Below are 288,358 nucleotides of genomic sequence, written 5' to 3' on the forward strand. Positions count from 1 at the left end.
GCGCCCCGCCTCACCTCAGTCGCCTGCCAGCGGGAAAACGGGAGCTTTTGCCGGTTGCCCCCCGGATCGGTGTGTACCTCGTCACCCGGTAACGGCCGCCAGCTGGGCAGCTGTCCGTAAGGAACCGACAGCACGTTCTTAAGCTGTTCTAGCAGCCCGCAGAGGAAACGGGAGTCATTTTTGATGACTGCAACTTCCTGTACTCCCGCAGAAAAACAGGGCCGGTTTTTCTTTCGGTTGGTTGGGTTTTGTCCCCCGGGACAACTCCGCACGCCGACAGCGTTAGTGCGTTTGCTCTCGCCGGTCCTCGTCAGCCAGGTCTGACAATCCAAGACTAGCATCCCCATTGCTAGAGACCAGGACAGCAGCCGGCAGGCGGACCCAGAGGTTTCAGAACTGACAGGACTGCACAAACACTTCCTGCCACAGCCAGTTCTTTGAAATTCTTTCTTTCTTCCCCTGGGGTTAATGAAACGTTAATAAATTCTCATTCATTCAAATACTCAATGCTTATTTTTACTTCTATGTTAGCATCTCCTTGTCGAGTCGCTTTCCATGCAGAATGTGAAATAAAAATAACACACTTCAACTTTCAGTTTCTATTAAGAGTAGCTACAGACTCATCCTTTAATGAATCACAACCAAACATCAAAGAGGAATAACATTCAAAAATTTAAAAAAAAAGTAAGCTTAAGTCAGGACTTTAAAAAAAGGCATCTAGCACCTCAGCCTTTTAACACAGTTACCCTAACACCCCCTTGAGGTCAGTAAATACCGTGAGCTTCGCTTTACAGATGGGAAACACAGGTTTTTCACATTGCAAGACATGCTGCAATTCTCAGCCAGAGGTCTGGAGATGCCCGAGCTAACAGCTAGAAAAGCTGTACTTCAGAGGGCACAGGATGCAATTCCTGCCCCACAAAAACAGTCATTCTGTGTCTCCACCTGAACAAGGTGAGGATTTGAAAACAAATCTCACACTTCCTGGTGTGAATACCATGACTCCTAAATACAGCACAAAACTCGCTCTGCACTAGAAGCACACACCAGTTCTTACGCCCTGTAAGACGCAATTTAATGCACTGTGTTCCGAACGTCGGGTGGTGCTCCAGAAACACCGAGGGGGAACTCCTGAGAAACCTAACTAGAGCGAAGGGCGACCGAGGGCACAGAAGCACAGGGGTCAGACGGAGGAAGTTCTCAACCGGCCATCGGGAAGCGCGAGCGCCTTGCAGGCTTCAGGTGCTACGGACTGGACAGCCACTGCTGTTCAAATCACGTAGGGTACAGTGTAACAACGCCATTGTGGTTTAGTCCCCCAAATCACAAAAGAACTTGAAGTCTTTAAGTGGACATGTGTACTACCGAGATCCCAGGAATTCCTATTCACTCCTGCAGTACTCGATCAACGGATCTGTCAGTCAAGTGTAAGGTCGCCACTAAACGATGCCAACTACTGTAATCGGACAAGATTAATTCAAAGTAGCACTGAAGACATTATGTTTTTACAATTACATGTCATTATCCAATATATCAAAACATGCAGTTTGTGCAGGTATTTCAGTAACACTGAAAATAAAACGTAATCTCCCACTTTCTTTGCTTCATACCATCCTGTACATGGCCTCAAAATGTAGCAAAGGAAGGGCTCAATTAGTGTGAACACTTCACAACACACTGGCTGCCTCCACCAGACAGCAGCATCTTCATTTTGCTTATCTTGGCATTACAAAAGTAGAAATAGGTATTCTATCAGTTTTACAGTATTTCAGCTACGCATCCAAAGTAAACAACTCATCCTTGTGGGATTACACCTTGAAGCCACTCAAAGTAAAGCTTTTCTCAAGGTGTTGCAAAGTTATTGAAATGGCTGGAATATTTAATGGCCAAAACCAAAGTACTATAAAAGCATATCCCAGAGGTTTTATTGTTTTAGTAGCAGTCAAAATATGCTTAGTGTAGAAATCCATGTTTATTTGAAAAAAAAACCTGTAAATGATATTTCACAATATAAATTAAATCTGCTTACAGAGTTCTGGTGCCTGAAGTAGCTGTGACTTGACTGCTAATTGATAATTCGCCAGTATAACGTTAAATGGGATCTAACCTGCTAGTATAATGTTAAATGGCATCAGGGAGTCGTTTATATTGCGAGTGTTATGAAAACATCCCATAAAAATAATCAACTAACTATTTTCTCTCCTAGTATGAGCAACAGTGAACATTATGAGCAACAAGCCTGAAACAGATGATTCAACTTTTTGATTGAAATTTTTAAACAACTTTCAATCATTCAAGTATTATGGTCCCTATATACATACTTCTATGTGGCTAAAAAAGACATGGTAGACAATTGAGCACACTGCCATCAAATCGTAAGAATTACAAAATTGTCAGGTTTTAAACAGCAAATTGTACCTTAGTCATTTAATTAAAAATAGAAGAATTAGGTAGACTATTTTGCAAATAAAACAGCACACTAGTGTGCTATATATTAAGGCATACCTTTAAATGCGCACTTGTCATCTCTGACAAGTTTTTTTATACAATTGCTACCAAGTGAAAGAACTATCATTGTCTTGCAAAACTGAGAAAGAAATACAAAATATCTGGAAGCCTACATTTTTAAAGTACAAAATTAACCTTCAGTCCTTGTGTTGAAATACTCTACAGGGTACAAACAGCGATTCTCCCCTACAAGATCTCACGAGGATTTCTTAAAGCTGGGGGTAAATTTGAAGGTTTTGATTCTTCATCCAGAAGTACCAAATCTTCAATTTCGCTACCTTTGTATTTTCTTTTACAGATCTTCACAATAACTTTCTTCTTGAGGAATAATTTCAAAGCTTCTCTTGAAGCAACCGCTTTGGCATTTTCCATACTTTTACCACAGCCAGTACCCAAGTAGACAGACTTGCACCTCAGTTCACAAACTATATTTTCTAGAGAGCTCTTATTTTGAGGCAAGTCTGCAAGCTCCTTCAGGGGAACAAAAGCAACATCTAACGTAGCTTTTACAGACTGAATAGATGAGTTTAGAAGTTCTGCGTGATTTACGTTAGGACTGAAGCCTCCAACAGCAACCAGTTTCCAGGCTACAGCTTTGTACAGTCTGTTGAAAAAAGGTTGTCTTTCCTTTGCGTCTTCGCTGGTTAACGGTTTGCACAAAGCCTTAGCAGGGCTTTCACCTGCCTGTGAGCCGCTCTTAGAGGCAAGCTGTGGTGAACCAGCCTGTGTGCCACCCTTGGAGGCCAGTAGGGAAGCACCTGCCTGAGCTCCACCCCGGGAGGCCAGTGACGAGGGACCTTGCTGAGCACCACTCCGAGCGGCCAGCAGCGAAGCAGCCACCTGAGCGCTGCTCTTGGAAGTCAGCAGTGAGGATCCCTGCTGAGCACCACTCCGAGCGGCCAGCAACGAGGCAGCCACCTCAGCGCTGCTCTTGGAGGCCAGAAGCGAAGAGCCCGCCTTAGCATTGCCCTTGGAGGCCAGCAGAAGCGAGGTGCCTGCCTGAGTGCTGCTCTTGGGTGCCAGAAGCAGCGAGCTGCCTGCCTGAGCGCCGCTCTTGGACACTGATGCTGGGGCACTCACTTGGTTTTTGGAAGACAGCAATGTAGCACTTGTTTGCGGGGTGCTCTTGGTGGTCGGTGGCACCGTTGCTGCCTGCGAGGTGCTCTTGCTGGTCGGTGGCACTGCTGCTGCCTGTGGGGTGCTCTTGGTGGTGGGTGGCACTGTCGCTGCCACTGCCGCTGCCTGCGGGGTGCTCTTGGTGGCCGGTGGCACGGCCGCTGCCACCGCCTCCACCTGTGGGGTGCTCTTGACTGCTGGTGGCACCGCCACCGCCTGCAGGGCACTCTTGGCAGCCGGTGGCACCACCGCTGGCACTGCCACCGCCTGCGGGGCACTCTTGGCAGCTGGTGGCGCTGTGCTTACTGTAGTTTTCTTTTCGGGTGACGGCACATTTTCAGACTTGCTTTCCTTAGGCGGATTCGAGCGAGGCTTCTCTCCTGACTCTTTTTCAGATGAAGACGGATTTTGCTCAGTAGTATTTTCAGCATTAGCAGATTTTCCTTCTGTTTCTATGTCTGATGCTGTGACCATTTCTTGATTTGAACTGGAAGTTGACTGGGAGCTTTCTGGACCTTTGCTAGTATCTTTTTCCTGCTTTTTTGGCAATGTGCTCTCTGTTTCCTTTAGGGCTTCTGCCTTAATTGTTTTCACATCCTTCCCAGTATCCTTAGAATCTTTGCTTTTCTCCACAGCTCGCTTCTTGGAGGGCTCCTCTACCCCTTCTGCAAAACAAGTGAAGTATGTTATTCTCTTTAATTTCTGCACTATGAAATATCCATCTAGAGACAATTTATCTATTTTCTAAAAACTTCTAGCAATAATCTCTGTGAATTTAAAAGGTATATATTGGAAATACACTTTGAACTGTAATTTCAAGTATTAATCTACTATTTCTGAATATTTTAGTATCTTTTGGACAAAACCCTAAAACCACTCAGGTGCAAGATTTCAGGTTTTGGTTTGGGACCCGTAGGCAAGTATGTATTTCTATTCTTGAAGCCCAAACCAAAAATGACCAAAGTACATTAAACAAACTATCTGACCTAAAACCAAACAAACAAGTGTATTTTGTCTACTAATAGCATAAAAGCATCTTTTACAATAGCACTTTAAGAATTTCTTTAAGAAACCAGGTTTCTCACAAAGCAATAATGTCCGACTAGCACTAAAGGCAAAGAAGAATACGTTTGAGCTGGAGCACAATAGTCTACATCGCCTTAAAAAAATAATCAGCTTAAAGTGCACCAGTTGCAGAAATGCAAAACAAGAGCTCTACATTAGCAACGCGATACGTATGCGTTACATCTATTTTACAGGTATACGAGGAAAAAACAGCACAGAGAGGGGAAACGATTAACAAGGAGTTTAAGGAGTAAATTATTTCCGCTACTTTCTAAGCCCGAGGCAAACCGAGAAACATTCAAAAACAAGCATTTTCTAGACTCCTATGTATTGTCACAGCTATGATCTGCTAACCATTGCTACTTGATATGCCTCTTTTCTTCACCTTGGCAACCAGTTCATCTCTCGTGGTGCGGATAGGCGCGCCGGTCACTTGGATGCCTTCGGCCATTTCCAGCGCCTTCTCCATGACCTGCGGCGGGTACCTGGAGGGGCGACAAGGGGAGAGGAGAGGAGGGGAGGGGTGCCGTCAGGCGGCCGCGCCGCCCGCCGCGGGGCCCGCCGCCCCGGCCCGCACTCACCGGCAGCCCAGGAAGACATGGTTGGCCCACACCATGGAGAGGGACACCAGGCGCTGGAGCTGGGCGCTGCCCGCCGCCGGCGGCTCCCCCACGTTGCGCAGCAGGAACTCCCGGCGGTGCCGCCAGTGGTGCTCGGGCTCGCAGGCCCCGCGCAGCGCCTCCGCCCAAGCCACCTCTTCCGCCGTCCGCCCCAGGGGCTCGGCCGCCGCCATGGCCTTCCCCGCCGCCATGGCCCTCCCCGCCCCGCCGCGCCGCGCCCGCCCCGGCTCCGCGCGTGGGGCCGCCCTCCTCCTCCTCCTCCTCCTCCTCCTCCCCCCCCCCACCAACGGAAACAACCGCTCCGCTCCGCTCCTTCCGGCCGCGCGGGATGACCTCACAACCGGCGCGCGCGCGCGAGCGAGCGGCAGGCCGCCGCCCCAGTCCGCTTTGCGGCGCGTGAGGGGGAGGAGGGAGGGGGCGTTCCTGCCGCCAACGGCCCGAGGCGGCGAGCGGAGCGTGCCCCGCCCCCGCGCTAACGGTCGGTACCTCGCGGCGCGGCGGGACGCTGGTGGTGGGGTCACGGCGAGCACGTCGCTCCTCAGACCCCTCGCTTCCCGTGCCCGTTTGAGCGCGCTCCATTATAGCGGCCCATGGACTGGGTTGGGTTTGGCTTTTTTTGTTCTTTTTTTTTTTTTTTTTTTTTTCCCCCCTTGGTACTGCAGCTTGAAGCCTCAGATTTTTCGCAGTGCGTGTGTGGACGCCGCACACGAACTGTTGCGTTCAGGCTGATGCTCACAGGGGTGTCAGCTTCTGGAGGGGTGCTCACGTGCCATCCTCAGCCCTCGAGCCTGTGACAGACTGCCTGTTTCCTTCTCTCAGATTTTTTGGGGTGCCGGGGGAAAAGAGATGGTACGGGCACGGTTACCCACTTTGTATTCTGCCTGGTGAAGGTGTGAACAAAAGTTCTGCTTACACATCTGTTCCGGCTTTGCTGAGGTCAGAGTCCATGGGATCAGTTCATGTTTTTACCTCCTGGGTGTGCAATAGGGAGGTAGTGGCAAGGAAATGGGTTGTTGTAGTGTTTTGGAGGAAACATTGAATGAGGGGTCCTAAGTATGAGGGCTGCTGGCTGCAAAGGGTTCAGATAATTGCTCGCACCACTCTGTAGGCTGTCTTCATGTTGCAAAAGTTTACCCCTGAATTTGATTTAAAACCAGTTGGAGAATTCTGTGTGAAAAACTGATAAGCATGCTGTGAAAATACCACAAGGTTCGGTCTGCCAAGATGGTGCTTGCTGAATTTGTGCGACACAGGAGAGAGGTTTGAATTCCAAAGGGACTGTCCCAGGAGAGCTGTATTGATTCCGCCCCCCCCCCCCCCCCCCCAATTAGAAGTCTGTGTTTGCTTAAGTTTTCAATTTTTAACACCTATGTGTCATCATGAAGTGGACTACAAGGTAGATTGCATTTGAGGAGGCAGTGTTTCTCCTTAAGTGACTTCAGTGTCTTATTTCATGGAAATTGTTAGGTAGTGGTTTATCTTGTAGTACCTCTATGGTGCAAAACCAAGTGATTAAGGAAACTAAGCCAGAAAAAAACAGTCTAATGCACTTTTACTCTGTATCCATTGTTAGAGTGGAAGTGCTTTTCCTTCACTTGGTTAGCCCACACGATGTTAGCTTGTGCATCAGCAGGAATAATTCAGTGACAGCGAGCGAACAGTAATGAGTGGGATGGGACCTGACAGACTCACCATTGTTTTGTATTTGCATGTAGAGGAAGAAAAGGGCAGAAAGTTTGTATACTCTCTGGTGTGGGTGTCTTGGAGCAATGGGTTTGTTTAGAAACAATGTCAGAAGGTTTAGAAACAGCACTGTGGTCACCACCAGTGTAGTGTTACCCATCCGTTTCCAGGCATTAGTTGTATCAGTCCTGCATGTGGTTATCTGGTAATGGAGGCTCAAATACATGAGGGGCACGACCTGTCACACTAGGATTTCCACTTAGAAATGAAGTGGGCCTCTCTCCTAGACCTCTGAGTTTGTGATACCATGATTCTTGACTTCATGGTCAATACAGACCCTAGAAGGGAAGGGTGAAAGGAATCCCTGGCAAACATAGGTTTGAGTTTGCACTCGAGTTGAGGTCATCCATGCTGCCAGCCTGTTTGTTCACACTCTTCAATGAGCCAGTTTTGCTTTCTAACAAAGCCAGTTGGGACTTGGCCCAGGCTCGAGATCTGCCCCTCAGGGACAGTGGGAATTCAACCAGGCCTGAGTAGATGTAGCAGGACTGCCTGTACTCTTGCAAGGGTAACAGAGCAAACAACACAGCCTTGAATGCCCTGTCGTCCTCCACAACCATCTGAGCCGCCAAGTGAAGTGACTAGGGACTAGTCCATGTTGAGCTGCTCAGATACCAGTTAAGAGTAGGAGCTGGGGAGGGTTAAGACTCCAGAGGGTGATAGGGGCATCCTGTACACTCAGAGGATCCCCAGAAGTCATATTCTGGTATTGCTGGGTGAATGACAGCTCCTGATGCCAAACATCAGAGGTAGGCCTCCGCATCTCAGAGTTGTGTGTCTGCTTTTGGTCACCCCATGTGCATAAGATTATATGGATTTACCTGTGAGTCCCCGGGCTCCTCCAAAAGCGTCATTCTAGGGAATGTTGGAGACAGCACAGCTACAGAGCGTAATACATTATCTGGTCCTAGAGTAGCTCAAAGACTGATTAGAACAACTTTTTCTTGCCCAATTTTAGAGGAGAAATGGACTGAGAGCCATTTCACCTCTTTGCCCACTGACCATATATGTGAACACAAACATAGGTGACAGCTGGAGAAAGGTCAGAGGACAGTCCTGCATGCTTCTGGAATGGTTCACAACAGTTTTTGGCTGTAGTGAGCAACTTCTATGGTGTGGTACCTTTCCAGCACCTTATGCTGTTAATTTTGGGTTAATTTTCTCTAATGCTCCTTCTGCATCAACATAGCCTTGTTGTTGGTACAAAGATGACTTCAACCAAAATCGAGCCTTTTGTCTTCACTATGTGTTTTTTCCAGACATACTTTGTTATTCTGTGCTTGAATCATACTGGCAACAGGCTAGATCCCAGCCCCGGAGCACGGGATGTCATACACAGGCACGCACAGCCAAACATAGGCGTATACCTGCAATGGTCTCTGAGCACTAGAGACATACTGTGTCTCAGGTTGATTAAACAAGTATGTGTGGTAGAAAGGAGAGAAAAACACTGCTGTTAATTTTAAAAAAGGAAGCAACTAGCATTTTCATTCTCACCAGGAAAGGCAATTTTGAAGTTAAACACCTCATTGATGGTACTAATACTGTGCATTTAATTTTCAACACTGGAAGAAAAGAGATGGTTTTGTTCCCACTAGGGAAGGAACTTCTAAATGCCACATTGATAGTAGTGTTGTTAGAGTCATTTGGGGCTTGATAATAGCTTCTTTTGGCAAGGTATAACTAAAATCCCAAGGTGAATCATGCCAGTGCCTATAATCACAGTATTGCGCCAGCACTTCCCGTATAATAAAGTTTATTTCTGCCTTTGTAAACCAGTGAATTATTATTTCTTCAAAGTCAAGTCCTGCTGAAACACAGAGGGCAGTAGCCCCATTGAGTTCAATTATGTTCTGTGCAGTAAGGTTAATATATAGTGACACTCTTTATTCAGCTTAATATGAGAAGTGTGCCCTTAACATCACAGCAATGCAAAGATAAAGCTTGGAGTTATTGCTGCAGAAAGGTAATAACAGTGGGATCTTACTGGCCTGGCACAATAAATCCTCTGAGCACCATCTGTAGGTTGGTCCCTGCTATAAGTAATAAGTAAACACTTGAGAGCTCTGGCTTAAGTTCATTAGAAATGCAGCTTGAAGAAGGATGGGGAAGAGACATTTTGCTGTTTCTTAGGATAATGTACATGTTCTGCCGGAGCAGGTTGTGGAAGGTCTCCTAGCCAGGCAAGAGACAGCACTTCCAGGGAGATGTGTCTGCATGTACCAAGGTTGCCAGTCATTACGGTTCAGTAAACTAATCCTTGGAATAAAAGAAAATACTTGCTAAAAGAGCATTAATGACTATGTAGGCTTGTCAGTGGAAGGGAAGTTAGAGTAAGCCCATGTTTTTATTTCACCACAGTTATGCAACTGTTGTTATGCTACTGGAAGCAGCTCTGGATTACAAAATCATCCACTCTTCCGAGATTTCTCAACTGAGGAAAATGTATTGTGTAATTGCAGTGGATAAAAATAAAGGTAAAAATGAAAAGCTTAACTGATAATCATTTTCCTTTATACATATCTGCTCTTACTACTAGCTTAAATACTATTTTGTATTTAGTAATGTGCTATACTTGAAATATATAACCATGCCTACAATAGAGTTGTCAGTTGTTTTCCTTTAAATGAGTTTGTTAAGCTTTAACTACAGCTAAACGTAGCATACCACTTGCTAAATTTTGCTAGCTAAACTATGCTTTGGGTAGTATACCACTTGCTAAACATCCATGGCCTGGTGTGAAATTTTCCATACCAAGGATGGAAGTTTAGGATGACTTTACAGCTACCAAACATGATTTAAGAAGAAAGGCAGGAAGAAAAGGGCTTTGTCTAGGATAAGATATTGTGGAGAAGTTCTCTTTGCAGTGCTTAAATGCCTTTATGCTCTAGAGCAGACTTGGAATTTGTTGTGAAAAACTGAATTGGGAGGGGTGTGTCTGATGTTCTGACTACACTTAGCATAATTTATAAGCTTCTGAAGAAATGAATTTTCCACATTCCTGACTTAGCATGTGTCGCCACCATCCTTGCTACTACTGCAGTCAAGTCTACCCTAGTTGCGGGCTGCAGGGCCAAAAATAGACCTCTGTTTGCCACTATGGACTGGGGTGGGTCTCTGGACTGAGAGTGAGGCTGTGGAGACCATGCACTGTGCTCCCAAAAAGCTGCTGTTTTCTCCTCTTCACAGGTGCTTGAGTGTGTCTGATATGAATGGTGAGGGGACAAGGACCTGCCTGAGGGGAGGGAAACAGTAAGTATGGAGACAGGGGATAATGGTGAGACTGAAACTGCTAGGGGGTAGAAAAGCTTAACATGAGAGTAATAGGAATAGGATACAGGAATTAGGTGAGGAAGGAAATTAAATTCTCAAGGAGAAATGAAGGAGAACGAGTTCAAGGCAAGGGGACAAGTACATATAGATGAGGAATCGGAGCGGGACTGTATGCCAGGAGCCTAGGACTAAGAGAAATGAAAGAGGATAGACGCGGAAGCCAGGGAGGAAACCAGAAGAATGAGACCACATTGGTAGAGCTGATAAAATCAAACAGAATCAAGTCTTGACTCTGAGCAAAGGGACAAGCTGTGATGGGAAGGGGAGCACTGACAGAGGAACTACTGGGATTTGAACAGAGACTCAGAGAAAGGAAAGTTAAAACTCGGCAAGCACAGAGACATTAGCATTTCAATGTTTTTTTCCATTGCAGTAGACATCTGCTAGGGTAAGTAAGACCAAGAAAGTATTCCGCCATTCTAATTTAGTGTAAGACATTTTCTTGTCTTTTCTGTGTGCTACAAAGGAACAAAAGAGGTAGAAATCCATTTGTTTGCAGAAATCCATCTTGTAAGCCACCTTTGAAGAGTTTTTAGGTAGGAAGCCTTAGGCCTTTGGCAGACAGCTCTACCCTAGAGTTGGAAAAAGCAAGAAAACAGCCTTAGGAATCTTAATGCAAATATTGGCATGAGTTCATTGTAATTCAAGAGGATTCAGGAAAGCACTAAAAGGGCAAAGAGGTCTTATCTGAAAAAAGAATCCATTATGAGGCTATAACTACTGAACTTTTATTTGTGTGTGTGCATATATATATATGTATACAACACAAATGCATGTCCACGTATGCACATGTAATACAATATAGATATGTGTGAATAAGTTTTAAAAATACTTGTATTATTGAGAGTGTGAGCACCTATAAATCTAGATACCCCTGCTCCTTCAGTCAAACTATTCATGCCTTGGAGGAAAAGAAAAATTACAACTAATATTTTTTTGGCTTAGGTTTTGGATAGGTGCATTACACAAATGGATGCTATTAAATCTTTATACCGTGCTGTACCAGGATGAATTTTGTATGTGCTACATATTTTGCAGACACAAATAACTATTTTAGAAATGATATAAGGAGCTTTCCTGAGACTCTAGGCAACAATGTCAGATCTAATTTGAATTATTGCTATTGAAAATCATGGTTCTGTTTTTCATTATTGTTATACCAATATCCCTGACAACCTGCAATTTACCTGGTATGAACAGCACCTCCTGAAAATATAGAGCTGTTTTGTGTGCTGTGGTATTTTTGTATATCCTCCTTGTGCATAGGCGTGATATTCCACATTAATTCCACTTGATGGCACTGAAGGAGACAAGATTGCCTGGAAATATCTCCAGAAGTTGAGTATAACTCCAAAAAGGGAGAGAGGCTTATTTTTTTATTCCATTACTGAAATAGACAAATGTGGACTCATTTTACATCCTGATGTAATAATTTGTCGTCAAAACCAACTCTTAAACACTCCTAGTTGTAGTTCTAGGGTTTGACAGTAACAAAATGCCAGTGGAGGCAGAGTCAAGGCTCCTGAATCTGAATGCCCCTTCTCCCCTCAAAAATGTAAAGGCTAAAACATGTGGCTTTGGCCCATTCTGAATTCTTATGTGAAGGTTTACAAAACATCTGAAGAATTTTTGGTCCCTGTCCTCCATGGCAATGCTGTCGATACTGGCCACTTCTACCATTATGAGGAAGTGCAAGGATGTTAGCTTTTAAGCTCATTTGGAAAAACTACATAGGAATTCATGCAAAATTAAAAGCTTCCACCTGTTGAGGAAATGTTGTATAGTGTTTCAGAGAACATCGCAACTTGAGACACCATCTGCAGTTCCCACACAAGGACCCTTGTTTTTTCCTGTGTAGGGATTTTGTGATCCTGCCCTGGAAGGCACAGAATTACTCTCTGTCAATCAGACCTATAACCTGGGAGTCGTCTTTGACTCCACTCTCTTTTTTGACCTGTTTATCTTGATGTATATGAATTTTGTTTCTTTTTCTTCTCTAAAGTCTCTTATCTCTGCCCACATCACAGATATGCTTTTTTAGGTTTTTGTTATCTCTCATCCTGCTTATGACAGCTTTTTTCCTATGCCTGACCTGACCTGTCAAAAAGGTCCCTTGAAACACTATTCTTGCACTTATCTCCCTGGCCTGTTTCTGTGGCTCCTTTTTGTACTTACCTCTTTAGTATATCTCCATAGATTTCCCTGTCTCTGCAAGCCCTCTAGCCCTCTGAGAGTGCAGTCTGACAATTTTTTTGGCAGCTGTGTTGGCCTAAGACAGTCTCTGCTCCCAGCCATTCACTCCTGTCTCTTTGATATGCCTGCTAGTTTGCTGGCATAGTTGTTTTGTTCAGCTGTATGGTAAACCAGACTAGGAACCCGATTTGGCTGAAAAGCAGCATGGGGGAGAGAGGAGAGGCACCCTTTTCAACCAGTTTATTTCTCCAGTCTAGTCTATCAGGCAGCACTTCTGGTGAAACTGAGGGGTTGGGTTTGGGGCAGAGACAAGTGGCGTGCGACACGGGGTTGCAGAGCAGCAGTGGCTTATGCTGGTTTATGTAGCGCGGTTGCTAGCTGTTGAGCCATGACCTGATTTTGATGATAGAGCTAAGCCAAGCTAATAGCTAGCTGCTGCCGCAAGGGTAGTGCTGCGCCTCCTTCCCCACCCCTTGTCATGGGTTGGTTCCTGGCACTTCCCTTGTGCCAACACCGGTGCTTATCTCACCCACGCGAGCCAGTTGTGGGAGCTAACCTGGCACAGAAGCATTCCACTTCTAAGGGTTTGCCTGGCTGTTCTGCTGAGTGTCCATGGAGCCCTCCCACTCAGCTGCAGCTGGATGCTCTGTCAGCTCAAATGCGTTCTCAATTGGACCACAACACTTCACAACTTTGCCTTTTCCTGTCATCTGCTGTCCTCTTCTCTCTCAGTCTCCATATCTGTTCCATCTGCTTTTCTCATAGCTGTTTTAATGATGTCCTTTTGGTCACCCTCAACATATGGAATACCCTCCCTGAAGTAACTGCTGCATCCTTCAAATCTCTCAAGATTTCTTCTACCATGACATGTGTTAAACTGCCAGCTGATAACGCCCAGTTTAGTTGCTTGTAGGAATTTTGGGGTTCATTACTACGTTTAATGTGTCCATGTATTAGCTTGAAATGGGCAGACTCTATCAGTTTACTTGAGAAGCAAAAGGGGATTAAACTGCCACAGAATCTTTTTTTTTGGAAAATAAAAATTCCCCAAGCTATGCCCTGAAGGAGATGTACTTCCCTAAGGTCATATATAAATACTAGAGGCTGATTTTCTGTTGCTTCACACCTTGGATCATCATTCATGCTTGTGCAAATGGACATAGCATTGCTACTAAGCAGTTTACAGTAACATCTTACAGAATTGTAAATTAGTGCCCCAGAGACAAGATAGCAGAGAGTCAGCGCTTACATGAGCAGCTGAGCACAGAGACTTAGGGATTTCTTTTCACCTAGTTGTTTTCATTGTTCGGGCTCTTTTTAGACACATGTAGAAGCATATCCTAAACATATTTTATCCTAGTATTTTGGTATGCTAAGCATTTTTTTCCTATTCAGTTAAATAGAAAATTTATGGAAAACAGCAGTGAGTGAAGCTTCACATTGCCTTGGAAGCAGTAAAATAAAATTATCTGTGTTTGCTATTTAAAAAAAACATGACAGAGGGCACCTCTACACCATGCAACAGAGCACATACTCATCCAGTTACTTGCAGAATAGAAAGCAGCAGCTGTAGACTTGCATATGAGTGCCGCTGCACCCAAAGTACTTAACCCTGTTGGTAGGTGGTGCTAATTAGGTTGGATATGGTGCTAATTAGGTTAGATACAACACTGTGGTCATGCAAATACACCGTGCCTGTGACTCTGGCTCACACCTGGCTCAAGGATTCTGCACATACTGCTGCATCAAGCCATATGTGTGCATCCAGAGAGAGGAATCATTTGCCGGTGGCCTCTTGTTTATTAACCCTGTAGGGTTTAGCTGCAGTAACAGATGCATTTGCCACACAGAGGTGTCAGATGTGGCTTTGTGCTAGGGATTACCTCCCTCTTGGTAAAAACAGAAGATGCCCTTTCTAAGTGTGTATTTCAGGCTGTGAGTTGTTGCTGTGGAATAATGGACATCCAGCATAGCTGCTTCTTAAAACTTTTCTGGTCCACTTCTTAAGACTGTAAGTACTGAGAGGAGCAGGAAAGAAGGGCATGGTTATTTTTTCACCATAACTTTGTAGAAATTGTGAATCTACTGCAAGGTCATGGAGGCAGACAGCAGTATGGCAAAGAGCAAAGGACAGCCTCCTCCAGTACATTTATCAGGAGACCTACCTTCCCTTCAGAGAGACAAAGCAATGTTTCAGGTTAGAGATACAATTGTGACTACAGCATAAATTCTGTGTCTGTGTAACTGGGTGGCAAGTGTATTCCCAAAGCACTGACTGCAGAGTTTCTGTCTTTTCAAATAACTGATTAATATATCCATAAACATAGCATTCTTTCAGAATAATTTGGAGATTCAGGTTGATATTTGTATGAAGGCTGGTGCTTATTAGTAAGAAAAAGGTAAACCGAAGAAGCAAAACAAAAACATTGTTCAAGAGGCAGTGTTCAGAATCACCTATGGGATGGAGGGTAATAGAACATCTTTCTCCTATTTTGTATTTTTTTAAAGGATCTCAAGTAGTCATTTTGGCAACTTCTTTCTGTTATTTCATTTCCATTTGACAGACAGATGAGATAGAGGTTTTATTAGAATGTAGTGAACCATCAATAATTAGCACATGGCAAGTCAGCGAGGAACTATGCAGCATAATATACTTGGGCGTAATGGATTAAGATTTGACACTTGTGAAATTATGAAAATGATGAAAATTAATAGATTCTTGATATTGGAATTGTTGTTCCTGGTGTTTTCTAAATTGTTTAATGTCACAGGGAGGGATCTGGTTCCCTGAAGATTTGAGCAATCATTGTAAACTTTATAATGTCATCAACCTATTTTTTTTTATGCAAGGTATGACAGTAATAGTGAGCACACAATAGCAGGAGCATAGATTTTAAAAAATAATATTGCTAAGCGAAAGACTCACGCAGAGTAAGTAGTCAAGAAAACGAAGTTGGGTGTTTTTTTCTTTTTTTTTTTTTTTTTTTTTAATCCTTTTTGATGCTATCTTCAATTAGGTTTTTTCCACTGTGTCTGCCAGGAAAATTTATGCATGCACAGCTAGATATCTCTGACTTTTAAAGTCATGGCACTTAGCAAAATGCTTTTAAAGAGAGACACACAAAAGCCAACATTATCCATGAAAATTACATAAATATTTACAGGCAGTAAATGTTTGATTTCTGTTTGGGTTTTGGGTTTTTGTTTTGTTTTTTAATTTAAAAAATCCATCTGCTGCTAGCAGATGATAAATATATAGATCAAATTTGAGCCTGGGATATAAGGGCACTATTTCTTCCAGAAGGGACGTTATAAATTCAATACTGTAGGCCCAGCCTCAGTTCCCCAACTCAAACAACATAGCAGGCACTCTGTTGGGGTGCATTCATAGACTTGTATGAAAAGGCTTCCTGGCTGGAAGGCTATAAGCAACCTTAGTGATCATTTTGCCTAATCTCCTTCAGGAGTTTTCCTAGAGGCTGGACTGAAGTATGTCTCCTGGAAAAATACCTCATTTTGCCTTAAAGACTCCAAGCAATGGTGACTCTACCACCTCCCCTGGAAAATTGTTCCAGTGTATAGTTACCCGCACTGTTAAGAAATTGTATCTTATTTCAATCTTGAATTTGTCTAACTCCAGTTTCCAGTCATTAGGTCTTGTGTTTCTGTCTGCAAGACTGAAAAGCTCCCCCTACTATCAAGTATCTTTTCCATATGTATATATCTGTGCACAGTGATCCAGTCACCACTCTTCTCTGAAAGATTTGATAGATTTCTTAAACCCTATACCCTAGAGATGGTTTTTCAACCTCTGCATCATTTTTGCTGGCCTCTGTCTGAATTTTTTCTAGGGCTTACATATCCTTCTTGAATCATGAGCACTGTTTTTTCTGATGCTGTGTGTACAGCAAGGTCACATCCTAATAGTTACTTCCTTTTTTCATACAGCTGATAAACAGTTATTACATATTACAGCTGGCATTTGCTGGATACATCGCGTGTATCAATGGATTGGTAGACACAGTCCTTAGAACTGTGGAGGTGTGACACTTGCACTCTGAATGTGTGTTTGCGTTACCTAATGTGTGCTGTAAGTTAAAGGAACAATGCCTGCCAGACCTTCTGTTGTATTATGTCCCTTTTTGCTATTTAGATGATCCATAATCCTACCAATAAGATGGTAGATCCCATATTTTCTAAATAAAGAGGGAAAGCCTACGTTGTAAAGAGTGAATTTTGTCCTTCCTGTAGGAGAGGTCCTACATTAGGAAGAGAAGCAGAGGAACTATTCTCTTGCTGTGCTCAGAGTAGAAGAACTAAGGGAGGAAAAAGGGCAAAGAAGAGCTGAGAGAGCGCAGTGGCAGTCTTCTGAGAAAGCTCTGAGTAAGTGCTTTCCTGGACAGCAAGAGGGTGGAAATAGGACCCAGTTAGGAGTTTTCTCCAAGAAGAGCTGAAATTTAACAGAGCTGGCTGCCTTAAGTCTGGACACGTGAAAAGCTGGTAAGAGAAACATTGTTGTTAATACGTTGTGTAGGTTTAAAATACACTCAATAGTATAGTTCATTTAGCACATGTACAAAACCTGCTGTGAGTACTGGTGTATGGCTTTTAATTCCTGTAGTAGGCAATTCTAAAATCACAGAAATGTTGTTTGGGAGGGACATCTGGAAGTCATCTAGTCCAGCTCTGTGCTTGAAGCAGGCTATCACCAACACTCGCTCAGGAATGGACCTCCTCAGATCATCTGAAAATTTTGTCCACAGCTCCTCCAACACCTTATCTACTACAACTATCCACTTTTTCTTGTTCTGCTATCATGCAGGCAAATCTTGTTCAGCTCTAATGTGAACTCAATCAAGGAACAACTCTGGCTGAAAAAAGTGCTTTTTTTTTCTCCAGACTTTTTGAGTTTAATTAGGTCCTTGATTCTGTCCGTCACAAAGCTGTATGACTGGGTGCTGGCACACGAATGGTACAGGAGCAGATATGAGCATTTGAAGGGAACTGCTTATGCAGCGCAGCTTTGCAATGCAACCACACAACTCTAGCAGTTTGCCAGTGGAAAAAAAGTGAGGTCATTCTACTTCTCACCCTCCTCCTTGGCCATGCATTTCCACTTTTCTGGTGGCCATGGTGAGCTGAACTAGAGGAAAACAAACCTCACCATAAAAAGTGAGTAGTTATTGAATAGTTGATTGAGTAGCAGTGCCAGTTGGGGCAGACTTGTATGGAACTGCTCCTTCCAGTGGCAGCTAGCCATTTGGTTAGCTTTGCTGCAATGAGAAATTTCATCTCTGGAGTGCAGTTCCATAGCAGTTTATCCTTATCTAAGTCAGAGCTATCATGGTCCTTCCTGGTATTTTTGCAGCTGAGCAGTAGGTTGGTCCAGGGTGCTTTGTAGCCAAGAACTAAGCTTGCCAAAAAAAGAGCTGCTCATTTTCGACTGGTTTCAGGGAGTTGATGTGGCTGAAAATGAATCACTATTTTATACAGTGAGTTTTCAGCCAAACTTGTGACCTGATCTGATGCAGTGTGGTGGTACATGTGGTGAGAAGGGGAAGAGAGAAAGGCTGGATCGTGAACCTGTGTCCTCAGACAATGACAATGTCCATGATTTCACTTGTTCTTTTCCTGAAGCATGTTACTGATGTGACTTTTTGTGTTCACAGTAGGTCTTAAGATTGTTGTAAAGATGTTGAAAGAGGCCTGTTATGTATAGAGGCATGCAGAGCTGATATTCTTTGGATCATTCTAGACTCAGTGATTATTGAATGACAGCTTGTGTTTGCAGGGACTGACTCGGTAACCCGGATGGTCTCTTCCAGTCTTATGTTTCTAGCAGTATCCTTCCTAAGAGCACCCTACTGTTAAAACTGTCGAGAACTAATTTTTCTTTATCCTGCATGTTACTTTAACCACTTTCTAATTTGTTGCATTTGCTACTCTTCTGCCCTTCACTACTGTATTTCTTTAACAGCAGTGAGAGAGTGCTTTTGCTCTTAGCTGTGCTAAAGATTTTCCCCAAATGCAGCCATTAGAGACCAGCTACAGACAAAACAGCACAGGCATTTGATTTTTTCAACAACGTTACATTTTGAGTTCCTGTCTGCAGTAATTAATTAGCATCATTGCTGAGCTGACTCCCTGCGGGACTGCATGATCATTAGTGCCAAAGCCAGAAAGGGGGCAGGAACTCCCAAACCCCTGACTAGGCTACTGCAGCAACTGTTGTTATCTATAGACCGTTTCAAGAACATTTCAAGTGACACTGGTGGAAAAGATTCACTTTCTCATCTGTATGAGGGCCTTGCCCAGATTCAGTTAGGCTGCTGGCTGGGATCAGGCAAATCTACTTCCTGGGCAAGATTTTGTCAAAGGCTATCTAAAATCCAAAGGGTTGCTTTCAGCTAGTTCATCGTCATTTTGCTGATATGCAGAGAGAATTACAGAAGACTTGAGAGACATCAGGGTACAAATCAATGATGATGTAGAGTACTGGGGCTGCTGTGCCAAAAGCTAGCCCAGAACCAAAAATCTGTCAGCTAAAAATCAAACTTAAGTTCAGTAGAGATACAACTGAATCCAAACAGGCTAAAATAAAAGTGCTGGCATGAAATTAGACAACCTCCTTCAGGTGCAGAAATACAGCAGACACTGAGAGTATTAACAAGTCGCTTTTATGAAATATTTTTTTAGGCTTCGGATGCAGTGTAATATAGTTTAATCTCTTCTCTCATCCCCCATGCCTGTTTCAGAAGAGAACAAGAAATTTAATCCAAACAAAGGATTAAGAAATTTCAATAACTGGACTACTGCCATTATCCAGACAATGGGCCAGCTCTTTAAATGCTTGTTCTTGATTGAATTGAAGTCAATGACTACATCAGAGGGGGCAGAATCGGAATGCAGAAAAGAGGAAATGAAAAGTATAGAAGAGCTACACAATTATTTTACCCATTATGCCCTTCCAGCAATGCATCTCGTAAACAAAGCAGCTCTGAGAAAGGATCTCTCCTTGCTGGAGAATAAGGTTAGGGACAACTTTTGAGAGATGGACAGAGGAAAGAGAAATGAGATTTAATATAGATAAATGTAAGGTAATACACCTGGGAAGAAATAATAATCATTATATATACAAAATCAGGAGCTGCTGTTTAGAAAACAGTAATAGAGAAGGCGGCCTGGGAGCGATGGTTTATAATTAATTATTGCAGACAGGAACTCAAAATCTAACACTGGGGCAAAAATGAAATACATTCTTATGCTGGGCCAGCACAGAGGTTTGTTTCTACAGTGAGTGCATGGAGATCATTTACACAAACAAGAGGGAGCTGGCAACAACACTAGCAAAATATTAAACTTACAGCTACTGTGTTACTCATTTTATTTACAAGCTAGAGCCTTGACTGCTGATACCGTAAGCACAAGCTTGTGGTTTTCTATTTGCTGAATACAGTAAAACAATAAAATAAATGATCTCCAAGATGCAAACTCCTGATGAGTTTGTAGAAGGGTGTTTTCTCTTTTCTTGTCCTTATATTTAAATGCAGAACAGTGGCTTAAAAGTGATCAGATTTACTCTAGCAAAGATTGAGGAAGCAAAACCCCTTTCTTAAAGAAAAACACTACAGCTGAAAACAGTATAGAGAGAGTTAAGACAATGCAACCATTCCATAATTCAGTAAGAGGGAATCTGTTGGTAAGAAATGAATGCCAAATGTAGAGCTATGCTTTTATTTAGGTAAGAAGTGTTGCTCAATAAATGCATTTAGCAGATAATGAACAAAGATATTAAAACTATCTGTGTTCCACCAAAGACCAGATGAAACATTACTATGCTGAGAAGACAGTGTCATGTGAAAGCCTGCCAGACAACCCAGACGGAGTGTCATAAAGAACTGTCTGATTGCAAGACCTGATGGCTGTGTTTTCAGAAGTTCATAGACTTGTAGATCAGAACAAAACACAAATTGATTCTAGTCCTAGAAAAGGAAAGGAGGGAAACCCTAACAAGGCATAGGATGCAGAATATTAAAGGTTTATAGGACTATTTCATATTGTTAGTGCTATGAGCTAGTAGCACAGGGTGATCCTGTCTTTGATTGCTTACAGGCCATGCTGGAAAGGTGGCGCATCTCCCCACTATAAGGCAACCTTGGGGTGGTACCATTTCTTCCCAGGCTGGATACAGCTTGGGCTCAAACCACCAGGCTGTATGCAGGCACAGAAAGAGGCATTGATTATACCAGGGCAACCTTTTCTCCTCCTGGGAAAAGGATGATGGATCATTTCTCAGAGCCCTATACCTCAAAAAGCAAAACCGAGTAAATAAAACTGAGTAATTATTCAAGTGCAAAACTGAGTAACTATTTTTTTAAAGCAGCAAAAAATACGGCAAGACTATATAAGAGCTTTCAAAATTGAAATTTCATCTTCCATCTGAGAAGGCAGATAAAGCTCCATAATTAGTCAGGGAAGGGTCACTCCCTTTCTCCTCACAGCCTCCAGAGGATAAACTCCAGATAAGCTTTTCAGAGACTGCAGAGCTTCAACTGCAGAGGGTTTTAGTCTGTGAAAAGAGGTTTGGAGCACATGATAATTAGCAGCTCACAGCTGAATTTTGCTAGCTATCAGAGTACTCTTTGCTGTCACTGCATGAAAGTACTCCTGTAGGTCTCCCAAGTCTCTCTAAATGTGTCCTGTAGTCTGATTTGTCCACATGGAACTTTTTAATATAGAATTTGGTCAGTGTACAACACTTAAAGGCTTATGGCAAATCCCTTTTCCCTGGCAGAGCAACACCTGGACAGAATGAGAAAATAAAGCGTTTTTTTTCTTGGACAAAGCAGGAACTGCTTTACTGTTTATGCTATACCTAGACCCTTACAATCCAGGGGAATTCAGTATGCTGGGAGAATCCATGGGTAGCCTGCTAATCCAAATCCACATCTTTGTATCCCCAAATCAGTGTTTAAGAGTTCTGGCAGGAGACAGGCCTTTTCTTAAGACTCATCCTTCATCTCTGTGTGCTCACAGTTTTTAAGTCCCAATGGGAAAACTGTAGAGATGCTGGGAGAAAGACAGTAACTATAATGTAATTGCTTTAAACTTAATTGAGGTTCACCTCTGCTTTAAGAAAGCAAACACCAAGAACTGTCCAGTTTACCTGAAGTTCAGCATGTGCTTAAGTGTTTCAGGACTGACACTGTTTCTGAGTGAGTCTGCATTACTGCTGCTTTGCAGACTGCAGTATCAGATTTGTATGAATTTCTTATAAAATATTTCTAACCTTTAATTACAGGACACTTAATGGTAGGATGTGTTTGTGCTGGCTCCTGTCTCATCCAAACCAGCTGTTCAACTTGTTAGTCTGTGGGCTGTAGTCTGTTTTCAATAGTTGATTTCTGTCCTGTTACTATTTTTTATCTTTTTCAGGTATGTCTTGCTCACCTTCTCAGGTCCCATGGCCTGCTACCTCCCTCCCCCCCAGAACAACCTGCTGGGAGCTATGTGCATAACATATATGCACTTCACAACACTTTCATTGTCTTTCAATCCAATTGCAAAGGTCATTTTCTTGGCTCATTGTCCCAGTACTGTCACTTCTCTTTTTTGCACAATGCCATTGGCTCCCTTTTCTTCACTGTGTGAAATACAAATGACTTCTCTTTACTTTTCAAGCCATGTCTCCTCTACAACAGCAAGAAGTAGTCACCTCACTGCCATTATATAAATGATGCCAGTCTTTTAAAGCACTCTTGTACATTCACTTTCATGCTTTCACCCATGTTGCTGATTATGCATAGCACAAAATCTGTGTAAATACCCTGAAGTCCATCTTCTTCTGCTTTTTCAAGCATCTTGTCTCTGCCCCAAGGTTTGTCAGAGTCCAAGCATAGCTACATAACTGTTTTGCTAGATATACTTTTTCATATGAACTGGTATCACATCTTCTTCCTGCTCATCATCTCTCTATAAGCTTAATAATAAGTAATAAGCACGTCAAAGTTAAAACAGTCTCTTGTTTTTAATGCCTATACAGTGCAAGCTACAATGAGGGTGAGTTTAGGTGTAATTTTAAGAGTAGTATTAATAATAAAAACGGAGTAAACCAAATTATTTGTCTTGTTTTTAAGTGTGTTACAACCTTCCAGGAAGTAGCTCCAACCTAGGATGTTTAATTTGCCATACCGAAGTTGCTTAAATCTGTTGATTCCAGGAACAAATTTGCCATAGGGAGTAAGAGAGCAAGAGGGGGATCGGGGCTGTGCCTTTTGTGGCAGATGACTGTTACTGGCTTAGTAGTATTACCAGATTGCACCCTGAGGGGCTGTAGTCACCCTGGTTGTCTCACTCAGTGAGAACCATGCTCAGGATGGTATGATGGAGGCACACTGGTGTTTTTTACAGGTCCCTTACCAGCATCACAATCAAATTCACCCACAATGCTGACTGGACAAACATCTGGCCACATCTGTTTAGAATTTTGGTTTTAGAATGGGGCTACGTGTGGTTCTGCACAATTCTGTTTTATGGAAAGCTAATATAAAATGACATTTTTTCCCTGTTTCTGTTCCTTTTGGAAAATCTGTTATTTTATCACCTCGTGTAGGTAAAGTGAATATTCTGTTGTAAGTTATACCTTCCAAAAAGCAATTGGAAGTGATGAGACTGGAGCAGAATTTAGGCTAATAACCAAGGTATGCAAGTTAAGATTCTTAGAGACTTAAGACATCACTGAGAGGTGGATAGAAAGCTGGAGAATTGCGAGATCTACATGCTTTCAATATTTAGCAGCAAGAATATCACATTTTCATTCATGACCATAAAGTGCCTGTTTTATTCAAGAAAAATGGGTCTTGTCAAACAACTTTGATACCATTCTCTGGCAAGATTACAAGTACATTTAATAAAGATGACTCTATTGACATAATACACTAGAGTTTATGTCAGGCATTTGTTTTATTCTGTATGGCAGCCTACATAAAAAAGATGTATGGGAAGCAAACAGATTAAACCTGGTTTTCTATATGGTAGTTTGCTATGTCACAGCTCCCAGCAATAAGCCTGCCTCCTTTCTGTGTTTTCCATGATTTTATTACCTCATAATGCCTCTAAAGATGTCCAGTCTCTGCATAATCGCTAACATCTTGAAGTATTCAGAATACCAAATAATGGGTACAAGAACCAAAGCAGTTTGTCAGGGATCTGTCCTTTTCTCATTACACCCCAAAACTAGAAGGTAGATGTCTTCTCTGTTTTATAAAGCAAGTATTATCAGATTCCTACTCGAATAAAACACATATGAACCAGTGATGCAACCATGAAATACAGCTCATGAATTACTGGTTTAAAATGAACCCAGTGCAGGGCATGACTCAATCCAGTTCACAGTGGTTATATATATCTTCAAAAATATCCAGCTATCATTTGCATGCTGTTGGACTAATCACAAGAGAGTCTATGGATTGAATAGTGAAAGGGCAAAAACTACTCTCAAAGCCTTCAGTACGGCTGAGCCCCAGTAGTGTGAACACACATGCCAGTTGAGAGTAGAGGGCTTCAGTCCCTCTGGGATGGTGATCAGTCCCTGATGCCATTCACTGATACGAAGTTATATGAAGTTTAATATTGGTGATTTCAGTACAATTCTCAGCAAAATTCTCAGTAGATTTCTTAGTAATTTCTCCATGCAGGCAATGAAAGGCAAAACTTTTTTCTAGCACTCGGGAACAAAAAGCATTGATAATAAAATGTCTCTTTAATTGTCTAGTAGTTTGGCTAATCAAGGTGATAGGCCATGAAGTTTCAGAATATTTACGCTTTTAAAAGGTGGATTATACACCCAATAAACACCACTAGATATTTGACTCTTTAGTATTCAGAAAGACTTGATTCCTAAGCTGCAAACCCTATTAATCATCTGGATGTTAAGTGTTGATTTTAGCAGGTACATAGTAAAAAGGCCTTTGACTGAAGTCGTTCAAATAACGTGCACACTATATGAATAAACCATAAACAGACAAAACCTCTCTGACTACAGGTAAGGAAGGCTCCCTCCTTCTTTATGTGAAAAAGTCTCAAAGGCTACGCATTCACGTCTTTTTAGCCATGAATGTGTAGAGAGCTGGGGCTCTGAATATTCGTCTGGTATGTGTAGGAAACAAGGCACTAGAGAAATTATTTTCTATAAAATCGGTTCGATTGTCAGCAGTCAAGACATTTTGTTTTCTTCAAAAGTATATTTTGATTGAGACAATGCTGTAAGAAGACAGGCATTCTTTATCTGACTTTATATTAAACTAAAAATTGTGTAATTTGCTTTGAGAGACAAAATTAAGTACACTTTTTAGTGGCTTGTAATCATCTGGTATCTCCTAAAGTAACAAAGTACAACCTGTATTGTGCTTAAGAAAGTTTCTTGGGCTTATGAATATGGCTGTAACAAGTGACTAGTGTTATCAACAGAGATTTTAAGTGAAGGCTTTACTGTGATAGACTTGTCTGACTTGGATAACAAACTCTTAGTATTTCAGCCCATAAATCCTGAAGAGAAAGATACAATTCTCTTAGGTCACTGACAAACTAAAAGGGAATCTTTGTTGGCAGAGCTCCACAGAGTTAACACAGTACTAGTTAATGATTTCACTGTGGTAATTACTTTCTAGGGTCTGTCAGTCAGGCAATTTTAATGTATTCAGCATGGGCTGCATTAATTTTGTGCAATACTATTATTTTACCTGGTTTCACACTCTTTGTCTATCAATCTGTCCATAACAAATTTTGAATCTATGGACCAGTTTCTGCCAAGTTTGAGAAGAAATTTGTTTTTAAATATCAAAACCAGTTGGAATCATGGAAGTTTTGTGAATATTGACAGGTAGGTAGGGAGAAAATCACATGAGGGCTCCCATGGTGAAAAGGTTTTGGAAGGAGCTCAGCTATTACCATTTCCCTAAGGTATGCTAGATGACCAGTTGGTATAAGCCTAATTCAGAAATTGCACATCATGTACTACCTCTTGTCAAGCTCGCAGATAGGGGATGAGGTGGCCAAAAGAGGACATGAAAATGATAGTTGTGTATTATTGAAGGTACACTTATCCACTGTGAACTTGATTTATTCCTGTCCTGCACTAAATGAACAGTTCATGAGCTTTATACCATGGTTGCATCACTGATTCATATATGCTTTATTCAAGCAGGCATCTAATAAAACCTCTTTTATAAAATAGAAGGCAGGTCTAACCTTATAGTTTTGGGGTGTAACAGGAAAGGGACAGATCCTTGACAAACTGCTTTGGTTCCCGTCCTTATTATTTTGGTATTCTGAATGCCACAAGACATTAGAGATTATGCAAAGATTGGACTTTTTTATACATGAGTTCATTGAGTATGCTTGCAAATGTTTGTAAAGGACTCTGGCACCCAGTTGGAGTGTTGACATTGGTTTCAATTAGTGTCTGATGAGTCCCTTTGTCGTTGAAAGCATCATGTTTAATGGTATAAATAGACAGAGCAATTGGCTAATAAAATGTAAAGTGAAATAAAATCGGTTTTAATATGTTTGTAGGAGCTGGGCCATGACTTTTTTCAGCACAACAGTTGGAGTCACAGCTTGGAGAAACTCGAGAACATCTGTTATTTCTGTTGAAAAATATAAGTACATTGAGTAACTCACACCTTTGAAATTCCTTTGTGGGGGTTGAAGACAACTCCTCTCCAACACAAAGCTTATTTACTCAGGATTTGGAGAACATTTGACTGGTTCATCCTTTAGGTCTCTCATCATTCAGACACAAATGTTCTTTGGAGGGAAGCTTTGAAAATATTTTTTCCTGTGTGACTAATCGGTGAGGTTAGTTGATTCCAGAAGGAAAAGCTAAAATGCCTTACAAATTTGCAATACATAGAGGTTAATTTTGCATATAAGCTTATTTAGTTTGTAAAATACGTGAAGTTACTGTCTTTAAAAAAGCCAGAAGAAATTTAGTTACAACTGAACTGTGATCCAAGGCTAAATTTCTTTTGTACATCTTAAATGCAACTATCTTACTCTATTTTTTTTTGTAACAGATTTTTGGAAATCTGTTTTCTTCTATAACAAGTCCTAGGGGTAAGGAAAAAATCAGCAGGAGCTGAAAACATTTCTTATCATCAACACACCTATCACATGCACCACATACATGTTACACCCCTGGGCATATACATCACAACACATAACTGAAAAATGTTCTCATTTTTATGCTTGAAATTCTTTGTTGGTACTGAGTCTTTTTTTTTTTTTCTTTGACCTATAAATATGTATCCTCTGTGCCAGCACACACCAAGGACTTCATGTTTTACAAACACACTCATATCCTCCATCAACCCCTTAACTAGCATCAGCTAAGAGGCTTGTTTTCTGGGCTCATGAAAAGGGTCTGAGTGACAGCCATTTGAGAATGAAGGTTCCTGGGCAGCCTGATGTGCCCGAAATACCAAGGTCAGCATATTACTTTTCATAGCAGACATACTAGTCTTTGTAGCAGACAGTGTCTAGTAAATAAGGATGGGGGCAGAGAGAAGGCGACAGTAACATGGAAAGAGATGTGGAAGTGGTGGTAAGAGCATGGAGCATAGAAGAAATATTTTTGGGTGTGAGAGGAGGTGAGAGTAGGAAACAGAAAACCATAATAAGGCTGTGGACTGGAAGCAAATAATAAGTGCAAGTAGGAAGGGAGGGCTCTATGAAAGAAACAGTTCTGTGCCTTACTCCCATTTTCGTCTCTAGACTAGGTGTCTGTTTAGGCAATGTCTCCTGTGACATACTGGTTTTCCTGCAAGTAGTGTATAATGTAACAGTTTTGGCAGATGGGAAGCTGCAATCCTCCTTGGGAAAGTTAATCCATTGAATACAACATGGTAGTTGAACAATAACTCCCCAGAAACCCTACAACAATTCATGCAGGAAAAGTTTAGTTATAGATTAACCCCAGATGAGGGGGTTTGATTGGTTAGGCAAACTTAACATCAATTCAGTTTAGCTCAGAATAACATATTTTGTTCTACCTTTCCTAACAGAATAGAAACATTTCAGGAAAATTGTGATTTGGACACTTCATTTTCCAGGGGAAAAAAAACATTTTGCAGAGCTTTCCTGACTTCCTCTAAGTCAAACAAAAGTGTGTGTAATTTAGATTAGGTTTAGTAGAAATGAGAAAATGACAGATAACTTAGGGTTTTCTTCATTTTTCATGTTTTTTTCTTCCTTTTCTAGCTCCTATTTCTTTAGTATAGGTTAGTGAATTTTCCTGGTGATTTTAATTTCCTCTGCATGTGCAACATCAATATTTACCCTGGTTTTCCCTCTCATGCAACAATCCATGTTTCCCTCTCACATCTTCCTCATGATTTTTCCTTACTCTCTTCCTGTACCTCCTTGTGATGTCTTTTCAGTCTCCCTAATTTCTATACATCTTTTCTTCTCTGCATTCATCTTTTTCTTTCCTCTTCACCAAATTCACCAAAAGCACCATCTCATGTGCTTTTCTGAAGTTATTTTAAACTGCAATTCCTGTCTGCTATTAACTTCTCATTCTCTCCGTCAGTCACATACTGAGTTATATTTTCTCTCACATTATTAGAAAGCAGGTCCTTCCTTCCCTCTTCACTCAGCAGAGCCATGTTTTTATTTTTCTAGATCAAGACTTCTTTGGTTTTTTCCTCAGTTTTTTTTCTTCCAACTTCAACCTTGCCCCTAGGAGGAAGAATAAGATAGTAAAATTTGCCCCTTGCATGGCATTCCTCTCTAAATGAGGAAGGTTGTTTCTGTTCTTGATGGTGTTTAGTCATTAACAAAGAGAGTTTGCTTTGCAAATATTTATCAATAGTTTAGTTAAATAGTAACAAAAAGTAAACTATTTGATTGCAAATCCAAAATTCCTTCTCTTGTAGTGGTTCAAGTGGTTTACATCATACGTAAAAGGGAATTTCAGGTTATAGAGTAAAATATTTAAAAGAGGGCTTTTTGGCATGAGCATGTGTATATGCTGCAAGAACAATTACAAAAAATATTGCTATTAAAAAGTACATTTAACAACTAGAAAATAAAAGTTACAAGTTACCTTATTAATACTTTAAAATATATTAAAACTAATGAAAGAATACACACATTAAACTTTAGACAATACAAAGTTTATTTTTCCCCAAAGAAAAAGAAATCATGGCCAGAGTACGAGAGTAGAGATAATTAGAGATTTGTTTCTTCTCTACCTCCCAAGGTAAGGCTTAATCCTACAGTAATCTCTTTACTGAGAGCCAAATGTTAGTCAAGGAGCCTGCTGCACAGATTTGAAACTAGCATTTAGCCCATATTTCAGTACCTGGGAAGGAGCTATCCTATGAATGTATAGTCTGCATTGTTTTAAAGAGGTATCTTGACATGTTTTTTTTATTTTATCCTGCACTGTAATGCATTGGCATGGCTTCATGATACATTTGATAGCTTTGATATAAAGTGAGACTTCTCATTCATGACCAGTAAACCTCCAGAGCCCTCTGTCTTCTAGCATGGAAAAGGGGTTTGTATTGGCCATACAATGAATGGCACACTCTGTCAATGCACATATAAACCGATTATCCCAGAGAGTTTTGCCTTTGAGCATTTCAGCATCGTGTTGCCCCATTGTCAAGTGTGCTTTGAGGGATAAATGCCCAACAAACCTGAGGTTCATTTGAGTGGGGTAGATGTTAAGCAAATTGGCTTTCTGTCTTTTTTAATTCCAAACTGTGGTTTGTAGCCTTGTTGTAAACTGCTTGCCTCTTTTAATTCCCAGGTTAGATGGGAAAGAGAAAAGTAGCAAAGAGAGAAAAACACCTGCTGAGGTTAGGGTTTTTTTTAAAAAGGCCTAAAAGTTAGATCCACAAATGGATTTAAGTGGTATTTATGTATGTGAGGTTAAAATTTACACTCTGCTGCAATTTTGCTTTGAAGGATCTGTAATCCACAGATGCCTGCTTCTCTGATAGTAAAGTTCCCACATAGCACATACCGTGCCAGGGGTGTCTCAGACTTGATGGTGCTGGAGAGCTCTGGGCCTCTCTCATCCCTATAGGTTCCACTGAGGTTCACAGATGAGGTACCTCCTTCATATATGGAAATTAATCCAGCCATCATTCTGGACTTAACAAGCAGAGGCTCCATGCAAAACACAGCTATCTCAGGAACAGGTAGTGGTAGTTTTTAGGAGAGGAAATATCGAGAAAGAGGTACTCTATAGGCCTGGGAGAACAGCCATAATACTTAATAAAACACCCTGTGGGCGCCTGGTTCATATTCAACTGTGTAAATTGGACCAGTCCAGAAAGAGAAGTGGGTGGTCTAAAGATGATTGTCTCTGGAAGGGATGGATATTCAGTGGGTGTGGGTATGCAAGTGACCCTATGTGATGGTGGCCCATTCCTACACTCTGGCCTGAAGGGTCAGGTAGGGAAAGGGTAGAGAAAATATTTTGCTGCTTGGTGGGTTGACAAGCTATGGGTATTTTTTGTTTGTGTTTAAAATGAAGCTGAGCTAGAAAAGTTTTATTTATTATCTTAGGCTGGTAAAAAGGCAAGAGTGGCCTATACCCTCCCCTTGTTTATTCACAGGCTTAATGATTAGAGCATTCATGCGGATAGTAGGTAGACAAAGTCCATTTCATTCACTGCTTGCAGGAATTTGAAAGGCAATGCCCTAATTGCCAGGCTGTAAAGTGTTCCAGTATTCTGCTTACTGATTCCCTTTAGTGAAGTTTTGCATGGAATAATTAAATATGCTTTGGATCAGGAAGAGTGAGTATGTCACTTGCTGGTGAGAGCACTCCCAAAGAAAAGGGAAGGTGGGGGGGTTCTTATGAATAATTAGTGTAGGATAGTTGCCAAAAGAGGGACTGAAATCCATGTGTCCTCCCTTGTGCAGATCTAACCACCAGGCTATAGAGGTTACTCTCTTTACATGCAAAAATTAAAAATAGGGCCATTCAATTGAGTACTTTCACACTGGGTTGAGGAGCAGCTCCTCACTGCTGTTGCTGAACCTGATGAAGCAGAGCAGCAACAGTACTTTGTGTTCAGTTTTGCTGCATTAAAGGCAAAAATCTCCATGTTTTGTGGGGGAGAGAAGTGGTTTTGTTTGTTTGTTTGTAGAAAGCACTAGTTTGGTGACTCAGCAGTTTCTACAAGAACATACCTGTTCACTGAAAACTTCTCCGGTGTAAATGGCATTCCTAGTCAAAAGCAAGTATACATGTGTGAACATACCCAAGCAACCAGGACACTCATTTGAAATCTAAGGGACAGAGGTCAAAATCAGTTTGCATAGTCTCTTTGATCTCAGCTGAACAACCAAAACTGTTTACTCTTCTGAAGCAAGCAGGTCTATCTCATTTTATTCCTGTAGGTTTTTAAAGCATATGGGTCTATCTCAAAGCAAAACAAAATATTTTTCTGAAACAGCTGCAAACCTTTGTAATGGCAGAAAGCAGTCTGTTTCCTGCCTTGTTCTGAGTGAAAAGCAACCTGAAAGCTCCTGAATGTCTTCTGTACACAACAGGGCTTGAAGGCTGCCCTCTTTCCCCCGCAGAGATGGAAAGTTGTTGTGGGACTGACCCAGTGCAGGGGTATGGCCCTGAATTACCAGGAAGGAGGCTTAATGGAGCCTGAGTACCTACTTAGCCCTCAGCTGTGCCTGGGGGTTTGAGGAACCTGTGGCTGCAGTAGGGGAGGTGGGAAGGAAAGACCTACAAGAGGAGAAAAACCTGCTGTGGTGACAGTGCTTGGCTACAAGAAAATCACAAGATCTGTGTGAACTGAGAGAGGAAATAGGGAGCTGGAGGAACCCAGGTGGGAGCAGAAACTTATGTTTATGGTCTGTCCTTTGAGTGAGGGAAGGGTGGGATTAAATGGGAGCTCTGCAGAGAACTGTGCTGTGAGAGGGGGAGGCCTACTTGCTCTGCAGTGATGTTTAGCAAGGGATGCAAGAGCTAAGAAGGCTGTGCTCCCCTGTGAGGAGAAGTGCTGCTGCAAGGCCTTGCTGAGCACTCTGAAGGAAGCTTTTTTTTTTTTTTTTTTTTTTTTTTTTTTTTTTTTTTTTTTTGTGGTGCTCGTGCTTAAATCCTGACTGGGGCTCCAGTTTGCACAGTCCAGCAGGATTTGTATGGCAGCATGGTGTGGAAAGTTGTTGTTTGCAGATAAGATTAGATTGAACAAAGGGAAATGTTGAGCAGTTCCTTGGAAAGTGGTTGATACCTTTGATGACTTGCCCTGCAAATTAACCTTTTCCCTCTCTCAAAAAAGATGTAGCCAGGTCTATGCATGCCTATGGCAGGGCACTGGGTGCTGCTACATAGTATTGGTATTCATGTTTCTTAGGTAGTGCTTTTTCCAGTTGTTTCCTGGCATCCATAAACAATGTCCTGTCTGTCCCCTTGGTGTGAATGTCTGGTGACACCCAGGTGTATTGAATGAGTGCTTATGGATTTCTTTCTAATGTCTGAGATGGAGGCTTTTGAAACTTTGCTTTCCAAAAGAGATACAGGCAGCATAGCTGACAGACTGATCATTGCCACTGCGAGTTTTTTGACTGTAGGACTTGTTTCCTCCATAGGCCTATCTGAACCTGGAATTTGTGACTTAAAAGGGCTGGTGGTATATCCCCCTACATGCCCCATCAGTCAATGCAAGCAAGGAAGCTCCCCCCCGCGTAGTTCTAACTAGCTTCAACCCTCAAGAGACACAATTGATGCAAGATTTTCACTCTTCAGCTAATTAGTTATATCTCTAATGGTATTGTGAGGAAATCTATAGGTTACCTGAGGCCTTTTTGTTGCCATAGAGTTTACTGCTGGTGACACAGAGCATGTCTTGCATCGAGTTGCTATGGTATAAGAGCTGAATCTTGTCGCAAAACTCTCGTACAGGGCAGGTCTAAATTCAGGAAATCTGTCTAGGTAATCTCAGGGGCTACTGTTTTGAACTTGCACATTATCCAGCAGAGCTTTACTAGATCGTCCTGTTTCCATCTAGAAGTTAATTTGCTTAAAGGGGAAGCATTTAATTGATTTAGAGAAGATCTATTGCAATCTTGTCTTGAGCAATTGTCTCTTCTGCAAAAACAAAATGGTCTCCCTGTAGCTATGATACGTATTTTGTCTTACCATATAAAGGTTCTTAGCTGCTTTTTCCCCTATGAACTCATAAATGGAAGTTTTCTCTCTTTCTTTACCCTCAATGCTTTTAATCGGCATATATTAGAAATTGTGTTTGGTTTCTATCACAAAACAGGGCTGAACAAAGAAGCAGTGCTATTTATCTTCCAGCTGTTCAGAGCTTTTGTATTCTACTATGGCAGTGTATAATATTAAAATGTTAGCTTCTGCTAATTGGCAAAACTGAAGTATTCTAATAAGAAATCCTACTAAAAACGGTTCATTACATCTATTCCTGTTAAACATTAACTTTCAATTTAAATTACATGCTGGAAACAATTGTATTAGAAACACTTCTATGATTAAGAAGTTATTAAAAATGTCACTAAAATCCTCCTTATGCATACTTATGTCATCTTATACTTTTATCTGTGTGTCTTAAGGCTTTAATGGCACTAGAAATAATATCTCACAATACATCTCTCCATAATTCCCATTGGTATGCTGAAAGGTAGTATTAAGAAGATCATTAAGAGCACAGTCTCTTTATGTTCCCATAAGCTTTCCATTAATTTGCATTTAGCTGTCTAAACTACAGCAAAGTTAGTATTTACAGCAAGATAATACATTACTAATATAAATGTGAAGCACACTTATTCCTTGTGGTTATTAATACTACTGTCTGGGCACAGATGTGTGTTCATAGGATTTATTTGCTTGCTAGATATGTGCTAATGACAAGTGCACACAGAATCTTGTTGGACGTGCTCAAATTTGTAAGAAGTGTTCTGTCCCAAAAACTTGATTATACCCTGAGCCATGAGGTCCCTCTGTGTTTCCAAATGTCCCTGTAGAGTGGTGTTGGGAGCAAAAGTAAACAGGCTTTACTCTAGATAAACGTAATATATAGATGGTAGAGCAACAATTTTGACTGAGCCCATTGTGTATGTACAGCTCCATTTTGGGAGGCATGCATGTTCTATGGGTCTAGCAGTGGGTCATAAGGTTACAACCCATGCATGGTCAAGAAGTGATTTGTATTTGCTAGAGCAATTGAATTAGGCTTTCTGCACATTCAGGCGTGCATTGCTAATGTTTGATGATTGAAAACTGGAAGCATAGATTTGGATGAAATTGCAGGACTCTGTAAGCTGGTAGCCCAAAACCTGGCTATCCAGGCATGAATCTACTCCACCAATACTACCAGGGTGCTGCTTTTATTTGCTGGTAGGGAAAGGGACAATGCTATATAATCTTTCCAGTTATGATGAAATAAATATTTTGTTGGAATAGAACATATTTGCATGTATTTGCTACAGTCTGAAGAGAGGTGTTAGCTTCCATCAGATGGAGAGGTAGTAAATTTCATTGATTCAACTTGTTTCTCACTGCTGACAGCCTTCTGTGCCTTACAGATCTGTTTTTACTGAGACCATTTCTAATGTTCCAAAATTGGAAGCCGTTTTAAACAACTGTTTGTTTAAAAACTGTCAGAGAGCTGAGGAGAACGAATGTTTTCTTTAACTAGCCCCAGGCTGCCCATCTGATCATGGACTGTGCTCCTGGTAAGAATGGAGACCCAACTTAAGAGCAAAGAAAGTTGAAGCAAGTGTTGCTACTTAGCACAGCATCTAGTTTTATTGTGCACTGGTTGGAGCCTCAGTGAACTTTTGCAATAATATTAAATGTGGCTTTTTCATCAGGCCTGCAGGGAAACGATTACAGAAGGTTTTAATCTTTTTTTTTGACTGAAAGTCCTTCAGGACCAGGCACTAACATTTTGTACGCTGTCATAGCATGTCTTGCAGCACTGTTCCATTTGTGCCTAGGATCACTGAGTAGTCGTATAATGAAAGGAAAAACAAATGGTGAATGACTCTCAATTGCTTGTGTGTTGTGCTAACTGCACTAAGGTATTTGTTCAAATGAAAGCTTTTAGCATAAATAGCTATGCATACAGAAACCAATTAAAGTTTTGAGAGGTCTACCTAAAATTTCTATTTGCTTCCGCAACAGCTGTAAGAATGAAATAAACAGAATAGCCTGACAGGAACCATATGCCCTTTATTATGTTAGAGCAATAACAATCAACTTGTCATACATTATTGCACTAGTGTTAAAATGTCTGTAAGCTATGTAATAAGGACATTTAGCAGTTCGTCTCTCAGACACTGAAGAACTCAAGCTGCATGTAATTGAAAACTTAATCTTTGAAAACACTGTCAGCTCAGGTTGTAACATGAGAAGTTGTAACGTAAGAGAGGTAAGTGTAATGTTAATCAATAGTCTGTTGTAACTTTCTCTGACGTATGTAACCAATTGGTTTGGTTTATGAATACACATAAACTGTGTCTGGAAATAACCCCCTAAACGTCTCTCATGTAAGTGGAGGGGAAACTGTCTGGAACTGTTGTTCACCACTTTACTGCTATTTGATCATAGTTTTGCAGAAATACACTTTTACATTTTGCTTGTTTAAAAATTGTATTCTTATTAAAGGATATTAGTATACACAGCAACAGAAAACACTGTGTATGTGAATAACTTTTTATGTGATTTGTTTAAAAGAACAAGGCTTACTTAAAAAGAGGTAAATCTGGCAAGTCAGGGCTAGTTTACGGTACAGTAGATGATTCTAGCCTTCTTGAAAGTGAATACCTAGAGACAATAGCAGCATAAGCATAAAGCCCCTGCTGTACAGCTAAAATAAGCTTAAAAATACTAACACAACCCTTTACAACACACACCTTTTTAGTGTTGAGCTCCTAACATAATTTTGACTGCCAGATCTGACTTTTAAGAATTTAAATTATAGCAAGTATAGCAAATTCTAATTTCCATTGCCATATATGTAAGCCCATGCCTCAGGTTGAAGACTTGTTACACAATCTAAGATGTTTTACATTTGAATACTTATGGGATGTCTGTAAAGGAGCAGAGTTCTACTACAGCTTTCCAAAACTGAGAAAAAGAAATGGAATAGAGGCTTAAGGGGAGATGGTTTAGTTCTGCTTCACTTGCATTTATTTCTTCAGGCTTATGTTTCCCATTTCTTCTGGCTTTCCAGTTATGCCTGACATCATAGCATAAGGAAGGTTTATATAATTCTCAGAGTTTGTTCCTAAGTAATCTTTTAGAGACATGGATTTTTTTTAATTGATTTTTTTTTTTTCCACAATCCTGTTAGGATAATAAAATGAACGCAGCTATTCTTTACCTGAAGGCATATCAACCTAGTGGCATTTGCCTTCAGACTAGGAATATAAAGCAGCAGGAGATTGATTAAAGCAAGATCTTTTTTCCTTGCCAATGTTACCACTGTCACGTCCTGCTAAGTTCTGGCTTGTGTTGATATTGACCTTGGGTGCCTCAGTGGTACCTGGGTGAGGAAGAAAGATGGCTATTATTATTATTTTAATCAATACCTACAGAGGAGCATCTGGGACAAATTATGATGTATTCTGAAGGGACAATCAGGACTATCTGGAATAGAATAAGTATTGGCGGGGGGGTGGGATGGGATACAAGAATAGCAAGAGGTAGAAATATTACTTCCTGGGAAGCAAGGAAGCACAAAGTGCTTAGCCTTCTATACCTAGTTGTGATGTTGCTGCTGTAATAACAGATCCTTAAGTAGAGATTTTCTTATATATTTTTTTCCTACCTGGATGTCTTGTTTAGAGAGAGTGGTGATAGATGACAAGGTTACAGCTGGAGTTGATAAAAGGTGTCATTCAGTTCAGAATTGCTTATTTTGGCACAAAATAAAATAAAAATAGCTAATGCAATTTTAAAAAATATTTTTTGATTCAAAGATTGGGGATAGGTAGCCCTGACTGTGATTATAGGGCTTGAGATTTATAGCTCACTTGTTATTTACTCTCTAGGATGCTAATGGGATCCCAGAGCTATGTATTATTGGAATTTATGGGCAAATGGTAATGTAGCAACATGCTGAGTTGTTGGAAATTTCCATATTTGCTGTGTTTTGATGGAAGACTCTTTGTGGAAATGCATTTCCTAATTTGGTTTGGCTTCCTTGCTGCTAGCAGATTCTATGTGAGGTTATGTAAAATAATTTTGTAGTTCCTGCTAGAAAATTCAGAATGGCAAGATATGTGGGAATGTACTCCTTCTGTACGTGAGACTAAATATAGGCAGCGTGAAGGGAAAATGAGGTGTCCATGAAGGTTTGTCCACCTAGAAATTCTAGAAATATAATCCTGTTGTGCCACATGTTCTTTTTGACACTTGGGAGCACTAAGACAATGTATCTTTCTATGAAATAAAGGTAAATCCTCTTTTTGGGATGAATCCTGTTGAATCCTGTTCTTGGGATTTGGGCCACAACAGAGTTTTAAATAATAGGCACTGGGGTATCTAACTGACCTTATGGTACTTGTTCAGGGATGAGAGGGAAATGTATAAGGATCAAAACACATACATCTTACTTTTCCTTTCTATGTTTGCCTCACATGGAATCCTGAAAAGATCTGGCATCAATAGGTGATCAAAAAGCTAGACCATTGCATGTTTGCTAATAAAAACATTGGAGCTGCTGTGTAATTTTCACCTATTCACTTTCACAGGATGAGGGGTTACAGTAGGGTCACTATTTAGATCCAAGACTCTGTGTGGGTTTATAACCCAGGTAACTTAATTTGATAGGGTTAGATAGTGAATTATACGCTTCCTAAATTACAGATACTTGCTAACCTTGTGTTGGTTTGTTTTTTATTCATTACTGGATTGTACTCATGGCATGTTCTTACTCTTTCCTGATTTATAATGGATCTCTTTATTGAATTATTGAGCAAAACTTTTAAATAAAACATAGAAGAATTCTGTTCTACTATCAATTCTCCTGTAGATGTAAGATGTAACAACCCTTAGGACCACTTTCCTCATCAGAATACTGACACTGCTAGACTTATTCCTAATTGTGCTGTGCATTAAAACGTTCATCCAATATAGCTTTTTTCTTTCAAAAGTGAAATGATTTGCCTTGTAAATATGCAAAATTAGGTTGCTTCTTGTACAAATATCTTACACAGTATCTGTTTTGTTCTTTCTGGCCACCTTAGATGTGCAATAGTTTTTTCTGCTCTGAATCCCATTTTATAGGGGAAGAAAAACAAAATACTTACAGAAAATGTAGTTAAATTGCTTCTTAAAAGTAAGTCCATTATCAGAGTTGAGAAAAAGACCTGAGCCTGACTTCCAGCCCTTGGTCATCTTCCTTGTTCTGCATGTAATACACTGCTTTGCTTGGGCTAGACAGCCACTGAACCCAGACTCTATTATGAAACTGTGAATTGTGATTATTTGTCAGCAATCCAGTTTGTGTGGAGATCAAAACTTGAGCTCAGGTCTTCTCATGGCCACTCATGTAAACTCTACTTGTTAATGCTTTTTGGGGGACTTGTCTGCTTATTTCAATGCATTAAAACTGACTTTATGGTTCTGATTACTGCTGTACAATAACTTTAGGCTACCTTTGAGGTTCTTGTTACTTCCATAGAACCAGTAAGTCTGTTTTGTTCCTGGAGGGGATTAGCGTTTAGTTTGCACATAACAAAACAAAGAGAAGGCATAAAGCACTGTTCAGTTATTCCAGAACCCCAAGAAATAGTTTGTAGCATAAGTATTATGCTTTAAGGATAGATGAGATGAGGCTACTGGGAACAGCATTCAATTTCTAAAAGTAAAGCCTAAGCTTTGATTCACAGAAAATGAAGTTTGGAACAGCTTGGCTTTTTTTTTTTTTTTTTTTTTTTTAAATACATGAAATACCAAAAGGAATACGCATGTTTATATTTAAATGTTTCATTTCTGTGGGCACTATTAAATATATATTTCTGTCATCTGGCTATTTTTCTAAATAGCTTGCTAGGATATCTGAACTAGAAAACCCTTCTATTATGTCTTGTTGTCTAATATATTTTACTCCCTCAAAAGAACAGAAACTGTACAAGGAGAAAAACTTATTTAGGTGCTGATTTTAAAAAAGAGGGGAAGGGAGTGACTTTCACCACAAGCTAATGTTGTTTCACTGGCAAGAGTTTTCTGTAGACTTGGCCTGAGATGAGAACTTTTTTTTGTAGCTGAACATGATTTCAGTAAGTGCTTGGACAAAATGATGAAAGAACAGTGTAGGTCTATTGAATGCAAAGACACCACTTCTAGACTTAGGAAGCCCCTGACCTGCATTTAGGTGAAAGCTGGAAAAGATATTGAGGAAATAGCACTATCTGCTTGCCCTGTTGTTCTGCTCTTCCCTAGCATCTACTACCAGTCCCTGACAGAAATAGGATACTGGCTAAGCAGTGCTTTGGTGTATGGCTGTAATCTGTGCTCTTAATGCACCTTCTTGGATTTGGCATGATCTGCGTGTGTGTCTGGGCAACAGAAGAGGTTTTGTACTGTTTGGGGCTGTCAGTATTTTTCAGTTGAAACTCTTTGAGCTCTCCTAAACAACTGACACCCCACCCCCCCCCTTAAAAACAAAGGAAAGCAAGGTAGTCAAAGACAGTTCAAGATGTATTTAGATACAACAGCCTGCCTCTTTGACTCCTTCTGATACCAAATTCTAACAATGGGGTTTCTTTGCTTTATGATCGAAATTGTTTTATTTTTTTGCCTTCAAGGCCCTAGATATGTCTTTATAAATTAGTTTTTTATCTATATCAGATGCTCATGGCAGTGCAGAGTCTCAAGTTTTCTATATTAATTATCTAACATTTAATATACATAGCATTTCAAAGATCTTTTTATGCTTTAGTTTGCAGCATTTCTGAGGCACACTCTCAAAGAAAGCTTCTTGTCCCAGTTCGCCCAGCTGACTGTAAATCTTTCTTGCCTTTACTGCTGAAATGTTAGTAGGCAGCTCTCGGCTTTCTTTCAGCTACAGCTTCTTCCCTGAGCTGTTGGAAACTTCCAAAATATGCATCTGTAGCTCCTGTTTCATTTGGAACAGTCATTCATTTCTGCCCTTAATTCCTATTTCAACCAGCATTGGGGATTGTGGCAGTCCCAGGCTGTGCTGCAGTACTTGACACTGTAGATCCATCTTCCGAAACTTGAGTATCTTCCTTCCATCACACTCCAAGATCTTTTTATCTGTTATTGGTTGTTTAGGTCACTTACTAGGCTCCAACAGAGTATTTTCACTCCTGCTGTTCTCTGATACAGAAAGCTAAATCACACAAAAGACAAAGGAGCCAGGATTTTTGTTATCTTTGCCATGAGACCTCTCAAACTTTTCCCTGGCCCACTTCACCTGGTCTTGCACAAATAATGTATTAGCTCCGTAGTCAACAGTGGGTCAGAAGATCCTTTTGCGTGGGGAGTTCAGGGCTGTGATGCAGCACTATTGCTGTATGCTGATAAAGTTGTTCCCTCCTCTGACTGATTTCTTTGCAGCTGGTCTCCTCAGCCCCATGAAGATTGCTGGCTTTGCAGCTTGGGCTATCCCTGATCAACTGGAGATAGAACCATGTTTTCCTGTACTAGTCTGAGAAGCCAGTTTGTTTGCTATGTTTTGTGGAACTTGGTCTGATGACAAGAAAGGTAAATGTTCTGTGTGGTAGCTGTGAGATGATTTGGGCACACTAAGGTTTTCTGTGCCCTAGAAAATAATCCAAGAGATGTGACTGTTCTGTAATTAAGAGGGAGACAGCGCCAAAGCTACATACTGACTCACCTTTTCTCTGATACGCACTATGCCTCACGTGGGCACATTATTCAGGAACTGAGCTCCAGATCTTTAACAAAATGTTCCCAAGCTATATCCTTTCCCTACCCTTTCCTCAAGCCATCCCACTTCCAGCCTTTCACAATTTGGATGTAGTTTGATTCTGATTCAGAAATCTGAAAAAGGCTGCCCCTCTCTTGCATTTGTGGAGGTGTAATAAGAGTTCAGCAGAGAGCTCAGCAATCAAACATTTCAGAAAGCAAACCACTTGCAGAGGTGAGAGACAAAGGCTTTTCTGTCAGGGCTACATGGAGAGACACATGCATGTTCTCCATCATATCTAGCAGGGAGTAGAAGAAGGAGAATGCTTGTCAGCCCCCATCTTCTTCCATACATGTGCTAGCAGCTGGGAAAGGTCCTTGTCCTCTCAACATCATCGGAAGACAGGATGTGTGTGCGCTGCAAGGAATGTCAACATCGTAACAGAATTTAAAATTATAGCAAATCATAAACCGAATGTGATTTAATGATGGTGTCAACAACAACAAGCTACTTCCTTTTAGGGACTGCAACAAGAGGAATGTTGTTTGTAAGAGCAGATAATGCCTGCCTCTGTGACATTAACCACTAGGTGCTATTGCTCAAGAAAGGAGGACAAAAGGGGAGAATGAGAACATGGCCTTAGGAAATATGATCTGTATTCCAGTGCTTCATTAGAACAGGTTGCTTAGGAATGCTGTGGTTTTTCTGTCAGCAGAGATTTTGAAAGAAAAGCTAAGTAACTGTCTATTAGTCTAGGCTTGCTTTGTCTTGTAAGAAAAAGACGGACAAAAATGACTTTTAATGCTTCTTTCAATTTATGTGGAAACTACATGTAATTTTATTCCACCTTTGTGGGGATACTCCTCAGGTTAAAAATATTTCTGCACCCTGCTGTCAGTGATGTTCCTGTGGGCTGTGGTTCAAGTAACTGGACATAGGGATCAGAGAGAGAAGTTCACTTGCACTCCTGGAGGCATATAATGCCCCATTTTTCCCTCTACCACAATAGCAGCAAATTCTGTGATTGTTGTCCTGCAGAGAAGTGATAATTAGGTAATGAGAAAGCATGATAGTATGATGTAGCATAAAGGGCTTTCACATGAATACAGATGCATTACTCCCAACCACTGAACCTATACTTTATGAAAATCATCATACACTTGGTGCCAGGAGCACTTTCCTAATCTCACGCCATCTGTGCATCTGGCAGTGTATTACAGGAAACTCACTTGTACATCCACTTGGGAGTGTATCCTTCCTATTTAAAAAAAAACAACAAACAAACCCATTTTTGGATCATATCTTACAGTGGAAGATACTAGATTTCAGGCAGACTACTGTTGAGAGAATTCATTTTTTTCCATTTTATTTCTTGGGTTAGAGTTCTTACTTTCCAAAAATGGCAAAATGCAGATACCAATATACCAACAAGATGGTTCTGTTCACAATATTTCCAACTTCAGGAAAGATTTTAATGATTTTTTTTTTGTCCTGAAGTGTATGGTGAACAAGAACATAACTATAACAATCATGCTGCTAGTGGTGTGAAAGAAGAGAGGTTTATTTTCCCACATTAATTCTCTTATGGAATGATAACATGTACGCTGTATTGAACCCTGACGGTGGGAAGGTAGAATCACCACTCTTTCATCTGTTTAGAGATAATTGTATGTATAATAAGCTAGGATCTTTTAGCATGGACAAGACCTCTGCATAAGGGTGTTAAAGAGGTATATACCAAAAAGAATAGTTCTGAGATAGAGACTTAGGAAGAATAGTGAACATCACATAAAAACTAGGGACTAGTAGATAAAATAATCTAGCCGTGAGTTTGTAATTACAGGGGATAAAATGATGCAAGGCAAAATTAAACTGTGGACGTTATTGTTGTAAGGTGCTTTGGGTGCAGCAAGTGTGTGCTTTAGGGGAAGGGCTGGTCCATCAAAGGCTACTAAACCTGATGATGTAGACTTAAAGTCCAGGCTCAGGGCTCTTTACACTGTAGGATGGAGACATTATCAATCTATCCTTATTATGTTGTTATATTCTTTTCCTGCTGGGCTAGATAAACTTTTGTCTTGGCTTGGCCTGACCTAGTACTGCCATTCTTGTATTAGTGAATGTAGCTTTGCAAATGTATACCAAGCTCAGTAATGTGTATGTCTGCATTGTCTTTATATATTCCTTTAATTCATGCAGTTGCTACCTTTTGTCTACATGGGATTTTGGACAAAATAATACAAAGCCTTGAGTATATTGCAGAATGGTCACTTTCCCATTATCTTTTTCTGGGTACTAGGTAAAAGAAAAAGTAGATTCTTGTGACTGACCAAAGAATTCAAAGCAGATGTCTGCTGGAGTGAACAGAGGTTATCTTTAAATTGGAAAATAACAATTGTAATCATCTTCACAATTGTTTTCTTGCAGTCAGAACCTAAGCCTCTTCACTGTCTTTCATTTAGGATAAATCGTTCTCTGTTAAAATGTTTGAATCCATGGTATGGAGGTAGCCCTCACCTCTATGTAAGTGTGTTTAGAAAGTGTGCAATACTTTGCAGAAGATACTTAGTACCTTTCCAATATGCAGTCATCATCAATTAGTTAAAACAGAAATAACTATCACGTAACTATTGCAGAGGCATGATATTAGAAGTCTTCAGCAGTTCTCTCTCTCTGGGTTGATATTGAACAAGGGCTGGCATTATCTCAGTTTACTGATGCAGAATTAATTAGAACTCCTGCAGTCTCACTCATCTCAACTATCCTGTATTTTGCAATACCTCATGAATTAGATGTGTTAGTGGATTCTATGCATTATACTTTTCACCTCTGCAGGCAGTATTCGACATGTGAGGATGCTGCTAGGTGGCCACAATCGGTGGAAGGGCCAGGGGAAAGCGAAGGGAGGAAACTGCTGTTCCTCCTCCTTTCCCTGCACCTGTCCCTTCCTCAGGAGTAGCCATAGGCATCTCTACTTGACTCCCTCCTCACTGTCCCCCTGAAGGGTAGAGGCTTTTTAGCTTTTTTGATTTAAAGTAGGGAAGGTGAGAGGGAGTAGAAAAGGGGCAGGGATTAAGATGACAGTAAGGCATATATTTAAGTTTTAACTAATACTGACAAATGTTAATTGTTTAATTTGTTAATGGCAGGATGTCATGAACTCTTTAAACTATAAGCTTGCTTAGATTTCAGTTGTAGGGGGGATATGTAAATCCTGGTTAAAACCTAGGAGGGAAGAAAAGCTGGGTGTTTTGTTTTTTTCTTAAGCTGAAAAGATCTGCAACATTAGAGAACAGTTGCAGAAAGGAAAGGTCTTTCCTAGCAAGCATCTCCTAGTTCCCTGCACCTTAAAAGGTAAAATACTAAAACAGTTTAACCCACTAGAATCTGAAGAACAATTGTATTTCAAATGACTACCATAAATTTGTTCAGCTTCTTTTCTTCCTTCCCCCCAAATCTCAATTATGGTAGATGAGCAAAACACCACAGGTGCCCCACACTTCCTTCACTTGTCAGAAATTCTCACGGCTCATTTCACACTCTAGCTAGCCTGATGTTAAAAGGTATGTGCAGTCTTCTAATTTATGGTTAACAAGTTCATATTATCTTTGTAATCCCTATTGTCATGCAATAACAATTCCCCATGTAGGTTCAACTTGGGTACTACAAATAATTTCTCATAAGTTTACTGATAATAAGAAACATGTCTTAAGGAATGAGAGAAAGCTTATTATAATAATTGTTTGCAGGTGTTAGATGAAGAGCATTATAGAAATATATATGTGTAACACTCTATTAAACCAGAATCTCATAATAAGGGATGGATAATGATAAAGAAGCCTACACATTTCACAGCTCAGAAATTAATTTCTTAGACTTCCATCATTTAAGGAAATCACATTCCAATCACTGTTTAAGTGACATGAGTTTTCATACTTACAGTAATCTCCTGTATTGACAGTACATCAGAAAAAGTTCCCTGAAGAATAAGGCTAATTTTCTAACCCAGTCAACCCTCACTTTGAAGTCTGGATTGGGATGGTGATGGAAAAGTTTTTGCAAAGGTTGAAGTACTGAGCCTTAAAGCGTTCTTTATTCTTCCAGTATAATGATGGCAAATCTACCCTCTCTCATTTCAATCTTTTGAATAAGTCCCTAAAGCAGAAATAGGCAGTTTCACCTTGCTGTGCTTAACTCTTTCAGTGCCTTTCCCTTCTAGATCTTGTCCAACTGCCATTAATCCTACATGACATCTTATTTCAAGCTTTTGTTAATCTTACAGAAGTGAAACTGTTAGCAAGGTCTTTCACTCCCAGAAGTACATTTCTTTTGCATACATAATAGGCTCTTGTTAAAGTTGCTTAATGAATTACATCCAGTGTTTGAAGAGGGAAGGTATGCAGGGTTGGGCAGTCCTTGCAATAGTGAAAAGTTGGGAATGTGCCCATTTGAAGAGGGAGGTCCTATTCAGAAGGCCAGTGATGGCTGTGCCTTTTTCCTCACATCAGAAGGTTCTGTAGCCCCTTCCTGGCTCTTCTGAAGGTGCTGAGGTGGCATGTGCTTGCTGAGATCCCACCTTCCGCTGCTGCCCTCACCCCAGGTTTGCCATGCTCTCTGCATGCTGGCCCTGGTACGCCAGCGGTGTAAAATCATCAGTAGTGGCTGTACTGCTGGGGTGTATTCTCTGCCTGCGTCAGGGAGGGTGGATCAGAAGAGGTGATACGGTCTTCACGATGATTTGCTTTGTCTCTGCTGGACTGTGCCCTTCTGCTGTAACTTTCCACAAAATGTTCAGTTGTTTGCTTTGTGACTTCTTTGCTCTAGCAGAATCCTAGCATTCACTGAGAGGCACTATCTTCAGATGTAATACAGAAACAAATAATGTAGTTTCATAAATCATCACCTCGAAATATTGAGTTAGATGTTTTATGAAAGTGTAATGACACCATGAGCTAACTCTGTGTGCGTGTTTAAAATATACTCTCTTTTCCCCTTCCAAAATGGAAATTGTCATTATCTTCATCACCAGTGTATCCCTTTCCATGCTGCCTCTCTTCCCTGCTTTCACAGTGGCCTCTAAGTGTCCATAATTAGGGGTTGCTGCTGTGGATTGCACTATAATTCAAGCAGGTGTATAACAACCAGTGCCACCAGAGTATGGAGTATTTGTGGATGTTGTGTCAGTTTGATTCACTGGACTTCTCACATGACCACTACACCTAACTGTCCAGCTCTGTATGAGGCTGTGTCTAATGTGGCACTGTAATTTCAATGGGGGAAACAAGGAGGAAATCAAACAGCAGAAGAACCATAATAACTTTAGTAATAAATAAATAAAATTCAGATCAGTCCACTTCATCAGCAGGCCAGAATGTACCTCCTATCACTCTGTTGCAAAGTTTATGTGTCTCAGTGGTTGGAGACACACAGATAATTATTCAGGGACAAGTCAACCTCTCTCTACTGTGATGTTCTCTGAAGCACCCTGAAACTTTAGGATCTACCAATAAAAATAATTATTTTTGTCAAAGTTCACTTAAATGCAGACTAAAGTAACTCAATATGGGTAGAAGTAAGGGTTGTGTTCTTTGCTTGTTGTTTCTATTGGTTTCACTGAAGGGCACATTGGATATGCAAAAGCAAAAGATGCTCCAGCATCACAAAGAAATGGGTTCTTACTTGGGTAAGAAAACGCTAACTCCCACAACTTCTAGTTCAGGCAATAAGGTGGAAAGCAAAAGACTGCTAAGCTGAATGAATGAACTCACTTGTAGTAAGATGCTGAAGGCACTACTGTGCCAACTTCTGACAGCAGCTATGTTTTACTGGCTGTAACTAAAATTCAGTTATGGAAAATCTATACACTGATTCTTATTTCCATCTTTTGCATATGTATCTACAAGATGGAAATCTAAAAATAAGAGAGACCTGTGAATGATTAATGAAAATACTAGATATTTAAATGAGCAATGAAATCTATTTAGGGAACTTTGTGACTATCTTCAGATTAGCAAAAATTATGGTAGTGTCTGGGGAACGTTGTTGGACACAATTGTACCTCACAGATGAGCACACTTTTGGACCACTGGAGGAGAATAAACAAGCCCACAATGTGAACACGCTTATGCCTTACAAAAGAACTGAAAGCATAGGAACTGAAAGCATAGGAAAGAGTCAGTCTCGTATAATACATTGACTGCTTTTGTGGGATTAAATTGCCTGATCAGCTCCCGAAGTGCCGCACCTGATATTTCTTTCCACTTATGCTGAACATAAAACATTTGGATAATTGCATGGGCTGCAGAGCTGTGTAAAGACAACAATTCCCTAATACTCTTTGCAGGGGGTAAAGTATTAGAGTATCTATCTCTGGCCGTGGAGGTTCCCAGAAGAGTTAGTGTAGTGCTAAATCTTTTAAAGAAAATACGTATTACTTGCAATAAGATTCAGAATCCTTGTGTTCAGCCTGAAATGGTTTTATGTGGAGTAAAAATCTAATGCACTTGCCTGCATAAAATTATATGCATGCTGACCACTCCCATTCTGCTTTAGTCTAGTCAAAATCAGTTTGCAAAATGATGCTTGGAGTTAGTTTGAATGAATCTGATTGTGGCGCGTGCTGTGTTCTTCGTGGGCATTGTCTGTAATGAGAGTTACAAAAGCTCAGTGTCTCACAGAACTGGCTGCTGAAACAGTCAAATGGCAACAGCAGCACGTGAAGATGTCCCAATCTGTGTGTCTGTGGCAAGTGCCTGGCTTCAGGGGGGCTGATGCTCTGGAGAGTCTCTGCTGGCTTCTGCTCTTTCTGGCAAAGGGACCAGAAATATCTCTTCTCTGCAGCTCAGTTCCTCATATGCTGAGATTATTTTAGCTGCTTAAGCCTCTGTAGGATGGTATCCCTGAATGTTACATACATCAGGTATTAAAGTTGGGGGGGGGGGGGGGGGGGAGCTCTAAACCCAGTCAAAACCCCATCTAAGTTCATCCTCACCTTCCTTACCTGAAAGCACACTGGTTGGTGATAGCTGTACTTGCTCTTCCCTTTCTTCCAGACAAGTGTGTGTTAGACAAGCACAGTCCTCGCTGCAGAGGCTGCCAAGGTGAGCACGGCAAGGAAAAGGGGCAGAGTTGTCCTGGAGCAGCTCACTTGTGCGTGGGCCCCATGGCAGTGGCTGGGGAGGTCCCTGGCAGGCAGCTTCCCTGTCCCACCAGCTTGGGGGGCAGTGGCCATCTCCACTGAACCCCCTTGAGATGATCTGTTGTTTCAGGGTGTGCAGATGTCGGCAGATGTTTTTTGTCATGGTAATGTAACAGTGCACCCTGGGTTTATGTTTCAGATTACCCTGAGCAGTAGGGCAGAAACTGATGGGAGCCCAATTCTAGCTCTTAGACTTTGCAGTAACTCTGACATGTTACTTTCTGTGTAGGCAGAAGTCTACCAAAATAAAATTATTCTGGGTATGAGACATTTTTAGGTGGTTGAGAAAGAAAGAAAGAACGGTGGGGAGGAAAAGTGTGAAAGAAGGACAAGGGAGATAGGGCTAAGGCAGTTACTGACCTGAGAATTTACATATCTCAGTTCAGCTGGAAGATCTTTTTTTGTTTGTGGGTTTGCTGAGATTTTTGTAAGATCAGTAAGTTCCAAGTAAAGGCATGTCAGACCTTGTTACTATCCTGTTGACAAGGCAAGTCTTACCTTTTTTTTTTCTTTTTTTTTTTTTCTTCCACTGGAAGAACAAGGATTCTTTTATAATCTTGCACAGGATAGTACAAGGAAGCTTTGCTTGCTCTAGGTTAGCGCATGTTTAATAGTAAGTTGCAGAACTTAATTGGCAGATCTTACTGATGCTGCAGTCTGAATGCTTGTGATTGCTAAAATTTAAAGGCTGGCGTACTGCTCCAGCTGTGGTCAACATTAGCAAAATGAATGGACTTCACATGCCTGATCTTGTGCTTTCATGATGTATTGACTGTTGGAGTTAAGAGGTGATGTTAAATGTTCACAGACAAGAGAAGCACAACAGGCTTTCACTAATAGTCTGGCAGTAACCATGATTTTAAAGTCAAATAAGCACGTAGCCCCTGAATGACCAGAAGCACTCCTGGAGTGTAGTTGTTTATCTGAAAAATTATTCAAATGGCATTATGGAGTTTCTCATTGAATGTCATGATGATTTCCAGAACTAGCATTCTTGCTCTGAACAGAGAAAGGGGAGAGAAATGACACTGCCAAATCTGAAAACACAATCTGGAGTTTGAATGAATTCAGGGTTAGTCTTTTTGATTCTGTTGCTTAGTGGATGGCCAAAGTTAGAGCCTTGCTTGCATCAATTTGTTCACAGTGTTGTCAGTAATGACAATCCTTGGTGATTCCTGCTCTTGTCCATGGTAACTTTTTGACCAGATGTAAGCCGTTGGACTGGGTTGGTACACAAGCAAAAGGGAAATTGATCATCTTTCCTTCTGTTGGCTCTTCACAGCTTGTGACAGGAAAAAACACAAGGTTTAGAAATTAAGATCCAATACAGAAATGAAGAAGAAGATCTTCTCACAGTGAAATTTCTTAATGATACCCTTCAGGATTTTGGAAACCTTCAAAAGCAATGTTATGTTTTTCTATAACCTGATAACCTGTTTCGAGCAACTGAGAATTCAAATATGCAGATGAGTACATTATCATATCTAGGAAATGAAGTCAAGAAAGACTGGAAAGCATCTCTGGGTCATACAAGTGTGCATGTGTTCACACTGCTCAGCTCCCTCCTGTACAGGCTGTGCTGTTACAGCTGTGGAGGGGAATAGCAGACAAATGTTCTCCTTGCTGACCCTGTAGACAAGCACAAGTGTAGCTGACATGAGAGCAGGAAAAAAGCAGGGTTTCCTAATGGGGTAATGGCATAATGGTATCTTGCTTTGATCAGAAAGGTACTAGGCATTCCTGGCCCTGGGAGCATTGAGTGCCAAATGTTGTTAGACACTAAGGGTATACACTCTGTGCCATCTGGGACGTGGGCACTAGGAAAGGGGACACTCTGAGATGGTGTAAGCTGCTACCGTGGTGTTGCTGAAGTGCTGGGGCAGGTAAAGTTTACGCTGGCTGATGATCTGCCTGGGTTTATTATGGTGGAGGGATGTCTAAGATTTCATTCTCTATGGTACTTTCACCATACCCGTCTCCTTTTCCCCTTAAGAGTCAGTCAAAACAAAGCCCACTTTAAGAGAAATGAATGTAGAAAATGTGAACCATAAGGATCTTTTACAAAGCGTCTTTTACAGTGCTGGGGACATAAAACAGGGCAGTGGAAGATAAGCCATTATGTATGTTGAGGAAGTCTAAGAATAAAGATTATAGGCAAACAGTCTACCTTTCTTTACAAGGCCTTGATTTACATCCCTGAAATCTCAAATTTAGCTATTACAATGAAGTCCTGTTGCACACAGAGCTGACTTTTTATCACCACTTAAAATCTAATTAATCCGTATTGAAGCACAAAGATTTCTGTTGTGTTTTAGGGTGAGGGGTCATAGAGCCCTCTTTGTTCATCCTCAGGCTTGTAATCATCAGGCATTGGGATATAATTTTACCAAGCAAATTGGAAGGTAACGGATCAAATCCTTATCGGAAAGCCTAACTCATGGTTTAGTGAAGTCCTTCGTCCTTTATGTGAAACTTTATATGCGTGAAGAACAAAAAAGTGTTTCAGAGCTTACAAAGGGTTAATAGCAAGGGCTTATATTTGGGGCAGCAGAGAACTAAAATCATCATAGCTTCCACCATCACTCAAGGTAGCAGTTGTTACAGAACTGCTGGGGAGACCTTCCTCCTCAGGCTTTTAGGACTCTGCTCTTATAATGGCCTTGGTCTATCGACCAATGATGCAATTAAGTGGCATACTAGTCTCTCTATTGGGATGGGTCCTATCCTGTCTTACTACCTATTTACCCCAGTGGAAAAATCTTAACTTGGAACTGAATGAACTGGAGATCTGGACCATGGGACTCTGGCAAGCTTGTGTTGTCCAGGAAGAAGGGGGAATGCAGTGCAAGGACTTCGATTCTTTCCTAGCTTTGCCTCCAGAGCTCAGGATTTCTAGGATTTTGATGTTTTTTTCCAATGGATTGGGGTTTTTGGGCCTCTTGCTCTCAGGATTTGGGTTGGACTGTTTGAAAATTGGTGAAAGCCAACAGGAACAAAAGAAACGCCTGTTGCTGTTTGGAGGATTGCTCTTCTGGATATCGGGGATTACAGCTATTGTCCCAGTTTCTTGGGTTGCCCATTCCACAGTCCAGGAATTCTGGGATGAGAATATACCAGATATTGTTCCCAGGTGGGATTTTGGGGAAGCATTATTTGTTGGCTGGCTTGCTGGATTTTGTCTTATATTAGGAGGATCCCTACTCAATTGCACAATCTGTTCAACTGAAGTCCATCCATCTTCGGTCCATTACGCAGTACCAGAACAGCAAGATCAGTGTCAACATGTGGAAACTGAAACTAGGCCTTAAAATGGAAGGTTTTAAACAGTACAGAAAGACTGCCCTATCTTTTTCAAACCCTAGCGCAAGCCAGAAGCTTGTTCCAGTAGTAATTCAAAGGACTCTTTGTTACTTAGCTGATTTCCTAAACTTATGTCTGTTTTTTCCCATAACTGGTATTGGAAGATGGTGTGTTTTCTCACCTGCTTTCTCACCTGTTTAAAACTTTGTTTCACAGCAGAATGCTGAAGTTTTCATAGACTATGCAGAAAAGGTGCTTTTGCTTTCTCAAGTGCACTGTAAAATCCCGAAAATGAATATGTATGTTCTCTTACAGCTTGGCTTTTAACCAAAATATGCTTCCTTTTCATACACAACCAATTAAATGAGCCTCAAAGCTTGATTCCCTGTTGCAATTTTCCACTTGCCTAATGCAGTGAGGTACAGACTTGCGTTTTTACATCCGGAACAGTCTAAATACATGCATTGCATCAAATTGTTTTTCTGTGTACTTGGAAATTGTTGTGCTAAGGAAACTGTAGGTTTCTGAAATTCTAGCAAGCTTTGCAGATGTCTTTTTGTGCATGGGGTGTTACAGGGTAGGTGCTTCATACCCAGTAAGTAAATTGCGTTTTCCCAGTCTAGCACATTAAGCTGCCCATAGAAGTTATTCTAAGTGTTTCCGGCACCTGCATACTTTATGCATCAAATATGGGCTGAGAAATGCTGCTTTAAAAAATACTTACACAATTTTCTTCCGATACAGGTACTGAGGCATGCATCCCATCAAAGGCTCATTAAGCTCCATTCACTTACAGTAACATGTTGCTCTGAACGGGTAACCCTGGACTTTAAACAAATGATATTTAACTGGCCACAAAGCAGACAGCTTCATTTGCTCTAAGTAGAAATGTACCAATGTGGCATTAAAACTTAATTTAAAAACAAACTGTGAGATGCCAAAACTAGCAGAACTGTTGTAAGGCTTTAGCAGACTGATGGAAAGCAAAATATATGCTTTTCTTAAAAAAAAACCACAAACCCAAAACTAATGAAAGGTGAGCCTAGCTGTGGCCACACCCTTCAGGTACTAGTTTACCACACTACTTCCCTGTCCCCCAAACACTGCAGGTGGAACCAGGCACCACAAAGCAGGAGGGGGAGGAGTACTTCATGCTTTATAAAGCAGTGTTTTAACTTTTGTTTATGTTCAGTATGACAAAGAATTGAACAGTGTCCGCAAAAGTGAGTGGTTTAGAGCTTCTGTGAGTGTTAAAAATGAACTCAGTCCACAGGCACAGGCTACAGTCAGCTGGATTTCTGTTGTCTGTACTAGGATGGGTTTTAACTGGTACCTGTATTTATCAGGCTGGAAAAAAATCTCAACTTAGACTTAAATGTACTGGAGCTTTGGACCATGGGACTCTGGCAAACCTGTGTAGTCCAAGATGTAGGAGGAACACAGTGTAAAGACTTTGATTCTTTCCTGGTTTTGCCTCTAGAATTCAAGATTTCCAGGATTTTAGTATCTACATCAAATGGGCTAGGACTTCTGAGCCTTGTGTGATCTCTAGTCTTGGTTTGGACTGCCTAAAGGTGGAGGATACAGCTGAAGCTGAAGAAACAGCTGTTACTACTTGGAGGAATACTCCTGTGGATGTCTGGAGTTCTGGCCCTAGTCCCTGTTTCTTGGGTTGCCCATACTATAATCCAGGAATTTTAGGATGAAGACATCCCAGAGATTGTGCCCAGATGGGAAGTAGGGGATGCACTGTTCAGTGGTTGGTTTGGTGGATTTTTTATAATTCTACGAGGATCTCTACTCCTCTCCACAATCTGCTTATCATCTGACCATCAATTACCAGAGCAGTATGCAATGGCAGATATGCAAGACACCCATCAACATCTGGAAACCGGAAACAGAAGACTTTTTAAAAGGGTAGATATCAGGTTTTCAGATTTCTTACTCTTGCATAACAGTAAGAAAGGTCTACTGAACAGATAGGTTACTGTTTACAAGATCGGGGTGGGAGGATGGCTTCTTACAAAGTAGTTCCTTTAATCACTACTTACCTTCAATTTTAATTAACATTAATTGATGAGCTATGGAGATTTAAGTCACCACTGTAATTCTCCAAAATCTGATCACTTGCAGATGTTGTTTTTGTAGGTTTTTGGTTGGTTTTTTTGTTTTGTTTTTAGGATAAGCGAGTATAAAATTTTTAATCTCTAGGCATGCACAGAGACTTGACCATATTTTAAATGGCTGAACGCTTACTGGGGCTGCTTTGAACAATGTCTTTTTTACAAAAATATTAGTTTAAGTCCTGAAAGTTTGTAGTGTCAGTTCAACATGCATTACAAAAACCTAATACAGTACAGCCCCGAATGAAGTTCCCTGGACTTGCATCATTTACAGGAAACTAAATGTTCTCAGACATAGTGTCATGTAATGCAAGATCCTCCATTGTGTGTGTGTGTGTGAGAGAGAGAGAGAGAATGATTGAACATATCCCTGCACAATCTCTCTCTAAGGAAAGCCAGTATTTCTGAATAATAATGAGATGTTGTCCAGTGGAGAGTTGACCATGTTCATTGCTATTGTAGCTTTTACTTCATGAATATGACGAACTAACAAAGTATATGAATCAGTTTCTATATAACTCATCCTAAGACATGTCAGTGATTGATGTGAACTTTCTAGAAATGGCAATGATTTTACACTGACAAAGCTGTAGCAGCCATCTGTTTCTGCAAAGAGCACATAAAGACATAGAACAGCAATAAAAGAATTAAATCAAACACTGGTCTGGAAAAGAGCTTTGTTAAAAAATGTATTTTCCAATCACTGAAACACATGGAAAGTGCAGAGACAAGTTAATCTATGTGATGTACTTGCATACTCTTACAGACAAAATTAGAGCAGAAACACATTCAGAATATAACCTGATTAAATATTTAGTTCAGTCCTGAGCATTTGATATTTAATACAGTATAAACATAGCAATAGTAAAAAAAAAAATCTTAAAATTATTTGATTTGTGTTCTGTTACAGTTTCTGCTAAACTTTGCTCATTTGGCTAAATATTCTTGTACCAGTAATATTTAGATTTTGATATATGCAACTGCAGTGACATTGGTACCTGGAAACAGAACTAATTACATTTGTTATAACCTGCTGTGCAGAGTAAATTCCACTTCAAGAGTAGTATTTATAATTTTAAACTGATGGGGGTTTACTTGTATGTATTATTTTAGCTTATTCTATTGAGTGTTTCAAGTGTGAATAATCTGAATTAGTATAAAACCCCCAAAACTCCAAACCCAGAAAATTCTTAAAAGCTGCCTACAAATATGTTCAACTTTACCAATCTGGAAAATGAGGAGCATGAATATGTTTAAGTCTCTCATTTTTAAATGAGATTTGCAAGCTAAAGCCAGCAATACTTAAATTTTGACCTCACCTCAAGCTTACAAATCAGACAATAATACTTTTTTAAAAAAATATTCAACATGTGAGGAGAAACAGCTAATCTAGCAAGAATTTAGACAGTTCTAAATATTTTTCACATTGCATACTTAGTGTCAAATATTTTTATGGCCAGAACTGAACTATATTAAACAGAACATAAATAAGACTGTAAATAAATAAAAGAAAAATCATAAAGTACACCTCTAAACATCATTCTACAAACAACTTATATAATCAAATTGAGAAGTTGAAACTGTCAACCTTCATTTTACCTCTACATTAAATAATTCCAGATTTGTTTTTTTTTTTTTTTAAATTGACCTTTCAAACATGAATGTTATCTCAAACCCAAGAAACAAAAAACAAATGGGGCATTCATAAAGGATGTTCAATCAGTCATCTTGCCCAAAATAGCATGTTTGGCTATACATTTAAGTGAACTGATGTATTTGTGCATAAGAAAACCCTTAGGTGTTACACAGACCTCTCATCACAGAATTGTCACTTTGAATTCAAAGACAGCTGCTACCACAGTGTAGTTATATTTGCTTGCATTTTCTCACCAAGTAATTATAGCCTTTTGAAAGATGAAGTCCATGCATATGTGGCTTGTTGCTTGGGGAAGAAAACTTTAGCCAGTGAATTAAATACATCTGAGTGCAACATATTAAGTAGAAAATGAAATAATTCTGTTTTCTGCAATGTCCACCTACTTACACAGTACCCACAGAAGATAAGACCCCAACTGCTTTACCAAGACAGGGCTGCTTAAACACCTACCTCTAATGTTCTGGACTTCTTACAGAATGCATCCAAGTTGATGCTTCCTCCTAGCTGGCTGCTTCATGTAAGACAAATTTGAAACATGCCATTCACATCTATTTATTAAACCGTGCACCCTCAACTTCATACAGGGTCAATTGTGTATTTTTAAAAATGTTATTTATTGTACCGAAATATGTGAAGACTTCTAGTTGGGAGCTTTTCTTTTTGAGAAAGGATTTACCTTACCAGCAAGACTTATGATATCTGAGTTAGTATATGGCAGATTTTTCTTCTGGTAAAAATACTTTAATGAAACATCTTCATACTTGTAAACCTAACAAACACTTTTACGTTTTCCTAGTTGGCAATAAGATACCCTCTAGGACAAAAGATTAACATAGTGTACAGCGGATATAACTATTCCGATGTCAGTGTTGGTATTATGAATTTGATTCAGCTTCCAGTTCAGAAATCAGCTGCCCCTTTTGGTAGTCTCATAATTAGTTTTTAGGGTTACTTGTCTGCCTTGCCTTTCTTACTCTCCTGCAGATGCAAGAAACCATTTAGTGCAGGTTAAAGTACTGTACATTCACAAAACTAAACTCTGAACACTGTCTCTTCCTACAAAGTATTAAAAAACAAAAACAGAAGAAATTTGTTTTCAGAAACAAAATTCCAATGTGGGTGATGAATCTAATTAGCAGCTGTTGTGAGGCAGCCTTGATGTTTTGGAAAGGAGCTTACGCTTGTGGTTAACTTTAAACTATAGAAGTCACACTCTTGTACAAAAACATCGCATGGCAAAACAGCCATCTTCACAGTCTGCTCACATGAAAATAGTGAAAAGATAAACAATCTTCTGTTGAACGTAATATTTCTCAACACAGTGCAGTTCAACAGGATACATGCTTAGTACTGCCTTTGTTCCTTTGTTCCATCTTTACAAAATAAAAACACACATGCAATACATACAAACTGTACAAAATCAGCATCAGTATACCAAAATTAATCTACTTTGGTTTTCTGGTTGTTGGGTTTTTTTGCCATTTTTTAAGCATACAAGAATTCAATTCACTATATTTTACAAATAAACATATCAATAGTGAATGTAAAATAGAAGATTTTTAAAAGCAGGTCACTGGAACTACAAAGTTCATCTGAAAAGAGATGAACAAGCAGAAAAAACACTTCAATGCAAATGCATAATTATACATCATCAGCTGGAAGGGCTGGTATACTGATCTTTGCTCTTGTGAAGTATGCTATCTTCTCCCTGAAATTAGAAAAGAAAACAAGTTATTATTTTACTATTTATGGCATGACTCCAATGTCATCTGCTGTAGAGTTGCTCATGTTACAGCACAGTTCCTTAAAATACAGGTTTGGAAAATATACAGTGAGGAAAACACACAGTGAATTTATTTACAAATTTGACATTCTGACATTATTCCCTTCTTAGGCAGGTTTATGTCAAAAGCAGCTCCAATTTTGAGAAAGAAAAAAATAATCAATATTTCATTAATAACTGCAGTGATGAGACTGAAATATCGATCTAGTCACTGAATTTCCTATGATGATATTTCAGTGGGGGCGACAAAAAGGCAAAATAAAACATTTTATCCTGACTCAAGGGGAAAAAGCATTGGGTCTGGGCAAGACTCAGAGAAGCAGAATTGTCAAGCCATTCTCTAGTTGCTTCCCCTGTGCTGTTACCATTTCTGTCTCCTATGAACTTAGAGATTACTGAAGCATAACAAGTTTATACAAGCTTGTCTGCCAGCAGCCTAGAAAGCAGATGATAAGTATTGGGGGCATAAAAATTAAAGCTCAGAAGAGTCATTCTTCTTGAGAGCTTCAGAAATGCCTCTGTGTGATTAGTGTGTGAGGCCACAGCACTGTAACAAGTCCAACTAGCAGGGTGTGTACAATTCAGCCTGAGGAGGTAACTATTTGTCCAGTAGACTAAACCATGTTTTCCACTGGCGAAACTTGAGTTCCCATCAAAAACATTAGCTCAGAGCAAAATCAATTACGTAAACTGGATTCCTTGGCTAGTTGTGTGGTGATTAGAAGATAAAGGAGAATGGAGTCTTATGATACCCTTCTTGCAGGGGAATGGTGTCTTGAGCACTATTACACGTTCCTGTAAATTTGGGCAGCAGTCTGTTTGTGATGACTGTTAAATGACCAGCACTGATCAAAACTCTTTCTCAAGACTTGCATAGCAAGTGAAAACTGTTTGAAGATGCTCTGAATTTCATGCTGAAGATTAATAGCTCAGCTGTGATGCTTCATTGCAGAGGACCCCCCTTCCTTTTTTTCTTGCTTTGATTCTGCATTTATGTGCCTCACAGGCCCCTATTTGCTTATAGATTTCTCAAACTGCTCAAAGCAGACTGGGTTAAAAAAGGAGAAAAATCCTTACGCTTGTTAGCAGCTGATGTAAATTTCCTACACAGGAATCCAGAAACCAGACTTTAAAAATGTGTGTTAGTGACAAAACAGATTAAATTAGCTTGCAGTACTGTTTCTATGTGGAAGAGTAAGCATTGTATTTTTCAATCACCAGTTTTATATTTATGTTTATATAGAACTGTGGCCTTCAGGCTGCTAGCCTGCCACTTACTGTCCAGTCTTTTAGGAATTCAGACCAGTTAGAATTAAGGTTTGAGATAGCAAGTGTTCATTCTGGCTTATGCTAAGCAAGAACACTTGATTAATTGCTTCATGTAATCGGTTGCTGTTCCCGCAACCAAAAGGAAAAAGGAGGAGGGATTCAAGATCTTGAATAATAAGTCTTGAGCGAGGCACAAGCAATGTTTAATCAGTTTCCTGATGAGATGCACACTGTTCTACTACAATAAGGCGATTTGCTTCAGGCACCTGCCATCACCAGAAAAGATCCCATTACTTAAAGCCCACTGTCAACCTACTGTGGGTGAGGCAAGCCACGGCAATGGTCACACACATGCTTGCCCACAGCATCTGCCACACAGCGGTCTGAAACTTTTCACTCTTTGTCCTCACCACCACAGCTCAGCTGACATACTGCCAACGTGAGCAAGTTACCAAGGCCTGGTCCTTTGAAACTCCAACTTTGAGCTGTGTCAGAAATGTATGATGTTTCTTGCAAATTCAAAGGTGTGTGGATTTTTGATTAATGTTACAGGGCATGTCTCATCATATTTGGAAATATTTCATGTTACTTCACTACATTAAAAAGAGCATGAAAAGCAGAACAGGCCATACCTGAATGACTGCACCTGCAGTGGCACTTTCTGGCTCTGCTCCCGCAACCGGCATACATCCTTAGAAGCTTTCCTCATCAATTTCTCAGCACTTAAACCTTGTTTCTGTTCTTCTTTTGACTGCTCAGCCTGTAAACAGGAAAAATAACTGTGTTTTGCTAATAATGAACAACTACTCATTTCAAAGAAATGGCAAATCCTTCTGTGTCAAGGAAAACACTTGGCAGTGTTAGGTTTACGGCTGGACTCAACCTTAAAGGTCTTTTCCAACCTAAATTATTCTATGAAAATCTCTATGCAAAAGGTCAGCAAGACAGAAGACTGACATCACAAGCCTAAGCCATGGGCGCAAAATAAGGTAACAGAGCTTTTCCTAAAAAAATAAAAGAGAGCAAATCCCATGCCATCACAGGTGGCTACTAGGTGTTATAAATTTTGGTGAGATATTTCTTAGGGCTATAGTTAGACAACACCTAAATTTGTACGAATGAGTGTCGTCTATCCAAATACCTTTTTAGAATTGGGAGACAGTGATTCTCTTCCCACGTAAAATACTTTTATTTCCTAATGAAAGCTTGCAGGAAAGTTGCCTATACCTACTCTAAAATAACAGACAAAAAAAAAATAGAGGAGGCATGCTCTCAAAGTTTTGTTGAGAAACTTTCCTCCTCCATGCAAAACTTTCAAGTTTTGTTGCCCTTGTTAGCAATATTAATATTCATGAACTTTTGTGCTTTTATTTATGACACAACACCCGTTTTGCATGTAAGACTCACTTTTTTCATTTGCATTGTAGAGGTGTAAAAGCCAAGCTAACAGAACACCAGTGGTAACAACAGATTAAGGATCTTTCTTGATGTGAATATGGTTCAGCAGCTACATATGCACTTCTAAGTTACAGTATTTCTGTACGTCAGTATTGCTGTTCACAGCAGGGTAGTAGTACCCTATCTGTTGAAACGCACTCCAGTGTTTTAGATGGAAGTGTTTTACATTAAAGAACACCACCCTTTCAGTAACTCACTCAAAATCCAGGCAGCTTACACTGCTGTTAACTTCTTTAGTCCCCAACTCCAAAATAGCTATGATTTTAAAATGAAATTAACCTATAAATATTGTTTTCCTTATTAGTTAGTGAACAGCAATTTGCAATCTACAACTGGTAGTGTCTTAATTTTACATATGTCACTGGCCATATGTTTTATCAGCTCCCCTAGTTAATATTTTTCATCAAAGCACTAAACATACAATATTTCAAAATTTCCTAATTTTATCTTTTCTCTAACTATACATGAGATTCTTGTGACTACTGCATTTCAGGTGACTTCTTTGTTTTCATATTCTCTATTACTATGTACTCCTTTTTCATTTTTTCAATCCTGCTATTTTTTCAGGATGCTCTCAGAGAAACTTTGATTTCAGCCCAATGCCTCTAAGAGTATGCACGTGAGAAGTTATGTACATGACTAGGTTTTATATTTACGTCATATTTCTCAAGTGTTTTATGAAGACAGTGAATCCTCCATCTATATAGAATACAGAAAAGCACACTAATACATCGGTCATACATTCAGTAAGTGCCAAAAATCTGGCACTTATCTGCCAAAAATAAGTGCCAGATAGGAATCTCTGTATCTGCACTTAGCTTAAGCGTGAGATAACAAAGAAACACTATCAAAATTAAAGCTGAAACCCTAATTCCTGTCTTGACCTTCAGTGGTTTTTGTATAGAATAAAGTGAATCTAAAGAGAAACTATTAACTGTACTAGACACCAAAACACTGGAACAAGGACATATTTGTGGTATTGACAACATAATTACAGATTACCTCTACATAGAAGAGGTACTGAAAAGAACAAGATCTTTACAGATATTCTCAGTAATCGTTTTTGGACATACAGAAAGAGGAAGTACTTCAGAGGACACTAGGTGTCTGAAAACTTACTTGTATAAGGATTTAAGACTCAAACTTTGAAATACTGCGTGATTTCTCACAAAAATGCAATCTCAATAAGAGAAAATGCTTTTGATGCACAGAATTACCAACTGTTTTCTGATCTGCAAGTATTAGTGGGCTTTATGTACTTGCTATACTTAGGAAGGTGTGGTAGGAAGGGGAGAGAAAGTATGGAGTCTGTGTATTTGGCTTCAAGGAGAGTAACTGTGTGCTAGCACTGATTTTCAACATCCCCCACATCTGCGGTTTCATTTTTCACTTGAGACTCTCTCAATTTCTCTGGCACTTCCAGCTGCTGCATTAGTCTGCGCCATTATAATGCCTGCAGGATCTAAAAAATAATCTATGACAATGTTCTCTAGGCTGCTGTGTTTTGCTAACCCAAGAGGAAACACTGACAGCAGAGTACAGCATTCTCAGGGTTGTTTTGCTCCACAGGGGAAGGCTGCAATGATTTTAAGGGTAGAAATATCTCTAGAAACTTTGTAAGCGCTCTTCAAAAGAGGTGGAGTGGCTGTGATCATTGTTCTGACTTTTAGCTTGGAAAGAAGGACTTAAATGCTGTGCTGCAGACTGCATATATTTTAGGAAGGTATATTATTACTCTTATTCCTCATTGCAGTGTGTGTCATGGTGTTGATCACTGACACCAGAAACATAAAATATGACAAACCTATCTGCTGCCTTGAAAGAGCCAGCTGAAATAAGAAAGCACAAATCCAAAGGATTTATAAAATTAAATGTTGCAGAGGCATACTCTATTCTAGCAGGAATAGCTTTAGAGAGGGAGTAGTGTTAAATTAAATAAACAATTAAAAATTATCATTTCTATCCATCAGTAAATATAAACTATGAACTTCTAAATAAATTTAGCTATGCGTCCCTTATATAAGCTACTATTTTTATGGGATAAACTTGAGAAAGATAAAATCCATACAATGAATTCACATGGTAAAAAACCCACACAGTTCATTGTGTGATGTTTAAACATTGCATTGTCTTATCCCATTTTGCCCAAGGGTTTTTCAGAACACTTGTAAATGCTTGGCCTAAACTCTGCTAATATTTTATAGCCATTTTAGAACTCCACTAGCTATAGCCAATAGCAGATGCCAAGGAAAGAGAGGCAGGAAGACAGAGAAGACAGAATAGGGCATAAACATAGAGCTGGGAGAACATATTGGGAGAAAGTTTTGTTTCCTAAGCTATCAGACAGACAAGGACTTCTTGAAGTAGGTGATATCATTATGGTTATTGACCTCTGATGGATTTTTCTTCATGAATTTATCAAACTGGTTTTTGAACCTATGCAAACTTGCAGCACTCGGTGTTCCATGGAAAACACTTTTACAGTTTCTAAATATTGTGCTATGTTTGCTTGCATTTAACATGCCACCTCTTCAATTGTGTAATAAAAGACAATGATTAATTTGCTCTTCTCCACCTCACCCATGATTTTATAGACTTCAGTTGTAGCTACTTAGCCACTCCTAACATGAAAGCTGTTTTCTCCTTTGACCATCCTTGTTGACCCTCTGTAGTTTCATTATCCACTTTGAGAAGAGGAACCAGAACTGAACAATGTTTAAGTTACAGGCATAACATGTATTTATATCATAAAACAATGATTTGTTTTGTTCCAACTTTTCTTCTTACTAATACCTGTCTTACTTGCTTTTTGACATCTGCTGATCACTGTGATGTTTTTGCTGACGTTTTTCTTATATCCGAAGTATCTCATTCCTAACAGCTAATTCAGAGCTCAGCTTTGTATATGCAAATATTAGGATCATCTCTTCCCTGCTCTACACAATGCTATTTACTGACATTCAGCTTTTAAAAAAGCAAAACAACAAAACCAACAACTGTTGCTTATATATTAGAAAGAAGGTCCTCTGCACTGTGTTGAAACTGCTTTCCATTTTTACTACTCAATATCTTGGTGTCATCAAAACACTAATCTCTATCAACCATAAATAGCTAAAGAGTACAACTCCTTCCTGGATGTCACTAGCAACCTTCTCCCATTGAAAACTAATGTACATTGACAGACATAGATGGGAAGGGGGCTACAGGAGGTATCTACTTCAACCTCCTGCTCAGAGTAGGTGAAGCTAGAGCTGGGTATTCAGGATCTTGTCGAGTTAGGTTCCGAGTATCTCCAACTGTGGAGGCTGGGTTTTTGTTTACAACCTCTCTAGGCCCCTATCCCAGTGTATGATCACCCTCACAATTTAAAAAAACAACCAACCTTCTCAAAACATAACAAAAACCCCACAACATCCAACTTTTTAATGTATCTTGTTGGAATTTTCCATGTTCCAACTCGTTACTGTTGCCTCTCACTCATTCTATCCTGTTTTTTGTCTTTTATCCACATGAGGGTATCCCATTACCTTACGGCAGTTCAGGGACAGTGCATATATACTTGTATTGTTTTAGAGACGATCACATAGAGAATAGGATTTGGCTTTCCTTTGCCAAAACTAGAACAAGTATGTCCTGAAAAGGAAATAAACCACAGTGGAAGTACTGACTTTCCCACATGCCCCTACCACTATGAGTAATGGTCATTGCCTCTCTCTACCTGCTACAAACATCTTTGGCTACAAGTTCTGTGCAGACTGCAAATCAACTGATGTTGAAGGACAAAAACCACATATGTGTCTGTAGGAGTACAGCTGGGACATGAGAATTTTAAATTAAATTTTACATAAATGCTATTTTACTACACCAACCACAACTATTACTCCAAATAATAGTGTTTCTACTGTGAATTACTAAAGTATTTAGAGGGCACTAGAAAAACACTACCTCAAATTCTAGGTTTAAATGCTATAGTATTGACTAATAAAGAAATATTGTTTACACTGCGTAAATTCAGAGATGTAATTAGACAAATGTGAGCTTCTGTAAAAGTCTTTTAACATGCTAGACTAAATTCTTTAACAAATTTATAGAAAAGGTAGGGGCATATGCATATTCACTCACAAATTTCTGTATGCTGCTCATACCTGTTTTTCAGCTTGTTTCAAGAGTTTCTGGAATCGTTCATCCTCTAGCACACACGGGGGAAGGTCTGTCTCTCCTCTACCTTTCATTTCCTCAAGCTTTTGTTTAAGATCCCGCAAGGCCTGAAGCTCATCATTCAGACGATTCTGTCTTGTGCGTGATGCCTGGAGGTCCAGCTCCAAGTCAAGGGAAGTGCGTATGGGGCACTCTTGCGTAGCTCTTCGCATGATTGGTTGGCAAACAGGCTAAATCATTTGGGAGACAGAACAATAAAAATTAATATCTAGAGAGACTAGTGTAGGGTTTCACATAATACAGTCAGAAAAGCTCAAATATTCTTTATTTTTCTTTAGCAGAAAGCTACTATGATGAGATCCAAGTGCAAAAATTAATCTATTCTGGAATTTTTCTTCAGTCACTAGCTAAAAATAAATGCAAAAGTTTCTCCAACCAGATGTACCATGCTATATTTACAGGTTAAAAACAAAAAACCTATTCTGATCCCCAGGATGACACAATGCCAGGAGATCAACACTACACAGACTTCCCCATAGATTTCAACTACATTATTTATTTTTTTTAACATTTGCTTTTTCAAGGCATAAACAAACACATAATGTTATGAACTCTGTAAGCATGCATTTCTTTAGTGTATTTTACATTATTTACTGTCCTTTCACAGTGACTTTTCGCATGAGTAAGTCAGGCAGGAGAAGCCATCCCAGACTATTCAATATTTATTTCTTATGCCAAATGTAATCCTGCTACCTGGTAACAACCCTTCCGCAGAAGTGGGTTTTTTAGTTACAATCAAGATTAAAACATAACTCTCTCAACTTATTTAAGAATGACCTCCATGCAAGAGAAATACAATCTTACTCTCTTGTCCTTGAATCCTTCTGCTACTCAAAATACTCTTGGAGAAGAGTACATCCCCTTTAAAAGGACATCTGGATCCCTGAAATTTCCACCAAAATTTGCTCAAGATATATGTTGCTGGTGTTGACTTTTGTGCAGCATAAGCCATCTTGGGTCACTTTGTAATATTCAGGTTCTTTAACCCAGATCCATTTGACGGTAACAAGCTAAAGTTCAACAGTAAATGCCACGATGCTAAGCACCAGTGTCTTGCTCCTGGTTCAGCCACAACTAGAGCAACATAAGCTTTGTCGGTGGGGGAAGATGTAGGACTGAGACCACTGTGTTGAGATTTCAACCTGGAACTACAGGACTACATGTGGTACTTGCATTGCTTTTGCTGAAATGCTTGAAATAAAGCATATTGTTTAAGTAGTTTGTTATTCTTTCTCTCTTCATACTTTGTTTTGAACCATGTTCAGGTAATAAAGCACATACCCGTTTAACTCTTAGGCTCCGCCGTTCTGTGGCATTTCTCACAAAGAGAGACTTTTTGGCTAGTGTTGAACTGTCGCTGTCACTTCGATTCAACTGTCAAAATGTACATAACAGAGAAATAAAGCACCTTCACATACAAATACATCTGTATTGATATAACCAGACAGAAAACCTCAGTGTTGATATACATGTAGATCATTCTTAGTATAAAGTAAAAAATTTTTCAACTAGAATAAGCATCTACTCCAAAAGTCTATTCCTAAACCAAGACAACCATTGATCTTACTGAACAACTAGTAAGTAGACTCTTTAGAAATGCAAGGAAGATAACTACGGTTAGGTTATTAAGTACTGCCAAATCACTGTCTGGCTGCAGATTATAAACTACGGATTTCATTTACCTGGGGCAGGCTTTAACAAATTTACTACAGGGATCGTAAATTACTGTAGACATGCACCTGTCCAACAAACAGTATTTTTGTATTATTATTTGTAACAAGTATAGGTGTGCCTACAGCCTCCTTCAGAAGCACTTCCTGCTTCTCAAAAATATGCACGACAGCTCGGCAGTAGTTTCTGTTAATTATAGCATTAGTTCCACATACATCAGTGCAGACAGATTATTAGATGCATCAGCATGCATGGTGGTAACCTTCAGAGAAACAGAAGCATCTATCTGCAGGATATTTACTTCACCTCTTCAGAAAAGGACAGACAAAAAGAATCATTCACCTAACATTTCAATAACCAAAGCCAGAGCCCTAAAGCATGCTTACACAGGACTGACTGGGAGTTGGAGGTGAGAAATACCACCTCTTGCAATACGAATACACCTCTTGAGAGACAAATCCATCTCTTCACTATGGAGCCGCTACTGGGAGCCCACCCCTGGATATGCACAGGTGGCTATCATCACTGATGTTCTTTATGCACTTTTCAAGGGAGATTTTCAAAGGCACCAACAGACTTTGGGTCAGTCCTTTAGGCCTCAAAAATCTTTGTGTTTGCTGTAACATCGTATGAAAGTAGGTGCTTTCTTAAAGCTAGGCCATCTCTTCCAAAAAGAAAGCAGCTGGCAGTTAGCCAGAGCGTGTCCGACAGGTGCTTTCCTCTACTATGGCACCACAAAGCAAGCAAGGCTGGATATGCCTGCGGTGCAAGCTGGGGACTAGGACTGGGGAGACCCCCATTATTCAGCCCTCTCCGTGGACTCAGACGCAGATACAGTGCCCACTCTTGAGCCCCGACAGTGGACTACAAGTATTTCTGAAACTGCAAAAGATTCATCTGTGCAAACATGGGTTTTTCCTAGGGTACTTTGCTTCCAGGCAATACCTGACATGAGAAAGAGAATGGTTTATTCAAGGTCTGTTTTTTTAGGTTCTGGCTTCTGGCAGTAGGTACGTAGCAATGTTCAAAGCTACAAAAGCCCGACAGCTTTCCAGATGCAAAACACCTCAGGAGTTTATACTGACTAAACTATCAGAGCAACTACCGTTACTTCCTGCCAAAGACCTCCATAAGCAGTAAGCTAAGGCTGTATTTTTCTGCCAATACACCTAATTTCCAGTGTACAGGAATTAAGATGAAGGTTAGGTTCTGAATTCAGCCAGTAATCTACCCAAATTATGTAAAGATTGTTACAAAACAATCTACTGTGTTTCATTCTGGAGGGTGTATGGAATAGTTATTTAAGTATGTAGGTATCAACTACAGATTATTTTGGGGTTTTTAGGCCAATGATAATCACAGAGAAGTGATCAACTTCAATGTTCCCAAATGATTAAGACAACCACCTCTAATTGAACTGGAGAAAAATTAAAGCATAAGTATTTAAAAAACAAAAGTCATACTTGTGTGAGTAACCTGTAGAAACTAAAGATCAAAATAAACTACCTTTTCTAAGGTGCCTGTAATTAAAATCTATAGAGCTGGTAATCCATGCTTAAATCTTTAAACACATGATTTTCACAGTTAGTTTAGCAGCAAGAGGGCTGACAGTCTAAATCTTTTTTTTTTCCCATGCTACCATAGATCTAGAAAGACTGGAGAGCTTTGTTGCCAAAGGCATGTTTAAAACTCAGCCCCTAGGCAGCGCTCGCACATCTTTCAAAGATGTAATTACAGCAGGATTTGGGCTGCCCAGGTTTAAAACCAGTTGAGATACAAAGTGAGATTTAAAATTGATGATGGAGCTCTTTCCACACTGTTACCCTTAAATGGTTACATTATTAAAATATGGTAATGCAATGGCAGTTTAGTGAACTCTATTCTATGTTTTAACAAATTATTTTGCTGTGTGAGAGCTGTAGTTGCTGACATGCAGGGAAACACACTTTTTGCAGCCAGCCAGCACAGGCATCCGTGTTACTTCTCTCCAATAGGATGTATATTTGCCCTACTAAAGGTGTTTTGCAAGAGTACGCAACTCTGCTGAAAGTCAATTCTACTATGCATCAGATCAGTTATGGAAAGAACGAATCTAGAGAAAGCACAGGCTGTGCCTCTTTCAGGGAAAATTGGTACATGACTCACTGTCATTAATGCATCATTCCCAAGAATTTAAATGACTCTTTAGTTAATAGCTCTTCCTTCCAAGTGTTCTTCCTCTTACCCTACAGATGTATTGGTTACGCTCGCCTGGAGAGAAGGTTTGTGAGCGCACTATCATGCTGTTCCTGACAAAGGGACGCTGTCTTGAGCTCCAGCTGGCTCTGTCCTTGGGTCGGACTGTTGCGTTCTCGTTAACCAACTCCTCGGTGTTAGTCTCTTTATCAACCTATGAAAAGGAATTTAGTTTATAAGAACTACTATATCCAGACACATGCCACCACATAGTTTTTGTGCCTTTGGATTTTACAAGCATTGTTACCTTGCAGCAGATGGAAAAAGACCAGCAGTGAAAAGCAGCTTGCATATACACAGAAACTATGCTGAGTAAAGAAACACAAAATTCCCCAAACACTTAACAGCGTGCGAAGAGTCTTTGAAGGTACTCTGTGTATCCAGTAAAACCAAAGCTTTTGCAGAAAGGCCTTTGCTGCCCTACAGATGGTCTGATGGAACCATGGTGCAACAAGTACTTTGCTTTGCCACTTGCGGACATTATTATTATTGTTATTGTGCATTTATATTAATATTTATTTTGTTCTGCATTTGCAGAACAGCAAGGTTCTGCCATGCTAGAGATGGTGCCTGTGCACACTGAAAGGGGCAGCTGGGAAAGTTACACTGCCCAGGTTCTCCCAGACATACTGTCATATGTCCCCCAAGCCCCACCAGCGGGGCTGCTTCATGGCAGCCTGCAGAGCTGCACCAGCCTTGTGAACCCAGGGAAGAGACTAGCTAGCTGCTGTTCCACAGAACGACCTGCTGCCTCCTACAGTTGCCCCATGTGTGCCACAGGGAGCCTCAGGTGTCAACATCCCCATAGGTGGTGCAGCCTGTGCTTACTTACATGCAGCACTCATCTTGACAGCCAAGCTAGAACAAGCACTGCAGCAGCTGGCACTTCTGGTGTTACTGATGTGCACTGGGGCACTTTCTTCAACTTGGGTAATTTAGCGAAGTTCATGGTTTTCAATGTGCAGGTGATAAATACAGTGACCTAAATAACACAACTGCAACCCTGAGAGGATCTGGCACACGAAGATCTGTGGCTGGCTTTACAATGAGGTCTGCTATGTCTTTCACTCGCTATCCAGGTCCGTCCAGCCCGGGCTTAGCAAAACACTTGTGTGCGTGCCTAACCTTCAGATGTTGTCCTTGATGTCTCCCCTTGCCGAGTTTGGGCTTTGATCTGTATTTGCTTGCTACCCAGCAGACTGTCAGTCCTTTTATACCATGGCCTTAGCTCATATGGCATCTTGCCACATTAATTGGAAGTTAATTACAGTTTCCAGCAAGTCCATGGAGGTGTTGAACTTCTGTATTGTCACTAACTTGAAGGAACAAGATGTCATTCTTTGCGTTTTTACCTTTCTATTTTACAGAACCTGTGGGTTTAATGCATGCAACAGTGTCTTCATTAAGATGCAGAAAGGTGTTCTAAAAATTTTATTTCTAGAGTGTGTGCTGCCACATCAGGGATATGTTTACTAAAAACTTACTAAAAGAGCTTTCAGAAAGGTGGAATATGTTGTAAAGCAAATGGTTAACAAGAACATGGAATCAGAATTTGTTATGTGCAGTGTGGGGGTAGTTCAATAGTACACAGTTTAATACACATTTTGGAATTTTCTGCTCATTAATCTTTCCTCCTCTTCTCTGCTAAGCCAGTTTTTGTATTTCACACCCTAAAATAGAGAGAAGAAATAAGGAAATCCCCTAATTGGTTTAAAGATCTTGACCCCTGTTCTGTCCTTCCCCCTTTATCAGATGAATCAGGAAAAAAAAAAGAAACAATGAAACAGATGTGCATACTTAAAATACTTCTGCACAAGTTGAAGCTACTGAACTGCGCTTGTATTTTGAATATTCTCCCTATGCAATAAAAAAAGTGAAGATACAGATTTTTGGTTAATTGTCTTTGACTTAGAAGTTCTGCCTCGCCTATCTGTTAAATGTCCTCTTCATAGTTCAGAAGTGACCACACCGGTTTCGTTAAAAGTACATACTGACAAGCACTACAGCACAGGAAACATCAAATTTTAAATGCAGCAGACTTCTACATTAATTGCTCAGAAATAAATCTTCAGATGCAGTAAAATACCATAGGAATGTGTATTTCAAGATATTCACCAGTGTTAGTATTATAGCAGCTTGCTGGCTTTCATGGGCCTCATCACCATTCTCTCTGTCCTTGTCTTCGTTTGTTTCCTGTGCATCAACGAGTAATCCCATGTCATCAGTACAGTTGCTTTCTACTGCCAGCTTAATGCCATCTTCCTCTTCATCCACAATTTCATCAGAGGCTTCTGCAAGCATTTCCAACCTGTATGAACAGAAGCAGCCCAGGCTTATTCTCAAACTGAAAAAGCCCAACAGAGAAAGATATCAAAGGCCTAGGCCTTCACCCATGTACAATGTACGCATTTTCCTGACAGGGAAAACAAGAGTATCACCCAAATGCTTCCATTAAGTTCACGTGAAGGCACGTTTCATTATATGCTCCAGTAAACCCAGCAAGCTCTACTACAGTTCACCTTCAAGATCGTTATGACAACACCACACTACATTCAATAGCTGTATGTTGATAACATTGAAGGACTTTGGTTGCAATAAATTCAGAAAACAAATGAGTGAGTCTCCCCTTCCCTCATAATAAAGCATGTATTATTTCTACCCTGCAGCTAAGAAATTGCACAGGAACAGAACTCAACGTAGCAATTTAGTAAGAAATCTGTTTCTTGGGAAAGCTCACAAGTTCTCCGAAAACAAGACTATCAATGGAAGCACACACACACTTTGTCAGACAGCAGCTCTCTCTTCAAATCCTATTAGTTGCTTATTATTGTGAATGCAACTAGTATTTGACATGAGATGTTCTAGTACACCTCCAGTGGCTTAGAATCCTCAGGTGGTTTCACAGGAAGATGTACATGGAGTGGAGGAGCATCAGCAGTAGGAGTTAATATAGCAGCCAAGACATAGCAAACCTAAAAGAAGGTGACCACACAAGACTTTACCCCAATTCCCATGGTGGTGAGAAACTGCAACAGGTTGTCCAGAGAAGCTGTGGATGCCCCATCACTGGAAGTGTCCAAGGCCAGGTTGGACGGGGCTTGAACAACCTGATCTAGCAGGTGTCCCTGCCCACGGCAGGGGGGTTAGACTAAATGATCTTTAAAAGGTCCCTTCCAACCCAAACCGCTCCATAAGTCTATGATCTCCTCTGAAAGTACAGCCCTTTCGTTTGTGTAAGAATAGGAGGAATGAGTGGAATCATTCAGGCATGAACAGTGAGGGAGCAAATGTGGCTTTACCAGTCTTCCTCAGAGCCCCTTTGCTCCTGCTCCTCCTCCTCGTCTTCAGCCAGCTCTTGTTCTACTGCTTCTAGCTCAGCAGATGTCCTCTCCAGCAGAGCTGACACAGCATCCTGCTCACAAGGAAAGAGAAGATGAAACCAGAATCGAGTGATACATAACATAGGTAAAAAAAATGACAACTCTTGCAAGAGCTGTATTACCCTGCTGCTCCCTGATGCCAGCAAAAACATGACTCAGATCAGAAGTGTAAGGGGTTTGAATTGTCAGTGTGTAGCACATTAACCAATTGTTTTTATACAGAGTAAATCTCAATCAAAAATAGATTGTTTGTAAAACGATAATGCAATCAAATATGCTCCTGTCATCCTTTAATGTCTTGTCTCTCCCTCTCATACTTGTAATACCCCCAGGTAAAAAAAGGTTGTTCTTAAAAGTTACACTTTTTAACATAGTTCTCTTAAGGAGGTATTAAAGCAGAAAAGCTTATTTAACCAGAAGAATTGGTATGTATTTTGAATAAACAGCACTTTCAGTGCAGTGGCTTTAAGTATGCAAATTAAAATAATTAATAAATAGCAATTTTTAATGTGTGCATATGAAAATAAATGGTAAATTTAAGGAAGCTCTTCAATAACATTATTTTAAAAATGAAATACAGCTGAAGTATTTCAAATTGGAGTGCAATTTTGTATCCTGCTAAGAAGCATCAGCTCTATCCACACTTGCTAGCAAGTCTGAAACCCCATACAGGACCTACTCCCACAGAAATTCACTATAAACAAAAGTGCCTGCAAGACAACAGGGCTTTGGACCTTCAGGGGAGGACAATTCACATATTCAAATAACCACAGTGCAACAGCACAATTAGAGGCTATGGTTTTTTTCTTGCTATTACAGTAATAGCCCACACATTGCTCACCAAGTCCAGTGAGTCCAATGACTGCTTGCTTAACAGAAACATGGATTCTTCATTTAGTTCCTTGTTTTTTTTGCCAGGAATTTGCTTGCAAGGCAACAGGTTGTACCACAGAGTACAAGTCTCATCAGAAAATGATAAATCTGCCAGACTGATCTGAGTCCCAGCCTGCACAAAATAAGAAAACAGAAGAAAATTGTTGAAATTTATTTCCTACAAAACAGCTGAAAAAATTCTACAGTATTTATCATGTAAAATAGGCAGCACAAATTTGACATGAATCTTACTTCCCTTTTTAACTGTACAATTTTCTATTTCCCTCCACTTCTCGCTAAAATAAACAAATAGAAGTACATGGAAAGGTCCTTCATATTGTGCATTCTGCCATCTTTTATTTCAATCTGTGGAATTTCTCCCCGCATGCACACACACACAAACCTCTATATCACTGTAATGCACACATCTGCTTTCTACAGCATGCAATAATGAAAAACTGCGTCAATGCAACCTGCAGCATCAACTCATAGAGCAGCAAGTTTCAGTCAATTTTTCAGTTGTTCCACCACAAAAATCATCAATATGGCAAACAATAACAGATGACCTTGTTTGCTCTAACCAGCAAGGAAGCAGATGAAAAGACAGTAAAAGAGATTAACAAACCCTTTCATTTGGACAAGCACTGACATACACTGAGTTGGCACTCTGGGAAAACTTATGAAGTACTCATGTTTGGGCTGTGCCTTGGAGATTAAAATCGTCTCTTCTTTGGCAAAGCAAATCATGTTCAGAGCTACTGGGCTGCACACATAGCTCTTGCCAAGACTCTCATCATGTCGCCCAGGGCTTTCTGCTGGGGGTGTGTGCTGGTCCTGGCTGGGATAGAGTTAATTTTCTTCATAGTAGCTGGTATGGGCCTATGTTTTGGATTTGTGCTGAAAACAGTGTTGATAACGCCGAGATGTTTTCGTTACTGCCGAGCAGTGCTTACACAGAGTCAAGGCCTTTTCTGCTTCTCCCACCACCCCACCAGCAAGGAGGCTGGGGGGGCACAAGAAGTTGGGAGGGGACACAGCTGGGACAGCTGACCCCGACTGACCTAAGGGATATTCCACACCATATGACGTCACGCTCAGCATATAAAGCTGGGGGAAGAAGAAGGAAGGGGGGGACGTTCGGAGTGATGGTGTTTGTCTTCCCAAGTAACCATTACATGTGATGGAGCCCTGCTTTCCTGGAGATGGCTGAACACCTGCCTGCTGATGGGAAGTGGTGAAGGAATTCCTTGGTTTGCTTTGCTTCCGTGTGTGGCTTTTGTGTTACCTATTAAACTGTCTTTATCTCAGCCCATGAGTTTTCTCATTTGTACCCTTCTGATTCTCTCCTCCATCCCACTGTGAGGGAGGTGAGTGAGCGGCGGCGTGGTGCTTGGTTGCTGGCTGGGGTTAAACCACAACAAGGTGGTACGCCCAACTCTTTCTTTTGATCTTGTGATTAACTCTTATATCTTTGGTGGGGTTTTGTTGTTGTTGGTTTTTTCCTTCACCTTTGCATCCTGCATTCTGTTGCATTTTTGTTCCACTGCCCTCCTCTTACCTGAGGGGAAAACCTCTTACATACTGAAAAAGGCCAACACATTCCCCAGGAATTAAGTTAACTTCTACATTTTTGAAAGTGAGAGGCTGTTCCCAGTAGTTGGAGCTGACGAACCCCACCAGATTCCACCATCTCTTCAGCATGTTGTAACTAAAAATCTTGCTGTGCTACTAAGTTGGACTCATGGTGAAAAACTAAACTGAGTTGTACCAGACCATGCAAAAGCAATTTGAAAGTAAATGTCTCATCACTAATCAGGCGATGAACACAATTAACAACAAAATTTAAATAGTGCCAGTTTCCAACAGACTGGTCTATGAATGTCATGCCTTTTTATTATTTCTACAGATCATAAAGACTAAAAAGTTGGACATATAATCTACAACAATGTGCAAAAATCTAATTTAGTTTGTTCTTTATTACAAGCTGTGATGAGGGTATGCTTTTTTTTGGACGTACTGTGGCTCTTATTCAGCTTTTAATTTAAAATCTAGTGTTAGAGTAATGTTGCAATGAAGTTTAGGGGGATTTTTTTATGTATAAAACTGCAAAGATGGAGCATCAATCTGTAATTAAAGGGTTAAGGTAATGCAGCGTTACAATTATCAAAACACCTCCTAAAACTTCCATCTAGGATTAGACTTCTGTATCAGGAATTTCAGAGAAAGGTAGTATTTTAAGTACTACAGCAACAACCAAGTTGTGCTTCAGAGTGTCTCCAAGTACTGTGGAATTTTAGCAGCCTTGACCATCAAAAAAAGAGGGGACACTACAAACAAATGCATGCCAAAAAAAGCCAGAAATAAAACTGCATACCAAGCATTCTTCCCGACGACTTCTACTGACAGCACAAACATCTACTCTCAGTGTCTTCTGTAGCAGTGTTACTTGGGAAATGGTTACTCTGAATATCTCGTTGAATAAAATGGTTTCCATGACAGGATGAACTTTTGTGCGGAACAGGCAGCTGATATCAGTTGAGCATGGAAGTACTGCTACTCTAACATACCTGCCAGCAACAAAACAAAATCTTTACTTGTATTTAAACTCGCACTTGCTGGTGAAACATGATAGAAGTCGACCACAATCAACTAGAGGACTGCATGGCAAGAAAATGAAACAGCAACAAATCAGAGGTGGAATGGAAAAGAGGTGAAAGACAGGAGTGAGAAATTCCTCCTGCCCCTTGCAGAAACATTTCCCAAAAAGGAATTTCTGTGCCTGGTAAGGTAGTAGCAAGAGAGGTAGCTATTTCTGTCTCTATCCAAATTTGTCCTCTGGTTTAGTACTGTGAACACTGAAAATAATGTCACAGATGGCAGGAAACACGATCTTAATTTAAAAAAATGAGAAAAATTTGGGTGGATGTAAAAATTAAACTCTTAGAACAATGTAAGCAGTACTGAAAAGAAGTGACGTCTTTTAATCTTTTAAAGAAACAAACAAAGCAAAACCTCCAAAGAAACCAGAAAACTAAAGAAAATGAGGAAGAAAATAGCTAGGGCCATAGCTGCTTAAGATCAATTCATAATATATTAAGTGAGACTTAGAAGAATGCATCTTGCAAGCCTAAATTACAAGCACAGGGAATAACTTGAAATTGTTACACAGCTGCATTCTTTTTATGTAACAAATATGAATGGATATTATGTGGATAAAGGTAGTACTGGTTAACTTCCAGGTCTCACTTTAGTAGTAGTTTCATGAAGACATTCCTAATGCAATTTGTACATGCCATTTACCTATTGCACACCTTCTCATACACATGAATGAGCATAGTAATTATTTTACATCTTTTTTGTGTGTATGCATTAGTCTATTTCTGGTATTGGCTGTAAATATAATTGACATTCACTGTGGAACAGAATGCAATGAAGCTAGCTACAGCAAGAAGAAAAAGCGGACCAAGGAAAATTATTCTGGAAAAAACTTCTTCTCCCAAAATTTATATTTTCTGGTAATGACTATGTACATACTGCTATTACTATTAAAAACTTAGTTTTACATTAATTGACCTGAAAGAAATTAGGTCTGTGAGAAATTTTATTTTGTTATTTGAATTTGGGCATAGCCTTTATTCCCCAATTATGCCAAGCTTCTTGGGATAAAGAGTAAGATCTAAGTTGCTTGGTTCACACGTATAGCCTGGATAGCAGGTATCCAGCATTTTGACAAACCCATCCCAAAGTTAAGTGGTAGTGTAATGTTATTCCAGTAATGCTGCTGCTGTGTTCACATAAATGTAGGTGAGCAATTTGCATGGTCTACTGAAAACAGCCATTTTAATAGATTAAGCAATTAGGAAACATTTAGGAAAGAGGCAGGAATCGAAGATAAAGTATATTAAAAGTATATTTTAAAGGTCGTTTATTGGAGCTTTCTTTTAATAATTGTTAGCCAATTTATTGGCATCAGGCCAGAATGAGGGGTAAACAGAGAAGTAAAAGATGAATTGTTCACTGGCTTTGTTTTACAAGAGTGCTTACTTTCATTTTTAATTAAAAAAAGTTAAAAAGTTAACCAATGCCTCAGATTTTGCTATGACAAATCTATGACTTCTGAACTGATGAAAAAATGATCCTGACACAAATAATAAGTATTCAGCTAGGCTCTACCTACTCTAAAAATGAACAGCTTTTACAAACAGTGTGGAAACAGGTATCAGTTAGACCTCATGTCAAATCTATTCCTCTATGTGTAAATGTTCAATAAAATACTGATCTATCCAATTTGATGTTCTAGAAAATAGTTATAACATAGCATCATTTTCCAGACCCGAATTTTATCATTGTACATATCTGTACATTATATACATATATGCACACAATGGCAAGTGACAGAGAAAATGCTGTTTGCGAGGTCCTTCCTTTACCCTGTCTGTCCTTTCTCCTTGTTTTGTGTAGCTTTATTTTTATTAAATCTTTTTAGCAGCAGCAGGTCTGGCCTTCTGCACTGAAGATGCTTGACAACTGTAATTACAACTTCATACTTTAATTCCTAAAAAGATGCCAGCTATGACGTAACTTTATCTTACTGAACATTTTGTTGGCATTTTTTTATATTCTACATTGTCTACTTTTCCTCCCAGCTGTGTCAATTTACTCTTCTATAGTTTTTCTATATTCTTGTGCTAAATGCCAGTGAACTTGGAAGGTCAGCAGGGGAAAGATGGAGGTCAGAGAAGGAAGGATGGTAGTAGACAACCATTTGTTATTAAAACCAAACAAAAACAAACAGAAAAATGCAACAGGTACCCAGACCTGTATCCCTTTCCATACATCCTTTCCATATTCAGTGGCTTCCTATTGATCTGCCAATTGAATTCAAGGTGATGGGGGACAGGAGGAAGGGGACCAGCATGAAAACCAAATTTTCCAAGTATTGAGTATGTTCTACTCTAATCTTATTAAGCTTCTCAACAGTTTAAGATAGTTTTTCAGTCTGTAAAAAAGCTCACTGAAGTGCAAGGGTCCCCAAGGAGCCAAGGCAAGCTGTACTTAGTGTACAGATGAGAGTTTTGGATTAGAATCTCAGTGGTAACATTTACTTATTCAGCCATTTTTGTTCATTTCCTACACATGATTTCCACTGTAATTACTTTTAGACCTTTCATATTGGTCCAATTCAACACAAGAACTAAGTCTTTACAGACCTCCAAGCTCCAGTTGTTAGGGATGGTGTATCTCAATGTGGCTGTGCTTGTCTGCTTGCAATTTATCAAATCACACCTCACCATTAAAAGCTCACTTAAAAGACACATACTATTTTAACATCATTTTACATCAAAATGCCACATAAATGTAAAAAGACAAGATTCTGAGCTGAAAGAATGGCAAAGTATCAAAAGAATGTTTTTAGAAACTACAGAATAGCTGTTCTGTACTCACAAAGCTACAGAATGTTTAAAAACACTAAATGAAGCATCATTTAAAAAAATCCTTTTTGTTCCACTTTAGCGCCATGTGCAAATTTCCTGATAACTTCTTTTTCTTGCAGCATTGCTGGAATGTGTAAAAGCTAAGTACTACTACAGTTTGAAAAGTTTAAATCAATCCATTCCTTTGGAGAATTTGTACAATTTATTATTATATTCTCATATTTCAACACTACTGCTCAATGATTGTTTGACTTACACTTTAGAGCCAAGGGGGACAGAAAACGCTGGAAGATTTCTGAGCCGTACTATGATTATCACAAAACTTGAATTGCTGTGGTCATATCTGTTAAAGAAAGGACAACATGAGGAAGTTTACTATTCACATTTATGTATGAACAGAAATATTCCCTTTGCTGGTTACTTACCTGAGTCCTATTTGTACCTGGGCAGCCTCTAGAGTTGTCGCATCATCTTCACTATATACAACATCCTCAGTTTCATTTGGTCTAGGGCAAACAGGCAAATACTCAAATTTAGGAAAATTATAGTTAGCTTGCAGCAATAATTAAGGTATGCATACACAGAATGTATACACATTCTCCTAAACAGGCTGACTTAATTACAGTGTGCACTCCAAATAAGAATTTCAGAGCCTACACAATAGCAATGCCTGTTTTAGACACAATCACTGCCTGAACAGTTTGACAACTCCAGTAATGAGTCAGAAAGGCCTTAGGCTGATTACTGAAGCAGGCCAAACTAACAGGCAAGAGAAAAACTCATGACATTTTCCTATACATACTTAGTACTTCTTTATCCCCCTGAATACAAAATTGGAAATTAAAATTTGTAATAAACATCAGACCACACGTAAACTGGATATGAAATACTCCTTTGGAAAATACTTGAGAAGCAGGACCTCTGTAAAATAAAGAGGTTTCTGTGCAAACAAGAAGCATCTTTCCTCTGAGCCTGTTTTCGGAACGATTCAAAGAACCAGAGGGACTCAAGTCTTGCAGCTGAAGAGCAACTCTAGCGTTGAATGGAATTACAGAGAATCCATGTGGCAAAATAATGCCAGTCATTTTCTGGAAGGTTTGAGTGAGGATGTTGTATTAATGTGTTTCATTGATTTTTAAAACTAGACTTTTGGAATCAATAAACAAGATTAAGATAGAAAATGTCAAGACAGGAAATGTGGAGAATGACACAGACATCCCACAAGACATGACAGCATTATTTAAGACGCTGCATTTAGAGGTTTCCTTTTTACTATTCATTTCCTGGCTGATGGCTAATTTGATAGAGTGTATTTACTCCCTCCCCTGCCTTACATTACTCAATACAAATGACTGGTCTATACAGCAGAAATCACTGTACTGTAACTTCAGGAGCATACTGACAAATTGTAAGTCATTCCATACACAGTCCTCATAAAGACACTTCTACTAAACATAAGCAACTCACACAGAGGCACTCATTACCTCTTCACTACTTCCTATTCAGTAATAATTAAGAGTAGCCACACCTGGAACTATCATGGAATAACTAGAGTCTGTAAATCCTAGCTTGCACAAATGGCAATAGTTTCCTTTTGTACACAGGCTTACGGGATGCAACTGCCTTCTTTCCTCTTTTCCTCAGTAATGACAGGAAGATGACAGGAATTTGTTCTGTTTTCCACCTATCCACTACTTGTAGTCATTGGAGGACTAAAGACTTGCTCCATAGAACACCCACTGCTTTTGGTCCAATGTCTGCTCATTGCTATCCACTGGTCTTATAACTGGAGCAAACAGTACGTTTTGATCACAGTGGCTCAGAATTGAAATAAAATGGAAAGACAAAAATGGTTATTGAACCAAAATACACAGTCAAAGCCACTCAGTCAAGTGAAAGCTAAGTTTTTAATAGATGGGAGTTTATTTCAGCCTAAGAAGTTGCATTACATCTAACTGCAGACATAGAGCAAACTAATACTAGGTTTCAGAGTTCAGGGTGAAATATGGGTCCATGACCTAAGATGAGATTGAATGGGCATTGTAACACTTTAGGAGAAAACCCTTTGGATTTCAGCTTTTTTATTTGGTCTCATCTATTTTTATTACCTTTTAATTTGTGAAAGACTTGACAAGTAGAAGTAATTTTATCAGAGGCCAATAAAACCCATTTATGATATCATAATGCACCTTTACCTGTGCTAATATAAAAACATTTAGCCTGGCAACAGAAGACATGCATCTACGACTTTGTAACAATACTGCTAAACCATCTCTATCTGAATATTCAAAAGGACAAAAAATTCTTAAATGTCAACAACTTGCCAAAACTGAGGTGAAAAATAAATATTTTGGTTTCTCTCATAGTTTGCAATAGTCTTCTAATACGCAGTCTAAAGTTCATTGTTCTCCCTGCCAGAAAACAGACAATACTATATAAACTAGTATGAAGAATCCTGTAGAAGTTATGTCTTGTCAAAAAGCAACAACAGCAGATACATTTCTTATATCCTTTTCACCACAGCAAAGCAAGAACATTAAACCCTGACCTGGCTTATTTTTATACCAACATTACAACTGAGGATTTTCTTATCTTTCCTATATCCTCTTTTTTAAAAAAGAAAATATTCACGCAAAATGCTCTGCAATCTTAAGACTGTATCTAAACAATACAAGAAGTAACAAGAGTCACTCTGAGTAGAGTCAATATAGCCACATGGCAGAACCTGTGTAGTTTAAATCCAGCTTTTGTCCTAGGAACACTTCTAGCAAGAAAAAACCCAAGAGTAGAAGGTAGCATATGAATGCTATTCAACCAAGCTATATAAGCACTCTAATGCAAATTTATTTGCTTAAAAAAACCCCTTCACTGTTTGGCAAACATGCCTTCCTTTCAATATGAAAGTACAAAATATTTATAAAAAAAGGCAAGACAGATAAACTACTTATGCTGGTATTATATAACTGCTTATAGATATATTTAGATTTTTGGTGGAATTTGGTTTGCATTATTTCTCAAACCTACTGTTTCACAGAAGCTTCATATACACCACTATCTCCAGCTACAGACTCGTCGGACACGGCAGCAGATACACAAGCTGTTTTCTCCTCAAGCAGGTGACTAGCTGTTCTTCTCGGTAAGTCAACACCTACGAAAAGAAAGAAAGAAAAATCAGTCTAAGAGATTAATAGTCAGAAAGAGAGAAGCGCATAGCTTAGAACATTGTCAAGTTGAAAGAGGTGACCCTTAACTGAGTATCACAGAGTAGTTTTGTTCCACATCATTAAACATTCTGAGACTGTACTGCTGTTATCACATATTCTGGCTAGGGATACAGCCAAACTGATGAACTTGAAAATGTACAACTATTATTCCTTCCCAGAGATACAGGCTCCTATCATCACCCGTATCTGTTGAGCTAGTTATTATCTTTCATTATTAACCCTCATTATCCTGATCTTTAAACCTGTATTTGCCACATTCACATTCTGCACTGTAGTAACACTTCGGCTACATGCAAAGTGCTTTCCTACTGTTTATTAAATATTCAGAAGTCAGACAGACACCCTCTCCTCAGTGACATAACTGCTAGAAATTAAAAATCCCCTCCGGCTTACTACATCAAAAACTTTTTATGCTACAGTCTCTTTACTATCAACTACTACTTAGCTGTAATCTTCAAATCGCATTCATATGCTAGTGCTATGCAATGAAGAAGCAGCATTCACAAAAAGCCACATTGTGCAGCATAGTAAGTTGAGGGCCTATGCAGTACTTTTATCTGCCAAGGGGTGAGGATATTGTTATGCATTATCATCCCCACCTGAATCATGACTTTACATCTTGTTAAGATGTTTAAAATTTAAGGCTTCAGATTAGATGATTGATTGCTGCATTTGTGCGTTTATTTATGGCAGTAGGAATGCTTTTTCCTTGATGATGAAGTGCTCTTTCCCTTCCCCCTGCCGCCACGTGAGGGGTGAAGGTGATGACATGATTTATTGATTACCCTTAGGAATTACCACAGCAGCCTGAATTGACTTTGACAATGACAGAGACTGACTGTGGAAGAGCTACATGATATTCCAACTTGGTTTCTGACAGCAGAGACATGTGCAGAGGAGCAAATATCTGCATGGTTCACCTGTACAGAAAAGTCAGAGACAGACAGAGAAGCAGGTAAGCACTGCATCTAAAGAGCCAATGCAGATTATTACATCAAAATACTAGCTATACTGTCTTCAGGTATGTTTGTCTACCTCCAAGTTAAGATTCAACAGTATTCAGATTTGTAGTTTTGTAAAACTTAAGTGTGAGCTGAAATTTTCCAGGCAGGTTTTATGCCTCCAGCTGAGTTTGTTGAAAACCTTCCCGTTCAGCATTGCAGCAGTTCCAAGAATGAAATTGGAGTAGAAACACTGAACCAACCCCAGGTCTGTGTCTCCCTGCTAATTTACTGAAGCCTCACCATGAGGCCCATTTTACTATGGAAATTAGAGGTATTGAAGTATAATTAATTAATAGCTGGCTTTTCAAAATTTGAGTTCTTATTTTGGCAGTCTTAATACAGACTTAAAGATTATTTTTATCACATATATGACACTACGTGAGGAAGTATCAGTATGAAAAATCACAGCACGAATTTGTATTTAAAAATCATAACTACTTATAGATTTAAAAGACACCCTGACACTATCCAGAATAACAGGTAGTCAAAAAAGCTCAAAAATTTTAGACAACCACATGATGCCTTTGAAAATAATGATCTAAAGAAGTAAATTTAAAAAAATAATTCTGATTCCTCATAGCCCTATGTGTTCCCAAATCCCAAACCATCTTAAATTCAGTTCTCAGACTAGATAAGTTGCAGCAGAGATTGCAAAGACAGACAGACCGAAAGTTGTTATTTTGGAAAGGATATGCTGCTGAAATATGGGTAGGAAAATTAATTACTTTCTCCATCTTTTATAACACAGCTCTAAAGCAAAATAACTACTGTGTTTCGCTATACTCAAAAGAAAAAGGACCAAATGACCCCCCTTCCCCCAAATGCCCTTCCATGTTTTTCCACTTTGCATTTCACAGGTTCAGACCATGCGGACATCAGTCAATTTCTTTTTTTCTTTCTGTACAGTTGGACAGAGGGGGGACTCCCAGCTTGTACTATGTATACCATACATTTCTCTTCTGATGCCACACTGTTCTGGTCAATATTGAAATTACTACAGTACTGCAGTAAGCTAAGCTAATTAACCGACAGAAGTTACAACAATCCATTGAGAGAGAGAGATATAGAGAGATGGAAAAACCCCCAAATTTCTCATTAAAATATATGTCTGTATCAATATGTCCAGGTACTTTTACTAAAAACTGGCAAAGTCCAGGCACAAGAGTTCAAGCTTAGCAACAAATCTGGACAATGCACTCTCTAGAGCTAGGCTGTATTTATTCTAAGACACCCAAACTCCTTAGTTAGCCGCTTCGCTATCAACTTAGGCCCAGAAACATGGAACTGGGAACACTAGGTGCCGTCCAGGTTTCAAACAGGGCTGCCAGTGCTCAGCACTACTGGAAATCTGGCTCCCTCAGTTCTTCCTTTGGAAAACCGAGCCACTGTGTAACAAATGTTTGCAACATAAAGACAATGACACAGAATGCCACTAGAAAAGTCAATAAACGTGCAGAGAAAGGACAACGTACTGTCAACCCTAACAAAAGGCAGCAAAGTCAACTCTAAGACTGAGGACAAGCCATCAATTCCTGACAGCTGTGATTTTTGAAGTTCTCTGCCAAAGGCTTTGACGATGTAAGATGACTAAGTATGTTGCAGAGCTTTTACTGCAGACTAGAAGTGGAATTCATTACACCTAATTCAGTCATCTCAAAGTTAAAGTTAACTAGTTACTAAGGATACCTTGATAACTCACAGGGTCATTCATCCCATCTTCCTTAAAGGGAAGTATGTTTTAGGATGAGATGACTCATCCTTTTGGAAGTTACCCACACACTGCAGGGGGAGCCTAAACTAGCTTAGGAGCTGTGTTCTAACTCAGACAGATAAAAGCTAAAAGCTACGAAATCCACGTTAAAAATGGGGAGACTCTCACTGTAACTTACATGGCATGTGGTCACTTGTCTTTCTCAACTCACATAAAAAAAGTGAAACACAGATCTTTCAGTAACAGTAGGTTCGAATAACTAGATATACATACACACATAAAAATTCTCTTTTAAGTCCAGAAATCTCTTTTATTGAGAATGTCAGTTTGTAACTTATTCTTCAGTGAGAAACAAGGTATCTGATTTCAAGTTACCAAAAACCAGCAAAGGGTATTTTTGCTCTATCCCCATACATCCTGACAACACCTAGGAATACCACACATGCTCTGTGTCTTCAAGATCCCGCTTCAGGTTTTTCTGTTACTTTTTCATGACAGAGTCTGCAACACATGAACTTTCCTTCTGAGACAGCTACTGAAAATGCAGCAGGAATCAGGGTGATCGTAGCTCTCTGCAGCCTAAACTAGAAGTTATGTAACGTCCATCAGAATTACTGCCTGCCTGCCATGGCAAATGTAGGCTGATCAAGATACTCTTCAGTTACATGAGGTAGCTCCCCATTCAAAAGCCAGCTGTTAGTTCAGAATTTTCATGTTACAAATACATTTGACAATAGATTTTTTTATTACCTGAACTTCCTTCATGTAGAGAAGGCAGAGGCTGCCTAACGCCTTCATTAAGATCTTTATCATCTGTAGGAATCCGAGATCCTGCTCTAGCTTCAGAGTCCAATAATATTTGGTTCTCACAGAGACTAATGCCTGCAAAATCACCCAAAAGGTCACAGTCTTCAAAATCCGTAGTGAGGTGATGCAGAGGGGAATTTTGAGCTGACATTGAAAATGCAGCTTCTAAAACCAAAGGGGAGCCTGGGGGGGACAAGGAAGACAGGGAGGATCTGGAAGACAGTGATGTCACAGATTTGGGAGGTTCAGTCAATTTGGGATGGTCTGCAGCTGAATGAGAGTCACTGTAACCCAGTCTCCCATGGGAACTGACCACCTCATTTTCATGAATAGTCGTGATAGGCCCCGAAGGAATGTAACCACTTTTTTCTTGCAATATGAAGTCAAGTTTATACTGATAGTCCAAATCTGTTATTTGATCGCCTTGGTTGTAGTAGAGATCCGTGGAGCTGAGTGAGTTTAATGACCCTCTGCTTGATGTGTTCAGAGATCCCCGGCTGGATGCCAGAGATCCCAAACTGCTCCCTGAAGACACAGATAACGTACTAGCTGAGAGGCTGCAAAGAAAGCACAAACAGGTACAATGATGTTACTAAACTAAACAAGCACAAAATGGTACAAGGAGAGATAAGATTGACTGGAGCTGCACTATAACGATTTATAACTGAATGCTACTTGGAGCATTATGTTTTTTTAAGCACCCATACTTGGCTTACATCAGTGTGCCCAACCTGCACACTATCAGGGCAATTTGTCCAGCTTACTGCCTGTTGCCAAAGCCCCTTTTCTTCTGGAGAAGGCTGCAGATTTGACAAATGGGTCCAGCAGTAACGGCAGCCTTCTCAGCTGCTATATTCCCTCAAAGATCTGCTCCACTCTGATGTGGGGGCTCAAGGGGTCAATGTGACCAGAAAGAGATCCCCGGGAGGGAGGTTATGGCAGCAGAAGAGTGCTGCCACATCTAGAGCAATTTATGCAGCCTGCCTTCTGCCCAAGCACCTGGGAAAGATGGCAGCTAGAAGGAGACAAGTTATAGCAGAACAGCTTCACATCTGTCAGACAACACACACTCTACATGCCCACTAAAGGCAACTACATAAGCATGGCCAAGGCTGTAACATGCAATCTTCTCTTGTTAATAATAGAAGATAAGGAGCCCTGCCAGGCCAGAGAAAGCAAGTGTTACTGCCTTGGCTCAGGAGGACTCTACTGGGAAAAAATGTCATGAAAAATAATTTAAGGCAGCCCCTTCTAAACACTTAAAAGATGCTTACTGGACAACAACAGAGCTATCAACTTCAAAAAATTTTGCCACTGAGCTAGAAAACTGCTTTTAACAGGACAAAGAGATTCCCAAAAGTCCAAACAAACATAAGCACACAATACTTACAAAAAAAAAACCAAACCCACAAAACCCCCCCCCAAAACATTTAAAAGACTCTTTCCCTAACTAATCACCAATTAAGATGCAATTTATGGGATCTGGCTGAGATGTTTGAAATAGCTAAGCCAGCCTAGATCCCAGGAATAGGATGGTATGGCTTATTGTGAGAGGACCTTTATAGAATGCTTAAAAACATTTTTCCTCTTAAAGCCCCATTTTGATTTCTAAGAGAACAGGTAACCGTTAATGCATTGTCTGATTGGTGTATCCCACTGGGATATGCAAGAAAATTCAGGATTTTCTAAATAAATATAATGGACACGTGGTTTGGTAGCCCAGGGTAACAGTCCCGAATTGAGAGAAACTCTTCCCTAGGACCAGTTACATGTATCATTAAATATTGGAATTCCCATCAGAGCAATGAGTTTGAGTTCACAGTTGCTGTAACTGATTACTTTTTTGTTATCACTATGAATTTCATAAACCCAGAGTCAGATTTTGAATCAATGACTGTCAGGAAAAAAAATATCCTGCTGAGGATACATTTCCATCTACAGAAAGTGTACGTCAATGTTGCAGAATAAAACCAGAATCAACTATTCACATAAGTATTTTCATGCATACACTCATTAAGTCTCTCCAGTTATTACACAGAACAAAGGCTACAGTTCTAATAACTCTTTTTAGACAGAACTCTGAGAAAGCATTTGGTCTCCTCAATGACAGGATTTTGAAAATATGACCAATTAGAGAATTCCTGATTTATTTATTTATGTAGACTGAAGCAAAATAATGTCTGCCTGCTTAGTTATGGAAGCTGCACAAAAAATCCATTCAATCCAGTCTTGAGTGCTTACTGAAATTATAAAGGTACACCAGGTTTGCATGGTGGCAAAACGCTTGAAGCTATTACACTTGCATTTTCTTCCTTAAATACTGAACAAATTTCGTTCAGCTTCCAGCTAACAGAAAAACCTAAGAATGAAGTTGAGACATCCAGGTCCTTTAGATTGTTGCTGAAAACAGGTTTTCGATTATGCAGTACAGTCTCACCTCCTAAGTTGTGAATGCAAATAAGTAGTTAACTTTGTAGATTCTTCAAGTTTCTGTACCAACTCTTTTCTTCTCTCTTCCAATTTCAATCTGGAAAGAGACGTACATGTAAGTACAGGAAAGCATTACAAAATAATCCGGAGGCTAAAATACTTCATAGATAAGACAGAAACAAAGTGAACATCCCTCATATTTTCATCTAGTTGCCAACTACTAAAGTCCAAGAGACTGTGTTAGCTCTCAGTCCTATGGTAAAACCCTAACCACTTCAGCAGAGTGACTTAATACTAAGTACTGTTACAAACCTGCTGAGTGTACAAGCAAGCAGTGTTGGTACATTCACACTGTACCAAGGGGAACGTGCACCCAATAAAAGAGCAACACATGAGCACTGGGAAAATAGCTGCAACTTCAGGAAAGTAAGATCTGCACTGATACAGTTTTCAAAAGCCATGCTGTAGACTGGCTCCTCACTTAACACAGTTTCAGAAAAAAACCCCAAAGAACATTAATACCAGTATTAGTGCTAATAATGCAGGAACTTGGGGTAGCACTGCAGGAAGTTTAAAATTAAAGCACTCCCTTTGATCTCAGATTCTTCGTATAGAGACAGAGCACAGAAAAATCAAAGCAGCATTCAAGCACAATCTTCTGAGACAATGGACCATATTTAGGAGTCCTTGGTAAAGATTTCTACAACCTCAACAGCTTTGTCATCACCTCAGAGCCACATAGCATTGTAATGCTCATTAACAAGGTTCACCTTTATGAAAAAGCAGGATTTATTGCCTCCTGCAACATTATCCAGTGCAGCTCTAAAACCACGAATGGTGGAACTCTCCCATTCCTTTTGGCTGGCTGCTAGCAGAAAGGATTCACTAACCTTTACAGTGATTTTTTCCTTTTATAATTCCCTTTTATCACTCCCATTTACAACACCAAATAAATTGCTTTCCCTCAGTGGATTCAGCTAAAACCCTCCTGTTGTTGTGGATTAGTATATTCTCCTCTAGCCCTTGCTCAGTCAACTGATACATGTCACAAGTTCTCAAGCAACTAATCTGAGAGACAAGAAATTACCTCCCTTCCTTTAAAAAAAAAAAAAAAAGAGAAAAAAAAGAAAAAAAAAAGGTTGATGCTCATTCTCAGAAACTGTTCCTTTGGCCTTTCTGGCATCTCAAGGATGTATAAATTAAAATTCAAAGCAGAGAACACTTCAGAGAACAAAAACCAAAAAATCAACCATTGCTTTCTTATGCAAACTGAATGAAATACTCCAGAGTTCCCAGAATTCACTCTCTTTGAGTGTCAGATACCAGTAAAAAGACATTAAGTCCTCAATTCAGCAAAGCATGAAAAGCACTTGCTTACACCCATGCTTATTCAGCGAGCAAATCTGGGTTATGCAAAGGTGAATAAGTTACCCCGAGGTCAGCCAGGGTGTGAACTTCCACTCCACTGCCTACACTGCGTGTGCTCTTACACCGCAATAATATGTTCATCTACCAATACCTGCTAAGACTGTTAAAAGCATACACAGTATTTCATTCTTTGCTCAGGAAGACACATACACGGGTTTCCAAACCAAGAATTATGCTCATCTATGGTATCAGATACTCTTTCCTACCATTCTACTATTTATCAATGCCTTCTATCTTTTAAAGCTTAATCTATCCTGCTTTTCACAAGCAAGAGTGCTCTTCACTAGCTCTTTTGTGGCTTTTCAATAGTAAACTATCATATTTTATCTTCAAGGAAAAGGCACAAAAATTGCTGTATGTGTTCAACTACTAATGGCAAAAGACAAGAAGGAAAATTAAAAGCTTAGGAACTTCTTTGACTGGAGTCCTCAAAACAGACACCTATAGCTGATCCACTGAATTTGTACTATTAAACTAAAAGGTTGGTTTGTTTTCTTCAAAGCACAAGCAAAAGTTTGTTTTCCTTTACTATCTGAAGGAGGTTGACAAAATGTAATTTATCCCATATAATCCAGCTCCTGAAAATAAATTCTTTCCTGGATGTAATCTGATCTACTAGTAATTAAAGAAGTAGTATTAATAACTGTAAGGAAATTTCAGAAAGATGTTATTAACAAGTCACAAACACAAGCTAGATGATGAAATTGCTCCTGGAAGTTCCAACACATACAGGAAATAATTTTACTATCTCACAACAAATTGAGATTCAAGGAAATTTTTTTCATTCTACATCAGGCCAAATGAAAAAAACCAACCAACCAAGCAACAAAACAACCCCCAAAACTTTCAAACAATGAACCTTCCTTCTTTATAGCATTAGCGTAAGCAGGAACTTTAATAGCCCCAAGACTATGTAAACATGTAAACAACCATCACATTATCTATTCTGACATGGGCCTTTCTCAATCTCTCCTCTTCGCACCCCTCCTATCTAAATTAGCCTATTACTCACTCGTTGCTGGAGCAACTTGAGTGTTTGTGAGACATCTTTCTCTAGTTTTGATCTTAAATTGTAACATTGCTGAGAGGGGCATAGAATCTTAAAAAAAATACATTAGAAAGTTAAAGTGCACATACGTCACCTTTCAATGTAAACTTATATGGACATGTTTGTTTATGACAGGCACAAAAGCAAGGGCCAGTTTTGCAGGCAACAGCACAATCAAGTAGTTAACTCATGCATCTGTTTAAATGCCTGTGATTACTTAGAAGATTTTGCCCAGAACTAAAGCAGTAATGGAATCTCCCTGACATGAACACAGAGGCAAGAAAGTAGCAAATAGTTCTCAACAGTTCCACAATCCAGTTATTTCTATATAGTGGCTGGAGGGCTTCTTAGAGCAGTCAGATTATGCCCTGTCTCTGCTTCTTTGAAGCTGATATGTTATGATTTATACCCTCCTTCTGTAAATTGATTCCAAGTACATCTACTAGTGGCAATTTCAGTAGCCTATTCCAAAATAACCCAGGGCTACGCTATAATGTTTTTGTTTTAAGTCAGAGCAAGTCTTCTGTTTCTTCCCCCTTTAGAAAAAAACTAAAAAAAAACAAAAAACCCCCCAAAAAAACCAAAACCCACAAAACCAAAACAAAACAAAAACCCCTCATCACATCAAGCTCTGACACAATCCATAGCTGCTTACACTGTTGCTTCATTATCAGTACCCGTGAAAACACTGGAAACCTAAAGGCATTCATGAAACTTCATGAAAGAAAATAGTAATGCGACAACAGTGCAGCACTTTTGAGGATGGTGTGGCTCCTCCACTGACAATGGAGAAAAGAATCTACCTCATCTCCAAGAAACAAAATGCTGATGGTTGATCTGATACAATTAAATGTATCATTTTCTCAAATTAACATTTCAGGGAAAGTTTCACCATCAGAATCCTTCTACAAAATGAGGATTTTTTTAATGTTTATAGCAGAAACACCAGAAATAATCTCAGAATAGCCTGGTGTGAAAGAATTGATGTGCTCTGAAGTCATCAAGGGAGATAGTTTTAATATATATCATCAACAGTTGCAAATAGAAATTCAATGGAGATTCACTGGAATAGCAAAAAAGCAATCCAGAAGCCACCTCAACCAGCAGTGTATGACATGAAATCTTACAATAACCTCAGAAAAAGATTCCTCATTTTCAGGAATAAAAATCAAAAGCAGAAAAATTGGAAGAAAATAGAGGGAAAAAATTTAAGCTCTAACAACTAGTTGTGTCACTACACATAGAAAAAATCTGCCATTTTATTTCTTCTTGACATAGGAGACAATTTTACTTGCCCTTGGTACTCCAAGTCTGGCATCTGACATGTAAGGAAAACAGTCAGGTGCAGAATTTTCTTTGGCACTAAACAAGCAAATCCAAAACAAGACTAAAACCAGCTACCTATTTACAGCATGAGTCAGGATTTAGCTGTAACAACAGCATATTATCAAAATCTTAGATACAAATTATTTATTTGTGAATGCGATTTTATTATTGACCCCTTATTCTCTATTTATTAATGGAAGTCAGAAAGCAATGGATCCATGGTACTTTAAAGACTACTAACACAGACAGGTAACACTTCTGCAAAAATATTGTTCCTGTAGGACATAACCCTTCTTCTAAAACACGTTTGGATTATGGATATAATGCAGTTTAAACTATTCTAAAGTGTACAAATAAGTTTAAAAATCATGCCTAATGCACATCTACATACTTTGTAAACAAAAAATTTCCTCACTACTCAGCTACAGTTTAGGACCCAGCTTCTAAAGCCACTAACAGAAATTTCACCATTCAGTGAAACTGGAGCAACAGCAGGTGTTTCCTAGCAGAGGGAAACGGGAAAGGCTTACAGTACTGATTGTATTACTTCAATAAGGCATACTACACTGATACACACAATGACATTTTGTGTTTATTGCATTTTATGTGTGCTAGAGGTGGCCATAAATTTATTTCCACTTACAGTTGATGAAAAGTCCATTTGTGACAGTCACCTTTGATTTTCTCTAACTCTGAATCTGGCTAGAACAATTTATTGCAGGAGTTGCTTTGGTTACCAGTTAGGTAGCAGCAAGTTAGTAAAGTTTTGCAGCAATTATACTTCTCCTCTGAACTTTTTTTTTTCCCTTTTGGTTGCATTTTTGTATGTAATAAAACTCACAATGAAAGGCTTCAGATGTTGCAACAATCAAGATAATCTTTGTAACCTGAGTTCAAATAGTTTACAGCTATTATCAGAAACGAGTGAATGATGTATTGCCCTCCTGCTGGTATGTTGACATTCCTCACTTATTTAACATCTGTCACAGGCATTTTCATGCTGGTAGCAAACACAGAGCAACTGATATTGCAGAGCACATACAGGGTGTTCGCATTCTCTCACAGTACAGAAGACTTCTTTGTGTTTCTGCCCAGTGGGCTAATAACAAATTTAATTAAGATCTACATAGAACAGTTACTGAAGGGAAACAGCCCATCAAGGCATAGTTCAGGGTCTGTAATGAGTACAAAGGTTAGACTGCAGAAAGAAGCATTTCATATTAGCAAAAGACAACCCATTACCTTTCAGCAAGTGCTTGACTGGGTGTGCTTTTTACAGACAGCAGCTCTTCTTCAAGCCTCTTCCTTTCTGCTTCTAGCTGCTCTAGCTCATCTTGAGTACGTTTGCGTGGTGTAATAAACTGGAGTTCCTTTAAAAGCTCTTCTTTTTCATTGATTAACATCAGTTTTTCCTTTTCCACATCCAGTGCCCCAGGCCAGGCTTCACTATCTAGCTTAGAGAGTTCAATCTTCAAGTTAGCCATGCTAAAATAAAACACAGCAGACTTGTCTCAGCCCAGCATAGCACACAAATCCCAGGAAAGACAGAAGTGATACAGTACTTTGAAAGGTATCAGGTTATAACAACATTTTCTACTCAAAGCCATACTTTTAATTGGTTTTGCTTCGCAAGAATGCAGACTATGCCAAAAAAGCAAGCCACCTATCCAGGCCAACAGCAATATGCATATGCACTAAAAATTAGTTGCTCCTGTTCCAATGCCGAGTTGAAGAAGAAGTCACAACGTTAATAAAAGCTTTATTGAAAGCGATCTGTCTGGTAACATAGTAGTGGCACTATGCTTTACTCATTGAGGAGTATGATGGATTTCTAAGCTGTTGGAGGCTGACGGCTCCTCAGAAACAGCAATGACCATGGTGAAAGAAGGTGCACCATAGCAAGGTGCTCACTGCAGCAACATGCATGTATGCAAATCTTAAAAGGCAAAAGCATTGCTCTTCTATGTGATTAAAATAAAAGGTAATAGGACAGTGGCTACCTAAAGAGAAGGGAGATTATTAACTCAAAAGTTTGACTTTGTGCAGCTACTGTTCCCATTGCAGATGTCAAATCACAGAGTTAAGACACCCAAGACTTTGTTATCCATACATATTTTGCAGATACACACATATAATGGAAGCAGAAACTTCCCTACATTACTGTTGTACTATAGCTCAGTCCCAATCAAGACAGGTTCCTTCCAGTGTTCAGTCTCCATAATCATACTGTCTATGAGCTCAGCAGCATAGCTTAAGAAGTACAGGTCTTGCAATAAAGATTCACTGTCCACTGGGAAAGCCTAAAAATTCCTGTTATAGGTGCCACACATCTAAGAAGATGAAAACTTTCAGTCACTTCCAGCCTTAGCCACACCTGAACCAGCTGCATAGCTAAAGATATAGAAGCTTTGAACTATGTAACAGCTCCTAGCATCCTGTACCTATTTCTTGTAGGCTGGGAAAAAGGCAGAGACAGGAGAAGTCAAAATAGAAAGACATTCCAATACAATCTAGGGAGAGAGGAACTGATCTTTTATTGTTACTTAAACTGTTACTTTTATTTATTTGTAACTGCCATAGTAAAATCCACCTAAGTCAGCTCAACAACTGATACAAGTCTGTGCAACTTCAATGTTACCAGGCACTACCTAAGGTAATGACCCATGCCATACTTCATAAATACACACAGATAATTTGGTATGTATAATCTTTCTGTAGCCCTATTAGATTTCTGGGAAAACGTTTTTCTTCTTTCCAGTTTGTTTTCTGTGGTTAACAAAACTAATATCATGCTTATTTTGCATCTCCAGTACTAATTTTACAGTACATTAAGGCATTTATTTATGGTCAAAGCTAAGAATTGTTAATGTTGAATTTAATTATCCCATTGCTTATACTAGAAGCTCAAGGGGAACCACCCCCTTTTCTTTTTCCACGGGTAACATTTCCTTGTTATCTGCACCTCAATGAAAAACAACAGCTTCAAAAATGAAAACAACCCATACTGCCACCAAACCCCTGCAAGAACAAGTTTGACTCAGGGTATTTTCACAGAAAAACAATGTAAAATAAACAGAAATACTATCAGCAGTGCTACCATAACCACATGGTGGGATGAAATGAAATTAGGCATTTCAACATATTTTGCAGCTTTTACATATACCATTTATATTCAACAGTCCTTTAGAGGAGCAGTATTCAGAGGGAAAACAACTGAATAGTTACAGATCAATAATGAAATGTTAAGACTTTCACCTCCAGGTCACTGGTTCTAGCTAACCTTGTTCTGAAAGTAGCTGCTACTGACAGCTGTTTGATGGCTTATGGGATGGGATGGTGGTCTCCAAACAGTTGTTTTGCTCTCTCTGCTATAGACAACTCTCTGCTACCGTAACTGACACTGTTCAGCTGCCTCATCAGACAGGCAAAGGACTAGATGGATATGAAAACTGAACTGATCTCACTCTTTTGAGGAAGTCCTTGCTCAACAGGTCAACAAGGAATATTAGCCAGATCTTTACCACACCAGGATAGGATTATCAGCATGCTATACCAGATCCTTTTGAATAACAACTGCAACTGAATTTAGCATAGTTAGCATCAACATTCCACCTCTTGAAGACATTCTGCTGGCTAAGCAACATAAAATATGCAAAATACAAAATTATCTGACAATTTTCAAGTACAGAAGTTCACTCACAAGACCCTTTCTTATAGTTATTTTAACACAAAACAACTAAGAATTTGCACATTTAAAAAGATGGCCAATACTTATTAAATTATAGTGATGACTAAAATGGCCATAATAGTTAGGGACGTGTAATTAGGGACTGAACTTTATGTGCAAACTGGTATATATCTTCATTATTCCAAGATATGTACACTTTATTAAGTTCACCTTGTAGTCACTGATAAAACTGGTATGTGCAAACACTTTGAAGACTAATGGTGTCTTTAAGGAATATGACTGTGTTATTTAAAGCTGAAAAGAATATTCATTACTGGACAGTTTTCAGACAAAACTGAATAAAGATACCATTTAAAAGTAGATAATTTAACCTTGAAACACACTAATGTTATACAGAACAAATACTTAGTTATGCAAAGGTAAGTACATGAGCCACTGAAATTTCAACCCACATTCTTGGCTGACTAATTTGTGAGGAAGTAAGATCTTGTGCTGCAGTACTCCATACTGTGAATACTGTACTGTTTTTCTTCTTCTTCTTTTTTTTTTTTTTTTTTTTTTTTTTAAGGTAGAAGTAGTAAACTGACTTACTGCCAGTAATTTTTTTGTTCCTACAAAGGAGAGATAAAACACAATGCTGGGACTTCTTGGTGTCAAGACATAGTCAAAACAGAGGATGGATCCAGTTTTGGATCAACCACGCCTGAGAAAAAATGCCATCTATCTGCATGTAAAACACCACCTAACAATTAATATTATGTACCTGATGATTCTGAGCCAGAACCATGCATGTTCAATCCTGAACAAACACAACAGCCTTAGCACTCTTTGATGAATGCATTGATTATACAGTAAAGTTTTATGATCTGTAATGAGGATATAAAGGATTACTGTTGTTACCAGCAAGGATGGTAGCTACTACTCTGTATGACGAGGGTATATGTTTGAAATTAGGCAAAAAAAATGTTGGTTGTGCAGCCTCCTGCATTTAAAACATAAAAACTAACTATGCCTTTACTTGGTACTTATTAGCTGCAAATTTCTTTTCCTAGTTTTCTAATTGACCATGCCACAGTATTCCAACTGAAATAATATTTAAATCTCAGTTAAATGGCATTTTAGCACAGTTTTAATCTGGGGAAAAGTGTTTTTGTTTTTTTATTTTATTGCCTTCTTTAGTTCTTTATAGTAAAAAAGGAACTTTGTGTGTGGGATAACTTTTTTAGATTTCTACTCCCCTTAAATTACAAATCACCTCCATAACAAAAACTATAAGGTTTCTGAATAGCTGACACCTAATTTTGTGCAAAGTATTAGAAACTAATACAACACAATTAATACATTATTAATAGGAAGATATCCCACAAACACTTTTTTTTTAAAGTAGTATATCTTCCTCCAGTATTATGCAGCACTTCTGGTGCACCAGAAGACATGTCATTCTAACCCTGAACGTCCTGCTTTCTGATGCCCATTTTTCAATGCTGTGGCAATTCATCAAAAATGGCACTGCTTTCATGAGCAACCACTGCAGAACTTTATTTGAAAGGCATTCCACATTCATGAGTGGAGCAGTTTCTGATTTCTTTTCTCCTCAGGTTAAACTCATTAAAAAACCCCAACCCCATAGTGATAACAAGTATTTAAATCATCCAGAGTCCCAGGGAAAGAAGAAATAATTAAGCCTACTAAATCTGCACTGGAAGTCTGAAGCAACTCAAAAACTGAAGAGCCTTCAGTGGCATAGTAAACTGAAACGATGATCCCAAAGAAGGATATAATGGACATAAATAACCTGGTGACTCCTTTCAGTGGAAAGGCAGCTGTTCCCCTAATCCTGGAACTGCCATTAATTTGTCACTCTCTGCATTTTCTTTCTTAACACATTCAACTTAGCATTAAATGTAAAACCTACTGTTCAAAAGCACCGACTGCTCCTGAAAGTCTGCTTGCATTCTGAAGGAAAAAAGAAACCCTTTGCAGGGATGCCCACAGTGCCTCCAGAGAGCCGTCCACTAGATGTCACTACGAGCACAATGTTAGTGCTGCAGAGACCAGACACCTTCCCAACTCAAGACTTAACTTTGTTTGTAACTTAACAAAGCAACTAACCCTATTACCTTCTTTTTGCCTCTTCATATTGAAGACTTAGTCTGACCTTCTCTGCTAAATTTGATCTACTTCTTGCTCCAACCTGTTGAGGAAAAAAAGAAAAAAGTTAGCCTTATTACTGTCTAAAGCTGTTAAATGAATCAACGAAAGCTATGCACAGGCTAGAAAAATTATGACTTAAGTAAAACCACACCCACCTGCAGCCACGCACTCGCTGTTAAATGCCTAGTCAGGAATCTACTCACAGGTACAAAACAGTGCTGCTTTCTTCTGATCCACTTAATCTATTTTTAAGTACCGTACTACCAATTGTCCATATTCCATCAGAGTAGAGCAAGAGTATTTTCAAAGAAGTCTCGTAGTGATTGCACTCGAAATTTTAAATCTCCTACTTTGAACTCCGCTGAACTCAGAATTTAGAAATAAGTCAGTGCATTTTGAGTAAGAATTCAATAAATTTGCTACAAAACATAAGACAAGCTTAGCTCTTTTTTTTGGAAGACCTTGTACAGTCTCTTCCCTACAAACTTAGCTCACAGAACTTCAAAGAAGGTACCAAAATTATGCAGAGATTTCTGTGTATGTAAAATATACCGTCAGTGAAACAGAGAAGGTTTTAATGAATCACCGAACAAGTAGTTCCATTAACAGCTTTTCAGCTGTGTGAAATGAAATCGCACATTTCGATTCTGAGATCTTGTTTCTGAAAGTAAAAATGTCTTCATATTGAATTAAGTCTGTAAGGTGAAACATATCCTATAGACAGATCCAAAACCCACTATCTACTTATGCCAATCTTCATTGTACTGGAACTATTTGATTAAATCACATTATTTGTTTGGCATGAAGCATTTACGAGAAAGTTCATCTGAATCTTGATTTAAAATGTAAAGAGGAAAAAAAAAAAATCAGATAACTGATTCTAAGCAATTCTCTCAAACATGTATATATATAGACCTATCAGCAACAGTAAATAACTACTTGATTCCAATTCCATTAACTGCAGCATTCTGATTCAATTTCTCTTTATATTTGACAAAATGGAAAAAAGCTCACCTCACCAGAAATGTCAGTCTGAGACCCTGTATCCAGAGTTTGTCTAGAAAAACACAGCTGGGAGTTTACAGAGCTGGAACTCAAGTCTGGTTCAGATGTCCCAATGGTCTGGTCAAGATTGAATTTCTCTCTCAGCTTTGCAAGACTCTGTCCAGCAAACAGAGTAGGAGGTGGTGTTAAAGTTCCTTTGCACTTTACCGTTTTTATACCAGTTTATCTCCAAAAGATATTTACATAAAAGACTCCAATATGAAAATTCTGGGTTTACTTCATATTAAGCAAACTATCCTTTCAATCAAACAGTTGTTAGGTGACACCAAGGGTGACCAACACCTGTGACAATGTAAAAACTACTCATGGTTTTGTGTGTCTCATTTTTGGTTTTTTTTTGTTGTTGTTGTTTTTTTTAACTTGTCAACCAATTAAATAGGTTAGCATTTTACCTTAAATACAAGTTCAGAAATCTATATTCTCTGACTGACATAGAGTGGCTTTTCCAACCACGAACGTCACAGGCTTCAGTTTCTGCATCCAAAAATTGATTTTAATACTAGTTTGGCTGAAAGAATTTTGAGAATCCCTTAAAAAGTATAAAATGCAAAGTATTTATCATCTAGAAAGTGAGTCATGTTAAACCAAATCCACACAAAACTTATGCCAACTGTTCAAAATACCTTCATTAAATCTTGTTTTTCTCTTTCCCCTGAACTTATCGCCTTTCTGATGGACTTTAGTTCACTCAGGACGGCTTTGGCCTCACACAGTTCATACCCGCTCTGGCCCCCAGACATTTTTTTGTCAATTCTGTGGAAAAAGAGAATATTAATACTAGATACAGAAAATAATACTAACATCTCTGCTGTTCTGCTTCAGACAGAAGCATAGTTAGAGAACAGAAGAGACAGAGATAAGAGATACCTTTTCCTGTAACAGACATGCAAAGAGGAAAAAGGACACTGAAGTCTCCATTAAAATACTTACTACTTAATCCTTGGCAAAAACGTCAAGCTATCTAACACATACACAGTGCCCAGTGAATGGCTTTTCCTGACATCAGGAAATTTCATGGAAAAATACTTCTGTTGGCTTTAAAACCACCTTAGCTAAACTACTGGGGCCTTACCAAAGACAGACTCCACATGCAATTCTAGTTGATCCAGTCAAAGACAGAAGGGGCACAGAGCATTGAAGATTCCTACACATGCTACCAGGAGTACAGCATTATTGCTGACAACAGTGTCAGAATTCCCATCCCCACCGTAACTCTCTGCAGCAGAGCAGCAGCTTTTGGGTAGACCTTTCCTACTATTAACAGTTTGTGACCCTTACAGAAGCAAAATTTGTTATTAGTAGTATTCCTCTACCCAGACCCACATCATGACACGGGCAGACAGGCAAGCCTCTTGGTACTAATCAGCCTTGAAGAGAAGAAACGTAACCAGCACCATTCTTGTCTCAGCTTCCCTCTCGTTCACCCTAAGCCTAGGCATTAACCATCTGGAACAGCTGTTCTGCTCAGCCAGTCACCAGGCTCTCTCTATTCACAAAATCTCTGGATAATTATTACCATATGTCATACATTGAACAATTTACTAAATTCCTGGACTGTCAATGATTTTAAAAAATGTAACTTGAAAATAACAAAACAAAAAGCCACTAAACATAGAGGTAAAAGATTTCATTTTAGTATTTCCATATTTACTTCAAGAAGTACACTTTGTAAACACATTTTTCTGATCTCTAGTTTAACTGAATATTTCATAGCATCATAGAAATGACTGCAGCTGTGCTTCACAAAATTAAAACCAACAGCCATCTTCACAAAAGTCAAGCATTTAGTAGAGAATACATTCTTTTATAATGCAATTGGTTTTCTGTTTTTATCATCATCCATCATCTTTGCTGGAAGACATTAACCTTGTGAGTGAGGAATGAACAAACATTTTAATGACCAGAAGTGATCTCGAGCATCCCCTGCAAGAACAGCAGCTTGCACAAAACACCTGTAACTATTCTATTTTTCTTCCAGTTTTGTGCACAAAGATATCAAGGTTCTAAATGGTCTTTAAAGCTGTGAACATGTCTGTTTTCCCTTCTCCACATTTCAGTTTTTGTGCAAATAGACCTGCATTTGTGTAAGAAAATTACCTATGTGACTCAGCACTCAGATTCCTATTCAAGGATGTATTTGTTTCAGCTTGAAAGTTCTTCAAACTCTTTCACAGGTAGGCACTTACTGTCTGACAACACTCAATTTTTGGTAACTTAGCAGGTTGCTAATGTCAAATAGATACAGGATATGCCAACAACTGGGATCATGAATGAACAGTTGGGTAATACACCACATGCTGCCTAGTAATATGATGTGCCACATTCAAATTGCAACTGCTTTATTCTGTACATCATTAAGACGGACATGAAGGATCTCTGACATACAAGATATTCCATCTTCCTGTTTTAAATTAATAGGATTAGTACTGTTTGAAAGTGGCTAACTGAATTTTAAAAACAAATGCCCATTGTGTTTCTGTGGAATGCTGTTGACAGTTTCTGAAACATGCTTTGGATTCCTATCAAAATGGCTTGTGAGCAAGCTGCTTTAAAACAATACTTCATTGTTGAATTAATATAATAAAGCCAGCATGATTGGCTAACCTTTAATCCTAGGACAGCAGCATGAGTTTTTATTACCTTAAGCTTTAGAATCAATACGACTTTCTAAATTTTGCTTCACATGAAGTCTGATTTATGGTTAAATAAATTCCATCAACTATCCTCTTCTCCCTTCACTCCTCACTAGTCTTTATATATTTAAATAACAAACAAATCTTACATTTCTGTTTTAGTCAAAATGAAGGAGGATAGAGACTTGACTGGCGTCCTCCTAAGGTGTGAGGGTTTTCAGTTCCCAATTGACTTCGAACTCTTTATAGCAGAAAAATATTTTTGTCCATTTTGACATGTCTCTAATTATGATTGGCCACTTTCTGGACCAGAATTTTTTTTCTCCCACTTAAAAATTCCTATTGTATAGAACTGATCTATTAAAATACACAGGCAATAGCCTACAAGATGTTTTGGTTAGAACTGGGAACTGAACTCCAATCTCAGCTCCAAACACAGATGCTCTGTCATACTTTGCAAATCACTTCTCTGCATTTTAGTACTCTACCTGGAAGATGGAAATGCACTTCCCTACTCCCACCTTTTGTCCCATCTTCCCTATTCTGCAAGCTCTCCAGGATAGAGATTATTACTTATCTGACAGTACACTGCCATACACAGGAGGTCCTGAGAAAAAGAGTAAATGAATCCAGACAATATTACATTAATGCTGCAACATTGCTTCTGCTACTGGAACTAGTGTACTAAGAGCACACAGCTCAGCATTTTACTGTGTAAATGTATTCTTAATGTATGAGTACATACCACAATAGGGAAAACAACTAGCATTAATAAATTTCTGTTCACATTAGTCAAGAAAACATGCTTGTTACTAAGGTTTCCTCTGCAGCAAGTTCTCTGTGGTGACAGTTCCAGTAATGTTTAATATTTTAGGGCCCAACTTTAAGTCAGAGCAGCAGGGAGTTCTCAGACTGAAAAAAAATTCATTCCCTGATAATCCAGCTGGTTAAATACCCAGAATGCTCACCCAGTTCAGCATCAGCCCTTCGGACATCAGGCATCCCAGCAGCTGGAACAAAGAAAGTCAGGTCTCTAATCCTCAAATTGTGACTCATTTCAAACCCTGCACAGTTGTGCGCCATTTATACCTCCAAGAACAGCACCCTCCTCTCTCCCTCTCTCTCTTTTGAGATCAGAGGTGGGAAAGGAAGACAGACAGACCTAATTACTTTTTCAATTTTTTTGGAAATTTTTTAAATGGGATGCGCAAAGCAGCTAAATTCTTCCGTGGGACCCTTAACCACTGCCCTTCTTTCTGCCTCTTTGCAACAAAAGCTACCTCATGGGGAAAAAAATAGGAGGGGGAACACATTTCTCACGTTAACACTTGCACAATAGGTTTGCCATTTCTACAGGTTTCCTGCTTCCTAATTACAACAAAAAGAGTTATTAGATTCTCATTTTTCCCCCCAATAATTCTCTCACATAAGATGGACTTAATTCCATGCCAATAAAAGAAATCAGGCAACTGGATTAAGTCGGTTTCAACTGTGTTCTTTTACTCACTGTTGCAGTGTTTCAAAGCCCTGTTCCTTGTACAGCAGCTCTTGCTTCATCTGAGAGAGTTCCCTCTTCAGCTTCTTAACCTTGTGTGTTAAATCAAAGCAAGAGTTAGAAAATTCCTCTTGTTAAACAGCGTAACACATGGCTTTGAACAATTAATGTATTCTCTACATCAGATGAACAACAACAACAAAAAAAAGAGTAAATTGCTCTACTGACACATATTAAAAACAAAAGGATCTGTTCTCTTCCTGATGTCTATGGGCAACATGCTTTAGTATTAAAAGGACACAAGCAGATTAAATCACATTTCTTATTTGTATCGATACCACACTGTGTTATTAAACCTGAGAGAACTTTAACAAGTAATTTACTTCTCACTTGTTAAGCATGCATTCCAACTGTCCTACAGGGAAATGCCTGTTTATTTTTAGGCTTATTATATTTTCACTTTTTCATTCCAGGAAGCTCTCAAGTCATTTGCACTGTAAAAGACAAAGCGTGGACTCCCTTTTTTTTTTTTTTTTTTCTATGAACCATCCTTTCTTATAAAGCTTTACAGACACTGGATCCCTAAATATATAATTCACATTCATTTAATTCAAAGACAACAATCACTAAACACATTCGGATCGCAAATATATGCGTCTATTTAATAGAAATGTCCTTGGCAAAACGTTCCCTACTTTCCCTAAATTTGCATGCTCAATTGCTTTTTAACCTTAATATTGCTATTTCAGATGCTGGCAGATATGAATACACTAAAAAATATTTATGAATCAGTATTAAATTAAAAAAATCTTCCACTTAATTTTTTATGTCATACTTCCCAAACATACTAAAACAAAGTTTCTGGACCACCTATAAAGGAGTGTACTTTAACGAAAATGAAAATTAATCCTCAGTATACACACAGAGACAGAAATGCCTCCTTGAAATGTGAAGTCCCAAATTTTGGTATTTATACAGCTACACCTGGCTTGTTTGCACTCTACATACTAGCCAGATATTGTTAGGCTTTTTAACTTTCCAATCAGTAAGGTGAAAAAAGGAAAAGCCTACTGGAAGTCCCCTGCTCTCACGTACCACTGTGAAATTCTTGCTTGTTTTCACATAGGTCCTCAAATATTCAACTCTTTTGAAAAATGGATTATATTAAAATGAAGAATTTTGACCACTTTAACTGAGATTAATTTCCAAATATGTCTCAAAGACTTTTTATATCCAAATGCCCTTAGACTTCCTACTTGGTGCTATTCTTCAAATTAAAAAAAAAAAAAAAAAAAAAAAAAAGTGAGATTCCCAACATGCCAGGTGACTAAAAGTGCTGAGCATCAGCAACTGCTGTAGCTTTCCAAGAGACTTAAAATACTTTGTATGTCTAAAATAACCAGTGCTTTGCAGGGTCTTCATATGGGTTTGTGAATGATACTTAGGCACTCAAGTTTGTAGCTTCTGGCTAATGAATTTTCTGTGACAGAAATAAAATGCCTTCAATCTCCACTTTCTCCAAAGCAAAATCTGTTCTCTAGATGAGGCGTTAGGTTCAGGCTTTTGGAAACTATCATCACTAGTTGCTTTACTTGACAGAAAACTCTTTTTATTTTGACCATACTGAATAGTTAGCATGATAAACAGACAATGTCTCTAAGTACACATTCAGCACTCCTGAACTACTACTTCCCTGACTAGCATGAAAACCCCAAGAATAATCTCTCAAGTGTTCTGATCAAGGTTATAGAAAATGAACAGATACCACTTCTAAGTTCCAGGTAAAGTAACGTGTAAAATACGAAAGAAGTCCCAACTTTTCTGAGAAACACAGAATGGCTAAACTTTTTTTTTTAAAATCAGAAATGTGATTTTATCGTAATAGCAGAAGGCACACTTGATTTCAACTTAGAGGATTGGATCTCTCAGAAACCCTTACATTTTTCCTCAAGATCATCTTCTGAGTGTCCTCTGCTGTAATTCATCATTTCATTATCAAGAAATGTTAGGCACATTATCCTAGAAGGACGTGACCTACATGATAATATAGACTGTGTTTACTGCATCATACTTGCAATAAGCTATTTTTGTGCTCCTTGTCCTCTCCTTCAAAAACTTTCATATAATTCCCACTTTTTCACAACTCTTCACTTGTTTTATCCTTCACCCCCTTCCTACTGCTTCTGCACATCATCTTAAGTCACCTGACAGGCTTCTCGCTTCCTCCATCTAACTGCATCTTCAAGAAGGCTCCTGTGCTAACCTCCTTCTATTCCCAGCACTTGAGTACTAATGGAACAACAACAACAACCCCCCTCCCTTGTTATTTTATAAAGGTGCATCCCCTACTCACTTCATATGCATAAAACACACTGTGATCACATATGCTTTCTGTTGTTTGAATTATCTTACTGATTACTAATTAAGACCCCAAATGGCCCCACTCAAAGTCCACTGAATGATCAGATCCTTCGATTTTAATCTTGTGAGAAAGGTCTTTCTTCTCCTGCTTATTTCATTTAACAGCTGTCTGATTTCTGTCATATTTTCTCCACAACCTATTGCACAATAGGCAATTCATGTATCCAAAAGGCTCCACATGCATATATTAAGCACAGCTAAGAAGTAAAAGGCCAAAGGCCAATTCAGAACTTCCTCGAATGCTGAGTTTTCCCCCTCCAGCCACCATTAACCTGATGATACCAGTAAGCCTCAGCCAGCGTGAGAGGGAGAAACAGGTTTAGTACATCTGACCTAATAGTTCACCAAACAATATGCAAATTCTAACTAGCTAGCTAGCAGCTTACTAATGACTAACTTTGTTTCCCATTAAGTCCACGCATGCATATACTGTAAAATGCCAAAAGGTGGCATATTAGCAAGCATCCTCAAGCATTCAAATAAGGGTAAACTATGATAATAGTCATACCTCTCTTGCCATCTTCCACGAAAGCCACTTTCCAGCCCTAGCACCACAGGGCTCCACTTTTTCTTATCTCAATGATTTTCATATCCAGTGGCTTTGGATGACAACACACTTTTTGCTGATACAGATATTCTTGGACTGCACCCTTCTAAACTCTGCAGACAAGATTCAGGTCACCTATTTTAGGCACATATGCAACTTGGACTTTGCAATGCCATTAAATCGGGTGTCGGGAACCAGCAGGATATTAGGCTTCTTGACTCCAAGAAACAACGAAGAGAGGAAAGCACCTCCAAAAAATTAATTACTGTGATTAACACATCTGCTTCTCTCCTCAGTGAACAAACTGTAGACCTGCAGCCACGAGGTGATTCAGCATTTCTGCATCTTGAGCTGGGAGGTGATCAGAGCTAAGTAACGGGAAAAAACTGAGCACAGGACCATGTCCGAATTTTCCCCTCTTTGAATTGTAGGTGACTACATTTAAATTTGGTCATGTGTTTTGTTCTTCAATAACACTGTTAATTTCCCAAATATACTAGTGATCCCCTTGCCAAAGGGAACATTTGTTACTGCTTCACTTATTTTAGAAAGAAGCTCTCGCCTTGTCTTTTTATTCTTGTTCCTGACAGGGTCCTTACTGCTGTTGATTCTTGCTACTAAACTTAAAAAATTTTTCCTCCCATCTCCTCCAGTGTTGAAGTAAGTTCTCTCACTAACCACCTTCCCTTCTCCTTAAAGGATAAGGCACTATAAATAGAGGTTAGTAAGGATAAACAGGTGTACAAGCAGTCAGGAGGGCAACATCTGGATGCCAGTTTTCAGTGCATTCCATCCCTGATTTATACTGGGTTTTAAAATTTTAATGAGCTATTCCACAGTTCCTTTTAAACATTAATTGTTTAGATTCCTAATCATAACTCTTACTCCAGGTGAAGGAGGCTGCTACTCTCGGAGGTTTCTATGAGTGCTGCTCTGTGTGAAAACCAGGAGGGGGCAATGGAAGAGCTGAGTAACTGCTGTCGCTTGTGCTGCTTCTGCTCCCGCAGTCTGTATTCCAGCCCTCATCGAAGGACTATGCTGTGAGGTGCTGCCTTTTTAACCTGCATGGTTTGATCTAACTTCTTTCATTACTAACTACAGAAAGCCTAGGCTATCCATAGAGCATTATATGCCACAACTTAAATGAACTCCCTTTATAGATTTTAAATGTCTTCCACACCATTTCCTCCTTATTAATTCACTAAAGACTAACCTGTGAAAGAAAGTTCTTTACATGGAGTCTGTTAGTGACCATACTGAACACAGTTGACCAAATAAAGGATTTTTGTTCATTAGCAATTTCAAAATGCAAACACAAACTTTCATTCTTGATCTGAACTGTTTCATTCTGACAAAACAGAGCTAAGTTTCACACCATTATTGAAAAGTGGTTTTTAAACCAACAGAAAATTTTGAGTCAGTTCAGAAGAAAGATTATGTAAAAACATTCATCTAGCTGCAGCTCACCTTGGCCTACTACTTTTCTATTTTCACCTAAAGATTTTTACTCTTCCTTTTAAAAACAAAAGCATACAAGTGAAAATAGTTACCAGATTTATTTAAACCCACATCTAATTAGAATATCTGTCAAAGTTTCTCCAAAATGTGTTATCTGAAAGTAACAGAGACAGCTTTAAAAATTCCTTAAAAACTTCTGAATGGTATTAATGAGAATATTAGGAGGTTTCAGTACCAGCGTACAAGGTATGTCTGCTAGTTCAAGCTTTGCTTATTCTATAGTCATAAACTTTGCACACAGAATACAAATGAATGAGTTAAGCACTCTCACCCTTAATCTTGTAGTGGAGATTTCAGCCTTCAGAATGTCAGGGTCATACTTTGTGCTTGATGAAGAACCTGAGAACACTTTTTTAAAAGACAAAAAAGGACAAATATTTAAGTACTTTAAAATCATTAATTAGTCCCTTCCTCAATGAATCCATGTTGATCTAAAACTACAAAGTGCAGAAAAACATAAAATACTTAAAAAAAAAATCCTTTTGTAGACTAGTCAGTGTTGCAGGGTGGCAATAATTAATGAATAATCAAAATGTCCCCCTTTTTTCCCCTACCACTATTTGTTATCTCTCCTCCTTTACTTAGTCCAGTTAAAGTAGCACCATTTAAAGTAGCACCTCATTCTCCCTGACTTTCTATCCCTTGCCTTCTGCTCCCATTCTTCTAGTTAAGCCACCTTGTGACCACCTCTTCCTGGAAGCTGTAATTTCTAAGGAGATTTCTAGTAAGCAGAAGATCTATCCAGAAGCCTCAGAGGTCAACCACTCTGTTCATCCACAGCTGTACATGTTACTTTCATCACACTGTCTACTTCCAAGAGAGATGTTTGGCCAACGACAGGCTTCTGACAACACTTTACTACATGCCAATTCCTTGCCTCACATTGTAGCATGTATCTCTACTTCACCCCTAATCACAGCACAAAAGCTACAAAATTATTATATGCTATTCTTACAAAGCAGCAACAAATTCCCTTCTTGGTCTATTGTAGACACCTGTCAAGACAGTAGGGTCATTTCTGTACACAGCCATAAAGTGCAAGAGATTCTATTTACTTTGAACCTAGATTTGGCAGAATTTTGTTCTGACAAACTGCATGACAAAATAGATTTCAGAGCCAACTGCTCTAAACCATGGCTCAAAGAAGCTCACAATTGCATCAGAGAGAAGAGGGTTCTCTCCAGCAGAGTATCTTTATATTAAATTTAAAAAAAAAAAAAGTAGAGATGCTATCTTTAAAAAAGCCAGAGTACAAGGTGTTCATAGCAAACCTTGAGAACTCATCCTAAAGAGAAACAGGATCCCCTGCAAGGCACAGATCAAAGAAGTTACATTGTATTCTCTACTATACTTACAGCTTGTACGAGAGCTTGATTTTTCTTTGTAGGCATCATTCAACCGTACATACTCATCCAGTGCAAGTGCTAGCCTCTGTTCTTTCACCTGGTAGAGTTCTTTCTGAGTACTGAGAGCATCCTGGGCTATTGTAAGATAATCTTTTAACATTCTCTCTTGTTCTTGCCTCCATTGTTTCCTGGGATCTTCTATTTGTGTTGTTTCTTTATAGGAGAAAAAGAAAGGATTTAAAGAGACCTCTGCTAAAAGTAACTGACAACTTACTTTGCCTGTAATCCACAGTTATAGCAGTCTAAACCAGAGCTTGCCTTCGGTTACTAAACAGCTGCTCAATTTCATTTGTTTTTCTTTGCCGCAATAGTGTGTGTAAGAAACAGTATTTAAGGGATCAATTGCAAAATTAGGAATTAGAGTACAACAGGTAAATGCTTATGTAGATCATCCCCACATCTTCAACCTTGAATTAATAACAGCCTAAAACTCAAGAAAAAACTTATTTTTTGCATCAGAGTATTTGGAAACAATTGGACCAATAAACTCTTTCTATGACATCTTAAAATTGAAAGCATTTCTGAACAAAAATGAAAAGCAATCTTAGCCATTACGTTTTTTTCAAGCCCCCTCCTCCCCATTTCATGAATTTTTACAGCCATATGTTATTTATGTTTTATAGTGGTTATCTCTCTCCTTTCCCTCTATAAAAAGAGTTTTATCTTTTCCCCTGTAACTGAACTAACAGATCATTAACTCTACAGATCATCTCACCTAACTCCATCCCTATCCCTGCTAGGCATCTGATCCAAGGTACAACTTTCTTTTATGGTCAATAGACAGAGAGCGCTGCCCTCAGAGGGCACTTCACTCCATCAAAGACAGGTGCCCAAGATACATGGGACCAAAATGTCTTCTTAGGTGTCTACTTCTTTCCACTGACTAGCCAGGTAATATAAATGAGTAGGCTGGAACAGGTCCTTACTTCACAAAGGGCTTCAGGTCAAACATTTTAACTCCAGCAGTCACACCGAAGACAGACTTGCATAGAACATATAGACAAGAGGATCAGACGTAAGGTAGCAGTACATATTAAGAAAGTATGTGATGAGATCAATCTCACTGTAGGTTTTAAGTTGTTTTGTTGTTTTTTTTTTAAATGTAAATATGCAAAGAGGAAGAGTCAAGGCTGAATGTTCAATCTTATCATTAATGCTTCCTGACTTGGTTCAGCACTTTTTGAAGCTGTACAATGAATATTCTTCCTTAAAAGCTGTACTAAGTACAATAACATTCTCATAAGACACAGTCATGAAAAGTTTGAAATCCAAATGCAAACATGCACCACACTGCATTTTCTTTATAAGTTACATACTATAAATCTAGGTAGAGCTACAGAGATAAAAAGTAACATTCGGTACCAAAATATTTAAGTGCAAAGTATTTAATTCAGAATTTTTCTGCAAAAAAGGGGAGGAAAGTTTATTCTCTGGGTTAGATTTCTGCCACTTTAATTCTCTGAATCACTATTGTGAGAACCAATGCGAGGGGGGGAAATGGGAACATGCAGCTGAAGATGGCAGAGGGGGGAGAACTGCAGCAGAACCCATCCGATTGCTCTAAATTGTAGCTGAAGTGCACTCTTGGGGAGAAGGCACTCTTTCAACTCCATATATGAAAACAGATTTTGTAACAGCAAAAGCTGATAAGGACAGGTTCTGGTTAATAACAATTTCCCCATACTGACTAACTACCAGTTTTTCAAAAGCCTTTTTTGTTGTTAATATCACATAAACCAAAAGACATGCAAATAAAAAGGAGCATCCCACAAAACTAACCCTGTAGAACCTTATGTCTATGGAACTACTGATACTTTTAAAAACAAACAAATACATATACAACCCCCCCCCTCCACCATTTACAAACATGACAAGCTTTTGTATTTCTACTTGGGAAAGGTATTTCTTAGATGTTCACAATGGATGCATAGAGAGTATAAATCACGTAAACCCAAGTGCAGTGCATAAAAGATTAAAGCAGAGAAGCTTTATACACAGTTGGTTTTCCAATAACCCCGACAGGAACACTCTCTCCAAAAAACAAACTGTAGCTACAGACACACATACACATATATCTGTGTTTATAACCACCTGCTTTTTCCACAAAGATATCATGCACACAAAGAAGCAAATCGATACCTTTTCTCTCCTAAATGGTCAACACATGTCCCTACTTGTGGCCACTTACTGCTGTTGTGCTTTAACACACCTCCGCATTCAGTTATTTACACAAGATAGGAAGTGTTGGTTTCCAGAGCTGTCCTTTTTTGTGAAGCAGGATGAAGAGCATGAAGCATGATTCTTATGGGTCAATGACCAAATAGGATAAATGCAGTTATGTTGGTTTTTTAGAAGAATGTAATGATGTGATTGTGTTTTAAGAGTGCAACCAGCAGCCACCGAATAATCTTACAAGATTGGAAGGTCTCATCTTCCAGCATGTTGTAGGTAATTGCCTTGTAGGTTTTAAGTGAGGATTGCTCAACATGCAGCCCAAAGACCAAATGTAGCCTGCAGAGTTCTAAAACGTGGCCTACAGATGCCCTGTCCTTGTGACTGCAAGAGAAGGACAAAGCCGATCAACAGCAGATTATTTTGTATTGCTGACAAATACAATCAAACATTTTCTTTTTGCTTCTCCAAGCTGCATGTACAAAACAATACTATGATTACATGAGCTAACATCTTTTATACTGATAGTCATAAATGAGTTAAAGGTGACCCTGCATTTTAAAAATTGCACACTGTAACTTCAGCATACTGAGGTTCGGGTATTTGCCTGCGTAAGTACATTGACTGGTCAAATTAGTCTCAGCCAATTCTATCTGCATGTATTTTATTCCGAAATGAATGCTCAGTCAGGAAAATACCTAATCCTGGAAAAGGCAAAGCAGTAGTGGAATGACTATCCCAGAATTGTTACTCAACTTTTACCAAGCAGAGAAGGCTCTGGAGTGTTTTTCACTCTATGTCTTCTCAAATATTATGAAGTGGAAAACTCAAAAAAGCATATCGCTTGTTTGGCAAGTTGTTTTTTATACATATATATATATATATAAACATGTGCCTGTGTAGCAGCACCATATGCTTGTTCATCTATAATTTTCAGTTGTCTCAATTTTAATCAGTAGGTTTACTCCACAGAGAAAAAAAAAAAAACAAAGACAGAACTATGGATAATATTTCTGGTACTGTAGTGCTGCACTGTGAAAAGTACATTCATTTAAGCACATGCACCTTCTAAGAGGCAATAAATTTTTTTAAAAAGCAGACTTCTTTCAAAAACAAGTATTTATACTTCTCAGAGTAAAGCCTCACAAAGATAAAGAATTTTTTCCTTGGACAGGAATGTTTTAAGCACCTGTTGTTAAGGTCAAACTTGCATACAGAAGAATATTATTGGGATAGTTACACGCATGTCATTGAGAGAACAGCTTGTTGAACACTTCAAAATGAGATGTGAAGGCCTTCATGCTTAATCCAAAGAGTGAGATTTAAACCACAAAGAACATCCAAACATTTTCCTACCCTTATTATTCAACAGCTGATATAAAATAAACATGGGAGATCTCATTCCTTTTTTTAGGGCAGACGGACGTTTCCACTGGTGACTGCAACAGGATGCCTTATGACCTTGTCTGCAGCAGATACAAATCATGCAACAAATAGATTGCTAGCTAGACAGATGGGGAGCTGTTATTTCTGCTGGTCAGGTGAGGACTAAGCACTGGTTATGAACACTAGACAGAGCTGTAGGGTTGTGTCTGTTCTAGAAAATGCTAACTGGCCTTCAATCATCAGCAGTGGAGAACAAACAAACCATCCCCCTGGGCACGACCTCTCCAATGCTTTCTGCATCACCAGACAGTTAAATTCAAGAGTTCAGCTGTTTCTTGTAGAGAAAATGAGGAAGATATACTGGCTATTGTTTTTCATGGCATAAACTTAGATATGAACTAAAGGAATCTCCTTAAAATGGATCTTTAAACAAGAGTTGTACATCAGGCTCTATCAAGAGCATTGCTTAGATTTAAAAATATCTTTATATATCAACTTCCTCTGTCCGATCACAATGCAAAATAATGATCCAGAGTAACAGAATGAGGAGGGTGGTGGAGTGCCTAATATTCAGGTTACACATTCCTAGTTTGACTTGGTTTTAGAGTCATTTGGCAAAGCCACTTGCAAATCAAAATTACTCAATTCTATTACGAGGTCTTGATTTAAAACAATTTCATTTAAACCAATTACTGTAAGTTCCTAGTTAATAAATTTATAAAAAATTATAAACAGACAATTTATTTCCTCCTATTTTTAAAGATCAGAGTGACTACCCACACTGGGGGGAAATTCTGTAAGACAGAAAACACTTGTGGTCTCGCCCAGCGGAACTGCACAAGCAGCAGGATGGCACGCTCCACCCAAGGACGTTCCTGTGCACTGAAATGATCACAGCCTTGTAACATAGAAGAGGAAGCTATGCTGGCTTTAATCATACTGCTATCCTTGAAATGCACTCTTCCTGGCTCACTGCCAGCCAGGTTTGATTCACTTAAACTCAGCAAAAAATTTGGCCCAAACAATTCAAAACCAAAATGCCAGGACTGACTTTATGCCTTGAAAGTTTTGTTTATTCCTTTGGCTAGAACTTGCTTCAAGGGCAGCAATGCTATGCATGTTCTCTGTAATTTATACATAAGATATATATTATACATGGAATACAGGAAATAGTCAGGCATGCCATTTTTTTTTTTAAATGAGGTATTTTCATATGTTATGTTCCTGTCTGCTATCAAGCAGCTCTGCCAAATTTTTACAGTCTACTTGAAGAGAAGGAAACTATTACCTTATCAGCAGTAGGATCGTATTTCCCTAAAATACATGAAATTAAAATCCCACAGGGAAGGGAATGGCTCCCTGACGCCCTACTGCTAGACATGAGAGAACTGGACATTTTACTACAGGATTAACAATATGTGGAAGCAATAGTTTTCCAACATCTCCCTTTGCCAAATAATAGCATCGATTGGTTCTAGAATGAGTCACATGTAAGCTGTCTTCAGTCAGACACATTACATTTAGGCACCACAGTTAGAGCACAAGTACTCTCAAGGGGTCCCACTAAAACACGTCAGAGATGCTAGATTGCTACTTGAGAAGGACACATACATAGCAAGAGGAGACAAAATCGTGACATTATACTTACCATCCTGAAGAGAGAACCCTTATCTGTTTAAACACATGTCCATATTATTCCAGTTTGTAAATGTAGCAGAATCACAATCTCAGAAGAGAGGCTATTCCAAGGAATACTAGTTGACCTGGCTAGAAACAAGGACCAGAGACCTAAGATCTGTAGGGAGGACAGCAGGGGCGAGTTGCGCGCCACAGCTGGAGTTGCTGTAATAGCCCTCCTTTTTGGCAGTGATGGTTTGTTTCCACCATGTCACCTCAATCCACACTCCCCAACGTTACACGTTCACATCTTCTCTTTTGCACATTCTCTGGTGCTCACTCAACCCAGTGCAAAGCACTGTACTAAACGCACACAAGCACTCACTGGCTCCAAAAGATAACATGAAAGTAGATATATCATGTTCGGGCAGGTTAGGTGGGTTGTGCCATGTTACCAAAGGTCCAATGAGCCAATATAAAGGAGGAACAACCACCTAGCTTGGGAAGGAACTAGACATCCCTTTTTTTGGCAGCAGCAAGCCTACTTATGGAAAGTCATCCATTAGAATCTTAAGTATGGATCTACTCATCAATACCATGCACCTTCTCCCTCATATACTAACTCACAGGGAAGTCTCCAGACCTGGAAACCAAGGCTACAATACAAGACAAGAGGTGGCAAAACCGCAGTAGCTGAGCCCTGAAAAGAGGGTGGTTCTGACTGATGCAGAAGCGTGCCGCACACAGCCAGCTGTGCTCTGGGCTGCACCTTGTCATAACTCAGCTACTCTGTGTCAGGGTGGCACTTTCTCTGCCTGAAATAGTAAGTGACGAAAAGATAACTCCATTATACCTGACATGTCCAGTTATCTTGCATAATAATTGCAGGACTACTACTTCCAGCCAAACAGAACCCCACCTTCAAGAGAGTAACACAGGCCTCAAAACTCCAAACCCAATAGCTGACTACATTCAGGATCCCTCACCACTGGTCCTCCTCCTGAACCCCAGGGGCTGAAGAAAGCACACAAGCTAAATCCAGATTGGTTTCTGAACAGCCCCCAATGTCTTTGCTGTGGTAGGATTACAATCTACTCCACAGAGGTGATCTGAGAAGGAGGGGATATCTGGAAAGCAGCCTGCCACATGCTGAGGGCAAGCCCCTGGAAAAGGGCTGCAGGCGAACCAAACTGGGGCCAGCCACAGCGAAGGAGAATCAAGATTTCAATGGTATCTTGCACAAAAATGTCTCAAGATGGCACAAGCAAAATCAACAACAACCCTTTGACATATAACATCAGAAGAGGGAAAATGGTGTCTGATATCAGCTATCACATGATAATGAGAGTTAGCTCAGTGGTGGGTGGTGAAAGCAATTTTATCAACAACATTACGTAATCACTATGGATATGTTTATTCTGCAAGTATATCCCATGTCTCTTGATAAACAAACTAGCTTTCAAATCTCCAGTACTTTTGCCTGCAAAAATACACTTACTTCATAGTACTTCAACCAGCATAACAGATATTGCAGGCAACCAAGATGCAAGTCTTAATGAACAACAAAGGAGCAAATGCACTAGAACTAGTTTCAGGGAGAATAACAAAGTGTTACTAGACTGGCTTAAGGAATGCACTTTATTGTTTACATACCAGAGGCTTTCTGAATGCATTTTTTTTCTTATTCTTTTTTTCCCTGCACTTTTAAAAATACTTATGATTCAAACTCAAACAACAAGAAAAGCAATTCATACCCAAAAATTTGAGGAAGAATTCACAAACAAGTATTACATCATTTCACACTGATATATTTGTTCAATAGGTACATAAAAATAAAGAATAGCACATTACAGAGACAGCAGTTTCAGTAAGACCATGGAGCCCAACAAGATGACATATACAGTGTCTTAAAAATGATCTAACACATTGCTGGATACTCAAAGAAAATCACATTCTACCACATAATAAGATGGAATACGGGTTCTAAAGAGAGACATGGAGCAAAATTAGGTTATTCAGAGTATGCTCAGAACTGAGCTCTCTACAGTTTGTTTCCTGCCATAAAACTTGCACACAAAAAATGCCTCCTGTCTTCCGGACACCTTCTTCACTTTTCCATGAAATAATTCTGTGCTTGAGTTTGAGTAATGAGAGAAAATGAAACATTTTCCAGCTATACTGTGCAAGCATGAGCAGATTTCCAAGACATATTTATTCAGAGATTTTTACGAAGAAATATTGAACATGTTATCCTTAAGGCACATTAGTTTCCTCTAGATATCAGGTAGCATACACTTTTATATATATATCTTGGGAGTCAAATGCAGTAGAAACTTTGAGCATTTTGCTCTACATTATCCAGTAAGTAGCTAATGTTCTACTGCTATGACTATCAGAACTAAGACATAAGAAAAACATGCAAGTATGAACTTTACAGAAAAGTCAGCAGCTAAATCATCTTTAATCCAGAGCCTTCACTGCTCGAGCCCTCCTTCTGTAGCCAGCATGCACCAGATTAATCCCTTCCTACAGCCAGGGTGCAGAGAAAATACCTATAAATAAGATTCAAGATAAGATCTACTGCATTTGGGTTTTCACCATGTGTGTTTGCTGACAGTAAAGAGTCTTCACAATTGTTTCCCAAATGCTTGCATGTCACCACTTGGTTAGAAGATGGTGATGGGTCGTGGGAAGAAACAGTGCACATTTATGATTATGATACACCATTCAACTTCCTTGAGCTAATGATAACTGCAGACTCAGTGGGATTTTCAGATTTCTTCCTTGTCTGAAAATACAGTCTGGCATAGTTTCATAGATGCACATGTACTAGAGTCCCAGGCTGGAGCAGAGAAGAGTCAGCCTATCCACAAAAATCCCCGTGTTAGATAAACCAGTTGCACAGGTGTAAACTGGCATGAAAGCCTTTAAGATTACAATAAAAAACAGAATACCTGTAGTTAAAATACCATGTTATAAGCATCACACAGTGTAGGTAAATAGCTAGGCTTTGAAATTTTAAGAAGGAAAGAAACCAAGTGAGGAAATAAGAACCTCCAATGAATACTACTCTCGAGCTAAGCAGACACAAATCCCTCCACCTCTATGCTTCCTGAAGTTTAACATCACTCTTATTCAATTTTCTTTTTCTTTGTGGATGAAACAGTGGTAGAAAACTGTCTCTGGGAAAGGTGCATTCATGCTTCCAAAGTGCACAATTAAAACTAAGTAGGGAGGAGCTGCAGAAGCAGAGAAGGTAGATGTCCAACTCCGGTTTGAAGAAAAGTGCTGGGGGTGGAAGGCAGGGAGAAAAATCATTACATTGAATACAAAGTACAGAGTGGCAAAAAGAAAGTGACATGATGGTGTGAAATACTACCAGGCTAGAAGTAGCTATTCCTTCCCGTCCTTATCTTTTAAATACTGTCATTCAGTTCCTTTCTGTTACCTTTGCCACTCAACATTACTAACAGCAGAGTACGTGTTTTATAGGTTAACTAAACCAATGCAATGAAGAAAACAACCACTTGCCTGGTTATTCCCAAGCCTGAAAATAAGAAATGGAAGTAAAGGGGCTAAGTTATTTGGGAATATGTAGAGTGCTGAAGGCAAGGCATAACTTGTCCCAGCCCAGGATTCCCTCAGACTATTCATGTCAGGCCAGAAGTAGAAGTTTCCCTTTCTTGCTCCTACTACCTCTGCAGCAGTCTCATCTACACACATCCTATGCAATGATCTGGATCAGAAAACCTGAGCAGCTGAGGGAAGGAAGAGGAGGTGGGGAACGACAACTCACACACCTCAGGAAGCAGAGTGCTTCCCCATTGTCGGTGTTTACTACATATCCTCCTGCTGACACAATGTGGGAGCAGGAACCAGAGCAGGCAATGACTGCTACTTCAGCTGCCACCACCACCCGAAAAGTGCACCTGGAAATCACAGCCTCGGAGTCAAAACTGCTTCCTGGCAAGCCTGCACAGGGCGCGGAATAGATGAAAGTTCAAGGGTGTCATTTCAAAATACCCTTAACCAGCGCTACCACAAAAAGCAGCTGTCCCCTGTCTCTCCACCTGACTGTTCATTCATAGCCCCAGGTCACCTTCCCTCTCTTGCTTGCATAAATAGGGGTGTGGAAAGGAGAACAAATAGCAACTTTTTTTTTTTTCCATACCAGATTAGTTTCAACTCGAATCAGCTCCCTGATCTGATTCACTGTCTGGCCATGCAAATGTTCATGCCAGTATAAGCAAAAACATTGCAGGGACAGAACAAAAGGCCAGAGGTAGCAATAGAGCAGGACCAACTCTTTCAGAGATGATATCAGCTTAAAAGTGTTTGCAAATCCAAGCTCTAAGAGCATAAATGTTTGCATCTCAGTCACTTAACACATGATGTTGAAAACCCTGCAGAAGAATAGGAAAAACTTGAAAGCGATGACTTTGCCTGTAGATACACAAAATAAAGCGGAGTAATAGTTTGTGTTATTTTTGGTATTGCCTTGAGTTCCTAACCGTGTTATTTAGCAAAATTAGTAAACGTTAGCAAATTAGCTGAAGTAGATGAACACACGAGTACATATATGCAGTAGTGATTATAAGAGTGAACAGCATAAGCTATAAGATCTTTGGACTCTCCCAAGCCACAGTAAGAAGGGTCCTGCATAAAAGGAACTCCTCAGTCCCTGACCACCAAATAATACCCCTTCAGTCATCCCTCTAACAAACGGCGCTACTGAACTACAGGGTAAGCATTTAGGTTCTTACAGTATCAGCTACCCACATCATATGCATGTTCTGCCTTGCCAGATGGCCTGTAATCTGGTCTCCCTTGAAGCTGAAAGCATCACATTAAAATTCTTAATTGGGGTAATATATTCATAAAGTAATGACCTCAGTCAGTGTTTCTCAAAGTGGGTTACATCATCCGAAAGGATCATGAGAAAGCTCTAAGGCAATCAGTAAGAGCTAAGAAAAAAAGACAAACCATATTTGAAAAAAATTCATTAACATATATAAAATTATAGAAAACGTGTGATGATAATAAAAGCAAATTATACTTAAACATATTGACACCAAAAGAAACTTCCTCAAGTCTGAGGGAGTGTTTTACAACTGCAGACTGCTCACAGCCAACTCTTACCCCTCTCTGGAGGAGAAATGGAGTTTCCACTGGCAGTTAAGGAAAGCAGGCTTTTCTCAGGTTTGCATGGGAGAAGGGAAGGTAAAGGACTAAGATAATTACACAGATGGGGAAAGTATTTAATTTTAAAAAATATATACATTGATTTCAATAATTTTTGAAGAATTGATGTTATAGAAATTTGGTAGAATTTTTAGAACTTTGCAAGGTGCAGCCTAGTACTGCTTTCTTGAAATCAGTGGGAATTTTGCCAATATTCACCCTTCAAGAGGGGTGGAATAAGTCCCGCACTGACCACTAATGGAAATTCCATCCTTAACATTTTCAACCTTGGGTTTTTAACAGAAAAGTAGGGAAGAACCATGATTTACACTCTTGTGCTAAGGTCTAGCCTGCTACTCATAGCTTATTGGGTTGGCTTGAGAAATTTAACAGGATTGGCCAGTTTTACTATAACAGTTCTAAAGTCCTATAGACAACATGAAACTTCACAGTTGTATCGAATGTAGCTTTGTACAGAGGCACACAGTGGGAACAATATGAGAAAAAGAAATGAAAAAGAGAACAGATAGAGAAGCCGTTCAGAATAATTAATTACGGGATGCAAGAGGAGAGAATCAATGGGCCTTCCCTCAAACACTTTGCTGAAATAAATCCAGCCGGAAGGCAGTGAATATGAAACATCTTTAGTCACTTCTCCCTATCTAACACATGGGAGTAGATTTCTACCCAAGGCGCTATCTCTCAAGCTGCCATTTGTGGGTCCTGAAATTCAGCTTTATCCAACTTGTTTTTCAGGCATCTATCCATCTGGTCCTCCTCCTAGCAGTGGGTACAGTTTTTCTCCCTCATTGGGCTTCTTTGTCCAGTATAAGAGAGAATTAACAAAATTATAACTAATACGGGTGAAAGAATAAAGGAGTCTTCCTTATTCTAACACAGCCACTGTCCTGACAGAGAATTTTAACAGTTCAAATCCAAAAAGCATATTCAACACATCTGAATTATTATACTGCTAATAAAGCTGCAAGCAGGTGCAAAACCTGCTTTCTGGAAAGGCTTTCCCCCCCCAATTATTAGTGATCTCTGTACTAGAGATTTCAATAGCATCAAAACAACACATGTACCCCAGTCAGATGAAGTAGAAGTTATAATCTCCATATTTGGCACATGAAAAAAATGACCTACTTATAAGATTCTTAGGCAGTTTACCTCCCAACAGCAAAAGGGTACTCTCAGCAAAACACTGCGCAAAATACAGCATACAAAGCTAAAATATACCACTTTACAAAATAAGAAGTTTCACTGAAATTGCTACAAAGCAGCTCATATATTAATATAACAGGAACCAAATGCACTACTGAAAAATGGATGGAAACCACTTTAAGTATACCAAAGTACACCATTTTGTCATCCATCATACACATTAACATAATATAATGTAGCTAATCACATTTATTTGTCCCAGCCACAGAAAGGCACGTGTACAGATGAATATATTCAACTCTCCTCTATTAAATGGAAGCATTAGTGTTTGCAGTATATTAACAATATTCAAGAGAATTCCAAAACAATGCTGACCAAGCCTCAACATCTTAGATGTGTGTGAAGCAGAACTTCAACCCATGAAGAGCTTATAATATTCAGGAATTCACCTTCAATGCACAGAAATAGCATTTAAAAGTAAAGAAAGTATTTAACCTCTTTCTGGAGGAAAAAAAAAAAAAAGGCAACAAAGCCACAAGACAGAGTTTTAGAAGGGATTAAAAATATTGAGCATGAATGAAATAAAAGAGCTCAATTATCAGAGCAGTGATCTGAAAGCACTTTCAAAACACCCAGAAATGCAGATTGCCTCTCAAAATTTTATAGCTTTAAGTTTTATGGTTTAAGCAGAAGTTAAAGACAAGTTTCCTCTGATAATAGCATTTAGATTGAGAAGCAAATCCTTTACTTTCTTCACCTTTTGAATTCAATCAAGTATGTCCCTTTTTTTAAAATACAGGAACGTTTAACACCACACATAAGATCAGAGGATTCTCATTGTTATTCCAATGAAGAAGGGCTATAAAAGTGGTTACCGAGTGGGATTCAGTTCAAGATTAGGTGTCTATCTGCAGGTATTCATTAAGCACAGTAGATATCTAGTGTCCCATTGTAGTTATTGGAGTTCCAGTCCAACCCAACCAAAGGAGCTTAAATCAGCTCATCTTCAAAGCAGACACCCAACCAGCCAGCTACATCACACTTTACATTATATTGACTGTATTGACTAGATAGCTATTGACTACAAAAGCAGCTTAGACATCTCAGGGTTGATTCAATTGCCCATACATTTGAGATGCCATGGGTAACGAGCCTTGTCGCCAGCTTTTGTTCCAGAAGGCCATTGGTCTCTTACTGTCCATGCCCTATCTACTGACCTTGTGCAGTTGTCTCTGCTAACCTAAAGCATCTGAAATGGCCATAGACACCTTATTATTTTTTAAGTACACAGCACTGCTAGCACAGATGCAGGCACCTATATTCAGGTATTGGTCTCAAATAGAATCTCTTCTATTATGTTATTAAAGACAATTTCTGAGAAAATAGAAAAAGGTATCAATTAATATGGAGTAATAAATGCATAAAAATAAGACAGAAATGCTTTCAGGAATATATTCATTTCAGTAAGTCTAACAAGCATTGTATTTCAGATTTTGCTATAGTTTTGTATGGTTTAGACATAATTCCCATGCAATTAAAAATATATGTAGAAACAGATGTAGTCATTTTGTACCAGCAGATTTTCTTGTAAGCCTTTTAAAGCCAATTACGATGCAGCAAAGGGCAAATTTACCCCAGCATTTTGATTCCCCATTCCCTTTCCAATTACTACAAAACATAGCATTATTTATAGTCTGAAATGTATTCTACAACATTCTTAGAACTACAGTACATTTTGCCAGACCTCATATACATGTTACAAATACCAGCCCCCATGCTCCATACTACCTTACAGAACTCCATAGTTCCTTTCAGTAGTTAGGCTGAAGCCAGTTTTTGTTACTCGTATCAGGCTATCTCCACCAGTGTGCATTCCTGAATATTTAATAGCCACCAAACATCCTACACTTTACAGATATCAACAGATGCAACCCATCTTTATTTACTACGCATTACATGGACTTCTTCCGCAGAAAAAGATGAGGAGTCATTTAAATAATTTTGAGCCAGCTACAATACATCTGCAACCATCCCCAACAAACCCATGCACACAAGTGGGATAATTTGTCTACTGAAAATTAGGAATTGTTATTTTAACTACAATTCTCTCACAAGAAATCTTTCCCTACTCCCAGGCATGCTTTAGAAGCTTCTCAGGGAAGTCTAATCAAGATGAGCCTTCTTATATAATCAATATGGCAAATTGAAAAATACTTACGGTTGATGTGATCAATATAGTATACACCAATCTGAGGATCATATGCAGCTTCCCATCCCCATGGCAGTTCATCCCCAACACAATCCGCAAATGACAAGGGCTTTGTTAACCTAAAAACAAAGAAACAAGTTAACAGTATAGCTTTTCTCTCTTCCCTACGTACATTTGTTATTCATATTAATTCCTATTACGACAGAATCTAAAGACAGACAGCAGGGAGGGAGGAGAGCAAGTTCTTTTCTTCCTCTTAAAGTTTAGGTTCTTGATTGTTCTTCCCCTATTCCATCCTTCTGAATTCATTAACTCCAAAAACATAATGTAAGTTATTGCAAACATCTTTTCAGTACAGGCACTCAAATGAGAAATTCACTGCAATATCTTTCATATTTTACAGTTTAAAATTAAACAATAACCAATAGCTTGTTAAAAAAAAAAAGTCTATACTCCTGTTTGTCCCCAGAAGAACCAGACCCTTCCACCTTGAGTCTGTGATGAGACCACAAGATTTCAAGGCCATCTTCTCTAACAACCACAGACAGGAAACTCAGAAAAGATAATACAACCACCTAAGATGCAGTTAGCAGCACTTACCAATCCATGTACTTGAATAAAATAAGCAGCAGCGTGCATAGAGTAGACATTTTATAAGTGACATTTAATGGGCCTTAGATGCTCACATGGTGCTTTTTTAGGAAGATAGACAATTAAAGTTTTTCATTTTAATAATAGAGCACCTATTTGTTACAAGAAATAGATTAATAATAGTAATTCATTGGCTCTTTTCCAACTGAGGCTGAACAAAGCTTTACATCATCATCTTTCTGCCCCCCCCCCCTTTTTTTTTTTAAGCAGAAATGAGTATTCAGTTTCCTGTTGGTAAACTGACAGATAAATGCCATGTCTGATATACTGATGTATTTAATAGGAAGAACAAGAGATTTAAGGTTTTATTGTCACCATAATGACAATAAGATTAGTACATATCCAGAGTTTAAAAAAAATCCTCAGAGTAAGATTATCAAGAGCAGTTTGTGGGACACAGAAGCATCACCTCCTTTGCTCACTGCTGCTTAAGTTCTATCACCTAAGACTGTTTTTTCACCTCATTGTTAAAATTCTATACAAATAAAAAGCTAACAGTCTAATTCACATATGCTTTTCTGTGTTTCAGTATTTTTTCTTCAATTAGTTTCTGACCAAAAGAAACTGGTTTATTGACATTTTTGTGAAGAATGAAAGAGAATAGTACATTTTACTTTCTACAAAATTAATTGGCTTTTTTGTGTAGAAAACACCAGATAGAAAATACTTTACAACACTATTGAATTAAATTCTTTATGCAGCTGAGAAAATAGAAATTTGAGCACAGGTTTGATTTAGAAATCACCATCCCACAAATATATTACTATTATTGATGGATCTGACCTACCAATTCTTTAAGTAGGGCAACACTTACTCCTCCAAACTAAGGTTGCAGAAATTACAAAGAATCAAGCTCTTAGGATCCAAAACCTTTTGAATTATGGGGGTTTTTTTCAAATTTTTTTTTTTAATTGTAAGCATGAATTCACTTCCTCATATTTCTCCAAAGTTTACAACATAATCCTATGAAGGTTATTAATGCTTAGTTTGAAGTCCTGAACATATTCACATGTATAAGGCAAATTTGCTAATTTATTGGCACCTGCAAACTGCTATGCAAACCCACTAAACACACTGAAAACTGTTACAAATTTCAGGTGAGATTACCGATGTGGAATTACATCTGGATCGCTATGATAGAAAATATGGATTATAAGCAGCACAGGCAAGCTGGGAGAAGAGTTGTGTTTACTGGGAGAGATTCTCCATGAGAATGGCCAGCCACACTTTTCCCAGTAGAGTGAGTAGGTGTAGCTTCTGGAGTACCTGTTCTCCTTCTCAACCTTAACCCACTACATGCTGCCTCACAGACCAAGAGCTCCTTTTCTAAAGGAAATCTCAAATGGACATGACCCATCCTCCCCATTACGATGCAGGAGAGGACATCCCACTGAAGCTGACTGGGGTAAACTCCCCAGCAATCTCCAGGGAGAGACCAGGTCTGTAGTAAACCAAGCCTATCCGTTGCATCCTCTTCCCACTGCTGACATATTTTTAAATCCAGACATGGCACTGCTGAGTGAGGCTGCTCGGAGAAGGAGCTCTCCAGAAACCCCAGCTCAGACTCGCCGCTCTGCTCCTCGCCCTCCTCCTTTTCTCAGGGCAGCAGCAGCTGTGCTGCCATGGCCAGGACGGCAGCTACCCAGCTCAGCAGGCTAACAGCTGGCCTGCAAAGCCACAGCTGCCTAGCACTGCCGTACCAAATACACCTGCCCAAATACTACCTACTAATAATTACCAGCATCACTTCAAAGATTACTGTTTTGTTTGCAAATAGGAACAGCTAGACAGAAAGAGATGGCTCTTAGGAAAGCAGGAGAAGCCTTTTAAAGCCAGGATAATGCACGCAATCACAGCTTCAGCCAGGCTGTCCACAGCACGCAGCGGACTGAACACAGGGTACTCATGTCACAGAGTTCCCAGGCCACTGCTGCTCAGAGGAAGCATCAATCACAAAAGCAAGAGCCCTTTGATGAGTTTGGTTAGTTATGTGAACCCATGCCAGCTACAAGGGCACATCTCGCTGTGAAGAAAGTCCTGCCTCAAATTAGATTACAAACGTGGATTTTCATGAAACATCTTAGACTGCATAAAAATAAAAGTTCAATGTCATCCTTAGCCTTAACATCATAACATTAACTCAAAACACAAGTCTTGTAGTTCAAATAGTTTTTCTATTTGAAATACCATATAGCAGAGTATGGACCATAAACTCATATAAAGATGGCCAGATGGTCTCTAATAAACTCATTTAGAACTCTGCATAAGCATTCAATACTTTCACCAAAGATACACACCACAATTAGCAACAATCACAAGATGTGATTTTTTAAACTATCTCTACAGGAAGGACAGAAACCCAGTACTATTCCTGGCTTTTCCATCTGCCCTCCACACCAATTTTATTTTTAATCAAATACTGACTTCTTACTATTGTAGCACATTCTGTAGGTTACACTGCAGACCACTCTGGCCATGCGGATGTTTTCTCCAGGTGTTATCACCTGTCAGAAAACAGACACCATGAGAATGAATAGTAGCCACTCTCTCATCCCAGACACTCCATAAATGAAGGTGACACTTAAAAACTGTGGAAGAGTACTTCAGTGACCCATTCTGGACCTTAAACAAAAGAAGAGGAGGGAGACAGAGGCCTCGAAATACAGGCAGTACTGGACAAATTATTCTATGAATTCTGCTCTGCTGGATCATGCTTGGACATTGCAGCCTTATGATCTGAACTACGTCAGGGAAACTGTTCCCAAGTAGATTTTTAAAACATGAAAAGGTTTGTACATAACAAGATCAAATTACTTAAGAGTGTTACACCCCCAAGACTTTTTTTTTTGTTTCAGAGTCTTTTAACAGCACAAGATTTTTGAGCCTGACACCGACTTTTACAATTGAGCAGCAATCGGCACAAGGTGATATCTGATTGCTTAGGGCCCTCAGAACTGTCTCGATATAAACAGTATTTACTTTCAAAACACATACAGCAAATGGATGAGATTAACACAACAAGAAGAGAAGTAAAATGCTAGAGAAAATTTGCAAGACAATAGTTGAAAGCGCAGAGAGTTATGAGATGTAATTGGAAAGGAGCTAATACCTAGGAGCAAGGACTGAAGGAATCTTGTCTGCGTGAAGATCATTATCTGTGACATAATAACCTATGATAGATGGACTCCCATTGCATTCATTAACTGTGACCCAAGAAAAATGAGGTTTATTGCACCATAATAGAGGATTAAGTGCTGCATCTCAGGGCACTAATATTCTGAGGTAGTTTATAATAATTTTTCAGTTTGTAGTCATCAACTTACATGTTCTTAAAAGAATGCTGATACTCTGAAAAGGATGACTTAAAGTCCATATTTTCATATACTATGAAGTTTAATTAATTAACAAAAGGTGTTTGTTTTTTTTAATGCATATCATTAAACTCAAGTACTCTCACCTATGGGCACTTTTTTTTTTTTAACCTTACAGAACTCCTTCCAAGTGAAGGCTAATTTACTAGCCTTTAGCTCATATATAACATTTTTATCTACTATATAGCTGCAATGCTCCCATTTCAGCATATGGATTGAAGTGTACTCCCTGGACCAAGAGAACAAGAAGCAGGTATGTGTAACAAGAAGCGGCTACTCTTAAGGAAACCAGGAAGCATTCTGTAATTCCATTACATAAACAGTACATAATTATGTTATTGCCAATCACTTCACAGATGCCCTGGGCAACCTAGGAGACAAATACAGCTTACAAATTGGGAAGCTGTATTATCATGTCAAATCCATATTTTTCTTTAAAGTTTTCAAAATATAAAGTTAGCTAAGATCTTAAAATGTAGATTCTACAATGATATATGTGTTATCTTTAACAGTTGCTATTGCATCTGCAGCTATGCCTAATAAGAATGTCTGTATATGCATCCAAAGTTAGTAAGAGGCTGATGATACTCTAAAATGGAACTATAACTACAGACTGATGGATTGTCAGTGCAATATAGTTCCATTTGGACAACTTTCTTGCTTGATGTACTCCCTAGACCACAAAAGTACGTAGAAGAAAGGTTTCTTCCTAAGGTCAGGGTCCACAAAAAATGAGAAATTTACTACATATACTAGTGAATGCTATCTTTCTGTCAAGATACAGAGAGCCCACAATATTTCACACTTCTGTGATCTGAGATTATCAATGTGCATGTTCTTAAACATGTGTATGCATATGTATGTATATACACACGCACACACACAATTTTTAACACATTGTTCTATGCAAGAGTAATGCTGCATTCTGCTGTGTTCCTTCTCCGACTCCTTTCTTCTCCAAAATCCATTCAGGATTGAATCAATTGTAACAGTGAACCAGAGGTTATCCATATTATGATTAGGACTCTACTTTATCAATAGCAAACTCTGGACTTTGGTCTTCACTCTCTTCTAAACTCAGCTGATACCAGCATCACTGACCTTAGCATACTTCAAGACCTGATTTTATCCACACTCTGAAGGACTATGTGATTACAGCTTGACATGTTTTGCTTAGATAGAACTATTGACATCAATTTTGTAAGACTGATTTATTGTGATTTATATGTGGTAGAGGGTGTGGGGAAGAGAGAAAGGTTACAGTGGGCAGATCTCAGAAAACGGGGTCAGAGGGAGATACAGACATCCCACCCCTCCACCCCTCCAAATCTGAGACTTCTTTTCCTCAATTAGAAAGGAATGAAATGCAGGTTGGCAAGAGGTACATAAATACCTGAGAATTATGAACAGGTTCATCTTAATCTCTTTCAAAATGACTTCCAAGAATACTTCCTTTGCTGTGTAGTGCTTGTCCTACAGTCAAGACTTGGAGTTTTGAATTCAATTTTAACTAGGGTCAATTCCTATAGTAACCTCAACATACATTTGAAAACTTTCTCCAAATCCTATCTCCTACCCAAAATGACCTCATGTTCTTTGCCACGTAGCAAGATCTTGTGTGACATTTAAATGAAGTGTTGTACTGATTAAATTTCACACCCATTCATTCTCATATATCATAATGTGTATTACGCATTATTTATTTTCTCTTACAATGCAGTGCTCACTAGTACATTTTCTAGACAGAAACTGTTCTGAAAAATATAGCTGCTCTTCACACTCTAGGAACTGAGAAGACAAAACATAAGTTACTATTTAGAAGTGCAGGAATGAGCATCTCTTAAAACAAAACAGAATAAACCCAAGCGACAGAAGGACTACATGCACACTTACCTGAAATCTGGCTCATTTAACTACACACATCATTACAGAAGGGTGTACAGATGACTTACCAATAACATGATACAACAGTAATACAAAAAATTTCCTCTGAGCGCTTCCCCACAAGTATTTTCCGCTAGCACAATGACACAGAATAGGAACATATAATCAGCATCAGCTAATTTCTTATTTTGCAGAAGGATGACTGGAAGTGTTTGATTCTTATTTTGGTCCAGTAGTGCAAGATCAGCAATTGTACAAATTTAAATCAGCTATCAGGGAAAGGAATTTATAAATAGAAAAAGAAAAACATTCTAAATTCTTCACTAAAACTCCTGAATTTAAGTGATTAAGATGGATCTTAAAATCAATTAAATTCTTACCCAACTTTCTAATGCTATAGGCATCGTGACTTTGAAGGATCTATAAACATGTCTTCTAATTCCATCCCAAATATCCTCCCAAACAAGGATTTTACTCACTTCTGGCACCCAAGATGGATTTCTTACATAAAACTCAGGGGTGCAATTAATCTCATAAACTTCAGAAGTTAGTTATCTAACCTGAATTGCTCCTTTAGGTTCCCTTTAGAGGCTGATTCAGCACATCTGTTTAGACTGAAGATGAATCAGATGAAGGTTTCCCTCTTTTTCTAGTGCCTATAGAAGGAGCCTGAATGCAAGGCTCCTTAGTCTACACAAGGTAACTACATTTAAGCGGGATGAATACTATACCAGGCAGCAGAGTGCACACAGAATGACAAGAGACCAAGCTGTAGCTCCACATTGCAGATCAGGGTTAGAGAGGCACTGCTGCTCCCTATGGCTGAGGCCACTATCCATTAACAGCATGAAAGTTACATTACAATGGGAAGACTATTTTCTCTTTTACAAATTACAGTGGCTGAAGCTGCAACAAAATGCATTTACTTTCTATTAATACTGCTGTCACTTTCCTAACTTTAAAAAGTGGTATGTGGGCTGTTTACCTGTAGAAAGGGGCAGAATTTGCATGCCCATAAAACACCCTTTCGCCATACTCCTTGTTCATTCAGTTCTATAAACTAGCAAATCCCATGCACAATCTCTCTCTCTTGAAAAAGCTCATTCATGAGTCTGTTGACAGGATTTCAGCTTCTAAACACCATGTTCTTAACACAGTAGTGCCTCCCACTCAGATACCAGGCCAAGGCATTATGTACAACCTTTGTATTGCTTAGGTACATTCTCTTTTAATAAGGGTATTATTAAGATATACTGCCACTTTATTACAGGTATTATTTTGAAAAAGTACCTAGAGTGGACATCAGTACCACATTAGAACACAGCAAACAAGTAGTAGCATGGTGGCAGCCCCTGCTTTAGAATAGTGGTGTAAAATAAATAAATAGGGTAAGGTTACGTATCTGTTTACCTTGTTCACAAGATGTGTGCAACCAAACCTTAACAAATGCCTATATTTAAAAGACAGCAAACACGCATGTTACCTTTTCTACACCAATACAGAATTACTAAGAGTAGTTAAAACTAAATGTCACCCCATTCTTTAATTATGAGAAATTCTCAGTAACATTAAATTATGCTGCTTTATGCCTATAGCCACTAGCATGTGCACCATTAATCTGCTTGTTTTTTATTACACATGCATGCACACAACAGTATAGGTTTACAGTGAAATGTTCCTAGCCATGCTCCTAGCATTTACGTGTAGCAGTCAGCAGTACATTGACAGTACCACACCTTCGCCTTTTTGAAACACACCTGGATACTCAAAAATTAACTGCAGAGAATAAAGTCACAGTGGAGTTAGACACTTTTCAGAGACAAAGATTTATTACCTCCATCAGCAAGTATTTCCTGGATACATTTAATGAATTTTCACTTGTTTTCCAGATATCAGATAATTTTGCTCCTGGTAATACAAAGATAGACAAAACAGTCAAATTTTTGTAAAAAGAATGGAAACTTGAGATATTTGGGCCCTGATTCCAGTTTTCTAAAAAACCATATAGGTACAGTAACATTTTTAATAGCTTGGAATTTCTATCCTATGATTCTTTTAAGCCCTTGAATGCTTATGACAGGCAGCAGACCTTAAAGAAATACACTTCTTGGGTTTTAGAGGGTTTTCTTGGTAAATGAAAATGTACACACAGGCATATATGGGGTTATACTAGGAGACATGCATAAGTTCACCACCTTACAGCAACACAGAACGGCTGGACATTATTTGGGTATATACTGGGATAATGGACTCTCGCAACTATTTTACAAGCTCAAAAACTTGGTTTCTAGTACTGAACTCGTACTGACAGTCCTTTACAACACTTCCCATATTACAAGTGAGCTGTGGGTTCATGTAGATAGGACTAGACCACATTCAATGATGTTTCAAGGAACATATAAGACTTTGAAAAATACAATTTCCAGTAAAAGACTCTTGTCTAGCTAGCCAGCAGCCCAGGTGAACAAAATAGTGTGTTCAGGAAGCACAGAAAGATCAAGCAGAAACTAAAATCTAATCATTTTCCATCCTCGTAGGGTTTGGTGTTTTTTAAACCTTTTTAAGAGTACTGAATAAGCTGTTTCTTCTCTGTAATTTTGGCAAAGTACTCAAGGCTATTTTGAAATGCTTTGCCGAAAAGGGCAGTGTGCTGAACAGTATCTTAGTTCTCAGCTACAGAGAGACAGCTGCATTAATACTACCATGTGAAATGGCAGTATCAGCCCATCATCGGTTCTGACTGCTACTGCCAAAAGGCCTTCCCTGAAGACCAACTCAGAGTTTCATACACTGTACCATGGCACACAACCATTCACCGTATTCAGTAAGTACTGCTTAGAAATAACAAGCTGATACCTCACCAATGACTGGTTTTGGAGACAAGCACTAACTACAGTAGAAAACTGTACTCCATTACTCAAATGTTTTCCAGGAACTACTCTTCTTGATTTAAACATTTAACTTCCAGGGCAAGGATGAAAACAAACTAACTAACCTTTCTGCAACCCCACTACAACAAAAAAATCCTAAATTCAATATATTTATACCTGACTCACTAAACTTGTACAACATCAGAAACCAAAGAACTGACAAAAGTTCTTAGTTTCGAATATCTATTACGAACATAACCATTTTAAATCAATATCAAATCAAATTATTAAGTTTGGAAAAGACATCCGAGATCATCAAGTCCAACCACCAACCCAACACCACCATGCCTACTACATCATGTCCTGAAATGCCATGTCTACGCGTTTTTTGAACACCTCCAGGGATGGTGACAGCACCACTTCCCTGGGCAGCCTGTTCCAATGCCTGACAAACCCTTTCAGTAAAGAAATTTTTCCTAATATCCAATCTAAACCTCCCCTGGTGCAACTTGAGGTCATCTCCTCTCGTCCTATCACTAGTTACTTGATAGAAGAGACCAGTGCCACCTTCCTACAACCTCCTATCAGGCAGTTGTAGAGAGGGATAAGGTCTCCCCTCAACCTCCTCTTCTCCAGACTAAACAACCCCAGTTGCCTCAGCCACTCCTCATAAGACTTGTGCTCTCAACCCTTCACCAGCTCTGTTGCCCTTCTCTGGACACGCTCCAGCACCTCAATGTCTTTCCTGTAGTGAGGGGCCCAAAACTGAACATAGGACTCGAGGTGCGGCCTCACCAGTGCCCAGTACAGGGGGATGATCACTTCCCTGCTCCTGCTGGCCACACTATTTCTGATACAGGCCACAATGCTATTGGCCTTCCTGGCCACCTGGGCACACTGCTGGCTCATATTCAGCCGGCTGTCAACCAGCACCCCCAGGTCTTTTTCCACTGGGCAGCTTTCCAGCCACTCTTCCCCAAGCCTGTAGCGCTGCATGAGGTTGTTGGGACCGAAGTGCAGGACCCGGCACTTGGCCTTGTTGAACCTCATACAACTGGCTTCAGCCCACCGGTCCAGCCTGTTCAGATCCCTCTGTAGAGCCTTCCTGTCCTCAAGCAGATCCCACACTCCCTCCCAACTTGGTGTTATCCACAAACTTGCTGAGGGTGCACTCGATCCCCTCATCCAGATCATTGATAAAGATATTACACAGAACTTGCCCCACTACTGAGCCCTGGGGAACACCACTTGTGACCCACCACCAACTGGATTTCACCCCATTCACCACAACCCTTTGGGCTCGTCCATCCAGCCAGTTTTTCACCCAGCGAAGAGTACACTTGTATAAGCCATGAGCCACCAGCTTCTCAAGGAGTATGCCATGAGAGACAGTGTCAAAGGCCTTGCTGAGTCCAGGTAGACAACATCCACAGCCTTTCCCTCATCCACTCGGTGGGTCACCTGGTCATAGAAGGAGATCAGGTTGGTCAAGCAGGACCTGCCTTTCATGAACCCATGCTGGCTGGGCCTGATCCCCTGGTTGTCTTGCACGTGCTGTGTGAGCGCACTCAAGATGAACCGTTCCATAATCTTCCCCAGTACTGAGGTCAGGCTGACAGGCCTGTAGTTCCCCAGATCCTCCCTCCAACCCTTCTTGTAAATGGGTGCCACACTGGCAAGCCTCCAGTCATCTAGGACCTCCCCCGTTGACCAGGATTGCTGATAAATGATGGAGAGTGGCTTGGCAAGCACCTCCACCAGCTCCGTCAGTACTCTTAGATGGATCCCATCTGGTCCCATAGACCTGTGAGTGTCTAGGCGTGGCAGGTCATTAACTGCTTCCTCCTGGATTATGGGGGGTATATTCTGCTCTCCGTCCCTGTCTTCCAGCTCAGGGGCCTGAATACCATGAGGGTAACTGGTCTCACTATTAAAGACTTAGGCAAAGGCGGCATTAAGTACCTCAGCCTTTTCCTCATCTTTGGTGGCAATGTTCCCCTCTGCATCCAATAAAGGATGGATACTCTCCTTGGCTCTCTTTTTATTAACATATTTGTAAAAACTTTTTTGTTATCTCTTACAACACTGGCCAGATTGAATTCTAGCTGAGCTTTTGCCTTTCCCATTTCCTCTCTGCATGACCTAACAAGATCCCTGTACTCTTCCTGAGTTGCCTGCCCTTTCTTCCAAAGATGGTAAACTCTCCCTTTTTTCCTGAGTCCCAGCAAAAGCTCCCTGTTCAGCCAGGCCAGTTGTCTTCCCTGACAGTTTGTTTCGTGACGCATGGGAATAGCCTGCTCCTGAGCCTTTAAGACTTCCTTCTTGAAGAATGTCCAGCCTTCCTGGACCCCTTTGCCCTTCCGGACTGTCTCCCAAGGGACTCTCTCAACCAGTGTCCTGAAAAGGCCAAAGTTTGCCCTCCGGAAGTCCATAGCAGTGGTTTTGCTGACCCCCTTCCTTACCTCACCAAGAATTGAGAATTCTATCATTTCATGGTCACGAAGCCCAAGACGGCCTCCGACAACCACATCTCCCACAGTCCTTCTCTGTTTGTACACAGTAGGTCTAGCGAGGCTCCTCCCCTGGTAGGCTCACCTACCAGCTGTGTCAGGTAGTTATCTTCCACACACTCCAGGAACCTCCTAGACCTGTTTGTTCTCTGCTGTGTTGTATTTCCAGCAGACGTCTGGAAACTTGAAGTCCCCCACGAGAACAAGGGCACGTGATTGTGAGACTACTGCCAGCCGCCTGTAGAACGTTTCATCCATCTCTTCAACCTGGTCGGCTGGTCTACAACAGACTCCCAGCATGATACCTGCCTTGTTGGCCTTTCCCCTCATCCTTACCCATAAGCACTTGATCTTATCACAATTGTGGAGCTCTGTAAAACTGTAACACTCCCCAACACAGAGGGCCACCCCACCACCTCTCTTTCCTTGCCTATCCCTCCTGAAGAGCTTATAGCCATCCATTGCAGCACTCCAGTCATGACAGTCATCCCACCATGTTTCTATGATGGCGACTAAGTCATAGCTATCCTGCTGCACAATGGCTTCCAGCTCCTCCTGTTCATTGCCCATGCCGCGTGCATCGGTGTAGATGCACTTGAGCTGGACTATCAATTCCACCCCCAACACTGGCATGCCGCCCCTAGGCTCATCTCTGGTGAGCCTAGTTTTATCCCCTTCCCCCTTCAAACCTAGTTTAAAGCCCTCGCTGTGAGCCCCACCAACTCATGAGCGAGAATCTTTTCCCCCCTTTTGAGATAGCTGGACTCCATCTGTTGCCAGCAGGCCCGGTGTCGTGTAAACCTCCCCATGATCAAAAAACCCAAAATTCCACTGATGGCACCAGCCTCTAAGCCAACATAGCCCTGTATTTACTAGAAAAGATGCATTGTACATAGAGAGTAACAAGTTCTTTAAAACAAAAATCTACTTATAACTGGAAAGAATGAGCCCACTTATTTTAACAGCAGCACAAGTAACTCTTCAAAAACACAACCTGATAATAAAAATAGCTGAACAAAAAAAACCCTACAGAATGAATGCTATCCCTTTAGACAAATAAAGGGCATATGTTTGGGGTGGGGGGGAGGTTGCCTTAGAGGGGCCGGTAAAATCTGCAGTAGTAGTGAACCAAACTAAAAAAAACAAGAAACCCACCAAGTAACCGAACGGGATAGGAAGGGGTGGGGGAAATCATACCAAACCAAATTTAAAAAAATAAATCTTACATGGTGGAACACACACAGTTTTCCCAAAAACCACCTTCCTACTTCGCTTAGCAGTTTTGCAAGCATCCTGTAAAACCATCAGCAATTAAGTGCTTGCAAAGTATTAACAAAATTACTGTCCTTTTTACTTATTTTAAAAGATTTATCTTCAACGCTCAAAAATCTTACACATCCCTAAACTCCTCAAGCTTTATACAATACAGAAAAGTTAAGGATGGAAATCTTCAGGTCCTCTAATGATCTTGATTGTTTCCTCCACAGAAAAAAAACACAAAATGGGGAACTGATGTCCTTCTCACATGCACACACATGAAAGGAAGCAAGCAGAGAACACACAACTTAAGATTTCAGTACAGGAGGCAGAATGTAGGGGTACATGAGCACAGAGGGAATATGCTGCCTTCCAACTTATTGTAAGATGCTATGCGCATGTTAATGACTGCCATAAAAATACAACAGCAACGAAGCAGAGCATAACTGCCTCTTCCCAGTTACAAAGGGGTTAACATTAGATCAATGTCAGCTCACTCTGTCCCTTCACAGGTGCTTCTGAAAAGGCACATAAACTGAATAGTTGAGACCCAGAAGGGGAAGAATGCTTTTGGGAAGGAAAGGACCCACACCCACTGGTTGCAGGACCAGGTCAAACTGCCTGCTGGCATGGGGTTTTTGTTTCCTTTTCCTTTTGATTGTGATAAACTGTTTTGGCTTTCCGCTTAACAATTACCATCAGTGAAGAAAAAAAACCCATGCCGAACACAGCTATACATTTTGCTACATCTTTTATCATTGAAGGTACCAAAAGAAACCAAAAATTTAAGTGAAAAGGAGAACCAGTATTTTCCAGCTCAGCATACTAGCTATTTGGATCTGTAGGGCAAAAGCCGCCAACCAAATCACTACTTGTACTGTGTTTACCCCTTCAACATTGCCAAGTTCAATGCAAAGATGACATTTTGAAAGGTTGGGGGGGTGGGGGGTAGAGGGGTGGAAATGGGTAATGCCATGAATGTTTTCTCCTGCGTTTTTCTTTGACACAGCAGTTGGTCCTGTGCTGGCGTGTAAGCACTATAATATTAGACACCTGGAATGTGAGGAATGTCTGATAACCATACCCTAGCACAGGGATAATTCCACAGCCATAAACCAATGATATGACCTTTGAGCCTTCCCCCGGAAAGCTCAAATGCAGTGACATTATGAAAAGGCTATTATGTGCAGTGTTGCTGTAGGTTATTTGTATATACATGACTGTACACTGTTGATAGAGGAAAACCATGTTGTCATCAGTTGAGAACACTTAAGAAACTTAGCTATTAATTTTAAACTAAGTCTATAAACACCATGATAGTTTTCCAGTAATTTTAAGTGTTCCAAATCCTACAATCTCTACCTGCAAACTTGACTTAGAAATGCTTCCTTTACCTGTCTTGTACCATTTTGCTTCTCATTTCATACATTATCAAACTATTCCTCTACAACAGGAAGATGTACCCTTAGAAATACAGAAGTAAAAAAAAAAAGGAAAGAAAAAAAAAAACAAACAAAACCCCAAAACCCAGTCAAGCATTGGTTTGTGAAATTCAAAAAAAGCACAGACTCTGCAATAATTTCCATACAAAAACAGGAGCAACATCTGTCTCCAAAAGCTTACCATTTAATTGAAGCATGATATAACAAACAATGGGAGGAAAATGTCCATGGATTGGAATACTTTATTAGAATAAATGAAAACAGATACACTTCTAATAAAGGATTTAAACATTTATTCTCTTATTTTGGATGATTTGTCAGCTTGGCTATCTGTCAGGCACAAAGTATCAAAAGCAGGCTTTGTGGCAGATAGTTAACTACTAAAGGGTTAAATACAGGATATTTCTGTAGTGTGAATATTAATAACCTGGGAAAGAGAAATGCATTTCAAAGAAAGAACATAGTCAAAACCAGAAAACAATGATAGTTAACATCGGCATTAAAAGATCTTCCCTATCCCTAACCTTTCCCCTTCCTCCTCTCTGTAATTTCATACACATGCTCCAAATCACCCCACTACTCACCTCATCAGCTACAGAAAATCATTTTGAAAATTTTGTTCTGCAAACTCCCCTTCACTCCTGCAAACAAACGCTTGCATTGCAAGGAACCTTTGGATTTATAGAGAGGATATTTAAAGACTCTCCTCGCCTAACTCTGCTCCCACTGAAGTCAGCAGGAGTGTTACCAATTTCAGTAGCAGGAAACTTAAATCTGTGACAAGCACTTTTGAGAAGTACCATCCATCTGAACATCTCAAATAACCTCACAAACATTCAACTTCAGCGCTGTGAAGCACTCCAGCCAAGTACACCAATCATTCCAGAAGCAGGGAAGAGCGAACGTGAGTTAACTGTCCAAGGTCACTGCAATTTGGTTACAGACCTACAAACTGCGCCCAAGGGGAGACAGCACCCCACTCTAACCATTATTCCCAATACTGAGTTCTTCATGTCCCGATTTCTAGCTCCTCATCCAATCACTTGTTTTGTAACAATTTTTAATGCATACTTCATTAAATCATTGTGTATTCTGCAGTACGCTGCTGCTCCTGTTGCAAAGACTGAGCTAGATCAGAGCTCAAACAGTACACAACCAGTTGGCCAACCTGTGGGCACTGGTAAACTCTATTTCCAGATGCTACCAGAGAAAGAGAAACCTTTAAAATGTATTAACAATTTCTTACATTGGAAATGAACAAACACACCCCTGATTTTATACAACTGCAAGCAGCATAATACTAAAAAAAAAAAAAAAAAAAAAAAAAAAGGGGAATATATTTATATTTTAATAAGAGACCATAAAAAAGTCTGCCCACCCTTGGTGCAAATGGTTCAGAAAGTTCCCTCAAATCATTTCAGCTATAGTTTCATAGAAGACAGCCTCTAGAAGAACTTTTACATTCTTGAGAGCAGAGTGATGGAAGACACAGCCTGACATATATTAATAAAACTGCACAAAACTGAAATAATGAGTAAGGGCTGTAGCAAATATGTTTGCTTCATACAAATCAACGTTGAACTTAAAAGTACAAGATGCTTAAGTGTCAGGGTACTGTAAAATCCCCGTACCATATAGTTACAATTATATGAAGATTTCAGCTATATCTTCTGGCCTACATTTAATCCCTCCCACCAATTATTTTAATATGTAGAACTCTAGTTCACAATGCTTTTAATAAAATTAAACTGCCTTTCTTTGTATATTCCAAGACACTCCCAAAATAGTACTATATTAAACAAAATCAATGGAGAGTTCCTACAGCACCGCTTCTGATATAATAATTAATAATAAATAAATAATTAATATTTCTTTATTCACAATATTAATTGAATTCAAAGTTTTAGATTGAATTTATTCCCAGTAGCAGTAAGGTTTGAGGAATGGGAAATATGCAACAATTATCCAACAGGAAACATCTAAGTGTTCTGCTCAGACTTCCTTCCCACACACCCACTCCCAGAAACTGCCTGAAGAAAACCCACCTCAAAACCTGTAACAAATGCAGCAAATTTTCTAGTAGTCACTAGCAGGAATACAGCACATACACAGTTTATTGCAGCATGGCTTTCGATTTAAAAAAAAGAAACCAGCTTTTGCCTCTCATGTCAAACTGACTAAACATATCTCAGGTCAGATACACTTTTTTTTTTTGTTCCTAGAAGAGTGAAGTTCAAAAAAGAAAGAGGAAAAAAATGGGGGGGGGGGGCTGGGGGGGGGGGGGCTGGGGGGGGGGGGGGGGGGGAGAAGAAAGCACTGAACTTACCCTGTAAGCTTTTCCTTTACCCCCAGCATACAATTGCTTATCTATCACACATCCCTCTTTACTGAGTACATTTGGCACATTCAGAGCAGGGGAAATACTTCCAAGGCAGTAATTTGCAAAGACTGCTGAGAAATTCTGAGAGACACTGTAAAAGGCAACCTGGAGCTGCCAGATGAGCTAATGCTCTACTTGCCAGACTGGAACAGAGCTGTCTACCTTTCCCACATGTGGAAATACACTCCCTTCAGGTTTATTAGCAGTTTGCATCACTGATTTAAAAAGATTATTCTAATCCAGGCTAAAGAATTCAGAGAACACAGTACATATTAAAACCTAGTCCCTGGCTGTGGTCCCTAATAGCATAGAGTAAATTATCATCATTTCTTCAAATAACCATACAAACATCAAAACAATATTCACAGTAGTCCCATGATTAGGCAACAGCAATGTTTTACCAATCCTGTCTTTCAAGGTGAAAGCATATGCAAGAAGGGGGAAAAAAGATGAGGTTATTTTGCACATTTTCAAATTCAACTGCTTAAGCTAACACTTAGAAACTCAAAATTAAAAAAAGAAAGACATTGTGCACAAAAATCTGTGAAGAGATTTTGTACCACTGGATCACTTTTAATTGGAGCAAGAGACATTAAGTATTTTTGCCAACATCACTGAAGAAGTCATTCAACTCCTTGTGGATGGCTCTTTGAATCAGCTCAACGTTTAGCAGAAGCCAAAATGCCAAACAGGTTATTTACAAGTTAAAAGGAAAGAAATATAAAACGAAACAGAAAACATCACCATACAATTTCTGTAAAGCTATTGTGTGATCACATTTTAATACTGTGTTCAGCTCTGATAACCCTGTACTTCCGCACCACAACAACATTGAAAAAGTAAAACCACACAGATCAAGATGCAGAGAAAAGTGGGCAATGGTAATCCAGTATACGGAATGTAATGTAACTGAACAGATTAAGATTATTCATCTTGAAAGTTTCTTACAGAGCGGAAATATTATATACAAGAAAAGGAACAGGCAGCACTTATTCTATATTTCTCACACTACAAGGAAGCACATGCACAAAGTACAGAAGAACAGGCTCAAAACAAAGTTCTGTACAACACAATCACATCTGGTACTCACTGCCACAGCATTTTGTTGAGGTCAAAACTGTAACTGCTTTCAAAAGCAGCACTGATGAAAAAAATAAAGAATAGATCCACAGTGATAGTAAACATGATATTCCAGATGCAACCATTTTCTTGATGGAGTTTCTATTCTAAATTCACTCTTCTAGCACATGCAGAAAGATTAATTAAATCTGCCACTCCTTCCTTTCCTGAGGCTGTTATGACTGGAAATCAGAATTCCAAAGACAGAAACCATGTCAGATACAGTACCTCGTCTTAAAGTAATTTAAAGAAAAAACTCTAGCTACACAGAAGCTGCTGACCTTTACATTAACGATTAAAAAGACAACAAAAAAACCACACACACACAAAGAAGAGAGGTGATACTTTTCAAGATAGCTACTAAAATAGCAGCATAGCTAAACAGTATGCCACAATCTTGATTCTTTGGCAACATTAAGGAACACATAATAAACAAATCCTGAGTTAATTTACAATGATGAAAGTGAAGAGAATGCCTCCCAGTGGGAGGAAAAAAGAAAAAGAAAAAAAAAAGACTGGCCTTGTACATACACTTCAAACTGGACCCTTATTAGAAAGAATTCTTAAAACTGCCTCACTACAGAGAACATTATGGAGCTACTGCAAAGTCATAAGCAAAGATATCTTTTAAGTCCCTTTAATATATTCTTATTTAATAAACATTTAGTTATTTAACATTTTATAATTAGTCACTAGAGTTTTTCCTAACTTTTTTTTTTGCTTCTGTTGAGTTATAGTCACAAAGGATGTTTTTAAAAAAAAGTATTACTTAAAGTTGACATTTCTTAGATTTACATTAATCCCATTTATGACAAATAACATATGGTCAATATTGAATTTTAGTAAAAATGGAAAGCTAACCAGTTGAGAGAGGAACAAGTTACTTTAGCAGCACAGCTCCCACAAAGCTCACAGCAACAGGTTCCATTTTGAGTTGGAAGAAGGGAAGTCATAGCTAGCCTCCAGTTTTGACTAAAACCATGGTACCAATTCTCTTCATCCGTCCTAATCTTGTAACAGCAGCATGCAGTCCAGGCTTGCCTTCTTTTGGGCTAGTAGTCAATGGGTTGTATTCTACCCAGAAGCCAGTAAGAAGTGGATTATTGGAAGGACCCGTCCTGTTTGACATCTGTATCAATAATTTGGAGGTGGCATCAGAGTGCACTCTCATCAGACTTGCAGATGACACCAAACTAGGGGGGAACAATCAACACTGCCAAGGACATGACCACCATTCAGAAGGGCTTAGGCTACAGGGACAGGCCAACAGGAACCTTCAGAGATTCAGCACTAACAAATGCAAAGTCCTGCATCCAGGAAGCAAATGCCCCTTACAGCAATACAGGCTGGGACTGATCAGCTGTGGAGCAGCTCTGGGGTCCTGGTGGGCAATGAGCTGGCAGTGACCCAGTGCCCTGGCTGCAGAGAAGGCCAACAGCCTTCCGTATCAGGCAAGAGCGTGGCCAGCAGATCAAAGGAAGTGATTACTCCCCCTACTCTGCACCTCAATAGACTGCATCTCAAATACTGCATCTAGTTCTGGTCTCCTAAGGCAAGAAAAATATCAAACTAGATTAAGTCCAGGGGAAGGCCACCAGGATGGTTGGGAGCTGGAGCACTTGCCCTGTGAGGCAAGGCTGAGGGACTGGGAAAGAGTTAAGAGCCTAGAGAAGAGGCAGCTTCAGAGGGATGCAACAGCAGCCTGCCCCTACCTACAAAGAATTTTTCAAGACAACTGTGTCAGGCTCTTTGCTGGGGTGGGCATAGTGGGAGGATGAGAGAAAACAGGCATAAGTTGAAACAAGTTCAGACTGGATGGATATAAGGAAAGAAATTTTTACCATGAGGACAGGCACGTGGTGGGACAAACTAACCTGAGAAGTTGTACCTGAGTAACTCTGATCTCACAGCCGACCCTGCTTTTCACATATAGTTTTTAAATCTTTGCTATCGCCACACTTCCAAACCATGTGCGCACATATATACATACACGTGTACTCACTCCTGCCTTGCCTTTGTTTCTTGGAGCTTAGAACTCCATCACTGTGTATCTTGACTACAGAAAAATAATCTTTGTTACTTGCCTGTATCACACTAAATACTGAGGTTCCATAACAATTTAAGTGGATCTAACATGGCTATCACATTTCTGCTCTTCCTCCATGCTACATGTTCATGCCCCTTCTCTTTTACTTGTGCTGGCACTCATCTGATTCCATAGTAAATCAGTTCAAAGAAATAAACTAGTAGGAGAGATTGATTTTTTTTTTTTTTAACCAGTTTAGCTGCCTAACCAGTTCACTACTGGTACAAATGTCAGTGCAAGAGAGAGGGTGGAACCACATGCAGTCCCAATTCAGATTGGTATGAACCAGTCATGAAACAACAGAGTTCCTAACAGACCCTGAAATCCTGGTTCTTGATGGAGATCGTAGGCAGTACTGTACTATATATGATTACTACTACTACTTACAATTAAGCTATTAGAACTGACAGATAAGACTAAGCATGCAAAATTGGAGAGGTGCTTAACTACCTTGTGCAGTTTTTATGTGGTGAAAGTTAGGAGGCTGATTTTGGTAGGTTGAGGGGTTTTGGACTAACAATGAACCTTAACTGGTTGCAAAGCCCTATTTCTGAGGAAAGGGAAGAAATTCCAGAGAACAGCATTTAATTCCTGTTGTATTATGAAATGGAAATGCTTGGGCAATTAGGAAAATTTCTGTTTACTGCAATACCTTGATCTACTGGCTACTTGAATTTCAAAGTAGAACAATGTAAATCAGTGAGGTGCCCAATCCTGTGAAGGATACACAACTTCATAGAACAAGCCAAGGAAAATTCCATATGCGCCCTTCTACACCAAAGTCAAAGACAGCCTTGCCATTACCTTCAACAAAGATAGAAGCAAACTTTGTATGTGATTAATACTTAGTTACCTAACTTTTGTCATGTTTGCCAAAATAAAATCTAAAAAATATTTTGTCCTACTGTGAGGGGCTTTACTTTTGCCATTTTGATGTTTTTTAGCCAAAACTAGTTCCTTAATGTGGCTCTAGTAAGGAGAGAGTTTAAAAACAATTGCTAATGACACTGAAAACTACAATACTGTCTTAAATACTGAGCAAAGGCACTTTCATAGAAAAACAACACCTAAGCATAAACAATTGATTAAACAGTAATCTCCCACGCTGTATATATCTTTTGTACTGGAAGAGGCAAGTTGCCATATAAGCAACGTTTCAATAAATTCAGCTGACTAGAAAGCTGCAATTTCACAGACTTCTGGAATTTCTTAGACACAGTATTTTTAAATGATTACTTCATAAAAATCACTTTAAATATTTTGTTAGATGTAAAGTTTTTATATAGTTTGAGTAATGAAAAACCTCAACATTAGCTCATATAGTGGAAATATGCAGTCACTCCTTGCCAAGATAAGCATTACATCTCCATTTGCCATTTATTATTCTTTTAAAACGAATAGAGAAGATTGCTCTTAAGAGATAGCCCAGATACAAATCTCTACTATCCAATTACTTATGTAATCTCTTTAAACTTCTCCATGGAAGTCTCTTACTATCTCTCATAAATCAATCTACATCAGTTGCTTTTGTGAAAAATCTTTACGATAAATATTAATACTTTGAGATACTATTTTTCCCTCCAATTCTACATGATATCCTGAGGTTCCTTTGGGAAATTACTTCATGTATCATTCAACCTTTAAAAAAAAAAAATCTATCTATTTGGAGGCTAGGCTTCTGACTCTTATCCTATAAACATCAGTCATCTAAAACAATTTCCAGAAGTACTGGAAAGCTTAAAAGTAGGTGCACTGTAATTAAATAGGAGTCAAACTTCTAATCTGTTGAAAATGCCATTAAGTGCCTGCATGCATTTCAATGTTGTACAGTATATTAAGCAATGAAAACAAATACAAGGAAAAGTAACATTGTCAGAATGCATACAAGCATGGAGTTTGACCTAACAAGAGGACAGATTTCCAAGCTCATGACAGTCCATGCAATTCTTTTTTAGCTTATCTGCAGGCACTCAGTGTGGCTAAAGTTCTATTTTAGAAAGTATGTGAAAAGGTTAGGGAAGAAAGAGAGGATCATGATTATTCACAGTCCAGCAAAAATCTGTTTTCTGTGTTTTAGACTCTGGGGATTCCACAGTAAATTTAAGAGAAGAAGCTGGAATTTCCTGATCTGGCAGATATAACCTAGGGTGGGGGAAGGATAATTCTCAAAAGAGCTTTCAAATGTGGACTTGGAATTTTGCCAGACAGAACAATGATTGATTTAAATCAGCCATAAAAAGAGAGATTTGATCTTCTGTCAAGTCTTTGAAATGGTAGAAGTTAATAGGAATCATCAGCGCTGTGTGCTTGTTTAATGAAAAATCCATTCTTTTACATTTAGTTCTAAACATTTTTAACACACTTGTGGGCTGATCATTTCATGTTTTCAGTTGTCAGTATACCAAGCATCTCTTTTTGTGCCATGTTATGAAGAACTGAACTTTTCTAGACAAAAACAGTAAGGAAGAAAGGTGGGGGTTTGCAATAAAATAAAGCACTTGGATTCCTTCCTAAAATCTGCATAGCTCTTCACTGACTTTTTCAGTATATGGTAGTTTTATCTTCTCCCAACCCAACTCCTGTGTTCCATCAGTTTTTACACTGAACAAATAGTGGAAAAACTGTTCTTTATTGGATGTCCAGGTGAAAGGGTCTTTTTTCCCCTGACTTCAGTGCTTCATACCAAAGATACAAAAAGCATTTCATTTTGCCCATCGCATTTTGTCTCCTTCACCCTACTGCTTTCTTTATGTTAAAGTCATTGTATTCCTATCACTTGTATTTACAATAAACAGATTGTGACAAGGTCTCTGGTTTGGTTTACATAAACTTAAATAAATAGCAATATCACTTTAAAGAACTAGAGACATCCACCAAATGGTACCAGAGCAGTCTCTGGGTATCAGTGGAGCAACACTACTGCTCATTTCTTAACATTACAGTATTTCAACCATTATTAGCATTTCTGCATCAACACATGGAAGACATTCTGTCTAGAATTGATTTCTGCTTCAAGAATCTAATCATAACAGCAGACATCTTTGATTTGGAATCCTAATAACCACAAAAAAAAAAAAAAAAAAAACACCAAAAACCAAACACCACCACATTTAGGTTTTGATAATGACATCTGGCTTCATTTGACCAGAGCCTGCAAAAGAAATGCATGGCCTTGTGCAACAGAGACGAACAGAGCTTGCAAAGTAACATAACAGTGTTGTCTCCGTGTTTTCTATGCCTGGATTGTTCTTCCTGTTGTCCCTCTAAAGCCAGCTGCTGGGAGATACGCAAGGAAGCAGCAGTGCTTGGTGACCCTCACTGGCAGCCAAAGAATTAGTCTGGTTGATGGAGCATGGCAATCCACTGTGCCAGCTGAAAAAAGCAGGCTAGAGCATTTTTTTGATCCTTTCACTGGGCTTTGACAAAATCTCTTCCTTTCACAAACCTGACTAGGAAGCTTAATTGATGTCCAAAGGACCTTTACTGTACTGACACTCACTATGCCTACGCTACAACCCAAGTCCTTTATGGGTGGCCCAAATATTTGTGAATGGGCTGTAACTGAGAGTGTGCTGCAGTACGGATAACTGCTTCAGACAGTAGGGACACAGACAAAATGATCCATGTGGCATGATGCTCCTGCGATACATTAGGCAGAAAGACTGTTAAGTCTGCTTGTCAGTAGAGCAAAGTGGGACAGAGTACAGCTTGCAGAGCATGATTTGCAGTCACTAGGTGTAGAATGAAGTAGAGAAGGGTCAGAGAAATCCCTCAGCTGAGGCATGGAGGATGTCCGTCACCTGCAAACTCCCCACTAAGACAATACAAGGACTGAAACACCCCAAATCCTGACCTTCATGTCTTCGTTTCCTTCTGTTTTGCTTCCTCCAGCTGCTATATGCCACAGAAAAAGAAAGCAGAAGGGGGGAAAGCAATTTCCAAGGGCAAAGGTAGTCCAAAACACAGCTAGGGCCTTCTGAACTCAGTTTCTGGGGATCTGCAAAGGAAGGCCTGGCTAAGCATGTCTTTGTGGCCAAAGAAGCAGAACTAACATGAACTGTACAGAGCAAATCATGTTCCTCCTGCCAGTCGCTAACAATCTTAGTTGTATTGTTAAACTGCCAACAAGCTAAAACATACTGTGGACTTCAGTGTGTTGAAAAATATTGCATTCACCTGCTGCCATCACCCTTACCTACCTTTTATTTATTCCATACTATTCATACAGATGGTGTGATATATTTGAATGGGCTAAGGCCCACTCTTTCCATTGCACTCCTATATTCTGCTTATTCACTTGAGCTATTTTCTGAATGAAAAGAGAAAAGATCAAATGCTAGGAACAGAGGGCACGCAGCACATGGCAACTGAATCTAGGAACTGCTGTTGATAAAAATCTGAGAGGAATTTATGGAGATTACAGATAGTCTTTGACTGGTTAAATATTTCTAGTGATAGGCATACCTCTCAATACTATCTAGAGGACAACAATTACATTTCACAGGAATTTCTAAAGCATTGTTTCTTTTTATTCGTTTGTCTGCTTCCCCCCCCCACAAAATTTTCAAAATGTTCCATTTTCAAAACTGCAACCTAGATTTTTCCTGTTGCATTGTGTTACAGCAGTTCAGGAAGCAGGCCTGGGATATTCAGGTACCTCTTCCATCCCATTCATTCTGAGCCAGGAAAGGGACTGGAATCTGATTCTTCCACATTCCAGATCAGTACCCTGACTAACAAGCAGTAAAATCCTCCCAGTCTTTTACATTCCCAAAAGGGCCTCTGACAAAAATTCTTCATCAAAACAGAAGAATGGAACATTTTATACAGACTTATCAACACTGCAACTTCTGAAAAAAGCTGTTTATTCAAATATTTCAACCAACTTCAACTGTTACTTTGTCTTATGACATTCATTTTCCCTCTTTTCTTCTGCCTGTCTTGTTAGTGACGCTCTAATGAAACATCCACCTGTGGAAAAACATGTAGAACGCTACTGCCATATTGATATTTTCAATAAATTATTAAAGCAGTAATTCTTTTGTACACCCCTTATTGATGTCATTCAGCTTTCTCTGTGACAAATGTATCTCTTATAAATTAAACAGTTTCCAGTCCATCAGCAACTATTAGTATAATAATTATTCATTACATAATTTACAGTTTCCAGTGGAAGAATAATGCAAAATCAACAGCACCTTTATCATTTTTAAAAGGAGCATCTCTGTTTATCTTAGCTTGAAATGACACACTTTTTTTTTAAACAAGAAAAAAATTAAAGCTAGAATTACTGTTCTTCCTAAAATTGCAAGAATCTAAGAAACAAAACAAACCATGCAGTACAAAGAAGATTAGAAAATGCTAGGATCATCAAGAACCCCATGTAATTTAAAGGCAACTTCAAGATAGCCCCCAATCAAGCCAAATATGCAGCCAGCAGGCCAATTCTTTCAAGTATTCATCCACAGGTAGTAATTTAAAAAACAATCACAGTGGTGAATAAAAGCTGTTATGATCTATGAAGTACAGCAAGGTGCCATTCAGGAGAGTTGTTTTCAATCATCCATCTCTGAAAGTGCCTTCTGGAACAAACTTTAAAATGTTGTCCCTTCCAAAGTCACATTTGAAGGAATGACAACAAAAAAATCGTAACTAGATGCTTCTAGTACATTTAGTAGTAACTTTAACATTACACTGCAAATAACGTAGCCCACACAGAGCTATCTTTAATAAACCAATCATTAGATGTAATACACATTTTCCTCATAAAATTCAAGTTATTAGAAGTACATGCTAACTCCTGGGTGTTGGAGATCCATATTGATACCACATAGAGCAGAGCTGGTCTTCAAAGTGAGAAAGAAATTTAATTTCTACACTTTTGCTTGTAGGATTGATAGCTTGAGCAAAATGAAGCTTTAGATCATTTTATAGACACTACCTGTAGTGAACAGCCATTGAGTTACTGTCGCTATACTGCAAAACACCACTACTAACCCCCCACTACCCTCGTAATTCCCATTCCACTATAGCACATTTTAGTCTACTCATCCTGCAGCTACTTGATCATCACCTAATTTTTCCATTAAAGGCACAGGTGTTTCAGATTAAGGACTTCACATCAGGGTATGGCAGTAAGTGCCTGCCTTGAATATAAACAGATTACATCAACACATTACTTTTCTGAAAAAAGTCTTTCTTCCAAAATATGATGTTTAGTTAATCTGATGGTCTAACCCTGATAAAGCCACATTTACCCACATATGCCTGGTAAATAATGAAGGAAAGGCCAGTTATAAAATCCTGAAATATATGCTTTTAGTAACAGCAGGCTAGTCTTCCCCAGAAAACATTTTTTCCTTTTTTAAAAAAAAAGGTAATCACAGAATAATGCACATGGGAAGGAACCTCTGGAGGTCATCTGGTCCAACATCCTGCCCAATGCAGGACAACTCTGAAATCAGACCAGGTTGCTCTGCATCATGCCCACAACCACTTAGGGCAACCTGTTCTAGTGTTTGCCCACAAATCCCGGTCTACACTGCCAATTTTTTTTTTATTCAGTAAGTCATTGCAATTTCCTTTGCAATTATTTTTAAAGCTCTTCTGGGATACAGACTATATATTGGCCCATCAGTTTCAACATAACGAACAGTATAAATTCTATCTCTATGTTAAAACACTGTGGTTTCTGCTTGTTTAAACGAAAAATTAATTTTCATCAGTTGCCTGCTGTTACTTTCACATACTTCAACATCTGTATTGAAGACCAAAGTCAGTATTTATTCAATACACATTCTGTACCTAATTTATCCTTAGTCTCCACACCATCCTGAGACTGTGCTTTCACAAGACAAAGTCTTCAGTGCTAAAGCTAGTTTAAGGAAGATGATCCATCTTTTCAAAATAAAAAAAGGAGGCAAATTCACTTTTCACTGATGTAGTAGTACTATAAGCTTTTGTTGCAATATGATCTTTAATGGGATTTTTTTTTCATCTTTACTCTCGCTGCTTTTAAGCCTTTCTACTCTGGTTCACAGCAAAGTTGCACAAACTGTGTAGTAGAACTGAAGAGAGGGGTGTCAAACAGAAACAAAAGGTGGAAACAGAAATATCTTCAGCCTTTACTAGCACAAAATTTTCTTCACGAAATCAAAACCTCTGTGTCTGCTAGTCTCATTTCTCTCTTTCATAAATTCATCTGAGCATCAGACCACCCAAACTGACAAGTATCAGCCAAATACTGCCCCAATCATACTATATCATGAACTATTTTATTGTCTGAAAGAAACTTAAAGATGTTTTCACATGAAAATCAAATATATCTCAACCAAATAGGCAGAGCTGAAATACAGGAATGTGCTAATTTGTTTCTCTGAAACAGTACAGTAAACATAGATTTTGTAAAATTCTGGGTTTGCTTCTTTTTAGTCAAAAAATAATTAAAAAGAAATAGACTTAATTATCATGTAGATTCTCTGCCCAGTCCCCTCTCTTCCAACTTAGTATCTGATTTCTATTACCCATTATATTCTTAAGATATTTCTACAGCAGATCCAAAGGTCTCAAGACTACAGATAAAAACCACGTCCCTAAATTGCCTCACTTGGACCTTGATGAGTTTGCCCACAGCAGCAGAAAGTTTATTTACCCTCCTTCCTGATTAGGTAAGAATTCTATGACTTCAATGTAAATGTTCTTGAAAAGATAATAGATCGCTCAGTATAGGAATGGGCAGTTTGAAAGATTTTGCCATCCCAATGTTCCTTTTTACCTTCATCATCAAGTGAAGTCAGGCTGATTGACGGCCAAAGGAGATATCCCAAGGAGAAAAAGAAAGGTAGGACTCTTTGACTACATCTCAACTGGGAAAGGGGGGGTTCGGGAGTGCTTCCAACCTCCTGAGTTGCCAGACGCTCTATAACCAAGTTTCGCTTTGTTAAGTACCAGTCCCATCTCCCAGTGCTGACTTCTGGATCAACTGGGCCAAAAAAGACCTATGACCTGTTCTGGTCAGAACTACACTTCAGCTGACTGTGGGACTAGGTTTCCAGGGTATGACCCGACACACATACTTCTGTTTAGATGTAACCATTCTTAAGTCAGGATGAAATCTCATCTTGGCATCAGGAGCCACCATAGGAAAGAAAAACTGCAGAAAAGATTAGTATAAAATCTTTCTGTCCCTCTAATTCTCTTATCAAGAGTATAAAAACAGCTATTTCAACTTTTGCTAGACATCAGAGTATTCATGTGACATGAAAGGTGGAAGAAGAGAGCCCAAGAAAGAAGCTTATAAACATTCTGCAGTGGAATACCTCCAATCAGAGCTTGCAATCTAGCACAAATAATACATCTACAGAAAAAAAAATATTAAGTTTCACAGGTTTCTCTGCTTACGATATAGTTGGCTTTTAATAAAGCATCTGCACAGATGACTTCCTCCAGAGAGATGAATTCCATGTATTGGTCTAAAAGGCTGAGAAGTAATGTCTTCCTTTAAGCTTATTGTCCTTCCAAATTTTTGCAAGTATCCAATCATCTTATGTTTAAAGTTAAGTACTTAAGTCCTTATATAGTTTTTCATGTAATCGAAATACCCGCATCAGGACATCACCATCATCAAGGCCACATGAAACTTTTCGTGGTATCTGAATGTTACTGGGTTCATCATCAGCGCAACATGAACTTTAAACATCACTGCATGTCCTAAACAGATGGGTACTACTCACACCTAGGGAAAAAGAGAGCATTCAGATAAAGTTCCAATACTGGCCATTTTAAAAAACTTTTCAAATAAAGTATTACAAAACAGCCATTTAGGAGAGCTTATTCCCAAAAGATCTGTTAGAAACCTACTACCTCAATAAGCAATGACAGTACTGCCACAAGGAGGGTCCTCTGACAAATACTGTCACCCCTCAACACCAGACACCTGCAGGGAAAGTGTTTCACAAGAACTTCAGGCAGCTGGGTGAAGCTGCTTAACTCTCTAGTACACCCACCAAATTGAGAATAAAATTTAAAATGAAGTGTTGATTATGGGAACACTACTTTGTTTTTTCCTTTTTTTTTAAATACTCTTCATACTGATACTCTCATTTTTAAAATACTAGCCACATTAGGCACCACAACTATGACCAGAAAGGAAATACAACTTTTCAGTTAAACCTGACAGACAAAAAAAAAAAAAAAAAAAAAAAAAAGACATGAAATATCAACTACAGGAGGTTCTAAATATTTTTAATACAAAACCCTTAACTGTTCTACATTCGTCCTCAGAGCTTATTTTCTTGCCAAAATCTTGCCTGGAAAAATAAAGTTTTGATGGCTTTCATGTATTCTGTGCAAATGGGCCAGCCAGGTCCTGAATGCAAATCAGCAACCTGCCACAGCACAGAAGTCCATGGTTTATTTTAGATCATTGTAAGCCATGCTAGCAAGTGAGGCACAACAACTAGACAAGCAAACAAGAACATAAGCAAGAATGAAAAAGCCTAATCCATATCACCAGAATAATTTGGTTTGCTATAAGCAATTCACCTTCTTTCTAGACCACATTATCATCAATTTAGCTAACACAGCAGTATAACCAATAAACAACTCCTTAGCAAGCCTCAAACCTTAGATCACTGAAGTCTTTCTCTCAAAGAGGAGATACAAAAAGAGAGCCTAGGGATTGGAAGTAACAGAGGACAAACAGAAAAGAACACACAAAACTCACAAACTTGAACAAATCATCTGTTTACTATGTAAGTTCCTGCATATTAAGCCTTACTTACTGCAGTATTAAACCACTGACCACACTAGCCTGACTAAAAAGCTTATGGTGTTTGTGTGTTTGCTGCATCCCATAATTTCTCTAGTCATTTGAACACTATTTCAGGAATGTCCTGAAGAGGTCTCAGATGATTATTCACATCCATACTATTCTACTATTCACCAGAATGATTCTAAGTGTGTTAACAGTTCATTTCAAACATTGCAATACTCACAACATGACAGAAAGAGGTCTTTACTCCTTGTCAGATTGCTGTCTTGAATTGCATCCTCTTATGTACAATCATTTACTACTCAATGCTTCAGCAAAATATATTTTAAGTATTTAATGATTTTAATATCATATTCCAAGTGATCCTTCATGCTGTAACCCACTAAAGCACCACCTCAGCGTGCCACTTCTGTGCAAAACAAAGCTGGCAACTGCAAAAGAATGTGGGAAATATGAAAAACTTTGGCAAAACTCCTGCTGTCCAGGAACATTAAGATACAGAAACACAGAAGACCTCAACTTCTGGGCCTTCTCTACAGGTCTACATTCCAATCCAGTAAGTTAAAGGGAACACTGTGATTTACTTCAGAAGGGTGAAATTCAAGTCAGACCGTCAGACATCATCTGAGCAGTATTCTGTTTACTTCTCTCCAACTCTATGGACTTTCCAATTCCAGTTTTGGCAGTTTGTCACCGTTCACTCTGGAATTTAGTACTGAATAGTTTTGTGCCTTAAACTCGTACCATAGCTGATTTTGCAAATCTCTCTGAGAGAAGTACATAGCACTCCAAACTAGAATCGTTCACCACTGTACAATTCCATCCAAACTAAAGAGGTGGGGTAAGAGCAAATCTTTGCACTCTACACTACAACTCTCAAACAACAAAAAACCAAAATACCATTTTGATCAGAACCCGCAGACAATAAAACTGTCCATTACTGGCAATGTGATTAAAAGCAATGCAATACCTCAGAAAAAATACAATCATACATAACATTTGCAAGGTCATACTTTAAAATTTATCACGAATTACTGTAGAAGATGACATAACGTGTTAAAACAGAATGAGCTGAAAAGGACTTGATTTTTCGGTAATATGTGAATACGCTGAGTACACATTGTATCGATCTTGGGAATATGGGGGGCAGATTTGGATAGACAGTGGGCTTAGATACACCTGGGAATACATACCCAAGAGTACACAAAAAGCATATAGTCCTTAGGGCAGAACCATGACCTAACTTTTGTCAAAGTTTTAACAACAAATTAAGAACAATACTTTCCTACCCAGCCATCACTTCCTAAAGAAAATAAGCTACTAAGCTCCTAAACTTCTGAAGGCTCATGAGTTTCCCACAGGATGCTTGCCATATCTCTTTAAAAATAGTAAAAAATTTAAATTACATTATTTGATGCTGTATCAAGGAACAATGTATACAAAGATATGCTGTGAATACCAGCTTGAAGTAACTCAAAACAGCCAAAATGTTTTAAAATTTAAACCAAACCCCAATTAACACCACACATTTGACAAGTGAAGTACAAGTACGCTTGAATGGTGGATGATTTATGGAACAGAAAATGTCACTTGGCTCACAAGGAAATTTTGTATCATACACATCCCAGACAAAACCACCAAAGATTAAATATGGATCAAAGGAGCTTTACAAGCAACAGTAACTACAGCCTATTTCACAGAAGCTAAGTCCATTGGATTCCATTACATGTCCCACTTTCCCCATTGCCCTCCCAAAAGCAAGAAAAACATTCAAATGTTCCCTCTCTAGTTCAGCTCCCAGCCACTCCAGCCTTCCTATACTATGAACCTTTCTCCATGACAACTGGTCTCCACTGGATCTCTGTGGAACAGAAGCCAAAATCAGCACCCCCTGGTCAGGCTCTGCATTGATCAGGCTACAATGAGGACAGCAGCATGCACCTAGAGGTCCTACACAGCCAGAACAGCTCATGAACATGAATCAGATCACAGTATGAGACTAATAATTTGCTAAATAACAGCATTTAAAAAAACTAGTTGTTAAATCTGAATCGCATCTTTCTCTGATGCACAGTAACTGTTTACTAACCAACTGAAATTTTGCACAGGGTTATTTCTAACAGCAATTAGGAGTTTTCACAGAGACATTTTGCTAACATAGGTGAAGAGGCAGAAAGTTCTAAGTCTACATAAACATTTTTAGCATAATCAAGGAAATCTGAATTAAGAATGAAGGGACTAGGCTTTCAGTAAGAGTAGTCTTTCTCAGTCAGATCATCAGGCCATGAGACAGGCATTTCTGGACTGCACTACAGTTTAACAATTGACTGTATTAAACAAAGGAAAAACCCACCCCACTGTTTCCTCATCAAGAGAAAATAAATGTCTTCCCCTGACAATTTTCTGCAATCCACCACCACAGACAGCGAGCAAGGTTAAAATGCTCACTTTTTCAGCTGACATGGGCCATACCTCCTCTTCTGAAAGTATTAGAGAATCACATAGCAAATCACCCTGTCCTCTGATGACCAGAAGTGTCCCAGAGAGTGACAGGCAGAAGCAACGAGAATTGTTCCTCCACAGTGTGATCCCAATAAAAACACTGCCATTTGGCTATATGACAGGGGACACCTGCGCTTTGGTCAAACCCTGTTACTTGACAAGATGCTACTAAGACATACGCCTGCCACATAGCTAAAAGGCAGGCACCATTCATCATGTGTTGGCCATATTTGCTGCCATATGGCATGATGTGCTTGTACACAATCTGCAGAATATCAAAAGTTTATCTGCCACATGATTAAAAATACGCACATCTTTGTCAGACATTCCCAGCTCTATGAGGGAGGTAAGCTCTTAAGAATGAAGGGACAGGCATTGAGTCAGAGTAAGAATTCTTCACAGTTCAGTTCTGTAGGCCATAAGATATGCTTATTTGGACAAGACTACAGTTTAGCACTTAAAAGTACTTTAAAAAAAACCACAATAGGTGTGTAAAGTACTGTTCCTTCATTAACAACATGACAAAGTTGCTAATACAGAGAATGTCCTAGCAGGATTTACTTAAAATACAGATTCTTCTAGATTTTTTCCTCTATACCAAAAGTAAAAAAATTTGGTATTTCTAGACACTGAAAACCTGATTATCAGAACAAGCAGCATATTATGGAAGGCATCCCAGTATGGTGGTTCTTTTTGTTCTTCAAATAAAGGTTGAAGTTTGATTCAATAAATAGAGAAAAATAGCGCAGACATACCAAAGCAGGTCAAACGTACAGTATTGTATAGCATGCAGCAAGAATATGCAGAAATTTGAGTTTGCTGTCTCAAGACAATATGTCTTTACATACCCAAATAATTACTTTGAATACAATATGTATTCAGACTTGATGAGATAAAGTTGCCTTTCTTCAAGTACAAACAGTATCCAAGTTCAAAGGATAGCATCTGATCTTGTTCTATGAGATGCAAATGATTGTTTCAGTTGACAGAATACATTCATACCACTGACAGACTGCCTCTAGCCCAGAAGTCTTAACCAAGCAAAAAATTCCGAAAGCAAATTAGCCTTAAAAAAGTACATTTAAAGAGGGGGGGGAGCAATCTCCCCCAAGAAGCCCTTTCATTAGCCTTTTAAAAACAAGAGCCAGAGATTGACTTCATCGGGTAAGAACATCACCATCACTAATGGTTTTGCACAGAAAAAGTCACGGGGAAGAGCAGTAGTATTCAGCAATACTCAAAATGTGCTATTTAAAAAGACCCAAACCCTGCACCCACAAAGCAAACCCCCACAAACAAGCAACACAAAAGGGAAACCATAACTACTGTATCACTCCCCTTTTCAGCCACTAGCTGCTCCTTCCAAATGAAGGACAAGTCCATTTGTCCATACAGATGACTCCCTCAAATACATGAAGACAAATGGCTCCAGTTCACAAAATAAAACATTCAAAGTCTTGAATTACACGACTATTCTGGTGAGATACTTTGCAGCAGAGTCTAAAATATGGTTTATAAATAATTAGGAAAAAAATGCACCGAAGTCAAAGAATTTCTGATCTGCTTTCATACAGAGTAGAAATTAGCTATTCATAAGCACATTGGCAAATTGGCAACAGCAGCACATTTCTGGGAAACAGGATCTAACTCTGCAACTGTGCAATGACAACATTCCTTTTCAACAAGAGCTTCACATTAACAAACGTTCAAAAAGTCAGTTAAAAGTTTGTAACATCATAAAGGTTTCTTGGCGACAGAAAACACATTTAGGATCAAGATGTGTGACAGTGGTACTGCTGGTTCACAGCAAAGCAAAGGTGAACACAAAGACACATAAAAAACCAATGGAGAAAACCAACAAAAGAAATGGACACCTAAGATGACAGTTCCACGGCAGCTAGGACTCATCTGCATCTTGGTTTCTACAGCACCACTCTCCCCTTTTTGCCCCCAGCTCTGGACTTGCCTCCTGCCTCACACCAGCACTAATATCCATTCAGTGACACAACAGGCTGATTCTGCTGGAAAACAACCTTAAAAACAAGGGGTTTAATTTTAGCCAAATCATCTCCTGGTGTCAGTTTACTATTTGGTGGCAGGAGACGGACAGGTAAACAGAACCATGACAGTCCAGACTCAGTGCGCTGTGTTACCCCTCTGCAACCCTTTTCTACTTCCCTTGCAGGTTGGTGTAATAAGAATTTACATGTCCCGGCATAACAGTTGCGGAATCTTAGCATTGTTTCTATTCATGCCTTTCTGAAAATGCGTCACCATGGAAATACTACTGTATATTTGTCTATTTTCAATCTTCTCCATTACTTCCATGAGTATTCTTCTAGGTTTTTTGTCATGTGTATGATATAAAAACAGTGAAATTCTCAAATATCTGTAACATTTTTTAAGGCTAAAAAGAAAAAAGTAGCAAGAAAACCAAAACAAAACCTGTTTCACAAAATTCAACTTATCTTTAGATGTTACAAACATTAGTAAGTGGAAGTAGGGAAATTCTCTTTTCTTAGTCTAATAACCTTAATAACACATTCAAAGCATAGAATTTTAACCAAGTTATTTAACTGGAGAAAAACAAGAAGTCCTAACGTAATCTGTACAGATCTCTGAAGTTGTAAATAATCTGTCCTACTGGATCTAATATTGACCCTTACCTGTAAAAAAGAAAACTTCTTTCCCAGCCACTACTTCAAAGTAAAGCCAGTTCCCCTTCTCTGAAAATACAAGATAGTTCTGAAGTACTCTTTCGTTTAACCATATTACAGTAGGAAAACATCTCTAGCAAACAGCTCAGCTCCATTCATTTGAGAAAAGGTCTATTTTCCTTCATGTGTACAACTTCTCATTAAGGCTTACATTGTGTATGACAACTACAGTAACACTATCTTGTAAGTCAAGATAGGTTTTAATCGGAATAGCTCCAGTAGGCAAGCACTAGTAGGTCTGGATAAACCACAGTCTAGACCGCTTGCCCCACTTTACATACCAGGTCACAGTCCTTGGCTTTAACCAGTGGTACATACTTTGCCCACATAAGCAAATACTCCATAGCATTTCCTGACTTGTTAACTTCACTTGCTCTGAGATGAAAGATACAGTGCAGCCCTATCACTTCCAGAGAAATAAAGAATAAAAGCGTTATCTCAGAGTTACCATAGCCATTTTCACTAATGCTAAAATCAACAACACATAGCCCCAAGCAAATGACAGACTGGTTAAAAAACTCACATACACAATCACTATGTATTTTAACACTGTCTGGTGCTATCACAGCTATATTAGCACTGTAATATTAGAATTCTACTTTACACTGGATAAACAAATGAAGGTGTCAGAAGTTCAGACACAGCTAGTCTCTCATTGCGAGTTCAGTACTTGCATCACGGGTTTTATTTTGAATAAATATACATTAATTAAGTAAAAGCAGTTCCCAACCTGTCACTGAAACCAGAATGAGATACCAGACAGTTTCGCAGAGAATATGCACATTCCTGAGCAGACAAGGAGACAGGAACAAATTATGTGGAATTAGAATAAAAACCAGCAAATGATACTACAGGATGAAACAAGGAGGAAAAAAAAAAAAAAAAAAGACATTTGGGTGAAAAAAAATCATCATCCTATCTCACTACAGGATTATTGCAAGTTGTACACCTTGGAACATCATCAAATGATCCTCTACTGATTTTCCAAAATAGGCAGGTGACTATTTCTTATTAAGGTTAGAATTTCATAAGGTACGTTGAGGCAATCATTTAACAGCTCCACACCACTGAAAACGTAAAAGCCCCACTCCTTCCTCAGTTACTGGCAAACAAGGGAGATGCAAGGCAAAATAGAAAGGGAATGAGAAAGGGAACCGTTCAGTGATGATTTGCCATTTAATTCATTCTTAGAAAGCAGCAGCCTAAAGAAAGGATTTATCAGGTAGTTGCTCTAGTTGTACCTTAAATCAGCAATGTTGAGATTTGCACTTAAAACAGAATTAAGATCCATCCCTTTAAAAATGTAATGACTAACACTTCAATTTAACATCATTCTTCTTCAAAGGACTGATGAATCATACCCCTGTATCTTGCCTAAATTTTGTTCCCTCCCAACCACAAATTTTAACATTTCAGAATTTTTTCCTGTTTTTGCTGAAGTCCTGCAATCACCAACTTCACACAGAACTGTACTTGCCTCAGACCAGACACTTCAGACAGTAAGTTATTCTACTCATCTGCCACAACACAGCTTACTTCCATGCAAAAAAGAATCGATCCAAATGTATTTTCCAGTCTCTGATGATGCCTCCCATCATGCCATTCCCTTTTCTGCTTGCCTCTTATTTGCTACCTTTAACTTATCTTATATGCCTCCTATTTCTCTGAGTCTCCACTGAGACTGGAAGCCTTCTACCACGCACCCCTGAGCTAGGGTAGTGCCCAGGAAAGAGACAGGAGGTAAGGCCCCCTGCTCAAGTTAACTTCAACCTCAGTATTTTCCCTCCTCACAGCCTCTGCTGTTCACAAGACAAGAGAAAGCAAGTTCCAGTGAAAAAGTAAGGAACAAAGTGCCCTTCTTTTCCAAGGGAAAAGGGCATGCAATGTTTAATTGCTGAAAGCTAATAAATGTTCTAATTAAGACAAATCTTGTACAAGTTACAGAATTCCATGATAAAAATTGGTAGTGTTTTCAACCTCCCCAAAAGATGAAAGCAGCAATGGAAACTGCATTCCCTCTCCACATCACCACAAAGAAAACTCTTTCACAGTCTCTTAAGTCGGAAAGTTCTCTGGTTTCTGCACATCTAATGTTTCTCAAGCACCTTCTTGGTTATATAGTTAGCAAGCACTCTAGAAACATTCCAGCCAAAGTATACTATCAACTATTTCAAATGTACAGATATATTTTAAACAGATTTTTCTCCTCAGTGGAAAGAGAATTGAAAAGGGGGCAGAAAGAAAGGAAGGATAGTTTTGTTTTCATAGCAGCTCACTCCTTACTACTTTGACAGGAATGCAGATAAACAGTTAAATAAAGATCACTTCCAGCTTCAGAATTTGTGATGTGGAACTCATTTTAGGCAAGCTATATTAAAAAAAAAATAATATCTGTTTTGAGTCAGTGGTGATCAGCAGTGGAGCATGGGCAATTTACTATGTAGAAACCAAGATATGAAGGTCCTGCATTCCTGGTGAGAAAATCAAATGTCATCCAGCTGCCGAAGATTTGAGGGTACTGAGATTCCTATCTCCTATTCTGCTCCTCCTCGGTGCTCTACTCTGTTGGTTCCACTAAGGCATATAACAAACATGAGGCCTACTTAAAATGTGTTGAATGGTGGAAAAAATGAAAAATTTTCCTTTTCAAATTTCTGCCTCCACCCCAAGCCCCCTCTTAATTGTCTATCAGAAAAAACCCACACCAACACCTTTCTGTAATTCAGCATCCCAGGAACTTGAAAGAATTTCAAGGGAACTTCAAAGAAAAGTATGAATTCCTCTAACCCATTCTCACCTTTTCATCTGGCTCATCCTCTTCAGTCCCTAGTTGTCTTTTAATAATTTTGTCAAGTAGTAGCAGAATAAAATTGGTATTTTTGGATATTTCCCTTCTTACAATAAACCAGTTTCAGAAGAACTGTCAAGATCAGTGACTTCTCTAAGCTACAGCAAACTGAGGAGTCATAAACAAAGAAATAACATCTATATATTTAGTGAGTGAAAATGTTACTACAACTCCCACATTCTTGCCTTTATGTTTCTCTCACACTTTGTATCTTGAAGTGCCCTTTCTTTGGGCCACCAGTCTTCAAAACAAATCAACACAGTACCCTAACTGTTTGGAGAGAAACATCACTGTTGAATAGTGCAAAACATTAAAAACCCCTGAGGAACAGAGCAGTTCAAATAGCTTCCACAACGCTCCTAAAACACAACAAGCCAAGTCACTCTTGCTCTTACAAGTGTGAGATTCTCTAATGTCAATGGGATTACTCAGATAAATGAAGGGGGCAAAACTGAAAACCAAGCCCCAAGCTTGAAGCTGATGTCAGTTTTTTTTCACAGCTGTATACAAGGCTATCATTATATTAACCGACCTGCACCATATAAGCAGTAACAAATACACGTACTACCAGAACAGTCTAGAAAAGTACATGAGAAAAAGCATCACTATATTTAAAAAAAAAAAAAAACAAAACCCAAAAAACCAAACAACCACAAAACACAGAATATTTCCAAGAAGCTTTGAAATATGCCAAATGTCAGCTTATTTCTAGACATTAATATTTTAAACCAGTTACAAAGAGGTTCCTAATTGTGCTCAAATACACCTGGCAATCCACAGACATATGGCTGATGTCTCACAGCACTAGTCTTCAGTATTTGCACCATCTAATTCAAAGAGGATAAAAATTATTTTAAAACATTAAGCATAACTTTTCTATGTAATCATCCAGAGAATGCAGTGTAACAACAGCAGAATATTGTCCATCAAAACTTATCTATTCTACACCTGCTTTACCAACGAAAGATTTTAGGAGCCCATGTACTGTAATATTCCACAAGTACATTATGAAAACTTTATGACCTCCATCAGAGAAAATAGTTGGGGGGAAAAAAAAAAGTCCTAAAGTATCATCAAACAAGGGAACATGTTTTCAGTCTTTCTGTAGAATCCATTATCTTCATTTTGACAATTTAAGATAACTTTTAGAAACAGCACGAATCCAGATTTTATTGTATTGACAAACTAGGAAGATCGCTTCTCAATTTTTCTGACAGCAAGCCCTAATTATGTCCTGTATGGTTTCTGAACATATATTCTCTAAATACCTGAAAGATACAATGGAATCTAGAGCAAAGTCATCACAGGACTTTCATGCATTTCTTACTCACTTTTCCAAACCAGGTCACCAATATAAATACAGATTGCAAATGTGGATATTGTAAATACAAATACCATAAGCTGCACATTAAATAGGCTTGTCATTCTCTCTTCTGTGTGGGCAATTCAGCTTCACAGTTGAGCCATGTACACTAAAGCATGGATTCTCTCAAGCACCAAGGGCAAAAATCCCTCTTTCTGTTTGTTTTGCATGACTGACATAGGTTAACAATTATTTCAAACACCACTCTTACTGAAAAAGGTCTTTACTGCCTTCATTCTCATTACAGATTATCAAGTCTCAGGGCTTGGTTTTTCTTTCACCTGTAATCAAAATATTAATGAAACAATATTTATCCTATCCCTACAGGATGGCAAGCACACAAGTGTTACTCACTTAGCTGTCTACTCTGTTAATGAGAGTGAAGACTCAAATTTTACCGCCAAATATGCATACTCTTGAACTTTGCGGGACTACAGAATGTGTAAAAAAATTTTTAAATTAGTACACTTACAAGGCGGTATTATAATGAGTACACTCCAATGTCACACTTTGCTTTACCTCAATCATATCACCTTGTATTCTGCTTTGCAAACACAAATTAGAAGTCTAAAACTAAACAAAACTTCAAATCCACTATTTCTAGAGATAGTAAAACCAGAAATTTTTTTATTGTCTGTGATAAAAACATAAATAATCACCTCAGAAGGCCAGGTGTAATAAAAACCACCATCCTGCATACTTTACCACCTCACTACAATTTACAAGGTATTTAACATATTTTGAAGTACAAAGGAATTTAAGTATTAAGTTTGCCACTACTGGAATTTGCTGTTATAGCAAGTAGGACAGAGAAGTAGGCCTAATGCAGCATATGATGCTTGTCAAAACTTTCCCTATGCAACTTACAGCCAGCAAGCTTCATCACAACTACCTTTTCTAATTTCACCAGAGAAATATAAACCAAGGCCTTCATTTATAATTCAGTGCAGCTTGTTCCATAAATTTATAATGTCTTTTAAAAGTTTTTGATAATTAGACGGCACTGTTTTCAACAGCAACATTGTATTTCATAATACACAGAAAGTTTTGTTTTTTAATTACTTCTCCGGACCACTTTGGACCAAATATACGTTTTACAATAGGTGTCTTGGGCGTCTAGCATCCAGCTATTAAAAACAGCCACGGAAGCCTACCCGAAGACCCAGAATCCCTCCCCAGATGAAAGACCTGCCCTGCTGACTCCTGGGCGAGAAGCCTTTTTGCTGGTTACCTCGCTCACCCAAGCGCTTTCCAAGGAGGTTTGCCCATCTACAGCGCTCAGACCCGGAAAGGGCAGCCAACACCCCGGGCTCCGGCTGGCGGGGGGCTGAGAGGATTTGGGCTTGCTGAGGCCTAGCGAGCACACGAGGCCTCCCGCAGCCCCAGCTCCTTCTCCGCCAGCAGCCCAGACCTCTCCGGACGGCCGGGCCGGGCAGGGCCGGCCACGGGGCAGGCGGTCCCCGGGGCCGGGGGGGTAGGGGGGGCACGGGAGGGACAGGCGTCCGGGACGCTCCGCCAGCCGGGCGGGAGGGAGGGAGGGAAGGAAGGAGGCGGCCCCGCACCGCGGCGCCCGGGGGAGAGGGATGGCGAGGAGCCAGCGCCTCTGCTTTGGGAGGGACTCGCAAACTTCGGTACCTGTCGGAACTCCCCAAACGCCAGCGAGCCCCGTCGACCCCGGGAAGAGCTCTACAGGCTTTCCCCCCGCCATCAACTCGCGCAAGGGGCTTAAAAACAGCCTGTACCCATGCCGATGGGAAGGAGGGCACGGCGTGCCCGGCTGCCAACAGGAGCTTCTCCTGCCCTCCCCCCCGCCCCGAGAGGGGCACCCCCCCCCCGCCCCGTTCCGTCCCTCCGCCACGGAGCTGCCCCGGCAGCGAAGGGCCCGGCAGCGCCGCTCCGAGCCCCCGCCCCGGGCCTCGCCACCTCCCTGCCCGCGCACCCACCTGTCCCGGGGGTCGATCCAGCTGGTCTGCTTGGTGTTGTGGTCGATGTAGAAGACTTTGCCGTCGTAATCCCTCGCCTCCTCCCAGCCATCGGGTAAGGGGAGCTGCCCATTCCCCGCTTTCCTAGGCATGGTCGGGCGGCGGGGGTAGCTGCTCCATAGGGACAGAAAGAAAGACGGGAAGCGGGAAAAGCCCCCACCCGAGCCGGGGGGACGGGGAAGGGGCCGGGAGCGGGCGGGGGGGGGGGGGGCGGCACACAGCGGGCCGCTCGCGGAAGCGCAGGGAAGCCCTCCTCCGCGGCCGGGTCTCAGTCCACCATGCCTGGGCTGCCGCCTTGCCCGCGCCGCGGCAGCCCGGGTCAGGGTTGCCGGCGGAGCCCAGCTGCCGTCTGGGCGCGGGGAGCCCGGCTGAGCCCCGGGCAGCCGCGGCCGCCGCTCATTAGCATGAGATTAGCATCCATCTCATCTGCATGCACATTCCTCCCGCCGCATTCCTCAGGGTTAACCCTGCCGGCGCTGCCCGCCGCCACCGGGCTGGGCTGGACAGGCCCGGCCGTGGAGCCGGGACAGAAAACATCCAGCGAGGGAGCGCGTAGGGCAGGGGGCAGGAGAGGGGGGGAAAAGGCGGCAAGGGGGGGCCCTTCCCGCTTCCAAACGAGCTCTGCCCGCGGCGCGCAGGGGCTCGGCCGGTGCGGGGTAGGAGACAACCACCTGAGTGAGGGGAGCGGCGGCCTCGCGGGCCGGGGCCGACAACCGCCTCTGCCCCCGCGCCGTCAGCTCCCGGGCGGTTAGGCACTCCGGCCACGTCCCCGCAGCCTTTTTGGGCCGCTGGGAGGACGAGGCAGCCCTCCAACCCCCCCCCCCCCCCACCGCCTCCTGCCCCAGCCACCAGCACCCCGCGGGGCAGAGCGGCGCGAAAGGGCTGCGGCGCGCTGAGGCGAGGGAAGCGGCGCCCCGGCCTGAGGGCTGCCGGCCCACCGACCGACCGACTGACAGACCCAGCGGCCAGACAAAGCTACCTTTGTCCGCGAACTTGCTGCCGGCCCCGCATCAGGTGGCGCGGGGGAATGTCCTGGCCCTGGGGGGCACGGGGAACGTGCCCCGGGAAAAGGCAGTTTTGCCACCGCCTCCGTGCCCTGAGCCGTGGCGGCGTCGAGAGACTTTCCTTTCCTGCCCTGTCCCACTAACCTTGCTTCACATCCTTGTGAACGCTCCCTAAACTCAAGCCAGGCTCAAGAAAAAAGACCTTGACATTTAAAATACCCGAGTTCAAAATTTAAATGAAAAAGGGAACCCTTCTTTAACCCTGGAAGTACCTAAACTTCGTGCCTTTTTTTTTTTTCTTTTTAACAGAAGCACAAGTGGAGAATACATGCACACACCGTTTGTGCCCTGAACTCCCCTGGCCTAAAAAGCAGGCAGCTAAGTCGCATTAAGTTTAGAAACCAGGTGTGAATTACTGTGCGTTTATCTCACTTTTGCCACAGGAGAAGAGTACTTCAGGCTGGTTACCATGGTTCAGCTGATAGAAGGTAACTTAATAAGCTCTATTAATTTGCATGTGTATCTGATTCCCAAGATTTGGCACTAGAAGTAGAGCATCTATGGGGGAATATGACTCCCTAGTTTAGCGGCTAAGATTCCTTGGTAACCCAAGTTTTAGTCCGTTTGCTAGAATGTTTTATTCCTTTTCATGTAAAAGTACTGGTTTAAAGTAACAAAATTTTCCTGGGACCCAGAAATGTCCTTTTTTTTTAAAACTGGCTATCTACTCCATTATAGCTATCTTTAGCATTCAGCTCTATGAATTATTTTTCTGAGACAATTTACACTTACTAAGTACTGGACTTGTTCAGTACATAACAAGTTTTTGGATTCCACTTCACAGGCCACATAGCTGACAGGCATTGCAGTAATTAATTTACAGGTATCTAAGTCCCATTGTTGGATCTGCTCCTAAATAGAAAAAAAACTACCAGCAAGATATGATTTTAATGTAGCTAACTGCCAATTTGCTAGAGCCAAGATTTTTATTATTTTAGTCATTCTACTTACTTTATTCTGTAACACTGTCTCTGCAAATGGCTTGTATGCCTCCCTGAAATACCTGTATGTTGAGCTCCAGGCTATCTCGAAGATTTTATTTTACGTCTGTTGCATTAAGGTAATGTGCAGTGAAACTACATACATGAAGTAAGGCCCTGGTGGTTAACAGTGGAGAAAAACTGAGCCATTCTAACTCCTGGATATCTGTAAGAGTTCAGCCACTTAGGGAAAGCAACAGGATCATTGCCTATTAAAGTGACAGACTCATTTATTTTCATTGAGAATATTAAGTTTCAATGAGCTGATTGATTTATAAAGTCCAGTCTTGTTTTCCATCAGTGTAAAAAGGCACTTTTACTATCCATTTACATTTGTGTCCTTTTAAATAGTCTACTCTAATTTTATAAACTTGTTTATAGATGACATCCTACAGTGAGAAAGTACATGTGGCAGTTGTGGGACAGGATAAACTGGATTTCCTTTTCCCTTTTAAAGTTCAGTTTGAGTTATCAATAGGACATTTTGTTATGTAAGTTGATAAAAAGCTATAGAGGATATACTTTTCTTTCTGAAACTAGCTGCCAGTTACTTTGGCATTAGCAAGGAGCTTTCATAATGATACAGCCTTTTTCATCCTGAAAAAGCAGGCCTGTTATACAGCAGCACTCCTGTACTCCTACCCCCTAAATAATCCACACAAAAGAAAGCATGGGATTAGAAAAGCTGTAATACCAAGACAAAACTGAAACCTCATTTATGTCAATACTTCCCCTGAAGTTAATTATGGCACCTGAGGTAATACCTAATTCCTATTCTATGTCACCACCAAGGCAGTCAGAACCACATCTTTGTTTATGGGTCAGATGAGATCCACATGGATGTGGATCTGATTTATAACCATCTTCACCAGGGTAAAACTTCTCATCAGAAAACATCAATATTTTCATTTGCACAAATAGATCAAAATTGCAGTTCTTAATTTTTGGAAATAAATACACTAAGATCATTGCGTAATTGTCTAATTTCTATATATATATGCTTGTGTGTGCATGTACAAATGTGCTTACACTTAAATATAAACTGTTGCATGGTAAGTGTTAGGATCTCCCCTTCCTCCCTCCATTTTCCATTGTTTGAGTACTTCATTGTGTTTGTATTTATATTTAGAGTTTACAGTCCACAATGCCTGTTTAGGACTACTTAGGAATGACAATATTTGAAGCCAGAGTGACAAAAAGTAGGTAATATTTGTGTAAATAAATGCCAGACCTTTAGTATTAGAGAACATTTAGCTTTTTGAAGGACTGCTATTGTTGTACAAAACAGAATCCAATTATCCTCGTTTTTTGCAGTTTTGCAATTTGGACTGGTAGAAAATAATTTCTTCCACTATGCTTTAATATTTTTTCACATGTCCAATATAGGAAGGCAGAACAGATGTTCATAATGATCCTTTTTAGCCTAAAATATGCTATAAATTTTAACTAAAAGTAGTTTTGCAAGTATACCTCCTACATCTCAACTGATAACCTGCCTAGCATTTTGTGCTGACATTGTCAGCTGACAGCATACCACAGATTGTTTGGCTTAATTGCATAAGACAGCATAGTTCAGAAGATGTAAGCATGCTTTATTCAAAACACAGAAGGGTGCATACGAAGGAGTTGTCCAAAAGCACAGAACAATGTAGCTATGGCATGACTTAAGTATTTATCAGTAAGTATGATAAATAACAAGATATGCTGAATGAAAAGGAGCTAATTGTTCCTCTCTTTTGCTTTGCATATGTATGTTTAACTGTTCTGGAGAAGTTCACATTATAAGCAGTACATAGTTAAAGGACTGAGTTAAGGGGAATTATAACTATTTTGTGTCCTTTGTGCTTACTGTTACTAGCTAGGAGAAAACATGTCTATGTGAAAATTTGAAACACAAGTGTGGAAGTGGCTGAATCAAGGAAGGGGTTCTACAAAGGCAAATGGTTGCGGCCTGTCACATAACAAGAAGCATACCCTACTCCAGTCTGTACTAGTGTAGTTAATCTCCTGATACTCCCTGCTTGCTTCTTTTTTCACAGTAAATCTGTTCTTGGGACTGACTGTGATCAAAAAAGTCCTTCCATAACAAAAGACTCCCTTAACTTGATGATCCGCTAGAGTGACGTCCCTGAAGAAATTTACAGCTGTTACAACTCTAACTTGTACTATCCACAAGTGGCTCTGAATCAAGAGCTGCAGCTGTCTCCCTGAAAATCTGCATAGTTCAGTCTCCACTGCAGAATGAATTATGAAGTATGGTGACAGAATTAATTTCTAAAAACATCTGACAAAAATGTTTGAAAATATATATTGGTTATGTTGGGGTTTTTTAGACACTTAAACCACCAAATATGGACAAGTCTGACTTCCCTCACATATAGCTACTGTAGAACTCTAAAAATAGTATTTCCAGCATTATAAATATTTGTTTATTTAACAGTGAATTTTATCTGACAGCTATGTTTTCCAAAAAAACCCATACCAAAAGTAGGACTCCTTTATGCAGTGAGATTTTTAATTGTAAGAACGGTTTTAAAAGGCCTGTAAAGAAAAACAGTGTACATGCATGAGGGAGGAAAGGAAGAAGAGTGCTACTTTTACTGTTGTCAGCTTCTGATGCATGTATACATCTGAGAGTAAAAGATCTTTGAATAATATTGTTTCTGGTTGAATTTATGATGAAACTCTGCAGAAGCAATGGAGCCAGATAATGTTTATGTTCATTCAGCTTTTCTCGTTACTCCAAAGGCTACTCTTTCCACTTACATTCATTTGGACAGCTTGCTGCTAAAATAGGATGTCCTACAAAGACTTCCTAGAGTATCAGTGAAAAAGACCATACCAGGTTCTGCTTCAAACAAATATATACTAGCTTTTCTCAGAATTTTGGCCTTATTTTTGCCTTCAGGCATGCATAGGAGAAAGTAATGAGCAATTACACATTTCGAGTCCTTGCAGACATAATTCTAATCCTACAAATCTGAAAATAAGCACACTGAACAATTTTAACTGATTGTTAGTCTGATTAAAAGTTTAGGGTAGGTAGAATGGAATTGGTGTGGTAAGAGCTTTGCCTCAAGCCTAAGTACGGAAATGCGAATAATATTTTCATGGTAAAATCTCAAACTCACCCCAAACCACTCATTCAATTAACTTAGTATTCAGTTCTGTTAACTCTAATTCATACTGCTGATGTTTCTGTGGACAAAGGAAAAAGAAGATGGGGAATTTTGGTTGTTCCAAAAACCCTAGAATTGATGAGGTCCAGATTAGCCTCTGAGGCATATTCCTGCAGAATTTCTTGATGCAGCCTTGGTATGCTGGCTTGGTGTTACACCTCCCGTAGAAACAGTCTTGCTGTATTTTTTTAATGTATCTCTGATACTTGTACCCACAAATTTAACTTTCCTACGTTTCATCGTATCTATGGAATTGCAGTGTCTATTCACTGCTGTCTAATGGCTTTGGAGAACCACAAAAGCACGCCTGGTCAGCCAAGAAGGTTCCGAAGAGCCTGGTCTTCTCTTTTGGCTGCGTGTGAGACAGAAGTAGGCCAGCAATAGAGGGTTTCTGTTGATCAGCAGGGAGGGAAGAATGAGGGAGTTTCTCCATAACAACTGCCTTGGTGGAGAAGAGCAATTAATTTCTTCAAGTATTTAAGATACTCCATCAAGCATCATACAAGTGCACAGGTTTACAGAACTAATGCTTTTAACAGTCCCTCTCTACGGGTGCAAGGAGTAAGTGCTCCCACCACAGCCAGAAGAAAACATTTAATGTATGTCTGCTGTGTTGTATCTAAGCGGCGGCAACAGATGAACTACAAAAAGGAATGTTTTAGCAACGACATCATGAAGTACGTTTCTTCTCTGTATCATCCATGTACTTTCAGAAACACAGTGCAGTAAATGAAGTAGACTGGACTAATCGAGTATTTAACACACCTGAGTTATGAAAAAAAAAAATCCTCTGACTGATGGAGAGGCTTAGGAAACCTTTCTTCTAACAAATGAAAGATCTTATTTGAAACACAAAACCAGCAGGAACCTGCTAAACTATAATACGAAAAAAAAAATGTTTCTTTTCTCTTTACCGACTTTTCATCTCTTCTTTCCCCTCAAAAAAGTAAAGTTTCTTTGCATGAATGCGAAGTACTTCGACATCTGTCCTGGGCAACATCAAAGGAACCTCAATCCTATCTTATTGCTAACAGAGGCTAAAAACCATGCTGCAAAAATAAAATCTGAATCTGTGCAAATTTATAGCAAGAATGGGACTGATGCATCAATACCAAGATTTAGCACTTCTAGACTACTAGAGATGTTGCTGAATTGTATGAATCATCCCATGGCAATTTTCATTCTAGCCTGGTTGTCCAAAACCTAGAATCCCAATGTTAGCACTTTTTAGAGGACTGAAAAAATTTGAAGAACACAGCATGATATTATTATGTCCACTTTGCAGTGGACATAAAAAAAAAAAAAAAAGCGTTAAGTGACTTGATGGAGTAAAAAATACCTAAATGAAATAGGATAGGGATTAGAACATAGGATGCTTTCAGCTCCTGAGCTAATTTTGTTGAACTGCATTGTGTCATTTTTATTATTTCAATATGCGGTCTCAGAAATACTTGGGGTAAGCTTTCTTATCACAAGGAAAAGATTATAATCCATACAAAAATTCCTTTTATTCAGTATCTCATTCCCAGGTAAAATGTGTATAGAAGTTATCAATTCCATATGGTCAAGCATATGTTATGAAATGCTTGTGTCCACATATAAGACACATGACAATATTTCAACAGCTCCCTCCTTTGAGCTTCTTGGTGGAGAAACATAACAAAAGCATAAATTCCAGTTAGCTGTACTTGTGTGTTCATAAATGAAATACACTAATAAAGTGTATTTTCCAACAGCATAAAAAGATTACACTGAACAAGAATTCAGAATAATTTGAAGCTAGGCAAATTCTGCAAAATTTAAGTATTAAAACATAATCCTCAGACTATGAAATGTGAGAGCTGCTGCTGATAATCAGCTGTTCTGTAAAGGTGTAAATGTAAAGCCAAAGGATACACAGCTGATGCTTACACCAAAGGAATCACATCATGGTTGAAGTTGGAAGGGGCCTCTGGAAGTCATCTTATTCAAACCCCCCTGGTTAAGCAGGGCAACCTAGAGACAGTTGTCCAGGACCATGTCCAGACAGTTTTTTAATATCTCCAAGGATGGAGATTCCACAACTTCTCGGCAACCTGCGCCAGTGCTTGGTTACCCTCACAGGAAAAAAAGTGTTTCCTGATGTTCAGAGGGAACCGTCGTGTTTAATTTTGCACCTATTGCCTCTGGTTCTGTCACTGTACACCACTGAAAAGAGCCTGGCTCCACCTCCTTTGCAGCTTCCCTTCAGGTATTTATATGTATTGATGAGATACCCCTGAGCCTTCTCCAGGCTGAACAGTCCCAGCTCTCTCAGCCTTTCCTCATACGTGAGGTGCTCCAGTCCCTTAATAGTCCTTGTGGCCCTTTGCTGGACTCTTCAGTATGTCATGTCCATGTCTCTTGTATGGGGAAGCCCAGAACTGGACTCAGCACGCCAGCTGTGGCCTCACCAGTGCTGAGTAGAGGGCAAGGATCACCTCCCTCAATCACCTTGGATCACCAAGGATCACCTCGGCAATACGACTAATCCAGGGTGCTGCTGGCTGCCTTTGCTGCAAGGGCACTTTGCTGGCTCACGGTCAGCTTTTTGCCCGCCAGGACCCCCAGGTCTTTTTCTGCAAAGCTGCTTTCCAGCCAGTTAGCCTGGACAGTGTACTGGTGCGTGAGGTTATTCCTCCCCAGGTGCAGGACATTGCATTTCTCTGTGTTGAACTTCATGAGGTTCCCGTTTGCCCATTTCTCTACACCTTTAAAGAGCACAGAAGTGTGCCACATAATACAGACATACCAAAACAAAGAAACCACTGCACTGCAAACTGGCTTCTTGAACTCCAGGCCAGAGGTGCCCCTGCAAGCAAGCAGCCAGGTGTTCAGAATAAGTGCTGCTTTGCCTTTAGTCTCACTAGACAATCAGAACAAGAGAGAAACCTCCTCAGGACTGTGGTCTCTGTAGCCTTCAGTGGTATCATGGATGTCATCACTCACAAAAGAGCTTGGTTCTTCTATGGAAGCGTTAATACATGCTTGTACAACTCAACATGCCACCTTCAGCAATAGAAACAAATAGAAGTGTTCTTTTCTACAAAGAAGAAAAATGGTGTTTTCAAACACTAGCTCAGGAACTCTCTGATTACTTAACCATTGATACTTTTTTTTCAGAACATAACAAATGTGAAACTAGTACGATACTCTTATGCGGCAGCCTGCTTCCCACTCCAGGAACTCAAGAAACCATTAGTTTGGGCTTTTTTTCAGATTGCAGAATTAGGCCTTTTAACCCGAGGAAATGAAGTGGAGTGTATCTTCAAAATGTAGCGGAACATGGGCTGGTAGTTGTCATGGTTTAACCCCAGCCAGCAACTAAGCACCACGCAGCCGCTCACTCGCTTCCCCCCCCAGCAGTTGTACAGCTTCCATCTAGTTTTACCCCATATACTTAAAAGCAAGATTCACAGTAATTTTTGATGATGTGACTGATGGGTGTGGGGGCAGGAAAGGTAGTGTCACCTTTTTCCATGGCAGGTGCTGGTTCCTGCTCTTTTCTTGCATTCCCCTTCCCACCTCCCTTCTTCTTACACCTGGTCCCTCTGACGCTCCCTTTGCTCCGCAGCCGTCAGCTCTGATCTGCCGGGGCCGGGGCAGCAGCGGAGCTAACACTGACAGACCTGGCTTACTCCATGGAGCTGGCGTGTTTCCCAGCTGCACTCCCCAAGGTGTGCTGTCCTACCTGTATCAACCATGGTGGTCCCTTCTCCGGAGCATCCCACATCCCCACTCTGTGGAAACGTCTCGTTAGCGGCTGTAGTCACCTCCATACCTGTGTTGCTGTGAACAGCCGGCAAAGGACCGCGGTGCCGACAGTGACATCTGCTGTTGGAGTCAGTGGCTGGGGTTGCAAGTCAAACCATCCGATTCTTGCGAGACAGAAGAATAGGGTCAAAGCCAAAACAGGAGTGCTTGCCCCTGGATTCTGCTCGGGAAGGGCTCCGAGTGGAGGTGAATATGCTGCACGTCCTTCAGTGGCCTCAAAACAGCACCAATAGCCACAACAGCAGCTCCATCCAGTGAGAGCTGGAAGAAGAAGAAGCAGGAACTGGAGGTTGAGAGCTGTTGTCACCCCTGGAATCGGTGTGCCTTCTACACTGTTTGCAGGGAGAGAGCTGTTCTCAAGTTACATGTAACATCACTAATCACAGGCGCCGAGATGCTGTTAAGAGAAAGCAAAGATCTGACCAATTAAATCCATATATTTAAAGTTTTAGGTGGTTTTCATAGATCATGAGCAAGGTAATACAAGCTTTTGTTTTGTTTTGGTAAGAGGAGGCAAAGAAATACACTGAGGCAGGGGAGAGGAAGGTAAGGAGTTGTTTATGAAAAGAGGTTTTCTTGAATCAAGGATTTACTTCATGGAAATAATGTTTCAGAAAAAAAAATCTCAAAAAGAACATTAAAAAATTCTCAAAAGCACATATATGCACATTTTGTGTCCGTAACACCACATGAAAGATTAATGCTTTTCTGTATGTATCTTTAAGAGATCTTTTTTGATCTATCAACATAAATGAAGAAAAGGTAAAAATAGAGAAAACTTGTCTGTTGTAGTGAACCTGTCGTGCTACTCCTGCCCTTTATCCTGTAAGGTAAGAAAGAAAAACTAGCGTACACTGCCTTTAATTGCAGCGGAGGCCTTTCACCAGTCATTTTGTTTAATCTCCCTTCTCAGTATTCCACATCTGTGGAATACACTTCTCCAGCAATCTCATTTTAATAACATATTCTAATCCATTAAACTCACTCTGGTGAGCTTGCATCGAACCATGACATTTCCAAATCAAAGTAAAATCAAAGGCCTTAAACCAGACTGCAGAGCTAAAATTCTTTTTCATATCCCTCCACTTTATTTACAGAGGATTCATATGTTCAAATATACCAAATCATCATGACAGGATAATTATGATGTCTTGTCATGTCATATTTTTTGAAACAATGTCAAATACTGAACTGAAGGACGGCAGAAAACTAAGAAATAGCAAAAAACCCCAAAGCCAAACAACAATGGATAAAAGACAACCCGTAATGAGCATGTCAAAACTTTGTTTTCTCTGCTGCTTTACCTGACAGTTGATACTTTCGCAGCACCAAGTGAAGTCCTGTTAGTCTGTACTGGGTTTGCATGGCAAGGTTTTCGTAGCGGGGGGGCTACAGGGGGAGCTTCTGTGAGAAGCTGCTCGAAGCTTCCCCCATGTCTGACAGAGCCAATGCCAGCCGGCTCCAAGACGGACCCACCGCTGGCCAAGGCCGAGCCCATCAGTGATAGTGGTAGTGCCTCTGGGATCACATATTTAAGAAGGGGGGGGCGGAACCTGCACAGCTGCAACTGCAGCTGGAGAGAGGAGTGAGAACATGTGAGAGAAACAACACTGCAGACACCAAGGTCAGTGAAGAAGGAGGGGGAGGAGATGCTCCAGGCGCCGGAGCAGAGATTCCCCTGCAGCCCATGGGGAAGACCATGGTGAGGCAGGCTGTCCCCCTGCAGCCCAGGGAGGTCCATGGTGGAGCAGATCTCCACCTGCAGCCCGTGGAGGACCCCACGCCAGAGCAGGTGGATGCCCGAAGGAGGCTGTGACCCTGTGGGAACCCCGCACTGGAGCAGGCTCCTGGCAGGAGCTGTGACCCTGTGGAGAGAGGAGCCCACGGAGCAGGTTTTCTGGCAGGACTTGTGACCCTGCGGGGGACGCAAGCTGGAGCAGTCTGTTCCTGAAAGACTGCAGCCCGTGGGAAGGACCCATGTTGGAGAAGTTCGTGGAGGACTGTCTCCTGTGGGAGGGACCCCACGCTGGAGCAGGGGAAGAGTGTGAGGAGTCCTGCCCCTGAGGAGGAAGGAGCAGCAGAGACAACGTGCGATGAACTGACTGCAACCCCCATTCCCCGTCCCCCTGGACTACTGGTGGGGAGGAGGTAGAGAATTCAGGAGTAGAGTTGTGCCCAGGAAGAAGGGAGGGGTGGGGGGAAGGTGTTTTAAGATTTAGTTTTATTTCTCATTATCATACTCTGATTTGATTGGTAATAAATTAATTTTTTCCCCAAGTTGAATCTGGTTTTGCCCGTGATGGTAATTGGTGAGTGATCTCTCCCTGTCCTTATCTTGACCCACAAGCCTTTTGTTGTATTTTCTCTCCCCTGTCCAGTTGAGGAGGGGGAGTGATAGAGCAGCTGCATGGTGCTTAGTTGCTGGCTGGGGTTAAACCATGACATAGTCCAATGATTTAAATCTTTAACATGATCCCCTATTCCAAATGCCATCTAGCTGGGTACAGGGCAAACAGTGTCAATTCCAGGGTATGACAGGGCTTCTTAACCTCTGCGAAGCCTTGCTTTTCCTGACCAGCACTGGGATATAATCTACATGGATTGTTACACATGATTTCTGAGATGTGAGATTGTCTCAATGCGTTGCTAGGCTTATGTGTATCTTTAATCTGTGTACCTGTATAAGCAAATTGTTCTGGGACAAGTCACAGGAGCAGACTTTCTTGAAAGCAAACGTGTAGCAGGTAAGAAGAAAACTACATTGCTAAAGTGAGCGGGGATAATGGAATACCAAACCAAATAGAAAAAGTCATTTTTAGGGTTGCCTTCAAATGATTGCAGGAAACCCAAAGAACTGTTAGTAACTGTTGACTTTTTGGTTGAAGCAAGTCAAGCAAGCAATTTTTGGATCCTCTTCAAACATTGGATTTTAATTTTGGTGCTCTATACATAGCAGAATTAAGTATTGCTATAGAAAAGAGGTAAACATTTCCACGTCAGAATTCTTCATTCTTGTATTTTATCAGATGTGTTTAAATTTCATCTCGCACAAGTGGAAACTGCTATTTCTATTTTGCAAATGTATATAATATGATCAAATCACTTCTTAATCTGCTCTTTGGTAAGTTTTCACTATAAAGCTCACTTCCCTGTCCCTTAATCATTTTCATTTCTCTTCTCTGACTCCACTGCAATTAAAGGAGATCTTTCTTCAGTTTGAAATATCAGAAATAGAACTAACTCCCTAGCAATAGTCACACTAATGCCAAATATAGGGATATGTGGCATCTATCCACTTCTATAATTTCCACAGTTTTTTGGTCATAGATTAGATTAACTCCTTCTGCCACAGCACCTCACTGGGTCTTGTGTCCAAGGATTGCTACTGTAACCTAAGCTCTTCTGTGACAGGGATTCCCAGGACTAAGGCCACCATCCCCTAAAGATAACCTGTATACTAGTTTCCCAGATACATGATTTTGTTTTTCCTATTGAAACCCATCTTGTTTACTTTTGGCCATCATACTCCAAAGCTCTAATGCCTGTCCCAGTGCCATCACACCTGTTTTTTCCCAATTTACTGTCAGAGCAGGAAGTATTTTATCAGCATCATGTGCCTTTTCGCCAGCTACAAGACAGAAGTATTTCTTGAGCATGTCTGCTTTTTTTCTGCATTATTTCTAATTCTGTTGTTACCACCTGTGAATCGACCAATACCACTGGTGATAGCAGAATGTGAAAAGCTGAACTACACAAAGTCAAAATACAGGACTGAAGGTAGACCTGTCTTTTTGAGCTCTGATGCCATCAAAATTATTCTATGGGAGTTGACATACTGTCACATCCCAATTTCTCAGGACGATGACTCAGGTTTGCTGATTCCCAGGTCAGGGTTAAGGTGAAACGACACCAGGGATCCTTTAACTCACAAAACTCAATTTTTATTTGCTCACAACAAAAATTGGCATGAAACTACGTCAGTAAACAGCGTAACATGTGCTAACCGTACATGACCAAACATACACTATAGGCCTTGTTTCTCTGGGAATCAGTTCAGGGAGGACAGTAAGGAGATCCCTCCCGTTGAGTCACGAGGTTCAGAGCGGACCCCTTTGCTTTCTAGACCCCTTCTCAGAAAGGAGCCCAGGGGCGGCTGGATCCACTCTTAGTCCCAGACTTGGTCAACGGTTTATGTCTAAAGGGATGAGGTGTAGGGATTAGGGTAAAAAAAAAAGAGAGAGAGAGAGAAAAGAGAAAGATTTCACCGGTCCTGGATCCAGCATTGGTCCAGTCAACCGAGGGGTCCGGTTCCAGTGGGCTTGCGCCCATGGGGCTTCAGCTTGTGTCCTTTTATCATCCTTGCCTCTCCTTCGGGCAGGCACTCAAACTCATTGGCTAATTAGGTAGCCTTTGGGCCGTGGGCTTGGGGGTCATTCTAGGAGTAGCTTCCCCTTCCCTGCAGCCATCATCTTTGGCCATACCTGGTGAGCTGCCCTGCTCAGCACATCAGAACAGCATTACCAGAACAGGGAGCTGTGCACCCTCCCGCACGGCCTCCCCCGCTGGTCTGGTCGGCTTGTTTCCACCTGGGGTTCCTTGCTAGGCAGAGTTACTTGTTATGCAGAACTTGCCCCACCACAGTGTTTGAGACATTAACTCCTTCAGTCTCTCACACATACATTTTAAGTTTTTCCAAACAAGGATTTGTGTATAACTTTAATTTACCAGGCTCCATTTTGATTTAATTAATGTAGCATTAAAGATAGAAAAGGCATTATTTTTATTTTGTCACAATTTTTAGTCTAATATTAATACAATCCGTTAATCTTAAAATCCATAAACTTTCTGCAGAAAGGCCACACAATTTCCTATAATTTTTAAAAATAAGGGCTAATAGTTATAACAACAAAAATACCATTCAAGACCTTACTTCAGCACTGCTGCTCTTGCTTTGTGTCATTGGTACCTTATTGCACAACGTGTAATTTTAGACTAACTACAAAATAATTTTACTATCTGTTTATTAGTTAGTCTGGAATTGTTTCATAAAGTTATCATAATTGTGTTTTTATAAGGTACATTTGCAACCCAAGAAAACACGCTCAAAAAACCCTGGCCATTGAGTAATCTTGAGTTTCTCCTGCTAAGGACCCCTTTGACATTTTAACAAGTCTCCTGAACACATTTCATTTCCCATCTATTCCTAGACAGCCCTTCCTGTCCTCAGCCCTGAACCCTGTCCCCTTTCCAAAAAATCTCAGTCATCTTTCCTTCAGGGACAGCTTGACAAATCGATGCAGTGATAAAGGTTTATCACTCCTGCTGCTGCTCTGACTCTCCCCATCTGCCTGGAAGAGCTATAGTAAGAGCACAGAAACGGACATAACCCCTTGCTGTAGCATATCATCTTGTGGACATTTTCCTGCCATACAAAATTGTGATTTATGGCTCAAATTAATGAACACATACTACCGCCTCCCCCCTGGGGGTGTTTGAGAGGGACCTTTTGGAGCCACCGGTCTGTGACATCGGAAAGCAGCAGACCCCTTTGGTGTCTGTAGGAGCAACACCTGGACCTCTCCTTCCTGCTGGGAGCACTAAGGACAGCACAAGGTATTTTGTCTCCTGGACCGTGGAAACGGGTAGCTTCTGCCTGGCTGACTGCATCCTCATCCTCCTGCCATCAGCACAGTTTTAAGTAGGGAGAATGCTGGCATGCCTCTCCCCTCTCAGCAAAGCAGATTAATAGGACTTTTCTTATTGCTCAAGGTTTCATGTTTTCTACAGCCACAGGCAGACATTACAACAGGTATTAAGCCTATCGAGGTCTACTTTCAAACTTCATTTCAAACCACTAGCCTTGGCACTTGAGAAATACTGATTACCGTCTGATAATTTTGAAATTAGAATGATATGACTCTGGAAGGCTCTAAAAGCAAGTTTATGTCTAAAATGTATGGAGGATGGGGATGAATCAGAGCCAATTATGTTAATACATTTATTATTATACTCATATTAGTAAATCAACATGTTCCTATTATTATACCCAGGTTTATATTACTAAATCCAGAGGGGAAACAAGTGTCACAAACAGGTGAACAAAAGGTTTCTCCTGGCAGGATGAAACTATGCGAACCTAAAGATCCACAGTGTTTCAGAAGCTTGAGGCACCTTCAGAATTCAGTTTTTCTAACTGCCTATGCATAACATTAAAATCTGTTTGCATGCTTAGACTTTAAGATAACATGTGGGTAAGAGGTCACATATGTGCAGGTACAGTAGAGCATTTGGAAGAGATGAACCTTGTAAATTAGCAGAAGCTTGGAAGCTTAGCAAAATACAAGTTTAAGTTAAATAGCAAAAATAAGGGTATGTGTATATATATATGTATAATTTGACAATACATTAGGTTTTGCTATTCTCTGCTAAGAATGATACCTTTAATCTCTTGCTGCATCTGAACATTTATCTGACAAACATAACCACGATTTTTTTCATCAAAATTACAAAAATTGTGCCTCAAATAAAAATATTGTTGTCATGGGACAAAACTTTAGGTAATATATGCAGAAGTTGCAAGAGAATCCAGGAGTTCATATTTTGTAGCTGTTTTCATTAGGGAAACCCTTTATTAACAGTTAGCATTTTTTTCCTCAGCAAAGCGCTTTCAAAACATTTGCTAATTAAAACCTTTATATCTTTTAGACAGTAAAAGTGCCTTTTCCAACCTGCAACAGCTATGTAACTTATTTTATTAGTGGTTTAGTAATAAAGTCAGATAAACCTTTGATTTAATAATTAGCATTTATAGAGTGCTTTCTGCCTTCAAAGCACTTTGCAAACATTAACTAATTAATTCTTGCAACTCCCCTGTAATTTGGGGAAGCAAGTATATTCATACACATTTGCCTGTGGTTTAGTGAAGAAAGTATTATCTCAGACATTTTATGAAACAGAGAATTAAGACATATAAATTAAGTTATTCATTTAAGTCCACAAAGATGGAAACATTTTCAGAGTAGGAACTGAAACTAAATTATCCTCCTCATCCTCTTCTGTACTCCAGTCACTCGGCTCTTTCAATGATTTTCTCTGGAGGGGTCCAGCCAGGTCTGCCAAAGCAAAGCAAAGCAAAGCAAAGCAAAGCAAAGCAAAGCAAAGCAAAGCAAAGCTTTGGATGCTCAGCAGGTCCCTCCATCTTCTCTTTACCCGACGTCTCAGGCCGCTCGCTCGTGGTACGTGCATACCTCAGGAAGACGTGCAGCGGTTCACGCAACATGTTTGCCCGTGCGTGCTGGCCGCGGGTATGCGGCCATCCGACGAGGAGGGGGCCGCAGCAAAGGGTTGCAGTGGGGCCCGTCCTTCGTGATCCCAGCCCCTGCACCACATGCAGTCGGTCACATCCAACAAAGCGGGTGTCTGGGGCTGGGAGCAGGGGATGGGTGACGTGCAGGAGCCTCTGGGGCAGGCTGTGGCAGGGGAGCCAAGCATTAGACTTAATAGGTGTCTCGCAGGGATGCTCCTCTGGGCTCCCTGACCTCACTAATGAACTCTGCCCACTCTGGTCTACCTGGTGTTAGCTCTCCCTGGCCATCACTACAAGATGAAGACAAAATTAATAAAAAAGCAGTATTCTCCCGCTGACAGCTTGCTTTATTTCCGCCTTGAGTACAACCTGCTACAAGTATTATTGTAAAAGAGGAATATTGCTTGTTCCCTTTCTTTCCTATGGGTTTACAGATCTGTTGCCTACAATAATACAGCTTTCCTGTCCACTGCAACTCATGTACCTACGATGTTATACTGCATTTTAGCCATATGATAGATAGGTACCCTGCGTATGCTGTAGGTGGAGTGAGGAGAGTACGAGCTGCAAGAAGGCTGTGCCATGGCCCTGATGGTATCAGAGAACAGTGAGGAGTCATTTGTGGTGTTTCAACTCAGCAAAGCAAGTAAGCTTTCTTGACTCACAGGCTTTAGGAAATTTCCTGAAATTAAGATACTTTTTTTACAGCAAATAAAGGCCATTAACAAGATTTCAAAACAAATGGCTTGTTTTCAGTGAATTTAAGAATTCCATCAGGTACAAAGGCCCAATCATTTGTCATTCTTTGTTTTTGCTAAATGTTGGGAATTAATATTACCATGTAAGTTTTTGTGTAGTTTTGTAAGTGTATTTTTGTTTGACTGATGAAATAGTAAGCCAGAAATCAATTGTATCACTGCTGTGTATCAGTTTCTCTTCAGCCAACATTTTGAAAATCCAAGAAACTTCAGGATGTTTTTAATAGCTCAACTGAGCCAAGTTTTCATATGTCATGGTGTCTCCTTAAAGCAAGAGAAACAGAGTGAAACAGCAACAGAGATACCTGCTCATGCACACTTCATCATTACATTCAGAAAAACAATACAATTAAATATCATAGGAGGTTTGTAAAGATTAGAGAATTAGGGGCTAAACATTCCTTGGTGATCAGCTATTTGTTAAGTATTGAAGAGTGACTTTTGTGATTCTGTTTCTGTAAGCTGAGTCTGTCAAGTGGAGACTACTAGAAAACACAACAGTGCTGCATTTTGTATTTGGTGTGCCAAGCACTATTCCTCTATGGAGATGAACAGATTTTTTTTAATTTGCTATTTTATTGTATTTATAATTAGCCGTCTGGAAAAAAAAGTTCTCTTTTAGCATCTGCAGTGATGCATTGATTCTTTCATTACAGCAAATTCACATGACCCCCGGTGTTCAACTGTAAACAATAATAGTTACTGGCTTCATTAGGAAGCTAGCAGATGGCTTATAAGTTCTCATGGTAGCTTTTATCCATTTGAGGCTTGCAGTGTGCAAATGTTTGTCTTTTAAACAGGATAAAACAATGTAAAAGGGACTCTGTGCTTTGTTTTTATTAGTAGCAATTCATTTGTATTGCAGATTTGAATCTGACTATCTAAGTGCACTGTAAATTTTTCCTGGCTGCAGGTAAAATACTCTCTGGGCCTTGCTTCTGCCTCTGTGGCATTTTCTGCACCAGCAGAAGTGAGGTCAAATGCCACTTCTGGAGCTTTGACAGAGCTGTATTTTTCTTAGTAGGACTCATGTTATAAACCCAACCTTCCTTCCCCTTCCCCTTCCCTTTCCCCTTCCCCTTCCATTATCAAGTGTTGCCCCCTTCCAGCAGAGAGGCAGCACTGCCTCTGGTTTACCCTACATTTACTGGGGATTTGACCATGGAAATCATTAGCGCCGTTTTGTCATTCCAAAACATTATTTACACAGCCAAATTTTTGTGTACGGTTTTGGAATACCTGATGAATAACAGCTCATTTACTGTCATCACCAGTCTGGTGCCCAGAGTGTGATGAACTTCAGGATGCTTCCAGATAGGCTGCAAGCAATTGCAATGATTGTGAAACATAACCACCACATTTATTACCTAACTGGGCAGAGCTATCTGAAGACCAGTTAGTCTTCAATAAAATTTGGTAGAGCACAATAGCTCTTTTAAAGCAGAACAATTTTATTTTAATGTGTGAGTCTTTGATGGCTTTTCTCGTACTTCTAATACAGCCCAGGCTCTCATTACTACTTTCATGTACTCAATTGTGTTGGCAGCTGGAATCAAGCTACATTATTGAGAAATAGAAGCGGGGGTCGTATATTAAGTATGGTGTTAAATACCTTCAGTTCTCTTTGAAAACACAGGCACATAGTAGTGCAAACTCCCTCAAAGTGTTGCATCACTGTGTTTCAGCTGGATCTGCACATGGAGAAGCCAATAGGTAGTTCATAGTTCGTGTTAATTCAGTATTGGCTGCTCATGGTTTCTTCACACTAAGGCATAAGCATTTGGTTGATTTTTACAATACGAAAGCCTCTCTTCAGGTAGATATCAGCCATTTGTTTCAGAAAGGACCATAAAAGAATAGAAACTTTTTTGTAGGAAGTGTCTTATTTTGAGGGCTTAAATGAACCTGACTGCCTGGGACTTGTGTTTCCTTATTGTACAGTAAGGGCATGAGTATCAAATTAGGGGGCTTTTTTGAGTAAACAGTGATCTAGTGAATCTGTAGGGTTTTATATTGTATTTTCATGTTCTATATTCAGTTATAAAGTTCAAAATTACTTTTGTTTGGAGGGACATCTGTACCTCCTGGAAGAGATATTGGAGTTTTGCTATCAGAGCATGTATTTTCACTTTTTATCCTCTTCTGTTTTATTAAAAATAATATTTGCATAAAAAAACTTCCTTTCTTCTAAGCACATCTGTTGCTTCTACCTCACCTGAAGATCTAACCCTTTGCATGTGACATCTTCAATGAAGAATAAGCAGCAGGAGCAGATGAGCTTTCAAGAAATAAAGAACCTATTTTCATGCAAATGTACTAGTAATTAAAAAATGATAGGGGAGAAAAAAAAAGGCAACTCAATATGCAGTACCTTCACATTTAATTTGAAGTATAATAGTTTTAAACTTTTCCATAAGAACTCCCAGACTCTTTAAGTGGTTTAGTTTTGAGAACAGTAATAATTGTCATTCAGATTAATGGATTAGTTTTTCTTATCAAAAGACACCTTTAAAATAAGTTTGGGGGTAATAGTAAGAAGTCTTAAAGGCTTTTTTTTCCTGTGGTTTGAAATAAAGTTAGTTAAATTCCTAAGTAAACTGAACTTCCATTCAAGTCTGTGGGTGAAGTAGATCTGCACTCAAAAAGCCAGCCTAAGGCCTACTACAAGCCCCACATGACTTCCACTACGGAAATGTCGTGGTTTAACCCCAGCCAGCAACTACGCACCACACAGCCACTCACTCACTTCCCCCCCACGCAGTGGGATGGGGGAGAAAATCGGGGAAAAAAAGTAAAACTCATCAGTTGAGATAAGAACAGTTTAATAGAACAGAAAAAATAAACTAATAATGATAATGATAACACTAATAAAATGACAGCTGTAATAATAAAAGGATTGGAATGCACAAATGATGCGCAGTGCAGTTGCTCACCACCTGCCGATCGATGCCCAGTTAATCCCCAAGCGGCAATCCCCCCACCCCCACTCCCCCCAGTTTATATACTGGGCATGACATCACATGGTATGGAATACCCCTTTGGCCAGTTTGGGTCAGCCACCCTGACTGTGTCCCCTCCCAACTTCCTGTGCCCCTCCAGCCTTCTCGCTGGCTGGGCATGAGAAGCTGAAAAATCCTTGACTTTAGTCTAAACACTACTTAGCAGCAACTGAAAACATCAGTTTTATCAACATTCTTCTCATACGGAACTCAAAACATAGCACTATACCAGCTACTAGGAAGACAATTAACTCTATCCCAGCTGAAACCAGGACAGGAAAGTACACCAACCTGTATCTTCAGCATTTACTGTTGCTTCATTAACCATCTCACCTGTTCTGAAGGAAGCATTTTACTGAAAACCAAAAACTCTGTTTGTATTAAGTTTTACCATTCCTTATTAATCACTGAAAAACTTACAAAATCAGGAGGAGGAAGATAGTTTGTAGTAGTAATGCATCCCACAATTCTATCCTTTTAAAACCACTGAAGAAATTCAGAGATTTAACTTTATTCTACTCTATTCTATCCTGTCTACAGTCAAATAGAATTTGAGATGTTGAGCATTCTCGATTCTCCTGACACATGACCACAATTCACAATAAAATAAAATCATTGCCTAAACATTGGACCTAGTTCCATTCATCTACAAAGTTGTAAGGTTGCAGAGTTGGAATGCATAAACAACTTCTACCATTTTATCCTATGCTATTTAAATTCATTACTCAGTATATAGAAGTAGTCACAGCTCCCAAATGATAGGTGCACCTTTATTGATTAGAATTAAGTTTATTTCTGACAGGTTTGGAAAGGCTGGGCATTACATATATGCATACACGCACACATATATATATATATAAAAATATTTAAAAACAATGGAAAGCTGCATAATTTAGATCCTACAGAAATGAGGTATTGATGATTTATTGATTACAGCTTACGTTTAGATGAAGAGATGCAAGAGCTGATAAATGTAAATATTTTAAAATTCTGTCAGTGATAATCTAAAGGGAATATTGTGACTTGCTGTAATACTTGGAAAAATTCCTTCACTAATGCTTGCAACTAGAATTTCTTGTACAGCAGGCTGAGGTATGGCCCATGGACTTCACAGAGATTTGGTAATGCCCCATCTGCCATCAGCTAATTCTTTCTTCCTTCACACTTCTGGCTTGTTTCTTGGTTTTGGTTTTGGTTTTTCTAGGGGAAGGAGGTGGACTACAAGAATAAAGTGAGGCAGCCTTATGGAAAACCATTACTATAAATGCTATCAATAGGACCTACCACTACATTTCAGTGCTTCAAATTTCAGTGGAATTAAGAAATGGAGGGGGCTAATAGAGGTTGGGTGTAGCTATGATGCGTATGGCAACCTGTTCTCTATTAATTTTTTCCTAGATAAGATTTACTCAAATATTTTAGCTTCACTTTCATGGAAACTATTGGAACTTCATCATAGGTTCACTTAGCTGGTGCCTTAGGCAGCTACACCAAGTGTTTGAATTTCTTGTGATAATGAACAATTAAAGCTAACTGAAAGCCCCTATATTTTTATAATTGATTTAGCAGTTGATTGTCTCTCAAGATTAATGATTCCCCTGTACTCAGAAAATAATGTTGTCAGTTGATGCCTGAAGCCATATTATTTTTATTGCAAACATCATGGATGTAACATCATTTTTGTCAATTATGATTTGAGGGGATGAAACAGATTGTTCATAAACGTAGAGAATATAAAATACAATTTTCAAGACCACCACATAGACCATAGCTGATGACCATTTAGTTATAAATGAGCTACCAATAAGTACCTTTATTATATTAATTCTTCTCCATATAGTAACATAAAGCAAGGAACTCACAGTAAGTCCTTTTTTATAGTACAGTAGTAAGATTGCTTCTGTTTCTGCTTCTACCCTAATTTCATTTTCATAGCTTCATTCACTACATGCCTATTAAAAACATTATTGTATTTCTTCCAACCTATTAGAAAGACTTATAAAAAATTTCTGGATGTCTTGAAAGATTTGTAAAAGGAACGATTAAATGGAAAATTGTCCAGAACAGGATCCCAAGAAACTGTTCTCAAATGCATTGGGCCTATATGTATTCATCATTGTACTCACAAAGAGTAGGAATAATACCACTGATGCCAGTCATGCTAACAGCAGACTGCTCTATTTTGCATATTCTACCAAAAATGGTCATTAGTATTGCAAAAGTGAGCATTCAAAAGTCAGAACCTGACAATATTATGAAAAGAAGCATTAGGAGATTGCTTTAAGGGGGAGAGTAGGGAAAATTTGCATCTTAATGTGTGGATACAAAATCTGGAAAGCTACCAAAGGTGGATATCTGAATGTCTTTGAGTAAAAATTCTTTATGAAAATATTAGATATGGGGTATAGATCTAAGATTCATCAGAGAGTTTGACAGTGCCTTTATATTACCGTCATCCAGTAAGATGATGAAAATATCTGAGATATGTTAAGAATTAAGCAAGAACTGCCATAGGCTAATTCAAGAGAATCATAAAAGAAAACCATGAACACTTTCCATACTGACTTAAAAAGATTAAATTAAAGTAGAGGATCTACAAAGACCAACACAGAACAGGCCAGCATGGCAGAGATTAGTTCATCCCTTTGCTGTGAGAAGGATTCAGATGGGGCAAGGAAAAAGTTTATTTTCTTCTCAGTACCTTGATCCCCAGCAGAAAAAACCTCTCAGAAAGGATCCCCCACAATCACTGCTTTCAATCCTATTTTCTCCATAGGTGTCTGACATCAGTAGGAAGGCAGCTGTTTTGCTCTAGGTCATGAATGTTAGAATTCACTGTGAAAAAACATCTATTCTTTCTATTCTATTCTATTCTATTCTATTCCATTAATTTTCTTATGCTGCACTTATTATCTCACTGTTCTAATGCCTTCCAATAATGAGGTGTGATGACTATCCTCATTTAACCTCTGCCCTAAGAATACTGGGGAAACATAGGTGTCTTTTGGTTTTGCTTTGTTGAGTAGGGGGATCTGTTTTATGGTTTAGCTGGTCTTGCAAATGAAACAGACAGTAGTGACCCTGTGTGATAGTCTTTTCTTTCTGCAAGCACTGATTTTATGTTTTCTTCTTCCCCCTACCCTGAGTCCCTTCAGAATTTTGTTTGTCATACAGGTAGATCTTACCCTGATAGAGGCTGACAAAGAAGCAACTGTGTCAAGCCATAACCTTCCATTCTTCATCCTCTAGCTTTCAGTTAGCTTGGCTTGAGCCTGCAGAATACTGAGATCTCACATCTTCAGACTTCAAATCTATGAAAAAGCAATATGGAGAGTGGAGGATGAGTTTTATGTGTCCAGAATTGACTCTGATTCTCAGAAAATGAGTAACAGGTTTGAGCTTCTGGGCAGCTGCAGGTTTCACACTGCTTTGCTGGAATCTAGGTAACTGAAGTATGAATAACAGAGCAAGATCATCATGTAGCACAGTTCAACAAAGACAACTGCCTAAGAGCAAGCATTAGTCCCAGAAGCAAAGATGTAGGAATCCACAAACAGTCCCTAATTATGGACTGAGTTGACCACTTACAGGTTTGTATTTTCAATCAGAGTAGACTTTGTGCCTCTGTGAGCTCTTCAAATAGCATCACTTACTACTTTGCTTCAGCTTCAGTGAAATGTTTGTTTGTGAGCTGCTGCTGTCAAAAGAAAAGCCATCTTGATGCTAATGAGTATGGTCAGATGTGGTGAAGTGTAGCTTGCACTTGTTGTCTTAATCTTGTCTAATTGGTTCTCCTAAAGGCTGCATTTGGAAACTGAAAAGGCAGGTGGGAGACTAAACCTCCATGGGATTTGCATAAATCAAGGATTTGGTAGCAATAGCACTTCTTCCACTCACTGTTCTTGAGTATGCACCTTTGCGGGGATGGGGGGACTCACACTGCAACACTCAAAGTGCAAGGATATATACAGCAGTGATGAATTTAGCATATACTGCACTAGTTAGAGTATAGCAATGAAGAACATCACTTAGTGCTTAATATATGCACTTTTGAAATACGGTGTGCTAAATCCCTGTTTATTCCCAGCAGTATCACAGCAGTCTTCCAACAAATACTGTCCTCTACCTGTATACCTCCTTCTGATTTTCTGAGAATAAGTGGAAGATTCGCAGAGAAAGAAAAAAATTCATTTTGCAATTCTGTCAGTCACTACTGTGTCTGCTGGCATCATTACCAGTTCACTGCACAAAGACAGCCAAACAAGTAAACTGATGGAAAGAACTGTTAATCTTTGCCTTCCTGGGACAGATTCAAACTAATATTCTAGTTTTCAATTCTTTTCACACTCCTTTGTACTATGAGTCTGGATTTAGCATTCTTCATCTTCTGCATACAATTTTTGTCCTTTCTAGCTGCTGCCAGGTACTGAATGGCTATTTATGCGGTGTTTTACATTCTTACCAAACGGCTTGAACATAATTTAGTACAATCATTTATCAAATTACCTGATGTTTTAAACTTTGGATTGAACACTGCAAGTCTGACATGCTCAGTACAGCCCATACTTTAGGGGATAATCTGTGTTATTTTTTTCATTTCCTTATGCTTACTTTTATACATTTTAAATTTTCACTATTATGGCATATACATATCCACTTTCTTTCCACTCAGTTTGAACTATATTTTCCTCCTTTCTGTTCATGACCAGCTGTTACCTGTATTCCTGACACATCAAATTGCACACCTTGAAGCTCTGTCAGTTGTCCAGTTCATTAGTATGACAAAGATCTAATGCTAAGCTCTGTGGTGCTGCATTTGTCATCTTCTTTTTATATTTATGGTCATTCCTTGACTTTGTAAGCAAGCCAGTTTGTTATCCAGTTGAGTATTACTTCCTTGCCTTCTTATCCTATTCATTAATAATATATTTAGTACAGGATTAAAAGCTTCCTTGGAATCTAAGTGAATAATGTATACTTCTTTACTCTTGTCTGCTTTTATTGTCATTTCCTCAAAGAAATTAAGATAGTTTGTTATGCATGATTTCCAGTTTGGTAATCTTCACACCGAAATATTAAAAATTCTATTTCCATGGAAGGTCTGGGCAGTTTACCAAAATAGAAATGTTCCTCTTGTATTTTTAGATACCTATCATAATGCCATAAGCAATATTTAACATTTTACTGACAGTACATAAAGCAATGTATTTGGTACTGTACCCAATGCAAAAATACGTTTTCACATAACAGAAAAGAACTACAGCCTAATAGAGAGCAAAGTAGATACTTTAAAATGTCATGAAACATATATTTTGCACACCAAAATCTGCCAATCAAGTTTTTACATCAGTTACAGTTTCATAAAGTACCCTGGGGTGCGACTCTGTAGCAATGTGAAGACAACAAAGGAAATATGAGTCCGCAAAAATGTCACAAACACATTAAATCTAAAAAGTACCCATTAAATTTGATGGAAGAAAAATTACTGTTCCAACCTATTAGGCTGTTATATATTTAGAACTGGAATTCCTTTAAAATTCCTTGCCACTGAAACTCCTATGAATTCCACAGGGATTCATGGTGAAAAGAAGTGTGATTTGAGACTTTTGCCATATGCCGTTCTTTTGACTTCACTGAAAATTTTGTGGGCACGTTAAGGGCAACATAGACTTTTGTTAGCAACATTTTTTTTTTCCTTATATACTTCATACTTCATTTTTTTTGTGCTTTATTAATTGATACGGATTTTAAATAATGACAAAAAATAAACAGAAAAAATGTGAGCATCTTCTCCTTTGGCTGCGTGAAATCAAAGAACAAAGTCCGAGTTTGTGACTCTCCACGCAGAGAGAACATAGTTGTGTTCCATATGCAAAGTGTGGTCCCATAAACTTGACCACTACAGCCAACTTCACAAGCTGGTAGTCAGCCTCAGACTCTAGCTTAGAGGACTGGTTCGCCAGCCATTCATGTGACTTAATGCTTCTACCACACTGGCTGACATGTCCTACCGTTGCTTCTTGAGGGTTTCTGGCCACTGGTAATTGTCCATCGTGGCAGTTGATCTCTGAAGCCCAAAGCCTCCTGAAGCACACTAGATACAGTTATAACTGTGGGGCCAAATAGTGAAGTGACAGAGTTGACATCTCCTCTACATAATCTTGGACCAGTGGGTACCCTTCCTGGCATATTCTCTTTCACTCCCTTCAAAGATGAGACAGTTTCTGTTTTATGTTTAGGGCCTTCGCTGGTCTCTGGGACCGCAGCAGTTCTTCATAACAAACCTTTGTCCCACTAACCATTCATTTGATGCTATCACCAGCACACACTTGTCATCTCATTATTGGCTCCTATTTCAAAGTAACTTATGAATATGCTGAAGAACATATCTCAGGCAGGCCACTGTGAATTTCCACTTGTGACCTCCTCCTCTATGAAAACTGACCATTTACTCTGATGGTCTCTTTTTTATCTTTTAACCAACTATTTATCCATGCAGGAAGCCTCCCTTTTTAAGCCCTCACTCTTTAGATAGGTTCAGGATCCCCTAGCCTAATGTTGTCGCTGAGGAACCACTTAAGGCCTGCCGTCTACTCTCATGGAGTTCCAGTTCTCTCAGTCCCACCACCCCTGTCAGGATTGTCTTGAAACAAACCTTAATCATAGCCTAGCCAGAGCTCAGGTTCAAATGCACTAGGTTCAAATGGTGGACTTGGCAGTGTTAGGTTTACAGTTGGACTCAATGATCTTAAAAGTCTTTTCCAACCTAAACGATTCTATGATTCTAAAAAGAGTAATATAGCAGATATTGTCTTGGAATTTACCTGTGATAGATCTTTTCTGCTTTTCTAGGCATTTTTTTCCACGTTGAATCAGGAAGCACACTCTCTTCAACCGCCTTTTCTGAGCTCTGTCAAAGGCTAACACTAGGCTTAGGCTGAAGCCTCATAGCACGCTTAAGGCCCCTTGTATAATGTTCTCCCTGGGAATCTCCTGGACACCCGCCCTGCATTTCCTTGGAGTCCCTTTTCTACCATCAGTCTCATCACCCCCTGTAAGCTTTCTGGTTTTTCAAACCTTAACCCTAGCCCTTAGGAATAGCCTAGCCTGGGGCTGGATTCATGTTACATTCAAATCTTGTTATGGGCTAAATGGATTGTGCCTTAAAAGAAGAGGTAAGAATGTAGTGTTAGTCCTGTCAGTGTTTTAATAATCTACTGGTACAAATTACCCCATTAATACAGAAAGAATACATGAACAATACAGTTAAAGTTGTTGTATATAAACTTCGTTTCTACTCAGTTTCTCTGGTGCTCTGCTCACCTTCTGCATGTCCCACTGTGTCCTAAGGTCGACAACTTCCATCTTCCTTAAAAAGAGTGCATCAGAAATGGAGGTGTTATGAGTCATTGGCCTCCTGTGTCCTCTGCTGGAAAGAGTTTGATGTTCACAGTAGGAGTTTCTTTCCCCTCTGTTTTGGGGTCTGCTTGAGTTTTCTTACTACGGTCTGCATCCTTCTCATTGCTAAAGTCTGAAATTTGCCCCACAGCCTCTTTCAATGTAAAGAGCCACTGTTACAATGGGGTAGTTAGGATTTTACCATATAAAGTATTCACAGATGAAGCTCAACCCAGTTAGGCAATACCCACTTGACCACTAGACAATTGTAATACACTGGAAAAAAACCCAAATTAAAATAAGCTCAGGTCAAGACAAGCCCAGACACCTCCTGAGACCCTGCGCTGTCAGGTCACTACAGAATCTGTGGCTTTTTACTAGTATTGGCAAAATCCTATTTACTGAGCTACATCTGAATGCACTAAAAAGAATAACATAGTGAATAGTGTCTCATTTTACCAGTAAGAGGTCTTTTTGCTTTTCTGGGCCTTTTCCTCCATGTGGGAACAAGAGCCACACTCTTTCCAAATACTTTTCCTCAGTCTTGCCGCAAGGCCAATGACAGGCCAGGCTGAACATGCTTAGGAAGCCCTCCCATAATATTCTCCCTATAAACTCCCCAGAGTCCTGCCTTGCACTTCCTCAGTGGTCTTTTTTCTACCTTCCGGCTTACCATCCCTGCAGACATTCTGGTTTAGCAAGCCCTAATTCTACCCTGAACTCAAGTCTCTTGGAAATCAAAGTAGACTGTATTGACATCATCACCCCCGTATTATCCATATCCTTTTTGGCTCCTTTGAAAAACTTTTCTCAGAATTATAAAGCAGTATTTTCCTCAATAGAATGCTAACTCTTCCCAAATAAATCAGATCTATACAGGTGTCCCCTAATTCTGTTCCTTAGCGTGGTTTCTAGTAATTTGCCCAGCACACATCAGACTTACGTTCCTACCATTCCCCAGATTTTCTCTGGAACCTTTTTAAAGAATTGATGTCACATCTGCTGCCTTCCAGAAGCAAGGCAATTTTAAGCAATAGGTTACACCCTGCTGTGAGTAATTCAGCTCTTTCATCCTTGAGTTCCTTTAGAAATTTGGAGTGAATACTATACAGTCCTGGTGATTTTCACTTTATATATTTATTCCATAATCTTTTCTACAGTAATGTCAATTTCAGACTGATCTTCAGATGAGTCCCCCGCCAAGAAGGGTTCTGGTTTTGGAATCTTCCCTGTTCCTTCCACAGCGAACACCAATGCAGAGAGTTCACTTAGCTTCTCTGCAACGACCTTGTCTTCTCTGGGTACTCTTTTATGCCCTGAAAATGAACTGGCCTTACAGATTCTGGCAAACTTCCTGCTCCTAATGTGTTTTTTAGAGAAAAGGATTATTAGTTTTGACTCCTTTGTTAGTTATTCTTCAGATGCTTTTTGGTCTGCTGCCTTATGTTTTCACATTTAATCTGCCATAGTTTGTAACTCTTTCTTCTTGTGTCATTTGAACATGACCTCAGCATTTTCAAAGATGTATTTTTGCTTCTAACAACCTCACTTACCCTGCTGGTTAGTTACACCAGCTTTCTTTTGCCCTTTCTGAAGTCTTTCTTAAGAGAAAGTATGTATTTCTACTACAGTATCCTTAAACAGGTTCCTTGGTGCCTGTACTGAGCTGAGACTTTGATCTGCCCCTTGCTTTTTTAACAAAATTCCTCTTTCTTACTTTGTTACTCTCTTCTGAATTCAAACAAAACTGTAGGGAAGAAGTGCCTGGGTATAAGCCCCTAGCTGTTCCTTGACGATGATCTAGTCTAGATGTTGAAGGAGATTCCTGGTAGGGTTCCTTTCCTCAGAGCTCAGTCTGTAAAGAACAAATAAATGAAAATGTGGGGAGATACGGGGGGATATGTGCATGTGCTGTTCTAGGACTTTCTGTGTTCTTCCCTGCCCTTGCTTCTTCCCCTACTCCTATAGATAATCAATTCATGCAGCTGCCCTGTGCTTCTCTCCCTCATACCACTGTCGGTTTCGGTGAACAGTTGTCCGTATTTGTATTTTTGTGGCACTCTTCCTGACATTTTGGGAACATGGCAGTGGCGAGTGACTGGACTTCTCTGACATCATATCTGGAATGACAGTGGTAATCAGAGTGATGCTCTGCACAGTAAGGCTATAGATAGTAGCATGTGCCTCGAGCTTCCCTGCTAAAGCAAGAGGGACAACTACCTCTTCACGGTATATCTGTTCAGTGACCTAGCTGTTTCATGTCTCTTGCACACATAGGGTCAGCAGAACCAAAGGGAATGGCTCAGTACTGAGGCGTCTATGCAGAAGTCAGTCGTGACGGTAGCAGTGAATGATTACGAGATTGTGCAGAAGGAAAGTGTAGGGCTTTTCTCTCATCAGCCTCACATAAGGGACCTTGCATACCTTGGGTAACTCGGCCACCAGTCAGGCTTATAGGAAGGTCCATTGCTCAGGGCAATGGCCTGCTTGTCTGAAGTGTACCATACCTTTGGGTACAGGGGAACTGACCATCTGGTCTGGGAAATCTGTATCATGGCTAAGACAGTTCAATTACAGCATTCAAAATCAATGACTCTTAAAAATAATGACGTGTAAAAATAATAACAGACTGGGATTATTCTCGCTTCCTTTCTGTGGTGCTTTTTCAGACTTCTATTCTAAGGTTCTGTTACTACTCATGTTTCTCTGCAGCCCAGTTCAGAAACCTTTTGAAGAAGAGCTGAGGAAAAGCTGAAAAGATTTCAGCTCAAAGCTGAAATCCAAAAGTTAGAACTTTTCTCCATGCCATGACACTTTCCAAGTGATGGAAACCAGTGAGAAAATCAAAAGCTTGGGTCCTGCCTACCACTTTAATTAAAAAAAAAAAAAAAAGTTGTCAAATGTGAAAATAAACATGTAGGATTAAGCCATTCTGACATATTCTAAATTTGGGATCAAAGAGATAAGCTTGTCACAGTGGGCTCCCACAGAAGTTGGGGAGATAAGATTCCTGAGGCTTTGATCAGCTTTGGCTGATCCTGAGCTGTCATTCAGTGGTTTATATCCCTGGAATATATAGTCATGGTTACAGTATGTTCCTCCTTTAGTATGCACAGATGTCTGCTCTGCAGAAAGTAAAGGATTTTAAGCTCTTTTGTAAGGTCACAAATAAAGATTAAGATCTTGCATAGCATAAATACTGGTTTTTATTTATTTGTCCTCTAGCAGTGAGACATCACTATTATGGGTGGGATTTCTCCTTTCCCAGTACACTTGCTATATCCTATTTCCAGCACTATCCATTTTGAGCTATAGCTATCTTACTTATTTTTGTTCTGTGTATTAGTATTTGCCAGCGGGTGGTCATGAGTACAACAGAAATTCTGTGCAAGCAGTCGATACTTCTGACAGGGTTTTCTTGGTCCTACTGCTGTTGAATTATCAGGAGAATAGAGCAGAAAAACATTTTTAGAAAGCTGTGTTTGATGCCAAGTAGAAACAGAAGACTACATCACGAAACCTTTCTTTACTGGGTACCTGATGCACTACAACTAGCTAAATATAAATAGCTTTATTAATATTTCTTACAGCTTCAGGCTTTGAGAATAAAAGCATTAGCTCTTACGGACCATAGTAGTTCTCATATAATCTGCAGCTCATTTCAGCAGCCATCATCTTTCATTTGTCAGCTCAGAAAAATTGACAAACTCAATCCAATGTCTGTTATTGACTGCAAAAGCTGCTATTTTCCTGGTAATTATCTTAGTTCATGCCACAAGTCTGAATTTAAATGCATAATTCAAATTCTTTTGAAGTTATATGAGTCTTAGCTGTTTCATTCCTCTGCATTATGCTTGATAAATTTAGGTCCTATTTAACATTTCTAATTATTTTTTTATCTTCAAGGAAATTATACTTGTCAAGCTATTCCATAAATACATAATTTTGGAGTAAGAATTTACTCATGGAAGCATATTGTCATCTTCACATAAGCAGAATTTATGAGTCAGCTCCCTTCCCCAATAAATTAAGACTTGACTTTATTTGCCTTGTGATTCTAGAGGCTTTCAGAGTCACTTAGTTCACTTTTTAACAGTAGTTAAAATTCACTTTTTATCCATCTACAAAGTCTAGAAAAAATATTTTTCTCTAAACGGTAACTCACATTTTCACACTAGGATTTACTGGCTTAACCTTTAAGTAAACCATCAACTATCAGAAGATTGGAAATAAAATAATCAGAAGTGGTAATTATGAAAGCACCATAGAATGAAGAGCTTTGATAAATTAATAGTATAATTAGTAACTGAGAGAGCAATGGAAATTAATGTTTGATAAATTGCACTTTATAGTATATATGGAGTTGCATTTCTTTGCAAAATAGAGGGTAAAACTATTTTCTTATAAAAAATGATGTTTCTCTAAATTTGGAATCAGAATAATGTCAGAGAGCCTGCTCTGACATTGAGAGACTGAAAAAGAGACTGCTTTTTTTTATTATTTATTACGTAAAATCTAGAAATATAGCATTCTAAACACAGTAAACAGTAGCTACTCCATGAGGTGAACTTTATTTGGATAGGAATAGAATTTTAAATTTATCTTGAACTTTAATTGTAGGCTTGTAAAATGCAGAAGTGTTGAAACATTCCTGCAAGTAAGTGAGGTAGATAACATGATGAAAAATAATGGAATGGTCAGCTTAGACTAGGACAGAGCACAAAACCATAAAAAACTGTGTTAATATAGTGTACATATATGTTACTATGTAATAACATAGTGATAGTGATAACATTATTATTTTATATTTTAAAAAAAGCTTTGAAAAGATACTTTAACCCAATAAAATTTTTACTTTGCCTCTGTAGTTGGCATATGATTGTAACTATAAATGCCTGGATATCAATGAGTATTGTTCTCTTGACTAATAAAAGATTAAGCAATGTAAAGGGGAATAACCTGAAATGGGGTCAGAGTTCCAGACTATTTTTTGCAGCTGATTTCTGCAAATGAGTCACTAAGGAATTTATCTTGGAAGCATAGGAAATACCACAGACTACACAAATCTAAGACTCCAGCATTCTACTGCCTGCCTGCTGAAGTGAATGTAACCATTGTATGGGATACACTAATGAAATAAAACATCTGGGGGTGTAGTTTCTTCCCATGCTCTAGGCAATTTATGTTTGTTTTATGTCTTGAATCATGAGAGTTTATATCCCTCATACATTTTAATACTATCTAACATAACTCTTGCTATTCTTATTATTCATATAAAAAAGCATAATCTTTTCTTAAGTCCTATTTAGCTCATCTCTAAGATGTCTTTCAGACATGAGTTTACAGGTTAATTATGTATCAAGAAAATATTTCCTTTTATCATTATTATGTGTGTCAATTTTTTTGTTTCTCAGTGTCTTGTATTATGAAAAAGAATAAATAAAGACAAATATTTTACCTAGTCATAAATATTATATATGTCTGTTATGGCAGTATGTCATTTTATCTTCATTTTCCCCTAACATGGAAGCATCTAATTGCCTTTGCTGCCTTCCATTGTACTGTTTCCCCTTCTGTTGTATCCTTTCAAATCCTGGTAACAAGAATACTGCATACAGTATTTAAGAGATGCTGATGGAAATGTCTCATCTTACAGTTTCAGAATAGCACAGAAAGCACAGATATGCAGTTTAATTTTATTTTTAATAATGTCGTTCAGAGAATATGAATTGCACCATATGTCTTGGCCAACAAATCTAATTCTTGGGATTCTTCTCAGGACTGGGTTTATGTGCAATTGTCCACTAGAGAGCAGGCTGAGACCAACAAACCCATTTTGTTCTTGTCATAAACTGACTTTGAACCCAGGTGTCTTAATGTAAATCGTTAGTACATTAAAGCACAGCACCTAGCTTCAGCTGTGAGTATATATACTGCTATCAAACTTGATGGATATAGCTTGTGAAGCTTAGTGACCTAAGGTGGTGATAATAAAGTATTCTGGAACCTGGATAACATTTTATTCTGTCACTATGGTTTTCTTGCTCTGGTGACATCAACTAATTTGTACCGCTTTACAGGGAATTTCTGTATCCAGCTTTTTAGCCAGGTTCTTGGTTTCCTTACACTGCTCTTACTCTTCTCTGTCAGACTGAATTTCTTTCAGAGACAAAATATTACTTGATACTGATTCCATTGTGCTAGCTAATTTCAGGTTCTCATACTGCAGATCAGCTGAAGAGCTGTTCAGAATCTTGAAGAATTTTCTAACACAAAATGCACAAACAAAATGACCCATATAATGTCTCCCAACAAGAATCCTCTGTTCTCTAATCCTTTAAAAAACCGTTAAAGTCAATTTAACAAACTCTTTGCATGGAAACATTTTTATCCTAAAAAGTTGTACCAACAAGAGTAGCCAGTTTTCACAAAGCTCATAAAATTCTTATGATTTTTGGCTCATTTCTTATTTTGCTTGTGTAAGACATTCATCTTTTGTGGAAAAATGCTCACCCCAGAGGACATATATACCAGTGGAGAGATGCAGAGTTCTCCTTGTTACTGTCCCTACAGAACCCACTGAATTTTTGTAGAAGTAATAAGGAGTTTTTCAGTTTACTTTCCTGTAAATGAAGAATATCACATTTCAGTTCCCTTTTGCTTCCTCAGTTACTTAATTTCTTTATCTCCCTGTGCTGCTGTGAAGGATGGCCTCAAAAGACATTTTTTCTTCGGTACTTTGAACCCTAGTAGTATTCTGTTGTATTCTAAGAAATAAGATTTGGAAATACCTAACTAATGTCTGTCTTCCCTTCCACAATCTGTAGCCCATCCACCTTTGAATTCCTTAGTGATTCTTGCTTCAAAGGTCACATCCTGCTCTTTGCCTTCTTTACCTAATCATCTCTTTTCTATAGCATAAAGCTGCTGTTGGCTCCATGCTAGAATTCCTCATTTACCATATAGTGTCTTTGCCATCTGAGTCAACACCTTCCTAATGTGAATATGCTTTTATTTATAACGGTTTTAAAGTCACAATAGCATAAAAAATATGGATACAACCTGAAAGATAAAAAATAATCTTAGTAGAAGCAAATGCTCAGCTTGGGTTATTTCAGCCTGAACAAATCATGTTTGTCTGACGTAGACAACTAAAAGCAGAATCTCATAATAGGAAAGTGCCAGGAAATCTTGAAAACAAATCACACTGCCAACTCTGCTTATGAAATAAATTAGGTTTACTAATGATTATATTTCCCCTCATATCCACAGAGGGAGCACAGAGTTCCTGTTCTTCGAAGTTGGGATGTCAAATGTATTTCCTGACAGCTCCAGCTCACTTTTCATTATTGATAAGTTAAAGCAGCGTGGCTGTTAGCTGCTCTTCTGTAATTAGTTCAATGAGTTTAGGAAACAGCCAGAACTTAGTCGGAAGAGATTAAGTCACATATGATAGTGGCACCTGAGTTCCTTCTGCCCTGCTGCCAAGGTAACACTCAGGAAGTTACAAAATGAAGGCTTCATGCCTCCTGTTTGACAGTTCTCTTGGTGCTATGTCCTAGGAATGGAGCAGTTATTACTGAGGAAGGAAAACGCCTTTGGTGCTAATGGGTATTTGGAGAAACGGGAATATTGGCAAATCTGAAAGGCAAGTAGGTCAAAGGGATCTCATCATGCTGAGGTGAGATACAGGACAAAACCAGGGTGATTGCAGCAGTTCTTTTTGTTTCTTTTAACTTAGTTTAATTTTGCTAGCTAAAGCGATATATCTAAGAATCCTGAAATACTTGTCTTTTTATTTTTTTTACCCCAGTCCACAGGTTAGCTGAAAGGGTAATTCATCTCTTATCACAGAATGGATTTAGCACATTTACTTAAAACCTTCCATGCTAAATCCCATCTAAAGATGTAAGTAAATTATTCTGTATAGCAGCTCTTTTATGAAGATTTAAGTATTATCACACCATAATAACAAAATCTAAAGATACAGCTAAGATAAATGACAGGAAATTATACATAAAAATAGGAAAATCCTCTATAGAAGAAATCTAAAGCTTATCATAAACAAAGAAAAATCTGAAAGGAACAAGAAGAAACTTGGAGAGAAACTCCACTGAGGTTAAAGCATAAAAGGAATCTGTATCAGAAGAAAAGAAAAAAAAGACTACAAAGAGCAAACTAGTTGCCCAGATACGAAGGGATACATGTATTCAAGATTATTTGTATGCGATGGAAGAGTAAGGGTTTCTTTCTTCACAATGTGTCTGATGTAGTGATTACAGGTAATGTTTTTGCCCATTTGGAGTTTTTCCAAGTTGATACACTGCAACAGATTTTGGGACTTAGGGCAAGTTCATGGAAGTAATGTGAAAAGCTACTGGATCATGATAGGAAAATCATGCCGAATCAGAAGGGATAGAAATAGAAAATAATCTTCTTAGATATTAAAAATAGCCTTGAAAAATAAGGGGAAGGTAACAGAAGAAATAGAAAGCTGTGAAGTATGTAGACAGGTGCTGAGTACAAAAGCAGCATGCCAAGAAACTGAAATTTTATACTGAAAGCAGAAAATTAATTTCTCACTTCTAATTAGGGAATAGCTGTGATCATGACTCGTATGGGTGGGCAAAGAAGGTAATTCATATTTTAGAAGAAAACACTAGAGTTGCCAGAAGACTTGCAGCCTGAGACTTTATGTCTCAGTTTACTTTCCAAAGGTCAACTTAGCAAGATTATCTGGGATTTCCAGTTCTGGGTGGAGATAGGAGAAAAGATCACATGCAATATCTTCTATTTTTCTAGCACTTGTCTTTGTCCTGTCAGTTGTACTAGCTTGCATAAAACAGGGAATTTGGATGCAAGGGCAGGTATGAATGGAACAAGGATTTTCAAAAGTAGAGGACTGGTCAGAGGCATAGATTAACATTTAAAAAAAAACCCAAAACAACAGAGAAAGCATCAGCAAATTATATACAGAAAGAACAAATCTAGCAGGAGAATATATTGATATCAAAGAAATGATGAGGTGATCAGGGCACTGGGAAGACAGTATTTGCCTATAACTAGAACTGTCAGTATGAATAAAACAAGATAACAGTCAAAATTAGGAAAACCACCATAGGTTCATCAAAATCTTAAGTGAGATGAAAAATAGCTGTAATGTTAAAGATGGAACAGAAGCATGTTTAAGGAGTATTATTTATATACTCATTTGTGACCCCAGTCAGAATAAAGTGCAAATAAAAGACAGCTCTCAGAGAAAACTGCTATTCACCAAGGTGAGAAGCTGGATTTAGGGAGTTCTGGATTTAGGGAGTTAGTAAACTGCAGACATTCTGGGTCTGGAAGACTGAGAATGGGGTACTCAAAATAGGGTCTGACTTGGACAGAAAGGAAGAAAACTTAAATCCAGTATTTTATTCTAGTTTTCAAGGAACAGGTTACGGAAAGGTAAGGTAATACACAAGCCATCAAAATCTAAGAGAAGAGAAAAGGTTTCCATTTGGACATGAAAATCATAGAAATACCTTAGTATTGGCTGGATTCTGTCAGAGATACTCATCACGCACAAGTGTTTCTGGCATTCAGTGTTTACAAATCTGTAAAAATGTAGGCATCTAAACAGATTTCAATGTCCTGAATTTTGGCACCTGAGTGTGAAAAAACTGGATTTGCAATAGGCTTCCATCTGCACCAAAATTACCATACCATCCTATTTGGTTTTGATCAAAGGCTGGTAATAAGTTGCATTTCTTACCATCTTTATTAGCAAGTAGTTCAAAAATTATATAGTATAAAGAGTTACATGCTGAAGTTAAAACTCCTGCATCAATTCTGAAATGCCTATGCTTCCTATACAAAATGCTACAATATAAAAATCTAACAATTTATTGCAGTCTATTAATGGGCTGGTTTACTAACAGGCTGCTGCAGCTAACCCTGTTTAGGTCTTCCAGCAAGGGGGTTCCATCAACAGGGCTTTGTTCACAAAACAAGCCTGACATTGCAACAAACGTCATTTGATCAGTGAGGAAGCCATCCATTTATATTCATTATTAAATTAACTATAGAAATTGAGAACTGCAGCACATACCAGCAGCTGCATTTGTATTTAATATGTTCTCGGTGTGTAAGCAAGTATAGGAGGAAAAGTTTAACTCAAGTAGAAATCCCTATTTGGAAAAATATTTGGAAGATGAGACTTGCCTAAAAATGAATCCCCTTCTCTAACTATGAAAATTGTCCTGTCAGCAAGCAGTACTTCTCTGAAAGACAGGTAAGAACCAGATGTTAAGATATAAAGACATATTGTCATATTTATTCGTCTTTCTCTCCAAATCTAGTAATTAGTTCCTGAAGAATTCATTCTATTAGAGAAAAAACAACAGCTCATTAGCAGTTTCTTTTTACTTTTCCCTGAAGTTTTGAGAGTGATGGCAGGGTGGTCTACCAAATTGCATACTCCATATCCTGGCAAATAGCAAACATTACTCTCCGAGTGACAACTTATACATATGCTACACTTGGGGAGAGATCTTGCTTGCCAACAAAGTTAAGAGTGTGTTGGCAAGCAGCCAGAAAGTGGGGAGGGAGTCTGAAACCTGGGGTTTCCCCAAACTCAGCTTAGTTTGCTTTTATCAAAATTGACAAAAGGTAGATCATGTGAAAATTTCCTAAGCAGTAAGCTAAAAATATAAGCATCTTGACAGATGGTTATATGTTTAGCATGTCTTTCAAACCTGTATGACTTCTCATTAATAAGATCATCTAAAATATTTGTAATCAGCTCAGATTGTTTACTGACATCTGTACAGCAAGGTCATGATAATCCATGCTGGGGACTTTCACCTAGGAAATGAGAGACAAACAAAAATAACCTATGAAAGACTACCTGAGGTACTCCATGCTTCTTCACATACATCCTCCTTCTCTGCAATAACAGGAATGTGTAAGGACAGGGCTAGAGCGTCGGATACAAAATTAGAAGAAATTCAGCCTATTTGAGTGCATGCCTGTCTTAACAGGGGCTTTGAGTTAAAGCACTCCAGCTCTGTCACAGAGATCTGAATGGTCCCAAGACAAATGAAGGGCGCAAATAAGCTTCTAGATTGCAGCATAAGACAGAGTCAATGGAGAGGAGGATTCAGACAGCAGATCCAGAGGAGCTGCTGCTTTTGCAAAGCAGGCTTTGCCCCACACCTGTAGCAAGTCAAGCTACCTGCCTTCAGCACAACCCTATGTTTAGACCACAGGATCCTGGCCTAAATCTCCCCTAATCCAGGTGTAACTTCATCTAGATATCTGTAACCACATAACCTACTTCCAATGTGTGCATGAAGAAAGAGGCTGTCATGCCAGGTACCACCTCCATAGCACATTGTCAGAAGAGCAGTCACAACTTGGCCACGAGAAGTTTTTAGTATAATTCTAAGAAAAAAACCCCAAAACATAACAACAAAACAGGAGAAAACCAAAACGTAGCTAGGTTTCCAGAAAATGTGTCATTTAGCAAGACTATAGGAGTCTACTAACTAAAATTCCACCAGAAGTTTTCCTTCTCAGGCCATGTATCACTGCTGTATTATTAGAAATGCTGAATGTTGTTGGTCTGGTTTTTGAGGAAGAACAAGATAGAAGAGTCAATAACCTTTAAAAAATAAAAAAAATGATGTATTTGTGGACTTAACGGAGATATAAGAGTAGTTTCAAATTATTACAGAAACTTATTTGCTAAGCATGACAAAAACAATTAAGTTTTGTATTTCAAAAATAATTCTTGTGTAATTTTACAGAAAGTTGAAAACTGCACTCCAAAAATAAAACCCTCATTGCTTAATAATATAAGCAGCTGGTTTTGGAGTGTGTATTTTTTTCTTCTGTGATGGGAAAGAAGGAGAAGGGAGCAAGAATCTTAGTTTGGTTTCTCTTTGAGAAATGGGGATTGTATTATTTTGAATTTGTTTCTGGCTGATTTATAGATATTAGCTGGAAAACATGATAAATTCAGAGGAATGGAATAGTTTGTAAAAACTCCTTATCAGTGTTCACAGAAAAGAAAATCCATCATTCACTGTGTATGATCAGCATATAAGCACTGCTTTTTAAAGGTTAGTAGTTGTTATGGTTTGTCCTCAGAATCTTAATTATCAAAAATAACAAATTTAGCACGGGTAATTGTAGCACTATTAATTTTAATTCGTATTTCAAGAGTGCAGAAACACATATACAGATAGTAGAAAACTTTTTGAACTGAATTACGCTAATTTTTTCTCCAGATTAATTAAATGAGTGCTCTTTAACTCTCTTCGTGATCAACCATAATCAGGCCTTTTCATTTCACCTTCAGGCTTATGCTTTCCTGAGTGATGCTACTTTCATTGTATTTCTTTTCTTTTTCTTGCATTTAAAGCATTCCTCTTCATTCATTAACAAACCCTACATGAACATTTGTTGTCCATATGAAATTGTGATAATAGAAGTCTTGCGAACTGAAATAGCTCTATGTTTTCCCACTCTGAGGGCTGGAAAACTTGTCAGCTGAAATATAACAGGCTGCTTTTGCCAAGTTTTCTGGTTACGACTGAATAGGAATATCTGTGAAATTAAGTAACATTTTCATAGTTGATGGTTTGTCAGTTGTTTCAAAAAAAAAGATAGCTAGCTGATACAGCAATCTAAATATGAAAACATATTATCAGTGCATTCCTGTTTCGAACACTGCAGGCTCGCTCTCTTTTGGCATAGCTTCAAGAATGAGCATGGCAAGTTCCTTGAGTTAGCCGTCTTCTTGCACCCATGTTGGTGTACTAACTTACCTGGTGTACTCACTTGTGCAGTTTGCTATGCATAGAGTCAGTAAGGGGGAACTATAAAGACAGCTTCTGGGATAGGACTACTATGTGCCCAGTTTCCCCCAAATGTCCTTTTTCCCAACCTGAAGCATCCTCCTAGACGAAGAGGAAGTTTTTTGATGAGGCTGCAGGAAACCATTCTCTCAGCCACGTCCATTGACCACATTCAGATCAATGGTGCAGCACACGTGCAGTGCGACCTGCGTGGCTTGCACGCACCAATCTCTCTCAGGGATGCTCTCAAAGGCAAGTGTTTTCCTTTTGTCCATCACTGCTCTCACCGAGTTTGTTGCACTTGTCACCGCCTCCAGTGGGAACTGAATCGGACACGTACGGCTGGGTTTGGGCAGCCTTCACCTGATGTCTTGCAGCCCTGTGGAGCGAACCTTGCTCCCATTTGAGTGTTTCCATAAAGGCAGGCCCCCGTGGCAATCAGCCAGCCAGGGCAGGCAGCTCCTCACAGAAGGAAGACAAACAGGCCATACCAGCATTTAATATTTATTGTCATACCACTTATTTTGCAGTGTAATAGGCTATATATATATGTTCAGCTACCTGAGCATCCTGGGAGACTTCTAAAACCTGGCAGCAGCTGGAGGTATTAATAAACCATAACTCACTTTCCACATCAATTTCATACCCAGAGAACAAAACCCCCATTTTTAGACATTTTAATATGTTAATGCCGAGCTTTAATAAAAAGCATTTACCTCGAGAGCGTGAGCTGGGCGAAAACCTGCATGCTTGCGTCAAAGCATAACGTTCGAAGCAGCATCTGTCGGAAAACTGAAGACTACAAAACGACAGATTACAGTAACTCACTTAAAGTACGGCGGAGGCTCACGGAAGCCCAGGGGTGGGTGGAAGTGGCGTGTCCCCCCCCCCCGCCCCGGCTCAGCGAGATCAGCTCTCGGGCGCTGCAGGTGCATTAAAACAAAGAGCCTCCCCGCCGCCTGCCGGGACCTGCCGGCTGCCGGGCTCCCCAGGCCCGCCCGCACCCCGGGGCCACGGGGCGACGTGACACCCCCACGCCCCGCTCCTCCCCGCCGCCCGCCCCTTTCCCCGCCCGCTCCCGCTTTGGCGCCAAGCGGCGAAAGAGACCGGGGTCGCGGCGGGATGAGCGGTCACCAGCCCAGCCGCCACGTTAACGGGTACGCTGCCCCGGCCCGGCCCGCGCCTGGGCTCGCCTCGCCTCCCTGCCGCCGAGGGCTGCGCTGAGGGAGCGGTGGCATGGAGTGGGCCGCGGGTGCGTGGCGGGGTGTGTGTGTGTGGGGGGGAATGCCCGCGTGATGCCGTTTCCAAGCTCTTCCCGCCCGTCAGCCGGCGGTTCCCTCTTCCACTAGCACTAAACTTTCTCCCTTCTCGGCCGGGCCGCTCCCGCCGGGGGGTTCGACCCGCAGGTCAAACGGGGAGAGGGCGGCAGCCACAGCGGCGGGGCTGCCGGCCGCGGCCTGCGCCACGCGGCCAGCCCCGGCGTGTGAGGGAGGGCGGGAGAGCGGCGGCACCGGCTGCTTTCGGGGAAGCTTGGTATCCTCCGGCGGCCGCGCAGCGGGTCCGGTCCTGGCTGGGGGGGCTCTAAGCGGGGCAGGGTAGAACGGGAGGGGCGGCTGGGCGCTTACCCCGCGCCTGGCTGCCGTGGGAAGGCGTCCCGTGGAGGTCGGGCTCCGCGGGGCTGAGGGGTTCCCGGGGCCGGCCCGGGCTGTGGCCGTGGGGAGGGAAACGCCGCGACCCCGGGGGGGCGTTTCTTGACGCCTCTGAAGGCCCTGTCGTGAGGGTATGGCCTGTGGGGGTTTTTTTTGTTTGTTCGTTTGTTTGTTTTGTAACCTTTGGGATAGGAAAAAGAGCAGGTGGGGTATCTTGTATTCATTATTTCCTGAAATGTAGGGCGGCATGAGCAACATGAAATTAATTAAAGTCAAAGAAGTGATGCCATAAAAGCAAAACACAGTCAGTGAAGGGAAATGTTCTTGTACTGCTCGATTGGGGCTCCGTATTTCTACAAAGTGTTTATATTTACAGGTTTGGTAGGTTATCTCTCAGGAAAAATTTGAATATAGTTAATTTTCAGTGCACCGAGTATCGTTTTTCTGTAGGAAAGGTTGATTTTTCTCTTCATCTCTCTCAAAACCTTACCCCCCCAATAAGGAATAGGTAATGACCATATTCAGTACCTATTTGATGGGAAAGATGGCAAGCCTCAAGTAAAGGAAATGTCATATTCATTTGATATAATAGCAATCATAAAATCATGAGACTTAAAGAAGAAGCTAGTATTGAAAGTCATCAAGAACACATATCCCATTTGGCTTTTGGGGAACACAAGCATTGCTGAAGGTGTTTAATTTTTAATACACACTTTACCTCTTTTTTTACCTTAAATTCTGTGAGTTGAGTGATAAAATAGTAATAGTCAATCTTCAGTAGCATACTTGATACTGGGGAAGAAAATTGCTACAGTACAGTTGGAACATAATGCACATGACATCAGAGATAAGAAAGCAGAGGAAAAACTTAGAGGGAGAAGGGAAAAAAGTCTGATACCCATGAGTTCTCCAGTTGTACTATATTGTTGTGTAGCTGACCATCATGACTGTCCTATGAAAAGATTTGAGGTGATGATGTATTCTGTTTTGGGATTCTCAACTAAATTTTACATTAAGATATACTTTTTAGTAGCTGAATGAAATTTCTTCCTTTTTCAGATGTTGTTACAGCTTACCTGAAGCCTAGGTGGATGAAAAAGAACTGAAAAGGGAGGCACTGCCCTCTAATTGCAGAATCTTTTTCTCTATTTTCCTTTGAAATACTGTTTACGCAGACTGTTCTACAGACTACTAATCAGTCTAGAATATAAGATTTTTTTTTTCCCCCTTTCTTCTTGAGCAGTGTTATCTTCATGGCTTTCAGTTCCCATTATTTTAATTCATAAGTTCTTCGGACTTATCACAAAGAAAATCTTTAATTGCTTATTTTATAGCTAGCTATAATATTTTCTAGAGTAGCTTTCATTCATGCAATTCTAGAACTTAGAAATGAGGGTAAGGAAGATGATCAGCTGCCTCAAATCCATAAACTTAATTTTGCTGTGTGTGCTTGACTGCTAGCCAAGGCCTTGGCTTCTGCTCAATCAGAAATTAAGTGTTTTATACCCATTTCACGCTCTTGCGTTCCTGTGCACTGAGCTGAGGGAATTATCTCGCCAAACACAGTGATGTTAAGTAGAAGTAATTGAGTAAGGGGTTTTTTTTCGTGTTCTCTTTGATGTAAGCCTTCTGCTTATTTTTCAGATACGTTCCTCTCCCTGGGAAGTTGGTACTCTGAGGGACCTCCACTTACATACAGTTCTGTATTTATGAGAAAAGTAAATAGTAGCTTTTGTTGTGTTTTGAATAAATAGGGTTGCTAGGGAATAATTTAACCAAAGGAGATCTCCTGATCTCTTAGTTCAGAGTACCATTGTCTTTCTGGAGCCCTTTCCCCAGAATGTTTTATTCGGTGTAGTTGGGCATTGTGTGTTGCATGCCTCTCCAAAGACATCACTGTGAATGTCACGAAGTCAGGAATGTATTATGCTGATCATTTAAAGTCCAATGGTGGTTTGACTTTTGTAAATCTGCTTTTGTGAGATATTTTAAATATTCACTTAAATTAGCTGAAGCACTTTCTTAGCATTTCAGTTAACCTGTCAAAGTTCAATTTGACACAGAGAGGTGTGAGGGCTTGTCTTTAATTTCTTCTTTCTGCTGTGAGCTTCTTGTTCTCTGAACACTTTTTTTAGTAGGATATAGCCCCAACCGTTTAGTTATGATGGTTCAAGCCAGTTTGGGCACTCTCAGAATCACGTTCTTGATTTGTGTGTTTGCTTTGACAATTGACAGTTCTGGGCACTAATTACAATGTTGTCAAAGTGTGAGAGAGGTGTGCTGGTTACACCAACAGTGTGTGTTTCTCCCTCCTCACATTGAGATGATGGCCTTAAAGATGATCCTCATTCATTCCAAGAACAAGCCAAAATTGCTAACTTGTAATATTCCATATATGAACTATTCAAAACCAGCAATTTCTGTTTGGTAAGTAGCAACTTGTAGGTTTCTAAAGTACAATTTTATCATGTGCTAGCATTGTCTTCAGTCAAATAGTGTAACCTCTTTATGACAAGCTAATTGCAAGCCTCTAATACATGTTTCTGGTTATAAAAATAATAATTAACAAAATACTTCTAATATTTATTTGTCTTCCAAACGTGCTGGTACTAGTGTTGCTAGGAGGTGTCTTGCTGCTTTTAGTTGCCTATGATGTATTTTTCCATGTGGCTGTACATCGCTAGAAGGGTACCTCAGTCTTAAGCTGTAGTCCTTGGTAAGAGGAGCCCAAGAAGAAAAAATACTGTGCCCCTTGTATTTTGATAGGCTAATATTGTATTTGAGATGTTCCATTGTTTTGGTTTTCAAGTGTAGCAATGATAGGTGAGAGTTTGGGGAAATTTCTTTGAATTTGATCTTTTTCTTGAAATTTGCAAAGCTTAAACATGTTGGGGGGGCGAGGCGAGAGAGCTGTCTTTCTTTCCTCTATTTGAGCTGAAAAGCACAGGAATTCCCCTGTTGTGTCTTACACTGTCTGAGCAGTCTTTCAGCCATAAGCAGGCAAGAGGAAGTGATGCATCACTTCTTTTTTCCTCTCTCTTTCCCCCAAATTTTGTTTTCTCCCAACAAACCCCCTACTGCAGGGAAAGAAGCAACCTTTTGTGCCACTTCTATACATTATGTCTAAGGGAAAAGTCCTTGAACCCATCTCATCTCGCTTTTTACGTGGCTTTCATAGGACATAATCTCAAGAGAAATTCAGCAGGGAACTATCAAAATGGCCTCAGATTTTTTGCTGGTAAGTGTTGTAACGAGAGGCAAACTCATGGAAATAACTGTATGGGCAGAAACGAATGACTGCACAGGAAGCTACCAAATAGAAATCTAGCAAGCACTTGTCCTAGGCAGAAGTACAACGTAGCTTAGATTAGAGGCTTGCAGTTAGCACAGTCATCATAAAAAAGATTATGTTGTTTGGGTGAAAAGAATGCCAGTACTTGATATACCTGAATCTTAGAAATACACAAGGTGTTATCTATAAAGGATGAATTGCTCTGTCTTTGAATAGCTCAGTGCTCTGAATAGCTCAGCCTTCTTATCTAAAACTGAAATTTACAACCTCGCTTGGATGGCTTTCCCCTGAAAGGAAATTTTGCATATATAAGTTCCTGGAAAGCACATAACGCTGATGGTTTTACTGTTAAAATATTAGTGAATGTGCGGTCTTAGCCAGATTCTGATCCAGGTTACTTTAAACTTGTGCACTTTAAAAGAATGCAATCTGTAATAACTCTAGCTATGTGTTGTTTGCTGATGGCTGTTTTTTTTCTGTAAACTAGTTTTGGCAATGAAGTATCCTGCAAAAAAAGAGAGGATTATTTGGAATGGCCTGAATATTTTATGGCAGTAGCTTTTTTGTCAGCACAAAGAAGCAAGGATCCAAGTTCTCAGGTAAGAAGGCAAGGTATAAGAATAACATAACCTAATCTATATTGCACATCGCATCAGATGCACATGTAGCACTTTCAGGGATTTCTTATTAAAAGTTATTTCAGTATATAGCTATTCAATTTTTAACGTGGTCAGCACCTTTTGTTACAGAAGTTCTCTTACTGGGCCTGACCTCGTGTGTAATTCTGTGTGTACGTTTGCGGTTTGGAGTTTTGTAAATCTTTTCATCTGGAGGTTAAAATAACACATGCATTTTCTCTCCTTTTTCCAGTAAATATAGTTACTGTTAGAGGAGGATAAAACTAATAAAAGTTTTAGATTGTAATTTTTAAAGACACAGCATTTTACAAGTTCCTTTTCCTCACCTGTAGGGTATAAAAATTCCCTCTTGTTTGTTCTTGAGTTGACAGGATGTTGTGGTCTAACCCCAGCCAGTAACTAAGCACCACGCAGCCTCTCACTTATTTCCCCCCCCCCAGTGGGATGGAGGAGAGCATTGGAGAAAAAAGTAAAACTCGTGGGTTGAGATAGGAACGGCTTAATAGAACAGAAAAAAAGAAACTAATAAGGATAACACTAATAAAATTACAATAGTAATAATAAAAGGTTTGGAATATACAAATGATGCACAATGCAATTACTCACCACTTGCTGACCAATGCCCAGATAGTCCCCAGGCAGCGATCTCCCCAACCCCACTGCCCCCAGTTTATATACTAGGCATGATATCTCATGGTATGGAATATCCCTTTGGCCAGTTTGGGTCAGCTGCCCTGGCTGTGTCCCCTCCCAGCTTCTTTTGCCCCTGCAGCTTTCTTGCTGGCTGGGCATGAGAGGCTGAAAAATCCTTGACTTTAGACTAAACATTACTTGGCAAGAACTGAAAACATCAGTGTGTTATCAACATTCTTCTCATACCAAACTCAAAACAGAGCACTGTAGCAGCGACTAGGAAGACAGTTAACTCTTATCCCACCTGAAACCAGGAACTGGAGTTTTCTAGTTTGGTTCCTCCTTCAGGTTCCCCTTCCCCCTCTGCTTCACTGTCTGACCCCATTCTTTGCTTCTTTCATGTGCCTCTGTTAAATACTGGTTTGAGGTGATTGATACATCTCCTGAAACATGCTGTTCTGCAGGATCCAGTCGTCCTGCTAGTTTTCCTTTGTGTGAAAGAGTTCAGGAAGCAAATGCCAGAAAAGCCATGGAGTAAAATGCATGTTAACAGTCTGTTCAATTACTCTCTGGCTTCTGTACATTATGGCTCTTTAGTTCTCTGAAGGTTATTCGTTTAGGGTTAAATTTTTGTTACCCAAGAGCTGGTTGATAAACACATTCTGTGAATTAAAATCAGTACTATTGCCATTTCAATAAATCTAAACTATGGGCAGAAAACATAAAAATGGGACACTTCATCATTCTGTAAGAAGGGTCGCTGTGCAGACTTGGATTAAAGTAATAAAGGGTGGGAATTAAAAGGTCTGGTATTTTGGTGCACGTTTGCATAAATAAGCCACAAAGGTTTGTGAGCCTATCTCTGCCTAGGTCAACACTAGTGCATTTCTGTTCCATCTTCCATAACTTTTCTTTTGCTGCTGCTCATACTGCTACTGGAAAAGCTAGTTTGGGGAGTTGAACTGACAGAAAACTTATGTTTAGTAGGATTAATTCAGTGGCGGTTCTGCTCCCTGAACGAGGTTCACTTCATAGTCGGACAAGGAACGGTGCTGGCAGGCTGGAGTGGGCACTGCATGACTAGAGGGGTAGCAGGGTTGCATCTGCCCTGATTTATTTTAAATTGTACCAGTTAGGTACAATTGTAGCCTTGCTCACTAGATAGTGTGACTTAATATAAAGCAAAGCTTGTATCTCTTAAATTAAAATTGCAGGACTGACTTTTCAGGTCTCATCTTTCTTGTTGATACATCATTTTGCATGCTGCTGGTACTATATAAATCTAATTTTATTTAGGTTGGTGCCTGCATTGTAAATTCAGAAAACAAGATTGTTGGAATTGGATACAATGGGATGCCTAATGGCTGCAGTGATGATGTACTACCCTGGACAAGAACAGCAGCACATAGACTGGACACAAAATATCCTTATGGTAAGGCTTCTTGTGATTGACAGGTCAGACTTGTGATGTCTGTATATGTGAAAGTTCAGCTGGTAAAGTATCGATCAGTTTTTCTTCCACTCACCTGATTTTGCCCATATGTGGTACATCAGGATAAAAATCACAGCTCTGAAAATAAATTAAAACAGTCTTTATGAAGGACTGAATTCCTGATGAAGTACATTCATGAAGGATTAGCCATTTTTGATTGTGTAATGGAGACTTGTAAATATAATGCAGCTCATTAGCACATGGTTACAGTGTATGCAGATGCTTGCTGCTTCTGTGTGTTTGTCTCCACAGAAATTACAGAGAGCATGTATATGCAAAACAAATAATTGGGTCTAAAATACTGTTATTAAAATTGTAAACTCCAGCGGCTGTGGGAAATTCCAGTGTTCAGGTGTTGATGGCATAGGCAATACATATTATGAAGGAGCTGAATTTTGTTTGTCTTTGAAGTATGTGATTGCATTCTGTCACTCCATGCCATTTTTGCCTCATCTGGTGTGCAGTGGATCTACCCTGCTATGGGTGAGTTGACTTTCATTGTTTATTTCAGCCTCTGATTTGATTCACATTTACTAAATGGGTAAAAGGAATAAAGAGCAAGGACAATTTCATGGTAAATGTGGCTGAGTGCTGCTTTGGATCCTGTCTCTGTCTTTGCAGCTGGTACAGTTTCGCCTTCTGCGAGCCTGCTTTGAAGGGTCCTCTGTGAATCTTGGTGCACCTATCAACAGGGCTGTACAGTTACTCCTCTGGGCCAGGTGTGGTTTGCAGGTACCAGGGAGACAACTTGCTGGGCTGCCTCAGGCTTCATGCCATGAGTACTGTCTGCTGGGTGTGGAAATGGAGTTGAGAGCTGCCTTGTGGCCTGCAATAGCTGATGTTGGGGAGGAACCGTGGTTAGGACTGGTAAGGAAGGAGGGAGTGTATGCTCTCTTAAATCCCCCTTCTTCATCTGTCTGCTTCCGCACCAGATCCTGCTGCACCTATGTGGGGTGAGATCAATCCTGTGCTGCATCTCAGCCTATCCTGGGCTCAGGAATGGCAGAGGGAAGAATCACAAAACTGAACAAGAACCCTGAGAAATTTTCCCTTCCCCTGCATGGGTGGGGGTTAATGAGCACCAGAGTTCAGCTTTTGCAAAGAGATACTGGCTCTTTTCCACTGTACAGTATTTATCTCTGCTTACTAATTCTATTTTTTACTTGTAACTTCTAACAATTGGTCTGATACAGAAATTAGACTTGCATGAGTTTTGACATTCCCTGTGTTCACCCAGAGCTCTCTCTAAAAACCGGCATTACATTTTCTGGTTTCCCATAGCATTGAAGTGAAAGATGATATGCAGTAGCTCAGCACATAATTCATCAGTTTCATATTTGAGTTCTTAAAACCCTGGTACTTTGTCCTTGTTCATTTTACCAATTTATTATAAAACCTCTAATGTTAACTCTTAAGCTTGAGACAGTTTCATATTATTTTCCAAAGAGATGGATTCCCAATAGTAGGGCCAGCTCCTGCCAAATTTTAAGTTTGCTCTAAAGCGCAGAAGCACTGGTTTTACATATAATGATGGTACCATAATAGTACAACTTGATATGGCTGCTTTTTATTTATAGGGTGAGTGTTAGCCCATTAATTAAATATGAAGTACTGAAAACAGAATATTGATTTTGGTTGAATCTTTATGCTGCTGTAAGGTCTCAGTTCTGAACTAAGATCAATGCAGGTGGTCTCTGGGACCTGAGCATGTTCCAGGCACTCAAATCTAAGCTGACCAATTTAATCTAAAAATGCTGTATTAATTTGTGAGGAATCTTTGTACAAGATGACCTGAGAATTTTTTAGTTAACTCTGACTCCAAAAGAAGTTGAGTAAAGTAAAAATCTCTAATACATGATGTTTAAAAAATGCACTAACCAATCTAACAGCTTGGAGAGAAGAGTTCGTTTCTAGGAGTTGGTCTAACTACTGCCCTCCCCCCCAAGAATCTTAGTCTTCACCTCATTAAAAAAATCACAACTTTGTAACATAAAGTGTCTGCTGTGATGAATAAAGGGCCTATTTTGTAATTCACAGATCATTTAAACTCTAGCAGTTTCTTATTAATCTTGATAGCACAGTTGACAGACCAGACAAGTATATATATAAAAAAAAAAAAATCTTCTGCTTTAAAAAATTCTGGTAGATGCAAAGACACATAGAATTGCTGCTATAATCTCATTAAACTGTCATGTTTTCCTTTCCGCTTTTGCTAATCATCACAGCATTTGTGTAAATTGAACTTTTTATCCTTGCTTTTTTCTCACTAGCTTGTCCAGAGATGGTACAATCTTACTGTGTGCTCCATCAGCTTGTCAGGGGAACACTGGCACCTTCATCACTAGAGCTGCAGTGTAGCTTATTAGGTAAAGCTGATGGTAATTGTGCATGTACCACCACACAGACTTGGAAGATGTCTTCTAGAGCTACTTTATGCATCTGCAGTGCTACAGAAAAAGGCCCGGGGTGGATCTGAATGCTGACCTCCTGGTTTTATGTACTGTTGTAGGTCAGGCATAAACATTAGCTCACTTCCCATCTGTTTTGGACCACTCTGACTAGCTTTCTCCGGAACAAAGCCTGAGTATTGCTGTGCAAATGGCTAACTCAAAGGCTGCTCCGGAGGGCAGGGTGGAAAAAAGACTGCAGGAAAACTGTCATCCTGTATAGGCCTATAATGCAAAGCCTGCTGAGATGGTATGCTTAACCCTCCTCCCTCCCTCAGGCCATACTAGGGGGTATCCAACATATACTCTGTTTCATGTTGTGAAAATACCACTCTGGTGGGCTGCAGAAAAACTCATCTCACTTCTTTGTGCACTTTGAACTGAGACATACAAAATAAGTATGTGGTGCTGTGGGACTGTGAGATGTGGAGCCTTGAGGAAACCCAGGGCCAAGTGCTATGTAATGCTGATGGAGCCCTGAGTAAGATGAACATGAGCCAGCCTTTGCCAGTTGGCCTCAGGGCCAAGGGTCAGTCCCTGGCCCTGTCTGTGTTTAGCAGCATAGACATAGGAGGGGATTGGACCCAGCGGCTATCTTTGCAGAAGTGTGTTAGATGATCCTATAATAAATTTATTGAGCTCCAGCAGAACAGATGGATGCACTGACCCCACAGCTCTGATCAGATTCACTGTTTCATGGCTAGAAAACTTCCAATTTCCACCCTAAATTTATTTGTGGTTAGTTTATACGTTCTTGTGTGTGCCAGCATTGTTCTTTCAGCTTTTCTTACTGCGATTAACCCTTCCTCCTTTCCCCCCTTCCCCTGTGCACTTACTGATAACGATAACCTTTTAAGCTTTTGTTGTAAGACTAACAAGTCCTGTCACTCTTAAATTTTACTGTATCTTGAAACTTGTTGGCTTGAAATTCACCAATGTCTCAGTTATCTGTCTGCTGCAATACACTGTATATATCTAACCTGCACCCTCAAGTGTGGGTTCTGCTTAGCTCAGTGTTAGGGAAAGGGTCGTGCTTGATTAAAAAATGTGTATTTACCTGTGTCTAAGTGTAACCTGAGCTGCTACTCAAAGAAGGCATCAAAATGTGGTAGGTAGTTGCCATGTTTTAACCCCAGCCAGTAACTAAGGACCACACAGCTGCTCACTCACTTCCCCCCCACCCAGTGGGATGGGGGAGAGCATCGGAAAAAAAAGTAAAACTCGTGGGTTGAGATAGGAACGGCTTAATAGAACAGAAAAAAAGAAACTAGTAATGATAACACTAATAAAATTACAATAGTAATAATAAAAGGATTGGAATATACAAGTGATGCACAATGCAATTACTCACCACTTGCTGACCAATGCCCAGATAGTCCCCAGGCAGCGATCTCCCCAACCCCACTCCCCCCAGTTTATATACTAGACATGACATCTAATGGTATGGAATATCCCTTTGGCCAGTTTGGGTCAGCTGCCCTGGCTGTGTCCCCTCCCAGCTTCTTTTGCCCCTGCAGCCTTCTTGCTGGCTGGGCATGAGAGGCTGAAAAATCCTTGACTTTAGACTAAACATTACTTGGCAAGAACTGAAAACATCAGTGTGTTATCAACATTCTTCTCATGCTGAATACAAGACATAGCGCTATACCAGCTACTGGAAAGAAGCTTAATTCTATCCCAGCCAAAACCAGGACAGTAGTGCTCGCTTTACCTCAGAGGATGCAAATGTTTGTGAGGCGTTTGGATGTTACAGGAGTAGTGATGTAGATCACCTGTATTGACACTATGCATTCCTTATGAGAGTCTTGAAGCAGATTAAAACTTTTTTCCTTCTAGTTGTAGTGTATATTTGAACAGTTTAGTAGTGTAGCCTTGTTATGTCAGAAAGCACTAGGTGTTTCGCAGAATGCCATTTTTCATTTATAGCACAAAATTGAGCTTTCATTGTTGTGTTAGAACTGGCTCTTTAGAGGCTGCTAGTCAGTGACAGAAGTGGGGATGTTTCTGCACACGAGAGAAATGGAAGGCCAGTTTTGAAAACCTACTTTACTAAGATGTTACTAAAAGCTCTTTGTGAGACATTGTGTTCAGTACTGTGTGCAGAAGCTTCTTAATAATTAGTCAAAATTCTGGCTTTCAGAGTCAAAAGTGAGTGCCCTCTGTTTCTGTTAGATGAATCCAAGGATTTGATGATACTCAGTTTCCTCTCACCGATCGTTTAAAATACTAAATTTTCCTCCTATTAACACAAGTCTTCCTGCTAATGCTAGTTGCTGTGCTCCTGTTATGCCCTCTGTCTCCACTGTAACTAAGAACATCCATTTGACAACCAGTCTCTAATTAAGAGAGTTTTAAATTAAAATGACTGGCAAATTTAGAAACCTCTGAGCAATAGAGAAAATATTGAGTAAATATGCTTACAAATATTTATACAGGTTCAGATACGATAAAATATGTGCTGTGGCAAAAAGTATGCTCTAATTGAACAGTACCTGCTGTGTAAAACGAAACAAACTGTTACCAACATTTCCTTGTGTTAGGACTGTGAGCTTTTCATCAATTTTTTAGAGATGAACATTCAAAGATATTCAGGCAAATGTTACTTTTGTAGAAGCTGTTATTTTGACAGCACAAAACTTGGTAAGGCACTATGAAGAAGTGTGATGCTCTCTCTCCAATTGGCAGTGCAAAGCTGAAGCTTCAGCTGGAAAGGGGATGTATAGGAGACAGTCTCCGCCTACAGCCACTCACTCTCTTGTCCTGCATGGATTTCCATCCAACTCTGGTGTTTTACATCAAATCTCTAGAAACTTTGGAGATTTGGAAACACCTAGAATAATTTCTCTCATTCTGCTTGCCCACTAAGAAACGCCTCTGTGTTCTGCTGAGAGTAGAACAAACTTGGAGCAGGATAGGAGGAACTGGGAAATGCGGTGGATTAGCTAATGCTTCTCGGGTTTTGAGAGGGGCATCTCTGGTCTGCCTCCAGCAGATTTTGTGATGTTCATAATGGGCTGAGTGGTTTCCATCTTCACTTCCCAGTTCTCCTTTTTCACAGAAGAAAGCAGTGAGGCTGGGGCTGTTCCCTTTTTCTGACTGCAGTCTGAAGAGGCTAGGATTCCCGGTGAAAGCTGGTGGTGTGTATTGGTTTTATGTGGCAAGGTTTTGGTAGCGGGGGGGGTTACAGGGGTGGCTTCTGTAAGAAGCTGCTGGAAGCTTCCCCTGTGTTCGAGAGAGAGCGAGCCCATACCAGTTGGCTCTGAGACGGACCCGCCGCCAGCCAAGGCCGAGCCAATCAGTGATAGTGGTAACGCCTCTGTGATAACATTTTTAAGACGGAAAAAAAAAGTTGGGAGAGTGAGAAACAGCCGCGGGAGAGAGGAGTGAGAACATGTAAGAGAAACAAGCCTGCGGACACCAAGGTCAGTGAAGAAGGAGGGGGAGGAGATGCTCCAGGCGCCGGAGCGAAGATTCCCCTGCAGCCCGTGGTGAAGACCCTGGTGAGGCAGGCTGTCCCCCTGCAGTCCAGGGAGGTCCACGGTGGAGCAGATCTCCACCTGCAGCCCGTGGAGGACCCCACGCCGGAGCAGGTGGGTTCCCGAAGGAGGCTGTGACCCCGTGGGAACCCCGCGCTGGAGCAGGTTCCTGGCAGGACCTGCGGATCTGCGGAGAGAGGAGCCCGTGGAGCAGGTTTTCTGGCAGGACTTGTGACCCCGTGGCGGACCCGCGCTGGAGCAGTGTGCTCCTGAAGGACTGCACACCGTGGAAAGGACCCATGCTGGAGCAGTTCGTGAAGAGCTGCAGCCTGTGGGAATGGCCCACGTTGGAGAAGTTCGTGGAGGACTGACCCCGTGGGTGGGACCCCACGCTGGAGCGGGGGAAGAGTGTGATCAGCCCTCACCCTGAGGAGGTGAAGCGGCAGAAAATAACGTGTGATGACCGTAAACCCCATCCCTGTCCCCCTTGTGCCGCTGGGGGGGGGCTTGGTGGAGAAATCCGGGAGTGAAGTTGTGCCCGGGAAGAAGGGAGGGGTGGTGGGAAGGTGTTCTGAGATTTCGTTTTATTTCTCATTACCTTACTCTGGCTGATTTGTAATAAATTGAGCTAATTTTCCCTAAGCTGAGTCTGTTTTGCCTGTGACGGTAATTAGTGAATGATCTCTCCTGTCCTTATCTCGACCCGCAAGTTTTTGTTATATTTTTCTCTCCCCTGTCCAGCTGAGGATGGGGGAGTGATAGAACGGCTCTGGTGGGCACCTGGCATTTAGCCAGGGTCAACCCATCACATGGTGTTATCCTTGCCTCCCTGCCCTGACCACAGCAACTGCTCTTCCTCCAGCACACAGAGTGAGAGAGCAGCAGGAATGTCACTGAGGGCAGTGACAGCCCAACATCAGCGTCCTGCCTTCCTCTAATGCAGTGACCAGCAACCATCCCTACGCTTTCACAAAGGTTGAAAAAAGATTGATGTCATTCTACAAATTCCATATCCCTCAACCACTGTCGCCAGTGGTTGTCACTCCAGGCCCTGTTCCTTTCAATATTTTGGTTCCTTCCGTGATCCTTGCTATGTCCAGCATTGGGGGTCCAGCCAGTAAAGGATAACTGGTAGGTGGAGCTTGGACAAAGATGGGATGGACAAGGGATGAACACGAAAAGGTACAGATTTTACCAAAACACTAAGAAGAATTGGCCCAAATTACAGAACTCCCTGTATCCATTTCTGTACCAGGTTCATGTTGAAGAATGCCATGCTGTTACCATGTATCTGTATTGGGAACCCGTATTGTTTGTGAAGTTGGTTATCAAAGCAGTATAAAAACTTATGTTAATAAATAAGTCAAAACTTGCTGCATGACAATCTATATGCATTGACATGTATTCTTTTCAAATGTAACACCATATTTAGGGCATAATTTCTCAAAATTCCTAGTCTGGCTCAGTTAGTTAGTAATTAATTACATAGAAAGGTCACTTGCCCAGCCCCTCCTTTGTTTGCCTCTTAAAAGGTGACATGTTATGGTGGTCCCTGCTCCAAGCTCTTCATCAAGCATGTAAGCCTTCAAACAGTATTAAGAAACACTTTGACTAGTCCTGTGATTCTTATAAAATCACTAGTCAGAACACATTTAGTAGGTGGGAAGAGTACTTCTGACTCTGCAACCCACTAAGAGCATGTTCATGTTAAGTGGTTAATCCTGAAAAATATCCATTAACAGCTTAAGTAGGGGTCTCTTATTTATGGGTAGGTTTGAGAATGAGTGCTACCTCATATATGCAACACAAAGCAGTATGCAATGAGAAAAGATGGAGGCACTAGCAATTAATACTGCCAGTAAAGAAGCAGTCATTCCTCTGCCTTTTTTTTTTTTCTCTCTTGTGAATATAGTAGCAAGTGGTGGGAATGTCAGAGCACACACTAAGTTCTCATTGCATGGTTATTTCTTCAGCTAATGAAGCCTTTCGAGAATACTTTTCAAGCCACTTTTCCAGAATGGAAACCACTGTTCCAGACTTAATATTATGTTGGCTATACATGAATACTATTTTTTAAAAAAAAAACAACACTGGGGCCCCCCATAGGGTACTGTAAAAATTCTTAGTTTTACTAGTCTATATAAATATACAGTTTTCAGAGTTCTGAATACTGTGCACCTGTGAAAGGTTATTTTAAGTTAGCTTCTTACTGTCTGAGAGAGAACAATATGTAACTGTTAGTTGGAGCTCTTAACAGGTTAGAAAACTTCATAACACCCCAAATGTGAACTACTTAGTTATTAACAAGCGGGATTTTGGACTCCTGGATTTGTTTTCTGTCTCTCACTAATGCTCTGTACAAAGCTGGGCATGTCTCTAAGAAAAATCTGGGGATAATAGACTATCTTATCTGTAAATTGGTTAACAGTCAACGTCTGTCTGCCAGAGAGAGGGGAATATGAGGAAGAGGGAATGAAGAGTGATGGGACAAAGCCTAAAAATATTTGTCTGATGCCTATACCTTCTTAAGGACCATCTGGCATAATATCCCTGACAGGGGCCAGTAGCAGATGTCTAGGGAAATGTATAAAACAAAGACACATGTAACGATAGTTCCGCCGAATATTCTTCCAAGTTCCAACAACTAAGCCAAAATGGTTTTGTATTTAATAGCCAAGTAGAATAAAAAAAGAAATATTGGAAGGAAAAAAATTACTTCTGGAATCAATGCAAACTTCTAGTCCCATAGTACTTCTGCAGTAAGTACAGTATGAAATACTTGGTTAGGCTACAGTGTGCATGAAAAACCTACCTCCTTTTGTTTTTGAAATGAAAGCTTGCTGGGTTTGTTGGAGACCCACTACTTTTTGTCTTGGAATGATTAGTTTGTTTCTTCCTTATTACTGTCTTCTGTGTATTCTTTCCACACTGGAGAGTCGTAACTGTTCTTAACTTCGGACTGTGTTGAGACGATCAGGAGGCAAAATTTCTCCTTTCCCTTGCTCAGCCGATTATCTTCTCTAAGTTATTTTTGGCCTGAACTTGTTTTCGCTGGGGAAGATGTTTGTTGTTGAAAGTTTGCAAAAGTCTGCCAAAAGAGCCTTTCTTTCTCATCAGCACAGGAAGGAAACTTGTTGAAGTACTAATAATGAAACTTGTCTGGTTTTATGGCTGAAGATTTCTGAGTTTTAGTGAAGGAAAAATATTTACTGAAGGAATTAGGGCTTTTTTTCTAGTTCTATGAGCCTTTGAAAACATTCCCTCATTCTTCTTTCTGGAGGCCTTCCATATTTTAGACTGCTGCCTAGAACATAAGTATATTGTTCAAAGAAACTTAAAAGTGATGTTTCTGTCCTGTTGACATAACCTAGTTCCAGTTGTGGAAATAATGACGCTCTTTTTCACTCAATCCTCTCAATTGTGAAGGCTACATAAGATTAGTGCAACTCAGTAATATACTTGGAGTTAAATGTACTTTCTGTATTTTCTAAATGTATAGGTGCATATAATTGTATATCTTGTACACTTAATGGCATATGATTAAAATACAGTGTGACCCAACTACAGTTGCAATAGAAACAATAATAATAGTAACAGAAACCTTAATGTGATGGTGCTTGGTTTTTTTTATATTAGTTTCTGGCTTTACAGGTTATGAGAAGGTATGTGGACAGCATGGTCATGGTGGTGCTGAGGACTGCTTGTAGAAGTCGATACTGAGCTTTCTTTAGCAAGTGTTCTGTCCTTTGTGACTTGTCTACATGGGAAAGCTCGTGTGCCATAAGTTAGGCTGTAAGTCTGTAGTCCATTAGCTGTTGTATAGAAAATTCCATGTAGGCATTTAGCGCATACAGAAAACATTAGTTTGTAGTGCATTAGCTGTTATATAGAAAATTCCATGTAGACATTTAGCGCATACAGAAAACATTTCCATTCAGCAAGGATTGCCACATGTTAAAGGTACTGCACTCAGTTATTCTTTGTGTGGTGAGATCATTCACACAGAGGTCAGTATATAGTAGCAAGTATACTATGAACTTGTGCTATGAAACTTTGCCTGTTGTAATTTTCACACGTACGCAAGGGAGAGGAAAACTTTTTTTTTTTTAATCTGTTCTTCAAAACAAGCAGTGGAAAAACTCTTAATGTTGTCTGCACATGCAGGTCTCTAGATGAGGTCAAACCCACACCACACTTCAGCACCTGTTTATGAAGTAAGTCAGGGCAGCAGGCAGTTTCTTAGTAGGTAGGTATATAAATTATGCAACTTGCTGTCATTCCTAGGAGTGAACAGGAAGTTCCCACAGAGATCCTAATGGTTTTTTAGAGGTTCATGGTGGATGACAGAGAAACCGTGCTCTTCTCACCTGTGTTGGTAACACATTAGATAATTTGCTGATGTGTACAGCATAAAAACTTAATCCCTAAGGTGCAATCTGTCCAGAAGGAGCTATTGTGTTACAGTGGAATAAGGCAGGGTAGTCTGTTGCTACCTGGCCTATCTCAAATCCATGGAGAAACAGAGGACTTTGTTTTCCTGCTTGGCAAGTCTGGCAGTATTAATGAGCAGTAAACTCACTTTAATATTAAAGCTGGGGCATTTTTATGGTTGAGTGTGTCTTGTGTATTCTTGGGGTGAGAGAGTCATGCAGCAGCGCTGAGCTGTTCTGAGACCCAGAGGACAGAGCTGCTCGGTTTTACTTCACGATTCTCCTGCCTTTAAGAGCACACAGCGCGCTCTTACAACCATAAGACTGTTCTATCTGTGCATGTAAACACATAAATGAGCTGTTTTATACTGGCAATTAGATACTCCAGAGAGTTGTGAAGCTGTGAGATATTGCTTCACTTAGGGTGGTTGCAACTACTTGGCCCACAGCCTACGGCTTTGTTGCCTGCAATAGGTGTTAGCAAATGGCAATGCTAATGCGCTTAATGATATCATTACTAATCGGCAGCCTGGTCAGAACAATTGACCTTCATTGATCTTGGTATTTCTGCTTTTATTTCTTCCTCTGCCCTTTATGACAAGCTGTGCAAGCTATTTGCCTTTGAAAGGATGTAAGCAGTTACATTGTAACACTTTAATTGTAGTTTGACTGATTTATTTTAATGAACGGTATTATGAATTGTTTTGTTTGTTTGTTTGTTTTTTAAATCAGTGTGCCACGCCGAATTGAATGCAATCATGAACAAAAACTCAGCTGATGTGAAAGGCTGCAGCATGTATGTTGCCTTATTTCCATGTAATGAATGTGCAAAGCTCATCATCCAGGCAGGTAAGGAGTAGTGCCAGCTTGATTTGTCAGGGTTGCAGTGCTGCCTGCTCGTTGGTATCTTACCACGGATGTATTTGATGTTAAATTGCTGCTGTTAGATCTAAATTAATTGCACTGTCAACTTCATAAGATGCTACTTGTGGGGGTTTTTTGCATCTGAATGGTGCCAAATTTTTCCAGTGCTAATTGCATCTTCTGTGATTCTAAGTGTGCTTCTAATTTAGGTTTGTAACTTCGTAGACCAGGAGCTGCCAAAGAACAACACAGGCTTTGCATATAATTACTGTCAATTTTACTGTGCTCTGACACACTGAATAGAGTAGGGCAAAAAGAAATAAACTTCTGCATGACAAAAGGTCTGTTGGGAGTATATACATGAAATTTTAATTTGAATGTGATGCATGGTAGATATTTGAAGATTTTAAAATATCTTTGCTCATAAATGTCATAAGACTTCTATGATCCTACTTTAATTATGTCTTTCATTACAATTGTTATAAATCTGTGCCGCTGCAGCAAGCGTGCTGGCCTAAATGTGTCTCCTTTTTTCAGATTAGGCGGTATCTGCAGTAGGCTTCAGTTCTGTAAAAATCTCTGCTTAAGGTAGCATATATTTTGCTCATTGAGTAAAGTCTTGCAGTGCTAGCATGGATTGCTGTTCTGGGGAGTTTCTCTCACCACTAATGGCCACAGGAATCTATGAAGAAAGTAGCAAACAGAACACTTTTTATTTTGGTCAGTAAAGTTTGAAATGAAGAGACGTGAAGAGGGAAAGATGATCGTATTCTGTGTTTGTGCTACATTTCTCTTATTTATAGAATCAAAATCAAAAGGTCTTCAAGGTAGATTGGCTGCTTGTTCTCAATGTAGTCACTCACCCTTTTCCTTATGCACTTAGGTCAGCACTAAACTGCAATGTATTGATATTCATGTTGTCTGGAAAATACAGTAAGATGTTGATAGGCTGCTTGTGAATTCTCTTGGGTCAGCCTTACACTTCTCCCCTGCCTAAATAATTTAGGCATGGATCATTCAACAGTTTGAGACAGGATGCATTTATGAGGATTTGAACCTGGGACTGGGAGTTATAAAACAGAGAAAAAAGCATCCTTTTATAGCTATGCATTTGGAAGGGGAATAGGATTGGGGGTTTAAGTTCTTTGTGGGGAATTTTATCTATATTAGAGAGCCAGAAAGAAAAGTTTTCAATTACTTTTGCAAAAATGCTTGATTTCTAGTCTGTCTATCTTGTGGTTTTGCCTACGAGTTTTTGGTTCTGGTTTTCTGAGTTAAACTTAGGTGAAAGTGAAGAAAAACATTTTCCAACATTTTTGAAAGAACTGTCTTCCAAAACAGCTCTATTTTACATAGCCTTATTCTCAAGTACAATCTATAGTATTTTGGGAAGTAGAGGTGTACCAAGGAGTTCTAGAGCATGTGGATGAATGCTGCTTTTTCTGATTTTGTGCACCAGACATTACTTTTTTTTGTTTTCAGTGTAAATCTAGCATTTTTTTCTATATGACTTTCTTAGGAATAAAGGAAGTTATTTTTATGTCTGACAAGTATCATGACACTATGGAAATGACAGCTGCACGGCGGATGTTTGATTTAGCAGGTATTATATACAGGTGAGAGAACTTTGGATTAACTTTATTTTTATTGTGGAAAGGGAGAAAATGGTGTGTGAAAGAGACCAACTTTAGGGCAAAAGTTTTTCTTCTTTGCATTGTGCAGCGTTTTACTCTTTGGTGGTGTTTGTAGATGGCTTGCTCTGTATGCCTGCAAAAGATACTGGATTGACAGACTGTTGTACCATTCTTTTTGCCTTGTGTATGGTTAAATTTAAATTTCAAACATTTGTATGAGAAAATGTTCCATTTGGAATACTCATTTCATTCCTGGACTGCAAGTGAAATTGCAAATGTGGTGGTTATTTGTTACATTGTACTCCAGAGAGCCATTGCTGACCCTGCTTTGAGCAGGAGGTTAGACTAGATGATCTCCTGAAGTTGCTTACAACCTGGGTTATCCTATGATCATATGAGTTGGACTGAAACGACCAGTGATATTTTTTTTGTGGATTACTTGATCCTTATTGAAACTTTAGTATCTTTTTATTGCAGTCAATTTGGGAACGTGTTGAACCAGCCACCCATAATTAATTCTTGGTGCCTATAGCTGTCCAGTCTTCTTTGGTCAGCTTTTCTTGTGAGAAAAGAGTAAAACTTGGAATATTTGCCTTAAAGTAATGAGAATCTGAAAAATGTTTGAAGAGTGGGGTTTTTAAAGACACTGACAGAGATACCTAAAGACAGTCTGTTCAACGGCTAGTTTGATAGCAATAACATGCTGTGGGTGAGGCTAATTATGCAGTCAGGGAGGCTTTGCAACTCTAAAAAGTTTTACAATATTAATATAAAGACTTTGAAACATTTGCAAACATAACAATTCTTACAGATAAATTTTTAGGATGAAAGGTACCTACTGGGCTAAGAAACATCCATGAAAAAACACAGCAGTACTTGAAATTCAGTTTTAGTCCTTCCATGTATTTCCTGTCTTCTGATACTATTTGACTAAGAAGCATAAGTCATTCTCTTGCAAGTGAAATCTTGTAACTTCTCCAGGGTGAGAAGTGTTTCTTGCATTTCAGATTGCTATTCTGGACAAAGTATTCAGAGTTTCTGTGGTCAGCAGCATGTGCTTTTCTGTGTTGACTGTTACTCATTATTGTATTGATTGTTAAGGATGTAGGTGGTACTTAATGAATCTCTTGAACTGAACTGCAGAGCTTAATTAGGCACTAAATCCACACTATTTGCATAATCCTTTGTTTACTGGTAGACTGGAAAATATATGCTTGGTCCCCAAATACCTTCCTTGCTAATTGCTGTAGCAGATGCTCTAATGATAATAAAAGGAAACATTTTGTGGCAGTATTAATTTTACAGTTCTAAAGTTACAATTTTTAAATGATTCCCTCTTAACTAGTTTTGCTTTTCCCCGGTATGATGCATAATGTGATCTATTCCACTAGCACAAAAAAATATTTTAATTTACTGAGGCAAAGTTTGAAAGTGTTCTTTGAAAACTTGGCAGGAAAAAAGTGATCAAAATATTTATCAAAATATATTCCAGATACCTATTATATATAAATACATATACATATATGTGCATATATAATGCATATACAGTATATTAAAATATTTTTATGGATACATATATGCATCTATATATCTGTAAATATATATTAAAATATTTGAAATATAAATATATATGAACAAAAATCTCAGCCCTGGTAACATGATGCCACCACCTGCAGCTAAGTTGTTTAAAGTCCTTTGACTCCTGGGTAATTTATGAACTCCAATAGCTGAAGAATGCACAGGCTAACCCACCCCATGTGTCTTTTTTGTCTTAGTCTTTCTTGTTCAGGTTTCTCTCAGTGTGGTGCGCTATAATTGGCTCCCATAGAGATGAAAACTATGTGAATCCAAGGAGGGTTTTTTTTTATTCCTTCAAAAATTTAGCTGGAGCTAAAGCAAGCAAAATGTTTTAACTACTCACTAACTAATATCTGTATTTTTCTTTATTTTAGGGAATTCAAGCCAAAGTGTAACAAGATCATCATCGACTTTGATTCAATTAACAGCAGACCAAGTCAAAAGCTTCTGTGAATTAAGTCTCATTAAGTCTCTAGAAGAGTGTGATTATCCTTTTCTAAAAAGCTGCTAATGCCTTTCATCTTGAAGTTACTTGCAACTTTTTAATGGCTTCTGTAGCTAAAGTAGACTTCTAAGAAATCCAAAGCATAAAATGTCCCACTCACTTCATCTTGTCATGTGGAATCTAAATCTACTTAAAATTTTCTAATGCCAAAACTGCTTAAAAAGTCTAGAGACATGTAGATGAGACAATATAATGTATGTAAAGAAAACTGTTCAGATTCTTGCTGTATTCATCACCGCATGCTCTGATAGGCTGTCAGCATTGATTTAGACTCAGTTTAACAGTAGTACTTATTGTAACCAGTCGTACATTGGAATATGCTAATATATGTTGATCTCTCTACTGGATATGTGGATCTAAGTAGTTGATCCTAATAAAGGACAAAAAATGTTATCCATGCAAATACTAATCTTCCAACTAGCATAACACTAATATTTAAAAGGTTATACAGCTTTAAGAATGTATGATATTCTGCATGCGTTATCCAACAAATGAAATACTGATTTTTCTTTAATTGCTATCTAACACTTTCATACACAGGGAGGGGTAAGAGAGGAAGTTGTTCTCAGAATGGTCCATGCTGGACCAAGCTTTACAGGTGCTTTCAAGTCCTTGTTTTCCCCAAGACTCCAGAATTGGTGGGGGTTGAGGGAGTAAATAATTTGGCTCTTTACCTTTGGGACTCTTACTTGGAGTTGGTTTTCATGTGTAGAAAGAAATTATTTTATTGGTGTAAGCTGTTTCTAGGCAATCCAACATAGCTCAGTCTTAAAATCGACCTGTAAGGTAACTGAATCATTTTTTGTCCTTTGAGAGAAATTGGAGATAGTCAACCCATATTTGTATCTGTGCCAAAAGAGGTAATTATGGTATTAGCTTGTTTCCCAGTGCTGGCATAGTACCTTCATTTTCATAAATGTTGCCTAAAATAATACCCTTTTTAATTTTATCTTGAGATCTGGGAATAGATTTGAGTTCCTTTTCTCTAATTTGATTTTTTTAAATTAAATATACCTAGTGGCTTTGTTTAGATAACATTGGTAGTTGTTTTGTTTTTTGTTTTGTTTTTTTTTAATGTGGTTATACTTCAGTGAGCTTTTATTTTCTCTATAAAAGCTTTGTTTCATATTTTGGGACATTATGTAATTTGGCTTCATACCAGTATTATTAAAGTCTTACTAAAATCCACTACATTGAAGTAGACTCATTATTATAATATTAAGCCATGTGCTTGGCTCCAGAGTGCTGCTGGTTTTGCAATCATATGCAAAGCATATTTTGGGCATTTGTGATATTACATAAAGTGTAATGTTCATGAACCATTTGGCTACTAAAGGGAGCATTGTAATGTATTATAAGATATGTCCATTTATAAAATAATTTCTGACTTTCTCTTTTTTTTCCTACAACTGTTTTCCACCTCAAAATTGGTCTGTGGCTTACTGCCAGAAGAAGTTTGCACATATGTGGAGGGGGAGGGTGAAACCTGAAAAATTACTTTAATAAAATGTCACTAAAACAGCTTATGCACATCTTTTTCTTTGGCCTGAATTAATAAGTAGAAGTATTTTGAGTTATACTGGTCTGACAATGGGACAGAGGGGAGAGAAGAAGCAGAATTTTGGGTTTTGGCAGCAAAATTGTGTTTTCTTCATAGATAATTGCTGATCTAAGTTAAGACTTAAAAGATATATGCATTGTGATTCTGGTCACTTTAAATATTTTTATGTCAGGCCTTGGATAATGGGAATGTATAACGTGCATAAAAACTCAGGAGTTTTTTGAACCAACGTCCAGGTGTTTTGGGGAATGTACTATTTTTTATAATTACTCTTTGTTTTTCCCCCAGGACTTTCCTGTTTGTGTACAAAAGAGCACTACTAGAGAATATGATAGGACTTTAGATTTGTCCCGATCAGTTTTTGATCTGGTAGAGCCACATATACAAGCTTTCAGAGTAATTGTCAGTTGGGTCAGGCTAGTAAGTGAGCTCTCTCATTTCCAGGGCAACTTTATGGAAAGGGAAAAAGCACATGTACAACTCTTGAGACAGTGCATGCTTAGTTTGAGGTTAATGTTTTAGACCAAATCTTAAAGAACGTTTGACGCTTACTTTGTGTGCATGCCTAGAAATCTGTATGCTTCTGGCTTTTTTTGTTTTAATAGTTTAGGAGAAGTGCTTTGACTTACAAATAAAGAATAATTACTAGAGGAAACAAAGAAAACAGGTAAATATAATAAAATGTGTTTCTGCTCCTGAAGCTCAAGTTCAAGTAGAATAGAACCATTTGGGCTGGAAGGGCCTCTAGAAGCCTTCCTGAAAGCACCGTTGACGACAAGTTAGATCCAGTTGCTCAGGCATTGTCCAGGTGAGTATCTCCAAGAACAGCGATTCTGCAGCCTTTCTGGTCATCCATTCCAATACTTGACCCTCACTGACACCCTCACTGTGTCTTTTTCTTTTTCCTTCAGTCATAATTTCCATTGTTCCAGCTTATGTCTGTTACCTCTCATCCTTTTGTTGTACATGTCTGAAAAGTCTGTCTTCTCTATAACTGCTCATTAGGTAGCTGAAGTCAGCAGTTATGTTCCCCCCACCTTTAACCTTTTCTCCAGGCTGAACAAATGCCATGCTCTCGTCCTTTCTCGTGCATCATGTGCTCCGTCTTCTCACCATCTTAGTGTCCCCTCGCTGTCTGTGTCATACTGGGGAGCCCAAAGATGACGCTACTCCGGATGTGGTCTTACATGAGCTGAATAGAGGAGCACAAATAATGACGTCTGTTGACCTACTGGCTACACACTTTCTAGTAGAGCCTGGTATGTGGATAGCCGCCTCTGTTGCAAGGGCACTTCATCTCTTGTCCACCTGAATTCCTCGGTCCTTTTCTTTCAAGGCACCTTCCATCCAGGGGGCACCCAGTCAGCATGGAGTTGTTCTGTTCCTGGTGCAGGACTTCATCGTGTTGCTGTCAACCCATTCCTCCAGCCATTAATATGGCTGGACTTCGAACCACCGACCACTGACTCTTTGAGCGTGATGGCTCACCAATGTGAAACTTCACGGGTCCCATCGTGGCCACCCGCACCATTCCCATGGTAAAGCACCCCTCCAGCCTGCTGGGGGAAGGGGAGGTGACCGCAGGCTGAGGCTTCATTATGGATTGCTTGAAAAACCCAGTACAGGAAGCTGAGAGGAGACTCGGGGAAGCACTTCGGTAGTTACTTCAGGAGCATTAATTGGAGGAAGAAATCACATTCAGATAAAATGCTGAGATCCTATCCAGTTCAATATAACTCTATCTTAAAGGTTAAATCTAAATCTTGCCATCATCTAGAATTTCCTTCCAAATATTATTCCATTCCCCTGTCAGAGAACCCAAGGAATGGGCAATCTTATTTACATAAATTTCATTTAAGAAAGGGTGGTATCACAGGCCGGCATACTGAATGAGAGCATAATCTCCATCTTCAAAGCTTTGATCACTGACTGAGCATTTTATTGCTTTGTATATTAGGAATATTTTTACAAAGATAACAAAAAGTATGCTGTGACCAGTACAATTGCTCTGATTGCCAAAATAGCCTATGATAACATTGGCAGTAAAAGCTCTTCTGGTGCATCACTCGGCCTGAAAGCTCTACGTGCAGAACTGCAGGAGTTCATCAGCTACCAAAATGAATCTTGCAGGGATTTTAAGCTGTTGAGAACAAGCAAAATAAACAAAAATTCCCATTTGCCCCTCTCCCCCCACCCCGTCTCTGAAACTGGGTGATGGGAGTCTTTATGCAAGTGAGGTGGGACAAAGCTCAGAGGCCTCACCTGGTCGCCCTGAAGCTGCAATTACACAGAGCTAGGTCTGGCCCGGGGGCCTGGGATAAGTTTACGAGGTGCGGCTGGGGCTGTGGGGAGCAGGTGGAGCAGCGAGCAGTACTGTTTAGTAATCTAGCAGGGTTGGCTTAGGTTTCTGCTACACTGGGAGCACTTAAGGATGAAGTACAGAAGTGACCACAGCTGAAAGGCCATTTATTTGCAGCTGTTTCTTCTCAGTTGTAGGTAAGAAAAGGATTTATATAATACAGGGCTGAAAGTGTGAGGTACTAACTCTTTTTTTCTTTGGTGGTGATGGCTCAAAGGTTTTGCACCACTAAAGCCTCTTTTAGCAGATTTCACTCTCCCTTCCCTTCAAAATCCAGGTTTACCTAATGTAAAACTTTCTCTGATTTGAGAACAGAGGGGTAAAACTTGTTTCAAGTACGTAGTCTGCATCTGCTCCGTGTTCTCAACCTTGGGAACTACTGGAAGGCATACAGTGGAAAAGCATTAAACAGAGCTGACTGTCTAAGAAACCCTATATGAAACCTTTAAATCCATGTTCCCCTCCTTTTATGCTTAACTCATCTGTTTGCTTTCTCTGGCTTGGAGGAAATGAGAGGAGGAGGAGGAAAAAAAAAAAGGGATTTGTGAACTGTCTCTGCCTCACTCAAAAAATCAAATGTCTTCCTGGCATTTTCAGCTTCGTTAAATGGCAGCAAAAGCTTTAAGGAAGCATGTGGTTAATCAAGCTATGGAAGAGTGCAGCATTTGATTTTTTTTTGCCGGAGCAGGAGCTTAATCTCAGCAGCTTGCTTCCTAACACCACTCATCTTCAGGACCAGTGGATATATGTTGTCCTAATGCTTCAAAGGCACCGATGCGGGGCTTTGAACACCTTCCCTGCTGAGGAGGTATCCCAGGAGGAAGGTGCCTTGGGCAGCTCCATGCCTGCAAGGCACCACCAGATAGTTGTGGCGGGAGGGCTGCTGCCTATCCCTCCAAATAACAAACAAGAAGGGCACCATCTTTCTGTGAACTGTGCGGCAGAAGGGCAACACTTAAAACAGAGATATATGTGACAGGGTACGTGAATTACAGTGATTTGTTTTGTGTCTCTACCTGATTTTTTCTTCTTTATTTAGGAGGAATTAAGAAGTAGGGGTTGGAATAGGCAACTGCTAGTTCTGTCTTGTATGCTTGAAGGTTTGTGCTGGAAAATCTGGCCTCTGTCAGGGCACTCCCTCTCATCCAGATATGAGGGGAAAAAAAAGATCAAGCTTGATGTGCTGGATTTTTAGTTATTGACATTATTTACTGTGCTCTTAACAAACGGTGCCCTAAGGAGAAGGAGAATAATGTGCTCCAGTAGCAAAATATGCATAATAAAGAAGCAATTGCCTACGGTTTCCTGGGATTTCTTACTCTGTGCTCTCTACCTCCCTATTCCTTCATTGTTTCAAGCTAATGTATATTTCAATTTTGCCATGCAAATATTCAGAAGGTCTCCCTGCACCAAAGGAGAGGAAACAAAATACATTCAAATCACCACTTCAGTGGCATAAGTTGTGTCTTGGTTTGCTAGAGACTTGGGTACGTTCTTTAGTTGGCTGTATAACTCTGCTGTTGCTGCTTGTTGACTCGTGCTGAAGTCTTTTTTGTGGCATATCTTGTTGTGAGCGGGGTTTTTTTCCTCCACTGTTCAATCAACTCTGCTAATCAGAATGTTGCTGAGTAAACAGGACTGATTAAAATTAAAATTTTAATTTTGTGTTGTAAACAATATGGCACTTTAATATTTGTACTGTTATTAAAGATACTTCTAATAATGTATCTAGTGTTTTGTGGTATGGTTTTCATATTTGTTTCTTGAAGCACTGACAAGTTTTGCTAAAGAGCTTCACATTCACATGCTAGGGTTTTGTATTCCATGTATTCCCTTTTTCAAGGGTGACTGTACTTAATTATATTGGATATGGGTATCCTATTTATTCTTTCTGGCTTTAAATCTCATGGGGAAAAAATGTTTCTGTGACAACTGAGGACATTACACTGTAAGAAACAGCCATAACATGAATGCCTTAGTCTATATGAATCTACTCATTGCTCTTAACATTGCTTATCTATCTTCCAGAGGAGAAAAAACCAGAAGCTAGTTAGGTGTGGAAACACCTTAAAAGAGTGTTGGCTGGTGCTTGGAGACTTGCCCTGAGGAAAGGGACAGGGGAGACTAGAAAGTCCTCGACAGCAAAACAAATCTGATGGGATGTTGAAGTCTGAGGATGAAAGGAAGAGAGAAAAGGAAGCGCATGTTTGCAGAAGCGGTCTGTTACCTATCAGGCCCTTCAAGGCCAAAGGAAGCTGTCTGGAAACAGGGAGGGAAAGAAGCTCCCTGTGATCTGGAGAAAAAACTGGAGTAAGAAGGAGGGTGGAGAGCCTGAGCATGTCAGATGACCCTGTTCTAAACTGAAGGAGCTTTTCAAAGTGGCTGAGGAACAGGTATGCTGAAAATCTGTTTCTCTTGTGCTGACTAGAGTTGTTGTCTTTTGAAACTGATAGGCTTCGTAAGTGCTTCTAGTGTGCCTGGCCACTAAGAGGTCACCGCAGGGCACCTACATGGTTAGTTTATGGGGGTACACTCAAATTACGGTGTAGGCTTGATGCAGCTGAACTATAGCCTCTGGTCCAGGGAGTCCCACAGACAGCCGGCAACCTGGGGGACTGGGAGGGAGGGAGACTGTCTCCCACTGAGAGTCAGCACCTCTACTCCAAAAAATGAAACCTACCAACAGCTTTCACAGCACAGTGGCTCCGGGTGATTTCCAGGTGTATGTTTTGACTACTGCCTCCTCCTCCACTCCCTGCTCTCTTGCATCCTCTCACTGCCTCTTCCTGCAGCCCCGTTGTCTCTTCCACAGCCTCTTTCCCTGCAGGAGTTTGCAGAGATGTCAGCAAGAGGGCTGCACTGCAGAAGCGGCACGAACATGGCAGAAGCAGCGTGGGTCATCATTCACCTGGCAGGACCGTGGGTCTCTGCTCCTTCCACTCCCCCTCCCTGAAATATGGGGTCTTGCAGCACTATAGCTGCCTCCCCAGGGTCATGTTGTGTGGAGAAGAGTGGGAGCCACGGTGAGCATCTCCACCTGAGGGACACTTGACCTCTCCTGGGGCAACACCATGGCTTGGTTCAGGTAGGCTGGCTCTGGAAATAGGATGTTCCTGCTGCTCTTCCCCTCATTGCTCATGCTGGCTCATGTCCCTGGCTGGAAATGCTGCTGCATGAGCACGGGTGAGCCAGGTCAGTGCCCAGGAGGATACATGTCCCTGGCGCTGGGCCTTTGGGATCCTAGACCCCCTAGGACTGACTTAAGCCTGCAGAAAGGTCACTGATGTCTGGGATGGTTCTTGCTGTGAGGCAAGATGGTACCTTCATACATCTGGTTTGAATAAAAACCTTAATAGGCTGCTGCCATTGTTCACTTCTGGCCAGTTCCTTTTCTTTTCTGTTGATCATAGCTTAGAGTGCAAGAAAAGCTGTAACCATCCTTTGCAGTGAGCTAGGTAGCCTGTACAAGTGTGTGTATTCCCCTTGCAGCTAAGATGACTACAGTACTACATATTTCCTGTTCATGACAGAATGTAAAATATATGCTTAACTATCCTTTAAGTTAGTGAGGCTAAAGCTGACAATGGGCTCACATCCTTTCCTGACCTGAGGTCTATAAAGAGATGGAGCCTGATGTCCCTATTGGCATTCAAGTAACACCTTCCTGACAAAGTCTGCAAAAACACAGCTTTACAGCTCGGTAATAAATATTCAAATTTGAAATTCTGCCCTCAAGTGGGGGCTACGCATTACCTGGATTGATTTAAAATGTGTTTTTAGCTCAGACTGATGTAACTAAGGTGTTCTTTTACATATCCCATGGGGGTGGTGCGGCAGAAAGGACTGGGGAAGAGCAAAGGAGAGCTGTTTTGGGTCACAGTCTTTTCTAATAGGTAACTCCCTATAAAAGTCGAAATAATTGTGTGGTATTGGAGCTTCACCATATTTGTTTTATTTCAACCACTTTTTAAGGTTGAGGCGTAACTACCAGCATTGGGCACGCAGAACTGACTGACTTTCCCTCAGGCAGAGAAGGAATATCTAGTAAGATGAATGATGTTTCTGAGAATTTGGCATTCAAGAGAGAGCAGGTCATGCATTCACACGCCCAAATGTGTTTTCTTTCTAAGGAAAAGATCTCCAAAAGAGAGGGGAGATTCTGATAACGTCTGGGGGATTTTTTACCTTTTCTTGGTTTCCTTTTATTTTTTTCTCCCATAGAAATCTCCTGGTCTTGGTGCTTAAAACTATCTGGCAGTACTGTTTATGAGTTTCCTCACCCATGTCAGTTTTACTGACTACAGAAAGAGGGACCATTCCAAGGTGCATGCCTATACACATGTAGCAGACACCTCTCGTCCCCACTCTCCTCTGCTGTGCTGCCCAGCAATGCAGGCGGATTGGGTAGTAACATTCAGATGTGAGCAGCGAGCACTGCAAAAAGCATGTCAGCCGATATGGGTTGTCTGTTCTGATTTGAAAAAATCTGTTGAAGGATGCAGCAGGGGAGACAGGCTGTGGAGAGGAGACCAACATCTAAAAAAGGAAGCCTCTTGAAAGAGCCAGGAGTTGTGTTTAAGGCAGGCAGATTGATCTCCTTGATGTCAGGCAATGAGACTTGACAGATGAGCAAAGTTTAAAAAAAAAAAAAAAAGTTTATATCTACCCCAGAGATAATGTTAAGGCTACTGAGAAGTAGACAACAAACAGAAAATACATACTTCGAGCCTTGCCCCTGTGTGTTGCAGGGTAAGCATACCTTGGATTTCAGTTTCTGGGAGGAGACTGCAAAATTGCAGGACACTGCCTGCCCTGGGGGCTGAGCAGCAGCCAGCCTGTATCACCCCAGCCTGATATTTGCATTGAACCTTCTGTACCAGAAGGGAGGATGTGAAAACTTTAAATCACTCTCCCTCTGGCTGTGCTGAGGGTTAACATCCATTTCTTCTCAGCTAGTGAATGGGCTTGCTAGGCAGGAGCCTGCAAGCTACAGGGAGGCTTTTTGTGGTTGCTCTTCAGCGTGCTGCCTGAGCCTGGGATAAATAAAAGCAAAAGTAGTGGGGACTCGGAGGGGTTCAGCGACTTTTAGCTGCTGGCAGAGAAGTTTGATTTTGCTTGCAAAGTGTAACTAAGGAGTGACTTGAGAGATGCTGGGGGAGATGCTATTAGGGCTTGGAGAAACACAGTGAGACTTACCTACTGCTCCTGGCTGCCATGCTCTGACCACCCTTGGACCAGGACTGTGCCTCAGTGGCTAGTGCTCTCCTGTGGGACCTCTCTCTGTAGCTCTGCTCCCAACCCTGCCTTTGACTCTTGCCAAGCTTCTTGATCGCATCGTGGGTGTGTCTGTGTGTTTCCTTCCCTGTGAAATATCTCCTTGCCTTTGAGATATTGGAAAGAGGGATCATAGATAATGGTGGGGGCTTTAGAGTTATGACTGTCTTCCTGCATCTCTATAGGTCACGCATGTTACCATTGCATCAAAATATTGCAAGGACTTGCCTGCGAGTCACATGAGGGTTCCCTGAATGAATGGAGACTACAGTTCTCTCTGCCTACTCTGCTCTTTGCTTCTGGACATTTCTCTTCTGAGCTAAATTGAAATCCCTGGGTCATAGTCTGATCAAGCTTATCTGAAAAATATTTTTTGTATACTCACAAAATGAGAAAACTTGTTCATCCAAAACCTGTTATTAGAAATGGCTTTAAACCAAAGGTAACATATTCTTCAAATGATTTTTAACAAGATACAGGTATCAAAATCCACATCAGACTGTGAAGTAACTCAGTCTTGTGTAGTTGTACAGATACATTGCATTAAATTGCTGTACCTACTGAAGAAACAAATACATTTTGAAACTTGGTGTTTTCTTTGTTATTTCTTCCCTCCTTACTAGAGAGACTTTTATTATCTCTACAATTCTTTGTTGCTAGTCATTTTACTGAAAGTAATACCTTACCTTTTAAATGGAGAAATCTACCACTTAATTTTCTGAATTAGGAAGTTTTAAAGTTTAGCTTAAAAAATTGAAAATTAAAATGGCTTTTTGCTCTGTCACCTTCTAAAGTCCTGAGTCTTGTTCTTCATTGAGTAGCAGATAATATGTGAAAGACTGAACACATTTAAGTAAGTGGGGACATTTTTGCCAAGAGGGCTTGCAAGGGAGAGGGGACAGAGTGGGTTGTTTGTGTGGGTCATGAATCGATTAGATAAAGCTTTAGGTTTTGTTTATGGAGTTACTCAAAAGCATAGCCAAAGAATAAAGCAGTTGATTTCTCTCTTCCTTATCCTTTAGTCATATGTTTGCAACATCACATACAATTGGTATCCATGGAAATTATAGCATAGCAGGAGCAGCTGATGAACTCTTGGGAAATAAAGATCCCATTTTCATGCAAATATTCTAAATAGCAAAGAGGTGAAGAAGAAAAATGATTGATAAATAGAATTATTTCTGTCTTAGAATATATTTCAGTATTTTCCTTCAGGCAGCAGTAGCTTTTTGAAATTGTGTTCTTACTGAACACAAACTTTCATAGATCAGTGTGTGTATGCAAGTTATGAGGAAGAAAGCAAAATTTAAAATAATGCACATTGATTTTGTGATGAAATATTCTAGATACCCCTTGTATAATTTAACTTTATTGTCAGAATACAATCCAATAACTTCAGAAAGAGCAGGCACCTTTCATTTAAAAGCTAGATTGAGAGAGAGATGAATTGCTTGCTAGGGGCTGGACACTGGTGATTAGTGTAGTCTTCCATGTCACATGAAAGCTGTCTCTCCGTGCCCCCGCAATAATGCACTAAAATCCTATCTTTCTCTCTGCTTTTAAATGAGAGCAGTGTAGTATTCAAAAGACTGGTATTTCTGCAGTATTTTTGTTCCAAATTTTAGAATTTACCTGCACTGATATGAACACTTGCTTTCTGTCCTGCTGCCAGCACATTTTATTGCAAGCTCCTGAAGTGGGATGGTGCCCCAATCTGTGTTTCTGCACAGGCAAAGGTGTAGATTAATTTCCTAAACTGGGCTTCCTGCCTCCTATTTCTGTTGAAAACTACAGATGGAAGCTTCAGGGAAGTAGAGGTTATTTTAACACCTCAGATAGATAGATAGCAATAGTGGGAAAACTGCCATAGAGAAATGCAGCTTCTTGACAAGGAATCTCTCTAATACTCTTTGGACACACACATAGAGCACCCTTCCTTGATTTTTTTTGGTTTTGTTTTGGTAATCAAGATCCTCAAATCCCTGCCTCTGCCACTTTCTAAGAATGCTTATAGGACAGAAACATGTGCACCAGTTGCGTGAGCTAGTTCTCCTTTTACATCTCTCTTCTTAGGTCTCTTAAGCAAGACCTTAATAAAAGTGTTGCGATAATCACATACATTAACCATCTCTGAATTTAAAAAAAATCAAAATAATTTATAGAACAAAACTGTTGCCTTGTACATAACTCTGTAATTACCTCTGTATTGTGGTCATTAGATCCCCCGTTACTAATATGGAAAGCACTGTGACACTGTTGTTGAAAACAAAGGAGAGGAGGGATTGATGCCAGTCACTAGAGCTGATGGGGTTTTGATCCATTTTGTAGGCAAGACCTTTGTTAGGGGAGTTGTCTGGACCATTGGAGCTGTCTGCAATCTAACCAAATGCACATATGGTCCATTTAGCCAGATAGTCTAATGGGAATCAGCACTGTATGCTTCAAATCAGTGCTAAACCCACCTCTGCTTTGATGAACAAATACGTAACAGCGTATTATGAAGACTGTCTTCCTGTAAACTCAGGCAGTTACTGTTTGGTTTATATCCTGCATCACAGTTGGTTGTCTCTAGATTATGGTTTGGTGTGGTCTATTTAGGATGTACCTTAGTCACCTGAAGGTAAATACAGGGGTAAAAATTTTCACAGCTGATCCTTAGTAGGAAAGGAGGACAGGGAGGGAAAGAGGGTCGTTAAGTCTCACTGACTTTTTTCCTTCCCGTCTTAGACTGTGGGCAAATCAAGGTCAAACATTTACTAACCAAGGTGGTATATGAGACTAATGTGTCTGAAGTGTGATAGTTTCTCTCATCAGTTGTGTCTGAGGAAGGTATCACATTCAACCATGTTAGACTTCCCAGCATGAATAAGGAGTTAGTTGGTCTGATTGGGTCTTGCTCCAGGCTCACACAGGTAATTACCCTCAAGATTGGGTTCATTGCAAGTCTCCTTAACCACTCTTCTGCCATTCTGCACCTGGATACAAGAGAGAAAAGAAAATTACTGCATCTGGGGAAAAAATTATCTGAAACACGGAAAGTCCCTGAGAGGGAGAAATTTTGGGAAAAGTTACTAAGTATCATAGAATCATACAATGGTTTGTGTTGGAAGGGACCTTAAAGTTCATCTAGTTCCAAGCCCCTTGCCACAGGCAGGGACACCTTCCACAAGACCAGGTTGCTCAAAGCCCCATCCAACCTGGCCTTGAACACTTCCAGGGATGGGGCATCCACAACCTCTCTGGGCAACCTGTTCCAGTGCCTCACCACCCTCACAGTGAAGAACGTCTTTCTCACATCTAATCTAAACCTACCCTCTTCTGTTTTAAAGCAATTACCCTTGTCTTATCACTACATGCCCTTGTAAAAAGTCCCTCTCCAGCTATCCTGTAGGATACTTAGTACCTAAGTATCCTTTAGGTACTGGAAGGCTGCTCTAAGGTCTCCCCAGAGCCTTCTCTTCTCCAGGCTGAACCACCCCAACTCTCTCAGCCTGTCCTCATAGGAGAGGCTGGGTAGTGTAAGACTTAGTCAGTAGTGCACAACAGATAAGTTTGCAATTGGGATACAGTAGCTCAAAAACCAAGCATGACTTTTGGACTATGTCTGTTGTGGAGAAGAGAGAAGTTATCCTTCCTCACAGGACTGTTCTGCCAGGTGTTCTGCATGCTGTTAGGTGCTAGGGTCCTGTCTAGGGCAGCTTCTGCTTTGAGTAATACAGAGAGGGCGTAACAGCGATTAGGAACCCAGGGATGAGGGGAAAGCTTGAAATGGGTATTTCCAAATATTTTAAGTCATAGGGAGGGGCTACTTGCTTCAAAAGACTGTAACTAGGGACAGTATGCTACAATAAAAGAAGGGGGAAAATTAAATATTTGGAGGAATTGTATACTGATAGCATCACTGCAACTTGTAATGGCAACAACACAGCTTTGGGGACCAAACTGTGGATGAACAAAAATTTCTGCAGTTTGATTTGTGTTCCAAACTAACAGATACTTGAGGGTTTTTTCTTTTTTTTTCCTCTTTTTCCCTTTTCTTTTTTCTGCTGCTGTTTAGTGGAGTGATATAGATGCCTATATACTAGTACATACCAGGCATAGCCTGATATAACAGAAAATGTTGGCATGAGTATTTGCTTAGGAGGGATTTTTTTTTCACACTATATTGACTTGTCCCTGCTACGGTGAACATATTATCAGGGTTTCCACTGCAATCCACATCTTCAAGAGTCTGTAATTTATTGCAATAAAAACTTCCAGTCTAAAATTTCCCTCCTGTTGTGTGAGCCCAGCACAGAGTAGTTGTGCATTTAAAATACTTATTTTAAATGCTTTCTAAACTAGACTACCAGGACAACTGCTGATGTTTGCACCTGCAAGTATTTTTCCTGGAGAAGAGTTTGACAGCGTGGTGCTCCTGACTCATGATGGGAAGAGGCAGCATCATGACACAGGGATGCCAAATGTCACCTGTGTGATTACAGGTCAGAACAAATGAGTATTTAATAAAACAGCTAAATTGCCCCAATTGCTTTGATAATAAAGTAACTGCTGAGCCTGCCAAGTAAATAATTAATTTCCAGTACATATTTGGCTCTTGTGGCTGGCAGCCACCTTTGTTTCACGGACCATAACTGGTTGGCACTATTAGGCTAAGGCAGAAGCCTTTAAATAGAGATTAACAGGCACATTAACTTTTAGCATGTAAATAATCTGCATTCTTTAAAAGGCTGTATGTGTATTTACAGACAAAATGCTGTAGTATGCCCCTCTAGCCCTGCTTCGCTAGTCTTTTGCATAGCGAGATCACCAAGACCTCTCTGCAACCTGTGTTTGTAGTTGTGGTGAATCTCCCCATCGTTTTTAAGAGCTGGTATGATGGGTTCCTATTGCTTCCAGACAACAACCACACTCAGTTGTTGGGCAATACTCAGTACACTCCAACAGGGACATTTTTCTTCTCTTAAAGAGGAGAGGTAGGAGTGAAACGTTGGCATTAAGGTGATTTGGGGGTGCCTCCTCTACAGATTCAGCTGTGAAGAGAGAAGGGCCAGCACAGCTGACATAGGCAAGGAACGAAAAGTGCGCATGTGCTGTGTTTGAGTTTTTGTCCCTCACCTGTAAATTGAAATAGTACCAATTCTAGTCACTTGTGCAAAGAGCTATTTTGGTCAGTCTTACTCTCCTTTTAATTTCCAAACTCTTATGAATAGGTGTTTATGTGTCTAGGGTCCCCGCCACCATTGTCAAACATGGCACCAATTAAAAAAAAAAAAAAAAGCAAAACCACCTCCGCTTCCCAAACTCTGGGATCTGATGCTCTGTCTTTTCTTTATTCCACCTCTCACGTGCCTGCAGATTCACAGTGCAAAGTCAAAGGGAAAGAAACAAAATGATACTGAGTACTCAATAATACCCACCTTGCCTTTGACTCTCTTCACGCTCTGTCACAACCTTACCATAATTTAAGACACCTAAGAGGTTCATGGATATGCTGGCTGGTGCTCAGAATCTTAGGGAGCCTTTTAAAAAATTTATGAATTTGTAATATAAAACAGGTAGTTGTGTGAGCCAGCTAAAGCCATGCTTGCTTTATAATGGAGAAGTGGCAGTGAATGCAGTATAGTTTGCAATATCCAAGAGGGATATGTACTCACCTGTGATTAACCTTCCTTGGCCATTAAATGTCACAGTTGGTGCGTACACATGGAGCAGAAAGAATATATATTTGTCAGTAAAAAGGTGACTGAATGAAAGAAGTCATGAAATGACATTTTTCAGTAGGTTTGTCATAGCTGGAGCATGGAGGAAAATTGCTTTCTGTAAATCTTGGCCCAACAGAACAAAACACACATTTCTTTCCAGTTGGGAAGCCATATTCATAGACATAATGAAAGCATTGTGCGCTCTGACTTTTGCAAACTCTGATAGAAACCAATCTGCAATCTTGACAGATATGATCTTTTGCAGGATGCACTGTTCATTTACTGCAGCTAGAGACCTCAATTAATTTATGAACGAGGACAGCAGGCTGTGAACTCCCCAGCTCAGCCTAGGTGGAGATGTCCCTGTCTGAATTTATGTTCTGGTAATTTAAAAAGATTTATACAAAGCTTTTCTTTCATTTTGAGAGTAGATTAAAATTCTAATGGAAACCATTTGTATGCATTTGTTGAATTGAATAATATTTATTGCTGTATGAAAAGGGGAGAGAAAAAAAGAAAGAAATGCTGAAAAACTTTGCTAGCAATAAAGTTAGTGAGGCAGGAATAAATAAGTACAGAGGCAGAAAGAGCCCAAACCGGAAAGTAATACTTAGTAGAGTCTGCAGATAACCGACCGTTTTATAAAAGCACAATGAAAGCAATTTACACCTGTTTCTGAGCAAATAAAAAATAGGGTGCTACCTAGTGTGCATGGTCTCTCAGTTCTTTAATTCATCTAGGGAGATACTTCTTAATGTTTGAAAAAAACCAGCTTCATCGTGGACATGTTTGCAGCTCAGAACATGCACTCTCACTCTGGTAGGGTTGTGATTTTTTTCAGAGGGCGGTGTGATGGTCACACAACCTATTCATTTATTCCTGGAAAGACTTTTTAAAAGCTCATAGATGACTTCAGAGCAGAAATCCCATTCAAGGGGAAGACGTTATTCGGACTTATGCTTCTGAACCCAGTTAACTCATATCCTTTGTTCCAGTACAACTATTTTGGTTAGGGTCAAGCTTTTGGATTTTCTTTTGATGAAATAGTTTACAAGCACCACACATCACATAGGGGTATGTGCCAGTATAACATGACCATATATAGGAGGAGGAATAAACTAGAAGAATACCTATCCAAGAATTACTATAATTTTACTTAGCAGTTTTCTTGTCTGAGCTGTGATCAATAGAGTCAACCTGTGAGAGTTTTACATGAAAAGGAGCATGTAAATATTTGAGCTGTTCCTGAAAAGACTTCTTGATGAAAGAAATGTACTTTCATTAGCTGACTTGGTAAAGAGAATGCATGTACTCCTGAAGCTATCGACAGTGCACACAGATGCAAAAGTATTCTCCCTGAATGCTCTAACATATCTGGGGAAAACAATATCAACTAATAAATTATTGTGTGTGTTTGAGCAATCCTCATGCCAAATCTGTAAATTTAATTCCATCAGTCTCAAGATAAAGTGGCCCTTGATGATAAGTATCTGCAATATAAATGAAGAACTAATGCAGGATATAGACATCCTAAAATGATCAGGGTTAGCTGTGGCAATATTAATGTGTTTTAAAGACTGGCCAAATTAAACTTAGGACCAATTTCTGACATTTTTATTCACATTAAATAGTATCTTGTTTTATCTGTAATTCGACTGCCGATCTGTTAATTTCTAGTAAGAATTTAATCCCTGAAAAACAGGGGTCACAGAGCATAAAAGAATAGGAATCTCATCAGAATCAATAATCTTTTCATTAATTTCTAAAAGACATCAGCCAAAAAGATAAAGCACTGTCCTTTAAAGTGTATCCATATTTTAAAAAAGGTAAAAACTGGGCTAATTTTTGCAAGTAGTTGAGCATCTAGACTAGGTTTTTCAGAGGAGCAAAATGGTTCAGGTGGAGACTCAGTTTGATTCCTGTGCCCTAACTCAGTACATCTTAATGGCATTACTTGAGCAGCTGCTAATTTTGAACAGGATAGAAGAATTGAGTCCTTGATAAATTATCAGCCAGCCAAGCTATCTAAAAGCGTTTCTTTTCTGGGCTATCCTGTGGCAAAAGCATGCATAAATCGCTATACCCTTATTGTATGGCCCCTTGGAATGTAAATCTTCTCCTTCTGCCTTTTATCTTAAGTTTCATTGAACTATACAGTGAAATTTTTTTTGGGGGGTGGTGGTAAATTAATACACTGCATTTTCCTTCCACACACATTCTTCATTGCCTTTAGGGATTTCATTTGACAAAGGCCTCGCTAATGGAAATGCAAATTTTCTACCTGTCACAGAGTACTTCTGACTCTGCTGTTTGTCAGAGCAACACGTACCTCAAAAGCATGGTTACTTTGACTTCTCAGAAGCCAGGGGAATTGTGTCTGCACCTACTACGGCTCTGTTTGACCTAGCAGACAGGAAAGAACATATTTATGTAAATCTGAATGAGAAATATTAGCCTATTCCATTCCCCGCTATAAATAAAAACTCACATAGATTGAAAGCCTTATTAAGCTTTGATTTATTGTAGCCAGTCATCCGTTTCCTGTTTAGTAGTTTTGTTGCACTTTAATAGGCAGCAACTTCTTCTTTCATTTTCTAGTGACACATTAGTGATTCTAGTTCTGATAATATTCCATCTAATCTAATCTTCTCTTTTGAGGGTTGTAGAAAACCATGTGCATAACATTGGAGAGGTCCTTGGGCTACATGATTTAGCAGATTAGAAAATGTCCTTTGTCTTCACTGTTCCACTCTAAATAGAGCAGACAGCCTCACCAAACTTTTAGTGGTGGAATTGCCCAACACAAAGATACAAACTTTTAAGGCAGGGAATAGAGAAATGAGCCTCTGTGTTGTCATATTCATATAAGAACTGAAGAAAATAAAATGCTTTGTATCCTCAGCAAGACAAAACCTTTTCATTCACTTTTCAAGAATTTGCACTTTTGTTAGTATCTGAATCTCAGTGGCCACAAAAAGTTGTGTTTGGGGCAAAACAGTAAGTGAAATCCTCCTGTCCTTTAACTAGTCTGTAAAATTCCCAGTGACTAGGGAGATCAAGGATTTTGTGTGCCATATGTTAGTCCAGCTGAACAATACTGATGGTGTATTTTTAACAGCTGACATCCATGTTTGACAGCTTTCCCTAGCACACTTCCTAGCCTAAGCAATACATTTTCTAACTCTTCTCCCCCTGAAACCAATGCCCTTGAGTAATCACACTTCTTTTTTTAATTCTGCCCTCTATTTTCTCTTTTAATTTTGTCTAGGTCTTTTCTTTCCTGGAGGGCTCTACTCATTCCTGCAAAATTGTAGCATTTCTTCACCTCCACTGTCCTCGAGCCTTTCTTCTCTGCCTGATCCACTCATCCTTCACTATTGCCCTTTACAAAGCCTCTCTCACTTACCGTCTGTGCTGCATCTCAAAGAGGAAGGATGGTCCTTTCCTTCTTTGCTGCAGTTTGGCTCTTGGATGTAAGAACTAGAGAAACTCATGGCTAGTGCTAATACCTCACCCCGGTAACTTCTGCAGTTCATATTCTCTGTGTTCAAAATAGGGTCCTGTAGGGCCATTTAAAAAATGAAATGCCATGGTGTCACTCCTGCCTAAACAGGCAGGTGTTTCTTGTTGGCATTGTCTAGGTTCCAGTTCCAAATTTTATTTTAATGTCTGAAGAATAAAGGAAAGGAGCTAAATGCCCAGTGCTTATGGATGGATATTCTTGCTTGCACAGGACTTACAGCAAAAGATTGCTTAACTACAGTGCTTGCATGATGGTGGTCTTCACAAACATAGATTCTTCCCTCTGCACAGACCAGAGGAGACCAGCAGCAGGCAGGGCTGCTCTTTTTGAAGGCAAGCAGGGGTTTTAAAATGCTCCTTCTGCAAAGAGACAATTCTACTGAAATGAAGGATGCTTTCCAATGCTGGAGTTGCAACAAAGTATTTACTTAGCCGTAGAGATCATAATGTTCCATGGTTTATTTGAATTATTAAAATGCAATACTGCACAATAATCATTATTGCAGAGCTTCAAAACACTTACTGACAATGTGGTCTTGGCAAAGTAAGTACTAGTCTTTTTAATGGATAGTTGTTGCAACAGAGAAGGGGAAACCCATGTTTCAGACTAAGCTGTGCTTTCCAAAGGGACAGAAGGTATCGATTGTAATATCGATTCCATGCAGATTTTTCTTGTTGCTTTGTATTTTAAAAATACCCCCCTCCCCATCCTCTCTCAACAGATCAGATGTCACTTCACTTTTCTTTCCTTGAAATAACACTGGAAGCAGATTTTTGACAGCTTCAGGCTTCTGCACAGTCAGCATTATAAGAGAACAGTATAGACATGAGCAAAAGTCAAATGGTCTCCTAGGAGCTCCAACCCATTAAAACAATTGCTAAGGGCGCAAGAGCACAATAAACATCTGTGGTTTGTCTCCCCAGCATGCCACATGCCTTTCAGTTTGCCTCTGCTTGGAAATGGGCTTGAGCTGTCTGATTGGACCCAGATGTGAACTTGCAGAGTTCAAGGCTCTTCAGAGCTTGGATTTTGGTTCCAGGCTGAGGCTAGGAGTCATTGTAAAGTCAGGTTCCAGATCAGCACTTCCTCAGATTTGACAACACTTTAACAGTACTTTTTATTCTTGGCTCTGCTCTGCTAGGAGTTGCCTCTTTGCAAGCACCCTGATCTACTGGATAGTCGTCACTGGAACCAAATACTGCAATGAAGAAAGTAAGCACCTTCCTAAGGTTCCCCGTGCAGGCTGTCTTCTGCATGAGTCAGTCGCTTTTTAGCTAAATCGATACTAAAAACATATGCCTTGCCACATAGTCATCAAGTTGCTGCTACAGAACATTTTCATACCTTGATTTTGTGACAAAATACATATTCATATTTTATTTTAAAGACAGACTTTAGCAATCTAAATGATACCACCCTTGACATACTAATTAGAAAACAACAATTTTATATGGAAATGTTTATCACAGCCCTATGCTTAAATGAGAAACATCTTTTACTTACAGAACTACGATGTCTCATTTATGATAGCTGCCTGGCCATAATGAGGTTCAACAAAAGGAAAAGTGAACCAAAACTCTGGAAACTCTGTCTTACTAATAAGTGCCACTCATGGGTAATTCAGCCTCAAGGATGAAATATACTTCAGAGGTTAAGCAGAAAAGAAACAATTGCCTTGTTACTTTAAATTAACTAAACCAATTTGATCAGAAGAGATGAAAATTAAGATGTTGCAATAACTTAATAGTATGGTAAAGGTAAATCAGGCAGTGCTCAATTTAGCTGTAACTGTGTGCTTGTGCATTGCAATGGAGAATAAACACGATCTTGTTAGCAATAACGATATTACTCTTAAGTCTTTGCTTAAATACTTCATGGAGGAGGAAATGAGAGACAAATAATATCCTAAATAGATTGTGATAGGAGGCAACTGTTGTAACTCCGAGTCCCTCACTCTGCACCCACTTCCATTCGGAAGCCTCGAAACAGAAATCACACAAGTGAAAACAACTCCTTCCAAGCTGGAGCTACATTTGTTTATTAATTAAAAGACTGTTTCAATGCATCACAATCACAAACCTTCCTTCCATTGCAGCAGTGGCATAATTCACTGGACAATCGCTCTGATGTGCATTGTAATTGTGACCGAGAACACAAAGTGCTGAGAAATGCAATAAGAATAATGCAATACAGATGGCAGATTATTTGCATTTAATAAAAGAAGGCACAGTTCCTGTAGTTGAGGAAAGCTTATCTAAATGCACCTATGCATATCTGCATGTGTGTGGGAACGGCAGAGGGAAGGAATGGCACCATGTAGGATTTCTTATAGGCAGAATGGGGGGGCTGCAAGAGAGTGTGGGCGGAAGCTGGATGGCTGTCCTGGATGAACAATGTCACAAGAGGTATCACCCACTGGTGGCTTAAATAACTTGAATAAGGAAGATTGGTGTCTGCCTCGTTTGAAATTGCACACTTAGTGCTGCAGTTCTGCCAGGCAGAGCCAGTATATCTTTCTGGCTGGGGACTGGAGATGATGCTGGCTGGTACTGGAAATGAAATAGTGAATAACCCCAGAAGCCGGCAGAGCATGGGTAGAGGGAGCAAAGCAAATGAACATTATCTTCTATTCTGCAAAGTTCTCAGTATAGATATTGTTTAATCACAGAGCTGATTCCTGATAAACTGTCATCAGAAGAGGACTAGAAATAAAGAAAAAGGATCTTAGGATTGCTTCAGGATGCCCAGTGCAGAGAGGAGATGGGGCCTGTTCCTAACTCTGCAACAAGGGGTGAGGGGGGAGTCTTGTCAGCGCTGCTGGGACAAGTTTAAGAGGATGTGAGCAGGGAGGATAATCACAGCACTCTGGCAGGTGGGAAGGCTTTGCAATAGAATGACCTGCACAGAGTGAGTTACTGCCAGATGGCTCCCAGCTGGGGGACTTAAGGAGACTGTGATCTGGCCTAATCAAATGCCTGGCACCTTCTCTCCCTGCAGTGTCCAGAAAGACAAACCTCACTGCCAGCAATACAAAGGATCAGGAATGATGAGACTGCTTTTTACAAATACAGTCTGGGCAGTGCATGTAATTCTTTTTGTTGGCTTTCTCTCAGTGGCATTACCTTGAATATGAGGAAATTAAGGAGAAAAATTGCTATGAGCTTTGTAGGCCCTTTATCGCTTTAATCTCCTCTCCTCTCTGCTTTCTGTTTTCCTGTCTCATCATCCATCTTTGCAGAGACAGTGACCAAGTTCAGCTAAACAACAATTTAGATTTGTTTGTGACTGATTTGATTTCTGCTTTCAGAAACTCTGAAATTGTCTAAATGTATTATTTTAACTAGGACTAAATTTTCAATGCAAATTCTGGGACTGCCGGAGCAAGCATTCAACACAGATCTACTGGATTTAGGGAAGGGAAAAAAAAGCTGACATGTCTATGGGGTGGAAAAGTAGACTATATGATTTCTGGGATTCCCTTTAGAAGGACACAAGGGAAGGTCAAGAAAGACTGCATTCTGGAGCATGCACCCTTAGAGAAACTTGGTATGGTGGTTGTTAAGGTTTGGTGTTGCAAGAAGCTCTAAAGTTACTGGTTGAGCCTTCTGGATGTTAGTGCCGAGCCTGCAAGGGCTGTTTGTGTTAAGTTGTATTGATTGCCTTGTGTATAATTTAATAAAGTTGAAGCCTGCTTTCTTTCCTCGCAGCTATACACTGCATCTGTCCTTGTTGGAGTGTTCCCATGGCAATCGTGGACTGGATTTTTATTAGTTTGATTTATTCAATAAATAAATAGAAAAATAAACCAAGATAATTACCCAACAATGAATAGCTAACATATGAACACAGTGAAAACTACACCAAAGGCTACTGGCAACAGGCAATGCTTCTAGTTTAAAAGTAGTGCAGAGATTCCCAATGTAATTTTTTTGACCTTCATTGGCCCTTCTTCCGTTAGGTGTCAGGCTCTATAGCTTACATGAGTTTTACTGCATACAAAATGTCTCTCCTGGCTTCTCATGTTCTTACCATTGTTATTCTTGTTTAAGCAGGGGCAGCAGCTCTTATGCTCTCTTACTACTTGGTCTGAATAGTTACATTTGCAGGGAAGAAACTAGCCTCTTTTCTCCCCAGAGAAGTGGTAGGAAAAAACTGTGCTAATACAACAAACATCTATGCTTCAGCTGAGGTTTGCTCTCCTAACAGACTATTACATGAACATACAGGCAGGCTGCTAACAGGCCCCCAAATCACTCAAGAAGCCAGCACTGCCAGGAGATGTGAGGATCTGGCTGGACTCCTGATAACCTTGGGGCAGACAGAGGCATGACACAGGCGCCCTTTACAAGGGGTATTGCAGCATAGCTTCTTTTATGGAAGAGAAGACAAGTCTGCAGATTACTTAGTGGAGAGGAAGACTTTGGTAGTAGCTCATGAGGAAATCACACCTGATGCTTAAAAAACAGAAGCATAGGTCACTTCTTTTACAATGTGGTTTGAGTTGATTTTCAACTCACTGTTCATAAATGTTAGGAGCCTAGGCTCCTGCTATAGTGGCACAGCATTTGGTGCAGCACAGCATGGGAGAGTTGTAAATGCGGCAGTGCATTCAACACTGACAATAAAATTTGACTTGGGCGTCCCCAAGTATTTGCTCTAAACTCTGGGACCTGCTGATAGCTAACCATTGCCTGGCCACTCCAACAACCAGTGCCAGTGGAAAACTAGAGGATCTTTGCTGTGACTCCCTGTACCCTTGGGACAGGAGGTGTAGAGCACGAGTGACTCTTTCTGAACAGACTCAGTCCAGGGCTGTCTCTGCTGACCGCAGGGTATTTGTGTTTCAGTCAAGAACCATTTTAAATCCTAAACTTCATATAAACTAACAGGACAAGAAAAATATTTCTTCTGAATGTTCAACACACTGCTGATCAGAATGTGCTATGCAGGATGCACCCAGTGGTGGTGAAGCAGCGTATTAAGCTAGGCTTTTAATCAGAAATAGATACTGTTATCCCTTTGAAGATCTCCTTTTTCTCTAGAGGATTTCACACAAGTGCAAAACTTCCTAAGAGCATCTGCTGAATGGCTTAAGACATGCCTGAGTATGAGAAGCTTCTGAACTGATGTTTGGAAACTGGCTTGAACGCTCATTGAAAGGCAGCTGTAATACAAGCTAACATTTGAGGTTCTTACAGGGAACTGTGGATCCTGTTTCAAATCTCATTTCCATGAAAATTACATCAGCACTTAAGCCTTCCACTGCTGTTGGTGGAAATGTTTTTAAAATTAGTGCGAAAATGTCAGTGCCTTTGTGGAGAAACTGTCATTACAAGAAGATTCCCATGAAGGCAGCCTGTTCCCACCATTAGACCTGCAGAAACTGGGAGACCTGGGATCTGCTTCTTGACTCTGCTCCTGGCCTGCTGTTGCCTGCAACCCTTATCACCTCTCTGTAAAATGGCGATAAAGCTTGGCTTCTTTTGTACAATGTTATGAGCACTTCAAAGAGTGATGTTTCAAAAGAACTAAGTTTTATTAAGAACCTCTGTTGTTCTCACCTCCTCCTCTCCCCTGCGGTGTGAAATATTACAAGACCTATGGCCTTGGAAGGTGTGTAGGCTCTCTCATGAGCCTCTCGCTGCTGTTTCTGAGACCAGCTTGCCTAGCGGGAGTGCTGAGCAGTGGGCCAGTAATTGTATAATTTCACCCTAGGAAACGTTCCACTTCTGCCTAGGGTAATACCCTAGACAGATACTGCTCTAGAGTTATTACAGCCTGAATCAGAAGTTTGGGAGGGGGAAGAGTGAACAGTTTCACCTTGGCTTTCCCCAGCAGAATAATGAAAGAATATGTCCTCAAAGAAACAGGAAGAAAGCTCTTAGATGGTGCTTCTCAGTCCAAGGAAGTAATAAGTGCTCTCCCTGGGCACACAGATTATCAAGAAACCATTAACAAGATTTGTTTGCTGCTCCTGTGAGCATGTGGTGCATAGGTCTTCTCAGGCATTTGCAAAGCACTCAAGGGGGTGGCGCTTGGAGATGGGAAAAAGGACCTTGCCCCTCTGCCACTCCCACAGAGGCTTGGGGTGGCTTGGGAATGACAAGTAGAAGTTTGTAACCCTGGTTAGACAGTGGGACAGCCCTGTACATCTCAGAGATCCCTGGTCTTCAGCCCGTGCCTATTCTTTTAACTTGTGGAGACCTATTAGGGAGAGAAGACAGTGCCTGAGGGGCAGATGGAGAGGAGGTCCTGTATGGTACATGACTGCTTGCAAGATCAGGGCCTCGAGCCTTCTCCCCTGCTCCAACCCTTGTGACATTGCCTCCTCTGTGCTACACTGAGGCACGGAGGCTTTCTTCCTGCTCCTTTACTTGCTACTGGTGTTCTATTTAATCAATGTTCTCTTCCTCAGCTACTATTTCCTTTTCTTTTTATTTGTTTTCCACTTTGCTTCCCCTCTCCTATTCAGGACCTGATCCTGCTCCACCCTGTTTAAGCTGTGTGTGTGTCACCAGTGCTGGGAGACTGTCTGCTTTTGCACCTGACCTGTGCCGTGACATAGGCTTGGTACATATGCCACAGCATGAGCCTGAGTAATGGGTTTTGCTCTTGCCAGACAAGTCCCTGAAGCAAATTCACAGGGCAAGCTCTTTTGAGGTCCCAAGCCTGCAATGCAGTGCAGAGAAACTGCTCCCCTAGGCACTGATGTTAAGAGTCACTCTGGACAGGGAGCAAAGGTGGATGGCTTTCTCCCTCCTCCAGTCTCCCTTATGTGCAAGAGGCTTCTGGTCTGGAAGACGGAACAAAGCTAAGGTTACACTGCTTGGACCATCCTCTCTACAGCCTCTGCCCTTCCTCCCTGTTAAAAAGATACTCACACTACACATTGCTCAAGCACTTTTGTGGTGGGGATATTGAGTTGGGATATACCTGACAATTAACCACTGTACTATTCACGTTAACTGATAAGTAATGGGAGGTTTTTACTATAATATGCAGGGGTTTGTTTTGTTTTGTTTTGTTTTGTTTTCAAATCCTAACCCTGCACTACAATCCAGGAATTTCAGTGGAAGGCTTGTCATATCCTAATTGGCCTTACAAATTTTGTACAGTACAAATGTTTTGGCATGGAACTGGTTTGATCAAAGGTTGTATAAACCCCATTAGTCACAGCAGCTGAACCTGTGTGAACCCTCTGATAGGGCTTGTATCACCTGAATTCCTATGACACCGTTACAACTCGCACTGTCTATGTATAGGTATGCTTCTATTTGAGCTCCTCTGGCTGCATGTTCTGGTGGGCTAAGGCATGGTGTGATCTGATGCAATGTGTGGGCTGCAAGGTCCAGGCTCATCAGGCTTTCTTAACTATGCGTTGTCAGCTCCACATCTCCCTTTGTCAGCTAGCGTCACATCCATAGCATTTTGGTTGAATGCTTCTTGTCTGCTCTGACTGAGAAAAGAAATAGGACTCTGGAAAACAAATGGTGCCTCTTTACTGAGTTGCAGTGATTTATGCACATGCCAACAGGACCAAGGAAATACAAACCCCTTCTGCTTCCAGGTATTTCAGGTTTCTATTTAATAACACCCCAGGCCAGCCACTTCGAGGACACTATTCTATTTCTTGGGTTGTTGAACTCATTTGGCCTTGTGCCTCACAGCACCACATGGGGTATGTCTGAATAGACCTGAAAGATATGGCATGCCATGACTTGATTTTATTTACATTTATGTAAATATCACCATGTTTATTTTTAAATGACTGAACTTCCACAGTTGCAGCTCCAGAGTGGTGAAGAGTGCTGAAAGGAGAGTTAGGTTCCTGTCATATAAATCTGGAAGACTTCACTTAAAATTATACTCACTGTTTGCCATTTCTTACTTTGCTGAAACTGTACTGGTCTGTTGTCTGGTCTGGTCTCTACTAGTCTCCTGCCTTTTTTTTTTTTTTTTTTTTTTTAACTAACTCAGTGACTCTAGTTGGATTTCCAATGATAGAAGTGATAGCTATCATTTCTCAATAATATGAAAAAATAGAAGCCCAACAAAAAATTAAACTCTGAAGTGTATTTTCTTTCATTTAACTGAAAGTCCTCAAGCTCATAACTGACTGTCCTGGATCCCTGTGTCTCTAACATCAGAGCTTCATCTCAAAAGGACAACTTGACTAGCCAGATATGAGAGCTCTAAGGCACTACAGGTGTAATGAGATAAGTGCTTTTCTGGCTTATTGTGTAGTGCTGGTCAGGAATTTTCTGTCAAAATGTTTTTATTTTCTCTAGTCAGGAGCCACTGATTTGACAGCTGTTAGTGGAAATGTACCTATCAGTTTTGGCAGGCAAGTCTTCTCACGCAGGAGAAGGAATCTCTGGAGCAGGGCACATGCCTGTCTGCAGAGCATCCCGCTCACACTGGTGCAGCTGGCAGCCCTCCCTGGGTGCTTGGAGACTGCTTCCAGTGCTCTGCTGGCCTGGAAACTTAAAACCTGGAGACCTAAACTTCCATCTCTAATAGCCCAGATGAGGAGAGCTCTAGGATGCTACTGCTAGTATGAGGTATAGCTTTCTCAATCTTGAGTTAGTTCTGTTTTAACTAAGTAATTAAATATTTATTGGGCCAGAGAGGGAGCAGGTGAGTGAAACTGTTATGGGACAGCCGCTTAAACTGTCTCTGGTCAGTGAGGTCCTGCACCTGTGTCCTCTTCACAGCGAACCTGGCTGCATGTTCCTATCCATCCTCTCACTTGGGTCCACAGTCATGCTCATCTCATGCTTCCTGAAGGCATAGCAGAGAGCTAAGATCCACAGAGAATGAATCTCAGGCGAGGAGGGCATTAAGGTCCTCAGAGTGGCTCACAACAGGATCAGATGTACGTAAGTGCTGGCACAAGTGATGGGAAGCTTTGGCTGGGAAGAGGTGGGAGAAAGGTGTACAACTATCCCTTCAGACAGCAGCAGGCCATTAGTATGGTTTAGCTATAGCCTCGCTTGGTACCCTAATTTCTGAGCCTCACCTGGGATGTATACAGCTGTATACACACACACACACACATATATATATATGTCTGTATACTGATGTTTTCATTCAGTCTCAGGAGGATGAATACATATACCACTGCTGCCAGTAACCGAGTGGTTAGCATGTAAGCTGAAAACATGCAACACTCAGGCTCAGATTCCTGGTTGTAAACTCACACGTACCAGCAGCATGCCCTAATCAATAAACAAATGGCTACTTCTGGATGTCTTGCTCTCTCCGCAGTGATTCCCCCCACTGGAAGAACATGGAGATCTCTAGGTTTCATCCAGGTGTGGAATCAGGAGGTCCAACTTCAACATGGGCCACAGCTACCTCTTTGCTCCCTTGTTTTCTGCAGCCCTCTTCCTCTCTCTTATTGCTCTTCTGCTGCTCTCTCAAACTAAACTAAAAAGACTTGTAAGACCAGGAGACTTGCAGACCTGGCAAACAGCTTTGCACATGAGCTTCCCAGAGGTTTCAGTCCCAGGAGCAGGGTGCAGCTGGCCTTGCCTGGAGCCAGTAGAGCCCATTCAGCAGTACTGCGCCTAACACCTTATTTGCAGCATGTCCTGTCCCCCACCAGCTGAAAACCACTGTGTTAGGGACATCTGGTATGAGCTGAAATCTGTGCCTCCCAGCTCACAATGAGTTCAGTGAGATTACTTGTATGCATAAGGCTGGCTAATGCTGCCATTTTAAGTATTTCCTTTCTTAAAGTTAGTTAAGCGAGATTTTTATTAAGTATAGTCTGCATGTGAAGCTGAGAGCCTTTCTGCTTCCAGGCACAGGGTGCAAGTGACCGCTGAGCTGCTGTGGAAGGTAGCAGGTATTTTGACTGGTCCATTGCTAATTATTGCTTCAGTAAACAACAGCTGTTCAGATGCAGCTCAGCTTCTTGCTTTGAAAAGATTACAGTGCTTGAACTACAGTCTGGTATTATTGCAAAAAGAAAAAAAAAAGTTATAATCATTTCACTCCCCTACCGCTACAGATTTTATGGGCCTTGTAGTGCGCTGTTATGATGTCAGGCATATTAATTGCTAGTGAGTTGATGTTAAGCAAATGAAACAGCTTTGTGCAGTGTTTGGACACTTGGTTATAGACAGTTTAACAGCAGTCTTCTGGAGAGACTGTGCATTAGTCTTAGATTATTTTTCAGCACTAGAGGAATGGCTCTTTCAAAGTAACTATAAAATGAACCATTGCTGCCATGCAATAGCAGTAATAAGCTGTTAAGGTACATTGCAAAGCATGAGGTCAGAGGCAGCGTGTTCTTTCAGCCACCCAAGAAGTGTAATAGCAACTAATTAGTGCAGCTCCTTCAGAGGCTATTGCAACAGGAGGAAAGAAAGGAGGAGAAGTGCAAGGGGGGTTCCACTGTTACTGTCTGCCCTTTAGATGAAGGAGTTGTTGGTATTAACTTAGCAGAGTGTGAAGGCCTGACCCAGCACAGCACTGAGTGTCACTGATGTGCTCTTGGCACTGAAAAGAAAAATAGCCCTGTGCTCCCCTCCGTGCAGTTCCTGGCCTTCTGCTTTCTTCCTGAGGAGCAGGATTTATAGGGGCACCTGCCTTGATTTACTGAGGAGCAAAAATTACAAATTAACTTTGAAGGCACGCACACACACACACACATGCTTTCCTGCCCGATACCAGACCAAGCCCTTCCCCTCCACCAAGGTGGCTGTTGCCCTGCAGTAGCTGGCTGAGCTATCGGCCCAGCATTGGTATCGGGCTGCGGCTGTGCCCACAGCCAGCCACCAGCTACTGTAGGGCTGCCTCCAGCCAGAGCACATCCCTTCCAGCTAAGCTGAGAAACAGGCTGCTCTTTGTTTGAAGCAGTTGATCTCTACGCTGTTGCATTTCACTGGCTGCAGATTAAAGCCATCAGTAAATGCCTTTTATGCAGTTAAAAACAAAAACCCCCAAGTATTTTATTAAATGCATATACCAGCAGTCAAGCCGGTACCCTGTGATTGCATTTAAAAAGGAACAAGGTGGCATGAGCGCGGTTACTCATCGTTAGGTGCAATGAGTTGGGCTGAACTGCCAACGAAAGGGCCCTGCATTCGGATGGCGGACCGGGACTCAACATGGTGGCTGTGCGATGCAGCGGGGGCTGGGGCAAGCACCGGGCTGCAGGCAGCCAGGCTGAGGGCGGCAGGCAGCGTCCCACCCGTGGCCCATGGTCCCTCCTCCGCCGGGCTGCAGGTATGGCACGTTACAGGGAGACGGAGCGGGCGCGGAAAGCGGCATTGGGCCCAGCGAGATGCACCAGGCTGCCCGCCCAGCCTGGGTCTGCCAGGTGCCACGCAGCGGGTCAACATGAGGTGCTGCTATAGGGGCTGTGGCACCTTACAGCAGCGAATTTTACTAATTTTCTTTATTTCTGCTAGAACCCGGTCTCAGCAAGCGGGACGCCGGAGCAGCAGTAACAGCCCGCAGCTCCCAAAGCGGCGCGGGCGGCACCGAGCACTTAAAATGGCGGCCAAGACCCTCCACGCCACGCGCCGGGGCCCGCCGCTGCCGTCCCTTCCCTGCCCGCCAGGGGGCGCGCGACCCACGGCCGAGCGGCGCTGAGGGGGCGGCCGGCCCGCCGCTGGCCCGGCCCGCCGCTGGCCCGGCCCGGCCCGGCTCGGCTCTCCCTGCCCGCCCTGCCCTCTGCCGCCGGCCGCCCCGGCGGGTCAAGCGGTTACGGGAGGCGGCGTTCGTCCCGGCCCGGACACCGCGTCGGGCTGCCGTGCCTGGGCAGGTAGCGGCACGCTTGCGGCTGGCAGCGCCCTGTAAACTCTTCCCTTAAGCCTGACCTTCGTTGCGAGGTGGGCAGGGCCCGGGAGGGAGCGGTTTCCTTTCCCGGGGTAAGGCAGGGGCGGTAGCCTGGCGGCCCTCGCGTTGCGTTTCGCACTCAGTAATGGCGAGCTGCTGTCCCGCCCTCACCGCAGTTGACAGAACGTGAAACACCTGGGAAGGGAGAGTCGGTAATTGAGGGCAGCGCACGCTCAGGGCGAAGTGCAGTCGCTGTTAGCGCAGGCAAGGTTTTACTTTTTTTTTTTTTTTTTTTTTTTTTTTAACATAAACGCTTGCCTCTGGATGCCTTGGAGACATAAACATGCAGGCGTATTGGCTCCTGCTATGCTCGTGAAAAGAATTTAATAGGAGGTTTATTTTAGTTAGTTAGTTTTAATAATCAGCTGCTATGAAAAGTAATAGAACAGCACATCTCTGCTGTGGAGACCAAGGGATGTTTTTAAAATGCCTCAGCCTTGCACTGTCTGTTTAAAAACTCAGGACTTTCAGAGTAATCTTTGTTGTCTTCAGTCTGTATCAAACTTGGATTATTTCAGGGTTGGAAAAGGGGAGGGGGTAAGGGAAAGACAAATCCAAACCCTCTGGCCTGGCATTTACCAGAGTTACAAAGGTTTCACTTTGATGTCACCTGCACAGCTAAATGGACAGTGCCATCATCTGGTTTAAACTCCCATCACCAGCACCCATTATGTGTAATTCCAATAGCCGCCTATTTTGCCAAAAGCTTCTGGAAAGTACTTCTCCTGTAGTTTGTTCTAGTGGTCATGAAGCAGAGCTCCTGGCCCGCTCCCCCGCCCCCACCCCTGTAGCTATTTTTTAGTACCCAATTCCTAATGTGAATTTTATCAGAATTGCGTTCCCACCCACTGCCTCTTACCTCCTCCCCCATTTAGAAGCACTTACTACGGTGGGGTTTTTTTCTGCAAAGGCACTTACACTCTATTGTCAAGGCACCTTTTGGGTTTTTGTGAGCTGTTTAAATCTCTCCCTGCAAGGTGTTTTTTTTGCCAAGCTTCAGATTTATGTGTAATGTGTCCTTGTGCTTTCTCCAGGGTTTTAACAGCGTCTTCATGATGCGTGCACCAGGATGGTACGCAAGAGTAGTGTTGCTGGTGCCATATGAAGAGATAACATTGCCTTCCTATTTCCCTTGTTTAACAAGGCCAGTAATCTCATTAAGCTTCTCCACCCCTATGAGCTCTTCATTGCCACCACTATTGTACTGGAATCTCACAATGAGTTATTTATCTATTATGCGCTCCTCATTCTTTCCAGTCATTGCTTTCTTGTAGGCGGCTACATACCTTTCATAGCAAGATTTGCATTTCTTATTCTGAGATATTTTACTTCTAGAGTTGCCTGTATTAAAATGCATTTTGTTTGAATGGGCTCACTTCAGCGAGTGATCCATATTGTTCTGTATGACTGCTCTGTCCTAGCCATTATTTGCCACTCCATCAGTTTTTGTCATCTGCAGATGCTGGTGTCACTAAATTTTTTTTATATGTGCTTCCCCATTGTTGTGGAAAATGGTGACTAGCACCTGGTCCTAGTATTATGGTCTTGTATACCCCCCAGCCTCCCCAGCCTACTTCTTCCCCAGTAGATCTTGTCAGCAAACACTGGATGGACTTCTCTACAGCATCACATGCCTATAGTTACTCTCAGATTTGAATTCTTAACTGATTCCTCTATTAGCTATCCCCATACTGTTTGGGTTTTTTAAAATTTTCTGTTGACTGATGGCAAGTTAATTGATTCATTAGATAGCCATTCCTGTAATTTCAGTTTTAAAATGATTCCTGGGCTTAGAATGTGGAAATAGTTCATTGCGCTGGGATAACAATTTCCTGCGTGCCTCTGTAATGCATGGTGCTCGCCCTGCTGTCTCAGACAGCTTAAGTGTGATTGAGTAACTAGAGCCAGTTGAAACATGTTGTCGCCTTCCAGCCTTGTTCCTAGTTTCTGAATTTCCTCCTTTTCCTCCTGAATCCCAAAAGGCTTTATTAAGACAGCTTTGTGGGAACCATTAACTCTAAGCTGCATAATTATGTTACTATGAGCTTTGACTTAGTTTATAGTAGGGGAAAAAAAATGCATGCGTCTCTAGAAATTTATATTTCTCAATGACAGAATTTTAACTTAGTAAATTAAAAGGTTTACTCAATTTACCTAGGAAGTTATAGTAATTAACAGCAAGAGAGTTTACCTGCAGAACTACTAAATGCAGTAAAAAGTAGGTTCTGTGAAAACATAACGCTCTAATGAGCTGCCATGTTATTACGCTTGTTCTTCACCTTCCAAATTGCACATAAGACCCTTATGTACTTAAAGAAAGGGATGGCCCTGCTGTTTAGCTTGCTTTGTTTAGAAGCAAGGACCAGTATCTAGCATATTTATCTTTATTTAGGGATGCATTTTATGTCATCCTCACACAGCTCAGAATTGCATGCATTTGTGATGCTAGAAATGAGGCCAGGATATTTTTTTTTCTTTTTTTTTTTTTTTTAAGGCATGTGTACAAAGAATAGTGCAGTTAAGATAATCCTCATGCCAGTATTTGTGTATTACTGTGTGACTTCACTTTTCACTGTTGCATTTTAGACCACCTAATGACAGGCTACCTCCCTTTCCCTCTCCCTCCCCCCACCATCCCCAGCGCATCCAGTTACTAAAGCAGGGCAGACTGTGCCTGAGCATCAGACACCATGTTCTTGTTCCTCTGTCACCCTCACAGTGCCAACTGCAATAGCCAATATTTTATCTTGGGATTAGGAGGTGGCACGAGAAACAAACCCTTCTACCACCTTTTCACCCTGAAAGACCTAAGACATTTTTAGTGATCTGCAGCAAATACTCAGGTTTCTGCAATGGATGAACAGACAAGCTGCATTTTTTCAGATTTTGGTGGTGCACTTAATTTAGGGCTGGCATCTTTATTTATGTTACTCCTGTTGAAAAAAATGGGCTGGGGGGGGCGGAAGGAGTGGGGCTTTATCTATTATTAGTGTTTTGATGTTTTTTATAGGTCTAGCCTAAGCACTCACACAGTTAAATTTGCCTCATATGGTCACTCTGCCACAAAGCTAAAAACTTCAGAGGAAAAAATTAAGAGTCTTAAGCTCTGTCCATCAGCATGACAGCTATAGACCATGTGTTCCCTTTTTTCCCAGGGGGAAAAAATTGGCACCTACCCATTAATTAACTGGTTCTCATTTTGGTTTTTTTTTGGATCACTGAGCCCCAGCAACTTGTGTGTGCAGTCAAAGATCAATTTAATTTTATAAGCATCACATATTTAGTCCTTAGCACTAATTGGCTGTAGATGAGAAGCTGATCAGTCTGGTTGGTTTGGATGTGGCTTTGCAGTTAGGGGTATGATTTCACTGTGCTTGTGCTGTTCAGTTTATGCTGTGTGATGCGCTCTGCTTTGGCTTATTTTTAACCCTGGCAGCTTCTAATAAGTGTCAAATAAGCAGCTTCTAATAAGCTGCTTAGAAGCTGTTTCTAGTAAGTGTCTTTGCTTTGCATTTCCCATCCCCAAAGAATTGCACACTAGTCTCTTCCTCTTTTTCTTAAAGGTTCTCAAGCTGGCCATATGTAAAGCTGTGGCTTGCCATTCTGGAGTTAGCAGTAAACCAAGGTATTAACACTTTTAGAAGATTTGTTTTTCTTTTTTTTCTGAAAACAGAATTCAAACATTTTGTCATCTTAGATTCTCTGTGAATGCAGCCTATTCTCTCATAGACGATCATTTTAAACTGTTATTTTATGCAGTGTTTTTTCTTTTACAGCCTTTCAGCCATCACTGAAGCCTCTGAAGAGTGGCAGTGTAACTGGCATTTTTTTTTCCCTTGTCAGATGCAAATCTCTCACCTCCCAAGTGTGAACATACAAAGCTCTCTTACTGGCTTTTTTTTTTTTAAATAACAAAATTAGGCCACAGTTAGCTAAGCAGAGTGACCTGATTCGTGCTGGATCAACATGTTATCAGCTCGAGGTTGTCACTACAAAGTAAGTGTGGTGAAGTCTGCCTGTTCCAACTAAAATCAAAGCAGTCTCTTGACATACAGCAGTGCTGAAGTCAGCAGTTTCTGCAAAGTGGGTCTAAATGCAGATTGAAAGATCTCTTCTGTGTATATATGTAACTACCAGTGCCAACCTAATTATTTATAATCAAATGCTTTTTGTCGTATTTTTACTCAGGAGGACATGAGAGAAAACAGTTCTAAGTGATTTTTTTGTTCTTTCGCTTCTCCTTATCTATAAAAGATTGGGCTTTGTGAGGTATATTTAATGTTTTCTCTAAAGTAGGCCACCTGAGAGGTCCCATGGAGTAATTCACTTTGCTGAGTTAGCAGACGAGGCCAATGGACAGAGTCAAAAAAGATACTGCCAACTGTGAAGCGAATGAATCAATACCGGTGCAACTGAATCAGTTTGCTTCTTCCGATATAACAAGAAAAGCAATAGCACAGATGCAGTATCTGACATACAGATTTAAAAAACAAATATAAACACACACACACACACACATTGGGTTGGCTTTTATTGGAAAGCCTAGATGCAATCTATAGTTATCAATTTGTGGAAAATTCAGGACACATATAAAGTTAAGAAGGCAAATTAAAAGAACAATACAAATCAGACGAAATATACATCTCAAAATATCAGGATAGCATTTTGACTGGCATTGCCTAAAATACTTAGAATCTCCTTTCTTTTTTTTGTAATATGCTGCTTTTAATTACGCATATTTTTTCTTTAAAAAGATCTTTTGTTTATATATTCCCCAAGGTCACTATTTCCTGCAGGAGCATGTCCAGATCACAAGTCTTTTTTAGCAAGAAATAGGCTCATTATACCTACTAACAAGGCCACTAATTGGCTTGATTTGACTTTATCTAAAATGATCACCAACAGATACTATAATTTGTTGTTTATTGGTGCCAGAACAAAGGAGAAGGAACTGGTACGTGTCAAGTAGAAGATATATTTCATTGTTGACATCTTATACAAGCTTTTCATATTCAAACAGAACAGAAACATTTGACATAATTTAGAATATGAGCCTATTTCAACAGAGAGCACTTACAGCATGCTAAATACAGTGCTGTGGAAGAGCCACCCAACAGAACTGCAAACACCTAGCATTTTACATCTTTAAAAAGAATACGTAGCTCAATGACACGCCTCTGGGGTCTGACATATCATCCTCTCTAAATTTAGGGCCCTCAAGACTTCAAGGGTAAAAATACTAACAACTAATCTGTGCTTTCATTCTAATAGATGATTAGCATTCATTATATGTGTAATTAGTTCTGTATGCTCTACCAAATACACACATACAGTAATAGCACTGATACTGTAGATTCGGTAGCGACTTGGCTGGGAGAAATTCAAATCTGTTTATCAAACAATCCTAATGTGCAATTTAGAGTATGTAATACCATAGACTCTCAGAATACAAAGCAGTTAGAAAACTATTTTTATTACATCCACTTGAACCATTCATAGTTAAGACACGTTCACTTACTATGTTTTGTCATTATAATACATGGATAGAAATACTGTGTATATTTCAATGAACATCAAAAAACCCCAATTTTGTCTCATCTTAAAAATATTTATTTTTGTGGCTGAATTTAGTGCTCATGAGAGTAAAGCTCTAAGAATGGTTTCAGCCAAGATGTAGAACAGATGCCATAGATGCCACCATAGGCTTCCTGTAAGGAACCAGCTGCACACTTCAGTTCTGTCCTGCAGCAAATATACTGGGCCTTGGAGCAGAGCATGCCAAATCTATGCAGTGGTGTGGAGATACAGACTAGGCACTAGAATTGGACCTTCCTCTCCATCCCCAGGTTCAGTGTTCACAGTAATGGGATTTGATCTGCCAGCTGAAGGCCAGGAGATGAACCTACTGAACAGCCTGCCTGCCTAAAGAGCAATTCTGTAGCATCAGGTCAGAGGTACACTTCTTCTATCTGGAGTTATTAACATCTAAAAGAGCTGTATTTATACAGAAGACAAAGTTGACATAACTGGATGAAACTACATCATTTCTTCTTCTTCTTCTACATACAATTTGCCAAGCACCTGAGACACTATTCTCTCCATTGTGAAACAAAGCTTCTAAAAAAACAACAGAAACCCCACCTGGTATGAATAAATGTCCATTTATTACGTTAGGGCTGGAAAAAGACAAGGAAAACCCAACCTATTAAAGTCTTCCATCATAATAAACGAGACTTATTTGGTTACTGTGCCTTCTAACAATGACTGATGAAGTGGCACTGGCCTGGGTGACAGGAGAGGTACGGGAGGGGAGGGAGCTGCGGTCTGATTCAGCCAGCCACTTCGGAGCGTCCCATCCTATCAGCAGAGTGATAGATGCACAGCTTTAAACCTAATACAAAAATATTAACACTTTTGGACATTAGTCATCACTGTTATATCTCTACAATATAATCCTTTATACTGTACAGCTATAACATAAAAGGTGCAATTCCTTTTTCTTTAAAAAAATCACACACAGCACATGTTTTTATCATTTTATTTTTAAGTATAAACTTTTTTAAACACTTTACATAAATTAACTCCTCTGAGACTAATATTTGATGTACAGTAAATTGTAATTCATATAAAAATCCATAAACAACTTGTCTCACATAATTTACAAAAAAATCAGGGTTTCCTTTGCTTATCTGCAACAAGGATTCTACTTGCCATTTTCCCCCCAAGGCAAACCATGTTAGCATTGTAAAATCCATTATTAAATTCCCATGGTAGCATAAGTAAGTCACTTGTGCCAATGTCCTTTTAGAAAGCAGCACAGTTTAAAGCAGTTGGGTTGTCTATAAACAGTAATTTTTGCCCCACGTTTTAAAATTAACAGATATATACCACATCCTATGCAGTGAGAAAGAGAGAGAGAGAGAAAGAGAGAGACTACTTCTCGTAAGCAAAGGTCAACAATTCAGTAATATTTGGAAACACTGTATGGGTCTGTATCTTAATTAAATACAGTGCCTCAAAGGAACAGACAGCCTGTTGCAAAATCTGTAGGCCTTTTTCTTTTCTTTTTTCTTCTTTTTTTTTTTTAATACTTTTCAGTCCAACTTGAGTGCAGCGATATGCATATGTAAACATATTCTTTAAAGCAGATCACCTTTAAGGTCATTGAGAAAAAAAAAAAGTTTTGTCATTAGCAGTATCATTCTTCTGGAAGGCGCTCTTTTCATTACAGAGTCTGTTTGGATTGTGCTACAGAAAAAATCTGAGCAAAGATGTAAGCTTAGGCTCAAGTAGTAATGCAGCAAAACAGTTTGGTCTCCTTTTTAGAAGACACTGGTACACAGTCTCTTTGGCAGCCTGAGCTAAGCCAGTGTGTTACCTCTTTCCTATCTCACTTTGTCTGAGGAACTGTATGTTGTTAGCGCTGTCTGCTAATTCTGGATATTGCTCCACAGAGAGTACATAGTACCCATCGTATCCTTGTACCTTTCCAGCACTTAGCAACTGCCTCTTTTCTCCTTCTGTCCACAACCGGGCGCCTTCCTCTCCATCTCTTACTCTCTGTTGTTCTCTGGCCCAGGCACTAGAAAGAGCTCTTTGCCTGGCTTGCTCCAGTATTCGGGCCTTTTCCTCATCAAGTGTCATGCCATAGCGGACGTGAAGCGCTAAAGCACCGTATTGCATTTCAACATCAGCAAACCTACGAGTCCTGCCATTTACCACAGTGGTGGACTGGGAAACAGTGACATTGATGCCATTCTCCAGGGCCTTCCGCCCACTTGTCAGCCTCAGTGTCCCAAGGTCACTCTCGGGGGAGGTGGTCTTGATAAAATAGTGCGTGTCCTTTCCCTCAACGGTGAAATGCAAGTTTTCTAGGTAGTAGGCGTTGTTCAGAACAGCTGCCACTTTTATGCAGTCCTCATTTGCAATGTTGAGCACGTTTGTTTGCACTTTGCCTTGATTGACAGCAAGCATCACCCCTTTCCCAATCAGAGACTTCACTGTAGCAAACCACAGCCATGACTTCTCTCCACTGGATTTCCGTCTGCTGACCTGCACTTCTGCCATCTTTCCCAGGGAAAGGAAAGCCTTTGCTTGTCTCGCCACTTGTTGTTGCACTCCAGAAATTGGCTGTAAACAAGAACAGACAGAAGTTTTACCAGCCATCTGTAGCTCTCTAGATGCCAAACAGCCAGGCTTTCTTGGTGTGCTGCCCGTGGACAACAACAGGATATGCCACAACTGACAGTGCCAAGGAGTTAATTAAATCTACATACTGCTTGTTCTGCTGAGTTACAAGAGTATTTTGTTTGATAATGTACAGTGCTTTTTCTCTTTGTCTCCCCGAGAACCTGCACAAAAATAAGATTTAACTTCAGAGGCTACTTACTGGGCTGCACAGGACAGACCTTTGCAATACTAATACTTAATATGGGTAAGAGCTATCTTACTACAGTGTCATCTCATCCTCTGAGCTTGTTCGACTATGATTCCTGTCTACCATGAGCCCATCCAAACTGAGGAGATTTTTGCAGGTCATGAAGCTGTGCTTTAGAACAGGAACAAGCCCTTCTTTATGCTAAGTCTCTCAGGTAGCTGCAGTCTAAGACCAAACTGCAGGGAGGCTCTCATAAACCCTCAAGCAGCTAAAGGAAGGAGGGGAATCAAACTGTAATGATAGTCTTTACAGTAAAAGAGAAGGAAGCAAACAGTACAGAGCAGTGAGGTGGAATACTAGGGACTAATGCCCTTTCTTGCAAATACCTGCAGAAACTGATAAAAGGGGACATGTGAAAAGGCTGTGGCCAATTCAGTTCTGCGAGCTTCCATTTCACTCCAAGTATTGGCATGCTGTCTAAAAGAGATGAGCAACTTCTCCCCCCAGAACTTCAAACAGGTGCAGTCCTGAATACAGCAGAGTACTTTGTTGACAACTAGCAAAGACAAGGGGCAATGAATGAAAAGAACCAATGGGCAAGTCTAAAATATGCTCAGTTGGTATTTCATGTTTTACCATATCTGGGGTGTTCTTGTTGAAAAGGTAGGTGTGCTATAAAGGGGAGGAAATAAGAGGTGCAATTGTGAGGTGCAATTGTGAGGTGCAAAAGCACAAGATGGAAAAGCTAGAATAGGAGAATCTGTTCAAGAAGTTTATTTTGACTTAAAAGCTGGCCAGTATGCCAGATGCACTCTTGGTAAAACGAGAGGATAGCTGGGGAATGGGACCTGCCAGCATAACTGCTGTGGTTGGCCAGAAGAGCTAGAAGAGCAGAAGCAGCTAGCAGGAGTGCTTAGCTAGCACAGCTAGATAGCTGGGCAGCTCACATTATGGGGTCAGCTGGTTGGGATGAGACCTTACAAGTGCACAGAATAGGCACATCTTATCTGTCTAACCCTGGGTCTTAACAGCTACAAGCTGTGAATGAGCTAGTATTGATGGAGGTGGGAAGCAGACAGCTGCCCTAGCAGTTGTCTCAGCAGGAAACAGATTTAAATAGCTTTGGCTGCACTTTTGAAAAGGAGTACTTAGTTTCTGTAGATGATCCAGTTTATCTTCCAATTGACCCCTTCTCCCTTCAGTAAAATACTGTTTAACCCATTTGATTCATTGCTGACAAATGAGGCAAAACCCTGTTTATTTTTCCCAAATTTATGGGTGGGAGACCAAGCAGGAGTCATTAACAGACTCCTACAACCTTAATTCAGCCTTGCTGCTATTCAAAGCCTGGCAAGAGGCTTGCAAAGGCTTCTCTGCTCTGCCATCAGGGCAGCTTTCTGGAGGGGACAGTTCCTGAGGGAATTATGAATTGACTTGGACTCTCAACTCTTCCTGAACGTGGCAGATTCCTGTCTGCACTTGCTAATGAGCGTGGATTTCAGCTGTTGTAAATCCTACATGAAAGCTATTGAGCACAACATATATTCTAGCCAGCATGCTCATCAGTGAGAGCAGCGAGATGCTACAGCAACTTCATAATGACAAAGTTTGTTTATTTTTAACATGTATCGTCAGAGCTCTGAAGCAAAACCTCAGAACTCTGTAAAGCTCACTCACTCCACAGCGTTTCAAAATACTAAGTGGTTTGTGTGTTTACTTCTGGCTCCTGGTTGCATTCGCTTGTTCAACAATGAATATCATAGTCACAGCTTCTTCCTACCTGAGAATTTCGAATCTTTGTTTTCCTCCCACTTCTCTTTCTCTCTGTCATGTCACATGCCCCTGGCACTTCTCACGTCGTTGAGCTCCTTCCTGAAGATTTTTGACAACTAGCTGTCTGCTCTCATCTCTTTGACCAAACTGGTTCTCTTCCTGGTGCACCTTTACTGGTGTTAGTGGATAATTGCATTCTTTAGCCTTTGAGATCTAAATAAACAACCTCTGATAGTTCTTCACAGCCATGCCTGATGACAGGTCTCTTATCTCCTGATACAACCACCTTGCCTGGAGAACCTGCAATGCTCCTCCTTCACTGCTTCTACTGCTCATGGGAGACACTATTCTTATGCTGTGCTCTAAGGTCTTTCCCTGTTACTCACTCCCTGGCTATTAAAAATATATATATAGCAGATCACTTCATGCATGCAAACTTAGCTTCCATATGCTCCCTTCTGCCGGGCCACCCTTCTCATGATTTTTTGTCTGAATTAGGTTGTAAGATTCTTCAAGATCATACCCTCTTTTAATCTCGTAAAGTTCTCAATCACAATTCTTGTAAAGAGAGATCTGCTTTTGACTGCTCACAATGGGACTACCTGTTGTACTGTCTCTTAACACTTCCTTCTTAACTGAGAACTGTAGGATTTTCGAGGGCATAGGTCTTTGATCAAGTCTGATTTGTAAATATAGTTTTCTTAAATAGCAGATTTAGATTTTAACGTCCACATTTATTTTTTCCATTATTTAAAACTGTAGCAGGTTTTCAGGACTGAAGTTCATTTTTCTCCTCCCAAAGAACTTCATAAGCACCTGGAGTTTTGGTTTTATGTAATGTAATGGGTTTTACCTCAGGTAATTTGATTTTCAATATTTTATCTTTACATATAAAACGTGGTTAATATTAAAGATAAGTAAAATAGTAGTGGTGCCTGGTATGCATAATTTATATCACCTGTTCTGTTTATTTCACAGTCTATTTTTACTTCAGTGTTCAGTTTCTGCCTTCAGGCAGAGTGTTAGTACAGATCTAATCTCTGTAGCTTCTGCTATGAAACTCAGGACATCTTTAAAGGGTCTTAAACTTCTTTTCATTGATTATTGTCTTTCTGCATTTTTATTATTGCTGAAAGCAAACAAAAGCTTATTTAAAATGGTACCTAACTTAGCAAATCTGTAAGAAAAAACATAATCTGTAATTTCTTAAATTCTTTTGAAAGTAGATAAAAACTACAGGTTTGAAAAGCACTGTTCAGATTTAATTTAGCAAGTAACCCTGTCGGGATTATCCATGCCTAATAAGATCTGAATAGAAGGGAACATTCTGTCTTGTTTCCTTTGTATGTTTAGTTTTGTTTCTTACTGGTATGTCCTCCCATTGCTGGCTCTTCACAAGTTCATAAGAAGGTTCTGTTAAATCAAATTTCGGAACAGGGAAACCAGGAATGGCATTGTGCAGATGGAAGCCGAATGTCACCAGCCAGCTGTTAACATCTGAAAAAGAATTATTAAAAAAACAAGAGAAAAATGTTAGAATTGTTCTTTATTTTGCAATCATACCATTTTTACATGGAATAGCTTTTGGCATAGTTGATTTCCTTCTGTAACATGAAAATTATTCAACAGTCTTCATTTTGGTATGTATGGATTTGTGCTACAGCTAGAATAGCAAGCCTATACAGAAAACTTGAAGTTCTAAACTTACAAGAAAACTTCTGTCCTATGTAAGAGTTGCACTATGCTTGTTTGAAAGGCACTGGAGGTTTCAGCAATTCTGAAGGCCTCTGACTTCCAGAACAACTATAGGAGCACAATTAAAGTGAGATTTCCTTCTAATATAACCTAAACTAATTGGGATTTCATGGTCAGGCTGAATGTGCTTTATGCAGCACCTTCATCATCAATACTGTAAAACAAAGCAAAAAAGAAAAAGTACTGCAGAGCACATCCTGTCCTTTTGTTACATATGTTTTATTGTAATGTCTTCAAACTAGCCCTGAAATAACACCTATATGGTCAATTACCTTTTAAATGAATTGGCAGATATTTTATGTTGATTCAAGAGAAATCTCCCCCTCTTCAAGATGAAGTTGGACCAATGAAATTAAAAGCTAATGAAATGTATTACAGTTGCATCAGTAAGCAGACAGGATACATTATTTATGATACATTTTATGTTCTGTTTAAATAAATTAGAGATGCCAACAATTAATTAGTTAACAATTGTTGGGCAAGAATGGGTTCTCTGCCTTGTTTCTGTCTTTCTACCCTATTTTTCCCAAATACTAAGCTTAGCAGAAGTTGGCAGAGTACTCCTTACCAAATCTAGTAGTTTTCATTTAAGAAAACCCCAAATAAGGGGAACAAGGAACCAAATTTTTCAAATGTTGAAAGAATAAAAAATATTTACCTTAAAATAAGTTCTAACCTTTCCAGATAAATGATAGGCCTCATGAGCCTTTGCATCTAAAACTGCCAGTCGGCCAAATTACTAATTGTAATTATAACCTTATATGAGCAGTGTGTGTCCATGCATTCCATACATCAAATATGTTAAGAAAAGTACTAAGACTGTATTTTGAGGGCAATTTTTTAACTAATATTGCATCATTTTCAATGCCACAAAGAATTGTGATTGCAACTGCATCCCCTACAGCACATGCTGCTAAAAGAGGACAGATTCAAAGGTCTGTTATTATGCTTGCTCCCAGGCAGCATGTTACCAACCCTGTTAATAGCCGCTGTTTGTTAAATTAATGCAAACCCACTTGATTCCCAGGGTGCTTTTCTGAGTGGTAGTCTCACAACTCTTAAGGAAGTGGGGCTGAGCCCCTCCTCTAGTCTGACACTGTGTAAAATATTTCAGATTATTTACATCTATTCAAATATGAAAATCAAATGTATCTGAGCCATGCATTTTTGAGAAACTTCTGGCAACGTGCAGTCAGATTTTTTTTGTATGTAGAGTAATGGAAAACACTACACATCACTAACTCTAAACCCACAAAAAGCACATAGGTTCCCTAAGAACTCAGTTATACAAGTGGCATGTTAGCAGCTTTTTTATTGCCAAAAGAGGAATTCACACTCCTTTTTCTATATCCTACTCCTCCTTCCCTGCTCCTGGCTGTGTACTCATTACTTTGTGCTGGCCCTTGAGCTTACTGGACTTCTCTTATTTAGCCAATTTACATTAGCAGCCTTGCAAAAACCTACCCTGGCAAATACCAACCAACTTCCAGTGAATATTTTCTGCCATGTTAATGAGTTAAACTGGTCACAGAAAGACCCCTCCTGCCCTTGCTACCTTACAGTCTCACTCCCTCGACTTGTTTTTTTTGGTCCACCAATATGCACTTTTTACTGCTTAGTAGCCCAGAGCCATGAAGGAGCCTGACTCTAATCCACATGTGTGCTCGTTTTGGCTGGGATAGAGTTATTTTTCTTCATAGTAGCTGGTATGGGACTATGCTTTGGATTTGTGCTGAAGACAGTGTTGATAATGCTGAAATGTTTTTGTTACTGCTGAGCAGTGCTTACACAGAGTCAAGGCCTTTTCTGCTTCTCCCACCACCCCACCAGCGAGGAGGCTGGGGAGGCACAAGAAGTTGGGAGGGGACACAGCTGGGACAGCTGACCCAAACTGGCCAAAGGGATATTCCAGACCATATGACGTCATGCTCAGTGTATAAAGCTGGGGGAAGGAGAAAGAAGGGGAGACGTTTGGAGTGATGGCGTTTGTCTTCCCAAGTAACCGTTAAACATGACGGAGCCCTGCTTTCCTGGAGATGGCTGAACACCTGCCTGCCGATGGGAAGTGGTGGATGAATTTCTTGGTTTGCTTCGCTTGTGTGCATGGCTTTTGCTTTGCCTATTAAACTGTCTTTTATCTCAACCCGTGAGTTTTCTCACTTTTACCCTTCTGTTTCTCTTCTCTATCCCACTGTGAGGGAGGTGAGTGAGTGGCTATGTGGTGTTTAGTTGCTGGCTGGGGCTAAACCACAATAACATGTAAAGAGATTCTCATGAACTGTCTTTGAGGGGGTTCTTACTCTTGTACTTGCTCAAGGAGTCTAGTTTTTTCATTATAAGAGCACTGGGTAATGAGTAACAGCATTGGAAGGAGAACCTAGGGCTCCTCTTTCCTCTCCCAATGCACTGAGATCTCTAGCTGAGGCACCTTGTGTTACAGTTCAGTCTGTATTCCACTGCTACTCCAAAATGTACTTTGGAAAACCCAAGTCCTCTCATACAGAGATGCTCTGAATTATCATTGTGGGTCAACGGTCTAATACGAAAGCACCATAAGGACTGTGTAGAGCACGAGGTTTAGGTTTAGTTACCTAAACCTGAAAGCTAATAATGGCCTGTGGATGTTAATCTTTTACGCAGGTACCTAAATCAATGTCTAAAGCTAGATGAGATATTTTCAAGATCTCCCATTTGCCATTTCACTACTCCTGATAAGCACGTTTGCTGTAATCATTCTCATTGTTAAGTGCTTATTGTTCCCTCATAAAGAACTTTTCCAAATAGGACATACTTAGGTACTTCAAAACCGTGAATTCCAGTCTAAACTGGATGTCTATAGGTCCAGCACCTCCAAGCTAAAATCGCTTTGTTGATCTGGTTCTAAACGCCAAGTACTTTTTGGAACAATTATCTTCCCCTAGAATTTCTTTATTAATCTTCCCCAGACAATATCCTCAGCCTGTAACCCAGATAATCAGATTCCAGATTATAAGAACACAGAAAGGTAAATTTTGGAGCAAGTGGGAGACAGAATTGCAATTAAGTAACTTTCTTTTACCTGTGATATAGTCCTTCACATCATGTATTTTACTGGCTGGGTTATTATTTCTAAACATGTACAAATTAAATGGAGCTGGATCCTTCCCAATTCTCTTCCAGATTTCGATATCAGGTGTTGTCCACCGGCCTGCCAGTATGTCATAATCTCTTTCTCCGAAGTGGACCAGCTTGGTCAGTGGGTCATACAAGCCTCCATGGAATCCGATTACCAGCTGGAAGTCAAGGTTAGAGTCGAAATAGATCTCTCCATAAGCAGTGTATTGAATTTGTTTAAGCATGAGACCATTGCTACTGAAAACAGCCAGTGGTGTCCCCGTATTGTCTGATGCAATGTAAAACTCGTCTCCACTGCTAATTTCCATGGCAAAAAGGTGTCCTTGCAGATCATAGTAGAGAGATGTGATTTCAGAGCTTGAGTGGTTATATACATGAGTTATCCTGGTTGGGTAAGTGAGGTCTGCGTAAAAAAACTGGAGATGCTGTCCAAGGCTAGTTTTACTGGAAACTCGTCGCCCAAGTCCATCATAACGGTAAATCACTGTCCACCCACTGCCTTTGCTATAAACTCGAGTAAGAAGGCCCTTTGAACTGTATTCAAAGATTTCAGTACCCCTCTGACGCAGAAATCCATCTTCATCTAATCGGTACTGAACATCACCTAGTCGAGTTATTCTGTCTCTCAGGTCATAGCGAAGTGGCGTCAAACGGGCACTGCTACTGGGGTTGAGCAAGTGGAGGTTGCCATTCAGGTCATAGTTGTATCGCCACATTATTTTTTCATTCAGATAAACTGTCTGGAGCTGACCATCTACATCATATTCGTAAGCATATTTTGTGGTGTTGGCAAATGGCCCAATCTTAATTTCTCTTTTTGTCACTCGTCCCATGTTATCATACTGAATTGTAATCCAATACATTAATGACCGAAATATTTCATACTGAATTTCCTTGATGCGGCCATGTGCATCAAAGTGTTTTGTGTAGGTCATTACAGCTGTTGAAATGATCTGGTTAATATCATAATATATAACTCCAAATTTTCCAAATTGTTCAACTTTGCCAGAGATATCATCAAACTGGTAGAGATCAATAGGCAATGGGGTTTCATTGATGACACCTTGCATGCTAGTCACTCTGAAGCTATTGTCATAGCTGTAGTCAAATCGGGCATTTACCATTCCGTCTTCGCTAAAGCGGAAAATCTGTCTGTCAATCAGTGGGCCAATTTGCCTGTATCTAATGGTGCAGATAAAACCATCGCTTTGGAGGTTTACTGTTTTCAGGACTCCTGCTGTCTCATCGTAAGTAAAGCTAACTCTTGTGCTATCATACAAAATTTCTGAGAGCTTGGTCTGCCGTCTGTACTTGAATAATACTCTTCGGCTTGTCCCCAGGAAAGCAGTTTGAAGGAGCTGCCCTTCTTCATTGTAGTCCATTATAACAGAAGCATTACTTTCCGGGGGGTTGTATATATTCCGGTAATAGCCAATGGAGCGGATAGTCTGCATGGTATGACGAGCAACACTGGGCATGGTGACAGCAGAAAGCCGATCCAACAAATCATATTCGAAGATATACTGCCGTTGGCTATGAAGCAGAAGAACCATTGACTGAAAATTAAGAACAGATTTTTACCATGTGACAAATGGTGGAGTACCCCCCCATATACTGATACTATTTCTCCACAAAAATGTGACATTCCCACTTGAGAAAATTATCTCCTTTTTAATTGAGTTATCCTTGACCTTACATGTTGTTAACATCTCCCTGCCTAATTTACTTGGATGCTTAATTGTAAGGGGTTCTGTAATTAGTAGTTCCACATTCATAATTTGCTACTTGTTATGACTGTATCACTCTTTTATCAAGCACTCACAGCTAAACAGCAGATTGTCAATGGATTCAGATAAGTCATGTTTAATATGGGAAGAAGTAAAACTGTCTTAGAGCCATTAACTCACGAGGAGAACAACATATGGGAGATACAATTTCTTCCCTACAATTAGAGATGAAGAATTTGAATAGCCTGAGATTCCGGAGTACTGTGTTCTTGTTCTGTAAGCTTTTACGACATAGGCAAAACAATTGTATGATTATTTTTATCAAAAGGAGCTACTTGGAATTATTCTGACATTTTTCTGATGCATGGCTATTATGTATCATAGGTCTTGATTAAATTATGTCTGCAATGACTAGTAAACAGTATCTGCTGAGCAACAGCTTCAACAGAAATATATTGAAACCCCAGAAAGAAATGGATTCTCTTTTTGCATAGCAGGCATGAGATCTCACAAGGGGGATTTTCACAGATATTTCTAGAGGGAGAGCTATCATTCAGTAACTGTTATATATAATGAAGATTCCTAGTCTTTTGCCTATTGTTTATTTTGATGCTACAACATATAGCAAGTACAAATTGACAGCTGTAACTATTTAGAAACAAGAGTGTTCCTTGGTAGTGAAAAAAAACCAACAGTGAAGAATTTACAAACAAATTATTTCCAACTGAATTACACTGCAGAGATCTAGTCCCTGTACCTTGTTTTAAGTGTTAAGATAAAAGGTAAATACAGATGCTTCTTGTTAGTCAGTGGCCTAAATAATTTAAAACCACATCAATTCCTAGCAATTAGCTACAGCGTGATTACATATCTATTGTATAAAACATTCCCCTAGGAATCACATGTTGATACTTAGAGTAATTGAAATGTGCTTCTACTACCTATTTTTGCTTTGTATGCAGCAGTCAGATGCTGCAGAATTTCAGCACATTCCAAGCATTTTTTAAAACCTGAGTGTTCTTTACCTTTTCCAAATATGTGTAACTCCAAGTTTTCCCATCAGCAAACACTCTAGACACTATCCTTCCCTGTCCATCATACTCTATTTTTTCACTAGTCGTCCCTCGCTGTATGCTGCCTATTTGACCTGTGGATGAATAGGTAACATTGACAGCCATCAGCTTGCTGCTCGGTAGCCACAGGGTGGGGTGCCCTGATGTGTCGTAGGCAATCCTCAGCAGAAATTTACGGTGGTCATCGTAGATCTTTTCTGTCTTTGTGGTTCGATCAAAGTCAACTGAAAGGAGGTTTCTGCCATTAACCTTTTTAAAGCAAACAAAATGACACGATAAATCATGCTGTTCAAACCCTAGCCACCTATTATTTCCACAAAGCTAGCTATTCTTTAAATACCATTTACAGTGATTGATTTGCTGTGTGCGTAAATTATTTTATCAACTTCTTGATACAAATGTAAGGCACTATATTAGCATCTACTTTAGAAGGTCTCATTATATGAAGACATGGCCCAGAATTTGTTGCAATGTGTTCTTTCTTGATGCTTAGTCAACTGTTAAGAAAATACTGAAAGATGTACACTGAAAACTTCTGTAATAAGAGGGGCCATTTCAGCAAACAAACTACTTCTTTTGTAGGCAGTCCAAAGTATATCTAGCAAATTATTGTCAAAACATTCCCAGCAACCGCTTGTCCAGTTCATAACAATCATGCTAAGAAGGAACTGAATCCTAATCCTCCACAGCAAATATTTTTTCAAAACAGTAAATACAAAATTAAGATCTTCAAAAGCATGTTAAATCTTCAAATTAAGATTAAACAGTTTTTAGAACACAGACTTTCCCCTTCTGGATCAAATGGAAGTTTAACTCAGTATCCTATCCACTGCTGCAATGTATTTATGGGGCTGAAATCCTTAGTAGGGGATTATGTCTTTTGCCTAGTTAACTGACCACTTAAAGCCATAAATGACTGGAAGATTACTGAACTACTGAAAAAGTTATAAATTCTTTGAAGTTTATAACTATTTTGATTTGAAATTAAAGCCTTAGCCTAGATACATTTATGTTGAAAACCGTATTTTTTATATATGTACACGATAGTAGTGGATAGTGATTTGTATGCAATACTTTTACATTGAAATCCCCCTCACCCTTTCAGTGTTGTAAATACACTAACTTTCAGTTTCATTGAATTGGCTCTCATTTTTGTACTTATGAAAGGAAAATGTCTGGTTTTCTTTTCCTACATTGGTATCTTTGCAATTCTCTGTTCTCCCTCTGCATTGAACTGTATTTTAGTGTTTTCAAACAGGCCCCCAGGATTTCTTTGTTCATCTGTAAACCCTTTCTGTATCTGCTGTGTCTTTTAAAAGTTATTCCAGGTGGGGATAAAACGCTGATAACTAATATTTTTCAACATTGTATTTTGCTAACATTTGGCAAGTAGGGGACAAACGGACATACAGCTAGGTGTATTAAGAATTTTTTTTAATTCCTTTTCAAGTACTCGATGTATACATTAAAAAGAGGTGAAGAAAGATGGCTAAATAACATTCACAAAAGTATAAGAGAAGAGATATCCTGACCAAAGAAATTACTGGAGGATTTTTGCAGTTTTGAGGGCTGCATGTTCAAAAATCCATACATCATGGATGTTGGTACTTACACCCTAAGGCTGATAAGCTTCTAAAAGATCAATATAAATTAGATTCATTATTATTGGCATAAAAGATATTAAAGTACTAGTGAAGAGTCATAGGCAAATAATAATAATAAAATCCTACAAATGCTCAGTTTTCTTTATGTCTGTCTGTCTATCTATCTACATTACCTTTCTCTTTTTTAATATGAAATCACTGGCATAAGAACAATCTGCACTATCAATTTAGGAACAAAAATCATCTTGTCATGTAAATCTTCTAAGTAAGGAATGCACAGTCTAGCAGATGCGGAATAGCTACTTTATCTATTTAATGAGCCATCAAATGTTATTTAAATATACTTTGAAAAATCAATGCTACAAAACTGATTCTAGAATTAGGTTAAACTGAACTATGAAACATTCCCATTCACTTCCTTTTTGTCTTTTTTTTTGGACTTCTTCATTTTCAGGTAGTTTTCGTTTAAATTTTCCAACATCTAATATGCACTCATTTGCCTAGTTTCACTCTTAAATCTTGTTTAGCTTTTATTTCTCAGCCTCTCCCACACGTGCCTGCACTCATCTCTGTGTCTCCCTGCCTGTTTTGCTGCTTTGATTTTTTTCTTCCCTTTCTCTCCACCTTCCCTTCCTTATTTTACATTTAATTATGATTTTTATTAATTTTCTTGTCTACCTCCCAGGCTTAGACACTGAAGTGAGAATGGGCACTTCTGATTTCTGAATTGGCAAAGAGGGAAGGGTGGTTCTATGGTTAAGGCAGATGTCCAAGCAATTGTGGCTAATTTCTTGGCTAAGCACATCCTTCCGGTGTAAATTGCAGCAAAGTACTTAATCTGGCTGTCTCACTGCCTTATCTGCTAAATGGGATAATAACATCCCTTGCCTTCTCACTTTCCATCTGTCTGGTCTGTGTAAGGGCAGGATGCAAGGGGAAAGAAAGGAAATGCCTCTTTCTCCAGCCAGATTCACGCTTCCAGATTCTGCTGACAGAGCTCTTCCATTCAGGCATGCGAGCTTTTGGTGAAATTTTGGCTGTGCTTGCATAATCTCGTAATACAAGTGGCAATTATAATAACAACAACAAGTTTTGGTGATATAGCTTCTTTCATTGGACAGTATGGGGCTGGAATAACATATGTCAGCTAAAGTACTGCCTTCAGCTGAAGTGTTTCTTAACAACAGCTCTGCTACCAAAATGGGTTTACAGCAAAACTTGAACGTGTTTATTGTGGCTAAGACAGCCACACTTCAAATATATTTGAAACCTCTGGGTTTCATTATGATAAAAATAGTAATTCAGGAAATTTTCAATGAAGAAACACTTAATGACACAAAGCTGAGTCTCTTGACAGTCCCCACCTACTGTCCTGCTACGTTTCAGTAAGTTAGGTGTCCATCTATCCTGCTCTGTTTTAACACCTGTTTTTCTTTCCAATGAGAAGCATGAAATCTGACTGTAATTCCTCCATTAGGAGTAGGGGTATATTGCTGTGCCTTACAGAGAGATCCAAGAGGTAATGTGAAAACTGGGGACCTCTGCAGGGCTTAGAGCATGTCAGGTCTCAGGAGGAGGCAGAGCAAACTGCTCCTTTGAGCTCCCTCATCTACGTTACCCATCTACTCTGGGTGCATCCCTTGATGCATACCCAGAGCTCATACCAGTTCCCTTATTTGAGACCCTTGCGAGTGAGGGTCTGTCTGGCCTCAGTACAAATGCCCTAAACCCACTCTTTCATATAAAGGACTGTCAGGACCTCTGCCAAAGGCCAGCCTACAGACCAAACATACAGGTCCGGGGACAAAACTAGGTTATCGATCAGTTACAAAACAAGTCTAACAAAAGTAAGATTGACAGAGGATGGTTGAGTTAAGGGAGGGTAATGTAATTCCTAATTAATTTCTTTATAAAGAATACTAGTAGTGGGTAGAACTAATAAAAGATAGAAAACCAAGAGAGTACCTGAGAGTGTACTTTGTAATGTTAGATACTGCATACACATAATGCAGTGAGTGTCATATATATGAGTACATTTACTGGCAATACATTTTGTCACTGTTTTTTTGTCTGCGTTTGTCTTCTTTGCAGCAAAATGTTACTGACATATCTGTAGATGGAAATGATGAGCTTCCTCAGTTATTCCTGTTCTTCTTTCTGTTGTTTTCTTTCTCTACTTTCCTACATCCCCGAACCCACTCCAAGTGACATTTCTGTAGTATCTTCCCATGTAAATCAATTTCAAAAAACCTTCCCATTTTTTTTCTTTGCTGACAAGTTTCTTTACTTTTTTTTTTGAGGCATTTTTCTCTTATTAGCCCATATTCTCTGCCTGCCCTAGTTCTCCCATTTATGCATACGCTTTTAATTACTACTATTTTATTCTAATCTATAATCTCTCACTTTCCCCTCCATCTTGTTAAATCATTCCCTCTTCTCTGCTGTTCCTTTCTTCTTGTTAACTCTTCCAAATTAAAGTTGCCCATGACATTTGTTTCACCTCCTCTGCACTTGAATGCCAAAATTTTGCTTCACTTTTGAGAGCTGGACTCATGGTGATTTGTTTCAATGCCAAAACCAAATGCCACTGGTGTGGTCATTTTATTCTCCCTTAGGCTTCTTTCACAAATGAATTGGCAGGTATATTATCCCACTGTTCTACGTAATGACCTGCCTATGAACCAGAACCACAAGGATGAGCTCCAGAAACATAGCTTCCTTTTCCTTATGCATGTAAGGCAGCCATAGCTAGGTACAAGTATGTTGTTCTTAAGCAGCAGCTACTGTGCATAGTCATTCTTCCTTCTTGGAAAAAATCCATTCTTCTTGCAGAGCAAGTGGTAGAGAGGAATAGAAGGTGTATGACAGCATTCCCTCTTTTCTTGTCCCGAAGGAAGATATAAAATATTGTAAGATTTAAAATGGCATGTTACATCTTAGAAGTTGAGTGGTCTGAAATAACTTACCTTCACCTGACATATTGCCTAGGCCTTATTTTTAAGAACTGGGTTCAGTTCTAATACTATGTCAGACCTCTGATCTGGTCTTGAAATGGTCTCCTGGCAACCCAATTTTAAATGCTTAATCTTTACCAAATGGCTGTCATAAATCATAGTTTGCTTCCTACTTATATGTCACCCACTGTATAGGAAGAAGAAATGCCAACAAAATGGTAAAGACATATGTTAGAGGAATATGCTGTACACATGCACACACAGTTAAACCTTTTCTACCACAAATAAGTATTAGTACAATTTTATTTAAAATAAAAAAGAAAGAAAATCCTAGGACTGTGCTAACTTAAGGTAGAGTAATTTAAAACAAGATTCAAAATGAGGTGTGTGAATTCAGTACCAGAGACAAAAACAGTGAAGGAAAGCAGAAAATTGTGCTTCTATTCCGATTCATTCTAATGCATTCCGGGCTAACAATAACAGTTTAAAGTCCACAGAAAAGAGCAATTAATAAGGAAGAACAGCCAATAAATGAAGTAATAAAAGCAAGTACTTCCAGCTCTACAGTAAGCTTGTCTACAGTAAATATTCTGTGGTTGTTGGATGGCAATACCTACAGAAATGTATTTACATTTCCTCTCACTTAATGAGAATGCAGTAGATACCACACATGCTTGCATGCTTACCCGAAGCTTTCGGCCAAACACATTGACTTTTCCCTGGGCTTGCTCTTTCCGGAATCGCCACTCCACCAGGTTCTGCCCGTTCTCCCCTGGGAGGGTCATGTTTCTCTTTGCCACTGTTGGGTTGGCAGTGCCAGCCAACACGTGCGGCTCTGTCTGATAGTGTGAGTCCAGGCCGCTGGCATACAGGATTCTCAGTGAGCCGTCATAACCAATCTGGTAGCTATTTCTTAACTGATCTGAAAAGGCAAAAAAGAGAAGCACAGGTTACCTACCTGAGTTAAGAGTCTGCCTTTGTCCTGTGCACTTTATGCAGTATGTGCATGTAATGTCTTCACATAACTGACCCAATGGTAAAAAACACCCAGGGTGAGATTGGTAAGAGTATCTGTATCACATGAGAGCACAAATGCCTTTGGGACATATCTTCAAAGTCGCTTAAACACTTAAGAAAATCCCACCCTCAGAGTATATTCTTTGGACTGGCACAAAACACATTTTCTGCTGTTTCATTAGGCATTTTTGGCGTAATTCTAAGCATACTATGACTACTGACTTTTGCAAGGATGCGACTGCTGGAACGTCACATGCTATTTTAAAGCTAAATCTTACTTCATGCTATTTCTACACCTATTTCCCTTTCAATCCATTTCTCTCTCCTTTCCAAGATTCCCTTTTAATGCAAAGTAGGTATTCTGACTACTTCCCATAGCTGTTTACAAAAGCTATTTGGTTAGAAAACATATTTAATTCTACTCTCTTTGCAACTCCTTCCTTCTCTGAACTGTTCTTTCTATACGTGTATAAAAACATGTATGTTATCACCCCTTCCTCCAAACACTATGCCTCTAAAGTTTCCCTCTAACGCATCCGATTGGAGCTGCTTGTACCATAAGAAAACAGTTTTCAGGTTAGTATCTGCTGAGAAATCTTTTGTTTACAGTACCTTGAACCATGGTATAGAAGGAATCGATTGATGACAAGTTGGAAGTGATGCTGACATCTTCCTCTCTGCTGGATGACTGAATGTCCACTGTAATGGCCCTTTCCATTTCCCCATGAAGGTTAGTGACAACTCCAGTTGGGAATGTAACATTTGTTAGACGGCCCTCGCTATCATAGCTAAGAAAAAAAAAGAGTCCAGAAATGATACACAGCAGGAACAAATTGTTTTCATTTACAAGTAAAATGAACAACAATACCAGCTACTCATATTGTTAAGGCGCGTTTGCTTTTTTGTGCATGGGATAGGCACAGCAAAGACTTCAAACGTGCTTTGAAGTAGTCAAAAGACTGCTTAACATACAGGAGCCTCAATGGTGATAGCAAGAGCAAACAGATGGATCTTCAGCTCTGCATATTATTCTTTGAAGTGTGACCAGATCCTGCTGCACATCTAATTCTCCATTTCAAAGGCAGCATATTTATTGGTGCTAAATTCCATAGCATTCTGTACTCACTCCCTATTATTGGGCTAGATTTTGCTGTTACTGTAGGAATCCTCAAAATTTTTCATAAAGAGGGTAGCTTAATAAGAGTGTCTCTTGGGCCTTTCCTATTCAATGATTATGCAGACCACCTGCCCTCCTGTTCCTGACTGCTTAACATCCCTTGTATTATTAAGAGAAAGAATCTGGTGTAATATTTAATCTACTTAAGCTGCTTGTAGCTGGAAATCAGAACAGCTAGCATATATAACTCATTAACTGCCTGTGGATCATAGTTTGAGAATTGTGGCATAAGCCATGCAGGACATGTTTTTTTTTTGGCTCTACTGACATTTCTTTAAACCAACAGCTATATATCCATTTAATATGAATAGGTAGATACAATTTCTGTAATTGAAATAGACCTATGACATCTAAACCATGTCTTTTCCTATGCTGTGTTAGGTATACTCCATTGGTACAAGACCCGAGACCATGCTCACATCCAAACATGCATTGTGGTCCCAGTATAGAGAGGTAAAGCATTATGTGAGCTTCAGGGCACAAAACTCCTTTAAGATTAGCTCTTCCAGTACCACAGCCTCGATTTGTCAGCCTAGGTGTTCAGCTGAGGCTCCTTGTTTAGAAGTACAGCCTGCCTGTACCTGCAATGGGGAGAAACAAGTATCCAAAGGGTGATTCCAGGCCCACATATGACCTGTTTGCTCTCAGAAGTTTTCCATCCCTCTCCTGTGACTGTGTAGTGAGAAGCTGAAGGAAGCTTTAGTCTCTTAAAGTAACTAGAACATGACCCTGCAGGTCCTCACAGTGCGCTAGACATTTCATGCTTACAATTATCATCAAAATTGCTCCTTCTGGGAAAGAAATGCAAAAACAACAACAAAAAAACCAACCCAAAAAAGCCCCAAGCATATCACTGAGGCTACAGAAACTCTTTTTCTTAAATTGAGAGAATTAATTCCGAACAGTTTTAACCCACAACACACTAACGTTCTCTGAACAGCACGAGTACTGCACAGCGTTGCTGTAACTGAAAGGATTAGGTTAAGAAATGTTTTTTTCCAGTTTGCTTACTCTGTAGATTTGACAGCTTTTTGCAAACAGTCATTTCCATCCTTTTAATACAGTTGATTTCCTTTGTTTATATAAGACTTTCACTTAGCAACAGGAAAAAGAAAAGAATGTTTAAAAATCAGAAACCATACTGCAAGCCAGGGAAATCAAGTGGGGAAACTTATTTTTTGAAGTTAAGTACATTTCAAGATAATGGCGTTTCTTCCAGTGTCTTTCTAGCCCTAATTTTGGCTCTTTTTCACATACTGGACTTGGCAAGCCAAGATACTGCATTTATGCGTGAGACCGAAACAAACATACCAATGTTCCTTGTGCATGAATGTGACTGCTAGCCTATTCATGACCTTCAGTCTCATTCCTCAGTTCCATAAACTTATTTTATTTTCACGCACAACTTGCCTTTTCAACTCCCAGGGGAATGTATATAGTGCAATTAGTGTCCTTTTCTATTTTCCGCTTTCTGTTTGAAAATGGTATCAAATTATTTTGTTGGGAATTACTTGCGTCCTTTGATTCCAGTAGCCAAGCACTGGTCTTTATTTCAAACAATGATTACTAAAGCCGCAGGTGAGATTTCCCTGAAAGAAGAACTTATCAGAATACTTGTGAGAAATTAATTGTCATATTTCTGAGTATACCACTTGAGTTGGAAAATGTTACACATCAGTAGTATTCAGTAGTGTGTAGCTTCACTGCAGTATGCAGCGCTAACCACCACAATTCTTGTTTTACACATACTTGCTTCCACATTATTATTTTTTGACTCTGTGCCTGTGGTTCCTGAACTGGTCTCTTCTTTCACGAATACATGAAAGCACATCACGAGCCTGAGATAAGCAGCTAATATTATTACAGTGTGGGAGAGTTCAAAGATCAGCAAAAAATCATGCTACACATTCATGTTCTTAAAAACATGACTTTAAAGCTGCAAGAATCTTAAAAGCCACAATTGCTTGGTTCAGGCATCCTAGTGCATGAAGAAACTGTGACTGAGATGTGAAAGGTAAGAATAGGATTTCTCATACTTTTATAGGCAGGAACAAAAAGAAGGGAAATAGGTCTTTCTACAATTTACTACATATTCCATTTTATGATGGATTGTAATGTGCATCCTTCATTTTGTTCACAGCACATCGAATACTAAACTTACTTTATACTTGATATCTTTTTGCCGACAATGAAAGCCTTATCAATGCTCAGCATAGCAACATCACTCATACCTTTGGGCATTCCTCTGCCATTTTTCTTATTACATCCAAATATCCTTGCATTCTGCTGCCAAGGTGAATTTATTCATCCAAGATTGTCAGTTTTAGACTGAGAGATTTCTTTTACCTGCCTAGTGTTCTAATATTGAAATTCCCCTAAAAGGAGTGAGATCTAAAGTCTAGAGGGCTAGTGCCTATATTTGGCATTTCACAGCCTCTTTGATCTTTTAATCCAAACACAAGCTCAGGCACATGTGTTACCACAGAGCCCTCTGATCTTTCTCCTGTGCCAGGCTCCACAGCAAAGCTGTTCAACCAACCTCTTCAGTTCCTCAAGAGCACGTTGCACATAAACTTTTCAAGAATCTAAACCAGGAACTTGCTCACTGGGCCTGACCACATGTGCATTAATCCCATCAACTCATTTGCATTTGCATTAATGTAAAGATCTTCATATTTGGTCAATAACTACAGAAGACAGCAGCAGGGGCAGCTGCCACCACCTAGCTGAAGTTCCCCTTAGATCAAATTTTTTTTCTTCTTTAGGATGACCTGCCACTCCAGATAGTTCTCCCCTTCTGCAGTGAGAATTTCTCAGAGATAATGATTATCAGCTTCCCAGATTCTTGACCTTTTGCTCTTCACCTGCTGCAAGTCTCTCTTCCATTGTTCATCTCCTTTAGCTTTAATTACATTCCTTCCCAGACCATTTTCTGTTCTAGTCTATGTAGGACACTTCACTTTGCAGTGATAACTTCCTGGTAAGCCTTGTCAGTGATGGAAATGCCCTATTTTCTTTATTTCTGACTTGTTTCTCATGTGCATTGTATCTTAGTTTGGAGCACATTTAGCTCAACCCCAACTTGCAGAGCATTATTAATGTTTTATATCAGAAGTTACTCCAACATAAAATAGGGAACTGTAGAACTGAAGTGTATAGTAAAGGTTGCTGCTACAGCCAATTGCTAAGTTATGACTGATACTGTTTTTCCACAGACCTCTGCAGCACACTCCCTTAACAAAATAAATCCTGTAATTTTTTCTTTTTTTTGCTATTGTAAACATGTCAGGTTGAAGAGCAAGGTACGCCAGTTCCTGCACATTTCAGATAACAAGACTTACAGTGCAAATGTGTATTATGCATTTCTTTAAAGACTAGTTACAGATTATACTATTAGTTGGGATACTGTAATAGAGAAATGAGGCATGAATGCATTTCATAATACAGACATGTATAATTTTGACAGTGAAATGGAAAGTACTGTTACATTCTCACTCAACACACATCAGGCATTTCCTCTATGCATCTCAAATTATGAAGAGTGGCTAAAAAATTTATGGAACATTACCCTACTTGTTTCAAACTATTCGTTGGAAGCCTTATATACTAAGGTGCTGCTTCCTGGCAGGTGAGAACAGAAGGTTCAAAGTTGACTTCCAGAAGTGCAGTGTGCTGTTGTTTTATTGTTTTAGGTGTGTACTCACTATGTCGACACATACTGAAAAATCTGTCCTAACCTGGCAATGAAATGTCTCCTTCAGCTTGTTGAGGCCACGAAGTTCACACTTACATAGAAGACCATTATATTTAACATTAAAGAGTGTCAGTTTCCAAATACATTCTTTTCACTTAGCATACTGCAAGTTTAGTCCCTCCCAAATAGTGAATTCACAGTTGGAAAACTACAGTAAAGAGAAGCCACCTTGATAGGGTATCACTGCATTGCTAAACCAGTAACAAAATCGTTACTTTGCTGATCAAAAGGAAACAAACACATAGTTCATATACGATCACTTTTGTTATCATTTCATCACCCCTGCAGAGCTCTCCTGTCCTCTACTGGTTTAAAATAGGGCAGAGCAACTTACTGGGAGCTCTAGTTCTGACCATCTTTAACCATTATGTGGATTGTTGAAAGAGAGAAAAAGACTCTCAACTTCAACATAATGAAATTTGTTAATTTTTTTCCCTTTACTTCATTTCTGAGTTGCTTTCCTCATTTTGATACGCGTTTTTGCTTTTTATTTGTCTGAAGAGTGACTGAATGAACCTGCTAAGAATGAAAAAAGTAAAAATAATCTATAGATGCATGGATACACAAATGATTTCTTTTTTTTTTTTTTTTTGGCGTTTCTTCTTTAGTCTCATTGAAATACACACTTCAGTGGATCCATAACTACTTATTTATAACCTGCCTTTTAAAAAACAGTATTAATTGAAATACCGTATGCACATATACCTTTATTTCCACACAGTCTATTTGACATCTTAAAAGGTTTAGCATTCTTGCTTGCAAATTCACAATACAAATATAGTTTAATATTTTGGGCTTCCTGATATAACTTCCTTTTGAGATATAACAGATATATTTTTTAAAAATTGAACCATAAACAATAAGATAGCTGTATGTCTTGCTAATATTGTTTTGGTTTGCTTAACAAGAAGAAAGCAAATGTCATAAATGACAATTTGATGTATGTTAGTAGGCTTGTAAATTATGACAAGTTGATTTATTTAATTATTTATTTTAATTTGACTATTGTCTAAGAAGGGCAGCATTCTTCCTTTGTTCTTATCTGGAATATTGTTAAGCATGATAAAAAAATTCAATATTCTTTCCAGTCTTACAGAATTTTGAATATATGGAAAAAAAGCATGCTTCCTTCCTTTCTTTTCCCTTTCCTTCCTGCTCTACTCCTTTTCCCTTTCCCTCTCCTTTTCTCTTTCCTTTTTGCTGTGCCTAGGTCTGAGAAAATAGGAATTACAGAAAATACGTGCAGGAGTGATTCTAGGAAGGAGCTAAAGTAAACTGCAGCCCAAAGTCCAATTCTGGACAGGAATTTATCTATCTACTTGTTTTTTTTAATGGAATTCGGGCAGAAAATGCAAGCTCACAAAACCACAGAGGCGGGAGGGGCATTAAAAGTATTAGTATCAGCTAAATTTCTCTGTCCCGCTCAACCAAGTGTCAGACAACTCAAGCTTAAATTCGAGCAGCTGGTTGGCTTTTCCTGTCCCTTTATCTGATGGCTGCCTTCCACGGGGAAAGGGTCTTTATGCCATTTTCATCTGGGAGAGTCTTATGCAACTGTTTGCACAGCTGGTTAAATAATTCAGGTAATGGTCTTTTATCTTAGCAATGTGGTCAGGACGAATTTTTCAGCCCAGGATTAATGAAGAGATTTCCTCAGCTGGAAAGTGACTGACAATTTCTCTTTTCACCTTCTCCTGTTGTAACTGCAGCTTTTGAGGCTTTTTGTGTGTGTCTATTTTGTCCTAACGTTGAAAGGATAGTTTTTGGTCTTTTTTGTAAACTGGCATTCAGCACACCAGACGTGAACAATTCACCTAAATAGGCCATTCTTGGCAGCCGTAACTCATCTGCAAAACAACAGGCACACTCTAAACTAAAATCACTGCTGGAAATGTGTCTGTTGGAAAGGGAGCTCAAAGAAATGAATCAACACCTTCCCTCTCGATAGCTCGCTCACTTCTGTACGGAGAAGTTTTTGATGCTCATTTTCCACTTCATCGCACAACCAGGCAAACAAGCGCAAGTTCAGTGCTTGTGCTGCAGTAAGATTGACCACCTGCACAGTCTAATCCAAAATTACGTCCAGAGACAGGTATTTGGGGGGAGCGGTGCTTTGCAGTGAAGGAAGGAATACATGAATTTATCATGCTGGGGCCACTTCTTTAATTTTTGCCAGAAGACTGCCAAACTTCTCACTCATTCCTGTACGGTGTTGCAGTCCTCCCACACTGTGCTGTTTGCTGCAATAAGCACTGCTGTGTATATTCTTTGTAAGGATTCACAAACCCAAGAACTCTTGCATAACTCGCGTTTCTGACACACACCTTACGTGCACAAGAACCTGCACAAAGAAATGGTGTTGGTGATGATGGTGCTTTCTGAAGAGCAGGAAGAACAACTCCGGTGTATGCGCGCGGGGGAAGTGGGGAGCACCGGGAGCAGTGGGGTGGAGGCGGTGTGGCTTAAATGAGAGGGGTTATCTGGGGATGGAGCAGCTCCCCAGGGCTGGGGGTGCTCCTCAGCAGCACGTACCCCTTTCAACTGAGTGCAGCCAATTCAATAGCAATTGAAGTGGGCTTGTCCTTACGAAGATGAGACAAAATTACAGTAGCCAGGCTTTTATCTACCAGACCTCAACGCTCATCCCCCGCTTTTCAACTTCCCTCTAATGGGGATTCACTGCCCCCCGAGCCCCGCAGAGTCTGCAGGTGCCAGACTGGTTTTTGCTGGGGTGTGCAGAGCCAGCTTCTCCCCTGCAGCAGCTTCCCGCGCCTCCTGTCTTTAATCTCAGGGCTCCTCGAGGCTGCTGGTTTGTTTCTGTGTCACTCCCCCCCCCCCCCACCTTCTTAGCTCATCTATTACTGTACAAATAAACTGTGTGCCTTGTCGATATAAGTACTGGAGTATGGCCTTTCAAATAAAAGAAATGTTGGTGTATATATACTTTGTATGACAGATTGTCTGTCCCTTGCTGTAAGGTCTACTTACACTGCCAGAGCTGAGTGTGTAGGCCTTGAGTGAAAAAAGGACGTAAGGCTGGTCTGCTTGGCCAGACATTTTGTTCGCAGAGTAAGCGGTAATGTTGCTTTTTTCCCCTTAATTCTTCTTCTTTTTTTTTTTTTTTAATTTTGAAAGGTAAAAACTCCCTGAAGGTGTTTTTACAGGGTTACAAGAAGTGGACATACTGAGCTTAGTAAATTGCCTTATGTTTGAAAAGTAAATTTAGCAAAAGGAAAGCAAAATTATATTGGTGTATTTTTTTTTCTTTTAGGACAGTGGAATACCAAGATGGTAAACAAATATTGCTAGATTCAGGTTCTATGGTTAATTTAGAATAATATTCTTACTCCTTCAGAGCATGAGTCACACCCAACCAATGCAGCCTTCAGAAGTGACAGACTCTCCCCTCTTTGGAGGGAATGAGGTAGGACTTCCAACTGCATGTGCCTTGTAGGCTCCCTAAAGAGCTGATCAGTCTGGCCTCACTAGGGACATCAAGGATGACCAAATCTCTTGATGAGGCTTGAAAATGTGTACTTGAACTGTGTGTTCAAGTACAGCATGACTAAAAAAGAGAGAGCCGCCTTTTCATGTGCAGTGCGGAGCTGCCCTTCCACCCTCACCACACCTGGTCCTCAGTCAAGTGAGCGTAAAGGAGAGCAAGCTAGCTTGGCTATAGCCTCCCTGACTTCTGTTTGACAAAGAAAATTAACATGGGACAAGAATATTAACATGTCAATAACTGAACAAATGGTATTATTAAGTCCCTGATAAAAGCCAGAAGTGAAATGGATACTTCCAGGAGCCTGAGCAGAGCTGACTGGATTGACAATGCAGGACATTTATGTCGTTAATAGGAACAATACTGTTTTTTTGGTGAACTATCCTTACTTCTAAGTGCTTTCCAAAACCATAGAGACATCACATGCTGATTTTCTTGACAGAAAACAAAGCACTTCTTCCATTCTCATACATGTAAGATGTAATAATGTTGATATGTGTCTTCAGCGTTGCTATTTTGATATTATTACCTCTTCAGTGGTTTCTCAGTTCTGCTTTTATTACTTAACCTTGTTCTAAGGACAAGAAACAGTAAACATTCAAGAATGAAGAAATGGGTAAATGTCTATTAGACGAGATATACTACTGCTATCAGGGCAATTAGGGGAGACACTGCAGTTCTCTAAAAAACTTCACATTGTTATCTAATGGTATCTATTAATGGATTATTTTTAAGATGGTGGCTTTGTTATTAAGCAGGATGAGTCTGAAACAGCAAGTTTGTGTGCTTCACTGTCAGCACAAGTCTTACAAGACAGTATGTAACAGCAAGTTGTGTTATAATTATGAAATTTACTGTAAAGTTGAGTTACAGTTCTGGTTTACAAAAACTGTGAGATCATAACCTCTATTCTTAGTAAAAGGAAGTTGAAGTTAGAAATTTAAAAAATGTATGTAACTACTTATCTAAAGAAGTAGCACGGTAAGTATGGTCAGCAAGCATAACTGTCACTGAGCTCCTCTCAGAAACTGCATGTTGCATGAAACATGGTTACATATCTGCATAGTATCGATGTATCTATGCAAAGGTTTAAAAAAACCCCACACCATTCTTCAGCCTGTGGCCATGCACAAATCAAACATGTCAGCTTGATATTTTTCCCTACAAGTTCTGTTTGGGTAGGGGAATACTTGGCTTGTTTGAATAGAAAGAAGTGTTTTAATTGCCTTTTGGCCAGCCTTGCCTCCATGGGTCTACATGAAATGGCGAGAGAGGGTTACGCCTACTAGAGTTTCAATTTGTGCCATGCTGAGAGGAGAAGCACCAAATCTTGACTAACAGAGAACCAGCTAGTCCCTGTAATGTGCTTTAAGAGAGAAATATATGTATTGCGTACTGGATTGAGATAGGCAATGTGGATAAAGAGGCACTTATGCAAGGACTGGATAGCTCAAAAATATTCCCCAAAAGACAGTTCAGAGACGGTTAAGAATGAAGAGAATATGTCTTTTGTTGCTTGAGTAAATATAATATGGGAAGATTAAAGACATTGCACTTTTAAGTCAAGGTTTGCAATCAAGGACTCACGTGATGCCATGGAACTCAATGCAAGAACATGATAATTGGCTGAACAAACCTGTTTTAGTGAGTATGGTTAATTACTTTATAGCCACTACGTTTTACACTGATGAAGCAAGAAGCAGCAGCAGTAAAAGCAGAAGGTACACAAGGTTGTTGATGGTAAAAGGGTAAAAATATCTAAAAAGGACTATGATACCAAGGACGTTCAGAGAACGCTGTTTAGAGGTGACAAAAAACGAGATTACAATTTC

The 288,358-nt window shown here is 39.9% G+C and overlaps 5 protein-coding genes and 1 pseudogene across 10 annotated transcripts in view; 3 read left to right on the forward strand and 3 right to left on the reverse strand.

Moving 5' to 3' along the window:
* Window positions 1-2,412: 2,412 nt before the first annotated feature.
* CDKN2AIP (CDKN2A interacting protein) lies at window positions 2,413-5,546 on the reverse strand. Its single transcript, XM_075028029.1, has 3 exons — window positions 5,271-5,546; window positions 5,044-5,174; window positions 2,413-4,289 (listed from the first exon to the last, which is right to left on the reverse strand). Exons 1-3 carry the CDS (start codon window positions 5,498-5,500, stop codon window positions 2,695-2,697), a joined length of 1,956 nt encoding a protein of 651 aa, XP_074884130.1. The 5' UTR covers window positions 5,501-5,546; the 3' UTR covers window positions 2,413-2,694.
* Window positions 5,547-50,332: 44,786 nt separating this feature from the next.
* On the forward strand, window positions 50,333-50,986 carry LOC142037369 (claudin-22-like). Its single transcript, XM_075041749.1, has one exon. It carries the CDS (start codon window positions 50,333-50,335, stop codon window positions 50,984-50,986), a length of 654 nt encoding a protein of 217 aa, XP_074897850.1.
* A 1,248-nt stretch (window positions 50,987-52,234) lies between these two features.
* Window positions 52,235-53,163, forward strand: LOC142032621 (claudin-22-like; annotated as a pseudogene).
* A 604-nt stretch (window positions 53,164-53,767) lies between these two features.
* WWC2 (WW and C2 domain containing 2) lies at window positions 53,768-162,773 on the reverse strand. Of its 2 annotated transcripts, XM_075028041.1 has the most exons (24): window positions 162,448-162,773; window positions 161,430-161,579; window positions 120,724-120,833; window positions 106,935-107,138; window positions 105,851-105,927; window positions 101,106-101,185; window positions 97,589-97,718; window positions 96,915-97,061; window positions 95,867-95,940; window positions 91,301-91,543; window positions 86,264-86,353; window positions 83,770-84,383; window positions 80,105-80,228; window positions 77,506-77,586; window positions 77,337-77,423; window positions 74,020-74,212; window positions 71,614-71,778; window positions 70,692-70,804; window positions 69,508-69,700; window positions 67,382-67,546; window positions 64,768-64,860; window positions 63,414-63,656; window positions 58,443-58,570; window positions 53,768-56,466 (listed from the first exon to the last, which is right to left on the reverse strand). In XM_075028041.1, exons 1-24 carry the CDS (start codon window positions 162,477-162,479, stop codon window positions 56,400-56,402), a joined length of 3,603 nt encoding a protein of 1,200 aa, XP_074884142.1. In that variant the 5' UTR covers window positions 162,480-162,773; the 3' UTR covers window positions 53,768-56,399. The 2 variants fall into 2 exon arrangements, with proteins under 2 accessions (XP_074884142.1, XP_074884151.1); XM_075028050.1 differs by lacking the exons at window positions 161,430-161,579; window positions 162,448-162,773 and adding an exon at window positions 160,727-160,873.
* On the forward strand, window positions 161,394-225,615 carry DCTD (dCMP deaminase). 2 transcript variants are annotated; one of them, XM_075028072.1, is made up of 7 exons: window positions 161,394-161,523; window positions 162,782-162,960; window positions 207,218-207,329; window positions 209,298-209,433; window positions 220,579-220,695; window positions 222,230-222,326; window positions 224,297-225,615. In XM_075028072.1, exons 3-7 carry the CDS (start codon window positions 207,279-207,281, stop codon window positions 224,373-224,375), a joined length of 480 nt encoding a protein of 159 aa, XP_074884173.1. In that variant the 5' UTR covers window positions 161,394-161,523; window positions 162,782-162,960; window positions 207,218-207,278; the 3' UTR covers window positions 224,376-225,615. The 2 variants fall into 2 exon arrangements, with proteins under 2 accessions (XP_074884173.1, XP_074884164.1); XM_075028063.1 differs by lacking the exons at window positions 161,394-161,523; window positions 162,782-162,960 and adding an exon at window positions 202,853-202,946.
* A 36,278-nt stretch (window positions 225,616-261,893) lies between these two features.
* The window catches only part of TENM3 (teneurin transmembrane protein 3), a 340,888-nt gene continuing 314,423 nt past the window's right edge, over window positions 261,894-288,358 (reverse strand). For all 4 annotated transcript variants that reach the window (XM_075028086.1, XM_075028116.1, XM_075028096.1 and 1 more), the window contains 6 exons: window positions 278,706-278,881; window positions 277,763-277,998; window positions 272,471-272,767; window positions 269,663-271,274; window positions 266,216-266,346; window positions 261,894-262,829 (listed from right to left, as the gene is read on the reverse strand). In XM_075028086.1, coding sequence (XP_074884187.1) covers window positions 262,074-262,829; window positions 266,216-266,346; window positions 269,663-271,274; window positions 272,471-272,767; window positions 277,763-277,998; window positions 278,706-278,881 — 3,208 coding nt within the window. In that variant the 3' untranslated portion in view covers window positions 261,894-262,073. The remainder of the gene's footprint in view (window positions 262,830-266,215; window positions 266,347-269,662; window positions 271,275-272,470; window positions 272,768-277,762; window positions 277,999-278,705; window positions 278,882-288,358) is intronic.

The sequence above is a fragment of the Buteo buteo genome, chromosome 1, assembly GCF_964188355.1.
Source record: "Buteo buteo chromosome 1, bButBut1.hap1.1, whole genome shotgun sequence".
Lineage (NCBI taxonomy): Eukaryota > Metazoa > Chordata > Aves > Accipitriformes > Accipitridae > Buteo > Buteo buteo.

Bases quoted from the DNA above. Each gene is read 5' to 3' on its own strand.
- LOC142037369 (XM_075041749.1), top strand. From the start codon at position 50,333: ATGGCCTTGGTCTATCGACCAATGATGCAATTAAGTGGCATACTAGTC.
- WWC2 (XM_075028041.1), bottom strand. From the start codon at position 162,479: ATGCGGGGCCGGCAGCAAGTTCGCGGACAAAG. The intron at 86,354-91,300 runs GTAATGGGTTGT...GTCTCTTTCCAG, and splicing joins AGTCAAGCACTTGCTGAAAG to ATTGAAATTGGAAGAGAGAA. The intron at 77,587-80,104 runs GTAGGTTTGAGA...TGTTTGCCCTAG, and splicing joins TATGAAGCTTCTGTGAAACA to ACCAAATGAAACTGAGGATG.
- DCTD (XM_075028063.1), top strand. From the start codon at position 202,912: ATGAGCGGTCACCAGCCCAGCCGCCACGTTAACGG. The intron at 202,947-207,217 runs GTACGCTGCCCC...TCTGTAAACTAG, and splicing joins CCCAGCCGCCACGTTAACGG to TTTTGGCAATGAAGTATCCT. The intron at 209,434-220,578 runs GTAAGGCTTCTT...TTTTTAAATCAG, and splicing joins GGACACAAAATATCCTTATG to TGTGCCACGCCGAATTGAAT.
- CDKN2AIP (XM_075028029.1), bottom strand. From the start codon at position 5,500: ATGGCGGCGGGGAAGGCCATGGCGGCGGCCGAGCCCCTGGGGCGGACG. The intron at 5,175-5,270 runs GTGAGTGCGGGC...TCGCCCCTCCAG, and splicing joins CATGTCTTCCTGGGCTGCCG to GTACCCGCCGCAGGTCATGG. The intron at 4,290-5,043 runs GTTAGCAGATCA...CTTGTTTTGCAG, and splicing joins AGGCATATCAAGTAGCAATG to AAGGGGTAGAGGAGCCCTCC.